The following is a 248131-nucleotide window of genomic DNA, read 5'->3' as shown; positions in this document are numbered from 1 at the left end:
GTTCCCAACGCTACCCTTCCCTCATTTCTGTCTTTGCTGTAGACTCAATACATGACAGCATGTTATATATGCACACAACAGGATACGGTTCTACACAGCCTGTATCGAGTATAGCAAGTTACATGACTTGTTGTTTTGCATAGATTTTGTTCACTACACAAAATGTTGTCTCAAGCTGGGGGTGTTTACTACTGCTAATTTGAACTGGTCGGTTGTTTACTTCTTTTTTGCCAGATGACTTTATAAAAATGGAGAAAGTTCCCAGAAAATATGTAATAATAATTTTATAGTTAAGTAGAATTTTTTAGTTACCTAAAAAAAAAAAGTCAATCTTTTTCCATAGACAGACCAACTAAGAAAAGTGGGATGTATTTTCATTTCTTTGTTCAGCAGAGGCACAGTGATCATACCGTGTCCAGAGGCAAGAGGAACGTGATCTTGCACCAGCAAGACATTGACATAATTCTTGTTCTCACCAAGTGCAGGCAGGTGCTTTCTCACTGCTTGTTTGTGCTTCCACCTGGCTTTGGGTAGGAGTTCTGGCTGCTGGCCAGCTGTCTGTGGTTCCGGGCTGTTTGGGTGAGTTTGCAGGTCTGGGGGCAGGCTACACTGTTGCTGATGAACTCTGAGTAATAATAAAACACACTCACAATCATTGGGGTTGAGAGTAGATAAGACTGCGAGGCACAGAAGCAACTGAGTGGGCTATTTCCTGACTTTATCCAACAGTTACCCAACACGGCCTTACTCAACTGCTGTCCTTGGCAGCCTACCCCACTTTTTTTGCTGGTTTTCCACAACAGGAGTAATTGCTGGAGCCAGGAGCAGAGTTCAGCTCTCACCACTCCTGTCACTGCTTCAGCTGCCAGCTGCACAGTGAGGCTTTTGGGAGCAGTCATTCCTGCTCCGTGGCACAGATCACCTGTGATGCCAAAGACATAGCCCAAAGATACCACTGTCAGCCTCTTGTTATGAAAGCAGGTATTTGTGGACAATCTTTGCACAGAAAAAGTTACCACACTGTATTATTCTAATTGTTTTCTTAGGAAGAGTGACCAATTTACGGTGCCTGAACAGTGCAGTCATTACTCAGGCAAAGTGCTTGTTAAATTTAATGGGGTGCTTTATATAGATATTGCAGAGAATGCAAAAAATCCTCAGCAAAGTTGCGCTTACTAGCAGTAGCCCAGTCTAAAATAAGAGGATTTGGCCTGCCGACACCATCTGTAGGGGGCCAACCCATGCAGCCCTTGTGCCTCTCTGTCAGAGCAGTCCCAATGACTTATCCACCAGTACCTAGTTTAGCAGCCCGTAGCAGGAATTTGTCATGACTTAGCATATATGAAGCAGCATTTGCCTCCAACAAATACAACTACAGTTTTTACAAAGTTTTGTGAGTCTGACAGTTTCTGGCTTTATTCCAAATGTTTATCTGGCTATCTGACTCCAATGGATCCGAGGTGCATTCCCTACTTCATTTTCCTGTTATTTCATGTTAGAACCTTCCTTTTTGGCAGCATGCCATGGGAAACCTTCTCCCGAAGTAAGACCGCGATGTAAGGGGCAGAAGAGACCCTCAACATAATAATAAACAGGTGATGAGGGACCATACTTCTGGTGCATTTTACAATAAATGCTGTAATATGTTATCAAAGAAACCATTTGCTTTCACATAGACAACTTTCTCAACAGTAAACCTAGAACTTCTAAGCGTGAAAAGCTGAGGTGGGGGCTTAAATGAGAGGAACATAATTTGCTGTAAATACTTTATCATAGCTGTATCTGTGAGCCTAAAACCTCACAGAGGCTGTTATAAGAATGCAAACTGTATATTTCCACATCAAAATAGGAGTGATTGTGTGTAGCTTTTGCTTACCTGCTTTCATGGCCCTCTGAGTGCAAAAATCCCCAAAAGAGCATTGACCATATATTGCACTCACCTGGCAAGAAACCTGTGCAGAGGCTGTGCCAGCAGCCAGCTGAGAGGCTGTGAGCAAACACTGTGACGAGCCACGTGAGGCTCAGACAGCCGTGGGGTCAGCAGCCCAGAGCTTCGAACGGCAGTGATGTCCTGGCATGTAGCTGCGCTCAGATGCTCCATGTACAGCTGTAGAACAGACTTCCACGTATGCCATGGCTAGAAGCTGAACCACCGAGAGGAGGAGAGAAAAATAAAGCGCTGAATTTATTAAATTCGCAATACCCACCTGTCCTCTGGAGTCTAGCAACGGCCTTATATGAAGTCTCTTTCCCATAGCCTAGCTACTGTGTGACAGTGGGGCTGCATTGTCCTGTTGTGTGGCTGGATGGGCACCCGAGCAAGAAGGGAAACCCATGTTTTGATCTTGGGGTGGGTGCCCATGTGAGCGTGGAGTTTGGAAAAAGCCCTGGAGAAAAAGAGCCATGGAGGGCAGCTTGCAGGTGGATGAATGATCTTAGCAGGTTTGACAGTCTCTGCCTAAATGTCTGACGAGATCAGTGTCTTATGGATAATAAGCCAAACAAATTGTCTGGTACAAACAATACTTTTACTCATTATATCCTCCAAGAAATGTTTACTGCATTCATAGTATGCACTGACATAATGCAGACTGACAAGTGCAGGTACTTTAATTTCAAAGATGCTCTCACTGCTCAAGCAGTACTGGGGTGGAGGGAGGCTGCCCTCATACTAGGGGTACAATATGAAAAAACAGCTTGCCTGGCAGCTCCAGGGATCTTCACCTCTTGTCACGTCCATGTAGGCAATCCCACGTGCTGCCATTAGTCCTGAGGCATCCTGCTGCACCTCCACAGCCAGCGCTGCCGTTTGTCACAGGCTGCTCGCGTGTCTTCAGCAAGGAAGATCCCGGTTTCTCCTTTTCCTGTGTCTTTAGGCATATGTAGCACGTCATCGAATATATTACTTTTATAGAAGTATGAGTGTTGTGTAGGGCCGGGTTCCCACCACCCATCTCCTCGGGCAGTGATGGGGCTTTCTAGAGCTAGTCAGTGAGGGATCTCCTCAAATGATCATTAAAAACTCATGGCTGTTAATAGTGCTGACTCCTAAATAAATACCATATTGGATAAAACGCAGAGACGGGGACTTATGGTACTTCTCATGATTTATGTTTTAAACATAGAAACATTTTGTAGCAAAACTAGCCTGTGGCTACCTCCAGCAAGAGCATCTGTGTTTATGTTGCCTGCCTAGCAACATGTCAGAAGGAAATTCCTTGGGGCACGAGGCAGCAGCAGCAGCAGGAAGATGCACATGGGGCAGGAGAAAGCAGACTGCAGCCCATTGTTAGCTTCTTGTGTTACAGGAGTTCAAGTATAACTACATAAAGCAGAAGGAGAAAGAAAACGCACCGTGGCAGGGCAATGTCTCCTAAAAATGCTCTGTGAGTGACGTCTGGTTTACAACTTACATAAAGATTCGGAGACTTGTTGCCAGCGATTCACTGCTGGCCGTCCATTTAGATGTTATTTTTAAGAGGCAAAAAATAGCCATTTATAATGATTGCACAGGACAGACCCCTTCTGTGACACCAGGAGTCAGTCAGTGTTGACAGCTGAACAAAGAGAAAACCAAACCTGTGCCCAGTCTGCCTTCACTTACCTGCTGGGCCACACCGGAGTGATGTTCATCAGGCCACTCTTTTTGTGAGGTTGTTGGGAAGTCATGGGAAGATCTGAAATGGGAATGGATCCCTCTGCAATTCTCACTGGACAATGCCTACTTCAGTAAACTAGAATCTTGTACTCCAATGCGTATTGTCATGACTACTGAACTTTCAGTGGCATTTGCCTTTGTATGCAGATAGTAACCAGTAGTTAATTTGACTTCCAATAACCTTTAGGAACTTTTGAGTTCAGCTTTTCTCTGTCTTTGATTGGAGCTGACTTTTCCTATAACTCCTTGGAAGCTCTGAAGCTATGAAGACAGCTGAGCGCCATCTCACATGGCACCGTCTGCAGTCTGGTGAAAGTGCTGCTGCTTCTTCTTGCAGCGTAATGAGGACAACTGCCGGTATTACCCAAGTGGATTGCTGCTAGCTGAAAAAGGCAGTAATTTATTTTTCGCAGCCAGTCAGAATTTAGCTGTCTCTCTCTTTATGCCTTTCAAACCTGTCAGTGACACCAGTAGTCACCAGTCATACTGGTAGTATTTATGTCATTTACAACGTATATAAAATCAGCGGAGCATACTGTCATATGATAAATGCTTTCTCTTAAGAAGATAAACTGCTTACGTGCTGGTATATGAGGTCTGCCACTTCTACAGTAGGTGGCTGCTGCAGCGCGAACAATGCTCCGCAGGCTGTGCTCATCTCCTAGCAAGCACTGCTAAGTGGCAAACCTGTTACCGGCTGTTATCAACTGAATTAATAACATCCCTGCTTTTTGTCTGGTCTAGCATGCGGTGTCCCCTTAGTGACAACTTGCGCTTCTTGCACCACAAAGATGATTTACATCAGATCTAACTGACCTACTGAGGTCACTACAGATAGTCTATTTTCTGTCAGTCATCATCCGTTTTCATCATTACCAGCATCAGGAGTTTCACTTGGGCCACTGATTGCACAAATTCTACTTGCTTTGTAATCTTGGACTGCAAAAGTGTAACCATCATCTTAAAATTCAGCAGCAAGGAGGGCTGGGCCAAACAGACTTTTTCTACAGCAGCGCTAGAGGGGGAAAGGACACTTGATCTCTCTTTAAATCATTGTTTTGCATGCAAATGTAGTTTCCTCTCAACCTAGTCCTCAATGGGACAAGCGGCAGGTGAGTTTGGAAGTCACCAGTCTTCTCAGCAGCTTGTGGTGGGAATAGCCCATCAGGCCACTGGTGGAAGAGCTTCCTTCCTCCTTTCTTTCTTTGCAGCTGCTTCTCAGTAGCGGAGTGTGGGAAAGAGCATGAGATATGCATGGTAACGTCAAAGTTGTTTTAAGAACTGGTTAAAGGTCCCGGAGGGTTGCTGGGGATGTGCTTGCTTTGCTGTAGCCAGGATTTCTTCTTGCTCTGAAAAGCTCTCCTTAAAGTGTATTTGGAAGGAACTTAACTCAGTGTCCAAGCACTCACAAACTCCAGTTGTTCGATGAGAAAGAAGCAGCTCTCTGTTGCCTAAAATAGACCAAAATATGTAAATGCTACCAAAAAAGAGAAGTTCTCTTCTGATTCCTGTCTTCGTTATAGTGGTGCATGGATCCTTTTCCTTGTACACAAATAAATGACAGGCAGGGGTATCCATTCCATTTTATGTTTATTATGAAAGTGATTTTAACAAAAGTCTTATTTCATGCTTCATTTTGAGCTTTTACATAGAAATCAAAGCTATTAATATACAGAGGCAAAAGGAAATGTATTTTCTTATAAAGTACATTTACAACAACTTTTTCTACTACAAATCTGACAGTATCGTTAAAATATTGGTAAAGCTTAGACCACTGTATTTTAATTTCTAAGTATCAAATTTTGTACAGTTATTCACTATCTTTGCTCTAAACTATCATGGTACATTTCATATGGCAATAGCTGTTTGTACATAATTTACATTGGTAATAAAGCTTAGAAGTCCCAGCAGCATCTACAAAGGTTTAGTTCAAAATGTCACTCTTGCCCAGCGATTTACAGGGAACACATTGGTACAGAAACCAGTATTACACTCCAGGTATTTTCCCCTGAAATGTAGTCTACCAGAAATTCCTGCTTAACAGCTGATGGACACGATCATAGTGAACTTTATGCAGGTGAAACGACCACTGACCTCAGAGGCAGTTTTGCCTAAAAAAGGCCCTGTGATCCCATCCAATATGAGGTTTGATCACTTCCACTACTACCCAGGAGGACAGAGATACCATGCCTTTCCTTGTCTTTATACTATATTTGGGCGTAATCTTTTGAATTCCCTTTTAATTCTGAGTTTTGCATTGTTTCCTAACAACGGAAGAAGAACTAGCACTAACTTTAAAATACATATTCTTTATATGTTATGAAAATGGTAAGCACTTCAGAATGACACTTCATAGTCAATTCTATGAAAATCAGCAGGTGAAATTGCCCCAGAAAACTCTTCCTGTGATGCCAGTGAGATTGCAGAAATCACAGGAGCAGTGATCTGGAAGGATGAATCTGACTACTGGCCACATCCACCCCAGTCTCCTAAAGTACCTTTTTAATCATCATGTTCAGTATCTGCTGCTGTCAATGCAAATTAACCACCTTTCTAAGGTATAAAACATAGAAAACAATATTTACACAATAATTTTAATTAAAAAAGTAAACAAAAACAAACTCTAAAAAAGATATTTTCACAAATATTAAAGTTTAATTAAGCAAAGCCACTTCTTTTTCTAGATATTGAGAAATTCAGCTAAAATTGAATTGCAATTGTTTGTATATTTTTAACTTGTTATCTCTGCTTTCTGAATACAGATGGTTTAAATTATTACATCTAAAGGTACTTCTGTACATTTTACTCTTGTATATTACATATTAATTTTATAGATTAAAAGCTTAGTGATGAAACAGAATAAATAAATGAAATAACAAACTGGAATTGTATATATTCAGATACTTAGCTAACAGTTTTTTGACATTAAGACTTTATTTCTCAGTCTGTTTCTATTCAGATGAAAAATGTTATGATAAAACATGCGACTTCTCTCTGAATCCAAGTCTCACACTGAGGAATAAGTCCATATTACCTTACAGAAATTTCCCTTCTTCCATAAATTCTTATGGGAGACAAAAGTCTTCCCTCCCCCCCCAAGTGCTTACAACAGTCTCTCATCCTAGAGCACTATTTCATTAAACTCTCAAAGTATTGAGAGTCTATAGAACTTCTCCAGTTACTGCCATTCCTGTCAATCAGTGGTTTTAAACTATTAAAAAAATGCAGCTACTTGATCTCATGACACCGGTACAAGTAACTGTGTGTCGCTCATTCCCATCATTAGAAAGCGAAAATCCAGACCCCTGAGGTGGCTGAGAAATTCGCCACTGGATTCAGTTGTTGAAGATTTCACTCCAGCTTCTTTTTTAAGAGCACTCAAAGGTATTTAGAGTCCAGACATGGGAACTGACACAGAGCAGTTAGGCTTCGCTGGCAAAGACCTGTCAGCAATTCCTGTCTGAGAATCATACCACTACTTTTGTCCTGACGTTCGTAACTTCTTATCTGTAAGATTAAAAACTAGCTTGTTTATAGACAAGAATGACCTGAGAAATTTGAATGTTGGGCATGCTTAGAGAGGGGCACAGGGTGGGGTCTGGCTTTTCTCTTTGAGTGTTTAATGTGTGTGAGCATGCTTCTTGTTCACGTGGCCTCATCCTTGTGTTCTGCTTATAGGCAGAGGACTGCAGGTGAGCTGCGCTCTTCCAAAACCAGCTGACAACTCAGAATGTGGACGCTCTGAAAGCTCTGCGATCAAGCCTGTATTTATTTAAGCTGGTCTAGAACTAAACCTAGCTTACTAGGTAAAGCTAGTTTTACGTAAGCTTACTTACTTTTAAGTAAGCTTACCCTAGTATGAAGCTGATGGGTAGGAAAGGTCAGTCTAAATCTGAAGTAGCTATAACACCCTGTGATTTAACTTTATTCTATGGGGGAGACACAATGAGGCAGTAGATTTCTTTTGAAAAGTTGGTCTTCAGGTAAAAATCTAATGCATGATGGAGGAAAGAAGGCAGGGCAAGAAAATAGGCTGAAAGAAGACTTCAGCAGCTTTAAATCCAGTTTCGGTGAGCTAGATCTTCAGGCAGAATAAATCTTGTTATTGCAGGCAAGATGCAGGTGGCAATCTAAGCACCACTGAATCCTGATGCTTCCTGTACTCAGGCACCTTGCCCACAGCAAGCACTAAGGAGCGCTTTCGCGGCAAGACCTGGGGCTTGATTAGCAACTTGCGATTGTTGCAGTCTCCTGGACTGCAGCAGGTATGCGGGCAGTGATCTGGTGGCACATGAGAGTGTTTAGGGATGATTCACCCCCACCTCACTAAAAATAAGTGCAGTATTTAAAGCGGGAGGAGAGGCTTAAAATGGTAAGTGCTACAGGTGCAGCTTTTCAGCATACAGGGCATTTGCAAATTGAAAATAAAAAGCTCAGTTTGTGACGTGGAATTGGGCAATCACAAATGGACACTGCTTTAGCCTTCCTGCAATAGCACGTAAACATGTTGTCGCACCTATCCTGCACACAACGTGTAATTCTCTAAGAACAGATACAGCGCTGTGTTTATTTCATGTTTAAAGGCAATATTTCATGTTTAGGGTAAAAGCCACAATTTTATGTACTGTGATGTATTGATTAATTTCATGAAGCTGGTTTTCTTAAAGGGGGCCATAGTTCTCCTTGTACGGTTTTTGACTCTTAAATGTGTCTAGGTCTTCTCTGTAGAAGACGACATTCCTTGTTGTTCTGTTATTGTATAGTAGCTATATGTTCTCTGACTTCTGACAATGAAGACATCCTACACTTACAATTAACAAATCAAGAGCTGAGACCATTCTATCTGATGATCACCAGTTTCTATAACTATCAATCTAGTGTGAAAGTCAAAGCATTTTTGACTTTTAGAGCTGATGTAAAAATTCTGTGCTGTTGTACAAATCAGCTGAAATCGGTTGAGACAGTCCTATATACCGCTTGTCGTTACTTACTTCATTAGATATTTGCACATCCAAGGGCATTTCTATGCAGAGCTGCAAATATTCAAACCTGACTCATTTTCTAAATATATCACATACGAAACCCCGGTATGTTCAGAAGCATTTCACTACATACTTTTGAGGGCCAAATTATTCTCTTTCTTTCACTGCTCTCAGCAATATAAAGTCTGCATTTGCTACAGAAATTTCTGAGTGCCCGGTCCAGGAGGAATTGGACAAAACCAGGGTTTTGCCTAACATGGCTGTAAGTCAGGGTAAGTTGTACCAGAGCTAAACGCAGCTAGACCCTCCCGTATTCACCTCTTGCAGCTCTACCAAGGTCCTACTAACAGTGGCCACAGCTGGGACACATCCCTCTCGTAGTCGCTGTCTGGCACTGGATTCCCCATGTAGCTAAGAACCTGGAGAATGCTGCGGTGCCGCCAGTGGCTTCTGGACTCGTAAGGTAGTTACCTTCAGCCCTGATCCAGAGAGGAAGTTTGTCCTGCTTGGCACCAGTGTCACACAGTGGTATTATGTCAAAACGTGTGGGTTGTTGTGCAAAAATTTTACCAAGGATTTTACCAAACTCACTGCACAGCATCAGGTTCCAAATTTCGCTTAATGAAGTTTGAAAGACTAAAGATTGCTGTAAGTCATTCAGCAAATGAGGAAGTTATTTTCCTCCATATCTTTCATATCTTTTCCTTTATATCTTTCAGCAGAATGGCTGCAGTCCTGACCCAGTCTAATAATTCTGAATAACCTATCGGACTGTTTGGCTGAAGCATTTTTTATAGCTATACACTTACACATAACTGATAATCTAAAAAACATTGCTATTTTTTTAAGATTGAATTTTTTTTCTACAAGTAACTCCTGTTGAGGAAAAAAGTACATGTAACTTTCTTTTTTTTTCTGTTCCAGGCATGCACTGAATCTAGGACTGATGAGATGTTCTCCTTTGAATGTCCACCTTCAGGCACCCACAATGAATATTTAATAAAAGTAGTTTCAAGATCCTCACAAAAAGTTAGGTTTAACAGCCTTCAAAAAAGGACTTCTATGGAGACGTTACATTTTGAAATGAGGGTTAATATATAAATATATATATATACTAAAGAGAAATCTCATCAAAGACCTCAGATCCATAAGTGAAAAAAATGAGGGTTTAGACCCTAATTTAAGACTGTTCTGGCACAGAAAGAAAAAAATTATGCTTTTCAACAGAGAAGCAAAGAAGGCAAGCAAAACTACAAGATGGCCAAGTAGAAAAACTCAACAGAATACTTAAGGTGTCTCTTAGAAATGGAATATTCAGCCACTTGTAGCCAACAGAAAACAACTTTGTAAATTTAAACATTACTTGTTCAAAGACAAAAAAAAAAAGACGTTAACCATAACCACCCTCAATGTATGTCTTTGAGAGCATCCAAGGGTATGCTGAACTACAGGGCAGATGTGCAAAAAAACATGCAGTGAAGCAAAACCGTATGTTGATCTTTTTCTGAAAGGACATTGGCATGATAATTAATTTCTCCATGTAATAAACTTGTAGGATCAAAAGGGAAAATGATATACAAGAAGCAGGTACTTCAGAGTAAAGAGGCTGAAATACTAACAAGGATTGCTACTCTTTCACTGAAATTAGCTCCTGTGCCAGGAAAAAGCAAGAAACACAGGATTTATCACCATCTTACCCCCCAGTGCCTGTCACTCCGTGAGGAAGGCCCGACCACGAGGCTCACGCTCTCTTGCCGACCATACAGTCGCCACGGCTGATGGGCACTGTGGCTGCAAACTCGTGACAAAAGGGAGCGCCAGGTCTCTGGGGGCTGCAGGGCCTGCCCTCCAACTCATCTGCAAAACGGCGTCCGGTTCACCCCCTCACCCCGCTCAGAGTCTGTGCCTGTGACATGGGTATGTTCCCAGTGTTTCAGAGGTGGCAGGTCCAACAAAAATCCCTCCTTGGTGAGCTCCTCTCACGAGTGATGTTCTCAGTGGTAGCTCCATTGGTCTGCATGTGAGGAGTGCCCAAGGAAGAGGCAATAGCAGACCCTTTACTGGACAGCAGCTGCATCTTAACTGATGTTATTTTTCCTGGAATAATGTATGTTGAAAGATATTGTCCCAGGGCAAACCGTCATCCAGTATTATAAAACTCCAGAAAACTTCAGTGTGGTGTTAACAGAAGTGACAAGCACTTGGAGAAGTCATTTAATCATCTAAGCAAAGTTACAAATAGATACAAGTAAATAGGATGTGTGGGAGTAAAGATTTAAGCATGAATAATATTTACAGTAACTAAAGATAACATTACTAATGTACCCACAAATACAAGTATATCTTTATATATTTATATATTGTACTTAATTAGATGCTCTATTAACAGAAAGAAAAACAAGACTACTGCTGCTGTTGTTGTTCCTTTCTCACCTATCCTATTGTAAGGCCAGGCCTTCAGATGGACCAGCTGGTGTACAGAAACCCAGAGCTAACTCTGTTTCAATGAAGCAATTGACAGTGGCAAACCTCTGAAGAAGTTCAGAAGAGGACAGATGAAAATGTTAGGACATTAGGTCATGGGAGTCAATCTCATGTAATGCATAAAACAAAATTATACATCTGGGTTTTTTTTTTTTTCTTTCTTTCTTCTTTTTCCCTTTTGATTTCTACTTGGACAAAGGTTCCACTAAGCCACAAATGTGAAATAACAAAATTTAGATTGTTTTGTTTTCTTCTAAAGATTCAAATATAAACTTCAAGTGCAATTCAAAATCCAAATATTATTTATACTACATACTTCTTTCTACAACAGAACTTATCCGAAGGTAGTTCAGTCAGATTCGAATAGATTCTTTCTTTGCTTTCATGAAAGTTATTTTTGATGAAAAATAAAAAGCCAGAAAGAATACTTTCTACATAATGTAATTTAAAATGGAAAGTGAAGATACACTAGTGCAGACACAAATCTGGATCTTCAACTAGATGCATTCAGGGATGCACACATTTCTTTGTAGTAAAAATCCCACTCAGAACATTAGCTTTTAGCGATTATAAAACATTATAGGTATTCTTCAATATACAATTGAAAATAAAGACTGCAAAAAAGAGCCTTCAAATTAGCAAATGTTTCTACTATGGATGAAAGACAATATTTGACAGGAATGCAAAGTAACCCAAAACTGAGTACCACTAGACTATTTGTATGGTCGTAGAAATCTGGAAACTTTTGATCGCAGTAGCTTTATAAATGATCTTGGAAACATCTCTTTTGACTCCTGTGCTGTGTACTTGAAATAGTTTTGTGGGTGTGCCAGTACATCAAAGAGAGCTTTAATCAGTTTCTTGTCCTATGGGAGACAACATAGATATTAGATAAAAATAGTGTTTGGATTTAGTGCCTGCACAGCTTTCAAAATTAATGAACAACAACCAGTTGTTTTTTTTCACAAAACTTGATTCTGGGTAAAGCAGTGTGAGGAAACTACTCCATACTGCTGTAGAGTTTTATATGGATGAATCTTTCTGCTGTGCCTGATGTATTTTTGCAATTAGCGTTCTTGGCAGGTCCCGAGCTGAGAGGGTAGCAGCTGGGTTAACCACAAACTGTCTGCAAGGGCTAGGCATTAGGATTGCAAACTGCCTCTGGCTGCCCTTCCAGCCTGTTTCACGCTGCTGTCCAGGGCCTTCTCTCCACGAACAAGAGAGAACACTGCTCTTTGGTGACGCTGAGCTCTTCAATGACCTTCTGCTGTACCTTGGTACAGTCTTGATTCAGAGCCTCAGCTGAGCCTGTGCCTGGCCATATACACTGGAGCTAAGACTGGAGCAACCTCAAAGCTCTAGAGAGAGAATACCGGCAGGTCTGGGGAGGAATGGCCAGGGGAGTTCCTGTCCTTCCAAGCCGTACATTTACACGGCTGAATTTTGCCTTTTCTCAGTTTTAGTTAGTTAGTTGTTACAGGTGGCAGCCCAGCAGCCTTCCTCCACAATTCTCTCCATTGTTTTATGTGCCTTTGGAAAACCATTTCATGGACAGCTTGCAACATTACGTTATGGTTATGTCTTGCTGAGGCAGGACCGTGATGTAGGTAAACACATTTTTTTAATGCACAGGAAATTCTAACTTAATGACTCATTTAAACATGTGCCAGACTGAGGCTGAAGAAGGCTCTTCAAACAATAGGTTCTTTGTTCTTGGCAGACTAATTTCTCTAACATAGAATCATGTTAGCATACATTTCCTTTAGTTCCTGATTCAGCAAGGGATGCACACACGTGCTCAGCCCAGCTGAGCTACTGATTTTGTGCTGCTCCGAATACCAACATAAACCTCAGAAGACAGAGAATTTAATTTGGGGCCATACTTGAGGTTTAAATATTATTGACCCTATCAGGGTAAAGAGAACTATCTTGGGAAAATATTTAGGAAAAGGAATTCTTGGTTAGCCTCATATAAAGAAGAATTTTCTTACCTTCAGAATTTCTTGATGATTTTCTGATGCATATAATCGTCCATCTCGAACAATGTCTTCTATTAGTTGTTGGTAATCCTCTGAAAAATAAAGACCGGTTGAGTGGCTATGACATCCTTTGGGAGGATAACAGCCAGACATTAGCTACACCTCCTCTTCAAGACAGAGCTGAGCAATTTAGTATCCAGTTAATTATTCAGTGTCACTCAAGCTGCTGTAGTCTAATTAATCACATTAAAATTCTGTACTGCTTTAGAACAGTAATTTTGAATTATCCTTATAAATACTAACATCCCCAGAAAACTACTCCCTCCAGATAATAATGTTTATTATCTTCATTCTAGAGATTAAGAAATGGGGCCAAGGATATGAAATAACTGTCAAAGGTTATACATGAAGTCAGCAGCACAGTCAGGAACACAGCCTCGCTTTCTGCCCTGAGAACAGCTCTCATTTTGATTCCTGAATGACTGGCTTAATACACATTTTGTCATCATTCACAAACTTGCACTCGTATTTGGAAGAGAGATGGACTGTCAGCTGCCAAAGGTATCACAGAAAAGTCTTAGTTTTGTTAAAATAGAAATAATCCCAAAGTCCAAAATACACAGTTTAATACATAATTTACATGACAAGCCAGACTGTTTTAAAATGTGGATTTATGAAAGTGGTTACTGAAAGGATATTTCTTCTTGCATCATTGTTTTTCTCTGTCAGACTTGTGATTTTATTAATTTGTATTTTTCAAAATTTTGTGGGTTACCAGTATGACTTGGTGAAGGGGCTTCCTAAAATGCACAACAATTAATGGCATTCTCATTATGCATAAGACAAATGACAATTAAAAGGAGTCTCATTGAATTCAGTGGGGTAAGGATTAAGTTTAAGGTGCTGTCCATCCTTCAAGTATTAGAAAAAGTAATAAAACTAAAATCAGGTATTATTTCAAAGTCTTTGCAACTGGTTTTAAAGTAATTCACTGGACTAAAAACAAGATATATCAAGTTTTTCCTCATTCTTCTCTCCCTGTCATCAGCATAAGAGAGGTTCTAAAGGACAATTTTCTGTAATTCAGATATAACACAAAGATGGAAAACAATCCCGTTCTCACCATCGTAAGTCACATAGGGGACCTGAAATCCTTTGCCACTGTTTCCTTCATTTGACTTGAACTGGATCCAGAGCTTCCTCGATCTTGAGGTAAATGCAATAGGTCTCTCGTAGGTCTGACATGTTTCATACGTAGTAATTGAAGTAGGAGAAGCTAGAAAGAAGGTTAAATAAATAAATAAATGTTCTTTATAAAATACCATTTGCTCCCATCCTGATCTAGAGGTCAGAAATGTCAAACTGACAAGACACTTCTCAGCAGACGCATTCCTGAGAGCAGAAGCTTTTTGTGGTAGCAGGGATGTAGTCTTTATCTGTCTATAAGGAGAAGGAAGTTTCTCCACAAAGGCAGCAGGAATCTCTCTGTCCCACAGCAACAAGCTTAAGCAGACAGTGAGGTGCCACAGATAATTTTTGACATTTATAAAACTACTTATTTTGTGTACTACTCTAGCATAGAATTCCAGGGTTCCCATATGCTGGGCCCAGATAGGTAAGAACAAGGCAGCTGCACCCCGGGCAGATGCGGTAACCAGCTCCTACCACAGCCAGTTCGGGGAGTTTGTCAGAGAGCAATAACCCGCTTGTCAGAATCTAATTGCCCGGTGTAGGGATTCGGACCGAAAGACCACTGCCTGCCGAGGAGTTTGTGACGCAGCAAGCAGTTAAGCTGGGTATGGCCAGGCCTGCGCCGTGCATGTTGTGCTGCACAAACCCCACGGCTGCAGGATAACCTCAGCCGGCTCATCCTAATGAGAGCAACTTGCAGGCAGCTCCCACCTGGTGCCGGTGATAATGCTACTGCTTGGCCTTGCCTTTATCTAAAAGTGCAGCAAGAAGTGCTCGTGAGAACACTGTTTCTGTTTGACAGTAGAAATGATAAATAGACTTGCTTCCTTGTGAGAAAATCCTATCATAACTCAAATGAATGCAATAGCAAAATCTCTTCTAGGGACAGGGTCGGCTCAGCATGCTGCATTGTGGATCAGAGGCCCGTTCGATGCTACACTGCCTATCGTTCCCAACATCTAAAGGGATGTAAGATTATCTGTACTATTCTCTTCTTATAATGATAGCTCTTATAAATAGCACTTTAAATGATACCTTACAGAGTTTCAGTGCCTTTCTCACTGGGATCACAATGGACCAGCACATCCCAGTGCAAGGCACCTGGCTGTAAGTTGGAAAAGAAAATGCCATTTATCTATACTGAAACAGACCTAACTGCTGGGAACCAGAAAGACCCCCATTTGCCCCTAACATAACTAACAGATGGAGGGTGCAGGATGTCTTCAAATCATTACGAATGTATCACGAGGCTCCTCTAAGTTGAAATTAATTTCAAACAAAAGGAAAAAATAGCTTCTTGTCTAGTTCAAAAAACCCACTCCATAGCCACAGGATAATTACGGAAAATAGCAAGTGTAACCTAAAAATCTGAACTTGCTAGGGTTGATTCAACTTTCACCAGTGTTAGCAAAAAGAAACCTTTTGAATTGAATGGGATTTTGATTCTTGAAGTGCAAAAAAGTGGATCTAACTGTAACTCTGGAACTGCCATCAGTTTTTCCACAGCACTGTTAGCAGCTGACTGTAGGTGAACTATGATAAATATTTGTGAGATCTACTCTTATGATGCCAAACATACAGTGATCACAAAGCGAAACTCGCAAAAACTGCCCTCCTTTTCCAGTGCTGCTGTTGGTTTGGTACTGTTATTGGTACTGAAGTGGAAGTCAGACTTTTCCCTGATGTGCCTGGCTTTACTCACTGTTGGAACCACAGTTTGGGATTAGAAGGACAACTGATTTGTTTTGCTACAGCAAGTGCTTTGCTTTTAGAAAACTGATCTGGATGGATATAATTTTCTTCCATCTACAGTGAGCAGGTTTCTTCTTCTAATATATAGAGATGTCAAAACAAGCCCTCAGGGATAAAAAATTGTGAAAAGTGTTTTAGCAAATAAAATACACTGTTTTAGCAAGTAAAATACGCTGCTTTAAACAAAGCTGCATGTAAACAATTGCCTTTCAGGCTCAGTGCTTCTTGGAGATTTAGCAACAGATCACCAGAAGCTGGATGCCTATGCAGGACTGAAGGAGGAGTGCACCTCATTGGCGTCTTAACTTCAGAAGCTGCTGAATTAACTTCATTGTCAAAGACACAACACACCCCCCACTCCACAGAAAACTGACAAAACTTTGGATTTCTTGATGGTGTCAGGTGTCACTGCACAGATTTGGCAATAACTGCAGCATACTTTTATTTACAAAGGATAAGTGAGAGCACAATTTGTACAGGTGACAGAGGACAGCTCTCCCAAAATAACTTCGCACAGCTTTGTTCAGTTCTAGAGTGGCAGTGATTTCTCCCACATAATAATTGGGCCAGACAGAAGCCCATTAACTGCTTTGTGATTCAGCCAAGACACCTGAATAATTAATATTGCTCTGTTAATTGTTATTGGTACAGTGTTCTGTTTTAACTTGCTGTGCCAGGTCACTCAACAATCCTTTTAGAAACACCGGGCAGATGAAGACAGTCATCCCTTCAATATGAACTTTCCACTCAGTCAGTTTGAAATAAAAATTTGTATAACCCACCTCTAGCAACTTACCACTTTTTCTCATTACTAAAACGTCACCACATTCATCTTCAATTGGGAGAAATATCTCAGGTACTACGATAAGTATTCTCCTCTTTGGGGGTGGATTTATATTCCAAATGCATTCAACATTAGCTGGGTAGTCTCCAGGATAGTTGGGCGATTCAATGTAGCCCGTATAATCCCCAAGTTCTCCTCCACAGTGCTGGTCTGTGGAGAAACACAAATTAGCAGTTGTATTAGCCGATTAGCTAATTTGAGGCGTTTTTCTAGATCTGTCAAGAGCAAGTCTAAACTCCTCCTTGTGGCTTTAGAAATGCATACATTCTCCAGCTGCCTCTGTATAGCATGGCAAGCCTTTAAAGGAACACTTGATCTGCAGGGCTGCTCCAGCTGATTCGCAAAACCTTAATGCCCGGTGTATAGACCAATTAAACACTGCATTGAGGCTGCTTTAACACTTGATTAAGAAACGAACACAGGTAAGTAAACATGGTCCCGTGGTGGAGGTACTCACACAGTGGTTACCACTGAGACCATGCTGACTTGCAGGAGGTATTTTCGTTTAACTTCACTTGGTTTTAAACCAGATTTAGATGAAAGAGTGTGAAGACCCTAATAGCCAGCCTTTTCTTATCTTAGATTGAACCAGTTAATAAAGAATCTCCATTGATGGATCAGTTTTACTTTCTGAGTTTTCAAAACTCCTACTGAAATTGCCACAGGAGCCTGATTCAGTACGTTACTTAAGCCTGATCTCTCCAGCCCTACTCACCCACACAAAACTAGACATATGTTTAAATATTTTGCTTAATCCAAACCTCAAAGATTATGCAAGGTCAGAAATTGGTTTGCAAACAAGGAGTGTCTAAGACAGAAAAGTGACAGGGATGCTTTTTTTTAATAGGAAAATCATCAAACTTCTTCAAATTCCTTACAAATATCTAATGTACTCAAAGTACATTTGAAATGATGAAGGGCTTCAGAGACACATGGCACATAATCAGAATAAAAACTTAAACAGACTTGCACATGAATAGTTAGTTTAGATGACATTACCTAATTATTTTAGAGATGTTCTCTTAAATTAGCATGGCAGAGATGAAAAGAATTGATTGCCTAAAAGAATCAGTCATTCACAAAAGACCAAATAAAATTGCACTGGAATCCTTGTGGATATTTAAAATGGTAATTGAAGACAGGAGGCCAAGTACTGCAAAAAAAAACCTTTGAGAAGATTTCACTGTCATTACCTGGCAATTGCAGTATGTATGACCATATCTCCAAGTATTTTATAATTATTACAAAATGGCACTTACTCTGATAGAAGATACCGTGCTCTGCAGCAACACAGAGAAATATGCATCACTGCAAGACATCTTACAGGATCTGGGAAACCGAAAGCTTTGTAGTTTTAACTTGTAGCTGGCACTCTGCCATAATTTGGCATTAAAGTGAAAACATTCATATGCATCAAGTTGTACTTTTCCAGGTTTTTTTCTTATCATTTTCCCAATTTTTGCTATTCCCTCTGGCAGTAGATATACGCTAACTAGGAAATACAGAATTGAAGTTCAGATCCAAAGATACGCCTCATCTCACAACTAATATAAATGCAACTTACTTTTGCAGTGCGTAACATTAGTAGAGCCATCAAAATCTGTACTTGTGTTCCCAGGGCAGGTAATGCAGTAGTTTTGACCAAACTCCGGCTGGTATGTTCCCACAGGGCATCGGATACATCTGTGTGTTGTGGAGTTGTAGTAGTGTCCAGGAGAACAATGAACTGTAAGGTATGAGGTGTATTATTTTCAGAAAGCAGCAATCTTCAGTGCAGAGAGCACTTTCCACTACCCTGGGTAGACCTCATGATTCCCATTCTGCAATATACTTATTAGGCCATAAAAGGCAAAAAAGACACCAGCTCCCTGTATTTTCCATAACAAAGGACCTTCTAACTAGAATTATGTTCCAAAGACTAGAGCTAACCCCTTACGAACTTGTAACACATGGTACATATGTCTCTCACTGTATTTAATACAGTGGTTTCCAATGAGTTTGTAATAAATGGAAGCTGATACATATTTGCCTCAACAATAAAACTGCCTTTCACAATAGCAGGAGAGAGGTTTCCATCAGTGTCTGTTTGACAGGGCCAGCACGTCATTCTGGTAACTAAACCAAAATGCATTTGGGCAGATTCCTTCTTCAGCATTTGCACTGGAAGTTGACAACATGGAACAGGCAACATACTGCACGCTTAGTTTCTGCCTAGCCCATTAATAATCAATCCTTACCTTCACAGAATTTCTGTAGTGTTTAGTCTTTCTAATTTGGTCAGTAAAAATATACAGGACATGAAGGCTAAAGCATCGTCTAATGCAAGTTTGTCTTATTTCTTGCCATGCAGGAGGGCTGATTCACTTACCAGTTGCAGCGCTGACTCTGTACCTGCCTGTGATAAATTCCAAAAGAACCCCATAAAGCCTGTTCAGTCTCCACAACCTTGGGAGATCATTACTCGTTCACAGATTTCCTGACCATTTAATTTAACCCCACGCCGTGTTTCTACATGCAGCGAGTATGTTTTTTCCGGTGCCTTTCAAAGCCCCTTGGCACTGCAGATTACAAACAAAAGGGCAAGCAGCAGGAATTGTTAAAAGATTTTAAATTCACCTTTGGTTTCGCAGTCTTGAAAGGAAACAGCACCTTCATACTTGGTCACGAGCCCCCCGCCACATGGAAAGCAGAGGGTCCTTCCTGGTTCTGGCTGGTATGTACCAAGAGGACAGACTCTACAAGGTTTAAAACCATCTGAAGAATAGTGCCCAGGAGAACACTGCCCTAGAAATTGAAAATGAGCATCTCTATTAGCAAGCCGACTTTTCTGGACAAAGTATAAAACTCACTGGTAGTTAGCAATGCTTCCTTGAACTTAAACACGTGACATCAAGACAGCTGCAGATCAAATTCCAATCTTACCTGCTGATTTTGTGTTGTTCCTGTAACTGCTTCCTAAAAACAGCACCAGTAAATGCAACTAAGTTCTTAATAAGATCTTTGCTACTTATGTTTCTGGTTTGGTTTTTTTTTTGGTTTTTTTTTGTGTTTTTTTAGCAAGGGTTGTATTAAGATGTTGTTAGAATACTTTGTACTTCCACCAAGCCTTTCATCTGAGAATTTCAAAGCACTTTGTAGGAAAAAATAAGACTTTACACCATATCTGTGAAGCAAGTAATTTGTTTTTTACATCTCCATTTAATAGATACGGAAATAGTAGATCATGGGATTCACCAGACTGGATGGGACCAGTCCAGCACCCCGTCTATGAGAGTAGCCGATGCCAGCAGCTTTCCAGGTAGCTGTGAAACTAACACTCGTCAGAAGCTTTTCTGCCAGAAAGTGGTGATTTGTATAAACCAAAGCACTTTGTGAATGAGTCTACTGACAGATACGAGGTAGTTTCAAAACTTGCTCTCCAGCCATTTTCTGACAGGTGTTTGTTTGGCTTGGTTCTTGCTAGCTTGAGTATGTTACTCCTTGACAACCTACCTGAGAATCAGGATGTCAAGTTTTTCAAGATTATGGCATTAATGCGTATCTTCACACCATTCCATCCTGGGAGACCAGTGCTTTGAAATGTTAGTTGTTCCCTGAGCTTGCCTAATCCCAATATTTTGTAATTTAGCTTCCCTGAGAAATGAACAGCAGGCAGAAACAACTGGCTTGAAAACCTGAAAGTTTTGGGAGCTCTAGGTGGGGTTGAGGTCTCTTAAGAACCCTGATACTTGCTGCAAAATGTTGGGAGCATCCAGTATCTTCTTGGATACATGGCACTTAGGATGAATTAGAGCTCCTGAGTGAAAGCAAAGTTCAAGGTCTGTCCCCACAAAAGTCAAACTCCGACAGACACCTCCTGTCGGACGAGGATCTCTGGGATTTAGTTGTGCTTCCATCCCAGATGGCTGGAATATGACTGTACAACAAGCTGGCTGTTGTGACACAGACCTCTGAGAAATATTATGATATTACTGATTTGAAGAAAATTCTGCTATTGTTTTTGTAGCAAAACTCCTCCATCTGGTCTGGTCCAGCTGGTCACTGGACTTGAACATGAAGGTAGTTGATGAGGAGTGGATTTGCATCTGGATTGTAGCGTGAAAATTAAGCACTCGTGAAACGTGGCTTACAGACATCCTTTAAAAGCAGTGGTACAGCTGGGTTTTAATACTGCTAAATACCTGATGCTTTCAGCACGAACGTGTCTCAGTCCTCACCTGTATATAGGAATGAGCTAACTTGCTCCCTTCTTGCCTTCTGTATTGAAATTGCCAACAAAATAGATGTGAGGCGATTTCCCTGAGAAATGCCCCAAAAGACTAGGTTTTCTAATTGTGTTTTGGCCTTGTACCTACATGGATCGCACGTACATGAAGTGTCGCGGCATGTTCTTCACTTGCGGCTACAACACAGAGTCCTACACAATAGGCACTTCAAATCTCTTCCATGCTTGCGGTATGGGCCTCACCTGTAGGGTGAGCTTATCTGCTACCACACAGGCTTTACTGCTCCAGAAGATATGATGCAAAAATACTATTGATTACGGGTGGTGAGTACGTTTCTGACAAAATCTGTGTTCATCAAAATACACTGTTTCATCACATACGCTGAGACATTTTATGGAGACATACTGATTTTGATAAAATCTTTGTCAGGACGTTTATGAAGTCCAAAGCATATTCTCTCATGCCACTTTCAGAGAAAAACAAAAGGGAAGAGCTGAGCAGAAAATCAGACTGTTGTGATCTGACAACAAACATTTTGAGACAGATCCACTCTGCAAAAAAAATCAGAAGGGTTTCTTCTAGTTGTTTTGTAGAACAATAATTCAAATGCAAGCCTTGAAACAAAACAAACAGCCTTTTTCCTCTAGCCGTTGTGCTGCTTTGGTCAGCTTCATAAACTCAGATTTTATTTTGATAATCTATTCACATCAGATTTTGGATAAATACAAATCAACATAACAAAGATGCACAGGCATTTCGAGAATTTTCCTCCGATAGTTCCTTCATACAGTAAACATAGGTTTGGACTGGAGAAACTAGAGTTATTTTTTATTCAGTGGATGGGGAAAAAGCGGCAGTTTCTCAAGTGACATTCCTCGTGTGTTCGCTCTAGAGATCCTTGAAGAAAGCATTAATGTAAATTATGTGGATGAGTTTTAAAGTTCGAACTTGTGTAGCACATAGGACAGATTTCTTTCAAAGTCAAATAATGTATCTGCTATAAACTAGATTTTGCTCATCTGTAATGAAATAAGGTAAAGAAAATAACAGTTGTGTCTTAAAACCTTATCTTGATCAAGTTACAGTAGAAGCGCAGCTCTCTTCTGAAACCATGTATTATCATCATTATAATCTAATTTATGTATCGTGAACCTGAGTCAGAGATGCTACATCACTTGCCAAAAGCTACAGTGAATTCAAGCAGCGTTGAAACTTGCAGTCGTTAGCTCTGAGTCCGGGTTACAGATCCCTGCAGCAAAACTATCCCAAAATTATGACTGCAGCTGATTAGACCAGGTAAACTGCGTCTCATGCAAAACATTAAATCAGCGAGTTCATTAGACTCACCAGTACCAGTCCAAAGCAATCCATCCCTTTGGCTCACAATATACCTGATGAGTCCTTACAAGTCGAGGTATGTCCAGATCCCATACCTGACTTGAAGCAAAGTGCTCTGCTCAGCTTGCTCATTTCCATACCATAACTGACATTGCTGTAGCTGGTCCTGTCTTCTTGTCGGCAATATCAGTGGATGGAACAAGCCAAAACATATTGTGTATTGCTTGTAAGTGCACAGAGCTTTCTTCTGTTACCTTTACAAGACAGAAGTGTGGAAGGCTCTCCGCTCTTTTAGCCTCCATGCCTCACAGGCTGTGTGGCAACACTTAATGCTTTTATAATCAAATTAAACTTGCCTCCACATTCTGACACATTCCGGGCGCCTGCTACTCCCTGTCCATCGTTACTGGGGCAAGGCTCACAGGTAAGTTGACCTTCTGTGTCTTGGTATGTTCCTGGTGAGCAAGGAACGCACTGATTATGTTCTCCACTATAAAAGGTGCCCGTGCTGCAGGTAACTGAGAAAAGAAAAGGGGAATCTACATAAGAACTTTCATTTTGATCACATTATTTGCCTTTATATCAAACATTTAGCGAAGATGGATCTCTTTGGCCCCAGTAGGATAGTGGAATATGTTTTGCATATGTTAGTCCAGGATCCTCACCTAATGTAAACAGGCCCATCTCCACTGCGATCTAGGTCCATTTACATCAGGGCAAGGTCCTTCTTCTATTGTTTAAGCTATTAAATGGCATTATATTGCACTGCAGTGTTTATCAGACATATGTTGTTAATAAAGCTGATGCAGTCTTAAAACAGTATATTGCAGTTTAACTAAAATGGTGGTGCATAACATATGGGAAGCGATGTGAATTTTTAGTTTACACCAGGTGCATTTACATGTTGGTGTTATGGCAGATGACTACAAAAAATCGGTCTCCTGAAATCGGTTCTAGAGATTTCTCTGAGGGCAATGTATCCCATGTAATATTTTATCTCTCTTGACATTCAAATACCCCAACTGGAAAGCACTTTAAAGACAGATATGAATACACAAGCTTTTCTTGCTGCAACAGGGCACAGAACTGCATTAAACATTTTTTTCTGCTGGATATAGGTAGTTAAAATGTATGGGTTTCTAGACTCTAACAGCAACAGTCTTTCAATACAGTTTCTAAAACAGCCTCTGAATCAGCTCATTAGAGGCACCTATTAGATCTGCACGTAACTATTTCTTTTGCTTGTAAATCACTTGGTGTCTAAAAGAAGCTGGGAAAATAGGTATGCTGATTTTGAAAAGACGACTCTAAGTGATTAGAAAGCTTGCAGTGCTGAGAACTGCCATTAATAGGTTTGTGCTAGCACCTTGCCCCCAGTAAAGCACTAGAGCCTGACAACCTGGGAAAAGGCTTAAAGAAATTAGGTATTTTACATAAAGTTGAAATAGATTTCCATAGATTCATTATTTCTTGCTCTTCTTGAGTGTTAAATATAAATACATCCATGGGTCACGGATTATTCATGAGTGAGAGAGGTGATATAAAACTAAGTACACAGCATCTAGGCAAACACCATTTTATTGTCTGACAGAATTGTAATTATGTTTTCATAAGATGCTGGGAGCAACGGGGAACTAACTGCCAGCATTGCCTTGTGGCAGGCCTTGATACATACCAGCTGACAGCATGGGAATGTATGCATTTATACGCTCCTTTTGTTTTCCTGCAATCATTTCATGAACTCCCTTCAAAGTCGTATGAAGCGTCAGTGGTCCATGCACATATGCTGAGGAGATCTAAATCATCTGTTATCTCATAGATTTCCTGCCTGTCTCACAAGGGACAAGTTAATTTTATCGCAGAATCATAGAATCATTAAGGTTGGAAAAGACCTCTAAGAACATCAAGTCCAACCGTCAACCCAACACCACCATGCCTGCTAAACCGTGTCCCGAAGTAACACATCCACACGTTTTTTGAACACCTCAGGGATGGTGACGCCATCACCTCCCTGGGCAGCCTGTTCCAATGCCTGACCACTCCTTCAGTAAAGAAATTTTTCCTCATATCCAATCTAAACCTCCCCTGGCACAACTTGAGGCCATTTTGGATGTTGTGTTTTTGGGGATATGGCTGAATAATGTTGTTGGGACTTACCGCATTTTCCATCCTGCAGCACTTGCCCTGTACTGCAAGCTTCATGCCCTTCAGTAGCTTTAGCTGGCTTCTGAGCCACTTCATATTCTGTCCCAGAAAACTGAATGTAAAATTGCTGTTTATTAATAGATTTCCTCAATGATTTGATTGCAGTTTGCAGCTTCTGCTCCATCCTTTTCCGAACACAGTCAATGTTACAGGTGTCTAGATGGGAAATGATAACAAAACTAGAAGCAATTGAGATTCATGTTTAAAAAGAGGTGCTTAACAAAAAGCTTAGCCTGCATCGCACTACGACACCTCTGTTTGCTTCACTGTCTTCTCCACATAAATTGTAGAAGCAGATCACTGTATTTAAAATCAGGCCTTCTAAAGGGACAAGATAGTACGCTGATGTCCATCAAAGAGTTTCATGGCCTGTAAGTGCACACTGAGTGCTGATATCTCTAGCTTTAAGCAATCTGGTTGTACTGAGTGCACACGGAGAGGGCTGCAGAAAGCATCAATCCCACTGCGTTGTACTTCCACATAGGTGTTCAGTCTGACACCACTAATGTTTCTGAATTTCCTCTGCCTGTGCTTTGCTCAGTTGATTAGGAATTCTTCCCACTTCCCTGATCAACATACCTGTGTGACACAAAGGTAGGTGCTTTCTGGCACGATTACTGTTTGAATTACTTGGCTAGTAAGGTACCCCTCAAGGTTAAGAAACCTGCTTTTAAGGACTGACTTATTTATAGAATTCAGCTCACATTTTCTTTGGCTGGATTTTATATCCATCTCATGAATAACTTCAAGCAATACTTCTTCTTCCTGAAGTTTGTTATGAAAACATGAATTTTCCAAATGTGCGATAAAAATGTTTGATTCTCAGACTGAAGTTTCAGCAACTTACATTTTGGAGGATATTGTTATTGTCGTTGTTCCAGAACTTCTACCTAATCCTTATCTTCTCTGTGCATCAATTAGCACTTCTGCTGTTTAAAGAAATCAGACTAAATTAAAGTACATGACTTAACTCGAGGCTTTGAAGGAATTTTGCTGCAGGTTCAATCTTTGTTCCTTTGGATTAATTTCATACCCAATTCCTTTCAACTACATCTCTGAATCTTTGAGTTTGGAAAGGCTTTTGGATGAGGATTGTGCTAAAAGGTTTGCATGGCAGCATAATGAAATAGCATCAAAGAGATTCTAACAACACACCGAAGATGTGAATTCTGATTTCTCTCCACAAACAGATCTTTCACAAACCTGAGACTTCTTCTGACTTCATCTCCACTTCAAACTCTGCGGTGATATGGGACACTTCTTTTGATGGTGACTTGCGGCCTCGGCGCTTTTTCTTGGAGGAATCGCACTTGAGATTCACGAAGGTCACGTGGCAGTTGTCTGTACAAGGGAATTGACCTCCTTTGCATAAGAGAAGCAACATAGAAAAGAAATCAAGTAGCAAAGCAGCAAGTGCCAGGCTAATAAGCAATATCTCAGCTGGGTTATCAGGAATGCAGTGACAGGCTTCGTAACACTTCACATGTGTTGCTAGACACCTCCTTCTCTGCGCAGTTTTGGGTTGGCTCATTTTGCTAGTGAATGCAGGGGGCAAAAATGCAGTGTGGTGATGCTCAGCTGCATAGTGGTATCTCTAATGCCTATAATTTCCTGTCTCTTTTCTGCATAAGGGTTAGAAAGCTCTTTACAGAAATTAGTTAAGATCAGCAATCCTTTATACAGTCATTTGATGGTTAAAAAAGCAAGAGAGTCAATTTTCGTAAATTCATGTGAGCGTGGGCCTCTACAAACCACTAGCTTGTATTCCATCTCTTTCAGCAATGACAGTCACCGGGTATCCAAGGTTTTAAAAGTCTTTGATTGGGTGGTTATGAAAATATATTGGAAGGCTTTATCTGAGGGGAAATCATAGGATTTTTGAGGTTGGAAAAGACCTTTAACTTCATCAAGTCCAGCTGTTAACCTAACACCACCAATTTCACCACTAAACCATGTCCTTAAGCACCACACCTACACATCTTTTAAATATCTCCAGCGATGGTGCCTCACCCACTTCCCTGGGCAGCCTGTTCCAATGCTTGATAACCATTTTGGTGAAGAAATTTTTCCTAATATACACTCTAACCCTCCCCTGGCACAACCTGAGGCTGTTTCCTCTCATCCTGTCACAAGCCAGAGGAACTACATGTCCTCATCAATTATGTATAACCACTGACGAGAAAGGGCACCATCCATTGGGACACAAACACCTAAGTATCCTCTCCCTATATAAAGAAATCTGTATGAAAAATATCCTTTTTGTGATAGGTGATGAACCTTCCAGGTCAGGGAGAAATTTCTAGCACTCCAGCCACCAGAAGCGTTTCATTCCAAGTGTGTGGTTGTATGATATAATCTTACAGTTAGACCCAGAAGTTCAGGTGACGTAACAAGCACAAAGCAAAGTAAGCAAAGGTCAAGGAAAAGCACCCAAGAAATACACTCCCGTGGTGACCGTATGGACCAAAAAAATCAACTTCTATGACTTTAAAAATGAAATTGATAATCACATCTTACTAAAAGAAGACAATACATAAGGACAACGTAAGCATCTTGACAGCTGAGACTTGTTTTAAGCCAATACTTGGAAAATTAGGGAGATAAAAGTCTAGACTGCAGGGTTAAGAGAAAATATGAATTTAAAATTCAAAAATTAAATCTTTAAACCATTAGCATTTTTTCAGGACAGCTATTTTTACACTTCTCTCTTCAGGGCTCATATATGACTCCTCACTCACTAGCAACAGTGGTGGTAAGACAGACTCACAACAGAGAATGTATCACCAGCAGACATTTGCTGTAAGCTGCTAAGTTGCCTTAAGCAACAATATGAGCTCTTGCAATTACACCTATACTGTGTATTAAAATCTGGAAAATATTGAGTTAATATGAAATTTAGATGAACTCCAAATATTTCAAGCTGTGGAAATGCACAACAATAACACCCAAACACTCTTTAATTGTCCCTGTCATGATATCAAGGGGATGGAGGACAAGAAATAAATGTCATGAAGATGTTACACACATACCTCATTTAAAATCTCTTTGTTCAGCTTTAAAACTTATGTCCAAAACTAATAATAATAAAACCCCATACCTAGTCATACTGACTTTTAAAAACATTAAATTACTTTGATTCAGCCTGACACAAAGTGTTTTTTTGTTTCAGATTTTTGGTAATTATGTCTAAACCAGCTAAATATCTTTTCTAACATCATAACTACTCACTCCGACATAACAAAAGATCTAAGGCTGTGTAACATCAGATCTTGATTATAACTTTCCTGCTTAGGGGCTGTCTTTGCTACTGCAATGGCATACTAATCCAGCATAAAGGAAATAAACAATAGCTTTTGTTTTCTTTTATAAATGTCATTTGGGAAAACTAAACCAAACCAAACTGACACTGTTTCATGTAACTTTGCATTGGTCATAGCTTTTTGTCTCAGGGTATTTCTGCCATTAATAATATCAGAAAAAGGATCAGCTTAATGCCAACCTCATACAGTTTTGAACAAAGATTTTTTCAAAGCAACTGGTGACATTTCAGCACTGTCCGATCCAAATCCAAGGAACTGCTAAGCTAGAGTGTGAACCTTGGTCTGAACTGAAATTTATTTTCTGTCTGCAGTGTGAAAACAAAATACACAAACCAGCAAGCAAACAAACAAAACATTAGAGCCACATACCTAAACCAGCTTGCTTCCCAGAATCTTTCATTTTTTCTTTGCTGCGAGGCCGTAAATGGCACTTTGCATCTTTGATTTTAAAACGAGCTTTCTGTTTGATTGGAGGGGCTAATGAATCTGTTGATGTAAAGTAAAAAAGCTATCATTTGGGATGCAGATGAAATGAAGTCTGAAACTTATTTTTAAAAACAGACTTGAAAGTCTTCATGCAACGTAGAAAAGAGACAGCCCAAGAGTTATAGACCGTGTACGAGAGGATCCATTTCCGTAAGTTCATGTTTTCGCGTAAGCACTTACTCTTGAGCCCACAAAGATGAATGAATTTGCTAGTATCACACACACTGCACATGCGCTTCCCCTCCAGCAGGCCTGCACATCTTGGAATTTGGGTGAATTTGTCTCTTACTATGAAAAAGGTCGATTCCTACCTGACTCTTTGTCTGTGACTTCCCATGTTAGTTGGCTGTAGTTCTGCTCTTGCTAACGCCAACCAGGACTATGATTAACTTAGTGGAGCTACACTGTTGGCACTTGAAAACCGTCCAAAGGAAACACCTTTATTTGACTGTGGTCTATGGCTTGTAAGCTTTATTCTTCAGCTTTAAACCCAAGTGAGTTACATCTCGTGACTTTAAAGGCTGTTATACAGCCATGCACTGCTTAGAAAAAATAGCTGCTGGCTGACTTCCTCACAAAGTCCACGGTGGAAAAGGCTGGGCCTGGCCCGTCACCTGCCAGCCACTGCGCTCTGCCCAAGGGACCCGGGGCAGACGGAGGGTGGTCCTGCAGCCGGGGTCCCTCTTTCCTTGGGAGGGCCTCACCAAACCAGTTCCATGGAGGTAGCCTGCCCCTGTGCCACGGGCGGCCACATCTGCTGCCGTGCCACCCCACTCCACAGCACCGTACCTCCTAATGCATCTCAAATATGTAAAAAATACGCGGTTAGAGAACCGGCAGATCGGAGAGAAGTACAGCAGGTAATGGTACGTAAAGTGGGCTGACACTTCCTGCTGCTGGATGCTGTTTCAGCTGCTTCTAATTTTGCCAGACTTCAACCATTTTGAGCTGAACTTTTTTTTATGCTGAGTATCGGCTTTAAGACACATTGTGAAATGTCTCTGCAAAAATAATCCAGCCATTTCTGAGAATAAGGTGAATGAAATGCAATATGTGCTTATAAAAGTCTCATAACCTTTTTATTGGCAATCCCCAACAGGAGGATCTGTGCTCCTAAGGCAGGACTTTGCAGGTGAGGGCTGGGACCCACTGTAGCCTTCTGCTCTTCTGCTGCTGATAGGTCCCTCTGGCTCACTTCCAAGTCTGGGAAGAAATGCCATTTTGATATGCTCGCTATTGCCTTTCTGGACTACGGAAAGTAAATGATTGTAAATATTTGTCCTTATTGAACATACCTCCAGCCTCCACTGCTCCTGTGCTGACCTACCGACACGATGCCACACTGGAGGGCAGCTAAGCACATTCCAGCCCTCAAGGAGAGGCTGCAGAAAAGCGAGTGTGCGCATCATGAGACACAGGCTGCCTTCATTCCGGCCTCGTGCAACTTGAGAGCTGTCTGTCTTGCAACTCCCAAATGGTCCGGGGGACCTCGATCACCCACCTCCTAGACACCAAGGCCCCAGCCAGCAGGAGAGCACCTACCTGCGCAGCTGGGCAGGGTCGCATTGCGTTTCTGCTGAGCCTTGCCTTGCTGGACAGGAACACCACAGCTCAGCGTGTAGCTGTTCTCCGAATCTGCGGGGCAGAACGCAGAGTCAGCACGTGTGGCAACAGCCTCACAAAGCAGCTGCCCCCCTCATCACCCCCAGCAGTACTGCGCGGTGCGTGAACAAACAACGCTGCTAAATAACGAGACATTTTAAGCGCTGAACTTGCATTTTAAATGGCTAAAATAGTTTGCTGAAGGCTACTGCTTCACAGCAGTGACTACAAGTTTTGTTTCTTCCAGCACTGAAATGTTACATCTCATAAACAATTTGGCATGACGTTATCTGTAAATAATTCCATGGTGCAAAAATATTAAATATTTTATGCTTATCTATGGCAGAGTCCTTGCGCTTTGATCATCTCTAGAATTTAAAAAATAAACCATGTACTTTAGTAATAATTTTAGCTTCAGACTCTGGCAGAATTTATTGGCAGAAACAGAAGAAGAACAGAACCATACCAGGGTTTACATACTGCGCAGATAAAACCCTGTGTTGGTGCATGCAAATTAGATAAATGCATGGTTCCAGTAACCTCTGCTAAACTAAAAACAAAGTGTGAAGAGCTCTACTGCATACTATGCCAGGACTAACATGAAAAGTAGACAGCCTTGTGCAAAATAGTCCTGTGTCAGAACCAGAACATACATGACAAGGTAACAGCATCCCCCTGCCCCACCTGCCCTGCAAAACTGTGGAGATGACAACTACCTGTAGCGAATGATCAAAAAAACGGGGGCCGAGGGGGGGATGAGATGCCTGAGTTTCTATAAATAACACTCAGCTGAACGATCACCAACAAAATTTATTAAAAACCAGCAACTGCCAGCAACTAATAACAGAGCGATGTTTTTTCCATACAGCCTCCTGAGGCAGATTCAGCTGCACTTATCTCGTATGACGCAGGCAGACAGGCTTCAAGCTGTTGCTAGGTCATCCTTTGCTCCACGGGCTCCGCCAATGGCAGTTTTATGCTAACCTGGCTGACGTGGGAGCTTGATCATGCTGTGGCAGCCGCAGCATTCAACTGCCCAGCACCTCCCACTCCTCCCCCTCTGCTCCTGCCTCACATTCTGCTCACTAAGCTGAGCTCCTCTCCGGGGAACCCTCCACTTTGGGATTCGTTTCTGCTCCTGCTCAAACACACAAATACATGGTATTTCAGGCCGTGATGCAGAGTCCTGGACGGGCTCAGGGGACTCTACTCAAGCTGAAAAACACGGTACTAAAAATTAGCAGGAATTCACTGAAATCAAACTTCATTTTTTCCCCCCTCACTTTTGACATAGCAATTCAATACATTAAAATTTTTCTTTTGCACCATCCTGGCTAAAGTAGATGTGTCTCTCAGGTTTTAGAATTTCCTTGCCCCCACAAATAACACCTCAAATTAAACAACGAGGAGCCAAACCTCTAATGTAACTGACAATCGGCTCTTCTCGTCATGTTCACGTCATGGGCATGTCTGGGCCAATTTAATTTATAACGTTGTTTTTGCTCATTTACCATTGCCCATAACAAAACTAGACACAAGGATCATGAATACATTAGCAGAGAAAAATCATCAGGTTGCATTCTAGACTTAGGAGGACAAATATTTTGTACAAACCTGGAACAAAAAGAGTATTGGATGGGCAGGACAGGAAGCAGCTCTCTATGCCTCCTGTCTTACTGCACGCTAGCTGAGCCTTTGGAGCTGGTTTGGCATTTGGGAGACATTTCACCATCTCTGAGAAGAAAGAAAAAGAGAAATGAAAAAAATCAGACACCGCCCGACCCAGGACCTTGTGCATCCACCTGCATACAGTGGTGAAGAAAGGCTGAAGTGGCAACAAAGCAAAATCACAGGCTCAGGCATTTCTGAAACGATATATCAGGGAGAGAGGATCTGCATCTGGATCTTGAACTTGGGCTTCAAAATGAAACTCCTTCACATTTTCAGACCTAAACTCTCGATCAGTCTTTCCCTCCTATTCTTCTCTTCGCAACTGTTCAGGTGCAGCTCTGCGCTCTGGAAGGGAGGTGTCCTTTAATTACGAGCACAATCCTCTGTGCGCAACTTGATCACACAAGCAACAGGTCATACTAAAGACCCAAGGTGTCCTCTCCCCGCTTTTGGAGGCACAGCTCTCCGGTTTAAAAGGCCAACTACCACACCATGCACAGGAGTCACCCTCGCAAATATCTGTTTATTTACATGACTGCTAAAATGGTATTTTCCACTTCTCCCTCCACTTCTTGCAGACTTCTTAATTTCAGCTCCACGCTCAATCTGCTGGCAGTAGCAAACTTCCCAGCCAGGCAGAGGTGAGGCAGGACATGCTGGGATGGAGATAGATAGTCCCACTGGTCCTTTCATCTGCTGACGAAATGCCCTGAGCAATGCTTGGAGGTACACCGCGACACACACATAGACATGAGCCATTTCTCATCGGCGCCAGCCGCATGAGGCACGTTGGAGCTCGTGCAATGGAAATATCCAGCTTCTCCTCTTGGCTTGGTGGCAGGATGAAGACAGAGCATCCTGCAGGTCTCACAAGCTGCTCTTCGTGTTTGGGTACAGGACTGTCTGTGTTTTAGCCGAAAATACATAAAGTTGTTATGAATTGTTGGACCAGTCTCTATGCTTCACCCTGAGATGATGGTATGCCGCTGCTAATTATAATCCTGCCTTTGTTTTATTTTGATGTCTTTTGGGACTGAAGTGTTACTTGAGCACATCTTTCTCCACGCGAACGAAGAGGTTCGCCCTTGGCTGCAGCCAGCAGGTGCTGTCCCTACCCGCACTGAGGGAGCCTCACTGCTTCGCTCCCTTCCCCCAGAGACTGAACCTCTGCGCTGACTGCTGGCCGACTGCAGCTGGGCGTCTCCTCAAGCAGATATTTCACACCGCATCAGCTGGTTAAATCTCAGCAGGGAGTCTGCAGAGCAGCTCTTGCTTCAGCCCCATACAAACGCCTGTTCAGGAACATTTGCATTTTGTCCGACTGTTCCTTGCTACGTCTTCCAAACATGCTTGCCTTACGAGATGGACTGGGCTGGCTCTTCTTTTGCTCATGGCTGACTGCGCTACTGCAAACGTCATTTTTCCTACCTGTCAGCTCACCACTGAACCGCACCAATGTAGGGGGGAGATCAGAACTGCAGCAGCCAGGCTGGTTTGGGTCTGCCAGGGTTTGGGAAGAGCCCAGTAAAGCTGGGACGGAACAGGCCAATTCAAATGTGGTAGCTGGAATGAGCCTTGCCTGGCTTGGCTTGAGTGCGGAGGAAGAGTCCCAGCAGCCACCAGCTGGTTCATGTTCCTGGCCTCACTGCTGGTTAAATAGAGATATATGCTAGTCCCTTAAACACACCTGATGTTCACATCTCAAATATAGGAATAATCATCCTCCGCTTGTCTCCCTCCTAAGGTCTTTTATGTTGCTTTGGTGATGGTTTTAAAGAAATAATTTCCTTGGACTGAGGAGACAACGCAAGCACAAAGTGTCATTGCTGAGCAAAAGAGGATTTTGTTACTGCAAATGTCTCCAAATAATGCGGCATTCAGGATCGCTAAACATCATTCTCCTTTTACAACAATATGGAACACAGTTTCCTCTAACCAATATTGGTAATAAAGGCAGGCGATCAGCAGGGAGATGACACTCATCTTAAACCTCATTAAAATAATAAAATAAAACTGTGTATATCAATAGAGAAGGGTGTTCTATTTTCCACCTTCCGACTCAGTATTACAGGTAGGAGATTATTTTCAATACAGCCTCTTACCATGGGAACAGCATTCTTAGTAGGTTGACAGGGAATATAGTACAAAACTTTTGTGGTCTAACTATACACCAGACCTCAAAAAATTTTAGTCCCTGCTGTTAATTTACAAACTCCTTCCCAGAGGACTAACTGATACATTGCAAGGGGAACCTAGTGGATAACTAAAAAAATCCGAGTTAACTATTCCATGCTCCTGCAGTTCTCTATATAGCAGGGAAGGTAATATACGCAAAGGTAAGCAGGAAAAATGAAGCACTTAGTTGTGGTTGGGAAGAAAGTCAGTGGCAAAGGCTGAAACCCAACTTGAGATACTCATTCGCCACCCCACCCCACCTTCGTTATAAAGTGCTTTCCATACTGCTGTATCCATGTAAGTAAAAAAATCCCACAATTGCATGGTCATGCAAGGGGCCAGTGTGGCGCTCTCTACTCCAGACCACCGTGCTTTCCCTCAGTATGTGCAGAGACTCCCTTAAGTGAGGTCCCCTCCTTTCTTTTTCTGTCTTGTTCCCAGTTAGGCATTAGGCATCAGCCCCAAATGTATCTATGAGAAGTTATTCATGGTTAAAAACAAACCAACACAAGCAAAATCCAGCATATTGCCCATTCTCTGACCCATCTGCAGTTACATCCTAGCCCACAGAACTCCATAGGATCAGTTATTATCTGAGTTTAGAAAATGAATTTGGGGATCTATATCGTGAAAATGCAGCATCCCTCAGCGAAAACCATGGGCTTTTCCACCCTCCTGGAGAACAGAAGCATCCCCACAGTCACCTCCGAGTCAGCCTCCCACACTCACCAACACAGTCCTTTTTATTCCAGTGCAGTTTCTTTCCAGGTGGACAGACACACTCATAGCTCCCCATGGTATTCAGACAGTCGTAGTCACAGCTACCATTGCTGATGCTGCACTCATCAATATCTGAAAATGTCATTAAAGTTGAGAAGAGTATTAATCCTATGTGCTCATGTATACTGTGCATTAAGATATTATGTGCGTAAGGATATGTTTCTACTATCTTTGTATTTAGATCTATATAAACATGTATAAATGCAGACAATCCTCACAATTTTAGTGCATATTGCATGTGTTTGTCCTTAGACACATGTATAGCTCCTACTTTTTCAAGGATTTACGCATACGATACAATTTACTTGCCAGCATTAGTTACACCGAAATTCTTGGAAGTACTCACAAGATACAAAACATGCTGGAAAGTCTCTGCAGCATCTGGACAATCATGTATATTGCATTATATGGAAAAATGTCAAAGGCATAAACATCTGTGAGGGAAGATAACTTTTGCCTAGCAGGGAGATAAATTCTCCGTAGTGAGTCACAGAGTTTGCTTCTAGAAATGATTCCGATGAAGGAGCAAACTCTGTATTTGACAGGATCCTAGCAGCTGAAGTGTTGTTTATTTAGTCTTCTCCTCCTCAAATAAAAATGACAGGTAAAAAGCTTGCAAGAAGGCAAAGCAACTACTGGATATGTTATCACTGATATTCCACATAAAATCTTTCAACTTTTGATACATTAGGAAAGCATTTAGTCAACACGAGGCATATCCATTTTAGCCTATGCAATTAGCTAAATTGTGCCGACACGGCCGACCTCTCGTCTCCCCACCACCAGAAAGGATGTTTATCCCCCACGCGCAGAGGAGCTGTGCTGCCATGTACTCACCTCTGGATCACGCTCAGGCACGTTTGCAGCACTTGATGGCACAAGCCAAAATTGTCCTACGGCACCAGCGGACCATCAGCTGCGCGTTGCTGCTCCAGACCCTCTAATTTACTAGTATAGCCATAATCTAAAAGTGCTTGTTGCGAACCACAGCCCCGTTATTTTAGGCACTGCACTAACCTCGACAAGCGGTTTTTTCCCTTTGATCGCAGCTACCTATCTGCTTGCTGAAATGGCAACGCTACTGCAACAGACTTTCACACAGCACGCAGGTTGTGCCATTTGACATACGCTCAGATGAGCCAGAATGACACCAAATCAACAGGAGATATATGGAATTGCTAATACTCTGGCTTCACAATAGGCCTCAAAATGTAACTGTAGGAGGAACATTGTCACTTAATGGGTTTCTAAGGGAGGTCTGGCCAGAAAAGCTCACAGGCTGAGTGTCTAACTGCCTTTCTGAACCACGTCTGAGCCCAGGCTTGAACTCTGACTGCCGCGTGCGTGGCACTGTGTGAATCCACCTGGTCTGCAGGGACACAGTCTGAGTTCAAGCCAGTTCTCCCCAGCCCCCAGTTTCAGAGTCCAGTGACCCCATCTGAAGCCAGAGGGTGAGGTATGGGTAGGAGGAGGGGCTGGTGAGGGAACGGCCTCAGACACACACTCAGGCCCTGCGCTGGTCAGCAAATGCACGCTTACACACAGCAGCCAAGTCTTCCGCTGGCATCCTGGGACACTTGATGGGAACATGGGAGTATTTACTGGGGCAGCTGATGGAATCCAGAAATGGCTTTCTTTTTCTGATGCAAGATTTTAGCCTGTGTGGTTAAGCAAAAATCTAGAAAACATGGAGTACGTGCACAAAAGAGACAGAGAAAGACATCCTAACACGACAGGCATGTTTTGAGGCAATGTTATGATCTTTGGGTCAGAGTCAGGACTTCTGGAGGTCCTGCGTCGGCAGTTCCAAAAACTAACAAGGGAGATAGTCCCAGAAAAAAGTTTTTTTCTGGGAAATTTTGTACACAGTGGTCAGGCTTACGCTGAGTGGGATCTACTTGTGAACTCATACTTTGAAACACACATTTAGTCCACAGTGCTCCTGCCACTGAGCTGTGGCCAAACTGCTCAAACCTGAGCTCTTACTGACAAGCACCTCGGCCCAGAACCAGGCTCCTGAAGAAGCAGCCAAATTCCCAATGGCGTTGAACGGCACTGCAGATTCTCCTGACTTTCCTGAAGTCACTTAACAAGCCAATATAAACTGCGAGCAGGCCTTTGCATAAACAGGTGGTGTAAGCACTAACACTGTCCTAAAAGGTTCCCTTAATGACACATGACTTTTATTACAATAGATGGCATGAAAAGGATCCCAGAGAGAGCAACAAGGAATGCCCCTCAGCATGGAAGGCCCAGAACAAGGACATTTCTACATGGTTTATTAATTACTAGTGGAGGGGAAGCAAGATGGAGAGAAAGCTTACTAAGAGGCAAGCTTGCACCAAATCTTTTTGAAGGTTCTCTTTATTTCTCCCTAGTTTTGACTTCTGCTCAGTGCCACATGGATGGCAGCCAAGGTAAGTTATTTGTTCCATTGTAAACATCGCTCTCCAAGGGCTGACTAAAACTAATGATAGGCCTGAGTGGCAAAGATCGGGGCCTGGACAAATCTGGATTCAGAGCTGTGATTTTAGATCTGCCCATTAAGGAAAAGAGGAGGAGGTTTAGATCTGGTTATGTTTTTTGCCTCAAGTTCAGCACAGCATTTCCAGTTAAAATTTGGGTCCTACTTTAGTCTTGACTGATGCTGAGCTGAGGCTGAAGATTATTTAAAGACTGAGGCTGAATCCAAGACTTCAAGACTTTCCCTAAATTAATACATACATTAAGTCATTAAGGAATTAACAGTGAAATTGAAGATTGGTCTCTCCACACCCCACATAGCACAGCTCCCCAAAACTTTCAGGCTCTGATTTTGGTTTCAGAACTGCCCTCAAGTGGAGTCTTTTTTCAAACCCTTTCCTTAGATGGACTCCTATTTCTCTTCTTGCCTGCCTCTACCATACAGTGAATTCATTTGTTCCTTATCCTGCTCCGTACAAGAGATACCAGCATACATATCCTACACCTTTCTCCAACAGAGAAGCCAGGCAGCAATATCGTTACCAGTGTCTCACGTTCACACTACAAAACCACGAGAACCCAGCACTAGGGCAGAAGTGAGGGGCTAGCACCTGCCTCGCCTACATCAGTTTGCACAGCACAAACCACAATGCCAGCCCCACAAATTCAGAGCTGTTAGGGCCCAACGCTGTTCTCAGCAATTGCTCTCGCGCGCTTTCCCTGGGCTAAGTCTGGCTCAGGTAAGAACCTGGTCTGAATACACGGCTTTTGTGGACTTAAAGTCAGGGCTTTGTTTATAGTACGATGCAAGCTTTATTTAGTTTGCATCTTGAATAATTAAGCAATTAACTGTTAACCATCTTTTAACTAAACAAACCCATTCAGTTTGACATTTAAAAACAGCATGGAGAATTTCTTTTGGGTCAGTATTTTCTAACAAGTAATTTAGGCTCAGGGCTTTCAGGTTTTATTATTATTTTCTCTTTTTACATTTGTTTGTGTAATGCTGACCTAATTGGTTAAAGCATAATTCGGGTTTAATACACTTAACAAATCCCTCAAAAAACCCCTTTGCTCTCCTTTGACCAGTGTTCTAAACACAATCAAAACCTACCCCACTTATTAAACGTTCAGGCAGGAGAGCGCAGCAATACCTGGGTGTGTTAGCCAGGCCGGTGGCAGGCAGTCTTCTACTGTGATACCTCTGGCAAACACTAGACTTAATCTGAGTGCTCTGAAATTCTCCTGCCTTGATCAAGTAGAAGTTGAACCTCTAATTTTGTCATTGTGGTAGTACTGCCCTATGAGGCACTTAAAAAATATCCCTCTCCTGGATAACCAAAGATCACGGCTCCAATTATTTCCAGTTATGCCAAAACGGCTGAAGAGCTGAAGCAGCTCCACTGAAGATGGGAGGAAGGTACCCCACAGTCTTCCATTATGAGTTTCACAGGCAGTTTATATTGCAGACTGGTAAGGACAAATACCAACAGAGCCAAAATTTGTAAACTTTGTAAAACTGACGTCCTTCTCCTATTCTCTTTGCTGGCCATCATTTGAAGCCTTCCTTCTGTGAATACAATTGCGATGAACCTCATGCCTGTGGAAGTGCCAGTTGGCACTCTGCTTGTAAGCTCTGTAAGGAAGCTTACCCTGAGCAGTGCGATGAACCCCAGCCATGAGGCTGCTTTGCGATCGTTGTGGAAGAACGGCTGCACCCACGCCGCAGTGGACGCAAGCGTCACAGCTTCTCATCGATACCCAGGAAGCTATGTGCCACCATCAAAAAATGCCAGGACATTGGTTTCTAGTTATGTTCTTCTAGGAATGCTTCAGCAAATTTGAGATGCTGAAATTCTAGCCACACCCAGCTCATGCTATTTTTGCTTTATTTTAACTTTCCTGGTTTACCATTTTCAGTTCTAAAATCTTCAGGTAAAAGAGCGCATAGCTCAGAAACAGTTCACAAAGCAAGCAAACAAACAGATAAGCAAAACTCAGCTTCCAAACCTCCACAGTGCGTCAGTCCGTACAAGGTGTAGCCTTTATGACAGAGACACTCAAAGCTCCCAGGGTAGTTGATGCAGGTGTGATCACAGGTCCTTTCAAAGGAACACTCATCTATATCTGAAAGCATAGAAAAAGCATTAAGAAATTAGAATTCAGTTAAAGTGCATGGCTGCAATTTCACATTCAGTCGCAACATCTTGTTACTGATAAAGTATCAGGTATCATCCCAGGTAAAATCTGAATAAAATATCATCTCATTCCTCTAGGGCCTTGTAAAGAAACGACTTGCAGGTACATGGAGAAAGGTAAGAAAAGAGAACTTCAGAAAAACCATGCAGACTGTATTCTACACGTTGACCATTAGATGGCAATCCTCAACTTCTGATCAGATTTACTCAGCGGGGCTGTGAGGATATTCAGGTTTTGGAGGGTTAGTGACACAATGGCAAAAAGTTTTGGGCTGAATCAAGCTATTCCTCTCTCATGGACCACCCCTCTGACATCTTGCCCAGGAGGACAGGGAGTTGCACACAGGCTTCGGCTCTGCCTACACAAGGCTGTACAGACCCTTGCACAGCCACAGAGGTGTAACCAACATCCTGCCGGAGGACAAGCCAGGGGCAGGAACCGAGAGGCTGCACCTCAGAATCAGCAAATCTGAGTGCGAAGTCCACATGCCACCTCATTCAAGAAAATTTGACCTCTTCCCCTTAAAAAAGTCAGACACACTTAATTATCAGTGCTCACTAATGTGAAACCCCTTATTTACTTAGTCTCTTCCATCCAGCAGCCTATGAGGGAAGCAATTACCAACACGTCGCTTCGAAGGCAGTACAAAGGTTTTGCCCAGCGGGGTGATACAAAGGTTTATTTGACAGCAGTCATGACGGAATGGACTTGTGGAATTAAAGGTATCTTAAATAGCAATGTGTGCAAAACACCACCACTTCTGAGTTAATTTTATCCTCAAACAACCATTTTTTAAAAAATCCTCTTCAGTGATTCATTTTTCTGTTAAAAGGTCAGAGAAATTAATAAAACGGCATTATTTGAGAGCGGTAATCTCCACTAATCTCATTCCTCTAATATTCCTGAATTATAAATGAATGGAATAGTATTCCTCTAATAGCTTGCATACTTTCTAGAACTACTTATTAAGAACATAATCTGAGCAACACCATTACTATTCATAATTTGGACTTTCATATTGTACATGCTTAGAAAGCTGCGGGTGCTTGAAAAAAATTGAAAACTCACCACTGCTTAAGGGCATGCTACCCAATTCCTATATCCAAGTATTATTTATACAGTTTTGATGTTTAATGAAACATTCTAGGTCTCATCCTGCTATTATAAATGCAAATACTTAACTTCAAGAACTATAAAATCAAGATTTTGTGTCTGTGTACACAAACCCAGAATCTGTGTGAGAGTTTATGCACAAATTTAGAACGTTGTAAACGGCTATATTTTATATGATCTCCAGTTTTAAGTGTTTCAAAACATTCACACAAAAGAGAATTCACAATGTGGAAAGCAACTGCTCAGGTAAATGTGTAACATAAAACGAACTACACATGATGGAGAAAAAGCTACGCTACCTGGTTTTATGTATGCATCACAATCATGTGTTATGATCAAGCAGCAAAAAAAGGACAATTCAGATTTTCTCTTTCTTACATCTATTTAATTTTTAATGCATTTTCCTATGCATTTTAAAACATCATTATCTGAGTCCTGAAAGTAATTTCTTTGTAAGGTTTCCTTTATAGTCTTGGAAATAGGCAGCTGTTGAATACACATAAATGGCAAACTGTTTCAGTTTTCTCCAAATAAATACATAAAGTAAAATAATTTGGGAATGAACACTGCAGTTATAGTTTTAAAGGATTTTTGATGCATAAGAAGCCAAATCATACATCATGGTTTCATTCATGTATAACCTTGTTTGCTATATGCTATTGCAGGAAACTTAAAAAAGCAGTTCATTTTCTGTCCTCTGACTTACTTTGGAAGGCTCTTGTTCAAAAATAATTTCGTATTTCTCGACAGTGATCTTATCCCATACTATTTTAGTCAATGGGGTTTACACATTGCTTTCACACACCCTGCTCTGTGTTGTTACGTATCACGGCTTAGGCCCTTACAGGCTTTGCTTCACATTAAGCAGGATGCACATCCCTCTTTGCCTGTGGAAACAACAGTCCGCTTAATAATACGACCAGCCATCTGCTTGCCAAGCAACAGGCACTCACGATGTTCAAATGCGTTCCTATCACATGACTTATCAGCTACTCACGAACTTCTATGGCTTACATGGGCTGGCAGAGACACTGAAACAAACACTTTTATTGCAATACAAAGTCTGCTACTAAAAGCTTTTTTGCCATTTAAACCCCTCACCCCACCTCCTGCTGCTGCTCTCATAAATTCAACCTCTGCTGAATTCAGCATCTTGCTTCGGCTGGCCAAACAGGGAAAGCCTCCACGCAGATTTTCCCTTGCTGAACACCAAGCCCCTCGGCCCCCTCTCCTCCTTGCCTGGGGAGGGCAGGGCCAGGCACTGCCCGGGGGACTGAGCTTTCCGCAATGCCCTGTCTGCAGAATCACCAGTGCCCTGAGGAATTCAGCACTGCTCATAGAAAAGGGAAAAATATGCACCACATGCTCTTCACTACAAGAAACCGGTGGTGTGATACGGGATGCTGAAATCCTCTAGCGCCTTTTTATTTTTAAGACTCTGAAATCTGTGCTCTGGGCGCTGTTATCCCCTGGCTCCCAGAAACTCTGAAGCTGGCCATCACACCTTTGTGGTCTCCACAATGCTTCTCCATCTTTACCCTGAAAAGATGTGCTTATTTCACACCACCTTCATGACACAGGTAGATCTCATACAAGACTGAGGAGCAAGGAGTTACACCTGGTTTCACCTTCACAGCTCTGGGTTTCAAACCCTGCTTATCACACAGCTGGGAATGACCGTCGGTACCCAAGTCTTGTCTCCTCTACACCAACAACGCTATGCAATCTGGTGGCATTATCTACTGTAGAGGAGCCCACAAATACAAAAGCAGAGATGTGGCAGGTTACAGCTGAGGACTGAGAACAAGTAATTTCTCTTTCAGTTTTGTGGTCAACCCCCATCCCCAAACACATGTACACACTCAAACACACACAGATTTTTGTATTGGGTTGCTCTGAATTTCCTCCTTCCCACACACCAAAATAAATACTGAGAAATTAACTTCCTGGGTCTGAGGTGCTCTTAAAATGATTTAAAGTTATTTAAATAAAGTTTTTGAACAGTTTTAACATGAGCGGTCAAAATGTTTTGTTTTTGAGGTACTGCAGTGGAAAACTCCAACTTGAGGTTGAAGTTTCTATTCTATTTTTAGTTGAATTTGGCATGAATTCACAAATAGTCCAAGCTGCCTCAGAGCATTTCAGATTTGCTAATGCACTTACTTGACATCAAACACATTCTATTTACTTTCAGTTAGTTAAAAGTTCATGTCACATTCGCCGCTGCAATCAGCATATGCGACTGTGTCATTTCAGCATGTTAAGAGACATCTTCACAGGTTTCATGTTTGAAGCTTACAGCAACTATGGGGCTAAATTAATCTCCAGTAGTACACAATCAGTTTCCTGCCAGAGGTAGTTTTTTTTCTTAGGATTACTAACGCTAGCATATACATTCTACAAAGAGAAACTCCCTGCTTCACAGCACATGACCCAGTGGAAGCGCCAAGTTCAGGGGCTGGAGCAGACGCCCTCCAACCTCCACCACTAATTCATGCGCACGCTGGCAGTCCCAGCCCTCTCTTTCTGCTGTCCTGTGCTGCTGAGAGCTCTCCTTCCAGCTGCTGTTTCCATGACATCAAGGCATCATCTCAGGCTGAATAAAGCCCAACATCTCTTCTATCAATCCACATTCTCATCTCCAAAGAGAATGTTTGAACAGTGGAAGCACTCCTTTATTTTTGCCTAGAAGGGGTTCAACTCGAAAAGATTGTCGAATGGTGTAATAAAAGAGCAGGATTTCCCTGTGTTTTTGAGGGAAGTAATTTTTGCAGTGGTGGTCATGCTTGATAATATTTGTTTGGCTCTGTTCCTATTACTTCAAGTCAGCATTTGGGTTTTATTGTTGATTTTTCAACCACACTTGGCATTTATTTTTTTTTTAGTTCATGCTTTCACACATTAAACGATCCCATAATGATCTTAATTTTTCTTGAATATAATGTTTGTTAGTGGATGTCAGATCATCAGTACTGGAAAGTAAAGTCTTGCATCTATCTCCAGAAGGGAGCTACCACAGATCGAATTTCTTCTAAGTTTCCTCACATGGACGTGTCTCAAAGGTGACCTGAGGGAGCAGGCAGAAAGCAGCTCATTTTCCATGCTCGTTCAAGTCCCTGCCCTTTCCACTGATGCTGCCACTGGACTCCCAGTTACAGTAGCACCAATTGTTTTGGTGGTTTGTGTGATGTGGACACTGACTCATTTGTGGACATCAAGTGCAGGGCACCAAGAAGCCATCAAATAGTAATGATTTTTGCTAAGTCTGAAGCTGAGCTGGATTCCTACCAGCAGCTCTGAAGTGAAAGGCGCCTTTCTGTACTCTCTTTCCAGTCCTCAATGCAGTCGCCTGTGTTCTTGATTGTCATTGCTTTCTTCTCTAAAATAAATTTCAGCGTAATTAAAAGAAACTGATGACCAGGAAATTCAAGTGCAATGCAGGACATTTCCAAAACGCATTGACTTTGCAAGCAAGCAGCTCAACACTAAACATACACAAGTGAGGATGGTAAATAGCATTAGATTTAGAGATGTTTTGAGGACTGCAAACTGATGTAGAAACTGCTGTGACTCCGTGACAGAATGTACACATGCAAAATTCACTCGCAAAGAGGTACACATGTGATTTGGGGGACGCAGTTACAGAACTGTAACTTTGTCCATTTAACCCAATCTCACACCAAAAACTTACTGAAAAGCTAAGGATTTCCCCCTCTCTTTCTTCCTTAATATCATTTGTTTGTTAATATTAATAACAAGTGAAAAAATTGGTTGCAGAAAACTAATGGTCATCACAACGGCTTTTCTCGGAGACATACGTTAAGCAGCTAGGCTAACTGGTGAAACTGGGAGCTTCCTTCCAAAACACAGGACACATACGATGCTTGAATAAGAGTTTGGTCTTGCTGCTTGGAGCATTTTTCATGTGGTCTGAAAATAAACATGGCAAGGGGAGATCACTGTTATTTGATGGTGCTATTTGTGCTACAGAGAACAAGACAGGAGGGGTTCAAAGACAATCAATAAAAGCTGTAACAGGGATTTGGGAGAGAGTGCAGGCTGTAATGATTTTGGACACTGTAAGCGAAGAACCCATGTTATATTTGATTTTGTCTGTGTTCAGTGAGGCAAGACATGAAGTATACACTAGAACACTGCATACCTGCAAAATATAAACACTAAGTTTAAACATACTATTTCAAGTAGAAATAAAATGGAAAAGAAATAGGTTTTGCTTAGAAATAGAAAGTAAAATAAAAAGAAAAGGAAAAATCTATCTCTACTATCAGTTGCTGCATCAGTAGAAGCAACTCATGACACCTTGAATGCTGGTAGCTCACTTCCGACAACAATGCTCACAATACTACAGTAATATTTTGAGGTGCTATCACAGTCCGGACTCCACACACTCGGAATCCTCCCAGTTAGCTTAAGTACACCTTCATTGCGGCAGTAAAGATTTATATAAATCTCATGACTGCTGCCCAGGATGCTGTGACGAACATGCACAGCAAGGATTCTGTGGTTCTCAGATTCATGCCTTAGCAGCGTTTGACCCCCCGGCTGGAGGCGATAGCCCCAGCGTCCCACCACATTGTGCACAGCAAAGCCACTGCTCAGTGCAATGGGGTTATCTCCTAACGTGGCCACATTCTCCTCATGCAAAAGTCCACAATACATAGTTTTATTTTGTCTGTCTCACACACCCTTGGTTTATTTTTAATCCCTGAGCCAAACACAGGCTCAGTGTGCAGCAGCCCGCTCAACTGATCGTGCACGCAAGGCTAGGCAGAACGTTTTGTGTGCACATTTCTCAGCTTCCAAGTTATCGGCTCCTCTGAGAAACAGAGCCTTTCTTTTTTCTCATTTATTAAGCAGACATACACAGAAACTCTAAAGAAGTGTTACATGATGTTTTAAAATAAACACTAATGCTTTTTAAATGTATTTTGGCTGAAAGTTATTTTCTGTCTTCGCCCCCTCCCCTCCGATTTCTGCAGGGAACTGATACCACCCATGTAATGTTGTTCACCTTGCAGCCTAGCCAGCACGGGTGCCAACAATATTTGACAGACATTAGGAAAACCACATGTCTTAATCCGAGTGGTTGCCGGACCACAGGGAGTCATGATTCAAGCTATGTCCTCCAACAAACGCTGGTTTAAATTCAGTATTGGGAAAGGTATTATTTTGCTACCGCAGCCATGTGATGGGGTTTCCACCACATCTCACGTTTTCTGACCCACAGTGACTTACCCCTGCTCACAGTCAGTAAAAATGCATCCTCCACCTCAGCACATAACTCTCTAATACACAGCCAGCGCCAACCAGCAGGAATGGCTTATAGCTAACTTCTCCTTATGTTTCGAAGTCTACAATAATAAAACCAATGAATAGGAAGTACAGAAAGATGTGGTAATATACAAAACTTATTACCTTCCCACTGAGTGCTTCTGGAGCCGGCTAATAGAAAGGAAAAATAAAAGCCAAAAAAAAAAAAGCCATAACCCCAAACCTTTAAAAGTAATTGAAAAACCACACCCATTTAGACTTTCCACTGCATCACTGACTAGCAATCAAGTCAATTTGTTGCTGAGGCTTAATTGTTAATAACTTACTAATGACCTGCAGAAGAAACAGATCTGGCATTAATGGCTATACTTTTAATGTGAAGGTAAGTGCCTAAGTAGCACAGTCACATCTTGTATTTCAGAAATTTAAGTGGAAAACTGTCCATTATGACTAAAGTTGACTTGGACCAGACATTTATTTATTTAAGAACTTTATTGCTCACAGTTAACTATGTGATTAGTGAAGACCAAATGTAACACACTAATCAGGGAATGAAAGACTTCTGGAGGAAATTGATTCTGCTCTCAAGGAAATGTGCTTTTTATTAGAGATGATTTGTTCTTAGAATGCAAAGTGGTAGTAAAACAAATAGATGTACATAAACTGCAAAAGAAGCCTGCAAAATATACTTGAGACAGAGGCAATAAATAATTAGAAACCTGTGATTTATTATGTAAGCATCCCACAGAGGAGGTATTTCAAGGATCCAGCGGTACAGAATGACATGACTGTTAGTCAGCTTCAGGGATAGGCACACAGTAGCCGTCAGTGGCACATTCTGCAGAATCTTTAGTTCCTGCCCACTCTAACAGCAAGTAAGCCCACTGTTCCACGCGTTATCTAAACATGCTGCTATGGTTCAGTTCCAGAGCAGAAATTTGCTTATAGCAAATCAGAGCTAATCTAGCTTCCCCAGACCAGAAAAAGCATCTAATTGTACCCTCGATTCACTCGCACCAGACGGTATGTCTCTGCTCTCTAGCAACAGATTTAGGCAGTAATGCCATAAGCAGGTTCCACAGGAACCACGAAAATGAGTGAGGACCTGCAGTGGCACCAGGGTCACGCAGATGTGCCTCCAGTCACATGCCCACCGCAGGAATTTGGGCCCGTTTGCTTCTGCTCTGCAACCCACAGAAGGTACTTGCTGCCCCTGAGGGCAACACATTCTAGCATGGCAGTGGCTTAATGTGGACTTCAGTAACTAGGACACATTTCTTCCTCTGGGTTCAACACACTAAAGTGGCTGCTTTCTTGCAAGCTACTTGGCAACCTGAGCTTCTGCCACAGCAGCAGTCTCCATGCTCCTTGAGGCTGCCAGATCTTCCAGGCTGGCTAAGAAAGAAATCAGTGCTCTGCCCAATAGCCAAATGCCCTGGAAGATGCAACTAGGCCACAGTTTCCACTTGTTTAATCCAGCATGGCATTCAACGCCTGTAGTGGGAATCCCATCCCTTCCAATCCACAGCTGTACTACGGACCACTAGCGTTATCATCTACCTAGTTCTGCCTCCCGGCCTCAGTATCCTTTTATGTCTGTAAGTGTTTATTCAGCGTATTGAGATCCTGGCAACACCTTGTCTTCATCTTCCTTCCAGCCTATCTGTACCCATAGTAAATTCAATAACCTGATATCGCTGTTCTTGAGGCTCCCAAACTGCTAATCACCACTCTAACAAGGGGCCGTGCCTTTCTCTGTCTTAGTACAGCAGTAAATGCAGTATTAACACTTTATAGCTCTGGTGCAAGTGCAGTTTAGCGAGACACAGTTGTCTCTATTGTTTATTATTATGGGCTGATGATTTTAGATAATCTTATTTTGCTCTAAGGAATATATGGACATTGTTGATATCTCCTTTCTCCGCGTGTTCTCACACTTCTGCTACATGTCAGAAGTTGAATGATGTCTTCCAAGTCCTAGCAGTGTGGATAGAAAATGGATGTTTATTTTGATAGAATACATATAATTAACGCCAGCAAGATGACCATATTCGTTTCGTCTGACCTCCTGCACTTCAACAGCCTTTAGCATTTTGCTTGGCAACCTCCAGAAGCATCTCTGTTCCAGAAAGGACTGTCTAGGTGTTTTCCTGGACTGATCTCTTAGTCTTCGCCATCAATTTAATTTTTAGAGTTCAAATTGGTGTGAAGCTTTTTAATTGCTAAATTTGGTAAAGGCTGAATAATTTCTCTTAAGAGTGCAATGCATACCTGATCCTTCCAGGAATCAGCAGGTATATTTTGATATATTTCTCATATCATTTTTTTGGGTCTGAGGTTACAAACAAGAAAGCAAGATTCCAACTAAGTAATTCCCTTAGGCTTGCTGGCTGCCTCTGTTAATTCATATCACCAGAGCAGCTCAGTTCAGCAGACAGCAATCTCTCCTTGTCCCCTTCAGAGGGACTCCCTTCCCTCAGGTCAGAGCAACCGCAGTAGTCAGATCCTTCTGTGATGCTATGCACCAAGGGGACAACTCTTAACCCAGCAAACTCATCACCCTCATTAACGTCAGAGCAACTGTTTTCCCACTGTTGACCTGGAAGTTACACCAAAGGGAACTGCCTTTGGGACGAACAAGCCAGTATATTTGGCAGAGTCCTTAAAGGCAAATGGCAACTGATTTTGTTTATCTCTGCTATCAGACCTTATCAAAAGAGATCAATTGCATTTTCTGGGAACCACAGTGCTATCTCTGGGATTTGAAAATAGAAGGAAAGCAGGTTAAAAAAATGAGCCTTGGCAATAAAGTTGTAGGCCAAAACTGTTTGCTCCCTCTCCAGGGTAAATACAATCCTTTCTTTAGGAACTCTTCCAAGGGAGTTTTATGTGATCTCACGTACCAACAAATTAATTTTCCCTTCTCTTTGCAGTTTCTTTCAAAAATTCCCTATTTAATTTTCTTCCACACAAAGTCTGCAAGCTCACACTCTTCCATAAGTGCGCCTCAGGGCTTCCTCAGAATCTGCAGAAATGGGGCGGCAGAACGATATCTTAACGCAGTAAATACCTATTCCCTATGTGTTCCCCTTCACGCATGTGCCAAGTCCACTGACCACCACGCACTCCTTTTCCTGTCAGCACTGCAGAGCCAATTCTGCTCCCAGACAGTGAGTACAGTTTGGTTCTGCCTCACACCATCAGCCACGGAACTATTTGCTTGCTCTGGGATCACCAAAAGCTTTGCCTGAGGGGCTGGGAAGATTTATGGCTTTGGACGGAAACAGCAGAATTTGGCAATTTCAGCCATGCAAAAATTGGCAGCTAACTTTGGGGTCTTTGGGGGTATTTTTTACTATAGTTGGTGGGATTTGGCCCAAGGTTTTTTATATTTCTGTAATGAAATACACAATCATAATCACCACCATTATTATTACATTATTATTTCTCTGCTGTTTGGCAAAGAAAAAGGTTTTCAACATTTTTTCCCCACAGCATTATGAAGGATCCCACCACCTTCTGTTTTTATAAGCAGTAGCAAACTGAAAAACAGAATAATGGTAGAGGATTACCTGATACATTCCCTTTCTGGTAGACAATAATTTCTTCTAATACTCTAAACACAATTCTACAAAACTACTTGCTAAATCTCAGTACTGCGTGGACAGCTGGAGAACAGCAGTGACAGCTTTTGCCTATGGGGCTGTTGAGGAGGAAAAGGTACCCAGCCTCGGAAATGCCAAGCCAAGCTTCCTTCTTCCTCCGCTTCTTCCGCTGAGCTGAACCGCTCAGCAGTTGTGAATTTGGTCAGCTGTCCTCGCAGAGAGAGGAATGAGAAAACTGATGCTGGGTCCTGAGGCTTTCTGAGTGGCAGGCAGCAGTACATTTCATATCTAATAAGATAAGCGTGTTTCTTCTGTGCAGACACTTTGTCACTCACATCAGGAAACATATCCAGAACTCTCCCTAGCCTAATGGTCCCCAATGCCTCTGACCATATTTCAACCAACCCTGCCATGGCGTCTGCTCCAGTTTGTGAAATCACTTGACAGATAACCTTCGTCAACCTGGTGTGCAATTTAACGGCCAGCTGCACTGGATGTGCGAGCTTCTGGAGCTGGGGAGAGGCCACACATCTGTGCTGTGGCTGAGGACAGATCACCTCCCGCAAACCTGCACTCCTAGGTGCCTATACATCTGGCCCTGTGGCACCCTCCGTACATCCTCTCTCCAGAGACACCTCCTAGACATCTTCAGGCTGATTGTCCATGTACGCCAAGAGAAGAAACTTTTGGGATCCCCATCTGCTCTCAGATTGGGGAAGGAGGCAGAGCGGACAGAATAATCCTCAGCTAGGGGAGTCTCCCCAGAAGGTCTGCAGACAGATGTGCCAATCACCAGAGAGAGCTCTGCAGAGACTTTCAAATAGAGAAGTTAAAAAAGGAAAGGAGTTATTTTTGCAGGTAAGGAAGTTTGCTAGGTCTCTTATGGAACATGAAGAAAATCTACTAATAACTAGACACAATGGTATAAAATCAGTAAGTCTGCTGAAGGTCACAGGCACAAAGGGAGCCAAGGGAGGTGTTCTATAAAGGCTACTGGAAAGGAAGATTTCAAATCATTACTGGTTTTTGCTATTGAGTGTGTCACAGCCTCACCATAAGCTCATGGCAGTTGCTCTCATATTACTTTTTCTCCTTAAGGTTATCCTTGTGAATAACAATTTTGAAAAGGACTTCTAAAGGATTTTTAAAAGATTTAAAAATACACTATAGGGATTTGCACCTGAGTAAAGCACCACTATCTTCTAAATACAACCAATGCTAATAGTAGAAAAAAATCCGTAAGTACAGTATTGTTCCTTTTTAGAACCTATTACTTTTAAAATTAATAGAAAATGAGTTGAGCTAAGCACTTTGTCAGATCACAGTTTTTTCCTAAGAGCTACAAAATCTACCCACTATCGGATCCGGCAGGGCTGGAACTGCTTGGTGAAAGGCCATGTGCCAAAGAAAGTCTAAGCACATTTGCAAACTTTCAGTGATGGCAAATCAGAGAAAGGTCAACATAGCTGTGATAAATGAGCCTGACTTCAAACTGTACCTCCGAATGCTTAGTCTGGAGAATGAAAGTGCGGCAACTGTTGGTGGTATTTGTGATAAGTCAAATCTGTTTCGTATGGTAGCACCAACAAAGCTGTAGCACAGTGGGCATCAGGACACGTAGCTCTCAGTTGACAACTCTTCCCATTGCCCTCTGCGAGCACTTTGGCAATCAGTCTGTGCAACCACATCTTCATTGTCACGTGAAAGGAGCACGCATGTGCTGAGAAATGCATTGCTCTGCAGATGTGGGGGACCACCACCCCTGACACATCTCTGACATGCCCACATTACGTACGGATTGTGCTTGACACAAGATTTTGAAACAGAATTATTTATGGTATGAAAATAAAGATCCTCTTAAGCCAGCTTGCTTGCATGGGTATTTCTACATCTGACAGTTGGACACAATCACTTAGTGGCAACACAAGGGCCTCCAAGCTTTGACGGCTGAATCTGCTGCAATACGAGGTGAAAGAGACACAGAGACAAGAAAGTCAAAAGGCTAAGTTTCTGTGTGATGAAGATCTTGAAATTGGAGACTGAAGTTGTGTCAATGCTTAGACTGTCTGTAGACTTCCCAGACGTTACCCTTGCTCTTGGGTCTATGCTTACGTGTCCTAGCTCTTTCTCACCCTGCCCAGCCCTCTCCATTACATGAGGGCTTCACGGTGCTCAGACTCCTCTGTTAATCTGAGGAACCCAGTAGGAGGCAATTGGCTTTGGCTCCTATTACATTTATCCTCTTACCATTGTTTTGCTAGGATAATCTAAAATGCAATCAAAGTCAATACTTTCCCAACATTTTTTAAGAAAACAAAGTACTTTCATCAAAACATTGCCAAGATTTTATAAGTAAACATGTATCTTATTCCCAAATCAATCATTTTGCAAGGCAAAGGCATGTTGAGTTATCTACTGCTATTACGGCAATAAACTGTGCTACTACTTCAAGTGCTTGGGGTAGGAGAAGCCATATATCAAGAGCAGAAGTGCGTTAAGAGAAACTTCAGGCAGGTTTATTTGCTTCCTACAAACATAAACATGTTTAGTAGTCTGCACTCTGCTGAAGCCACTATTTACACAGCAAGTCTGTAAGAGCAGCTTAACAGCCTGATGAGATAACATAAAAAAGGCTTTACTCTCTCTGTATTAAGCAAGGAATACTCCCTCTATCCTCAAATACGTTTGATTTTTAGACATATTTCTGAAAAGAGGAAACTGTTCTTTTTGCTAAGGGTGTTTGTCTCCATCACCCTTTAGCAGAGGCTGATAGTGAGACTTCTTGAAGGAACAAGGGACCAGTCTGGGTGAAAAAGTGCCTAGTGTTATTTGACGGTGCTAAAAGAGCAAGTACAACAACACAGTTTCAGTTTTCAACTGAAAACTCAAATGCAGCACCTCCCTTCACCTCCTGTGGGCCTGACTGTGCATTCCTAGCTTACTCCAAGCTCTTGCTGAAGTCAGTGACCACTGAATATACACAAGAATTACTGTTCTCTGTCTCTGCTTCAAATGCTTGTTTAAAAACTCTGCCCAGAAAGGTTCGCCTCTGTGGAGTCAAGAAAGCACAGGTATCCCTCTGAAAACACTAACAGAAATGTTTTGCAAATATACATCAAAAACCTCCACCCAGCAAAACCCCAGAAGATACTTCTCCATTCCACTGCCTCTTCATATTTGAGCTTAGATTTTTGTTTTCATCTCACCTGTCTTAACCAAGGCCTCATCTCCACGTTACCAAAACAAGTAGCAGCAGTTCACAACACGGCTACTGGAAGACAATCACACCCCTGTGCTTCAATAGTTTAGGCTTTTATTCTCATTAGAACAAAATAAACGAAACAGGACACTTTTAAAAGGTCCAGAAGGGTAGATGCAAGCACAGGAAAATGAAACTCTTCTGAACATTTGGGACAGGGTTGTCATTTTATTGCAATTCTGCATAGCACTTAGTGTAAAGGATATCTGGACCTTAATCAAGGTGATTAAATGATTGAGTGCAGTCATATGGCATTATCTCAACGCGCGCCACTGCAATAGTGGAGAATAGATATACACATATAGTCTTTCTCCGGTTCTCTTTAAAAACAATTCCTATTGAATTACAGCTTTCAGCACTATTTATCAACAGATTATTGTTTGTGGAAGAATGCTACCTTCCTGCTCAAACTATTCCAAGGCTGACTCACATCCTGGTAATTCATTAATACATAACATGATTCTAGTCCAGTAAAATCATTTCTGCACTATACACATCATAAATCCTACAGCGTAAACTGAAAAATATATCTCAAATTCTCTTTCTAAACACTAATGGAAAGTTTTGCTTGGCTTCCCACACACATCATCGAGGGGAGAGGGCCGCACAGAGCTGTAAAAAGCAATTTCATAGCAGTATACTTTATAGAGTTTAACACAGGAATTTAAGAGCTACAATACTGAATGAGACCTGAGGTCAAACTAATCTAGTATCTTACTTCCAACAGTAGCCCCTGTCAGAAGCTTCATGGGAAAATAGAGGTGGAATAATCTGTCCCATCTGCCCTCCCCACATTAGGTCTCATCCCATTCGAAACTGATTTAAAGCCTAGATTGTGAGGCTTAATATTCCTTTCAAGGAGCAGCAACCAAAGAAAATTCACCTTTAATTTATGATAACGCTGTGCTGCAGAGCAGAGAACTGGAGGTGGGGGGAATGTATTTGTTTTCATGTTTCAGCAGACTTAATTGCTACAACCAACACGGGAGATACTATCGCTTGGCAAACAAACTTGTACTGGCTAGAGCTGTTTTTACTTCATGCCTGGGGCATTTATTGTTTCTGGGTATGATCTTGCAACCCTTTTTTTCTCACAGCGGCAGACTGTACCACTGTTGACAATCTCACTGGCACCAAGAGTTAGCACCATGTGTAACAGAAAGGGTTTGAGAAATATTCCTTTTATTGACAGTGTAACATGTTGCTTCCCAGCGGAGTATTTTTTTAATCTGATGCTAGAAGCAATATGGTGCTTGTCATCAGCAAGATATTTTTGTAAGGCTCAGTGACACAGAATGCTTTAGAGAAAATCTGCATAGGGAATGAACACCATCAGCGACAGGGAAATCTCTAATTTTCTGTCTGTGAGCTAGTCTGATTTCCACAAGCAGCTCCCAATATCTCCTCCGACGTACCACCGATTCTCAATGATTCTTGAGCTACACTGGCATCTGAACCAGCACTGTTGTTTACTTGTGTCCACACAATTAAACATACTGGGCCAGACTCAGCTGGGCTGGCTGAAACCCAGCCTATCTCAAGTCAATGTATTTTATATATTACAGCATGCCTGTCTGATATGGATGACTGTATGAGTGCATCGAGGCAAAAGCACTCTCCTCCACGTGTATCACACACCTGAGTCCATAGGGGAATGCCTTGAGGCCCTTCATCCCCCCCCTCTCTCATTAGTCTGCCCTTCAGCGGCACTGGCTCACCCTGCTCAAGCGGTGTAACATAGCAAGCACCAGCAGGTTCCCTTAGTGTGACAGCACTGCAGCTCCGCCTGCTCCCTGAGATAAGTAAGAGCAAAACGAAGGTCTGCGTATTTTCCCTGACTGCTGAAGACCTCAAACTTACAGTAAATGCACATGCAAACTCAGACAAAAGTCAGTGAGAGGAATTGTAAGCCTGCTTGCTCCTCACTCCAGGCAGCAAATGCTCTCTGGGACCCTCGCTGCTACCTCCCTCGCAAGGACATGGGCAGCAGCACCCCAATAGCTTGCTAACGCTCTCCATGCACCACAGTTGAGCCCTGACCATGAGGGTAACAATATCAGGTTTGCATGTGTTCAGGCAAAAATTTATTTTAAATATTAAGAAAAAACCCCCCACCAAGCAGTAAATTTCTGCTGGTGTCCTCTTTGTACCATCTCACTGGCAGCGAAGCTGCGTGTTACTGCCACTGTAGAACGGAGGAGAAGGCTAAATAACATTACTTTTGTAGAACATATTTCTTCTTGTATGTATTTAGTGGGGAGAAAAGGGTAGAGAGGGGGTGGACCAACAGCAAAACGTTCCAGTATTTTTCACTGGAAAGCTGGCCAAACCGTGATGCTGATGCATTGAATCTGAGGGGTCTGGGCCTCACTAACTAACATGATAACAGTTCTAGCACTGATCCGGTTTAGCTGGTGGGTTTAATCAGTGCCTTTATCGCTCTATGGTGCAGCTGTACCCATTTAACATTTCTCAAAGCCCACTGCCTCTGGCACTGCACTAGGGTACACTCAGCTATAGCACAGAGCAAGCAGAGTCGGGGGGGAGCAGTGAGGTAAAAAGACAGCTTGGCTGGGCTGGGAGAGTCATGATGTAAAACTCCTCTGCCCTGCTGGTCCAAGATATTTCCTCAGGCTTTGAAAACTGGAACACAGGACATGGATTCTCCCTGTCCTCTGTTTTCATGACACAACGACAGACAGAGAGGAACAGATGCTCCAGCCCTGACCTCCACCTATGCATTCAGTTACGCCATCTAAGATGGGTGACTGTGGCCGGTATAAATCAATGCAAGGGGTGTATCCTCATCCTGAGACCCTCATCAGGTTACGTGACTGGGACAAGGCCAGCTGCTTACTGGGTTACATGATCAAATGTAGGCGGTGGGTCACTGTCATGTAAACTCTTTGGCCCCTTTTTTATATTTTAAGTTGGTCCCTCTGTGTCAATGATGTCTGGTGATTCACTGCTGCTGGTGTGGATGCACTGATTTATTTGGGATTAAACTGGTCCTTTACAGCCATATTTATCATCAATGGTTCCATACAGAAGAGAATAGTGAGATCTTTGTAGCTAATCTTTGTGGGAGTCTTTAGGCCAAAAATAATTCCCACAAACACTTTCTATCTGTCCTTCCCTGTATGATTAATCCCTCACTTCATACCTATTTTCAAAATGGAGATACCACACTGGGAGATTCAAATCTTGCCCTTGGAAGGCTAATAGTGCATATTTTGTACAAGTGAGTGAAAAGGTGGATGTTACGAGAGGAGATTACATATCCAGTTAATAAGGCAATGTTTCAAGTCCAGACCTGCAGGATCCTTGGATCATAGACAGTTACTGTATTTTTCAAGGTGCTATTTTTCTTTCATTCTGGAATGAAAGCAGGCTTCGCTTGACAATTACGCATTGGGAGCCCTGCGTAAAGCATCCCTCTGCCAACAGATTGATCCTTGGGTCAGCTAGGTCTAATCACACCAAATTCTCTGGAATGAAGACCTATATGGCAGTAAAGAAAGGTTGGTCTTTGACTTAACAGTATTATTTTAGGACTGCATGGATTATGGTTCTGTGGTGCAGTGGGTTAACACGGAAAGCCTGAGGCTGAGTTCAAACCTTATTTCAGATCAGTAAAAACCGGTTGTGGACGGCAAGAGTTGGGACGTATATCCTGTAACACATCAGAACGCTATTAGAAAACTTGCTACACTCATCAAGTCTGCTCAGAGACAACCTGAGAAGCAAAAAGCCAGAGCTGGGCAAGGTTTGAGGTGTTCTGCCGGTCAGCATTGCAATATGCTGGCAAGAGTTACTAAGAAAACTGCCTCAATGTCTGCTCACAGTATCCTTGGCTCCAGTGATTACTTCCAGTTGCTCGACTCCATGAGCACCAAGTTTTTGAGGAACACTTGTCTGGAAGTGAAGCTGAGGAGAGAGGAAGGGGCGATACAGTGGGGCATATAAGAAACACATTTATTTTCAAAAAGAGAAAGAAAACTCCAAATAAACAAATGTGATAGTGGATATGCTCACATCTTTCTCTTGTAACGAGAGGAAAAAAACCCTCAAATCAGCTATACTTGGACTTCTATTAAATAGCTTTGTAGTGTCAAAAAATCCCAGACCTCTAGCAAAACATGCCCACAGAAAACCACTAGAGGGAAAATTCAATATATCATGAAGCTAGGCAGCAAATTCTGTTTGGGATTTTCTGTTGTATGAACTTGCATCACTGAATTACATGCCCCAGAGGCACTTTCTTCAGGTGGACAATCATCTCATTTTACAGTGGCCGTGTCAATTTGAATGGCTGGTGAAAAGGCTACTTGGGCACACTGTATTATGGCTGAATATCATGTCCGTGAGATCTAGCAATCATCAAGCCCCACTTCAGCCTGCTTGGGAGGTTGTAAGCGGACTAGAACAACGAAAATGCCTTGAACTGCCCTGTGCAAAAGTTTAAATTCCTCAGCGTAGGAGGATTTAGCTCTATTTTAGACAGAGGTGGAGAGGGGCAGAGGGTGAGAGTGTAGATTGAGCAGGCTGAAGTATTACATGCTGATCACTGGATGTTCCCACTAAAAGCACTGTTTTCTTCTGAATGTAACTCCTCTTTCCAACTCTACCACTCCCTGGAGAGAGTTACAACAAATGTATGTGCTGGCTCTCCTTGTCTTGCTTTGCAAAAGGCAATTCCTACAGCAGGAACAGAAAATTATTTATGATAGAATTTCACACATTTTTCTGGGTGCCTAACGAAGCTTGAACTTGAGTGGAGCTGAGAGGGTGCTTATTGTTGAATTTTTTTCGAGATCACTGCACAACAAACAGAAACTGAATAAGCAATTAAGCTAACTGGCTTTAAAACTCATATTGGCTGAGGATTAAGGTAATTATGTCTGCGCTTACACACATTCATTGCAGCTTTAAACAGTCTTGCTTGCTGTTTTGTTGCTGATGTGGTTCTAAAACTAATCTGAGTTGTTGTCCTGCTGTTAATTACCACAAAGGTTACAAACACAAGCTCTCCTTGCTATAAATACAGCTATGTTATTTGCATTGCATGCTCAAAGGAGATGTAGGCCTCTTTTGGTAGGTTTATACAAACAGAACCAACAGTTTCTTCCTGTATCAAAGAGTTTACAATACCTTAGACTTAAGAGATCAGTTAAAATAACACACAATAGGTGGGTTTGGTATTGTCATACAGTGATTATCACCATCAAATGAGGAAAAAAAATCTATTTTTAAGTTTTTGTGAAAAGAGAGACTCTGGGAAAGCAGTATCAGCCTCCCCAATCTCACTGGCAGGGCAATGTGGATTCACCTTCTGGGTTACAAATAAGTTTCCTTCTAAATGGCTGGAATGCAGGGGAGGGGAAAGGAAGGGAAACCCCCTCATTCTCCTTGTGTAACAAGGAGTCACAGCATGAGAACCTCTCCCTGGCAGAAGTAATCTGTAATTGACAATGGTTTTCTTTGCAGCCAGGGCTAAAAATGGTTTAGCTGCAAACAGACAAAAGCGAAACATTTTAATGCTCTTTAAGAGCGCAAGGGCTGCTTACACAGGCACCCTACACGCACGGTGACTAGCTGGTGGCACCAAGCGAGCAGCAAGCTTCAGAGTTCCTGAAAACCAATGAATTTTCATATACGGGCATGAGCACAAACACAGGAGAGAAAAAAATTCTTGTAATGGGCAGATTCACAGAGGGCAGAGTCACAAAAACTGGAGGTTTATTCTCCAGGATGTCCAGGCATTCATATGTGTGATCTTAGGCGAGCTGCTATATTTGGCATCACCATTCCTGCCTGAAAAACTGAGAAATACTTCCCTCTTCACAGAGAGTATGAATGTGTGTAAGACGCTTTGTACGATGGGTGGTAGCTCTGCAAACAACCAGAACAAAGTCTGAGACTTTGATAAAATTTCCCTGCAATCTTAAAGCAGCCTCTGAGGTCTGCAATGAAAGGACATTGAGGAAATGACATGAGGTGGGACAACCTCAGAATTTCACATGGAATATGAAGGAACCTTTTTACTGAAACAGGTAAAACTGCCTCATGCTGAAGTGAATAATCATATGAAGAAAGTTATGCAGCAACAGCTTACTTGTATTTCAACAGCTTGAAAAACATTGCTAACATGAACTGTATCTCCATAGCTTTGTTCTTCTTCACTGATTCTTTCCTGTGAATCAGACACAGCCACAGACTTGCCCAGGGATGCTGCAGGTCGTGAAAGGGAAAGCTTACCAGCTGCTTCCATGGGCATTTTGCTTAAGGTTAGCAGAATCTGTTCCTTGATGTTAGTGGTGAACTCATCTGGAGATGAACTCCCTGTACACTAGAGAGGCCACCTGAACTAAATAGGACTCAGCCCCAAACAATGTAGATGCCTACGGTCCTAAATAAGCATGTGGTAAACATGTTGATACGTAACTGAAAGAAATCTTTATTTTAAAAATGAAAACCAAAGGAGAAAGGCAATGTTGATAGCAAGATCATATGTCATAGAAACTCTACTATGAATCAAAACAACAGATGTAACATGAACAACAGCATCTTTTATAAATAAAATTAGACTTTTCTATTTCACACATTGGAAAGGCTAATATGCCCAAACTAAATTCCCCTGAATCTCTCACTAACATTCTGTGGTCAGTGTTGACCAGCTGTTACAAAAAAAAACCAACCCGTGGATGATTGATATTCCAGCAGAGTCACTAACCCCAAACCACATTTTTCTGTCAGACCTGACATTAATAGCTGTAACCACTTCCACTAACTATATTCTCTTCGCAGACAATGAAGCAAGCACAGGTGATTCATACATCAGTGATATCTTGATCCATATTCACTCTCCTTCTTTCTTTATTAGCAGGTCTACTGACTACATGAGGCACCAATTACCACCTTCAGCACCAGACAGGAACTAAATTATCACAGCGCTCCTTCCACGGAGCAGGCATCATGCCATGTTTGCTGCAATCCATCTCTGGGGCCCAAATACCCCAGACTTCAAACAGGAAGTAACTTTGTCCTCCCCATTTCACACTACAAAAAACCAGTGTTTCTGGAACTGGAGGAACTTCTCCAGCCCAAAAACTCTCTGGGCTTGCACTACTCTGTGACAGCAACAGATAAGCTGCAGTTAACGAATCAGTCAAAGTACCATGTAGAGGCAAACAGAGTGCCTGCCCTTGCTCACTGACAATGGAAAAAGCAGGATGGTCAGATCATGTTCATATTTCCATGTCCAATCACACAAGGGAGAGAAGATCAGCTGCTGCTTCATTCCTTGCATGGTAGGTACTGCTACCAGTGACTCCCTCATTCAGTAGCCCAGGCACAGAAACAAAACTCAGTTGAACAACATCTACAGAGCTGCTTCTAGTTTCTTATTATCATGATAGATATGTGATTATTTATAGGTAGCTTTCAAAGCCTATTATTAAGACTTTACATAATGAACAAATAAATTTTGCACCAGCTCTTGCCTAACAAGCATGCAGGGCTTGACTTTTCTCTTGAGTTTTTCACTAGTGTAATTAGTGACTCCAGTGGTGAAACCTCTAATTCATACCACAGCAAGAGCGTGTCACGACACATGAAATTCATGAACCAGAAAGTATTCCTAACTGTCTCTTAATAGCTCATGAAGAGGAGGTTTCTTTTTAGCATGTTGTCCCTATTTTTAGCAGGTGCATCAAAACCTGACAACTTACCCTAGTCTGACATGATCCTATGATCCTACAGTGTTATTTCTACCTATTCATGTGGCACTAACTGTGCCACTGTCCACTCTTCCCATCCTGTCCCAGCTTGAAGCCAGCCTTGCACTGACTCCTTTGTGTCTAATCACACACAGTCAGGGTGGAGCAGGCTTCTCAGATGACGGAAGTACCGATGAGACACAATGGAAATTTTTCAGAATGACATCTGTATCTTCAGACCTTGGTTTCTCTTTGAACAAAAAAGCTCTAAAATACTAATGCTGTTTTGGACTTCATAACTTTTATGTGTCCAAACCCCATGCAAATAATTTATATTAATAGAAAGGCAATTCCTGCACAAAATTTTAATTGAGTATGTCCTCCTTCCCCTTCTCTCTCTAATGATGCATGCTCATCTTTGTAGCCTTTTCTAGGAGGCTTTTAAAGTTACGGAGATCAAATGCTTAAAGTGTCTTTTCTGCAAAAGTACATGGTAAGTACTTAAGCTGGAAATCAGTATGCACTTAATTAGTCAGAGAATACATAAGATCATATGACTTTGATAACAAATCATGACATGCACAGCAAACAATACAAACGACACTTCATTTGAATTCTCACAAAACACTTCCATTGCCCCTCCATAAAGAGATTCTGTCAGGCAAAGGTGAGCTCACACATTACACTCTTTTTTCAGTTTAAATGTTGCAAATGTTCTATTCCAATAAGTTACTCCAAATGACTCCGGTGTAAATAAGATCAGCCTCTGTCCCATTAAGATTATAGCAAATCAGAGGATTTGAATATTGGGTTCTTTGCCTCAGCCTATTCCACTACACCACATGGATTTTCCCACTTCAGCAGGACACTGGCACTCCTATTACTAAAAACACTGAAACAAAGCATTTCCAAAGATCTTCTAAGCCCATCTGAGAAAATGGAAGTCTGGTAGGGCTTTTCTAACTTTACCTCCTTTGACAGTAAGATTAAAATCTGTAGTACAAATTATTTAATTACAAAAAAAAAAAATCCATGGAAAACTACAAAGAGTAAAACAAATGAGGTGTTACCTTGGCAGGTCCGTTCATCTGTGAGCAGTTTATAGCCTTTCTGGCAGCTGCACTCAAAGCTGCCAACCGTGTTTCGGCAGAAATGGTCACAGCCGCCGTTGTTTACCAAGCACTCGTCAATGTCTGCAAAGAATGAATGGGCAAAAATTGAGCTCATGACAGCAATGCAGTGGTTCAGGGCAGGAGCACAGGAGTTTGCTCAGATCCCCAAGGAGGCTGCTGTCCCTGTTAGGAATCTGGCTGGTCAGATGTATCCCTTCCCAAACCTTTCTGCCAAGGCTTAGGAGAGAGCTATGGGCTCCGAGTTGTTCTGGAGACAGAGGTATTTCTCTCAGAACTGGAACCAACAGGTGACCCAAGCTGAGGCACTCTGATGTTAAAGAACATCCAGGGAAGCTTCTTTGTAACTGTGGTGGTCTGCCTGACAGAAGACTTCAGCCTGTGTAAGACATTAATCCCTTGCCTTACATAGGAACTATTGAAAGCCGAGAACACATGAAAAACTGAAATAACAACAAACATGAAGTAAAATTTATTTGAATTCTGAAAAAATACTTCCATTATCCATACACAAACAAATGTAGGGATACCTTTGTTTGGAATTAGCGTCATATGCTAGTTTCTGCATTATGAAAACAGTGTTGCTGAATACCCATTTTCATGTGTTTAACTTTTCTGATCTGGTGCCACAGAAGAGCAACTGCGAGTGCATGCGAAATGTTGCTTTTTCAGTGTTCTGAAGGCAGAGCATCTACTGCCTTTATTTGAAAGCCATATATATGTATGAAGGATGGGATCAATGGCTCTAACTTAGATAATGAATACAAAGTGCACTGATGAACTTGACAAGACCTCTGTTCTGAATTTCAGACTGGTGATTGTACTTCCTCCACCTTATAACTTCTCCCAAAGGTGTTGAAGAACTGAGATGACCAGTCCCTTTTCCATTCCATAAAAGCTTGTGCATTAAGTACATAATATGTCACAGAACGTCATTTGAAATACAGGGCATCATTCCACCCTCCCCCACTTATAAAACCATGGATCCGCGTTTATCTGAAAACGGAAAAAAGTACTTTTTTTTTTTTTTTCTCTCCCCAGGAGAAGAACAGTGCAAAAAAAATGCTCTTTTTAGGGATGCATACAGTGAAGAAGTAATATGTCATATAGCCTTGGCTGCCCACTTCTGGAAGTGAAAACCGTATCTTTCAGAAAACTGAGCAGAGAGTGACATTTCCTATTGAACAGCCTCTTGCTACAAGAGCTTTGAAACTTTGAGGTAACAGCTGGCCATTTAAAAAGCAAATCTTGCAAAATGTAAATCTGGGTGCCAGCAGAGCTAGTATGTTGAGATGGAAATTTATCAAAGACAGCATGATGCTGGTGAGTGAAGGGTGCATTTAAACACTGTTTGAATTTAGTATGACTTTTAGTGGACGTCAGTCATTTATTTTTGAAAACATATGATTACTGACATGGGAGAGTAGTATGGTTCCTGCCACATTTCTGCGTGTAAAATATAAACAACAGCAAGAGGAGTGAGAAGGTAAATCTAGAAATTCTAATAGCTGAGAGGCAAATTCAGCCCTCTTTTCTAAATGCCACTTTGCTGCACTGACATTGACAGAAACGTGCTCAGGACGACATAGTACTCAAATAAGCAAGAACAATGTATATTGTTATAAAGGTTTGCTTCTGAGTTGCATTTGTGGCAAAGAGGAAACAAATTTGCTCTGAGACCCTCTGAACTAATACTACTGCTTATTACTTTCATGTCTAGGTCTGCAAAGGAGTGACTTTTGCATTCGGTCCTATTAAAAGCATGAGGGTAAACCAGTAGGTAGCAGCTGTGGTGGTATCACGCCCTGAGTGCTTTGCACAAAGCCAGCTGAAATCTTTCTGTCTTAGGTAACAAAATTCTCAAACTGATCTGAAACCAGGAGTCTTGTCTGTTGTCTGTGGTCCTCCAGTTTTGGTGATTAGGCCAGCCAAGAACAGACAACCTTAGGCTCCCAACCTGATAAATCTGGTGAAGAACACTCTGAGGATTGCTCTACATAATACCATGAGGCAGCAACCCATTTGGTTTCAGCTGTGATCACCAGCACAGGTCAAGATGAGCAGTGCAAACACAAGACTTGTAGACCCAGTTCCTGCAGGCTGGCATTTTCAGTTGTAGAAGTGATTCCTCCCAGCTCCATTATGTGCAACGGGGTCTTATGATGGATTACGACAACAGTCCCATCCTTTTTCACAGCACAGGTGTACCTAACTATAGTTTAGCTTGCCCTGACAAAACTGTTGGACAAACAGAATTGTGAATCAAAATTACTGATATATTATGCATCATAAGCACACAGAGTAGCCATCCATCATGAAGAAGGTCTCTTTTAACTGTTATAAGAACAACATGACCTTTGGGCTACTCTGCTGCCTGAGATTGCTTGAAGCAGAAATTACTTGCAGCCTGTCAAACACCATTCTGAAGTAAGGATTGATGTTTTAAACCACGGCCCCTGGATTTCACACGTTACATTCCAAATTCCAGTCTCACTAACTTTCTTTTCAGGGTCTCTGAAGACCATAAGGGACAAAAAATTCAACACTCCTGGCCTCAGAGGGTAGATTTGAAGCTGTTAATCACTGTAATTCCATTGACAACGCAGTGTATCAGTTTTACACCAGCAACTCTTTGGAATAACCCTGAACCAGGATCTGGGTAAAGCCTGGGAGAGTCCACAGGAAAAGAAAGTATGGAAAACATGACGTGGCCTTTTGAAACCAGGACCATCAAAACAGAATAGAGGTCAAAACTGTTAGCTGCAAAAACATTCTAAATAACACGAACAGCGCCAACTTCTCTGCTTTCACTGTATTTCTTTCCATGGCCACAGCAAGACTGACAAGGCATGTAAAAATTATTTCACTCTATGGAGAGAAATGCATTGCTGCATTTCACTTGAAAGAGAGTAGCATCCAACCGTACCATGTCTAACTGAATCACAGAAATTGCACCAAGTCTATATCCCCGCTATTTTTCTTTCCATAGCTATAAATAATTTGTGTTATGAGCTGTGTGAAAATAAATGATTCCACTGTGTGAGAAAGTGAGGCCCCACTTATCTTTAAATTGATGGGCACCCAACTTTGTCAAGTGCCTGTTGTGAACTTCACAGAGAGTATGCATGTCTGCCTACCATGTAGGGAAAGAGAACACAGTGGAAACACATCGTGGTATCTCTACCAGCTTTGAAATTACTTAGACAAATCTCCCCATGCTATTATTGAGACTGTCTGTAGAGGAGTCATAAACGTGGTGTCTTCAAACGTAGTTCTCAAGTGGCTCCTCTTCAACTGATGACGCAAGTCAGAGAAGAACAGCTCAAACTTTCCGCAGTGCTCTGCTCCCCTGCATCCCCAGGAATGCGGAAGTATATAAAGAACTGTATTTCTCCATGGGGGAGTCGTATGTAAAATGCCCTGATGATCAGTGTTCAGACAATGTGCTGGTCATTTAAGACTAGGAGGTCTGATGGGCTTTCAGTACATTAGCAATGAAATCCCAAAGGATTTCTCTTAATGCAGTAAGTCAATATTGTTAAATGATACCTTGCTCATACAAGCTGCTGATCTGCTACAAATACCAAGCGATGTGCCCAGCACAAATGGGACACATGCAGAAATGGAAAATACAGACCAACGAACAACCACAGAAGCATTAAAATTTGCTAGTCAAAAATGTCAAGTGAAGGCATGGCATAACAGGCAACTAAGCACTCCAGCCTCCCATGAGCCCTGAAAATGGTTCATTCCCCTTCCCCATGCACTTCAAACCAAAGCAAACCTATGATTTTCACAAAGGCAGCTAAACCCTTCCTTAAAGTTGTAATATTTTGGGGAAAAAAACAATGGTAGATACTAGTCTGGAGATGAAACTCAGCAACACTATCACAAAAGCTGTGGGTCTGTCTGAACACAGAAAGACACCCTGGGTCATCTTGCTATTCATAAACAGTGGAGAAGTTCCACTCCCGCTTCTGTGACTTGCTGTCTTCTCTATGTGCATGTTAAATATAAGTCCAGGCATGCAGCAAATCCCAGAAGCAAAGGCTTGGCATCAAGACAAGACGCTCTGGTGAAGTCAAGCACGACTACTCTCCAGATCTGCTTCTGTGATCCTAGAGCCTTGTGGCATTTGCTAATAAGTCATGGTTTTGGCACACAGATCCAAGGACTCTTTTAAAATGCCCTTTCTTTGTTGTTATTTCGCAAAGCTCTCCATGTTCTTTTGGACACTCAAAAGCTAATTTCAGAAGAATGGAAGGGGCAATAATTTTAGAAGAATGAAGGAGGAATAAACAGAATATTTCTGAAATAAATGATTATCCTAAGCTTTCTAAGGATCTCAAAATGAGGGAGGCAGTGGCATCAGCTTCAAATAAAACTTTTCAACTTTAAATAAAGGAACTGAAACTCAGATGCTTTGTGATAAGTTGCATAGCCACAGTTTGGTTAGCGGAAACACACGGCCCGTTATCTTTCTTTTCATGTCCTTGTGAAGATCAATGGGAATAACTGCTCCTGTTCCACTTGCACATTTTTAAGCTCTGCTCAGCGTAATTCATATTTGGAAGGACCTGGTTCTGATCAGGGAGTGTGTGTCTGTGCATGGGTGCGCGCATGTATGCATATAAACTCACAAAGGTTTGCCTGGCTGCATACAAGTCAGAAAACAAATTAAAAAGTAGGGATTTTAGGCAACTTAGAACTTCACATGTCACATAAGCTGCTTAAAGGCAACTGAAAGAGCAATCAACGTGCAATCTTCACTTAGCTGTTGAACAATGGTGGAGATGGAGATTTCCAAAGCCCCATCACAGGCGGAAGTGCGGCTTCTCCCTTCAATGGCTAGACAAATATTTGAGCTGATTGTGTCTGTCTAATCCTTTGCAGTTTTAAAATGCTGCCTAGCTCCAGGAAAACAATATATTCCCAGATCAATCTAAAATAATTATGGAAATTTCACACCCTTCTTGTTTTTATTAATGACAGCATGTTAGGATTAATAATGCTATTACCAGCACACAGTGGACATCAATACAGACATATTTTCTGCAAAGTGGGCTAGTCCGCTAGTTCTTCTTTTTCCATGCTTTCATAATTTTCATTTGCTTTTCTTTCCTTCTCTTTTCTCATGCTGCTGCAAATCACCACTGTCCCCTAAAGCTTGTAGCTAGTGTTGCCTTGTTGACACAGGTATTAGTCCCTTGATGCATGCAGACCACAAAGTACTTCATAAAGCAGCCACAAAACTTTTTAACCCCATGTCAGTGGTGGGGAAATATAGGCACAAAAAACCAAACGAACTCATCTACACTTGAATCTGAGCCCAGTGCACAACCCAACAGGCTACCTTACCTTGCTTAGATAGTGTGTCAATCAGCACAGGTTTGCACAAAACACATGTTGTTCCACATTACAAATATTACCAGAGCCACCAATGCTCAGATTGTAACTATTTTAATATTTGCCTGCCACTTTGCAATAAAACTTGAAATATATTGAGTAACTCCAGATTAACATAAGCATAACCTACAGGCTACACTTGCAACACTTTAAATAACATTTTCCACAGTGTCTTAAATAATGTGTGCCAGGGATATCTGATTAAGGTACATCAGGCCAGCTGCTGCCTGATCGTTTACAGGAAGTTAAAAATCCTAATTCTAGTTTTCCAGTAAGTTTATCTAGCAGTTTGGGCAAGTTGTAACACTCCTCTGCTTTACTTCATCTGTATAATGGGGTATTGGTAACTATCATTTGACATTTTCAGGACCAATACTTTAAAATGGATTATTATAATTGAACAAAGCATTACGAGTCAGTCATTTACTGTCAAAATCATTTAGTCAAATTACAGTTCTTTTTAATTTGTGGTCTGGGCTTCTGCATGGTTCGATAGAGCAGCATGTTCCATGCTAGTAGTGTTTTGCCCTGGAAGATTCTGTGAACATGTGCGGAACCATATAGCCGTCTTTACTTCAGCAAGTACATCTGCTGTTCCACCACTCCACTTCTGACGGCACAGTTCATTCCCTCTAACATTATTTGCATGCTTCTGGGAGGAATAATTCTATTTATGCATTGTCTTCTACTTGAGGATTTCAAAGGCTAGCAGCTTATCAGCTTCATTACGTTAAACCTACACAACACGTCTGCAGGAGAGAGAGGTTTAACTAATTCCTCTTTAACAAATGTGAAGCTGAGGCAGGTAGGGTAGCGTGACTTCCTTCCATCAGACAGTTACAAAATGAAACAAGGCATGTATTACACCACCTCTAACTGGAGTTTTGCACTTCAAGCGACATCCTCATTTTCCCTCCCACAGTGCTAATTAATTGTAATGTATGATAATCATCACTGAAATGAAGTTCCACTAAGTAGCAAATGAAGGTTCTCTGCTTAATTAGCTGTATGGCTAGGTTGTGGGGCAAGGCATTTTCCTAATCAACAGAATTAAAACTAGACTGGGCAGACAGGAATGAGTGTAATTAAAATTTAATCTCCCTCATCCTGAAAACAGGCTGCCCACAAAACAGAGAGCTTTGTGTAAATGCTCTGAGAGCATGGAAAGGTTGAGGCAGGTTTCAACACATCTCCCTCACATCACTTTCTCCATTTTCACCTGTTATCTTTGCAATTTCACGAAGAAACCCGTCTTCCAACACAGATGGTAATCTGTCACATATGGATTTAGGTGTCAGCTATTCTCCTCCAGGACATATCCACTCTGACATTATCCACCAACCCATCAATAAAAGAGTCTGCCAGGCTGCCAAGAGATCAATCCCCTTGTAAAACAAACATTATGTCCTATTATTTTCTTATTACAGTTAATTAGATTTATAAAACACAAAAAGCTTCAAAAGTGAAAAACTTCAAAATGCTGTCAGAATAGTTTAGGCCCTGATTTCTCATTTGTGAAAGGGAAGGGATTTACTAAATCTGATGTGAAAAGAAAGGATTTTTCATTTAAAATTTTTGCTGAACACTGAATTCTTTTTTAAACTTAAAAACATGTTAGTGCAATGCCACAAACCCAAACAGTGCAAGCTGTTTTAGGCTGTTACACCAGAACGTGGAGCAGAGACATAAAGAAATAGACTGATAAGAGTATTTTACTGTCTAGGCCGAGCTAAATGCAAAAACCACTCCCTTCCCCACCCTAAGCCATAAGAATCCCAGAAAACCAAGTTAGTTTTCCTCCTACTGTAATATTTTATCAATCAAAATGCTCTTTATAAAACACCAGAGAAGGAGATCTAAGTGTGCAGTTAGGACTCCCATCTGTATTTAGGGACCACAAATCACATCTCTATTTCACAAAGCACGTGGAAAGCACAGTCCATCAGACTCTGGGAAACTCAGATGGTAACTGTGACCGTGTGAGTACATCCAGACCTGGCGGCTGTGGTGAAAGTGCTGGTACAGGACTAACCAATTACATTGGGCTGACAACTTATGGACCTTAATTATTCACACAGCCACTATAACTGTAATAATTCTATGTTTAATGTTTCTGCATTTTATGCAGGAGGAGCTGAGGCAGAAGTTGCTGAAGGTTACAAGTAATGACAACAGTAAAGGAGTCAGTTCAGTGTCTCTTAAGGCATATATCAGTCAAAACTGGGGAGCTGACATCACTGGGTATCTTCTCTGTACTAGGTCTCACTAAAACACAAGGCCTTGGTCTTACATTATTCAGTTTTTCCATTTAATCTCAATGAAGAGCACACAGGCAAATGAGCAAGCTGTGCACTATCAGACCAAGAAACAAGAATCCCTAGACTTAGCATATTAATACCAACTCCATTTACCTTTACTCATAGTTGTTTTCATTTTCCCCCTTGGAATTGTTCTCTGCACAGGAAAGTTGTGTGCTTGTTTCCAAGAATCTCAATTAGCTTCTAAAAAATGTGTTTGCTTTAATTAAATAAAATTTTAAAATAAAGTTGGTATTAAGGGCAGTTTAAGATACCAATGGTCTCTCTAAAATCCCACTGAAATTATGCTAGCTTTCCTATGATAAGGCTACGCCTGCTGAAAAGCACAGCTGAGTGCAATTAGCCCATGGTAATCCAAATGCCCTGTAGCTGACAATGAGTCAAAGAAAATTGGCTGGTGACCAAAAATTAACCCTCCAAAACTTTTTGAAGACATTACTTCAACCAACCAGGGATCAGTTCTGTACCAGGGAAAAAAAATACTTCACTGAGAGCAAGATCCAGCCATATAAAAAACAAGCTGTATTTCATGATGCAAAAAGCAATAATAAAAGAATGAAAAAAATACTGTAAGTTTTGAATGTTGGTAGCTATGATTTTGTGACTAGTCAACTCCTAAATTACAGAAAGCACAGCACACTTCTACATAATAAACTGTGGTTGCTGATCCTCAGGGAGCTTTATACTGTTGAATAAATGCAAGGTCTTTTCAACAACTAAAATGCAAAATATGACCCTCCAAAGCATTAATAAAGGATTTGGCATTTTCACAGGGGAGCTTCACAAAGACAAATAACAACTGCAAGTTTCCAGGGAACAGGGATATTGCCCAGTCATGAAAAAACCCTAACTTAGTACATGTGAATTTATTTTGTGGGGATAGATGGAACCCTTGGGAGGGAATGAAGCTGAATGGGTTACGTGGCAGCTGACCCAAGTCTGCAATTTTTTAATGGAAGATAATCTGTTATATTATATTTGTCTGTCGTGAACAAGTCTACAACAGACAAATGAATTGTATGTCTTTAACCTAAAAAAAAAAGCAATCCCCCCCAAAAATAGGGAAGGGGCAGTGAAAGTTTCACTCACATTTTGGAGTAGATAAATTTGCAGCAACAGTTAGAAGGCAGATGTTATCCGCAGTTTTATTTCTTGGATTCTGCTCTTCACACTCTCTTTTTCTTTGTTTTCCATTCCGTTTTCTTCTTTCTGACAAATTTCACCTGTGTTGGTATCTAAAATTTGCATGTCCTCTCATTTTTTTTTTAAATCTCATGGGTTTATAATGTCGTTTTTCCTCACTGTGGCCTGGAACTTCAATTCTCTCTTAGCAAGTCTGGATCAAATGATGTCTATATATCTAAAATTCACTGTTCTGATGCCCAGTCAACATAGATACTCATCAGTCAGTGTCCAGTTGCTCACTTTTCTGATCCCCTCCCTAGGCTTCTGAGCACTTGCAGCCATCCACCACCAAGAGTTTTCTATCTTTTTTTCCCCAAATCCCACGCGTTTTCTGCCAGTGACCAGCATTTTTCTGTCTCTGCAACATCTCCTCCACCATCTACGGTTTTACCACCAACTCTGCTGACCTTCTCCTCTCTCGGTGCCTCCCTCTACCCCTCGGTCAGACACTCTGTCATCTCTTCACATGCCAGATTTGCCTCTGCGCTGACAACAGTCAACTCCCTATTTTCTTTCAAAAAGCGGGGAAAAAAGTAGAATCCTCATTCTGAGTGACCTCCCAGTCTTCTCAAGCCTTGAAACAGTTGTTTCCAGGCAGCAGCGCTAGGCCAGATGACTATGGCCCTCTCACTGGACATGGCACCGAGCTTTCTACTGAGCTGCTGCAGCTGCCTGCCAGACGCTGTCGCCATTTTCCTCACATTGGGTTGATCTTATTCGCTCTTTGTCTTGAGACTGGATAACGATGATGTAGTCAATAAAACGACTGTGGCCTCAGCAATACGGCGATCACAGACAGGCCTTAATGTTTGCTTCTCTAATCCACATTTAGGCAGCTACTTTGAAAATGTTTTTGTAGCTACGTGGGAGCTTGTGCTCTAGTCTGATTTCCTAGTCTTCTCCATCTCTCCTAAAACAAGCAGCTCTTCTGATAATCCGAACTTGACCATTGCTCTTCCATCAGTTACTCAGTCTTCCCTCTCTCAGTCCTGATCTTTATGAGGTTTCTTCTGGACACAGGTGGCCTTGCATCTCGCTCAAGGCTACCAGAACAAAAACAACCTCAGAACTACCTCTGTTATTTAATATTCCCTTTTCATTTTAGTCTTACACTTGTCACTCCTATCAAATAAATTTAGAAAATTTCCTTTGCATCTTCTTTTTTCACCAACTACAAGCCTACCTGTTATCTCTGCAGCGTAGTCCATGCATATGGCTGATTCATACGTCAAAGAACTCCCTGTAGCAGCATTTACTGGGTTGCACTAGAACCCAGATTTCTCGGTGCTTTCCCAAACAGGTTACAAAGTTTGTGTTCTCAGTGCTCAAGCACTGAACAGAATCACTGTTTTCATAACAAAAGTCCTTATTTTCCTCTCATTTAATGTTGTTTTTGTTACTTTTGTCTTTGGTTAGGCAGCTGCATCTGTTGTTTCATAGTCCTAAATCTGTTGGTCATCTCTTTGGCACAAATGCCTCTATTTCCTTAATCACATGGCCTTTGTCGGAAGAGGAGGAGTATTAGGAAGGGGAAGAGACAGGGAGATCTTTTGCTGCTGCTGCAACATCTACCCAGAAAATCTGTTGGTTTCCAAAAATCACTTGAGCAGTTTGAGATTCACAAAAATCCGCCTTTACCATGAAGCTATCTGCCTGCTTCCTGAAAATGGCCTGTGATCTCATGATGCTTTAACTATGCAGAAGCACTGGAAAATGGTCAGAACTTGTTTGTCAGAAGGCATCTTAAAGAAAATTCAGCTATTTTAATTGAACATTTAATTGCACATTTAATCTGTGCATCGCATATACAGAAAATTACTATTTTTGTTCCTCCTAAAAGCACTAGTCTAGTTACTGGAGGACATACATTTTAATTGCCATCATTCTTCACATCAGTCTCCTGTTCATGAACATATTTAGGTGCTGACTTCTCATGCAAGGCAAAGACATTCCTCTGTCCATTCTCTATTCTGCGTCATACAATTTATGCATGCAAACATGTAAGAGTTTTTCATAGTTTTTTTCCTTGTTTTTAGGCTAGAAGATGGACCTCAGCCACAAGATTTGTATTTGCCGTGTGTTCAGCATGGAGAGGGCAAAGGTATTTTCTCTTTTGATTCATGGCTGTAGTGCCTTGTGATCATACCTCCTATTTTCTGATCGCTCTTTGCTTACATGTACAGAGCAGCAAACTCAAATGGTGTTTGTATTTGAACTTGCACGTATTTCTAGTTACCAACACTCGTAAGTTTTTAGAGCTCAAAAGCAGAGTCATGTAAGAGATCTGATGGAAGTAGAGTTGCTGTGTAATAAATTATGAAAACTAGATCTTGATTTGATTATTGAGAAGTTTACTTTTGGTTTAAGTTGATGAGAAGCAGGGAGAAGGTCGCTAGGGAGAAAGAATGCCTCAAAATAAACCACTTCAGTAAACACTCAAGGGTTAAAAGATGACACATACTTTAATAACTAACTTCTAAAATTCTACCCCCTGACTCCAGGCAGCTTGTGAACTGGCTTTGACAAACAGGGTACTGTCTGCTGTTGATAAAAATCAAGGCAGTCTGATTCCTCTGGAGTAGGATGTTTTTCTGAGGGAGTGACACAGAAGGTAGAAGTTAACAAGAGAGGAACTGGAATTTTTTGCTGCTTTGACTTTCATAGGTGAGTGGAGAACACAGGCCTCTTTGCATTACTGTATTAACATCCTTTTTTTCTCATATTTTGTTTCTATTGTTAAGATCAAGAAGAGTCACTTTATTCCTCACTGGTCAGACTCTGATGGGAAGTGGAATGGCTAACCCAGTTCAGATATATTTTCAAGGCAAGTAAGGTGGCTATGCTATAGGCTGGGATAGACTATTTGCATGTGCTTACGAGCATGTTATTGCGATAGCAGTCTATACAAAGGCCTGAGGGTGACAATCTGTCTTTTAAAAATGAAACAGCAATTTTCAAGGCCTTTTTTTTGAGGTTCTTGACTTGAAATCCCACAAGGATTCAGTTTTCTGAAATGTCTGAGAAATTTTCTACTAAACAGGCTGAAGTGTATCTGGCGATCACCTAAAAACCTTGTATCACTCACCACTCCCAGGAATCATGGTTAAAATGTTCTAACTGCATGGGTCACGTTCTTCACAGAGGGTCTAAGCACTCAGTATATGTCCATCTGTTTCCATTTGCAAAGTTTTGCATTTTTTTCCAGTGGAGATACCAAAATCGTAAATTAAAGCCTACTGGGAGTAATCCTGTCTTTCCCTTAGTTACTTCTGACAGACTCTAAACAACATGCATACTATTGCTTTGGGATATCCCAGAGCAATCCAACCCAGATAGCTTTATTTATGCGCAACAAGCAAAGAGAAGCTACTTCTTACCTTAAGTGAAAAGCTGCTCTCACTTGCACTGCTGCGCACTGTACCTTTCACAGAGAGTAAGGTAAAGGGACCCTTTCCCATGTGCTACTTTCCAAACCAACCCATGAATACAAGGCACTGCATCAGCAGAACTTTAACAAAAATAATGTGCTGTACACCAAATTACTCTAGCATCAAGAAGCAACAGTATGAACCAGTATTAAGAGTGCACCTGCTCTTATTAACTACACAAATTAGCTTAAAGATATGCCACAGAAGTAAATGGCCATTTCAGGTGCTGCCATTATCAAGGGAAATGCAATCAGCAGAGAAGGGAATAAGACAAGCAGGGCTCTGCCCTTTCTGGCTTTGCCAGACATCTTCTTCAAAAAACCCACTGCTGTTTGTAATCTTGCGACTGACATTTACACTGACATTTGCTGGTACTGCGGCACTCCAACTGCAGTGGAGTTGATGACCGCCAGCAACTTACTCCATTTGACTTTATTCCTTCACGCCATTTGCACGTATGGTTTTTCCCTTTTACTTGAGAGAGCACTGGAAAATGCTAATGGCTCGTTATGTCTAATGGCTCATAATGCTTATGTTTCTCAAAAACCCTAAGTCTCTAACGTGGAGGAAGCTAAACTGACCTCTTCACATGTCTTAAAAAAAATCATCATGTTGCTGGAGAAAGGTGAGCTGGAAGAAGCTCTTTTTGTATGACCTGGGACCTACTGGAGAGAGTCCAGCAGAGGGCTGCGAGGATGATGAGGGGACTGGAGCATCTCTCCTACAAGGAAAGGCTGAGGGAGCTGGGCTTGTTCAGCCTGGAGAAGAGAAGGCTGAGAGGGGACCTTAGAAATGCTTCTAAATATCTGCAGGGTGGGTGTCAGGAGGACAGGGCCAGACTCTTTTCAGTGATGCCCAGCGACAGGACAAGGGCCAACGGGCACAAACCAAAGCAGAGGAAGTTCCAGCTGAACCCGAGGAAGAACTTCTTCCCTCTGAGGGTGACGGAGCCCTGGCCCAGGCTGCCCAGGGAGGCTGTGGAGTCTCCTTCTCTGGAGATATTCAAGACCTGCCTGGACGCGGTCCTGTGCAGCCTGCTCTGGGTGACCCTGCTTTGGCAGGTGTGTTGGACTGGGTGACCCACAGAGGTCCCTTCCAACCCCGAGCATTCTGTGATTCTGTGACCTGCTGTGGGTGCCAATACAACGCCTATTGATGCTAATGCCATGTAATGTAGAGCAGGAACCAATATTCCTTTCACTGTGTGCAGTATCACAGATACCACACTAAAGAACGCTGCTAATGGGAGACGCACAGAAAGTAGCCTGCAGATCTCAAGTAGGAGTAGTCAGGCAGCTATGAGCAGATTTGCCTCTCTAAGCAACCTCTAGAAGTTTAAACTCTTGAGGAGATCATTTAAATTCCTTTCAATTTAAAATGCTGATGTATGTGAATGAATTCAACAGGGAACATGATTTCAGCTTTACAACAGGGTATCTTAGTGATTCTAATGCAACACATTCCTCGAAATAATGCAGAAAATAAATATCTAAATTCTGTGGCTGTGCACTTTCAAACTGAAGTGATGCACTTCAGTAGGGAACTTCGTTTGCCTTTCAGCATGCTACTTTACTGATGTCTTCTCTAATGCTTCTTATGCATTAAAGAAAAAGTCATGTATACCTTTGGTAAAATGATGCTCTCACTTAAACAGAAACCTAAGAATTTTCTGTGGCAATTCAGCCACAGAAAAATTTTGTATTTGGGTGATTACTTTCAAGGAGGTCTCTTTATAGGTAAGGAAGAAAACTAGAACAGTGCCCAAACCAAAAAGTAAAAAAGTTTTCATATGAATTCATTTGTGCCTGTCTTGCATTTGCCTCTTACGTGAGACAAATCTTAGTTCAGAAGATCTGCTCCAAACCTGTAGATTTGATTCTAAAGTCATTGAGACACTTCTATGATGTGAAAAATGTGGTTGTATGTGCCACTGAAGTTCTGTCTGCCTTGGTGTAAACTTGTCTGATGCATATATTTTACAGAGATTATCTCACATAGGGATAAATTTTACTGTCAAACTTCTACGGGTATGTAAAAAAAAAAGACAAGCTGAGTCAGGGATATTAACTAAACAAAAATGGAGTTCATCAATCCTACTGCAAAAACTTCCCCATTTAGGCAATCAGTGAAAAAACTACACTACTCTGAAACTTCTCCAATCAATCACAGTCAAACAAAGGTCATCTCATAACTCAAGCAAGCTGACAGTTGATGTACCAGATTAACAACTGCATCTTACTAATAATAAATGATAAAAATAACCTGCATCTCCTTCTGGTGTTCCTTTCTAAAAAAAGAGGAAACATTTTCAGTTTCATACGAATTGATCAGGACTGACAAGCTGCGATTCTAAAAGCTTTAGTAATTTAATCCAATTTAGAGAAAAAGCCTAAACCAAATTTTAAGTAATTTCAACTAATGGAATGATGGAGGAAATCATAACTGTTCACAGATACTCTGTAGCGAGGAAACGAAGCCAAATTGGCCAGCTAAACTGTTCATTGTGAGTTTTCTACTTAGTGTGTTCTGAGTAAAGAGGGAGGAAAGCCTTCAACATCTGAGTCATATTCTGGTACCAAACTGATGTCAAGCATTAATTTTAAACATTTAATGAAACCTTTCAGTTCATATTTAACAAAACATGACATCTTTTGCTTCATTGAAACTCTTTCTGTAACAAACTCTTTCCTCACAGAAACAATTCCATTTTCAAAATTTAATTCACTCTCAGGGTCTCACTTTTTTTGTATCCAAAAATAATTTAAAATGCATTTTCCTGCTGTAATATGCTGCAATTAAGAAAGATTAAAAAGAGCAATTGCTGTGTCAAACTAATAAAGCCAATGCAAAAATACCCTTTTATTTCAATAAACTTTCATTTGGTCCTTTGACTGAAATCGTTCTTTAATTTCTATGCTCCTGCTCTTCTTTTCTAGATTGCTTAATGATAAGGAAGGCTACACAGTTGAGTTACTGGACAAACCATTCAACGCTAAGGCATTTCTGATGCTCCCACTGTGGCACGGTCAAGTATTTAAGCGTAGAAGTGCCACATTTCTTTGCTGCATCTGAATGCCAAAGGATGGGGGCCTGTTTCAAGGAAGTAGGGAGCACAGCACATTGCTGGGTAACCATGACAATGAGACAGCAGGAAGAAGAAATGTTTGCCCAAACAGCATCCAGTCACATAACCCCAGCGTAACACCGCTCTAGTTAAACAATATGCCAGAGGGCTAAGAAGGGCTTGCTTAGTGTTGCACAGTAAATAAAACTCCCCATCTCTAGGTGGAAATGTGCAGGGACCTTTCTGTCTCCAAAATATATGTCCATGAGATCAGCTGGGCTCGGCAAAGATCTATTCGTGCATATGAATTAATACTGCTGTATTTAGCTGCAGCTGGTGGCAGATTATCAATGTAACATCACATTGCTACTAAACCCACTGACGTTCTAGCCCAGCTGAGTATCTACCGCCCCAAAACCCCAGTGTCAAGCTCACCTATGAAAATGATGCAAAACAGAAAGTTAGCTAAACAAAATTATACATCTCTTGCTATTACAAAACATCTCTGGGGCACAGCAAATTTAGGTGCCACTTCATAGATGTTTACAGAAAAGCCATATTTGAGATGTGGCTTTTGCTCCATAACCCTTAGAAATCCAGTTATGCCACTTGTCTCCTGCTTAAAAATGATATTTGCTCTGCCATTTGACTCTAGGAATTCAGCAAGTGCTGCGCAGTTCCTCTACATCTATGTGTACAGCGCCAGGAAGCTGCATTATTCTGGGGCACAAGAGTGCCTCGGGCATAGTTGCTTTGTTAAACCCCTGAGGCAGAGATGGAGCACATCAGACACATGGTCCTACATTTTACACCATGCCAGAAGCCTGTGGGCCTTCCTCTTGCTCTAATTCATTTCTTAGAGAACCCAAAAAGAAAGCTCCTGTCTCTCTCAGACGTCTTTTGCAGTAATTCCTAGTCCTTCTCTGCTGTAAGTCCTGCAAGCAGAAAGCTCCCTTGCTCAGCTTGTCTCCCATCCTTCTGTAGCTGCCCTTAGGCAGACAGCCCCATTATTGTTTGATCCAGTTTGGCAGCGGGATTTCAACAATCTTCAGAAACCTGTGCTAAATCTAATCTAGTCTGACTTCACTCCTCTTGAACCCCACAATTTTTTTTTGCAAATGAGTCTCCTGCTTTATCAGCTACATAAATTGTAATTAATATAATTAAACGCTAAACCGATGAATCATGCTAAACTGATGAACCATTCTGTGATTCTGTGAATCTTCTCACTGAGGGCAGATTACAGTGGGATGCATGAGAAGGGTGCTCAGCAGGAAGGATGCACAGAAACCAACAAGCAAGGGAGCTGGGGACCACAGAACCCCTGACATGCACAATAGAGGGGTTATTAAAAAGTGGGTAGGAGGCAATGAGCAATAACCATCCTGGGCCACTGTGCCTTTTAATCCTCTGGCTCCCTTTCCGCCTGCATTAGCTGACTCCTGTGGGATGACTTGGTGGGCACTTACGGAAGCAAACTACATTGTGTTGTCATGTGCCGCACAATAATCGACAGCGCCAGATGAACTCGGCATCAAGCTGGGATCACCTAGTTACAATGGTGGGAGAAATTAAATTGCATTAATTAGGGGGAGAATATGGAACTCTTTCTGCCTGGGAAGTATCTCTTCTCTTAGCTGACAAAAGCCTTCATGGTCTGGCTTATTAACAGCCAAGCTGATAGGAAAGCTGGAGGTAAGAAAGGAGCAATTTCCTTTGTGTGCCAACCCAGCGGAGGGAAGACTTGAGTTTGAGACTGACTGTAAAGAACAGCAAAGTTGAGGAATTTTTATGCCAGCCGCCATTAATACATCTGAAGGTCCCTCTAACTAGACCACAGACAGCACTTTTGCTCTTATTTCACCACAAGAGCAGATAAGTAATATATATAAGGGAGAAACAATCAGAGATAAAGAAGATTTTTTCAGCTTCCAGGAACCAAAACAATCTCCCGCTGTGGCCTACGCAGCTACCTGTACATATTCCATGGTAAAACTTTCTCCACAACATTTTTCCTTCCTGTTTTATGGACGTTTGATATAAACCAGCCTGCACTCTGCATTAACAAAGTGAGCTTGATTCGTTGAGGTACAATGAACTCTCATTTCCCACTGAGCCTGTGAGAGAGGTTGATGTGCAAAACTGCCGAAGGTAGGTCCCTTGCACTACCTGGAAATTGCTTCCCTGCACCCTCCATTCTCTGATACATTGGAAAAGGGCCAGGAGAAATACCAGAATCTCAGTCCTGACTGAGTTCTCTACTCTGTGATTCAAATCCATCCCAGCTTTTATGACAGAACAATACAATATGAAATATGATATTGCAAACACAGTGTAGAACAATTAGTTACATTTAATAGGGTTTATTTGCCATCTTTTGGCAAATAAAGCATGTTCAGATATACTTTTCCTTAAAAAACTGCCATTCCTTTTGTATGTATACTTGTCTTTTTTCTACACTAAACAGTTCATGAAATTCCAAACTACTGAACAGAAACCTATGATCATTTTGGACAGTAAACTCTTCTTCCCATTATATGTCTATACAATGCCTAAAACAGACTAGTCCAGATTTTTTAACAGAACCATCCAGGAATTTTTGGTATTTAGAAAAATATTTTTTTATTTATTTCGTTAATTTAAAAACAAAAATGTTGTTTAATTTACCTGATTGCCTAGTAAAAAATAAGGAAGAAAAGTAGCCATAGAATTACATAAAATACCAGTATGGTGAAAGCGCACTACTGAGAACATCACCTACAAGTGAGCTAGAATTACAGATTAACAAACTACCGCGTCCACCTTGGAGTACTCAAAAGTTCAGATGTTTCTCTGCGTTGTATTTAAGCCTCTGGAACCTAAGCAACTACATAGTTCGAAATAGCAGCTGCAATACACAAAATGTCTTAGAGAGGAAGATGCCAAAAAGGACCGAAAAAACGTAGACTTTCCAATAAAAACATTCTTTTTGGTCAACATTATTTGCCAAATTCAACCTAAACACACTAATAATTTTGCTCAAACCACAACTGAATTTTTCGATTAATATATTAATTATCCCTCCAATTTCTCTCAACTTTTCTTGCATGCCCTGTCTCTCTACTTCCCTTTAATAGAGATGGCATGTCTTTCTGCCGTATTGAGAAACATAAGCTCTCTTAAAATGATGCTTCTATGAAAAACCTCACTTGAAGATGCTGTGACACTTGATGGACTTGAAAACTCTGCCCAAGAAACAGGCTGTCACAGCTGCATGATCCCTGAAGATGCTTTAAAGGGCATCCAGTAGGTAACCCATTGCTCTTACCACACAGATGGAATTTTACAGTCAAAGGGAACAATGAATTGTCTACATGAGAAATTGTTGGCCAGTCAAATCGAAGAGAGTAAAGAGACAAAAATTCAAAGGAGAAAACTTGAGCTGACTGCTCTTATCTTTTGTTTCCTGCAGAACTCGGAGGAAGGAATATGTGCACACTGCATTTCCCCAACACAGCCTTTTCCAGGTTTTACTTATTAGCAAGAAGAGCTGATAAGGCATCAATGTCACTCCACCAACCTGCTCACTTCTGCACTCAGAAGATCTAAATCTTAGACAGCAGCCTTGACTAAGGACTGCCTGTGAAAGCTACGGAAGAGGCTTCACTGGTCAGTGTAAGTGCAGGATCCTTTATACACATATTTAAACGGGAAGTTACTTTAGTTTCAGGGAAGCAGAACCTAGCCCAGAAATCTCACAGTGCAATATATTAGATAAATATTATTAATTACAGTTAAAATAAATGCAAAACATATAATGTACCATTTTATGATGAAGAGTATTTCCTAAAATGTCAACAAGCATTGAAAAGAAATGGCCTGGTTGGTTTCTTAAAGCATGTGAGTTAATTTCCAGTTGTTGCTTATTTTAAGAAAGTAAGAAAGAATCTGAAGCATCATATAAATTCAGATTCTGCTTCTTCTATTTTCTTCTCATAAATAAGTGGAAAAGAAAAAAATGTGAAAGAGCTTAGAGCTCAGGTATTTGGTTTGAGGGTCAGTTGAGTATTTCATTTTGTCTGTAGCACTAATTAGAGACTTGATGATTATATAAATATTTTTTCACATTAGTTCTACGGCCAAACTTCTAAATTTAGAATTAGTCTTTTTTTGATGATGCAGTTTCAATAATAAACATTATGACCAAGCCTAGGTGTATATTACAGTATTAAAATGACTCCTTTTTAAGCACTTGGTGGAATCACTGTTACTGCTCTGCTACGGCTTAGCTAGTCTGCCTGTAAAAATGAAGATTTATTTTTATGTGGCTTGAACTAAAACGACCAATTTTTGATGTGTGCTCACCCTTAACTATTAACATTGTGTGCAATGGCAGTTTAAATGTTTTATTTTCAAATAAACAGGCAAATGGACTGTTATTTCTATAAATACTAACAGGATCATGCCAAAGCACTGGGATTTTTCAGCCTGGAAGAAGAGGAAACCACACATTTTCTGTTTATTTTTGTGGGTTTTACTATTTTAAGTAACATCAAGCCCTGGACTGAAGATATTCTGACATTTCTGGTTACTTTGCAGGAAAAAAGTCCCAACAGTTTCTTAGCAAATTAGGTCAACGTATTCTATGTCACTGAGTGATAAAAAAGTATTCTCTGTGACAACAATATATGCAACGTCCTCCTGGATGTCCATCACCAAGTCTCTTGCAACGAAGCTCATAAGAAATACATAGGAAGATGGGAAAATAATTGATGGAGGGCCTGGTCCTACTAACATGTCTCCAAATCTACTCATGTGCACAGTGCCATTAAGTGTGATTCTGCAGGGATCTTTGAGAACTGTCCCCGTCTCCTTAACTGAGAACAGATATTGACAGTGATACCAGATGATCTTTTCTGTTCTCTCTTCCCCTGAACTCAACTTTAACACACTCGCGAAGGACAAAACGCCACAGTTCTTGTGCTGCCTTTGGAACAGAAAAATCTGAGCATCAGTTGTACGGTTCAGACCTGCGCACTAGTAAGTGTTGCTTTGGTTTTCCCTCGTAGCTGGCTACTTCTGTTTTGAAGGGGTTTTTTGAGCAATACCCCTACATCCTTTGCTTGGCTTCACTTCATAATAAACAGCTGATTATCTGCAGGTAATGATGTACTGGTTGAGAATTATAACTCTCTTTTTGAATAGGCACATTCAGACACTATTAGATGACTGAAGATGACAAAGGCATCAGCCCATCCTTTGAAACGGGAGGCATTTTGCAGTCCAGAGTTGTTCCTCTCAATCTCTGGTCAGTTTGAAACAGTTTGACCTCTATATCTTATTTCTTTGCAGCAATAAAACCCTCTAATCAATAGAGAGAAAAATGATTGAGATAGGTAAATACAGAAAAACTAGGGAAGGAGAAAGCTAATGATCTCAATTGTAATCGCTGTGCCAGTACTGCCGTAACTTAAAAGTATTGATTAAATAACTGCATATTTACATCTTGTACTGGAACCACTGAAGGCAAATGATGCATTGCAAAGCAAACAGAAGCTGACCTTTGCACGTTTTCCCATCAGGCTGCAGGGTAAATCCGACTGGGCAACTGCATCGTACCCCCGTCGCGGTATCCTTGCAAGTCCGATCACAGCCTCCGTTATTGACAGCACATGTTTCTGCAGAATGAAAGAGAAAGAGAGAGAGAGAGAGGGAGAAAGGGAGTGTAATAAAATGTTCTGGGGGAGGGGAGAGGCACCGACTCTTTGGGGCAATATTACAACATTATGAAAGCAATCTAAGTTTAAGCAAGCCAACTCAAGCAAGCTCTCAAGGTCATCAGGGCCCGTATACTGGTTTTGACTGGTAAATCATTTCCACAAGTCATAATTTCTTTCTCCCCCCAAACTGGTGGTTTTATTTATTATATTAGACAATAGGATGGGTTATTACATATGAAACAAGTTTAAAAAGAAAAAAAAGTGATTGCCTTTAAAAGCAGAACCAAACATTCAGTCTGTTTTGTATCAGTCAATGTCTAGCCGAGGCTCTTTAAGGTTCATTTTTTTAAATGATGTTGTAGGCATAACGAACTTTAAAAAGCAGTGGAAAGCAAAGCAGAGTGCTAGACTTGGAACTGAGAGTTTAAAATCCTTAGTTAAGAAAGAGTTAATGGAAAATGAACTACATATATCACTTTGACAAGAATCTACATGCCCAATCTGTTCCTACTGAACTACAAGCAAAAGGCATCTGGGTTTTGTCCACTTAAAGCTTTTTGCAAATTGAAAGGAGTTTGGAGTGGGTGGGAGGGCATAATTGAGGTCACTGAACCCATTCCAAGCTGTGTCATTGAAATTTCCCAGTGCTTGTAGTATGTAGAAGGGTGGCTGGACAAACACAGGCAAGAGAAAGCTGCAATACCTCCGAGCTCTTACAACAGTGGGCAATGACTATTAGGAACCACTACATTAAAAAAAAAAATCTTCAACTTCATCACAGAAAAAGCAAAAATCCCTCCCTCATTTCCACTGTTTTCTGTTACTTGTGTGTGCACATGCGCACACTGTACACATATCTATGCACACACACCCACACATACATCCATAAAATAGATAAAAGGCAAGTGAAATGATTAACTTTGCTTTGATCCAAAGAATAGAGTAGATGTAAGGATGCCAATTTAGCACGTGAGTTTGAACTGTGCATTTATCTGAAAAGTATTTACTTCAGAGAGCAAGTCCTTTTAATAGTATCTTTTTCAGTTGCTCTGGCTTTGATTAAATTAAAATACCCTCCTGCCCCCCCAAGACTGCCACTATTCTACGCAGCTCACCTCATTCCGGCTTTCCCTAAAGAGGTTTTGTCATTACTTACTCAGATTTACAGACTCCTGTTGCTGAACATTCACAATCTGTGACACAATTGTACCCTGTAGACAAGGTCTGACAAGAAGCTATAGGATATGCTAATCAGGAATTGCCTTAGAACAGTACATTGATCAAAAATTATTTACACAGAACAGAAAAGGCTTTATCTTTCAACTGACTAGTACTAAAATATTTTTATTGTAAAGTAGCCTCTGCTAATGCCCTCCAGGTGAACTTCGACTGGCCCTTTGGAGGGACTTCACCGCTTCAAAATAAGAGAAAAGCAATGTAACCGTTCCTGTTTCTTTTTCACTGGCACAGACCTGTACATCAGCTGCAGAGCAAGTGCCACTGGCACTCACGAACAAACTGAAAGCAAGGGGTTGAGGCACACACGCACTGACAGCATGGGACAGAACTCTGCCATCTATATACATTCACATTTGCTCTACTAGATAAGATTTTAATTTTTTTATGCCATGTGTGCTATGTAACAACATCACGCAGAAAAAGCAATCAGTATACAAATGGATTTTCATGTAACTGTCAGCACGCACAGCTAACAAATGCATTGACATGTTTTCTGGAACAGCTTTTGAAAATGGAGCTGAGGCTGCAACTCCTTCTTTTCAGGAGGAGTTCTTGCCCAACTTAGGTACGACTTGCAGGACCTGAACCTAACTATTTAAGTAATATAGTTCTGATTTTCATTTATTCCCCTGGGAAGGACTATTTTATAGACTTAGAGGCTAACACTGCTGCTTGAAGAATTCTTCTGTCCATGACAATGCTGGCATTTGTATGTGAATGTGTGTGTGTCCTCATAGGCTGACATATCAAATGATTTTATGCTTCAGAGAAGGGAAGAAGTTTCAGGTCATTTAAAACTTTTTACTTGGGTACAGTTTAACGGTAGGGTGATTTGCCAGGAGTAAGAGTTCGGGTTAAAAAACAGGAAAAAGTGCTGAAGATGTACGTTTGGCATGGCACTGCCAAAAGCAGTAAATCTTCCGTTAGCAAATGAACTTTGGCATATGAAGAGTCCTTTATTGCACTTCATCAACACGAGATGAACATAAGCAGTAATATTTCTGCTTTCTGGATGACATCCAGTGAAAATGAATAGACACAACAATTTTTTTTTCCCATAGCATGGATGACTGGATCTATAGGGTAAGGGTCATTCAGTGAACAAGAATTATTTCTATGTATAAATAGAGGGAATCAAGTCAGCTTTTCTTATTTTCACAGAGATCTAGTAAAACAAACCAAAAAGGATAAATACCCTTCAACTTTTCTGGTGGCTTTGACTTCAATACATGACGAACTCTAAGAGAATGAAGATCCAACTGAGCAAGAGGACATCTGACAGCACCTCTAACATTCTGGATAATCGAAGAGATGTATTGACGAAATTCTTTAAACTCAAGGTCGTGAGAAAACATTGGTAAAAGAAAGCAAACGTGAATAGCAGTATGTGGGAAAGACGTATTGTGACCTACATCAAATGGAATAGCTGAGGCCTATACAGAACATAAACTGAAGCACGTCACCACCTGCGTTTCTATTAGAAACGACTTCAACTCATTCTTCACCTCACCGCTATCAAAACTTCGTATATATTTGAAATGCAAATAAAGTTCTAGGTCTCAAAGAGCAGAAGCAAATTACTTCTTTCCAAGTCTCACGTTGGAGAAGCTATACTTCTATGGTAGGGAAAGAACAGATGTTCAAAACTTGGATCAGATCTTCATGGTGATATTGATCCTACAGACCATTTTCCACTGCTTTTTTCTCTGTGAAAGGCAACCTCAGTATATTTATTACCCTTTTTTTTTGTTTGTTTCAGAGGTTTTGGCACATTTCTGATGTTGTTTTTTTTTTTCTGATGAGGGAGCAGAAAAAGAACCAGAAGACACAAATAAAGCAGTGTCATGTAATTGACATTTAGATTCCTTCTGAATTATGATAAAGCTAATCATTTGAAACTATTAGACTTTAAGGTGAATGTCAAGTGATGTTTGTAGCCCCATGGTGAATGTCAAGTGACGTTTGTATCCCCACTTACATGCTTTTTGAACTCCCACCAGAAAACTCAGACAGAAACAGTGATCTGAAGTGAAGGACATCTATTTACCTAAGACAGTCTGGGACAGCTTACATTGTGTTTTTCCACTGCAAGCTCCTAATTCTGGAACAATCTCTCATGTGTCTGTTCCCTGGATCTATAGACAAAAGTAACCAAAATCATTTTCAAGATGCTATACCTATGGTTTACTTACTCAGGATATTTTTTGTTTTAACAATAGTCCTCTGCACTATGGGATATGTACTGCTTCTGGATATTAAAATATCGTATTAAAAAGCACAAGCTTGAGCTGCCAGTCCTTCAGCACTGGATCAGGAATGCTGACTAAGTTACCGGGTGAAGTTACATGGGTATTCAGTCCTTTAATCTGTCACTTCAGTGTCTGCAAGCGTTTAGCGGGGAAAGATCAGTTCTCCAGGTTCTAATCCTGAAGTTTTTGAACTAAAGCAGAATCTCTACTAAGTAACAATAGTAACATCACTTTCTTAAAAAGGCGACTGACACCAGACAGGATTTATTTGGCTTTGAATACTACTGAATGACTGAAATTCTGAACACGTGTCATGGTTTGGGAACATTTCTGAAAACCTAAATTTCAGCTTCTTTTATGAGCCAGGTAAACATAACCATTCAGAATGTAAGCTTCTATTCAAATCCGTTTTTTGGAAGTGGCCAATTATTTTGTAAAGCCATTGAAAAAATGCTTCAAAGACAGATGTCTTCAAAATCTGCCTCCAATTTTTGTGACTTCATTTTACTTCTGTGATCAAAAGAACATGATGTGATTTTAAGGTTATTGCTCAAAATGAGGCAAATCTTGGAATTCTTCACTTTGGCAGCGTGGGTCAATTGGAACTAAGATTCAAAGCAATGTTTTAGGAGCTGAGACATGGTGCAAAGCAGAACAAACTTCTACAGGTCTATGGGACTAGAAGGGATACGTCTGAAGATCGTACAGTAATACATATCTTGGTGAGGTCACTCCCTATGATCTTTAATAAGTCACTAGGACAGGGTAGGGTTGCTGATGTCTGGACAAGGTAAACATCAAGAAAGGCAAGAGGAGGGATCTGGGAAACTACTAGCCAGCCAGCCTCACATCAGACCCCTGTAAGTTCAAGGAGCAAATAATCTTGGAAGCCATTTGCAAGCACAAGAAAGACAAGAAGATGATTGGAAACGGTCAGCATCAACTTACTGAAGGGAAATCATGCCTGATCAACCTGACTGCCTTCTACAATGACATGACTTACACTGTGGGTAAGGGGAGAGCTGTGGATGTTTCTCACCTTAAGTTTATCAAGTGCTTTGACATGGTCTTCCATAGTATCCTTACAGCCACAGTGATGACAGATAGATTGGAGAAGTGGATAAGACAGGAAGTGGAAAATTGGCTGAACAGCTGGACTCAAAGGATTGAATCAGTGGTACAAAGTCGAACTGGCAGTCTGTCACTAGAGCTGTCCCTCAGCCTCAGCTAGTGATATTAGGGCCAATACTGCCTAATGTCTCTACTAACAACGTGGACTACGGGATGGATGGCACTTTCTGCAAATTCGTGGATGATACCAAACTGAGGGAGTGGTCAATACACTGCAGAGCCGGACTGCTGTTCCGATGGGCCTAAACAGGTTGGAAAAAATGGCCTGAGGGGAACATTATAAGCCCCAATGAAGGCAAACCCAAGTCCTGTGTAGGGGTTGAAATAATCTCACACAACGGAACTGGCTTAGCATTGACTGTCTAGAAAGCAGTTTTGGAGAAAAACCCGGGGTCCCTGGTGGACAAGTTGAATGGAAGCCAGCAGTGTTTCCTTAAGACAAAGAAGAACAACAACATCCTAGCTTGTATTAGTAAGAGTACAAGCAGAAGATCAAGAGACTTGACCCTACTCCTCGATTTGGTGCTTGGAGTGACAACATATGGAGTGCTGTGTCCAGTTCTGGGCACTCCAGTGCAAGAACGACATGGACATACTACAGTAAATTCAGTGGAGGTCTACCAAGATCATGCTTAGGGGGCTGGAGCACATGATGAGGCTGAGAAGCTGAGAGCTGTCAACCTTATCCAAAGAATGCTCAGAGGAGATCTTATTTCTGTCTACAGTTAACTAATGGGGACAGTATAAAGAAGACGGAACAAGACTTTCCTTGGAGGTGTACAGCGGAAGGGCAAGAGGCAACACATAGAAGTTAGAATATGGGAAATTCTAGCTTGACACAAAGTAAAAATTTTTCACCATGAGAGTGGTTAAACACAGGAACAGGTTTCCAGGGAAGTTGTGAAATCTGCGTCCTTGGAGATACTCAAAACTCAACTGGACACGGCCCTGAGCAACCTGGTATAGTTGCCCTTTCTTTGAGCAGGAAGTTGACTTAGATGACCTCTAGAGGTCACTTCCAATTTACATGAGTGTGATTCAATGAAACTGATTCACATATCCTACAGAGACTAAAGAAACTGAGTTTCACTTTTACTTTATTTCTGATAGACAGTACTGGAGGGGAAGAGGGAGAAGGTAAGTATCATGAACACAGCCAGCAGCACGTCAAATTCAAGGGCACTGTTCACATCTAGTCAGTATTGTATTCAAGCTCAAGATCTTTTTGGAATCTGATACATTCATATTGCTGATACGTATCACTGATACATCTCTGATACATCTAGTATCACCAACAATACTAAACTAGGAGGAGCTGTGGACTCCCTTGAGAGTAGAGAGGCCTTAAAGAAAGATCTGGACAGACAAAGAGCTGGGAAATCACAAACCACATGAAATTTAACAAAAGTTAAGTGTCAGATTCTGCACCTGGGACAGGGTAATCCTGGTTATACATAAAAATTGGGGAACAAGAGGCTGGAGAGCAGCTCTGCAGAAAGAGATCAGGGCGTTTGGGTTGATGGCAAGTTGAATACAAATCAACACTGTGTCCCGGCAGCCAAAAGGGCGAACCGTGTCCTGGGGTGCATCAAGCACAGAATAGAGAGCTGGTAGAGGGAGATGACTGTCCCACTGTACACTGCACTGCTGCAGCCCCACCTTGAGTACTGTGCACAGTTTTGGTTGCCTTAATAGAAGCTGGACATCAAACTATTAGACTATGTCCAGAGGAGGGCGACCAAGATGGTGAAAGGGCTCGAGGACAAGAATTACAAGAAGTGGCTGAGGTCACTTAGCTTGTTCAGCCTGGAGAAGAAAAGGTTGAGGGGTCACCTCATCGCAGTCTACAACTTCCTCAAGGTGGGCAGTGGAGGGGGGTTGCTGGTCTCTCTCTGGTGACTTTTTCTGGTGAAAAGCATGAGCGGGACAGCCAACAGCACCTTCTTCTACGGAAAAAGTTGTTCTTGGAAGAAATGAGGTGAAAAAAATTCTGTATAGCTAATGATTGCCATCTCCTCTGAATCAGAGAAGAAGGTTAGACTGACCTCCTGTCTTACGGCCTCGTGCAGAGGAAAAGATTTTTTGTAGCAGCAGGTAGGCAACAAAAGATTAGGTTTGGTCGCATCTGTAGGTTTATGACATTGAACTCCAAAGATAGTGAAATCCATACACTGCAAAAAGGGCAGTGTGTGCCTTCGTTTCGCACTGATTAACACAAATTAGTAATTAGTACCTGGTTTGAAGGTAATTGTTGTTGGAAACATGGAGAGGCAGGTTTGTGCTGGTTCTCAAACCAAGCCAAGGCCATTGAGGTGTTTAATTCTGTCCAAAGACACAAATCTGGGCAATGTCTCACTTTAAGGCAAAGGAAGAAGAGGAGATAGCAGTCACCCAAAACAAGGAATGTTTTCTAAGTTTGCCAAATTTCTGTAACCATTTAGGTTGACATGGTAAGAGGCAAGTACAGCTGAAATGAAGACATGAAAGGGGAAAAATGCATGTTTTCCCTACCTAGCTCCTAAGTTTGGCCAAACGATAACACTGACCATAGGGCAAGTTAAAGCCAACTAGCAATTCAACTGCCTTTCATCTGGAATCCATTTGCAGAAGCCTAAAGCTCACTGGGGTCAGCAGAAATAGGGTGGTTGGGCTTTTCTCCCAAAATCTGTACCGCATTAGAGAAGCTTATTTTGACCCAACTTTTATGCCAGCCAAAAAGCAATTCATAATAGAGCAGTCTGGAGCTGTGAATCTAGAGTAGCTACCAGGTCCTATCTAGTAGGTCATAGAGCAAGCAAAGTTATGAGCAATAATACCCACAGTGCAACCGTATCTACTTCTGCACTTGGTCGGAGTTTTGCACAAGATCTGAACACAGTATCTTCTGCTCAGAATAACCGCCTTAAATTCAGGGCTCAGACACACAAGCAAGTCAATCTTGATGTGACTGAATGCTAAATGTAGCAAGCAGAACGGCAGATTTAGAGCACACGCTGTTTTAGCCAGTCCAACTGTGAGGTATATGGATTACCTTAAACCATTTTTTCCCAATGAGTGCATGTGAAGTAATGCTGCCTGGCAACTGGAGTGGCAAAAAGGGTTAATCTACTAGCAATCTCTGTTCCTCAGTAGATGTGCTGTAACTAAAGCTGCTGTAAACTGCTCCTGTGTCTGAACCAAGAGATAACATCTTTATCTATCCTAAACACAGGGGTTGATTTGTCTGTATTTAATTTACAGTGAAGCACAAAGTGACTCTCCAGGATATGTGTGCAAGACAGGAAAACTTCGATATTTCAAGAAGTGAGGAGAGATTAAGGACATCTATGAAAGGTGCACTGACTCCCAACAGATTTTACAGTACATCTCAACAGAAATGAAATTGCAGAACCAGCCCTAGACAGAGCAGATAGGATATTGGCAAGTCCTATCTTGAATTTAAATTTGATTTATTTTTTTTAAGTAAGATTTCAAAGCAAAATGCCAGGAATTGGGTGATTCTTTTACGAAGGAGAAAAGTACATACTCATGATTGTTCTCATTTCGAGAAGGCCTAATCTTAAACCATTAACTGTCCTCATCTGTAATGATTCTTTGTATCACTAGCATTTTGGAGCCCTCACAAGGACCCATACCAGGACTCTGTTCTGCCAGTTACTATTAAGTTACAGTTACAAAACAGTGATGACACTGAAGTATTAGAGCAGTTCTATGGGAGGGCCAAATCCTGCTCAACTGAGTGGTACTGGCTCCCTTACCTTCAAGAATGTTGAACTCATTCAATTTCATACAAGAAAGCATCTGGAATCCAATTAGCCCGCAACTTGTATCTCATTTCCTCCCACCCGAACGCGCTCTCTGCTCCGGCTGGCTCAGAGGCAGCCTGTGCTGCCATCTCGGCTGTTTCCTGCAGGTCGGTGTCACAGCACAGCCTCCACCAGACACCGCTCTGTCTGAATCCCAGCTACACGGGGTGTTTGCATAGCACACTCTTCCTCTTACCGTTTATGTTACACAGGAGACTCTTACAGACATTATTTTACCACTCGTGCCACCAGTGCTGCATGCAGGTGAACTGCATAACCATGCCTAATGACAAAGACTATCTAACTGATTAAAAAACACTCAAAATCCCACTCAAATTCTGACCACAAACAGACAAATTCTGAAAGCCTGAGACTTGGATGAGATTAAAACTTCACTCAGGAAAGGCTTTTTTTTTTTTCTTTCTTTTCTTTAAATATTCCGTTGATTATACAGATGAGCTTGCCTTTAAGTAAGAGGGAATATGCAGTGGGAGTAAGAAAGCAACGAGAAAGAGAACACATGATAAGACTGCTGCTGCCACCCATAAAAAGCGATTTACTGCGAGTGGCAGGACATGTGCTATCTGGCACAAGATCAGGGCGCAAGGAGAGACCCAAAGGACAACAAGCATGAGGAGACACTAAACCACAACTAAAATAGCTGAATTTTCAGTTAAGTGAGAACGCTGTTATTCTCATGTAAATTATGCTCTGTGATGCTGAAAGGATAGAGAAAGAGCATTCAGAAGAGTATAATGAAAGAAACAAATAGCTGTGAACAGATGAAGGAGAAACTGAAAGAGCTTCATATTCAGGGGATGAAAAAGGTGAGCCAGAAAGGGTAACTCGCAGGATGTGCAATTCTTCACCCCGTTCTGCTTGTCTCCTCATTTCCTTGCAGTTTCATGATTGGTAGAATTTTATTTGCATGAAAATAGGACGAGAATTCTGCACTGCCACATATGGAATGTGTGAAGAAATGTCTAGGTGAATCTCACACTGAATCATGAATCCTGCAGCTCTCATTTCAGAAAAGTTCGATTCCTCTTCAGGAAACACTACATATTTAGGGAGCATCACTTGATAGATTGGATCGGGTGTTTTATAAGCACCGGATGAGCCCAGTCCAATCCCTTAAAAATAGCACTATTAGTTGTGACTGTGGTGCTTTTTCTAAATAGAGAAGCTGCATTTAAGAAAAACTGAAATACTCTGAACACTACTAAGGAGCATTATCGCCTGACCTTGGACAAATCCTTTTCTTTAAAATGGAAAAGCATAACAATGGAAGGTATTGGTAGGAATTCTGGATAGGGTCAGAGTCTTTATCATCAGCAAAGAAATGAAGAAAAGGGATTTTTACAGGAAACAGCACACCGTTCACAAACTCAATGAGTAAAAGTGACGATAACTCAAGATGAAAGGATCTGCCCTTGGGAGAGAGAGAATGCATGAATGACTGCAGGGATTCTTTCCCCCCGTTTTCCATGATTTCATATAGCAAAGTAGAACTGACAGACAGAGTTAAAGTGAGGTCTTGGTTTCACAGCTAGTAACAGACTTAGGGATCCTCCTGGCAATACGCTTGTTAATACTATGTTTTAAATGCTTTATTGATTAAAGCACAAAAAGATTGTGATGCATGCAGAGCAGCACACTTGGCTTTCTGGTAGTGAGCATTTATATGTCACATAAAAGCCATTCAGAGAAATAAAGATATATTTTCAGTAATCTGAAAGAGTTCTAGGAGGCAGTGCAACAAAGCTAAGAACTGAAGTACATACTGAAAAGGTGCTCTTGGCTTAAATTGACCCTTGGTAGGCTCTAACTACGATAGCAGTTAATTGCTTCAGAAGAACACTTGAAAACAAACACTAGCTTGTCAACGTCCCTGCTCTTTGAGACTAAAAACCAGGAGTAGGATCACCTGGAAACTCTCATTCCGTTTTGAAAGAGAATCAAAAATGAAGACTGCAGAATCAATTTTTCATTCACATTGGAATAAAACAACCTAAGACTTCTGGAAATTTTCTAATGGAAAACCAGAGCTAGTAACGCTCTTATTCCAATGGTGTGGCAGTTAGGGGATTACATCCCATGTTAGAAACACAGGTTCCATTTTCTATTCTTTTATGTGTATTGAAACTGAAGAATCCCAAGCCCTCATCAGGCTGTTGGCAATCAATACTGGCGCTGAGGGTGAAGCACGTTCATGAGGCAATAATGAGTTAGTCTGACTTTACAGCCCAACGTTTCCCTTGAACATGGGTGGCAAATCACCATGAAAGGGTCTTCAATGTAATTTCCTCACATGTCAAATGAACATTCTAACCAGACCACTGTGTATATGCTTTCTCCCTATTTCTGAAGATCATTCCAGGCAAAAGCCCTGTGAAAATCAGTCTTCCCACAAAACTTACTTTCAAGAAAAAAGAAAGGCTTTTGCCAGAAAACTCTCATCAAACTGAAGGATTTTTTAGGTAAAGAATTCATGGCTTTAGTAACTGCTACAGTTCTACAGCTCCTTCCTGAGCTGCAAAGGAGCTATATATGGCTCCACCACAGAGTCCTGAAATCCAGAAAATGGTAGATTTCCATATGAACTACACTACCACTGTGTGTTTTATACAGTAACTGAAGACAGAGGTTTGCCTTTGGAGAAGTTATTCACAGTGAACCACCAGAGGCAAGAGCTTTGGATAACTAAAAGAATGACCAAGGAAGGTTTCCATATTGACATGATGTCATTTTACACATGGCAGGAGAAAATCACTTTAATCATGAGACTGTGGTAATTCTAGTTAACTTTGAGGGTTCTGTTTTCCTGTAATCAAGAAAGAGCTGTATGTCTCTGCTGAAAAGAAAGCAGTGATTCAAAGAGATCAAGCCCTGAAATTTCTAACAAACAAAACACCAAACTGGAGGCAAGAGCTTGAGTCAGGCAGGCACAATGGACTAGAAAATCCACAAGAACAGTTACTCTGTCATTCCACAAAGCACAAGCCATAACACCCCTTGCTGTTCTACCAAGATTATGGTCTTCAGCAGAAAAGACTGTAACCCTCAAATCTGTAATGTGTCATAGGGAGCGGCAGAAGTAAAAAGAAGACAGTATACTAGAGAAATTGGAAGGTTTTCATCTGTTATTCACATGCATGCTTATACAAGGCATAGATCCTTGCAAGTTAAGACCTAAGTTTTTTTAGTCTTAAGACCACACAGTCCCACACCATCAGTTCTTCTCAGCTTTGGAATCCCAAGAATTTCCAGGTGGACTAAGAGAAAGAAGAGGACAACGGTGGCTGACCATATCAATGTGCATATGGGCAATGCATCTCAACTAAGTGACCTTGCTGTCTCCTACCACAATTATCAAAACGAAGTTTACACACTGGGTGTGTGCCCTCTGTGGTCCCTATTTCACGCAAGCAACCCGAAGGAGGACCTTGATTCATCAGAAACAGGGAATGCAGAGGACTGCTCTGCTAAGAGCTGCATAATGCCCGGAAGCCTCTGTGAGGGGCAACTGCAGAAGCAAAGACGGTGCTTCAGACGGCCTTTCTGCCTTGAACTCGTGGGAAGTGTGTCCAGCTCATATCTGATGGTTCTACCTCTGCTCATTAGCAGTCAGGCCTGAAACAACCTGTTACCTGCAGCAACAATCTGGGGTAGAAATAGCTATAACTCGGTACCTTCCCGAGTCAATCAGGGGAGGTGTTGTCCTAAAGGACCTGCTCCCAGACAAATAAAAGTCAAAGTGTGCTTGATGTCCAGGGTGAATAGGGTAGCCTAAAGCTTACATAATTGTGGTTTAGTAAAAAATACCACATGGCTGATTATTAAGCTCAGGTGACTCAAGATATATAAAGTTGGGTACCACTTTATGTTTAAATGGGTAAATCCTACGTAAGAAGGACCAGCCCTAAAGTTGTAAACGTCTCAGACTATTTGATGTAACAGATGCTAAAATGTTTGCTGCAAATGCAGTAAGTCATGACCATAAGCTCAAATTGTGGTGTTTTTTAATGTCATGTGAGCTCATTAAAATCCATTGTAGGTACTGGGCTAAAAATCTCGTGAAACCAAAACAGCTTTGGTCAGGACAGGATAAACACAGTTACATTGGCTGATGTTCTGGGGACCTTCAGGAGGCACAAAACTGGATGAAAGAGCTGACCAGCACACAGGGAAAGGAATACTGGCATGTGATGAAAGTGGCCAAAGCAGGACCTACACTTGTGATTTACAAGTCTGAACTGGCTCTGGCGATCTGCTGCAACGTTTGAGATCCTTGGAGTTGAACCGATAGAACAAGTACACTTTCCAAAGCAAGCCCACACGAAGGCAAAACAAGAGATGATTCTGTCCCATATAACATGCAGTGATGCTCTCTGTGATGAACTAATCCGTGGGAGAAATGCCCAGATTCCAGTTTCCACAGCTCACATCTCTAGTGATTGCTGTGAAGAGGAAATGGTCTTAGCGGACTGCACACTCGGCTCTCCCAGCAGGTAGCTGGGTGCTCATTATAAATGGCTGGCAGGCTACTGAAAATGGGAGAGAAACCATCTGCAGAAGTCAAACAATTCTTGCCACAACAAGAGAAAAAACAGAACTAGTGAAAATACTACCTTAATTATTGGTTATGTGCCATGAATAGAGACAGACCAAAGCCCTGCCTGTAAGCCAATCTCAGGAAATCAGGGATGGAATGTAATACAGGTACGCGTACAACACATCCCAGCCTTGCAAAGCTGGTCCTTCTTGGTGTGATTTTCCAAATGACTTGAAGTGCTTCTTACACCACAGAAACAATCTAGGCAGAGGTAAACTTCAGCAGTAACAAAGTCCAGGACAGTTCCAATGCACTTCACAGTTTACACAAGCACTTCAACTGACAGTAAAATAATTTGTAGGGATCTTGGGAGCCACCTTCAGTAGAAGGGAAGTCAGTGTCCAACGGCAAAACCTTATACTGTCCTGACATACGAGTTGAATGCATCTTGTGAAGAAGTGAATTTCAGTGTAGAGTCTGGGTTTCTGAAGAGACTTGTAATGACAGTATTACTACCATTTGAACCATTATCTCAGTCTTAAACACGCAGGAGAAATTATTGCGCTTCCTTAACTTCAAGATGGGCTCAATGTCCTGTTGCTCTTTGCTATACTGAAAAGAACTTTGTACAACTCTCTGCTCGAGACAAGAAGAAACCAACCTTGTATCTTCTAGGGCCAGAGGAACATCATATTGCCAAAGTGAGTTCTTACAACAGTGATCTCTGGAAAAGAATGGAAAAGGTGGACTGATGGTGAGGGAGAGAAACGTAGCCTTTGCAGTTGTTCTGAAGTCACTCGGGTTCAAGCCCAAACAAACCTGATCCATTCTACTACTACTAAGGAGTACAGGGAGGGAAATGAAACATGATGAGAAACAAGCCAGGCCCACCTATTCAAAAAGTGCTGATCAGAGGATAAGATCTAAGAAACATCCTGTATAGAAAATCATGGTTGTGTCGCTAAAGCACCTCAACAATTTATGCAGTCTAGTAAGGCCTGCGATGATGACAGTGTAGCAAGTGACTGTGTTTTAAAGACAATATAAAAAATATATAATTAACTTTCTTGGTTTAAGAACTGATGTAAAGAGGAGACGAAGAGCAAAGCATTACCTTTGATTAGGAGATAAGGACTTCTTGAGTCTTCATACTAGAGAGTTCTGCTGTTCTGCTTCCTCAAAGAGGAATTTTTCAGCTGCCTGTCACATCTTTGTAAGCAGTTGACTCATTTGTAATGAGGCAGCCCAATGGCATAACTGATGCTATAAAATCTATTTTTGTGTCCACAGAATCAAGCTCTATGTAAAAGAAAGCTTTAGGATATCAGCAAACAATTGCTCTATAAAAACCCTGTAGCCTTTTCAAGCGAAAGACCGTGCCCAAGAAGACAGCAAAGCTAAGCCAGTGAGACCTGACGTTTTACGATATATGTAATGATAAAGCGCTAGACTACTGCATGACTCAACTTTATAGTTGTAAACTGTGGGGCCACTGGATTTATAAATTCTATCCATGGCTGCAATAAAAACTGGATACATGAATAAAAGCAACTTCCTTTGCTGAAGATGTGACACTGGAGAAAATATTTTGAGGATATGTGTATTCGTAGGCTTGAGTGGAGATTTGGTACTTCTGAAGTTGTGTGCCCACACTAGAATGGCTTTCAGCCAGGTAGGCAGAGCATGATACACTATCCTTCAAACTAATGCTGGATTTAGACTGAACAACATGTGAAATGCATTAGCACACTCCTCTAATCAAGCAGGGCAGTCTCATGCTATGATGCTATGACAGGTAAAACAGTCCTGGCAAATAGGTTCTCGAGGAAAAGAATGTAAAAGGAGGTGGAGATGTCTCTGTGTCTGCTCCTAATACACTGAAAATATTTTCATAAAAATTGCGTTGTACCATACAAAACAGAGATTTGAACATAATTTTAAGAGTTGAAGGCAGTGCTCAATTAACTGCAAGATAAACTCTACCAGATGTTTAAGAAGACCTGAAGACATTGGTTGTGACCTGATTTTTAGTAAGTGCAAGGTGTTCTGCAACAAGGTGGATGTAAATGTACCTTACAGATAACGGTAAGGCTCTGGTTTTAAATGGAGGATGGATGTGCACTTTCCTGCTGCAGGATGAACATGCGCTTTCCTCCCTAATCTACAGAACACACACAGTTCAACGTCAAGGTTACAGCACCCACCACAGAGCTCTGGCAGAAGGCAGAACCTCACCAGAAGCCCACCTGGAGTACAATTCAGGCTGCGCTCCTTTCCAGTCTACAACGGCAATGGCCCAGGGGGAAGTGAAGCAAATGTAAACGAACTGTATGAACAGCAACAAGGTGCAACATTCACTGCTCAGAGAAAAGTCATTCAGTGCCATCTCTTCAATGAGAGTGCTCTTCACTCTGAATCCAAGTGGTTTTATCTGAACATGGGAGATAAAGGACAGCTGGAAGCCTTCGGACCTTTACAAACATTATGAAAAAAGTTGGACGAAAATGTCTAGGAATCATTTGATGGCTCTAAAGGAAGGTTTCTTGCAGATCATCAGAGAAGACTGGTTTCTTGTCTGCCCCACAAGATCTCGATAAAAATGCATCTAACAGGAAGGAAGGAAATGTATTTATCTACTTAATTTAAGATTTAGCCGCAAGTCACAGGACCACATCATGAATAGGACACAGGCCCCTGTAAGAGTCAGCGTGAGCTACAGAAGTGACCAGTCTTGCTGTAGCAAAATGAGTGGCACAGGCAGTCATGTCTGACAGCAGTCCTTTTCTCCTAAAGTAATCTTATGCAAACTTCTTCTTAGCCTTGGCTGATACTAAGGTTTATAAAGATCATAGTGATTTAAATAGCACGCAGCAAATAACAGGGGACTAGAAATTATCATCTCAGGGTTTGCAATTGAAAGCATCTTTCATCAGACTACTGAAATTACATAAAGTTATCTGCTTTTCCTACTCTCCCAAGACTGCCTGCAGGAGGGTCAAAAATCACCGTCCATTTACAAAAGCTAGTAACAAAGTTTCCTAAGGAGCCTTCCAGTACTTTCTAAAACAGCTGTTCAGAAAGCATCTGAAGACACATTGAATTTACTGGAAATGCCACTACACTACTGAAACGCAGTAAGACTCCAATAAAAAAATAAATTGTGGATTTTCTGAGCACCAGAAATCAGTAGAAATAAACAAGTAGAAAAGTGCCTAAGTAATAAGCACCATTAGAAAGCAAGATGAGCTGCCTCATAGCTTTTGTTAGCTTAAATTGTTTGAAACGGTGCATCACTAAACAATAAATTGATATGGGTCACTTGTTTCGTCTGCAAACTAATTGCAAATTAACAATCACAGATATTCTAAAAATAAAGGAACAATGTGCCCAGGTTTTCACACAAGGTAAAACATTTTAGCTCAGTATTATTACCTAATATCATTTCAGAGTTCTAACACTGTGCCATTTCCAACACAGTGGTTGTATGCTGGCCTGCGGTTGAGCAGATGGATTGTCATGGGTGTCAAGATACAAGTGATATAGAAACTTTATAAATACTGTTCCCTGCTGCAACTATTAGCCCAGCAATCAACTAAATATTCCAAGTGAGGCTTCCGGTCTCCTAGAGGTGGTCCTTCCACATAGGTGTGGATGCTTACAGCCAGAGCTGAGCTTGCCACAGGCTAGCAGGACAGAGTCTGCAGTGGGCTCCGTGGTTTTAAGAAATGAAATAGCAACCAGGAGGAAAGAGAGCAGAATCTTGTCCTGCCAGAGTCTCTTCTGTGGGTTGAAGAATTCCTGTCTTGTAAATGGGTCATTGGGCAGATCTCACCAATGCTCACTATGTCTAAAACTGCGTGGAAATAAATATATGTGGTGAGTAGGGCATCAGAAAGGAAAACACAGAGTAATAAACCACCTGAAAATCTCCAAACTGCTGGAATCATTCAGCAATCTGTGCTACCCTGTGCCCTTTGCCACTTGAAAAGAGTCTGGCAGAGGTCCAGCCACTCTACCATTTCTATTCCCAAAAGGTCATTCTCACCAATGGCCAGAAACGTAACATGAAGAAGACAAGCCCAAGGGTGTGAAATGGGTTAACTGAGAGCAGAAGCTAAAGAATTATCTGCATTGTTCAAGGCACGTCCTCATCCCTTCCACTCTCAGGCTCCAACAGCACAAAGAAACAAGCCACGCTTCAGTCTTGAAAGAAGAGCATACGACAGCTCGCTAGTCACTAGGGAAAGATCTTTCAGTGGTTACTAACATAGCTGCGCAAAGGAAATAAATAAATTTCCAGTCATAATATTTACTTCTCAATCAAAAGAATGGCAAATTTTAAGTAGGCAAATACAGTTGTTCATTTCAGACCAAATATGTAATGGAACTTTGTTTTATATCATCATCATCATTCACTTTTAAGTCAATAGGCAGGTCTGCAACATGAGATTTTCCAGGAATCCTACAGCAACACATACACACGAACACACACAAATCACATGTAAGAAGTAGCTTGCATAAGGTAAGTAAGGTTAATGGCAAAAGCTTCTTTCTATGCAGAAGGAATTTATACATTAAAGCTGCAGCATTAGGAAAAAAAGATTAAAAACAAGAAATGAAGTTGTACAACAGAGGAGAACTTAACAAAATTGGTGACCTTTCCACACAGATGAAGTCAGGTTAAAAAAAACAAACCAAACCAAAACCAAAGGGACCAAACGAGACCAAAAGAGAACCTCCCCCCAACACACATACAGACAAAAGTGAGAGCACAACAAAGGAAGTGGAAGAAAAGTGTTACCCATAAGTAGCCGCCGTTTCACCCGCTTGTCCACATCAGCTACTGACGTGGCATTGTACTCAGAACTCTCAATTGCAGCCTCATCCTTCTCTAAAACACAAGTAAGGGACAAACATGGAGCAGTTGGTTAATCACAAGCCCAATTTTCCAGTGCCTAACACAGTTTCTTGGCATGGCATAGCCAAACCCAAGAAGCAAGGCATGAAAGCACTAAATCCCCGTTAGAGAGTTAATTCCCTTCGAGACCCCAGGAAAAAAATTAAAGGCTGTTTAGGGAAAGGAGGAAGAAAAAGGGGGAGGAGGAAGAATAGTCGACTACGAAGTAATTAACCACACACAGGAAGCTGGATTCGTACTGGAGAACAAGACAGCTAACATGAGTGCCCCAGAGAGGTGTTAATGATGAAAATTAAAATTCAGGGATGCTAGTTAAACAAACTACCAAAGACAAACTGTAAAGTGATTCAGGCTAACGGTGGCACCAAGACCTGAAGGTAGCAGGCAGAAGACCGAGACAGACAGAGAGAGCTGGAAGAGTCCGGTGATGGATGGGCACAGATTCACCATAGTCTCGTACATGTTGACACATCGTGAGGAGAAACAAAACAACAGCATGCAAATTCAACAAAAACAACAAAAATAAACAAACAACAAACCAAACAAACACAAAAAAAGATCAATTTGGGCAGTGCTGGTTGCCTGCTTGTCTATGAAACACTACGAACTAAACATTCAATGCTAGGAAAGATGTTGCAAGAAGAAGGGTTAGTAATTTTACAAGCATGCAGTAAGCAAGATGATGTCAGCAAAGGTCATTTTACAAGGTGATCTCTGATATCCTACACATCAGAGTTTCATACAGCATAATGAGGACTTTAGTTTGGTTACACTTCACTAGAAATACATAGAAAGAGTCACAAGTGTGGGAAGAGATGATCAGTAGGTGAAATGAAAATAAAGATTTCTGATACAGGAGAGCAGTGGAGAAGCAGCAGCTGGGTAAATAAAATGATTTACACAGAGAGGGAAATGCTTATTAGGAAAACAAAAAAACCCAAAATGCAAGTGGGGACTTTCACATGCAGCAAACATGAAAAATAAAATAAAAGGATAAGTCAAGCAAACGAAGACAAAATATGTTAGACAAAGGGTCAACAAGTATTTCTCGGTCATTGCAGAAGTTTGCATTCTTGCAGTGATGCTAGGAATATCTACACCACTGAAGACAGCAAACACTGGAATCACTGAAGTGAGGAGGAGGAGGAGGAGGCTGGCAGGTTTTGTTTGTGGCAACACTACATGGTTGAGTGGTAACAAGAAGTTGTTTTGTTTTTAACAAGTTCTAGATGGGATCAGGCTGCAATAGAGGCTTTTGTTTGAGTTTGTTTTTATTTTGCTCTGTAAATAATTAATGAACGTCAGTTATCAGACAAGACAGGCAATCAGGAACCATCACCAGAAAGCAGGAATAAAAATTTAAAAAATAAAAAAAATTTAAAGTATTCTAAGAGAAAGAACTACTTAGAGGGAAGGAAAACAGCACAGGCAGTAATATGTGACTTACATCACAAGACCAAGGAATGTAACATGGAGTTGTATGTATTACATTACAAAAATGGAAAAAAAAGTAAAAACCAGATGCAGTGTACACAGCTTTCAAAATCATTTTTACATGCTGGACAAAATAAAACATCAATCCGAGGATATCAGTGAACGCTAATAAACAGCAGATCAATTATCCATTCAATGAAGCCTGCTCTCAAGGCCCTCGCTCTTGCAAATTCTCTGCATCTAGAACTGCCACGGGCTGCAGGGAGGGTTATTTAAACAGAGGAACTGTACGATGGAGCCCTCTGTGCGAATCCAAAGCACTAGCTGAGAGATCCCGTCAGCTGAGCCATAGCTTGTGCATACCACGAGGCACAGTCCAGCGCTGAACCTTGTTCAGCTCCGCCTCTGGCTGCACAGCCCTCATCCTACCACACAACTGGTGCACTCAGACCCATCAGCAGTGCATGAGGCACTGAGCAGCCACAGAGGTTTATGCCATGGGTCTGACCAAGGGATCACTAACGATCACTGACAGATTTCCACGGGTTTCAAGCGCTCTGCCTTGCAGTACTGATCAAGGAGAGAAAAGGTGATAAATATGTGCCCATTCTTTTTTAGCCTCAGACAATTACTAGGAATTTGTAAGAATTTGAAATTAAACAAACAAAAAAAGTCAACATGACCACAATGCTAATGAAAACCATTATGGATTTTAGGTTCTGAATTGTGAGTATGAATTTCCAAATTTTAACTTGCAGTATGCAAAAATATCCTCTTTTATTTAAAAAAAAAGCAGAGTGGAAAGAAATGGTGTTAAGCAAATAATAGATTTTATAACCATAAATGTTTGCATATCATCTCCCAAGATATTCCATCTCTTGAATGGCCTTTTCCTCCTTAGAATCTGAGTGAAAGCTTATTCACTACAAGTGCTGCAATTCTTAGAATCATAAAACATACAACAGGGCAGAATGAACAACACCATGATTAATTTTCCCCGATAACAGCGTACAAAAGAGGATCATTTTCCTCACCTTGCTTATGCAAGGAAGTCTTGACTCATGAAAGTGAACAGAAGAGCTGAACTTTCGTTCAGAATTATGAATGTTCTACACCTTTTTACTTCAAAAATTATTAGAGTTATGACAAGAAATAAAAGTTGCAAAGGAGTAACAAAGGGACACTTCATTAATAAACATTCGGACAAAACATGCACAAAGGCTTCTCTCTCTGTGTAGCGTGACCTTAGCTACTACACCCAGGAACTGTCGTTACACACTTCTCTCCGCAATGGTGCTAACTGCCTGCGAGACACACAGACACACGTGTGCACGCGCACACACACACACACACACGTGCACACCTATATTCTATGAGGAATACCAAATAAAATGCGCTCCAGAGAAGTACTCACCAATGCAGGTTCGGCCATCTGAATGTAGGGCATACTTCTGATGACAACCACACACAGGACCAGTATCTGTGTCATCACAGGTGTGTTGGCAGCCTCCATTCCCATAGTTACAGGTTACTAGTTAAGCCCCAAATGAATGTGTATATATGTGTATATAAATAAAATGACAATGAAACCAATTAGTCTTGAGGGCCTTTCAGAAGACAGAAAAGCAGTAACAAACCAAGACATAAGGCAACATCACATTTCTATTTGCAGTTATTTGCATTTCTTATTCTTTCTGACCCCTCTTAACTTAGCCACACTCCTGTCTCATGCCCTGCTCTCAATCCATGCAGTGAAGAAAAAAAGAGAAAGAAAAAAAGCATGTGCCACATTTTCCCCAGTCTATTTGTAGTCATAATTTTAGTATGAGTGGTTAGCCAATTCCATCTTTTCGTAAAAGCTACATGCTTCATATCCGTGATTTACATGGCATGAAGAAATGAGCAGTCTACTAACACAGATGTACATTTTCAAGTCTATAGACAGCATTCCTCTTTTCCTTCTCCTTCATTTTCTAAGTGGAGGAAGCAAAGACCAAACAGCAAGAACAGAACCACATAAATTTTGAAATCTATTATTTCAAGTACTGCTCCTCCTAGAGTAGAAGAATGTTTAAAAATAAAACAGGAAACATGTTTTTTAAAAATTTTCTTCTCTGAAACAAAAAATGCATGGTTGTTATAGCCCTGCAGTGTGCTGGCCTCAACTAGGAAGGAAACATTGGAGATGTCACTTTCCCTTCCAAGCATACAGTGCAAAATGGTTTTTAGCAATTCAAATGTCCTCCAGTGAAAAAACACTAAACATACATTAAAGCAAACATTTTTCATGACAGGTAGAGTTCTGAAGTTCATGTGAATTAGTAGACCAGATTCAATTTCCTTTGTCACATGATGGATTTAATTTCTGACTATGAAAACAAACCAGTGTTCAAATATTAAGCTGTCTGGTGCCATTAACAGTGCCTCTCATTTGTCCCTGTTCTGTTTCATCCTTTGCAGTCGTATACCTTCATGCTGAATAACGCAATTCCGGTCTGACTGAATTCTGAATTCAATTTACTGTCTTCTTATACAGGTAATTTGGACTAGGATCTTTATTGGTATATACATACTGGTGGATACGAGAGAAATCAAATATACCATTATTCAGTTGTATCATACTCATAATTTCAGAAGACTTCAGTATTTTGAAATGTTACATTATTTTAAATACTGACTACAGTAATTTAAATACTGACTCCTACTAATCAGCAGGAACTTCCTCACACTGGTCTGTGCAGTTTTCCATTTAGATAACAGAGTTTATGAAAGAGCCAGGGTAGCAAATTGCAACACACAGTAAACCCAAGATACTGGTTAACAGGATTTTTAAAATCATGTATCTAAATCTAAACCGAGGTTCTATCTAATCCAAGACGGTTAAGCTCACGTAATTTCCAACTGACCTCAGCGACTCTGCTTTGATGCCAGCTTCTTAAAATGGAGTAGACTGGAATTTTCAGTCACAGTAACTGGAACTGAAATATTTCACCTCTGGTGTGAGTGTTCCAGTGCTGAATAGTCATGCCATTCTCCGTAACCACTTCAGCATTTCACTTAAAATGTCACAATTCTAAGAAAAGCAGCTGAGGGAGACCCACCACAGCACACCCAACAGAATTCCCATTAAAACCCCCTGCCAGCGTCGGAACCGCAAATTTACATTCACGGTCCCTGAAGTCTGGCAAAGATCCCAACAGGAATTGTCCATCTCCCGAGTGAGTACAGACCAGAGACCACTCCTCGTGCAAGCATCCTTGGCCCTTCACATCGTACACTATGAAAAAAATCCTTCTGCTGCTCAGACATAGCGGGGGAATAGACTCATGGCCTACCAGTAAGAACAATCCCCGAGCAGAGGACTCCCTGCCTGGATTCCCACCTCTCCTCCCAGGAATATCGCTGTTTTATCCAATTGGAAGGAACGTCCATGAGAAAGATGGAGCGCAGCCTGACCCACATCCCTTATTGGAGCTTGACGCTTTCGCCACTAGACTGGAAAATGGGAATTGTGTGTTCTGTCACACTAGACAGAGAAGGGAACTGGACTCACATAGCCCAAGTCGTAAGAATCCTCAGCTTCCACGGAATTACATAAAAAAGTCCCCTAAGCAACAGCCACCCTCAGGCTTTCTCCTTCTCCAGTTTTACAACTTAGCTATTCATTTCTTTTTGTGAAAAAATATACAAAGCAAACCATTCTGCTTTGCATCAAATGGAAGCAACATTCCATTTCCTTCAGTACACAATAACATATTAGTTTTCATTTCTGATGCAAAACAAAATTTTATGTCAATGTTCCATTCTTAAATCTCCCACCTTTCCAATGTAATTGTGCTGAAAATCATTTCCTTACTTGACACTATGCCCGTCCTTCTTCGCTTCCCTTCTGTTTGTCTGTTCTTTGATTTGCAGTTTTTGGGGGTTAATCTTTTTCTTGTGGCTCTCCCTCTCTGCCACATCATGTGTGCAAGAGTAACTTCTTGGTTAACCTGGTTTGCAGCCTAGCCGGGAGCTAGAGGAGCAGACAGGCTGTTTGAATCTGCTGGCTGCAGCCTGCCTGCAAACACCAGCTCTCTTCTGGCCGGGGATGTGCCCGAGCAGGGGCAGTCAGCGGTAGCAGGCAGCTGCTTGCAGTGCTCACAGCCCTGGGCGCACGCTGGCAGAGCTCATCCAGGATAAAGTAATCTCCGTCTGCCTGTCCTCCCCTCCTGCTTACCCCGTATGCCCCTTGGACTACGCGGAGGTTCACTCAACGCTTCTATCCCTGCTGGACTGCAGGGCCATCACAAATTAACTTCAAGGTGTTGTTCATGCCTGATGTTTAAATACATTTCTAGCCAACAGTATTTTTATTGAGGATTTTAAAGTGCAATCAGCAACAAAGCGTGTATTTTAAACAACTGCACTACAGCGGTTATTTTTGGCATTCCTCGCTGAAAGCCTGTGCTGGCAGAGATGAAAATATCTTAACACGTAATCTGAGGGACTTTTCCTTACTATATTTGTCTATGAAAAATCGTACTAGACCTATGGAGTTCATAGTAAATCCTGCAGAATCACACACTTCTTTCATAGTTACCCTGTATACGAAAGTTACTGGTTCCTGTCCTACCCAGATAATGAACACAGATGTGGGTCAGTTCCTTTTCCTGTCTCTTACAAATATTAGCAAATCACTTTTTTGAAGGATTTGCATTTCTGTCTAGACTACAATTTATTTATTTATCTATTTATTTATTTATATATTTATTTAAAGCCATTTGAGCCAAAATTCTGGAGCTTGACAGCTCTGCAGGTGAAATTGGTACAAAATACACTTGTAAAATATGTCTTTTCAGCTTCCTCCCAGCCTTAATTCTCTGGCAGTGACACACTGAGATGTTTCTCTTGCTTAGAGTAAGAAAACTAAAATTATTTAAAAGCAAAGAGACATCCAAATCTACTCCATTTTTGTCAGAAAGCATTAAAGGAAACTTGAGGAGAAATCTCCAGGTGTTCTTTCAAAAATTGTTTCTGATAAATTCAGACTCTACAGCTATGCAAAAGACTGTGTGCTTATTCAGAGTCTGTGACATTAAAAAGGCAAACAAAAAGCGGCCAAATGGTAACTTTTGATAGACACAGATCAGCTTCAAATATTATAAGTCATGTTACAATAAAAGGGATGGAAAATATTAAGTAATTTTTCTTTTTTTTTTACCAAAGGAGAATATCCTCGTCTGTTAGAACTCCGATATACTTATCCCCACATAGCAAATTTAAAATCAGAATAACACCATTGGTTTTGACACTGCTTCAGCATTCATGTATCTCTTCAGCGCAATCAAAATGATGGGCTTTTTCCCTTAGTGGGAGAAATACCCTGTACAACTGGCTAAAACTGTCACCCCACAGAGAAGACTTTGCTCATGTTGGCCACAAACATGAGCAGAAATGGCACACGAGCCTTACAAAGGTGCACACCACCTATGTCAGGTGTCTAATGCCGCTGGCCAAGTTACCAGCCTGTTCTCCCAATGCTGTTTCTAATGCGAATGAAGAGCTATGGGGCATCCTCAGCTGAAGTCCTAACGCTGGTGCTTCAAATAGCCTTCAAACAAGATTAATTTTTTTTTTTACTATACTGCTCAGGCTTTTGAACTGGCCAGCCACCTTTCCGGGCCTGCAGGCGTGGCATCATATAAATATACGGACTAGTCTTGAAATGACATTTTGATGATGAAAGACAAGGAACAACTGTCTGGAAGAGGAATGACATCTTGAAGAACAAAAGGGATTTTAATGTACTTCTTCCACTAAATAATCATATTGATGTTCCATGCTAAAACCTGAGAAGACAGAATAAGACGAGAATTCAGCCTCACTCTACAGGGTAAATCCTGCTTTCAGGGCTTCTCTGAACTTTCACATAATCCTTTTTCTGGTCTCTTCCATCTGACATGCCCATGACCACGAGTATTTGAAAACATATGGCCAAATATTAAATCTAACTTTTAGTACCCACTAACTCAAAAAATCCCCTAAGACAACGATGTCCTGATCTTGTCTGCCTGTGAATTTAAATATATACTCTGGCTCAGATGCCACAGAATTTGCAGCCATCCAGATCTTCTGTTTTTGCAGCACAGCTTTCTGTGACAGTTTGAACCAGTACATTGAAATTTCAGATAAATTAAAAATTGCACTGTTTTTTAACAAAATTGGCCATTAAACATATAATTGAGCTAACTATATGCGCCTCTCTTTCTAGGTGCTAAAGCTGCGCATGCAGCATTGCTTGCATTATTTATTCTAGCATGGCCTTACATTTTGAACATTCTGGAGGTCTTTGTAGTGACAGCAAATAGCTGCGTGAGAACATCAGCAACAGGAGCTGGAAAGCTGCCAAGTGGCATAGGTAGGACGGTACTTCTTTAAACATACAAAGCAGGATTTTTAGAATTACTTAGCACTAACCCTCCCGCTCACTTAAATCATTATTATTGGAGAGGGCAGATAGAAATAGCTGTAGTTAGGATTATACAACATTTTTCATTAAAAGATTCGGCTTCCCCTTGTTTACAGCTCTGCCAGAACTATGTGTTTTAGGTTGCACCTTGCAAGTATGTGTATCTGCTTTAGGTTTCATCTTACATTTTCAGGCTCCAGCTAAACTGATCCAGCTAATTATGAGGCTAACAAAAAACGTCTTGGTTTGTTTGTGTTTGGGGAAAAAACCTTCAGTTCATCAAAAATTTCTAATGCAATCGTCCTCAGGAGCAGGATCTTAAAATCTATCACGGATACAGATATAGAAAGAGGAGGTCATTTCCCATGTTTTTCCACTGTCATCTGGAACTGAATTAATGATTCATAAGTCTCTTCTTCTTGCTGCCAGCAAGTATCTATGAAAATCGCTGACAAAGCTTATTCTTCTTCTAATAGCTTGTGTACACAAAAGATGGTAGTTTACTGCTTCTTTGGACTGAAAGGATGCAGCTCTTCTGCGGAATTATATATGGATCTGTGTGATTCTGCTTGGTGTATTTCTAGATGACCTCTTGAGGTCCCTTCCAGCCTCATACGTCGGCGTTTTCTTAGCGTGGTGGGCAAGACTTTTTTTTTTGTAACTGAGAAATCTCATGCTTAAAATTTTCACTAAGAAACAACTAAGGTTGCCATGTCTGTGGAAACAGCTGGAAAATCTTGTCTCATTTGCTGCAATGACTAGTAAATCAGAAAGGGACTGTTAAGAAAGGATGGTCTTGTTCAGACAGTGAACAGAGCCCTAAAAAACTCTCATCTGCCTCTACCAAGCAATTGCTGCTTAGGGCTTGGCAAGTGACTTGAATCACATCTATTACACGTTACTCATATCATATTCCTTTCTCCATGGCACTTGCAACTACAGCTGGAGCCACTGGGAGCTTGGCTTTGATCATACCAAAGTGCTATAAATGCTGAGTTGGTTTCTGGGTGTTTCTTGTTAATCACCTATCACCACTAAATGACTTTGATGTTAACATCTTTATATTCATTTCCCATTTGTAAGCTAGACAAACCAGTACTTTTTAACTTGACAAGAATGTTCTGAAAATACATTACTAATGCCTACAAAGCACCTTGACATTACAGGAATGAATATCATGGGAAAATCCATGAGGAAATTCAAAATTTTATGTTCACAATGAGGTTTAAATACTGTGCAGCAGGAACAGCATAATACTGAATTACGGAGACAAAGCTACTGAACAAAAGCCTGTTTAATGAGCCCTGACCACCATGTTCACTGAATGGAACAAGACACCAGTAGTGACTGCCTTACTAGCATGCGCTGATACAATCAGGTGATATGTAATCATGTAATTAGCATGCAATGTCAATCTTGTAATGCATGCATAAAAAGCAGGGAGCCTTCCTCCAGTATTTTATGCTTTCTAACTTTTTTTAACATCTTTTTTTCCTTTGAGGAACACCATGTCTCATTACTCGTGGACTTGGGCCAATACATCTGAAGACCTCTCCCAGTATTCCAATTCAATTGCAAACTAGGTGGTAAAAATTCACTTTGTGAGGTACTGGTTCTCTGCCACTTGTTCACATAAAAACCAGAGAAGCAAGCTCTGACAAACCCTGAAGGCACAATCTCCTGGAGGGACCAGAACAATTGAGAGGCATACGGCCATATACTAGGGGTATGTCAGACCCTACCAGTGCCTGTTGTACAGGGCTTCAGACCCAGTCCAGGCTGACAAGGGGCAAGTGTTTCTTTTCCAGCTCCTCAGCTGTACTCAGTACTTGCAAAGCTGCAGCTCAAGATTTAAGCCAATTCCACTGAAATGGTTAACTGTGAAAAAGTTATTTAAAGTCAAGATTTGGTTTCAGAACTATACCTTTATAAATAGCTGTAGTATCACAATTATTGTCCCAGGCTATCTGGCTACACCTTTACACTTCTTTGTGTTTGGAATGGCTAGAAGTACATTTATTTTAAATAAGACTCTGGAACATATTTGCCAAATGTGCTATGCGTTTCGGGGACGATATACTCTGCAGCAAGCTCTGTGGCCTTGAAAAACTCAGTGTCCCTACTTAGAGGTCTGTCAGCAAAAGTTCATTATACTGCCAAATACAACCTGAACATCACAGAGCACAGAATAAATTCAAGCTTTCACTCTATTAAACCTTGAGGCATTTAGAAACATTGTTCTAGAAAAGGCTCTAATCCTCCTGTCACCATCTCACTATGAAAACGGAAAATGTAATTCCCAAGGAATGTACAAATATGTGGAAACAAATAATGAACAACATAAATAAACATCCTCTCCCACTTTACCACTGTAGCTGATGTTGCACTGCAATTAACAGCATGCAGTGCTCACTTCTCATAAACATCGAGAATGAAAATTAACGTTAAGGCAATTTTTCTCTGTGCTTTTGCCTCTGGCCCTGTGTAGCCTCTTTATACTGAGGAGCAATCAGGCTGTACAATATCCGCTGGCATTTCTTGATGATATTCAAAGGTGATTTTTTTGACTTTCTACTTGGGAACTAATATCACAAAAATACTGGCCCTATGCAAAGCACAAAACATGTTTCATATTGGTTTATTGCACTTCTTTTTTTTTGTCTCTCACAAAGCTACCGAGCAGCAAAGCAAGCTGTTGGAATCAGACCTAACATTCACTGAAGACATCAGACAGAAAGGCTCCTGTGCAATTCAGTAGCTTTCAGATGATGGTGCTGAGTTACAGAGGGTCAATTATTTTAACCCGTACAGAACAATTTCCAACTTTATGGGCTAATGAATATCTATATCTTCAGCATCCCAGCTTCAAGAACACCCCTCTCAGGGATTTTCTTTGAAGAACAGTATACACGATACAGCTGCACATTTTCCAAGTAATAACAAAAAAAGTAGACTGTGTGCAGTGGAAGCAGGACTAGAGCAAGCAATTCTATCCTTTAAAAAAGAGTAATTAACACTCTCAATTTGATAGCTCTAGTGGGTTTGTCATTAAATCCATTAGTAGATTTATCAATGCATCTATCATTGTGGACCTTCAAAATATTGCAAACCAGAATCCTCTACGCTTTATTTGTTTTACTTTACAATGGAAGCCTGGATTAAACTGATCTCTCACTTCTCTGCATTCATAGGAAGGTAGGAAAGTTGTTATCATTTTGCTAAGAGTCACTGCCAACATGCTGTTATTCAATCCCTCTTATCCATCCCCAAGTACACCTTCGACAGCAAAAAACACATTGCTAAAATCACAAATCACCTTTGGCCAAAACTAAGTTGATTTCTTGGCTTCTGGAAAGTAACAACAAGGAAGAAAATAAGACATTTTGGGGCACTTGAAATTTAATCTTCATCTACCTACATTTGCAGTCCTTCTGGTTTTTGGCAAGTTCAAAGCCAGGCCTACATTCACAGGCAACCCCACCTTTGGGTGTCTCCCGGCAGATGTGCGCACACCCATGATCTTTGTTCATACAGTTCATACCCTCTGCAATAAAAAGAAAGAAAAACAGAAAATATTAGTACCGGAATAAAATTGCAAAATAATTATGTGCATCCAGTCCTCCAGTGATTTTAACTGAATTTTTGATTTTTCATCTGGACTGTGTCCCACGAGGCAAAAGAACACAGCTGAAAAGAGGCATACAATCAACAAAACGGTGTAATAAAGGACAAACCTCCTCTGGGGCACACGCAACAGAAACTGCTGTGGAATACAGGGTGTCTCTGCTGCATGTAGAAACCCAGGACTTGTGGTTTCCCTATTCCATATCCATATTCTAAACTTTCATGAAAATATCATGGATTTAAAGGATACTCTGTTGTCTGTCCCACGGGTGATTATCAGAGTTGAATAACTGAGCTCACCTCTTTTTTCCTTGTAGAAATTTAATGGTTGTTACTGTCTGGTGCATTTTTATTTGTCTGTTAATGTGCTGTATATTTTCTAACACACAAAATCTACCAAAGATTATATCTGAGCATTTTTGCTTGGAGCTGTTTCTTTGCTGTTTGGTGTACATCTCCATCATCTGTGTCACCCACCATAAGCGCAGTCCATCTCCAACAAATCTACTACTGCTTTTCAACTTTGTTCACAAACAAAACATACCAGCTGCTCAACAAACCTCTAAGTGCCACGGGTAGATTCCTCTTAATGTTTATGCCAAGAAGCAGTATTCACCAGCTTTCTCTTCATCACCACAGGGCCAGTTTTAGCTTTCTAAACCATGGAAGTGATTTAGATACCGAATGCGCCTTATGCTCTTGGAGGCTTTCATTACCAAGTTAACTCAAATCCCACATATTCACAGAAATCTTGAACTCAGTCCTTCTGGGTCAGCATCGAGCATTCCTTGTGTGAACGAGGGCTAGCTAGATTTGCATTACAAAGCCTCCCCAGACTTCCCCTTCGATATCTGACTTGGAAAGGAGAGACAAATTCTCTCAGAGTACACTGACAGAGAATTCGCGGCGTAACTCATCTCACTACCATGAAAACAGCATGTATTCCCCAAAACACTGGTGAATCCAACACCAGTGTGGACCCAGCAGCTCGTCTGTCACTCTGTAACATGGCTACTCCTACCTATTCCAGGCTAATTGCTCAAAACAACCCCAGTGTTTTTCGATTTAAACCTACCGTGACAATGTACTGCGAACAAATGTTTTTTCAGGGCTGTTGCAAAGTTTTTGCTTCCAAAGGTGAAAACAATCACTGCCCTCCTTTTTTATTCTTACAGAAACTACATGAACACACCTGCCGCCTCCAGCATCTACGCAGAGACTGCCCTTCGGCTGACCTGGTCTCACACCACCAAACACTTCAAACCAAGTGGCAAGGCTCTGTGATCAATTTAAGTAAAAGTTTCTCTGCATACGAGATAGTTTTTCACAACACCAATTAGTGTATAACACAGCTACTAAGCAACTTTTTTGACAAAATTCTGAGGAGGAAATGCCACCGAAAGCCAGGCAGAGATTTCCTCGGGTTGACAGAAGCTAGCAGCTTCAGAAATTGTTTGCACTGCTCAGATTTACCTCCGAAAGGTTTCTACTGGCAGAGCAAAACACACATCACCAGTCCAAGTGGGTATTTCTGTTCATCTCTCCTACAAAAAATATCAGTATCTTATATCTCACCGACTACGAAAACCAACGTTACAGACAACAGATACATTTTCCTCTTCTAAATTCCCCTCTGTGTTGGCCTTGATGGGTATAAAAACTCGCCAAAGCGCAAAATAAGTAACTCTCTGTAAACTGCAGCCTGGACAACAGACGCTATCACAAGTTCTAATATGTACTATACACTGTACTCAGTAACATCCTACGCATCGAAGTGAGGTAGGAATGCTTTGTTTGGCTGAACAGATACAAGGAACCTGGGAACGGCCCTATTGCAGGTTCTGAGGCATTTTCTAATCTCTTTCTCTCCACTTCTCCCAACAAAGGATTTCAGACACAATGTGGTCGACAAACGGCATTCCTGCGCACGGGCGCTGTGTTCAGCGAGGGATCTGGGAAAGAGAACACATGCCTGATTGAGTCACGCTGCTGAGGCAATGAGCAGGGAGGAATTAGATAGTTGAAAGCAGGCATTTAATGGCCCGGAAGTGTAATGAAGCAAGTCCTTTTCAGTGTTTACTTACAGATACCCAGTACCTGCCATTTTTAAAATCACTTGGGAAGACAGAAATTGTGTACTGCTAAAAATATTGGGAGAAATTGAAGGTCAGAATTCTTCAATTTTGAAACAAACATGAAAGACAATGCAGAATTTTATGCTGGTACTGTAAGACCACAATATTTCAGTTACTGTATTCACAGGCAGCTGGAACTGTAGAAAAACTATTTCAGTTCCATGTGTAGCTGGAGGAGAACACCCCAGAAATCTCCTAAGCCTGAAAACCATTGTTCCAGAAAATGTAAGTTTTTCTGGTGAAATGAAAGAGCATTATTTCTCAGTCAAGAGCATCTACAACGAAACTTCTCATTTATATTTTAGCATTGTCCAAAATGCTTAAGAATTAAATTACAAAAAAATCCTAAACAAAATTTTGTTTAGGCCTGAAAAATTATTTAAATAAAAATACAGCAAAAAATATTTTGGCTTGTTTGAAAATGTAATCTAAATTTGTGTTAATTTGTAAGTAGTTTTGATCATTCTAAATTTTAATTTTTCAGCAAACGCAGTATTTGGCCAGATGTTGTCTACATCAGTCTACGTACACAAATGATTTATGAATTATTGTTAATATACAAGATTTACTTTTTTAGCGAGCTGACTCTTCAGCCAATACTGAGCCTTTAAGAGAGACAGCATATAAATCACACTAAAAAATACAAAAATATGCCAAATACCTTCCTACTACTAGTTTAGTCGCTATACAAATGCATATAAATGGGAGAGAAAAATACTCCTAAAATGACTTTGTTCAGTATTCTCTTTAGAAGGATGTGGTCCAAGCTCTAAAATTAACTAGAAATACATACAACACCTCACATATATTTTCCTATACTGCAGCTGGATGGAGTGCACTGCTGTTGGTAAAATAACCGGCCTGCTAACCGTACACCACTCTGCTGTCGCGGAAGTAGAAAAATGTCTGAGTTATCATCTCCTCTCACTATCACCTCCTGAGAAACTAAGTTTTGCCTTATTTTAGTTAATGCTTAGCAGCCACCTAACGTGCACATGCTTTTTACATAAGGAGCCAAGAGCATGAATAACAGCATGGAAAAAATTCCCCTGCTGTTAAAGGGGGATGTTTCCTAAGGGTCCCAGCGCCTGCCTTGGTGTTCAGCCTCCCGCAGCTCCAGCCAAAACGCCGCGTCCCCTCTGGGGGTAAAATGGCACAATCAAGGCCAAACAGCTTGATTTGTAGAGATGGGTGGAAAACTAGTTATTCCGGTAAAAAACACTACAATGGAAAAACTGGGTGGGATTCCGCTGCTCATTTAAATGTATTTGAAGTTCTTTAAATGACCATAAGCCCCAACTCAGCACCAAGAGTAATGCCCGTGCTTCACGTCTTGCTCCTTCCTAGAGCCGACCAATGCAATGCAGAACCAGGGAAGAGAGGGGAAACAGCTATGGAATTATTCTAGGCCCTTCCCAAGATGGTACAGAATCACGCCCACAGCAGTTTTACTTCAGTGTGTTGCACGGCCTAGGCAAAACATCAGGCCATGGATCATCTACCCGAGCCTCAACCAGAAAGCATTTGCAGAACTACGGTTTTTACCACACAGCCTTGTGGCTCCCCTCTCTCTCCCATCGCGTGTGCAACTGCATGGCTTTGGTTTTGAAAACAAAGAGTTGTTCCCAGCTGCTTCTCTTGATTTTTGCAGTCATCCGTGTGTCCCAGCCTCTAGAACTGATGTGACTATGGGTCAAGTGAAAAACCATAGTTCCCAAATCAAGGGAAAGACTAAATGTTGATAAAAGAGAAGCCTGTACACCAAAAAATCCTTACTTTATCATCATGACACTAAAATGTCCAACGTTGAAAGGTTCTAGGTTATTCATATAAACTGTTAATAAAAGCTGTATCTTAACTTCTTATGCTGCTACTCAAGGTAGTCTGTAAAGCCTAGCACAAAAATGGGTGCGTGTTCTCTTTGGCAGTGCTGGCAGACAGTAAAATAAACTTTTCACACACAGACACATTCTCAGCAAATTTACATTAAAAAAAAGACACCAAAACAGAATCCAAAGGAAAACACATTACAAACAGGAAAAGAAAGGCCACTTAAGAAAGGAAAACACTCATCTAATTAAACTAAATCCTCTCTCAGCGTTTTAAATATGACTTGAGAAGCTCTCTCCTATTGCATTCCTGGATTTTTTCTGACTTTCAGTTACAAAAGATTGTTCATGGGCGAGTGGCAGACATTGTTATATGACCAACAATCCAATGCATTTTTGTTCCTGCCCTCACAGAGATTTGGGTGTGAATCTACTACCTTAATCCAGTCTGCCACCTAGTTATCACAAATCCCCTAATAGTGCTGTTCTGCAAAATGTTCAGTCTGATACAACGACCTCTCCATTGTATTATGCTCTAAAAATGTTTTCAGCTCAATGGCTCTGAAAGTGCTTAAATCAGGCTGACTGTGACAACTAATGTACTGATCAGCCTTCAGTTTTCATTAACGCTGCCTGTTCTTGTCTTAATTAAGACTTCTAGCAATTATTTTACTCTGTGGTTCATCGGACATGCTTACATTATCCTCTATGTTGTCGTAACTTCACTTACTATGTATTTATATTACTGCTATTTTTTATAACTTCCTAATAAACATGCTGATTACCAACACAGTCTGAAAAAAACTACTTTAAATTGCACCAAAGATACAACATAGTAATAACTCTTAGAATATTGTCAGAGTATATGTGATTGAATGTGGCAAGAAAATACAAGAAATCTTGAACTTCACCCATGTACACACACTGACATGCACAGTAGCATGTGCATCACTTGTACTCAATCCACAAAGCTACATAATTGGATTCTCTTTTTTGTTATTACAGTTGCATCCTTATTTAATTAAAAATTTAGTCTTATTAAAAATCATTTAAAAGTTGTAGATATGGTTTATGAAATTCATACATCACACATAATTTGTATGATTCTGTTCTAATAACTTCTAAAAGAGTGTCAAGTCATTAAGTATAAGTTACATGCAAGTCATTGAGCTGCTGGTCTCAGACAAGCCAGTGTTTAATTATTTATGAACTGTTTTACACACTTTTTACGAACATACCCTGTATGTAAAGTAAAGCATAAATCTTTACAACACAAACAAGCAATTGTTGTGGTTAGTTTCTCTCCATCAATCTTAGTTATAGGGGATAATTATTTCTGCCTGGGTAGGGAATCCACGTGGTGCTACGAAGCTGCTACCAGTGGTACTCAGGACTTTCAGGACTTTTCTCTTTTAGAGAACTTCTAATTTAAGGAATGGTAGAGCTCAACTATATCAGGATCAGTTGACACAGTTCAATGGTATCAGTATGTATTATATATCATAACAAAATATAATAATATCAAATATATTGTACTTACAATAACTATAAAGTAAGAAACTGAATGTAGCATGAAATAAAATGTCTTTAGACCACCTGACTGTCACTTGTGGTCATTCTCTCAATGCCTGGTGCTAGAAAGAAGGGAATATGTCTTCAGCAGCAGAGGCAGGAAAGAATACAAGAAGAAACAAGCATTCTCATTTTAGTTGTTTACTAAACTATTAACATAGTGGGATTTTTTTTTGTTGTTCGTTTTCTTTTTAAAAATTCCTGTGAGAAACTACAGCGCTACCATAAAACACATTGATCAATGACCAAACAATTTAGAAGCCTGACAGAGACAACTCCTCTCCCCTCTATTGTTTTACTCTGTTAGGAATGGAGGCCAAACAAAACACACGAAGTTTCTGATGGAGACAGGAACATGATGTTAGCGAAATGGCTGAATGACAGAGCTCAGAGGGTTGTCATCAGCAGCGCTGAGTCTAGTTGGAGGCCTGTAACCAGTGGTGTCCCCCAGGGGTCAGTACTGGGCCCAGCCTTGTTCAACTTCTTCATCAACGACCTGGATGAAGAGTTTAAGAGGAGTGTGGCCAGCAGGTCGAGGGAGGTTCTCCTTCCCCTCTACACTGCCCTAGTGAGGCCCCATCTGGAGTACTCTGTCCAGTTCTGGGCTCCCCAGTTCAAGAAAGGTGAGGAGCTACTGGAGAGAGTCCAGCAGAGGGCTACGAGGATGGTGAGGGGACTGGAGCATCTCTCCTACGAGGAGAGGCTGAGGCAGCTGGGCTTGTTCAGCCTGAAGAAGAGACTGAAGACTGAGAGGGGATCTTATAAATGCTTATAAATATCTGAAGGGTGGGTGTTAAGAGGATGGGGCCAGACTCTTCAGTGGTGCCCACTGACAGGACAAAGGGCAACGGGCACAAACTGAAGCACAGAAAGTTCCAGGTGAACATGATGAACTTCTTCCCTCTGAGGGTGACAGAGCACTGGAACAGGCTGCCCAGGGAGGTTGTGGAGTCTCCGTCTCTGCTGATATTCAAAACCTACCTGGACAAGGTCCTGTGCAACCTGCTCTAGGAGAACCTGCTTTGGCAGGGTGGTTGGGCTAAACGATCCCCAGAGGTCCCTTCCAACTCCTACCATTCCTTGATTCTGTGAAAGCACAAGATGGCTATTTCAAGTCAAATGTTACATTATGCATGTAAATTTTGGTCATATAAAAGCAGTTAGATAGTTGACTATCCAAAAAAAAAAGAATACTGTTAACTTTTTGGCTGGCTTGTGGAAAGCAGCACCCCCATCTACATCTGTGAGCATCCCTGCTTTGGCCTTCTAACTCCAGCATCTTGTGTGCTTCACAAGAGTGAGGAAAATCAATACTTGGCTAAAAAACCGAATTACAGTCAACTAATACATATGGTCAGATCTTAGCTCCATTGAAGATGAAGGATTGTTTTCCAACAGCCTGGGTGTGACCTTCAGGTTTATGTTGCACAGTTGCACCAGATCCTCTGGACATTTCTGGCTCACTAATAAGGGCTGGATTCTTGGATGTGAAGACTGTCTGGGTGAGCTTGCCTCCCCAGTGAGAGCCTAAGATGCTCTCATCTCAAAATAGAGTATGTCCTTACATGAGGATAAAAACACCACCAAGATTTGCTCTCTTCAGCAAGAAAATGGAGGATAAAACTAATTGGTTGAGGCAGCTACCCTTCCTCAGCTGATCACAATGTCATGGGTACAAAGCATCCATCTAAGAATCGACCACTAAAGGTAAGTGAGAAACCTCACATTGGGTATGTCGGAAATGTAATAAACTATGCCATGGTCTAATGTTTTTCATATTGTTATCTGAATGAACAGAAGACTTTTTCTGTCATCATCCCTGAAATAAGTTGCTTGGTTGTGCCTAAAGCTTTAGGAAAATACAGTTGTTTCAGTGACTACAACTGACATCAAGAGAGGTTGAAAAGACAAGACATAAAGCAGGCAAACTGACCCAAGAAAACAGAATTCTACACTATTAAGTAGGTTGGCTGGAGAAATCCTGGACATCGTACAAGAAAACAGCTGCTGGTATACTACAAAATAAACAAATTCAAGTTTGTTTAGTATTGACATGTGTTTTCAGTTTGGATATAGAATGTGCTTAGGGACAGCATCTTCAGCAAGCAGGCTTGCAGTCTAATCTCTAACAAGATGTTCCTGCTCTGAGTGGCAGCCAGAAAACTGCATGTGTAATCCAGCCCTGAAGAGGGGTTTTGTCTTAAGATTTAGAAATAGGCATGTGTCAGAAATATAATTTCATTCTGTCAGTGGTAAAAGCAAAGATTTGCAATTCTGCAAAGGTACTGTAATTTCAGAAAAGAGGATAGAAAGATTAAATGAATGATGGGAGTGAATGGACCAAGTTTAATTTAGCAGAAAAACTATGCAGGTAGGGAAAGAAAACAGATTCAAAAATTTCCAGAAAGCGTCAGCAATTCCTGTGGGACCAAGAACAGAGAATAAGAAAGACTGGCTGACATCCAGCCCAGGTTGGTTGTGACTGACTTGTGGTTGTGTAATGGCTTTCTGGTGGCTCACGCGAAAGGCGTTTGGCAGTTCTAGTCTGTTTCCCACATTGCAGAGCTACCAACCGATTCTGCTGCTCACTGAAACCCCTTCTGATCATCTCTGTTACCTTCTCACACATAGACCTGGGTTATCCTAAAGAAAATTCAGCATGATAGGCCATGGAATGTGTGTTGCTGCTGCTCTGGCAGAATCAAGGCTGTCAGTCTCTGCCAGTATCTACTTGGTAGGTGACATTACCACTGATTTCACGCAAAGGGAAATAAATGGCAGGGGAAAAGAAAGAGAAGGACAAGAAAGGAAAGCAAAACAAAACACAGAACACTACTACAATCTGCTTTTAATTTTGCTTCACCTTTAAATCGCAATTCCTTAAACAGTAAAGCAAAGCAAAAGAAAAGATTGGTTTTTGGGGAGTCACTGCCACACAAAGTCCATTGGCAGATGGAGGCGACCCTGAGGGCAGACAAGGTGGTACAGAAGGCATAGCTGAGAAATGAGCTTTCTCCGTTTGAGTCTTCAGCACCACTGTCATATTTCTTGATGCCTTGGTGGGAGCTAATAAACCTTGAGTAGTTCTGATATCCCAGAGATGTGGTGCTACAGCAGAGCTAGCAAATGACAACATCATCAAGGCATGCTCAAGTACACTCAGATGGGCAGGAGTTTCAGTAACTACAAAAAAGTCCCAAGTTGTTGCAAAAATGAGAAACTCCCAGGTTATTTCTGAAAATACTAGGCCTCTGGGGCTCATATCATACTAGAGACATGAAAACCCGGCTCACTCCTTTCTAAAAGGTTCTCTCTAGGGATAAAAAGTACCTATTTATAACATCAAAAAATTGTAGAGCATTAGACTAGACCATGGCAAGAAAATGTTTTTTCATTCCCTGGTCACAGGAAAACTCCGTCTTTAAACAAAACTTCTCCACCTCCTACCAAGCGAAACTTCTCAAAAAGATGTTGCAAGGTTTGTAGTCCTCCAACAAAAAGACTTAAAATAATCTCAGAAAGAGTCACTTTCCACAAATACAAATAAATCTTTTAATTGAAAACATGGCTTTTCATTAGTGTTTCGTAAGAAGGTTTTGATTGGGTCTAACCAAAGTTTAAATCATAATAGTATCATTTGTGAAAAGGTAAGGCAAAAGATGGGATGCTGGGATTATCAAAAGAATCCTAAAATCTTGTATTTTTACCTTCTTCTGAAATCTGCACAGCTGACATGAGACAGCCTTGGTTTCCAGAAAGAAATATTACTAATGAAATATTTTAAAAGTAAGTATTTCTAGGACATTTTTTTAAAAAACATAGCATATATTTAAATAGGCAGAATAACAGTGAAAATTTCAACAACACTTTGCTTTGCAGGAACTCCTTCCCATCCCAAACTCTTCCCAGGAAAATTTCGTAATTTCTTGCAACATTATATAATCAAACATAAAGTGAATATGTGCCTGATCAGCACCTTTGGAAGCAAGTAGAGATATTTAGCAGGTTTACTCTCCAACTGTTATTTAAGAAAGCTATTTAGTAAATAAACCTTGCAAAGCAGCAGGAAGAAACAGACTTCTTTTGGGTTCTTATTAAGCTTTAACTAAGGCGCTTCATTCCCCATGGAACCAGCTGACGATGAAAGGCCCTGTATGTGTGTCAGGGTTTACTTTCAAACTCCAAATGGAAGAATGACCTCAGCAATGCCTATTCTGCATTGGGAATATTCCCACAACTCTCAAATTCTTTCTCAGGGAAGTTACAGTCTCCTGCGGCCTCAACTTATAGGCACTACCTTCTAAGGCATAATAAACCCCAAATCAGACAATGTTGCCTGAAGAAATCTGATACTAATTTTGCTGTTTCACTAAGATTATTTTATTACCATGAACACAAGACGTACAGGCATTTCTAAGTGTTGACGGCTGGAAAAAGTTTCATACAGGCAATAGATTTTGTCCAATTTTCTTTTTACATAAACAGAAAATACACCATAGGACTAATAAGCAAAATAATACATGATATTATATTTAACTGTATATACGATATACTGTTATAGAGATATGTATCATCATGTATGCACTAATTTACAGATATTATGACTATTCATAATTATATTTAATGCTATACATATTAATGCATATATAACCTATTTAAACCTCAAAAACACACTGCAATAAATGATGACTATCCACTGCTCTACAGGTAAACATGGAGAACAGACCAAACGATCATCTTACATCAGGACTATCATTTTCATAGGGCTAAACATCATCAAGATTCAAAGCTCACTGTTACTTTCTTCTTTACAAAACAAAGCACTGACCATCATGTTAAGGAATTCACAGACTTGCCCCCATGCACAAAGGACCATGTAGTACAAAGGTGGTCAAGAGATAAAGCAATAGAGTTTCTAGCCTCTGGTTCAGGTTTTTTGGGGTCGCTTCAGCTCTAGAAAGCTGGATGTGAAGCAACATCCGCACGTAACTGTGCTATAGTCCCCAGAGCTTCATGTTTCCATCAACATTTTGACAGTACAAAAATCCAATGGTCTAAGTTATTGCCCAACAACCAAACAACTGATTTCTATCAGCTGTAGCGACTTTCAGAAAAATCATATACAACCTGGAACCAAAATTTTAACGCAGTTTTGAAGCCATTGAGTCAACTACAGTTTCTCTCAAAAATTAGATGAGTATACTTAAATAGTATGTTTATACACAGCACAAGTTCTTTTTAGGTGTAAAGCTGTCTTGTCTTCAAACATCAAGGTTTGTACAGCCCACTTCCATGCACCACTGGCGTGCAGGAAATTGTTTGTCCCTTGGTGAGGTCAAACTAGAAGATGCACTCTAGGGTGCCAGAAACAGCACCACAGAGTGCAGAATGGACTTCATACGTGTCCCCAATTTCAATACATTCCCCTCTTTTTTTATCTAAAAACACATACATATTTCACTGATGAGTATCAGAGAAATCAAGCAATCCAAATCAGAACTGCAGTGGAGTCAAGAAACAATAAAATGATACTATGCCTTAGAAAATGCTCTCTCTTCTAAAGTTATTCTAGAAAGACTGTCAATACCTGAGGACAATGGAAGACTGAATATGACAGGCAAAATATATGTTTGCAAATTGCCTTATGAACGGGCAATTTGAGTTCCTATCTCAATGTTTTAAGATGTGTGTAGTAGCTGGGGTAAAAGCTAAGTTATCTGAAGTATTGTCATAACTAAATAACTGCTTTAATAAGCTCAAAATGTTTGGCTCCTCCATTCTCCTCTGTCTCTTGATTGACTATTTAGTGAGTCTGGTGCTAAAGCTCATAAATTTCAAAACTCTTTCAAGTTTTTTTTGTCTTTCTGATCAAAGAAATATTTATGTATCCTTCCCATATTGTGTCTCTTTAAACCATTGGCTTTTTCAAAGTGTTGGTTTTTTTTTTTTTAATGCTATAATGTGATGCACACAGAGAGGTAAATGATGTCAGAATCCTTTCTGCCCCAAACCAGTCTATAAATCTTCAGAAAAGCAAAGTTCATGGGTGCGTTGAAAAGGGGCTCAATCTGTTTGTGCTTAAAAGAAAGTCCCCCTTTTTTTGTGTGTGTAGAATAACAATGCCAAAATGTGTTATTCCAAAGAACTGTTGCCATGGTGATGCCATCAATAACATCATTTTCTGCATCCTTGTCCTTTAAACACATAAGGAACGCAACAAGCATTGGTAAATGTGAAAAAAGAACAATTACCTTTTTTCTCTCAACAGCAGAGGAAGCCTTTTTTTCACCTCATCAATAGAAAATTTTGTAGAAAGGAATAATAAAGACTGTTACAAGAAGCACCAAGAAGCCTATTAGTAACAAAGGCGCTCTTTTTTTTCCATGAATAATTACAGCTCTTCGAGAAGAAATCAGCCCAGGCTAAGGACCCTTTGCAAGCTTTAGATGGTAAAACAAACATTTGACCATACAAGGATTTCCCTTTCATGTACCTTTCCAAGGAAAAACAACTAAAATCCAGAGTGAAATGGGAGAAAGAAAACCCAAAGAAACATCTGCTGCAATTAAATTTAAAGAGCCCTGCACATTCACCTAAAAGACTCATATCAAAAGCAACTAGATTAGTGACAGAATCAATATAAATTTCAAGCCAGCAGGTTAAAGATGTCTGTGGTGGGAAAGTTGGGCTTTTTAAGCAGTATAATAACAGGAAGCTATTCTGGTTCTGTACGAATGGGGGCAAACAAGATTTCAACACTAGATGTGTTACCAAACAGCTATAAAACACCGTTAAGCTTAAAACCTCAAAGATCAAAGGAAAATGGTAGGTAGATATGCTTACTACACTAAGTCAGTTCATAAACAATGGAACCTTTACCAAAGCAAGATTTGACTGCAGGGGCCTAGAAAAGTCATGTATCATACAGCCAGGGAGCCCTTCCAAAACTGCACTTGTGTCCTGACTCTGATGGGCAACAGGCAGACAGGAGCTCTGAATGTGCTGCCTGGTGAAGGTCAACGTGTCGTGTAATGGCTTGTTTATATCTTTTGGGCCTTTCCCTACATACCTCTATTAAGGTCAGAGGGTGAAGATGATGATGGGAAAATTTTCTGCTTCCTTCTCCTTGTGTCTAGATAGTAAAAGGAACTAAGTAAAAGTGTGGATGAAAGGAAGAAAGGAGTGACAAATTTCAAAGGTAGTTGGAGCACGTGAGTTGGAGATGCGGATAGGAGTTGGTAAGCTCAGACACGTATGTCCTACAGAGTTAGACCAAAGGGCTGTTAGGGTTAATTGCAGCAAAGATATGTAGCAGAAGACTTTAACCAGGTTTAAAGCAGTAAAATGAATTTATTCAGATGATGCAAGTCCAAAGTCTCTAGCTGAACGAGAATGGTCTATGAGTAAAAGACAACAACCATACCGCCGCATTTACAATGGAAGGTCTCAGCTAGCTAGGAAAGGGAATTCAGGATGTTTGAATTCTTTTCCTGAACACGTTACTGTCTTGCATTGTCCTTCGATTTTTCACTGCTTCTGTGTCTCCACCTCTAAAGTGAGAGATAACGCTTGCTCATTTTGGATAACTCCTTCAGCTCTCCACTTGTTACTGTGGAAATCCTAAAGGAATTGTGAGCCAGTAAAGATGAACCACACATGGAGATGGCAGGAACCAATTCTTTTCCTTTCTGTCTTAGAGCCTCTGCAATGCTTCAAAGTACTGCACTATTCAATTCAGTTTAAATGCTAACACTGACTGGATTCTGGTTCATGGAAAAACAGCTTCCACATTCCGCCTAGATTTCAACACATCTAAGAATTGTTTAGCAAGCTGTGTTGAAAGGCTTTAACAGGGCAGCTAATGGGCTAACAGCTTATTTGAGGGGCTAGTCACCAAATTCCCCAGAAAACAAAAATCAGTGAAATCTGTTTCTCACTATCCAAACATTACCCTTTATCTCTGAAGCTGAAGCAATAAAAGACAAATTCTTGGAAGGAAATGTTCTGATTCCCTTCCCTTCTGGTTTGCCTGAGACTTAGAAAGAAAAATGTCTACTTCTGTAGCTTCCCAGCTGGCCTCCAGAGGCTGGAAGCTGAACAGCAATTCCCAGTTTCTAGATCCCACAGATCAACACGCCTGCATGGTTGTCAACAAACCAAACCAATGGCTTTGATGAATTGGTGAGAGTCTCTTGAGCTCCTCCGAGATACTTTAAAGGCCACTGGAAGTTTATACACTTAATTTATGGAGTAAGTATTAAAAGTGTACATGTGTTTTGTTAAGCAACAGTTTCTTAACTCTGTTGGACTCTGTGCCTGGAAGGACACTTAGTAATTTTAATTGCTTATAGGTTACCTCAGAATGCATACAATACATAAAGGTCACTTCAATGTGAACATGTTCTTGCACAGATCTTTGAGAAAATGATTTTAGTTTTTATTCTGAAGAGAGAAAAAAGCTTCTGAGATATTTTAAAAAGATGTGCCACTGCTTACAGTATTATTCTTTTTCATCAGTAACAAAAAACCAAAAATAAATTCCTTACAATAATCAGGCATCCGCTAAATCATTCTCTTTCTCTGTTCCCCGAATCCTCAGATGGAATTTCCTCCGCTTCATCATGTAAAAGTGTACCACATTTCAATGGAAAAGCAGAAGGAATGATGTCAAAATTTTAACTCCCCTATGCTAACATATTCTGAATACTAATTGTGCTTCTCAAAAGAGAATGATCTTTCCATTTTAGGGATGCTTGCAGGATGGAAATCTGAAGATGAACCCATAACCGTGCCTTTGCGGCTATTTACAATTAATAAGACTTCCACTGTGGCAAAGGGCAGACCATCAGAAAAAAGCAAACTACATCCTGCCATATCACAATTAAAATTTTAGTTGTTTTCATGGCCTCTGCAAGAATGCATCCACCTTTACATCACCACCATTTCTATTTGAATGGCTCCATTGCCCTTACGTTTAAGTCACAAAAGGATTTTTTAAATGTTCTCAAAGGTAGCACTGGAAAGCTTTAGTGCCATATTTCTGGCCACAACCTGCACAACAAAAGCTAGCAAGTATGTCTTACAGCTGTGCTTTTATCACCAATGAGGTAACAGGGTAAACTTTTTGTGATACATCTTTGTTAAGGACTTGCCAGGCCGTTGACTGAGAGAAAAATGAAAGCTGGTGAGTGCGAGGACATCGCTCAGATGGGGAAAGCAGATGAGAGATGGGTCCAGGGGAAGAGGCAAAATAAGGAGACGAAGGAAGCTAGACGGGAATGAAGGGCCAGTCAGTCACTGCCACTCAGAGGATTTGGACAGAGGCCTGGAGAGGACATGAGTAGTAATGCTGGCACACAGCACATAAGCAGTCAGGAGAGAAGGTCTCGGGTCTCAGTCTCATGCTGGAAAGAGAAGTCCCACAAAGGGAAGGAAAGCAAAGCCGGTTTTGATGAAGTCCTGGAAGTGATGTAGTGTGGATATGAAATAGAGAAGGCAGTGTGCTAAATACACTGGTAAGTTAAATTCTTTGGACCTAGAATAACAGGAAAAAGATAACATGGAAAAAGTGGGATAATGGAGAAATGAATGGAAAGGATGGCAGACAGAGGGAGTCAACGAACACAGCCTTCAGGCTTACCAGAAAAAGGTGTGCCACTCACTTTTATCCCAATGTTCTCCAGTGACATTATATGACAAATGCTTGCATGCCACTTGAAGTTCTTGGCTTGAGAATATGTGTGGTTTTCAGCATCTCCAATAGAGTTTTGTGGGAAGGTTTGATTTCATCTACTACAATCTTTCTCACCACAGCTCTGTATGACCAGGCTTCTTGTGGGGTGATATCAGACCAAAGAAACATTATGAGCATTCCTCTCTGCCATTGGCATAAAGACTATCATTATCAATATCCAACAAAGCGTAACCATGGAAACTCCGTATGTTCAGAAGCAAAATACTGGGCAATCTCTTAATCTGTGATGCAAACAGGAGTTTCAGTCTCCAGGTGCTACACTGGATGAGCTTAGCATTCTTGACTGCTTATGAAGTTAAGTTCTTCGTGTGTTCAACAATACATTTCTTATTTCACACACACACAAAAAGCTATAATTAGTTGGGTTATTAACATAATTTAGAATAATTTGTGGACCTGGAAAGTTGCCATAGGGTGTGGGTTGCATGCCATTTTAATAGATGGTCTATGGTATTTTTGGGTATCACTGATGCACTTTTTTTTGCGCTCACTGAAACAATAAAGGAGACAAAGAACATGCACTTAGGCATGACTTCAAATTTCAAAATCTAGTTTGATGGTAATCCACATCCTTAAAAATTACAGGCTACTATAATCTGAATTAAACCCAACACATGCACAACAAACTTCAGCTACCTCACTCAGCCAGCCAAGGAAGAGAACACAATGCTACTTTAGGAGGTGTGTGTTTAGCAGATTGGAAGCACTGCCCTCCCTTTTTGTGTAGAACTTGTTCTGCCAAAAGGAATGCAAAAGATAGGCCAAGTGGTGGGTGCCAGAAAGCAAAACTGGGACAGCACCCCCTAAGCCCCTCAGAGACACCACAGGAAGCCTTTCTCCTTTCCCTATGCCTCCAGTCCTTCTGTGAAGCTGCTTTTATGACCTTGCCTTCACAACTCAGACACCTAAATTTATAGATCTGGCACATCTGCTAAATAGGATTTGTACTACCCCTGACTAACAACAGTGAGCTTCCCAGCACTAGGAAGCCATTTTACATTATTTATAACATTGTTGCTCCACATTGATGCCACCAAGTTTCCATCTTCAATTTCATGGCATGAGCAAAAGGACAGAGATTTTCCTTCCATCTACTGTTGTGAAACACTATTGGCAGCCACTCTACTTTTTTTCTCCATGACGGCAATTGCCAGATTTCATAAGCAATGAGAGGGTTGCTATGTTACTTTTGACCCTGACTCTTGTCTTCCAGATCTTCTCTCTTGCATGCAAGTTTTATTAACGTCAACAGCCCAAGAAATAATAAGAAATCAGACTAATATTAGGTAAAATCACATAATCTTATAAATAAACATTACTTTGTAAAAGGCTTTGAACAGATGTGTTTTTCTAAGATGACATTTGTAGTCACAGTCCTACAAAATAGTGTTTTTTTAATGAAACATTGAGTAATTGAAGATTGATAATTTAGAAGAGTCATTGCCCTTTACATGGAATTTATGATGTTGCAAGAGCTTTCAGATCCAAAAGCTATAGTACAACGCAATAATCACTGACAATCTTTTTACTCAGCACAGAATTTCCTTATTAAAAGAGTAGCTAGGAAAGGGTCTCCATTTGAACAGAGAAGAAAACTGTCATTGACTTGGTTGCACTAGGGGTCCCAAGCTGCTAATGTCAGAACAAAAATGAAACTGTTTGGAAAGTTATTTTGTGGTCATCGATCACAAGCCATCCTACAAGAAGTCCCTGAGGAAAGTGTATGAAAGGACTTCTAAATGAAACTGCCTGTTTGGACAGAAAATTATACAGGTTCCTTCTCCTAAGATGACGCAAACTAAACCTGCTATCTACTTGCTGAACATTTACTGCAGCTATTGCTTCTATGTGAATGATACAGGGAATTAATTTACCATCATGCTGTATAAATTACCATTACTGCTGTCACAAAATTGCGTGACAGGGATTGTGATAACCTGACATGCACAAATTGTGAAAGCTTATTTTTTAATGATGACCTCTGCATAGGTACCTTTTTAAGAGAAACAAGTTGTGGGCAGATCTCGTCAATGAACAGTATTATTTTTAGTTTAATACTCACAACTTCTTTGGTTCTATAACAACTTTTTGGAGTCTAAAACAGAAGATGTTAAGTAATTTCTCCCCCTCTCAGACAAGGTCAAAGGTCTCAAGAGCTAAACTTCATTTTCTGGGAGTAAGAATAAATTAATGTGGATTCCTATGCCACACAGTGACATTAAGAATCAGCGTTACAGGAACAGTGTCAAAGAGAAAACCTGAAATAGGAAACATACTCAACTGAGACAGAGTTCTCTGGCATTACTGAGATTGCTTCTTGATAATTATGCCTGTTTTCAATATCTTCAAAAGTTTTCCAAAGATAATAAAGAAGTCTGAGGAAAATTAAATAGCATTGTTCTCATAGCAAGGCCACTTCAGTCAGCGATTTTAAATGCTACTTCTCACAGCAAAAATACTGCTTCTCAGAAATCTCTAAACCAACTGCAACTTACATGAACAAACAGTAAACCCACATTGGAGGCTGATTAGATTCTACTAGTAACTCTGCAGAAACTAAGGGATGTGAAAGTGGGAAGTCTGTATTTTTTACAATCCATCTCAAATAGTTTCTGTTTAAAGTAGGAATCCAGTCTTTGTATTCTCCCTGTATGGTTAAGGGAGAGAAATACCCTCCCCTAGAGAACAGAATCTCTCTCGGATGTGTGACATTAAAAGCACAGAGACAATGTTATTATCCCTCAATTACCTCAACCTCTTAAGATGTTTGTTGGTGAACTACAATTTTTCCAACATCATGTCAGAGGAATGTTTTTTGAAAGATGATTAAATACATTCACTGTGCTGCATAACAGCCAGCTATCATGTCAGTTTTATGTCTCACACACAAAAACTGCTTCAGCATCACAGACCTCTTTAGTTCTGACTCCACGGAGAGACGAGAGACAAAATAGAAACACTATAGCCATTTTGGATAAAATAAAGCAAGCCACTTCTATAGGCTGTCATGAGCAAGAAGGCAGGCAGTTTGTCTCCTGGTTAGACTCATCCAGTCTGTGGCAAATAGTGCAAGTGACCCAATCAATTCTTAATAGAATCACAGAATGGTTTGGGTTGCAATGGACCTTTAAAGGCCATCTAGGCCCAACCCCCCTGCAGTGAGCAGGGACATCTCCAACCAGATGAGCTTGCTCAGAGCCCCGTCCAACCTGGCCTTGAATGTTTCCGGGGATGGGGCATCGACCACCTCTCGGGGCAACCTGTGCCAGTGTTTCACCATCCTCATGGTAAAAAATCTCTTCCTAATATCCAGTCTAAATATACCCTCTTTCAATTTAAAATCATTACCTCTTGTCATATCGCTACAGGCCCTATTAAAAATTCTGTCCCCGTCTTTCTTATAAGCCCCCTTTAGGTACTGAAAGGCCGCAATCAGGTCTCCCCACAGCCTTCTCTTCTCCAGGCTGAACAGCCCCAGCTCTCTCAGCCTTTCCTCACAGGAGCGTTGCTCCAGCCCTCGGATCATTTTTGTGGCCTCCTCTGGACCTGCTCCAACAGGTCCATGTCTTCTAATACTCTTCTAATATTGAAAATAGAAAAAAAGATAGACTTCATGAACAAATTGTGAAAAAAAAATGTGAAAAAATATTACTGAACAGTCATATGACTCAGAGACTAGGAAAAGAGACTAGAAAAGTTAAACTATGACATTCCTGTCCTGTGCAAAGTATAACACGGACGAAACCTGCTGGTTCTGAGAAGTTATGAAATGCAGTAAAGGGAACAACGATGTCAAGACTACTTCTGATGAAAATGAAAAATTTCTAAGTGTAATATAGTGGCACCGTGGAACAAAAAGCAGATTAGCAAAAGACTTGGCACTTAGACCTGCAAATTACAAAACACAGCAGAAAAGCTGACAAATCTACCTCATTCAGAAAGTGCAACAACTACACCTAAAGACTATATCAATGTTTCCTCCCAATCTGTAAAGGACTTTCAACCTACTGTTCTCTGCCTTCCCTGTCACCAGTATCACTGGTGACCACTTAACCCTTGGGGGTGCCTCGCATTTATATGTTCATGTCAGTCGATGCAAGTACCAAGAAATATAGGTATCAACTATCTCTTAAAGTTGTTGCCTTTTATTTTGGAGGTATGTAGAACCTTTCCTCGGCTTTTAGCCACCACACTTCATTATAACAAGTAGACGCTATTTCTGAGCTGCCATGTCAAAACTTCATAATGAAAGCTGGAAGCATAGCACTGAGGGTGTCAGGCTTGCTGGCTGTGTTGTCCACAGGGACTGCAGTCCAGAAGCACACGAAACTAGAGAAAACAAAGTGATTAAAACTACCTGCATGTTGAAGGAAGTGGAGAACAGAGAAGATGGATGGCATAGAAGGTTTTTGACCCTTCCCTCAGGACTCTCCTGCGTGAGAAGTAGGCTGAGCCCTTCCTTTGGGCAGCTGCAATAGGGATGCAATGGGAAACATGAGCTGAAAACTGAACAAATAGAAGAATTCCAGAAGAAATACCATGTCAAAAACTAATGGTAATACTTTACACTGAGAGAATGAGTACAGAGTCCTGAAGTATATTTGACTTATGTGGTAACTACACCAGTAAATATCATAGGTAGGGCTTCATAATAATTACATGCCCTTGCAGCTCACCTGATAATTACTCTCAATTCTATCTCTGAGTATTCACCATATCTCTGCTCAGTGGGCTGGAAGATCAGATGGGTATATAATTCAATGGTATTTTTCAGGGCTAAACCCTACTATTACATGGTGCAATACTTACCATGAATCATCACCAGTATGGTCTATACAGATGTTGGTTAAGAGTAATAAAATTCCATATGATTGGAGACCTGAGTTCAAATGCAACAGATACATCTGAATTTTAAAAGTAATGCCCATGAATGTTGCATTCCCTTTTTAGGCATGCTTTCAACGAATTTCACACAGATAATTAGCTGACAAAAGTGTTTGCTGAAACAGCAAATTTGAAGCTGGAATTACACATTATTTATGAAAAAAAAATATTTTGAGTGTATGTGAACAAGAATTCAGATGTAAGCTCTGATTTTCAGAAATGCATTTGCCCACTCATGGAAAAGTCATTTCTTGCACGATCTGTGCTTTTAATCAGAAATCCATTTTACATATAAAGAAATTGTGAGCAGCTGCCCACAAAAAAAGCTGTAGATGAAGATGTATTCAGATAAAGTTGTGCCCTCAAAGGCTGCTCTACTGGACTGTGCACAGGAATACTTCTCAGGAAGCCTGATCTCTTCCAGTCCCTGGAGGAAATTCACTGCAGCTCCTGTGCCTCTGTTTCCCTCTTTGGTCTCTTCCGCCTACTTAGATAGAAAGCTCTTTGCTTCAGCTCTGTGCTTGCTCACTGCCCGAACGAACGGGCCTAGCAATACAGATCCAGGAACAGACCCACCGCTGCTAGTCATCATTGTAACATAAATGATGAAGATATGACTTCTAATGGAGCATCTACATGTGGACAGAAAAATTGGATGCAATCAAATAGCCTGTTCTTTATGAACAAAGGCTCTGAGCTGTAACTAGTGGAGAGACTAAGCCTCCTCTTCTGTGCTGCTAATCATTACTACTACCAGATTGCAGCTGGGCCACTGAATCCAAATCAACTTCCTTTAACTGCCCATGATCTATAACCAGGGAAAGAATCCCTGCCAAGGAGTTTAGTAACGATGATCAAAAACATCCGGCTAAACCTTTTCCAAAGAATAACACCGTATTTTGTTCTAAAAATAATATAAGTTTTTCTTTTAAGCATTTAAAAAGATCTGCCTCCCAGAAATGAAAAACAATGGTTTTCAGCAACAAATTGAAAGTGTAGAGAAAAAAGGCCATGGAAACAGTTGTACTTTGCAAGCTTAACTTGAAATACTGGAACGTTGCACAGTTTTTGACAAAATGTTCATAAGCACAAAGCACGTTGTAATTTTGTAACCAGCCAGTTCTAGGTCTGAAAGTCCAAATGGGTTTTCTGCTAATTATTTGATACAATTTCTGGGGGTGGGAGACATGTCCTTCCAAATGACACCCCCTCCAAGCCCAAGTGAATTTGCTGTCAGGACATGAGAGGGATTATTTTAGCCTGGAGATAGCATTTTGAAGAGAGATATCAGAGATATTCACAACCTGACTGGACACAGCCGTGAACAACCTACCCTAGCTGATCTTGCTTAGAACAGAGGGGTTGGACTAGGTGATCTCCAGAGCTGCCTTCCAGCCTCAATTATTCTGTGATTCTGTGAAAATTAAGAGATTCTATTGCCATGTGGAGCTCATGGAACTTGTGCTATGCTTTACTGACATGTGCAAGTCCTACTGAAACAGATATTAAAATAATAAAATAAGAAGTGTTGACTGCAAATCTTTAAAAAAATAAGATTTCTGAAGGTGGACTTGAACACATTTCACATAATCTTGATGAAGAGAAAAAAACACTGTGCATAAAGCTGCGCTATAGACTGAATATATCTATATATCTATGTGCCTTCTTATGCAAGATGTATAATGTATTTTCTCTTTCTTCTAATAAGCCCTTGTCACAGTATGACATGCTGGTAACATCCCAGTCTTTCAGCTAAGACTGGAAAGGCTGGAAAAAGATTAAAAACTTGCTGCCTCTGGATTTAAGGGAGATAAGGATGGCTCTCCGGGATGCAATATCTAAGGCACAGGCAGTGCAGCCTTCAAAAAGAAAAGCCAAACGTGGAGAGTTTCAAAATAATTTGTATGCTATTTTAGAATTTGCTTTGTAAATAAAATAAAATTATTGAAAGGGAATAGAAAAGAACTTCACATAGTACCCTAGTCTGGGAATGTGAAGAAGTAGTGCAATACATACTCCGAAATCTTACCTCCTCTCCTTCTATCCCCCTCTGAACTACGAACTGATCACTGTATGGGGTGACTCCACTGTAAGAGTTCGTAAAGAAATTTACCCTAATTACTGAACAAGATTTTTTAACTTCAAGGTCATTGGGGAACAGTTTCAGTGTTGTGGAGCCAGACACGATTTTTTCCCATGTTCATTCAGGGGCAATTTTAGAAGCACCTACACAAGCTAGGTGTCTCCCAAAATCTTTTTTCTCCCTCCAGGTCAGTGTTGGACTTCTCAAAAAAGACAAATCTGGACAAAGCAGCACAGCACATTATTCTGACTTGGTTATGTACATTTATTTTGAGGTACTCCTAAGGTTACAACTGTAACATAGATCCAGAGAACACTATTTTAGCTCCACCATTTCACACACATCCCCACCTGCCTACCTACATATCTATCATCACATCATCAGAACACTAATCATAGTAAGTCTTGCTGTCCTAAAATTATCGAATAATTTAGGTTGTAATATGCCGTTAAAGATCATTTGTTCGAAGCTTCAAAGTTAGATGGGGTCTTGCATTGTTGGGTTTTGCTTTGCTGAAGGTACCTATTTCTTTGCACAGCAAGAACCATGTTATGCTTGGTGAAATGGCTTTTTTATACATTTGAAAACTAATTCTGAGGATTTTTACAATAAAATCGTCAGCCATTTGTTGTGTAATTACTGCTGAGTTAATGTTGGTGATACTCGTCACTTTTATTTTTGCCACCTTAGCAACACATTTTTATTTAAAAAATCTAATTAAAAACCAAGTTTTCTGCATGGAGGAGATACTGAAACGATATCACCTGAAGAACGATCACCAAACTCTCTCTCTCTCTTTTCTGCCACTGGAGATCACCACCTTATCACACTTTCTTCCCCTGCTCACCACAGCCAATGTTTCCCTCAGTGCATCTAGCCAAACGTGGAACAGTTGTGCTCAGGTCATATTTACTTTTGAACATTCTTGTTTCTGTTCCAGACCTGAAGATTTTACATGCTCAAAGCTTGCCAGGTTTTCCATGTCTGTCACGTAAATCTGAAAAAATACTCTCTCTGCTGAAAACACCTACCTTTCTTCTGCTGTTAGAGGATCCCAGCTAGGACTGCCTTACTGTTCTAACAAGACATCTTCAAGACACTGTGAAGTCCTCCAGAGTTTGGGTAGATCCTCAGCTTTAAGATAATTTCACAATTTGTTTAAATTTCAATATAACGTAAGTTCTCCTTGTTAACACTATTTTAAATCCTCCCTGTACTTTGCTTAGAAAAAGGATGGAGAGAGTTTCGACACCTGACTCCAGTCAGCTCCCGTTTCTGCAAGCTAGGGCATGGCCCTCAGACGCCTGGAAATCTGCCAAAGCAGCTGTCATCGGGGGGGAGCTCAAGTGCCCCTTGCCTATGGTTAAGCTCTGCTTGTGCGGTGATGAAAGTCAGAGATAGAAGAGATCCCCAGGTGTGAAAAGAACAGATATTTGCAATTGATCATCATACTTTAGTAGCAGATCCACACTTCCCTACCCTTGGTGCTACACTGGATTAATGACCAGGAAATATGAAGAGCTATTATTCAAAAATGAAATGCCGTACTGGGGGAGAGAGGGTTCTTTTCTATGTCCTATCTATTTGTGGGATATTCACTTCCAATTTTTTCTTTAATCTATTCCAAATACTGGGTCAAATCTATGTGCATGTGATAAGAAACTTCCACCAAGTGAACATAGGCTGTGGGAAGAGCTTTAGTCTCCATATCTAGTCATATCTATTGTTTATGTAGTGGAAGAATCAAAAAAACAAACAAAAAAACAAAAAAAAAGACACTATTTCTCTGTGCATATGTGCCTAGGTATTTAGCCATGTACAGAACTGGCTCAGTGGGAAACTTTTCCTTTATGACTACATAAATCTTTTTCATTAAAATCAGAGTTATTTATGCCTAGGACTACCTGTGCTTGCACCAGACCTGGTGGGCTAGAAGAAAACCCTGCCAAGACCACAGACTAACCCAGCTCTCGAGGGATTCCTAGTTTGCCATAAGGAGTGGCTTAAGAAAGCAGTTTTTTGAAGTCAGGTTATGAGTCCCCGTGGGTCTCCTGTTTATTTTATAACGGAAAAATTCATGCTACCTCTTTACCATATAACCCAACACCCACAGACAAGAGGAAAGGCTTTGAGAAATTTACAGAAACTTATCTCTGAAAAATGCAGAATCTGGTACACCTCGCTCATGCTGTTGCATGTCGGTTAAAGAAAGACAACACCCTAAGATTTTGTCCTGAAGAGTATCGTTCTAGGAATGAAATACAACGGTAGACACTGAAAATACAACATTCATAAAATCCTGAGCAAATATTTGTGCTAATGAAGGTTAAGGAGTTGTCAGCCCTGAAAACTGTAGTCCTCTATTTATCGACAGACTAATTTCAATGCAGGCAGCTGGAGTGGAAGCTTCCCTACACTGGCCTGCCAATGCTTTCAACCTTGACCTAAAGAGACCCTCTCTAGAAGCAAGAAATAATTCATTCTTTGTGCTTGTTTGGCCCTGGATTTATTTCAAGCAAAGGCTGCCAATTCCACTGAATCTGTACACAGTGGTTTTATAATATGGTCTACAGTCAATTGGGATCTGAACTGGGACCACCTAAGTCATTCCATTAAAACAACATGCTGTCGTAGAAGCAGAGTGCTGGGAGCAAAAGGCCAGAGCTGTTATCCACTTCAGCTTATTTTTGTAATTGGAAGGTGGTTGCAAAGGAGGGAAAGCAAGCTGAGTCACACCTAATCGCCTTGAAAATTGCATAATAAAAATTAGGAGAAAAGGTCACAGAGCACTAGAAAATAGTTTGTACCTTTATATACTTGCATCACCTATTCTTTTAAACACAAATATTCCCTATTCCTTTTATGAAATGACTTGCATTCTTCTCGATGTCAGAATTCACTTGCTGTAAGCTTCCCGAGTCCGACGCAGCATCCATTAATAACAAGTAAAATTATCTCCATTGTCTGAGACAGCGATTTATTAGCTCCTTTTTTATTTAGGCCAGCTTTCAGAAATGGATGTGTCACTATTTCAGGATCTAACTTTTGGTTCCTGCTCAAGGAATACAGTCTTCAGCAATTACTAAGCACTCTCCTGAAAAGCAGTTCACTTTACACAAGGCTGTAGCCAACCAGACTCACAGGCACACCTGTCACTTCTGAACAGCAGCAATTCAGATGGCCCCAATCTGAAGCCCTGTACTGCTTTTTCTTGAAGTTGTTGGCAAAACTGTTCAATCAGAGATGGTGTCAAAAGACATTAGACAAACAGTATTTGTGTCAGTCTCCAATATAGCCTTAAATTTATGCGTCCTCAGGTGAGCACAGAAAGACAAATTTTCCACTGTTCAGAAGGGTGAAGAGTTTACTTGCATTATACCCATGCTGTCTGCTTTAGGAATGCACCCGCTACTCCAAAAATGCCAGCTGAGAACATAGTTCTGGTTTATGAGACTCATTCCTCCTGCAGTTAGAAGTTAATTTCACTGCTGACACTTGTAAAGCACAGGCTCATTTCATGCTATGACTAGAAGGAGAAAGAATCAGGTGGTACAAAAAAAACTGAGTTATTTGCAAAAAAATGCTTTATCTGCATGATTTGTGACAACATCTTTTGCTTTTGGAAGTATGCTCATCATAACCTGCTAGAGCTAACTAAATCATATGACAGGAATTTGTAAAGCAAGCAAGGTAACACCACCCTCCAGCGGAATAGCATGAAGAGAAAAACTCTTGGAAACTAAACAAAAAACTCAGTGGTTGTGTGTTTAATCCTGATAAATTCAACACAAAGATGCACTTTGTGTGCATCAGTGGTGCTGGATTAATCCCATAATTTGCTCAGAAATACACAGTTCAGATGGGATTCTTACCAAAAAGAGAAGGAAAATTTTTCTTTTTTTATTTTTCAGATCACTTCTATAGTTCCTTTCTTCAGAACTGATTAGGTGCATGACAGAGGCCTTAATACTATCTAGAACACAAGCTACTACTACAGTCAGAACACAGCTCCATTAATTTTCCTTTGATTTTATTTCACGGAAAGACAACTGTGCTAACTTTCAGCAAAGAATCATATTTATATTGTACTGAATTATTTTAATGGAGTAAAAGTAAGTACGCTTCTAGAAGTTTGCAAGACTGGACCTAAACCAATGACCTAGTAAAAGGATAACTGAAATTTATTTCTGTAATTCAAACGAGTGAACAACACCCTAACATGGCATTTTTAACAACATATTTCCATTCCTTTTCCCTGTTATTCAGGCATCCTGACACAGTTAACAAGTTCTGCTACTCGTATTTTCCACCTCATATCAGTACAGAGCTGGAGCTTTGATGCTTAGTCTAATTCCTTCCTCTTGCCTCACCCCACACCTGTATCCACTTAATGTCCCAGGAAAGCCATACAACTGTAGAGTACATTGCAGAAAACAGTGTACTTATACTGAAAGTAAGACCACAATAGCAGATATGGAACTGTTAGGCAGCATAGCATGAAGCAGCTGGAAGGAAGAATTACCAGCCGCAAGGAGAGTAGAAAGGACCAAAGTGATATGACCGCCTGGTTAGCCGTAACCGGGCAGAAACGATCACTATATCTTTGAAGAAAGGGAGAAAAAGTAACCTTTTTGTACTACTGAGTGCAACAAAAATAATCCTACTTAACAGTAAGCCACCCATACAAAACAGAACTTTATGTCAATTAGTCTATTCGGAGAGAGGGAAATAGAGTCACAAATTTTTTTCAGCTACACTCAATACTTCCTTTGAAACCTATTTGATGTTTTACTAAACAAGTTTTGGCTTTTCATTATTCAGAAATCTCTCTAGTGCTTCATACTTTGTGTATGTTTCCCTTACTACTTTTTCAAACACAGAACACCATGTAATCTTCAAGCAAGCAAACTCCCACTATTTCCTATGGCTCTCTGACAGACATCAGCATGAATCTACATTGTTTTGGATTCACTGCTAACAAAGGCTGAATCAAGATTAGGAAGAAACATCCACTTTTACTCATTATAACAAATCTGGGCTGGCTTGCACATGGTGGGAAGTTTAAACTATAGATTTCACATCCTGAGGAAAAAAAATAAATTCAAGTACTGAAAGAAAACCCCAGTCAAAAAGTACCCAATGCTCCTCACCTTCCCTTGTGTACATGGACCCCCTGCTACAAACTCACAGCTAGTAGCAAAACCTTACTGCATTCTGATAACCAGTCAATCAATGGTTGGATATGGGTGGCAAATGGTGTCACACGCAAGTAAAATAACTAGCTTGGTTTCACTGTTGGCTGTATTTCCAGGTTGAGGATTAACTAAGCTGCTGATCAGTTCAGGGGAGACTGGGTTAACTGCAGCATCACATAGTATTGCATGCTCACAAGGTCGTCTTCCACCAGAAGCAATCTGCCCATTTTTGCATGCTGGGTTGTTAATAAGATTGACCGTACCTGAACTAACTTCTGCAAAGGTACTCACAAATCTTTGTACTGAACTTGTGATTGCTCTGGAAGGGTTTATGGGCTTGTGCCCAACACGGTGTGAATGCACAGGGCGGGCCAAGCAGTTCACCTGAGCCTGGAGGACCTGGTGAAGTAACTTCCTCGGCCTCCAGTGCAACAGCGACATTAGAGTGAGGGGGTACCATACAGGTCTACAATACCATGAAGGAATGTGTCAGAGTGCACACAAACCAACAGTTCTCTTTCTCTTACTCCCTGGGATCAAGAGGCCACCAAATGGAGGGAGCAGGAGCCAGGATGAGACAAATGGGAGGTGGCAGTTCTTCAGACAAGAGGCAGCAGGCGTATGAGGATTGAAGGGTATGTTTGGGGAGACCCACTCATGGCTAAAAAGCAGGGAAACCACGCAGGCTTAGGAAATCCCCCTCAGCTGGAAACAGTGCCAGGAAAGTAGCACGCGTGCCTGCCCTGCTTTTTCTCTTCCCTAGATAGATACTTCTGGCTATTACTGGAGACAGGACACCACGCAAGATGGACCTGTACTCTGAAGGAGTACTGCTGTTCTTACTGTCTAAGAAGAGTCCCTCTAGTGCGTTCCCAATGGCCAACATACTCTGTTTTTTTCCATTATTAACAGATTATTGCATTCCACACTTCTCCTGGATAAGGAAGAAATTATTTTACTTCTAAGGCAGATGAGACATCTTAAGCACTCTCCTTTTTAGCTTCTCTGCTCCTCATTCCACAGAAATAAACTGGCAAGTAAGCACAGCTCACACACTTGCATATCTGACTCCCCTTTACTTTTATCCAACAGCTTTCTGACTTAAAACCAGACCACTTTTTTAGATCACTAAGGGTAGGCTAGACTCATAATACAGAACGCAAAGTTAGGTATGTGTATCGGAAAATACAGGCATTTATTTTTTAAAAGGCTAAGTTGCAAGAGTTTAGAGTAACTTTAAACAAGTTTTTACCATATAAAATAAAATTTAGGGTGCAATGTAGTTTTAGTTCAGAATTCAAAATTTCTTTTGAAGTTACTTAGTGTGAGTTTAATTGCCACTGAGACAAATATTACATGCATGCCATACATTTTACACATCTGTGCTTAGATCCATAATATTGGTGGAATAAACCCTTGTCCTTGCTGCATGTAATACCAGTGTTCCTGGTGGCCTTCTGGACGTGCTTTCTGCTCTCCGCTGAGAGCCTCAGCTCCTGAACTCAGGTGCTCCGAATCATTTCTTGGTTAGAGTTCACAGTCACTCCTATTCCCAGGCAGAGCCTAAACGCTGAAGCTTTGGAGAATCTCTTTCCCTCATATCTGTAAGGGGGGTGGCTTTGTGCATCAAGTCTAAAACACTCCTGGTTCTTGTTTCATTTAAGTTCAGCAGGTATTTTTTGCAGTTTTCTTGGTAAAATGGAGCATCAACGGTTTCATTTAAAGACAATCAAAATAATTTTTAAATCTGTAACTATTTAAGGTATTTTACCCATTTTCCCCTAAAATCTAAATTAAATGTATGTGTATTTAATTTTGAAACACTGTTTCTCTGTCTGAATAAGTTTTCTTATTTCTCTGTGAATTTGCTCATCATTCCAGATTAGGTAAACATGATTTTTCAACTGATGAACCGTTTGTCTGTGAAATCTTACCTGACGCCAGTAGTGAAGGCTAAAAATCTAGTGGGCTGGGAATCCGGAGGCAGCATCCTCTGCCTAGGGAGGCCAGCCGAATACAACGCTTCCCTGCCTGTAAAGTCGGGATACATATCTTTTGTCTGTATGAATGGCAAGGGAGAGCCTCAGCCTCTCAGTCTCTCTCTCTCCGTATAGCGTAGTTAACTCAATGGACGCTGACCTCAAAGCTACCGTAATACGAACTAAGACTAGTTTTCCACAAGCACTTCAGTAATGCCGCCTAAATGCATGTTTTGGCCACAGTACCATCGACAAAACACATGCATAGTATTTGAGATTTGCACCACTTGTATCGCAGTTACCACAGTGAAGTAAGTCTTTTAAGAAGCTTAGTGGTATGAAAAGAAAATAGCATCATCTTGTTCAATGCCAGCTCCTCTGCTGAAATATTCATCACCTAAGTGATAGTTCTGTGCTTTTTCACAGTGTAAAACGCACAAGCTTTGCCACTGGCAGACTATGTTCTTAGTATGCTTAAACCTGTGTAGAGCAGCCATAATTATTACGTGTGGATGGCCAGAAATTGTAACAAATTTTAAGAGAGCATATATTTTTGTTCAAGTTATGTATAGAATTTTTAAAAAAGAAAATTAAGAAAATCTCAGAAGTAAAAAATGCAAGCCTAGACACCTGAACTTTTCAAGTAGCCATTATTTTAAAATAAAATGCATCTATAGTTATCAAATAAATGAACTGATGTTTATTTTTATTACTTGCTACTATTGCTACAATTTGTTATTATTATTTAATGGATATTTGTTATTATCTTGTTTACAAGGAGATGATGCTTGTGCAATTGTGCTCTCTGTCCACCTGTCAGTCCTTTCACTTAATCACTTTTGAATCCACTGGGCAATCCCAGCTCACTTAGCTAGAGGGTAGAGGTATCAAAGATAACTACATTCCTATAAGCTTTGCAAAAATCGGCAACTAAGTAAAGAGGAGAGAACCAGACTGCTACTGCCAGCAGGGAAAGGCTGCAACCTCAGCGCAAGAGCTACCCGCTTCACCTGGCATGCCACCCGCTCTGTTAGCAAGCAGGAAAAAAACAGGACTTACTGACAAAAGCACTGCTGAGAACCCATCACAGCACACATGGCTTCCATCTTCATAGGAGATCAGGAACCCAGGAGGGGCATAGTTGGGGTCAAGGTCATAAAGGAGAGAGCAGTAGCAGAGCTTATTATGGTAGCGTGTGGGCATGGGTAGGGAGAAAGTGTTCCACTGTCCATGAGACAACAAGTCCCAAACCACAGTTATTTTCTGACTCCTGAATCATTCTTGATAACACAACCATAAGGAAGTTTCTTTATAGACACAACCTGAGCAGTTCTACATAAGAAATCTGCAGAAGTAACACTAGCAGAGTGCTTCACTAGATAAGCTCCTGGATGAAGTGAAAAGTTAAGGCAACTTCTCAAAAAAAAGGAATCGATGAGCAGAACTTGGGAGAGTGTGTGTGATATTAGATAAAAGGATTAATTTCAAATAAAGCATTCTGTTACATCCTCCTTGGTCATTCTGTATCCATAAAGGAGGTAAAATTTATCTTACCAGAATGACCAGTCTTTTGGTATCTGTCTTTCCTTTAAAGCCTGTTAATCGCTCTGCTGCTTCCCATGATGCAGCAGTTAAGGGTTCAAGTGTCATCACAGATGCCCACACAAACCTAGATAACATGAAGAAGATTAAATTCACAAGCAGTTTTCCCTTGAAAGGGCACTGACCCAATATGCTGCCATTTGTGCTGCTGCCAAAAAATCCTGCTCATTTCAGGCCAATGCTCTAGAGATCCGCAGGGTCAAAATCTCGTGGCTTCAAGATACAGTTTCAAGTGTTGCATGAGATCTAAAGAGATCCAGAAGACTGCACCTCTCTGCAGAACTGCCTTAGCTGCGCTCTGCCCTGAATCTCACTATCTGCCCTGACTTGGCTCTAGGGATTCTCCAAGGCATGCTATAAACTCCTGGCTTTGCTTGGATATGTAGGAATTGAGACTGAGCTTGTGATTTGGTAAGAGGATGAAGAACAGTGCTTAGACTGGGCAGGTTTCACCGCTGTTACAATAGCTATCCTAAGCACCTGACCGCGTTTGTTTATTGGTGCACTCTTCGTACTCTGACCATGAGATTTAGGGACAAGGGGAAGTCTTACTGTAGGTCAGTTCAACAGCGATCATTCTGGATCTGCAGTCTTTCACAGCTGGGGACAGAACACTAGGGTTATCTGGGAATTTTATTTAAGATCTCCACGACTTCAAGGATCGAGGCAACTGGTAATGGCCTGGATTTTTTTCTTTTTCTTACTGTGGTAAGTTACAGTTATGCTTTTGGGGTTCTACCACAAGTTTTGAGCTTGTTTTGCTGACAAGCATTTTGCGGCTGGTGGTATTTAGTTGCACCTGAACAGATGTTCTCGAAACCCTTTTGAACTATGTATCTCTTGCAACTGATTTCGGTTGATGGCCCTGGTGGTCTTTTCTGGCCTTATATTGCTATATTCCCACTATTTGTTGACTGAGGTTGCTCAGACAATTCAATGAGGTGTCATGCTACAGAAGTCCCTAGAATCTTAAAAAAAAAAAAAAATCTAAAAGCTTTGTAAGAATAAAAGGATCAATGTGTACATGAAAAAACTGTAGGTGGCAACTGCAACGGTAGTTAAACACAAGTAACTCCATTAGTTACTATGCAAGTATATTTCTTTTTGCAAGTATATTTTTCCTTACAAATTTTCTAATCAATCAATGTAGAAATTACTTAATAATGCAGTTGTGCTACAAAAAAACCCCAACCCAACAACCAAAGCAGAGCCTTGATGTGAACAAAATTTTAGATCTATGAGATTTTTATTTTATTTTGAAATATCTTGCTCTGAGATTGATTAAAACATTCATTGTTTCAAGGCACGATGTTTGATGTTTGTAAAGCATGTTAGACAGATACTTACATGCTTTATATTAAAAAGGCAATGACTGGCTTCACAAAGAACCATACAAATACCTTTTTAATTGAAATCTTTCCATCTCCCTTACTTCCAAGTCCCCAAAGGTACCAAGCTATGAATTTCAATGAGGGCTTTGCAAAACAGAATATAATTAGTGCTTCTCTGTCAGTCTTTCTCCCATCAGTCACCTAACCATTCTTGTTTCTACAGTGACACGTAACAGCAATTTAATATCATACAAAAGAGCAACATTCTTTAACAGATAACGAGATTCTGAAACTTATCAGTGCAACCTGATTTTGGTATGGCTGTTTTTCAAACCCATATGGAATAGCATCTGTTTTTATTATTGAGGTAGCAGACCTTTATTCATCCAAAAAAAAAAAAAGTCATTCTGTACCTGAAGGAACCAAAGCCTTCAACACATAGCTACAAAGCATAATCTGAAAATTAATCCCTTGTTTTAGAAATGCATTGCTGAGTAGTTCCTTGTAATGAAAGCAGTCTGTTCTATCGCTATTGCATTTCAGCTTTCAATCTAAAAGTATCACCATGAAAAATTGTGACTAAAGCTGAACCACAGCAGATGATGCAGTTGGACAGAGGACAGTTTTTTGACCAGCTTGCAGACAGTCTGCAGTCTCTTTTGGCTGAATGTTAATTGGTAAGTTCTCTCCCTAGCTGAAGAAGCCTCTTGCATCCCATGCCAAGTAAACCTTAACACAGCAAAGTTCACAATTAGCACCTTCTACAACATCTGGCTAAAAAGGAGATGGGCCACTAAACCTGGCTTCAGCAGTTGATCATGTTATCCTCTTTCAGTAGGACCACAGCAAGGTGATATACCCAGGCTCAAAACCTTTAGTGCTTAGGAAATGCTAATGCTACCCTACAAAAAACTTCAGTGCATTACCTAGATTAGGCACATCAGACATCCCCTCCATTTTCTACACTGGCTTGCCACTGAAGTGTCATCAAATTCTGGTTTCTTACCTTAAATGACTTCTACACCAAGTTTCTCATCACCTTCAAATGAATTAAAAAAAAAACACTACTGTGAATGCCCCGGCTAAAAACTCACTTCTTCATCAAAGTGTGAATCTCCCTGAGAAAGGTGAAGTTGGTTTATGACAGAGACACATCATTCCTGGAGGTGAATGGAAGAAGGGGAAATGAATTATGAGATCTTGTACATGCTTCTAGTGGAAAAGATGAGAACACAAACAAGCAATATATGATAGAAATAACTGATACTGATGATGCAGATTAATATTTCAGTATTTTTATATTAAGATTATTATGATACAGCAGCACATATGGAATGGAATAGCATCACAGCAGACTAATGCTGCTTGATCTACACCCTGGAAATGTAAGTTCAACTCTTGAAGTAACCTGTAGAAAGAGATCATTCAGATGAATGTTCCCATATGAAGTCTTTAAACTAATTTCAACATGACTGACAATTTCTTGCTCAGACAAGGGGTCAGAAATGGAGTAAAAGGGATGCTACCAGCAAATAAGAATGAGGAATTTTTAGAGGTGTGATGAAGGGTATTTATTCACGCTACATCTACCTTTTCATAATATTTCTCCTCCTTTCAAATACCTTCTTAACTACACTAAAAAATTCAGAAACCAGAAGATGAAAGCAGTAAATTGTTTTTCAACATCTCATGGCAGGCAGAATTGGGAAAAGATGTGGTAGCATTCAGAAATAAGACCCATGAAGAAATCTGACAGTATCACATGACTTGCTCATTCCGATACACCTTTCTGTCCTCACTCTTGGCTACAACTCGTGAGTCAGTATCAAGACACCAATTTTGGTAAAGAGGGAGCAGAGAAGAAAATGAAACTAGCAGTAAAAGCCACAAGGCACCACAGGAGGGTGCTACACACAGTCACTGCATTCATCTAGAAGGAACTGTTGAAGGCAGCGTGACTTTATGCTTTCCACAGAATTTGAAAGCAGGAATAAGTCCTTTTCCCTCATAGCATCTCAGAGTGAATCCATTTACTTGTAATCAGAGACTCAAAACAAAAGGGCAACACTGGCGGTAGCCTGAGATCTGTGTTGGTTGTAATGATACTGTCAACTAAGGCACGTTGCTAACACTGTAAGAAGTGAGAATTAGCTTAGCAAGTGACTGATCCAATGCAGAGAGTTTAATGATTGTATAAATATTTTATTGTGCTTACACTGTGTTTGAGAAGAACTCCTCTCTACCTCAAAACATCAGCAGTTATTCTTTACACGCTCACTGTCAACACATCTTCAGAAGACTCCAGGATTCTTAGAATGAAATTACTGTGTGTAGGGATATACGCTTTCATGAATTAGCACATAACAACACAATGACTGCCTACAAGTACAGATATGTTTTAGTGTGCCCAGATATGTTTTCTTTCACACTTCCCACTTCTCAGTGGAAAAACAAACCGACGGCACTGTACTGTATACAAAACAATATAGCTACAACTAACTACTTTTTATTGTGGCTGCTTACAGCAATTTAAAAGCCTAACTTCGAGCTACTCATCCCCTTCCCCTCTCAACAAGTGACAGCCAGGTTAGATTGCTATATAGAAGCTGATGAACATAACAGAGGCAGAAAGGATCCCAAGAGATTTCTCCTAACTTTGCGGGGTATAAATAGCTCCCTTCTATATCTCAGTGAAGGTAAGAGAGTGCACCACAGTAATCCGATGCATCTTGCAGGTCCCTGGCAATACAAAAACTGCACGCACTTTCTTTAAAGCATCTTCTAGCACAACAGAGAGTCCGTTGTCCAAGTGCCCAGATAAGCATGGCATATCCTCCCGAGAACCTCTCGCTCCATTGTCTCATCTCAGTGGGGCTTCTGTTGAGGCTCCCTGGGTATGGAAAAAAGGGTACGCTAACCCACAAAGGTGGCTAAACTACTTGCCTCCTCTTATGTAGGGAAAGGGAAGATAATGCAAGGAAGACTTCCAAGCAAGGATCTGGAATTCTCCCTCTTCCTCGCTATCCTTTAACATCATTCATCCTATTCCGTCATTCTCTGACCCCAATCTAGTTACGTCTTCCTGAGGTGTCCTCCCTGTTTGTGTTGGTTTTCTTGCTAGCCCCCTTAATCATAGAATCTCTCAAGTTGGAAGGGACCCATAAGCATCATCGAGTCCAAGTTCCAACTTAATGTAATGTTGGCCAACAGCTACTGCATTGTCAGATTTCTTCTGCCATAATATCCCTTGCAAGTTACCACTCCAGTTTTCCTCTCTTTACCTACAGAGTAGCTTACATTTACAACTTTGCTTTCTCCATAAACCCTTCTTTGCTTGTTTCTCTCTATGATGGAGTTTGCACTCTTCAAGGAATGAGTCCACCTGCTCTTCACTCTTTGACCCTGGTTGCTTGTTATCATATCCATTTACATAACATCAAGCTTTTACCTCCACCTCCCTCTATCCCCTGTTACTTCATGAGTTCCAGTCGTTCTTTAGGGAGATGGTGACGGGAGAACAATCCCCAGCTCCTCCTTCCGGTCACTTCATTCTAGTGTTCGTCACTACTGGGAGCATTACAGTTTACTTCCAATAAAACCCAGAGCATGCTGTACATACACCCCATATTGCTCATGTCTTCAAGCACCACTGGCACCAAGCACTATAATGGCATTTCCTAGGATCACACCTATAAAGCAACCTGGAATACTTCAGGATGAAAGGTGCTTTATTAAAAAACAGCGAACTAGCTCAGAAGAAGCACTGTGAGAAAACAATACCTACCAGTGCCTTAAAAGTACTGCTGACCCACTAGTCCACACAGGATTTCCAACTTAATGCAGCAAAACATTGGAGACAGCATCATGATGCAGGACAGAAAAAGGCCTAGCAGGCCAGGAAAGAATGTCAGCATGCAAGATAAGATGGAAACACAGCATTGCTTCCTGCAAGGTGGAACTCTGCTGCTATTGGCTCTACTGGGGCATGAACTTGCCTTAAGAAAGCCACCAAATATTAATCAAAAGTGGAAACCAGAACCTAACACAGCCGTGACATGCATGGGCGGGTGACTGAGAGCACATGCCACACAAAGCAGTGCCAGTAGAAGAGTGGAGACACTCAGCTCGCCTGGTCAGTTTGCTACTAAAGGAGAAGCTTCAATACAGAAGATCACAAATAATTTAGCAAAATGAGAACTCATCTGCTATCTAGTGAGTTGTGTACAAATACGTGTTTTCCCAATTCAAACACCGTTGTTGAAATGTTGTTCCAAAGGAGAATTTGCCAGAGGTGCACAATTACTCTCCCGTACTCCAAGCTGGAAGCACAGAATTAGGCAAATGCTTTCAGAGAAGCTTCTGTCAGCCTGCATTGAATACCTGTTGCCACCATCAGTCTAATTATTTGGCAGCTAAACTCTCTTTCTATCACTGTCTGGGACATACCACGAGGAAAATATATTCATACATCGCCACTTTCACAGAAGAGAATAAAGTATGGCAACAATGGCCACGATATACATTTTATCTTTAGGGAATGGAGTTTGGATGGGAAGGGGAAGATAATCCATCTGTCAGAAAGCAACGCAGAAATACTAACTACTGAGAAGACATTTTTACAGACAATTTCATAAATAAAGAAAAAAGGCTGCTGGTCACCCTATACCCTGTAAAAATACTGGAAATGAAAACTGTCTGGAAAGAAGAAATAGAATGCTATACCCTGGTATGTGCACTAACTCATTAACTGCTCTGTGGCTCCAATCCAGCAAAACACTTAAGCACATGAATAGTCCCAACAACAAAGGCCTGAAAGCCTGACCATACATTAAAGTAAAATGCAATGTAGGCACAAGCTTCTCCCTTGCTTTCAGAGAAACCTACAAAACGCAGAGAACAAAATCAGTGCTGCCTCCCTTGGGTACAGCAGGCAAGGAGTGGGGCCACAGCAGCCCCATTCAAGGACAGCTTAGGAAAATGTATTTACAAAATGCGTATGTATTTGTATATACAACTGTTAAATACACATACATTGGTGGCATTACATATTGTTTTCTAAGCATTGTAAGAGTCCAGCATACATGCAATACGAAAGGGCCATTTAGCCACGAAAAAACTTCCAAAGTTTTTACTGGATTTGCTTTTACGGGAAGACACATCGCCATTCTGTGGAAACGGAATATGTTGCTTTGTTTTCCCTGAGTTTTCCTCAGAGAAGGAATCCGAATAAAACATCAGCCTAAGACATGCAGCAATCCTAGCTCACACAAATCAAATGTCAGCGTTCAAGTGAGTGCGATGATAACATTTGGTGGAGGCATGAGGGAGACAGATGAGTGATTCACAGTCTGGAAGGTGGCATTGCAGGGTCTAGGTCAGGGGAAAAGTGAGAGGTGCTGGGGAAAGATGGGTGTGGAATGGAGATGATGAATGTATTGCCATCTGATAAAAGTTACCTGCTATCAAGATTTGCTCAGACGGTGCCATTGAGGCATTCAAAAAACATTCTTCAGTAACCTCAGACAAGAAAGTAATTTATTATCTGAGCAAGAATATTACCAAGAGGACACTTTTAAAGCGCAGTTTTAATTTCTCCTCTTACTATCATTAGTATTTACATTCTCCAAAATAATCCTCTTGCTTCTCTGTTCAAATGCTACAACCAGCACCAAACACAGACACACAGCAGGCATGTAGGAAAACGCATTTTCCACACAGCAGCAAATTCGATCCCATTCCTGTCACAAACGGTTCATTTTTTTTCTGGGACACACAGCATCAGATTTCATGTGGAGGCACCTGAAATAGCAGTCCCATGCTATTAGCCATTTAAGACCAAGTGCTATCACCAACACAACGAGTCGAAGCCTCATCTGCAAGTTATGTACAAGATATATACTATATACTCCAGAATTGAATGAAATGTTTATGGGGTGGTAGTGGTGTGAAAGTGGAAGAACCTGCTTCTCTCAGAAGTCCCTATGCTCTGCTGGCACAGTCAGGGTGAGAAACATCCAGTGTGTACACAAACCACTCTGTTCATCTCCTGTCATTGCTCCTTTTCTGTGCATTGAGGCTTATTTGGTATTGCTGAATAGTTTCTTCATCTCAAAACTAGAAGACTCTCTCCTGTGCCAAAGTGACTAGCTCAGCACCTGTTTATTGCTCTGCTCCAGTGCGTACCAACTTCTTACTACAATAACAATCATTCGTAGCATTTGGGATTAGTAGACTGTAATTGCCCTGCAAGCATATACTTCAGTACTGAACTGCCTTTAATCTACTTATCACCTACCAGTTTCTTTCTGGCACTTTTTACTCTCTTTCTCAAAAGTTCTGTGTAGGTCCTAGAGACACTTCTGTCGTACAGATTTGTGAAATGGTTTGCTAAGGTCTTCCACAGAAAGTGAAAAGTTTACTATGGCAGTAGTCATTCACAACTGTCTTTACCTGCAACGGTGTAACCCAAAGAAATAATACTACTAATTTGTATCACCTGATTCAATCTGTTGTTGGCAGATGTTCACAGTCTCGTGATGCTGGTTCAAATCCTACTGAAGCTGCCAGGAGTTTGCGGACTTCTGAACCAGTCTGATCAGACCTGCATCTCATCTCCACTTCAGAGAGAACACTACAGCTGTGACTGGACCAGTCTTTAGCTTCTACAGATTTCATGGTCTAACAAAGCTATATTATTTCTTCCTTGTCTCCATGTATACACCTAACTGGCATTCCATTTCTTAAGAAGAGCAGGGAGGTGAAAGGATAGGATGGATGAAGTTGAAGATACATTGGCAGAGCTGCACATGGAAATAAGCATGACATCTGCTAGCAGCATATCCGGTTTGCAGCCATCACTAGCTTTAATGACCTAAGAAAAGAAAGGTGAAGAAAATCCTTTGGAAGCTACGAGCTGTTTGCAAGAGGTTAACAAGACTTTGAGACAGTAAACAGAGTGCAGTCAATATTGCTGTGCAAGGGTGAACATGGAAAAAACAGAATTATTCTTGATATGCAGCTCTGTTTGATTTCTGTACTTGGACGAAAAGCATCAGATAAACACTGACTACAGATTTTAATTTGGGCAGCATTTATTGGTGGTCAAGGTAAGCAGGAAAAAAATGGCAATGTTTTTCCTGATACCAGGTCATATTGGAAAGCAAGGAAATCCTGTTTCTGCCTGTAAATAGACTGTGAAAGTCCAAGGAGAAAATAAATATGGAACAGGAAAAATGGGATGTCATTCAACACAGCCGCACTTCTGACCACAATGTTGCTTTTCAGATAGCTCAACTTCGTACAGCTCAGCACAGAAATATCTCCATGAAATGAATCATCATAAACACTAAGAGAAAATGAGGCCTTTACAGGTGTTTTTAGAGGAAATGAACAAACAAAAACAACTCCATAAAATATTTAACCAAACAACACACAAATAAATCTTGAGTGCTTGGAGATATATTTACAGTCTGGGTTTGGGCACTTAGTAGCTAACAGCAAACAGTGAATTTGATGAATGCTCAGAAGTGGCACCGTTCACACTAGGTCTAGAAAGCCTCAGAGCCAGGTTAAAAAAACATATCCAGAGTCTGGACAACAGGAAAATTCCTTTAGCCACCTAATGTTCCTCTTGCATGAAACTAATGAAAACAACATAAAAAACACAAAGGGGCTTTCCTGCTCCCACCAAGGCTCTACTTCTAAAAGATACAACTGCTGAGAATTACCACCGGTGTTCTTTGATTTTATTCTAGCATGGAGCTGTTTCATGGAGCATTTCAGTGAGCTGCTGACAGGTAATCCTCCAGATTAATTCAGAGTTCATTTGGCGGATAAGTGGGAAGCTGCTCTGAGAGACAGCATGGGAATGACAGCTCACTACCTCTTTCTGTGAATTCTCCGAAGATTGAACAGCAGAAGGTATTTTCAGCTAATGCCAGCTGAAGACAAATGGTAGAAGCCAAGTGCTAAAAAGTCATGTTGAGATCTACACAGAAAGCCTTTTCAAAATAAATCTCCAGGTAAACATACTATTCAGGATTCAAGAGAGAGACACAGATTGGGCTAGGAAAGTATTGCTCACCAAATCCTGGTTTAAAACAGCTTATTACAGGCTTTTTTTTAATGATATGTTTTTCAGGCTCCAATTAGAGCAGAGTAATTAAATGTTAATTAAGGAAGCACTTAGGCCAAATGATAGCTTTTCCTGGGAAGCTTAGAGGGAGTTCTGCAAGCATTTTGTCTGGAGTGGCGAGGAGCAGAAACACAGCACTGGAGAAGAGCATGCAGACATACAGCTGTCCGTAGGGGCAGGGTAGACCAGTCTCACCTCAAGCACAGCCTGAACGCTGCCCTTCGGCAGAGCTGGCAGGACCCTTTTGTTTTGTTTGGCATTTTCCTGGAAAGCTTCCCCAACACTGAAATATTTCACCTGTGAAAGGAAACGGGCAATTCAGAAACACTACCTGGAATATGCTCCTTCACTCGGCACATCAGACTTGATGTTCGAGCTGTTTCTTGTCTGAAGTGCCCAGTCTCTGCTCTCGAGAAGGGGGCTTCATGGATGTTCCTGCTACAGCGCAACACAACAGCCGCCCGTGGAGGCAGACAAGGCTGCCTAACCACCGGTACCACACAGTGCCAAGGACAATACCTCTAGGTCTAAATGTTTCAGAATATTGATGTTTGTTTTTTTCTATGATTCTTTTTAAAGATATAATTATTATTATTCCAGGAAAAGCAGCTATTTCAGAGAATAAAATTCAGCTTAGTGGAAAAATACACTTCTTTCAAAAATAACGTTGACAACAATTGGTTGAGCTGTTCAGGTAGTTGCATTCCACCTCACTTTTCAGAACCTACACATTCCCAGTGCCAATCTGGCTGCCTTCCCAGGACAAGGGCACAGTGGAGAGTCATCAGGCATCCTGAATTTCAATAAGAAGTCAAGCTGCCTGGCACAATCAGAAATCGTTCAGCTTGTAACAGTGAGCCAACAGAGAACAAACAGAACAAAAAGTGTAGGGAGGAAAGGCGGGAGAGGACTGGATTTGCAAAATGCACTGTTATCCATCCGGCTCCCTGTGCTCCACTTTGATCTCTAAACACGTACATGTAATTCATCAATCACTGATGCTGAAGTGCACCAGGGATGAAAGAAGGGAATTTAATAACAGACCAAAAGAATGGGGCTCAGGGTATCTGCATTCTGTTCCTAGTAGGAGCACGCCTAAAAACAGATACTCAGTTTCACAAAAAAGATTTGGTGAACTCAACATAGTATCAATTAAACTGCACGCTCTGTCAAATGATTCTTTCACAGCTTTTGTGGAAAGCTCTTGGGATTTCTACAGCCTTCCTACATAACTCTAGGCAAACCATTTAACTTTTCTGCCTCCCATATCTATAACTTACAGCACATGGCAAAACAGCTTCTATTTTAGAGAGGATTGACTCATGATGTAGTTTTTGTAAACCCCTGAGACATCCTCTAGTGAATCAGTGATTAGAAAAGCAAATAACTAGGAGTTTGCTTCCGAAGCAGGCAGAAAGAGAAATGCATGGCGTAAGAATAATTCACATCGCTGCTTCCCCATCTTGGCATTTGTAGCATTCCAAACAAATGTCAGTTTACATAACCAACTCTCATCACACTAAATTCTGAAATGCCAACACCATTCATGAGAATTTCTGTCAAAAATTAATGTTTGAGTAAGGAGGTTTTTAGTTTTGGCCTGTCTAGTACTCTGCAGTTTGATATGGATTGAAGATAGCAGCTCTTATATTATCCTCAGCCCACGTTAACTGCAGGGAGAAAACCTACCAACTCTGGTAAATCACCAGTGTAACACAGCGCTTGCAGCACACCGTACTGGATACAATTGGCTTACACATAGTCAGCTATAAACACAGAGAAGAACATTTAAAAGAGGTGCTCCACATCAAATAGGGACAAGTGCTCTTGCTTTTCCTCAAAGGCGAATGCTTTATGTTGGAACAAGAGAAGAGAGATTATTTGCAGCTTCTCAGCACTGGTAAGCCAGGCAGACCCTTTTGAAAGCACTCGATCATACTGTGCATCATGCACAAAGAGCGGGTAAACTGATTCACCGCACAGGCTCAATGCTCTTATCCATGGTTAGCGCAGTTCAGAGAGCGACTCCAACAGCACACGACGCTTTCTCCCTGCTATACTTCACACCTCTGTTTCTGCAGTTCTGGACTCCTGGGAGAAGCAAAGGAGTCGAACCCTTGCAAGGGGATCATGCTAATCACTTTGGCACTATTGCAGGTTGGCTTTGCAATCTCAGCACGTGACTCGTTCCACTGAGAAAAACATTCGTTTTCAAAGGTGCTGCTGCAGCCTGACTGTACTATGATTATACTGAGGTGTACACAGGAGAGGAGTTAGCTAAATGGAAAGCAAACTATGAGTGAGAGGATACTGAAAAGAAATGGCATTAGTGCACCAGTGTATTAAGGAAACAGAGAAGTAGTATAGATTTTGCCTTGTGCTAACTGTTTCACACCCTTCTTTTCTTCTCCAACCTATTTCTCCTCCACCTCACTCCCGCTTGGTTGGCTGGCAGTCTCCCTCCCTCTCTTACTTTCTGTTTACCTGACATAACCTTGACTCACTCCCTTCTTCCTTTGTGCCCCCTCTTAAAAATATCTCATGGTGCTACTACAGTGTTTCTGCCATGAAAACGTTCCCAGTGACTACGTGTTTTGTGCTGTCCTTTGCCCTGTGTTTGCCTTGTTTACTTAGGCTGTAAATCTTCTCAGTTTGTATGAGGTCTCGTACAATCTGGCCCCATTCTTGACTAGTGCTCAAGTATAAAATAATCAAAATACCATCAAGAACAGTAACAAACACAACAATTTTATGACCGGGATACTTCTAAGATATAAAGCTTAACAGAGCATGCAAGTATTCTTAGGCTTGAAAATATACACAGCTATTAAATAGAAGCATCTTCCTTCTTATTTCCATTAAGTCCTAAACTACTTCAGAATAGTTCAGAGCAATCTCAAACATAATTACATGGAACTGAATAATTAATAGAACTCATTAAATGCATGCCATATACAGGAGGGTAACAGTACATATGAACAGGTATTTGGCATTCATATCTTGAGTTCCTGATTGTTTATAGCCAGAACCACTTTGCGGTATCGGCCTCTGGAGATTTCCTGCTGGATCGCATCTCTTGAGATTTGTCATGAACAGTAGAAGAGAGGAACAGTGACTGCAACATGCTCTGGTCTGCAGCCGATTTCTCTGCATAGTGAAAAATACAAGACATGCACGGAGTGGCCCATAGTGACTACAGCAGGTATGAAAGATGCTGAGCATCTTTACACAGTATTCAGAGTGGGCCCTGAATTCATCACTGTATCCCTGATGGCATGAGAGACACATCATGACAAATACAACGCATGGTATACTTAAAACAGAGCGCATTTGTTGTGTGCATGTGTGAATGCAAGACTTTCTCCAGTACACTCTGGCTTAATATTCTCCCAGATCTTTCTCACTTGATGTTTCAGTTAACTGGATGCTAGAGGCCTTCAAAAACCATGTCAGTTCTTTTATTGAATATAATCCTGCTATATCCAGAGCAGATAGTATGAACAGAACATTGGTTCACTTCCAGTGCTATTGAATGATTGAGTGTGAAAGCCTCCTTTGCATATTTTCTCTCTTTCATTTTTTTAATGCACTACTTTCCAGTGTGTTTTCCCATTCGTGCGTGTAGCTTTCCCACCTTGTCAGCATTGCCAGTCAGTCAGTTGCTGAGCTACAGGCTGTTCGCTGCACTTTCTGTCACTCGGGTGCGGAGAGATTTTTGGTCTGACTTACAAACTCCCCGCTGCCCCCGGCAAGCTGGCTGGCTGCCACACTGCAGCGGCGTGTTTCAAATGGCTGCTCTTTCCAGGACACACTTCTTTGCATCTCCAGCTTCATCACTTCTTACACACTTCTTTTCCCCCTTTAGTTTCATCTTTCCCATACCAAAAGGCCTTGGCAATGGAGCCATGCAGAAACAACCACCACACCACGAAACTATTTCAGATTCTGACTCCTTGACAAATTATCTGCATGTCCTAGTTTATCACTTAGTCAACCCATGTTCAACTGTGCATCTACTTCCACCACTGTTCAAGCACTATATGCAAGTTACACATGTGACTTCTAGATTACTTACCAGTTCATGTTTTCTAGTACATCTAGGCTTTATTTTTTTCATTATTATGTTCTTCATTTTTTGTTTTTAAAATATTTATGTCTGTTCTGATCAGTACACTTAAACCTGGGACCTGTTACAGGACAACTTCTGCACAACGCTCTTAGAATGCAGTCCCAGATGTTGGCAAAATCTGGCACACTGCTATTGCTCCTGAGCGCTGGGAGACCTCTCCTTTGCATTTCAATGAACTCACCACTATTGCATCCTGCTAACCAGCTGGTTTACTAGTGCATTCAATCTCAGCTGAAGCAAAGCATCAGAGGGTATTGATTACTCCACAAACTTTGGTTTTCTTTCTGAATTAAACCTAATTCAAAGTTCCAGAAACTTTTGAATATTTTTCCTTCAGAAGGCAAGTGAGCTATAAAACTAGGTAGAATATGAACAGACTTCATCATATTTTGTTGCATACAAGTACAATACGGGTCTGAATTGATCCCTAGGAACTTAATGAGGGCCTCCAACCAACTCTACTTGGCTGTATTTAACTCTGCAACTCGAGATATACTGAAGCTCTATACTGATTTCATATCCTACATAATTTCCTCACACCCTGATTTCTATCTGGACTGCTCTGAGGAACAGGACTACAGCTGCTCTAACAGTGAATCTATCCTGCAGCTCAGACACAGTCACAAGAGCTTTAGACAACACTGTAATGTTTACACCTCAGTTTTCTTACATATGAAAGGACGACTGCAGTCTCAGGTTTCAGATACACAATCTTTTTGCAAGCCAAAAGTGACATGCCTTTGCCTCCAATTCTATGATGTCCTAAGCAGTCACCATTTAAGCTGACATTTATTGAAGGCCTCAATGTGAAAAGATGAGGGGAAAAAAAACCCAACAAAAAACTACCAACAATTTTGATAGTTGAACACCTGCTTTTGTGGTTTTATCTGGATAGTACTTAAAGGGCAAAGGATGGAGGCTATCTTTTCACAAGGAGCCACATGGAGAAGACAAAGGGCAATGGGTACAAAGCTTCACCCGGAGAGGTTTAATCTTGACATAAGAAAGAAATATTTTACAATGAGAACAATCGTTCACTGGAGCAACCTCCCCATGGTAGAGTCCCCACTGCTGGTGGTTTTCAAGATGCGACTAGACAGGGCACTTCATAATCTTATCTAGGCTCCCTTTCCCACAAAAGTTTGGACCAGATGATCTGTCAAGGTGCATTCCAGCCTGGGCTGTTCTATGATTCTATGAGACTATTTACTCTTATATCTAGTCCTAAACTTCCACATAATGTTGTTTTTATAATTATATAATTACTGCTTCCCCTTACAGCTGACCTTAAGTCAGATTTCACTTAAACTAGTTTTATACCAGTGCAACTTTACTAGTCCTAATAATGATAAATCACTGATATATGAGAGGAGGGAGATCAGACCTAACAGAGATTATTTTTTACTTATACTAGGTGTTTTCACCTGTTGCATTCTCCCTCCAGACAAATGACAAACTTCTTCCATTCCAGAAGAATGGAGAAAGCAAATGTGAGGTGCCTTTCACACAGGCCGCTGGAGCAAATAATAATCCCTGAAATTGAAGTACAGCAATTTTCATGGGTTATACACAGTTTTAAAAGGTTATATACTTCTAACAGGGCACAATGAGATTTAAAATGGTTTATTAAGCCTTTTTTCGTGAATACGTTCTGTATCATATATTTGGTGAAAGGTAATCAGTTGAACTATTTATTCAAAATGTATCATGGGAATGCATCAGTACAGGCTTGGGGTGGACCTGCTAGAGAGCAGCTCTGTGGAGAGGGACCTGGGTGTCCTGGTGGACAACAGGTTAACCATGAGCCAGCAGTGTGCCCTGGCTGCCAAGAAAGCCAATGGGATCCTGGGGTGCATCAAGAAGAGTGTGGCCAGCAGGACGAGGGAGGTTCTCCTTCCCCTCTACACTGCCCTGGTGAGGCCTCATCTGGAGTACTCTGTCCAGTTCTGGGCTCCCCAGTTCAAGAAAGATGAAGAGCTACTGGAGAGAGTCCAGCGGAGGGCTACGAGGATGAGGACGGGACTGGAACATCTCCCCTACGAGGAGAGGCTGAGGGAACTGGCCTTGTTCAGCCTGAAGAAGAGAAGGCTGAGAGGGGACCTAATAAATGCTTATAAATATCTGAAGGGTGGGTGTCAGGAGGATGGGGCCAAGCTCTTTTCAGTGGTGCCCAGTGACAGGACAAAGGGGCAATGGGCACAAACTGAGGAACAGGAAGCTCCATCTGAACATGAGGAAGAACTTCTTCCCTCTGAGGGTGACGGAGCACTGGAACAGGCTGCTCAGGGAGGCTGTGGAGTCTCCTTCTCTGGAGATCTTCAAGACCCGCCTGGACGCGGTCCTGTGCAGCCTGCTGTAGGTGATCCTGCTTCGGCAGGAGGGTTGGACTAGGTGACCCACAGAGGTCCCTTCCAACCCCTACTATTCTGTGATTCTGTGATTCTGTATAAACAGACAAGCCTCTATTACACTTAGGTTGTACTGTAATGCAGTTGTAGGAAAAAGCTTCCAAGATCACAGTGTTTGTCCAGATCAAACTTGCACCGACTTGAAAGGTTTTCTTACTATGTTATCTAAAAGCACATGAATTGGTTTCCTTAAAATTTATTTTACATATATTTCTCTACTGTACAATCATATTAGGATTCCAATTTAAAAATGCAGATAGGACTGTTCTGCTCCAGTGAATGGAATGGCTGTACTTGGAGTAGCTATGGCAAAGTATATTCAAGTAATGGAGTAATTTAACCAGTTACATCATCATGAAAGAGTTTTCATAGTTAAGATGAGAAACCCTGTATTTCATTAAGTCTGCAACAGTGCTGGAAACACTTCATTATTTAAAGTCAGCCTTCCACATTAATCTGAAGATGAACAGATTATCGTGCTTTCTGTAGAACAAGCACCTCTGTCCTCTAGAGTGCTTTGCAGAAATTCTGGGTCACTATAACCTTCTTGCCCAGAGACCCACAAGGCATCAGCACCAGAGATGGGAATAAAGTCCAGAATCCCAATCTGTAACCTTTCCTGCACTGACTGGGGATCATGCTTCCCCCTAGCAAGTCCTAACACATTATTCTGCTGCTGTAAAATCCCACTGAACTTAGAAAACAGGTAAGGAATAAAAATAAATCATGGAAAGTAAGAACAAAAAAATTGAACAAAGGTGGTTTTATAATCCTCAGAAGAAGAAACTTGGTAGTTTGATGTCAGCTGACCGAAGGACCCCCATGCTGTGACTGCAAAATTAACAAGGGTTTAAACATATAATCAAGTTTAACAAGTTACTATGTATCCGCACAAGCACGGTAAACCATTTGGTAAGCTCATTTTGCCCATGACAAATGCAGGACAACTTGGCTTAGCTTGTTTCTCTTTCCTCTGGGACTAAACTGTTACACTTTCAGTGCAGAAACAGACAAGCTGGTTTTGGGTCTCCACAGCACAGCAACTTGCCAAGTTGTGGTAGCTTGACTTCATGTCAACCCTCCTAACTCTGCTAAGAATATAAGCCTAATGGGATAAAGGGAAGTGAAAAAGCATTTCCTTGCCAAATGTTTTTTTTAACAGGCTTGAAAATGATGGTGACAACTGTATGAAAAGCTTTTCCACCGTTTGAACAGACCATCATGATTTCCAGCCCTCTACAGCCTGGTACTTCTCTGCCTCTTCTTGTCACCACTTCTAATTACCACGCCTAATTGTACCTGCCTTTTTAGCGTACTTGGCACTAGCTGTATAAAAACTTTGGCAGCGAACAATCAGCAGATACAAGACCATTAACATGACTATGCTTTAGGCAGACATTCAGGGGATCGAATCTGAAGGGACAGAAGTCTTCCTAGACCGAGAACTCCTGAAGTATCCAGCTTGTAAGAAAACACCCTTTGTGCTTTAGGAGACTTGTTCTCTGGAGGTGGGACAGCAATGGCTTTCTACAACACTTCAGCTGACAGTTCTGGTTGGTGGGGCAGCTTGTAGCCAGGGCTCCTGACTACAATACCTTTTATAGTTGTAATGCAAATGGGGCACAACATACCCTTCATTCTGAGCACTCTGAACTTCAGCGGAGATACAGGCATATATGTCTATTTTGATGCTTTTTTTGCCCAGTTCAGATTTTTAACCAACTTTGATATCACCAGGACTTTAAGGATGTGCCCAGAGGCTCTACATAATTGGCACTTTTGGCTTATCACCAAATTAAGGGAAAGCATGCTGTAACCCACTCACCTGACTCAGTCATAGCTGTAGTGTACAATACTAATCTCCACATTTATTAAACATACAGTCCCTCTGGAGCTGGGGATGATACAGTAACAGCTGTTCTATTCTGGTTTCTTTTTAAGTCATGAGGAAACAAACACTAATGTGTCTCCGGTACCATTCACAGTGTTCACATCTACTATTGCAATTAAGATATATTAAGATAAACAACTCTCAAGTTCTTGCATCTTTTACAATCCATCCTCCATCCAATTCTCTCCCCCCATTGTTGCCATCATTATTGTGAATAAACGAGTACTGAAATCTGACTCAGCAAACAGAAGTTAAGTTTTATGCAAAAATAAATGAGGTAAGTCATACTGGGCATAGCATCCTCCCAAAAGATACTGAGACTAAACCAAACAAATCAGTAGGCCTAGAACGAAGACAGTGAAATAAAGCAAATACTGGGAAACCAGGGTTTGCCCTGACTTTCATGTCGGTCTGGCCTCCTGCTGGTATAAAATTCATATTTCTCTGTGGCCTTTTTGGCCACAGGAATTAAGAAGAACACTTCCGGATGGTAAGCAAACATGTTGTTTTGGACACAAAGATGATATCAAAAGTCCGTACCATGAATTCCAGTATGGCTTTTAGCCACAGCTTGTGGGTAGGAGCACGGTGGTACAGTACACACCCAAAACACAAGGACAGGCACAGCACACCTCTGGAAGCTGAGGAAATTCACACAGCAGCCAAAAATTTTAAGGAGGGTGCGTCATACAAGACGACACTTTTCCCTTAGCTGGTTAGTGCAAAAAGGGACATATTCCTTCCTCTGCTCAACCCCCAAGAGAATATTCATGGCCCTCTTTCAACTCTGAAACTACCACATCACTTGACTGTGCTGATGAGCTGAAAGCACGTGGTCAGCACCAGCCTTGCTAATGGCCGAGGTAGGTGAGCTGGGCCGGCAGAGAAGGATTGCTTAAGCTTGGTACTGGTCCCTCCATTCTGAACTCATCCCAACTCCAAGTACATCCTAAGCACCTTGCAACACTTCTCCCTTTTCCCCAAGGCATTTGGAAACAGGAGGGAAAAAAGGTGGTAGTGAACTGCATGAAGAACCTTATGGCTGACTGTTTTAGACTAGTTGAATCCTTGAAGAGACTTTAGGTAATGTGAAGGACACAGAGATTATGTGACTGCACATGCATTTTTCAGAGGCAGAAAAGTAATCCCACTGCAGTTAATGGATGCTGTTACACTCAAAGTCAATAACCTTGCGAAAGGGCTTTGGCAAGTCAGTGCCTTTGTATTTGGACTGCAACGCTAGCTGTGTGGCGTGCCTTTGTCCACTTCAGCCTTGCTTACCAGCAGAGGTATAGGCACAGTCGAGCCCTAGGTGCAATTCTGGCTACATACATTGATGCATGTTTTTGTGTTCCAACAGTTTCTGTAGCAGCGCTTACACGCGAGACAGGTGAAAGTGAGTAAACACAGAGATATTAAAAAAGCCACTTACTTTCTCACCACGCAGGTTTACTATTTGCAGTTCAGGCTGCTCTGACAACTGAATGAGATCATTTCACTGCATTGCCTTCCTCCAGCATATCCACCTGATGTATATGTGTGGGGGATCATGGCACTACGGTATCACGTCTGCTGTTACTGTAAATTGGCACTTTGTTTTTGAAAAGCTACAAACTGCTTGTTCATAAACCACTTTGTAATCGCCATTGGTCTGTTTGGTGGGTTGCTTGTTTTTTTCAGATCTAAAATAATTTGAAGATGTTGCTTCAGATTAAGCATCTGTGCCTTGTATGACATTTAATTTGCAAACAAGTTAACACAAATATATTATTCCCGTGTATATTTATTATGTGCATACAGCAGTCAACCCTCAAATGCACTCCCCCAGTCCTTCCAGCAAACTAGGAATCCTCTTTGCCACAAAAACTTACCCTTTTCCTCCAGTAAATATATCCCTTAGAAGAAACTTTTGCCTTTAGAGTCTCATTTTTCATTTATTTCATTAGTTTCCATCTCAGATAACTAAATTCTCTTTTATTACAGCTGGGAATTTTTATAACGTGCAAATTGAAATAATGATTGTATGGCAATACTCTGCAAGTGGTTTTCATTAAGCCTCCAGCTACTATTCCTTCCTCTGTTGGATATTTCTGTGTCAAGGTTACTTTACACTGGACAGAAATTTGAGCAATTTATGTTGAAAAGAATGACTAAAAACCTATTAGGTAACAACCTTGAAAATGCACTGGTGGATCGGGCTTAATTGTATGATCTTGTCATAGTCAAAATACCTCAATCGCTTAAAACTTAATAATCATGCTAAAAAGTGGACGTGTGAATATACTCCAGAGGTTCACATTTCTGAAAATCAAAATTACTACTTGTCTTTACAATTCTGTGTAAGCAGATACACAGTGTCAGAAATACATTTACATTTCTGGGATGCTACACTACAACATTGTGGTTTTTTTGTCAACGGAGTGACTAAATTCATACTCTCTGTTCAAGTAGGATTTTCTGGTTAATTTTAGTGACTTAAAGTAGTTCAGAACCATTTGTGTGGCTTGTTGAAATTTACAGTGTGCTCACATTGTTGATCACCAGACTTACCTTGCTACTTTGTCATTCTGTATTGCCTATTGGTAAATGAGTTTGCTAGCATATATTCCCATTGCTGCCAGGGTCACCAGAAGTCTGAATGAACACACAAAGAGTCCACTTACTTGCAAAGATTTATAGCTACACTGTTTTCTTTTCTCCCTTTCCACTCCAACTTGTCTTCCATGTCTGACATGTATAGAAAAGGGAGAGCTGCTCGTTCTAGTCAAAACCAGCAGCAGACAAGGATCACAGTTTTGCAGGGATTCCTTATTTCTACCACTAATGCATAGGCAAGAGAGAAGCAGTTTACTAATCCACCCTAGACGGTGTACTGAACCAAAGAAAAACGCTGCGTCAATATAATACCAGCCATCAACAGTCTGCAGTGAAGCAATGAGTTACATGACTAGCAAAAAACATAACCTGTATAACTCCCAGAAGCAACAAGATGTTCATTTTGTATTACATTTGTATGCCTTGCTGTCTAAGGTGGAAGACGGGTGAATTATTACACAATAAACAGATTAGAAATTTTTAAGTCTTGGAAACTCAGCAGCAGAAAGGTGCCGTTTGAAACTCTGTCTCTGCCTGCCCAAAGAGCCTGCTGTTTGAACCAAGCATAATTTCTATGTCAATTAAAGCCTTTTCCCCTGTCTTATTTATGACTGCTACAATTTTGGGTAGCAGAGGAATCAATCAGTTCCAACCAACCAGTGAAATTATTTTGTGAGCTCTGGGGATAAAAAAAAAAACCAACAAAACAGTTTCTGCATTTCTGTTTGAACACAGTTATCTAACGAGCACAATTTACGCACTGAAAACTTACCAATGGAGCGATGAATGCAGGTATGCTGGTTATCACTCAGAAAAAAGCCCTCTTTGCACTGACATTCGTAGCTGCCCATAGTATTTACACAGATCTGCTGGCACCCTCCATTGTTATCCTGACACTCATCAACATCTAGAAGAGAGAAGAAACAAGAAATGCAAGATAATGTACAGGTTCAGAATGCACATCTAGAAGAGCAACGAATCCATGAAAAGGCACGCTGTAAATTAAGCTAATGAAAACTACTCGAACCCCACCAGAGTTAATCCCAATTAATCCATCTAATTCTTTTTCCTGCATCCTAGGTTTAAAGTTAACATAAAAAGCAGTGGGGAGAGGAGTCCAGCTAAGTCTCCATGCATTCTGAGCTGCAAATTGATTTCCAATGCACAATGAATGTTAACGTCCTAAAAAGGCTGTGACCCCGTCTGCCAAGTGTGGTGTTGCACTCTGTCATTCCCACTCCACTTGGAAAGACATACTTCAGGCCTACAGTAATTTCTAGCAGGGGTAGCAGGCAAACACAAAGGGCATTACTGGGTGAAAAGAGTCTTTATAGAGTTCTGGTCTTGAACAGAACAGCATGTTTCAATTACTGGAGTCATAACCCCCTACTTTGTCAGTTTGTTTAATGTTGTTTAATGAAAAGAAGGCTTCTTAAATCTAAATGTTCCATGTCTGTATTGTCATTTTAATAGGCAAATATATAAAACCACAAAGGCAGCATTAGCTACTGGCTGTTTTGAGGGTCCCTGCCTATCCCCCATCACCTCTCTCTGGCATAAAAGTTTTCATGCTGTTGTGTTTAACAGAGCCATATGTTTCAGCATTGGGAAACCACCGTCACTAAAAGTTATCTGACCCACATTCAACCTTGCAACTCCCCTGTTTTGCTCATAAAAAGTGTATCATATCCATTTGCTGTTTTTTCCTTGGATAAAAGCAACTTGCCACCTGAAAAATCCATGTTTTCCTTTTTTATGGAGACTCTGTAACCAGTTAGTTATTTCACAGTATGTGCCAACATGTCAGCAAATCAGTTGGTGTGTGTTTTGCTTTCATTTTATTTTTGGAGGGGGGGAAAAACACAGCAAAACTAAATCATCCACAACATTCAAAATCTCAGGAGAGCTGGCACAGGTCCGGCAGAAATTAATTCCTCCAGGACTGGCCACAATACACTAAGGCAAACCAAGCTTCTTTCGCCAGCCCCCTTGCAGGCAAGGCCAAGGAAGCTCTGAAACGCTGCAGAAACTCAGCCGGTAACTAACAGAGGAATATCGGCTAGTTCCAGCAGCTTGCTCAGCTAAGCCTGCTATTGCTGTTTGTGCTGGTGTGCTGCCTGCACTTCATGTGACAGAAACTGTAGCTCTTTCTCACAGAAAAAAAAAAGCTCTAGGGTAATTACAGCAGTCCCCAGGGAAACCAGGCCGTCTCCTCCTGTCTTGAACTACAATGCAAGTGTGTAGACAGTCCTTCTCCCTTTTTTATTTAGCAGGAAATGTTAAGCACTATTACCCCAAATTTTCTGTATCAAAATCCTTCCCGCCCTCAGTTCTTGCTCTCTTCCAGATTTGAACCTTTTCATAACCCCATCAGAGCAGTTTGGAAGGGCGTTAAGAAAAGGAGACACGAAGCCTTTCCTTGCCTGCTGCAGCAGCAAGCAGGAAAGATAAACAAGACGGCTTTGTGAGACCCCCACTCTGAGTCAGCAGGCCTTGCCGCCCTCTTGGTGCCAGCTCAGACTTGTTCCTTCACAACAGCACGCTGGAATCTAGATCCCCCTCTCTGGAAGATTAGCTCAACACTTACTGAAAGAAAAAGTCTCAGTTGGTACATGTACAAGTCCCAAAATTTTGCTACAAAGTACGTGTCCTGTTTATAGTATCACAAAGCGACTTCAACAATTGCCTTCCAGCTCTGATGAATAATCTGAAACAAATGCAATGATTTATAAACATCTTTTTCTGCTCTTGATAGCAAATGCTGGCGATTTACAACTTCTGCAAAGAGACAGCTCAATTTACCACCAAGCCCCAAATCCATACACTGGAATAAAAGTTATTACAATTTAAACTCTTTAAGAAGTCTTACCAAGAGGAATTTCTTCTAATTGTTTTCAATTACTTGCCTCAAAATTATTTAATGTGCATTTGTGAAGAGGCGGAGTTGAAGCAAGGAGCAGCTGGGACCTAGGACTGCTGTACCTCTGTCTCCATGCCACAGGCTCTCCAGCGACCCTGGGCCTGGCGGCGTAGGGTTCACAGCTTCTCTTCGCAGGCCTCAGTCCTGCCAGCGCAGTCTTTTTGAAGCACTTTGTCTTACTGCACTCCTAAAGGGTAGTATTGCTTACTATCCACCATACCAAGCAATCTGTTGGACTGAATTATTTCCTTGGTAAACTTTCTTTCCAATAAAGTCACGTTATAATCAGCCTATTACTAACCCAGTTTAGAGAATGGGGTAAAAAAGTTTTCTGAAGTTAAGAGAGAGAACTCTATTGACTCCAGTGAGCTCAAGCTTTGGTAGACCTAGCAGAATAATTCCTTCATGTATGTGAATTTTCTCAAAGCTCCCAAATGAAATAGCTGCCAAGGAGGCTTTTTCCTTCATTGTTTGTGCAAAGCTCATTCAATGCAGCTCAAGTTACACAGCTGAACGTGTAAACATCAGTAATGCAGCACATGTGAGACTGCATTTTGGATCAGATTTTCTAGAGATTAAGTTCCACATAAAAACCAAAATAAGTAGCCAGGTTTTCAATACAGCTCTTCTGGCTCCAGTTTTGGAGGCTCTACATGTCAAACCAGGCTGTTGACTGTTTTGAAAAACTGAGGGTGGATCCTCAGAAGCTTTAATTGTTGCCACTCTGTCTGATAGTTTACACCTGCTGGAGACCTGCACCCCAGGGCCTAACTCTAGATATATGAAAAAAGTAATTTATGATGTGAAATCTCTTCACTCAAACACCTACTCTAAGCCCCAACTACACTCTTTCAAAGAACTTTTAATTTATTGAGCACAAAGCTCACTTTCTTTATTACTCTACCCTTTATAAAAATGGGGTTTTTTTAGAGCAGACAGGCATGTCTTCTTCAGCACCCTGTTACACAAAATCAGCTACCCCTGGTCATCTTTTCCAGGACCAGGGTTGTCTCCCTGAGGACAGCAGCCCCAAGGCAGCAGGTGCAGGTCTCCCTTCCTTTACACTGGTGTATGGAAACTCAAATCCATTTCCTAGACTCTTTCTCTTGCAAAAATTCTTTCATCCAGCCTGGCCTCACCATCTGACAGTGTGCTGATTCCTAGAGTACGTTATCCACTGCTTACATGAGACCTGAGCCTCTGAATCCTACTGATAATCCCAGTGTGGAAGCTGGAGCAAGGTTTCAGCAAACCTACATAATCCAAACTCACAAAAAGATGGAAACAGGTTCTCACCTGAGATGAGCTCAGATGGTTATCTCACACAGGTGCTCCAACCCCCATCCTCAAAAAGGGGAGAAAAAACTAGGAGAAAGTGAATATATGTCCTTAAGCCATTCTCTGTAACACTCATCATGAACAACTGTCCTGTGATTACTTCCACCAAAGCCAATCCTTGATAGCAGCATCTAGAAATAACGCAGTTTCCACAGCCCTTAACTACACCTTACCAGCACAAATAAATAGCAAAGGTGACAACCAGCACAAGAGCTAGAATTGCTTATACAGAGTTTAGACCAGAGCGACAAACTTATGTTTCAAGGGACATGAGGGCCTGGACTTCAAATTGTCCAGTCACATCAAGGGCAACAACGAATAAGGGAAGAGCCAGTTCAGGGAGCTGGGAAAGGAGAAGTCGCTTTCAGAAGAAGAGATAATGGATGCATATATATATGCATACATATATCTAGGTATCAGAAGCATTATGCAAATTAAAGCATATCTGAATTTGCATAAGACCTCTAGCTTTTTGGCCCACTGCCTTCACATAATCAAACTTGTGTTCTGTATCCTGGTAAGATGAAATCCTCTACAGAGTGGTAGTGTGGAACAGCATCAAAGGGTTCCGGAAACATTACAGTTTATAAAGATGCATGTTTTATCTATTAAATAAACAAATGCTTTCAGTTTCTTATTTAATTTATCTGATGAACTTTTCAGACTAGCTCCACTGGTATTTCACCCTGATCTGCCTCAGAGCTTCCCACAGTCTTTGGCCTAAAGAAGCTATTCTGATCAAGTGTCCTATTTGGATACCATCGAGGGAGAAAGGTCTGCTAAGGGTACCTGAAACCAAATCCACAAGCAGGAAGATATAAAAGTGGAAACGCTACACAGAGTCAATGTCAAGAACAGTATGTCCACTGTCCACTTCCTCCCCCCATGATCTTCTCTTCCTTCCTTCCTTCCTTCTGACATTTTTCTTTCATGTCAGCATTTTCACAAGCACTTAAACCTGTCAGAAATCTGACTCTCATCTTCAAATTCTCCAAAGCATTTGGGAGCCACAGTACAACTCACTTACTATAGCACTAAGATTCATTGGAGACTTCTAAAAACAGGACTTTGACTCATGATCCAGGGAGCTGATCCTACCAGTTTTTCTCTAAGCTCTTTGAAACTTTTGGAAGATCTAAGATGCCTATTTTCCAGTGCAGAACATTGTGATAGACAGATGAACTACTGATAGCGATACTGCAGACTTTCCTCAAATGTTAGCAACAAAACACCACTGAGGATATCTTGTATTTGTTACAGAAATGATTAGCAACTACAAACTCAGAAAATGCGAGTCCCTGATTCTGGATTTTTAAAATCACTATATTCTGAATACTTCTAGTAAGAAAGCTGGCTGAAAGTCTCATTAAAAAAAACAAAACAAAACAAAAAAAACAACCACATTCCTGGATTTACTATAGTCATAGTTATTCTTATACCAAAAGAACACCTAGCCCAGCATCCTCTCTGCTGTGTAAGTGATACTCAAGAGAAGACTGTAGAGATGGGACAGAACCATTGCTGGCATGGTCTTCCAGCTTTCAGCAATCAGATACCTCTTAACCTTCCTAAATCACTTGCCAGACCATTGTCACTGCTTCTTCTTTCCTGTACGAATTTGTATAATCTCTTCTAAACCCAACATAATGGTGCAATTACTTCTGCAGTTTAATTATGAGTTAGATAAAAAAGACATTCTTTTGTTTATTTCAAATGTGTTCCTTCATAGTCTAAATGAACGGCCCCTAATCCCATTATTGTGAGAAACAGTAAATATTCATTCCCTACTTGCCTTTTCTGCATCTTTCTTGATCTTAACAGATCCCCCAGTCTCATACTGTCTACCTCATCTGTTCTGAGCCCTGAAGCACAGCAATACACAAATATGATAATTACAGAGACAATTCAAATGACTTCAGTATATTATTTTTAAAACAAAAAGTGCCGATTTCTAGAAGTTAGCCTTAATGACTGCAACATTTGGCAAATATTCTTCTGACTTCCCTGTTCCATTCCCTTCAAGTACCAAGATGCTCTATTCGAGCGGGTGTCTTGGAAGATCTTATTTCAAGATAGCTATGGAAACCCAAAGAGTGGATCTGGCACGTAGGAGTAATGCAAGTGCTATCAGATTAGAGGCTGTAGGCAGGTGTTCCTGCTGGAACAGTCATACAAGTAGTGACAAGGTAGTGCTGTCAAGGTAGGGAGGGTGATACACTGCATTAGCTGAGTGGGCCATTGAAACAGGAATCCTTGCTAATAAAAAAAACAATATGCCATCTTTCTTAGACCAACTTTATATGAGCATACAAGGGGAAATAGTAGAATAAAGAGAAGCCACTACCTACATATACAGCATTCTCATCTCCAGGAGATCTGAAATCAGTCTTCACCAAGAATTTAAAAGCAGGGCCCAAACTTTCTACTATTTGCACGTCAGGCTAGAATTCTGCTCTTTGTCCCCTGAAAAATGTGGTGAAGAAAAGGAAAAAGAACATCACACCCTGAATACAGTACTTCATTCACTACCACAGTTGCAGAAATCTTCACTAGAGCCCTTGCTGAGAAAAGATCCACTTGCAAAAAAACGGATCCTACAGCAGTGAATGTTTACTGGAGTAGACATTAAAAAAAAAAAAAAGTGAAAAATTACCTTTCCCTGAAAAATAAAGCACATCATACAGAAGAGAAACATGAAGTACTAATCACAAGGATGTTCTTGGGTGATGAAGACTAAAATAATTCTAAAATGATCAATGAATTGATCCCTAGAACCAGTCTTTTCTTACATAAAAGGGTACAACACCTAAAATGATGCCTGTGATCTGTCCTGGATAATCCCCTCCCTTGATGGACTACAATGACCTATCACCTCAACACCCACTGACAAGGCTTCTTGTTTGCTTGCACAGTTATAGATGGGAGCAACTTGAAAATGAATGCTTAAAATCTTTTTTCTGTAGCTGTTTTGTGACACACAGAGGAATTCTGTAAATTTCATGCTACACAAACACAGTGTAAATGCGGCTGCAACAGACTCCTTTGCTACCTATAGCACACAAAATACTCACTTAACACAAGAGCTTAACTCTGCCGCATGTGACGCCTGCCCATCTGCTGCGCTGAAGTAAACAGCTCCACGGACATTGCGCGAATGTTGCATCAAGTTCAAGTCTCTTGACGTCACTTGTTTATTCCTTTCTTAAACAACTGGGCACCACTATCTGTCCTTTTAGGACACCGAAACCCTTTTTGCAGCTTTTAGCATTTCCAAAATAAACATCCAAGCCCCTTAATGTGACATCTTAGTTGTAGCTTCTATCCTCTCATTCGGTAATCATGTCTATTTTTTTAGACAGACACACACACCCGGTGGCCTCCTGAAAACAGTCCCTAAACTCAACCAAGTTCCCAGTCAACTACTTTTTAGTAAGCTATCCATTCTTCTGATACAGGGCCTTAAAACAATTTCGTATGAATTTGATCCTGCTTCTTTTCATCTGCAGTGCCACTGTCTAGGGAATGCCAGCAGCCTCCCGCTTCGCACGAGGCTCTTACTGTGAGGCTCGGACAGCCCTGGCCCCGTTAGCAGCAAGCTTGCAGTTCCACTGACGGCTATAGCTGCGTGTGGGGCACTCCAAGCGGCAACGCTAGATGAACAATCCTCCATAAACTAGAACAGGGGAAGTTAACCAGAGATGTAAACAAGCAGCAGTCCTGATCAACTGAAGGAAAAATTTGGGACAAGTGGAGTAAATTATCCAGTCTGTTATCATAATGTCTCTTGCTTTGCTTTACCCATGGGCTTTCTCTGGAGCATCACTGACTGCTGCGGGCTCAGCTGGAGCAGTATTCTATACCCTTCTTCCAAGATAACTACTGCTTCTGTCTGCTTCCTTTTACATCTACTTCTAGACCCTTCCAGCATCAGAAAAATCTGGTTTGTGTTAACTCAAAATTGGTAGGGTTTTAGTGTTTGTTTTGATTATTTTCTTATAAAAACGAAAAATATTTTGCTGTGGGTCAAACAAAGTGTATAAATTAACATGAAAAATTAAAGAATAGTTTCATTTCAAGGTGGTAACATTTCCCAGATCTATACTGGTAATCAAAGCCAAGGAAATGGCTAGACTCATGGTTTTCTTTGTTGTCTGTCAGTAACACAGTCAGGGGGCTCTCTAGGTTCAGATGAAGGATTTTAAACTAAGCATTGCAGCATCCACTAGGCTATGACGTCATTCTCACTCTCTGTATTGGTAATACTTGCAGTCCACGAAACGTGGAAGAAATGGGAGAGTCCGCAGCACAACCTTCAACACACTGAAGAGAGAACTGCAGCCGGAGTTGAAACGCGTCGGCTTAGTCAGGCACATATCTACACAATAAACTTTTGGGGAACAGTAATACGCTGAAAATGTTTTGGAAGTGCTGAAATTGCTCCTGTAGGTCAGATCAAAACAATTAAACTTTCCTGAAAGAATCTCCATTGGTGAAAAGTGTTTTGTAAATGCAATCCCATTTTCCAAATAGCTTCAGTAGGTATATTTTCAGTGAATGAATGCTTCATTTGGCACAAGAAGCTTGGGCAAATGAGCATCTATGCCACCAAGGAAACTAATTCAGCATTTCCACTCTCCAACACATGAGTAACACAAAAAGCAGTATTGAGAACAAATATTTTCTCTTGACAGAAATACCTGAAAGATATTCAAGATCTTACAGTAAACATTAATTTTTTTTTATATGGAACAGCAACACTAGCTTACCACTCAACCTAGTTGTGCTGTGTTACACAGTACAAGCTGGATTGGTTGGCTGGTTTGGTTTGACTACCTGGTTTTAAGAAAACAGCCTTAGAAAACAGTTGGGTACCTGTGCACCAGCTAAGCAGCAGCCACCCATTAATACATACAAGTTGCAGTAAATGGGGATAGTGCTACGCAGCTCAACAGATGAACACCATCAACCACCTCATCAGCGTTGCCTTGATTGGTAAGCTGGGAATTATCAATGAAAAGCAACGGCGGCCAGAAAAATGGACTTCGGGAACATCATAACTACGTAAGGAAGGGATAAATTTCGTAAGTTTGGAGCTGGCATGGTAGTGTAAAGCCAAAACAAACAAAGAACCAAAAATAAATCAACACAAACAACGGCCTCATCCCCACCTTCCCCATGACATTCACCAGAGCTGTATATTCATTTCACCACCACCTGGAAACATATAAAACAATTTCTGTAACAGCTATATAAGAGTGTTCATTTTTTCTGAAGTCAAAGTACTTACGAATCATGGTCTTCTGTTATCAGTGTCAAATATATTAAGTTAATGCATCTACTCACTTTACAGTTGTATCAGCTAGGTTAAATACATATGCAAGAGAGAAAGCCTTGTGTTTCATGCACTGGTTAATCTGTAAATGAGAGGAATGATGCAGAGCTCTCTATGGGCAACTTCTTCCACTCAAAGCCTTCCTACCTTTTACTCTCAGATACCTGATGTTGGTTGTACAGAATCTTTAGTCAGAGGGAAAAGTATTAGCATGTTAAGGCAAATGGACTGATCATCCTCTGACAAATTCCGCACCTTGATGTCCCTGAAGTCCCTCACAGACATGTAACCTGTATGAAATCACAAAGTGGACACTTGTTGGAACCTTTTTACTTGGAGCTCAGTTTCCCAGAGTTATTAAAATTCTGATTTCAAATTGAAACACTTGAAGCAAAACTCTGTCTGTACCCAGGATATTCCTGTCATTGCAGAGCACAAGAATGAGTTTTCACATTCTTTCAATGTGCAGTCATCAGCAGGCTGAGCCTGTGGTCCCTTCAGAGCCTAATTGATACTGAATCTATAGTTAGGAGGAGTTCTTCCAGTTATTTTCAAAATGAGTAAAATCAAGTCTCTTAGAGTTCCCCAAGATGCTCCAGAGGTTTTTGTGAGTACTGAACAACACTCAGTGGCATACTGAGAGTCTCAGGCCTATGAAAGCAAATGCTGCAGTTGTACAGGCAGTGGGTATCACAGCTCCTCTCTGGTGTGCGCATAAAAGTTTTGATGCACTGGGACTGGGGCACTGAGTGTCTTGCATAACTAAGCCCTAAACGATTCATAAGTCACACGACAAAAGTCTGGCTCCCTGTCCTGCAAGTGCAGCTCCAAGCCTGTCACTATAAATCACTAGTGGGATCTAGAACCCATTCCTTGCTGCCATATTAGTAATTTTTCTTGTGTCTCTGACTAATTTCAGAAGGAGTTTTTTAGTTATGCCTTCAAAATAAACCTCAGAACTAATGAAATAAATGAAGTTTCTCAGCTTTTTCCAAAGGAAATCATTCAAGCTCCCCAGTTAAGCCTAAATAAAACAATGTATATCCTCATTATATTGAATTGCAAAAACTATTTTTCAGAAAGTAATATTGAAACATTGCTACTCTTTATTTGCTACTATGTATCTGAAAAATATGACTGTGGTACTCTTAACATCACAGTATAAGTGGTAAACTTCTCAGCCTGTATTGGTCACAATAGAAATACGCTAGGAACACTTGCAAAAAAATAATTTTAGGGATTTTTTTGTTGATTCAGATACACAAAAATAGATCGCCTGACTTTCAAGTTGCTTGTACATTTATAAACGCGTTACATTGGAGAAACTGTGTAGGAGAAAAAAATATTGTAGAAAAACGTACTTCTCTCCCATTCCAGCTCACTTAATTGAAAAGAATTATAAAAAAATTTCACCTATGAGCTTTCTCTGTTTAGTATGTTGTCTGATAAAATAGCTAATACAAGAAAAAAAAATTGCATGAAAACCAGTATGGTGTACACTACAATAAAAAAACCCCACTTTTTTCCCATGAAGAATTACCCAATTTTATAGTCAAAATTTTCAAAGTAAAGCCAACCTTCAAGGTCTTGCAACAGAAATATTGTCCTCTCTGCATAGCTCTTCTCATGAGAGGAATAAAACCCATGAAAGAATGCTAGAGCACACAAAGCTGGAGGCTCCCAGAACTCTGGATGTCCGGCTTGTGTTGAGGAGTGTCTGTAACACTGCTGTCTACATAAACTCAGCAAATACCTCTTTCCATTCTTTTGAACTCTTCAATTCTGCTTCCATTCTTGTTTAACTAAGGTATGACCACTCTGCTGAAGAGGCTGTACTATAGCCTAATACTCATTACTGTAGCAACTTTCTTCACTTAGAATTTTCTTTTGTTAAGATGGAGAGGAAAAGCTTTGCCCAACCACTACCATTCTGTGATTCTGTGACTTTCCTTTCTGCTCCTGTCCTACAGCACAATAGCATATGTCCACTTCAGTCTTACCAACTTCACAAAGTATATTTCAATTGTTTCAAAACCTTTCTTTCCATATGCCATAAGGCCTCTTAACCACAACTTTTGCTTTCATCCTAAACCTTCCAAATTCTCTAAACAATCATTTTTGTAAAGTATGCCAAATGGCTTTTTAATTAATACTTTAATTAATGAGTAATTATTATTATTATTTAGATGCCATACTAAAATATGCAACCATCAACTAGTCCATGTTCCTTCCTGCCCCTCTTTTATGCAAAACTACATTATGCACTGTGATACAATTCCAGTACACAGGGAATATTTTGAGATACTTGAGAAGGATCTGGATTGAAGTCTGTAGAAGGTAACAGAACCAGTAAAAATAATCCTCTATATTGGTGCTGTAGCCTGATTCAAACTTTTAAGTTTGCACCTTGTACACTGAAGTCAAAAGGGTAACGTCAAGATGCACAAATTCACGGAAAGCATTCGACAGCAAAAGCAGGGTGCTACAGAAAGCCAAGACCCTGGAATCTACTGAACAAGGAAATTCACTACCAACCTTTCTTCTGGTACTCATCCATACTCGAAAAGAGTTTTGTTTCATTTTCTAATACAGTAAGCAATTATGCAGCAGCTGTTCTTTTCGATGGCTATTTCTTGACTGTAGAAAACACACTGTTTATCATAAACCAACACCGCCAAAGACTGGTTGCCTTCTAAGCATAGTATAACAACAGTGACTATAATTGAAATCGGAGACCAGATGACTTCACTGCTCTCTGCTTTGTCTGATGTCTTTTCAGTGTTTTAACTAGATCTATGTAAATTCTAGGATTGACAAAGACACCTTCCCATGAGGGAAGACTTGAATGTCATGCACATCCAACCCATAAACACACCCACTATAGGTTGAAATCCTGCACTCTCAGGTGAATACATGCTCTCTCTCGCTTTAAGTAAGAGCTAAACACAATGTGGCTCCCAAAACTTTGGTTACTCGTAATACATTTTATAGTTTTTCTCTTACGTTATACATCAGTACAGGCCACACCACCTTAGAAATCTGCTATTATGAGAAAGTTAAGATGAATTAGCAAAAGATATGAAACTAATACAAACAAGATAAAGCAGTAAGAATGCAGAATAAATAATGCAGAATAAAACTCTGACTTTGCTGAACTATGACACAGCCACCTACAGCCATATCAGAGCACCCATACAGGATTTAACTGATATACTTCTTAACTTCACTCTCCAAGCTGGTTATTCTTTACTCTCCTGAGTGTTCCATACAGAGAAATCTTTACTGTGATTGATTACCTCCTCCAGGGAGTAAGTATTTAAAAAGAAAAGAAAAGAAAAAAAAAAAAGACTCAGACAACAAGAAGACTTGCAGAAACAAGAGACTGAGATTGATGCTGCTGTCACATAGCTCCCAGTTTCTTAATTTATTATGACAGTCTGAGAATCTAACTTCATAGTTGACAGCGACTAAGATTTATTCCACACTGCTGATTACTTCCCCATACCTAACAAAAAACCTTGGGCCGATGCTGATTTATACTCTTACTTGTTTTGGTACTTCTCAGATCACATTGGCTTAAGAAAGCAAACATATGGCAAACTAACATGTAAAGAAAGTTTTATCTCATTTGAACTCAAAAGATTAACATGGGGTGACTAAACATTAGAGTACTTTTGAAGGGGGAAACTTTCAGCTACAGAAATAGAAAAAGCAGAATAAGAAAAGCAGCCTGTTCAGATTCTAGCTTCAGAGAGGGCTGGATATCAGAGGCCTTTCCATCAACCACAATGAGAATTCCATATTTTTATTTGCCTTCCAGACTGAACATGGATGTAATTTCAAAATTAGTCTCCAATTTTGGGCTCCAAACTTCCGACAGCAACAATCTTATTTTCAAAGACGTTGATTAACTGAAGTCCATGGAACTGCACCCATGAAAAATCAGGCAGCGGTTCATCTGAGCGACAGTAAACATACACTTTAGGATGAGGGCAGTCACACACACAAAATACCTGTTTCTCTCTAGTGACTCCAAGGTGAGTACAGATAGATGTCTTGTATGCAGACATTGACACTCCACCAGCTGAAGCACAGTCTCGGACATTTAAAGTAAGTGATTCTTAATTTGCCTGCTTCATAAGCTTTATAGAAACGCAGGACTTGGCTTCTTGGTTGTTAAATGTTTCTAAAATTTGTATGCAAACACCATGATAACAATTCTCATCCATGTATTATGGAACTTGCCTTGAAGAGCGGAGGTTGCAATGGCTCAGAGTCTGGAAATTTCTGCAGTTACCAGGTGCCATAAAACTAAATCTGAGATTTAAAAGAGGAAGATCATCAGAACTAACATATTATAGTCCCATCTCGAAAGAGAGGTTTAACTTTTTACAATTGGCCGTTACCACTTGCACTGTGAAGACTCTCACAAGATGCAGTCAACCAACTAACAAAAGTAAACACATATATACAGAAGTTGGACGTAAACATGTAATACAGAATTGTCTACAGAACATTTACTTATCCTCCTAGTTATTCATATTTGCTCAGCACCCAGACATCAGTTAGTGGAAGGCACTGCCTAATAGTAGTACATGTTATAAAATCTGATGCATGCCTCTGTACCACAAAGATTGGATACTTTAAAGATCTGAAAACAGTCATACAGTAAAAATCAGTTTGCTGAAGAAACATATCAGAAAGTAACTTCCTTTGCCATTTAAGCTTGCTTCTGAAAAACAAAGAACTTTAAACAATGCACTCTGGTTTTTCATCCTGAAAGAATGCATTCATCACTAAAATCCAGTTAGTTATGCAATTTGCAGCGTGGATTTTTGCGTATGCAGCCACTGCAGCTTGTCTGGGGGAGGTTCAGCAACTTCTCCCCATTTGCAGAGGTCCTCTAATGCCAAGGTTCATACTATGCTCCAAGGACACAGTCAATGCCAGTCATTGCAGAAATACAGAACACACAAAGGTTTAAAACATACAGCTACATCTATGGTTAAAACTTGCATTTCAACACTTTTCATCCTGTCTGTCAGTGTATGTTCTGTAGGGCCCTATTCCCATCTTGTGCCTGGGCCCCTCACATTTAGAACACATCCCCGCTACCTAACCACTGAGCCCTGATTTGGGAGTCTGGCCTCCTTCTCTTAAGACATTAAACAACTGCCAAGTCCTGAAGTTCTGCTCAAGCAACACTCTCACTGGAATCACTGGAAACAAGTAAGAGCTTCAAGATTTAGATTAATAACTTTCTCTAAAAATATATCATAATTTTACATGTGTTTTAATAAAAATGAAGAGTTATGAAAAGAAGGCTATTGCATTTATTCAATCCTCCTTCGTCTGCCAAGGAGCTTAAGATTATCAACCACGAAAATCTAGAAGAGAGTTTATGACTGATAATATTATTAGAGTCCCTGCTGATGTGCTAGAGTAGGACAATACTAAACTGTCAGCTCACCTAATAGTCTCCCAGAACTAGGAACGAAGGCCAAGGAAAACTGGAAGACAGCCAAGAAAATGGACCATTTTTCAGCTTCTCCTTAAAATACTTGTTTTTATGAAACTAAAAACAACTTTACAAAAACTGTTTAGTTTTATATTTAAAATGTTCACATAAAAAAAAAATCTGTATTTGAACTGTTGGGAAACATAAAGAAAAATAAACATCAGTAACAGAAGCATTCACTTGGAGTTCAAGCAAGCAACACATTGTGCACAGCTGTCTGGAGAGGAAGAAAAATACAGCTAAATTAAAAGGAAGACACTGGTCTCTTTAATCATACCAGTGATTATGCAATCCTAAATGAGTTATGTACCACTTCTCGACATTGTACATCTGGGAGCTTTAGAAATGATTCCTCACACGCTTGCAACTCTCCTCCCATTTCATGTTGAAAGGCAGATTAGGCCATAATCCCCCATCCCAGTGTTGTATACATTCAGACAAACAGAAGGGGAGGAATAGGTAGATTTTGGGTTCTAACTCTTTTGGGTTTGTTTCGGAAGAAAAACGTAGAGCACTGGAACATTCACTGAAAGAGGATGAACGATATGATGTGATACACATACATGTGCATACATACTAACGTTCTTTTTGTCAAGTCAGATTGAGGATTACTACTACCCAGTCAGGCATTGCGCCTACACGCCAGCGTCAAAACCTCTCCTCTCTTGAAATAAGCCAACAGATTTTAAGGAGCACTACAAGACAGGAACCTGGGCTTAGATCCTAACCTCAGACCTTAGAAGAAAAGAAATTGTGTGATTTGAAACATGAACCCAATTTTTACACCCATTTGGGATCCCAAAGCCCATTTTATAACAGGCAGATGTTACTTCGAGGCCTGTGACCATCTGCTCCTGGTTTGTCTCAGAAGTTTCTCCTTTCACTGCAGGCTCCCAAACGCCTCACTGCGACTGTCTCTCTGCTTGACCTGCCAAAGCTGGCAGACTAGAACTACTCCTGGAGCAGATGCAGTTGCTCTGGGGAAAGTGCCACCTCTCCCTTCCCACAGAGGCTTCTCCATATGACTCAGTCACTTTGTCAAGAAATGCAAAATAGCATCTGAGAACAGACAAATAAATCAGTAATGTCCATTTTACAGGCTGGAAAATCAGGCTTTCTCCCCAAAGCACACCTTCAAGATTGTGGACATAACCAGGCTATTCAATTCTTTACTACTGTATTCACAGCTGACATTGTGCTTGCGTTTTTGTCCACCACACTGAACATTCAGCTCTTGCAGAGAGCTGCACGGAATCTATAATGCACACTAGTAAATGCATTTCTGGCTTGATTTATAATCAGAAGTTCACTCTGCTTCCCAGGACTCTTCTCAGTCACACACGGGATTAACTCCTGAAGAACCATGAACTGTACTGGATCACCAAAACCTACTTCTGTAGTTGTTTTCAGGAGGTCTGACATACAAAAGAATTAATTGAGATATCATATTATAGATATCTAAAATTAGTAAATGTTACTTTTCTGTAAAAGAAATGAAAGTTAGACAGAATATTTGAAACAAGAGTGAGTAAGCAGGGATTCAGTAGGGTAACGATTCTATTCTTGGCTGTGCTGCAGACATCCAGACATCCTGCATGAAGACTGAGAAGTAATTTAATCTGTTTGCCCTAGTTCCTTACCTATAAAACAACAAAAATTCTATTTCTTTTCCTTACAGGATTTTCTGAGGACAAATCTATTAGTGTTTACAAGGTGTCCACGTACGTTCCTGCATAACAGCAATTAATATCACAGGAAAACCTATAAATAAAATAAATACCTCTCCAAATACATCATGATTTTTTTTGTCCATGCACCTTTGTATCTTTTTTGATAGTTTCTAATAAGAGTTTACAGCCTTCTTGAGCACACTTACTGATCAGAGAAATTATAAAGAGCAGAGGACTTCTAAAGATCAACACAGGTTTCATGAAGAAAGAAGAGTTAAGATGAGTGCAACCTGGAAGCAAGAAGTGTTTTTGTAAAAAAGCAAGGCTTACTCCCTTTTAAAAAGCAACTATCACAAACCACAGCTAAGGAGAAAATAAAAAACTCCAAACAAAACAGAGAGAGAGAGATACGTAGCACTTCATAGCTATTAATATTTAAATCTGAATAGATAAGCAAAAGAAAATGATCACTCCATGCAATTCCATTCTTCAACCGGAAATATTGGTCACACCCATATTTGGTTTGACAAACAGAAAACAATGAGTTGTGTGGGTTGTGTTGATTTTTTAGGAAGAAGTACCTAACTATGTGTACACAAGACTCTGCCTCCAGGAATAAAGGACAGAAGAGCAGAATGTGGCGGATGTATTACAAGGTTTTCTCAAACTAAGAACCAATGAAAGTCAGTTTTTGTTTCTATATATTTTTCTTGTACACTCTTTTTTCCCCCCATTTTTTCATGTTCTGATCAAATGTACGTGAATTCCAGAAGGCTTGGAACAGTTGGAGTATCAGCTGATACTTGAGCCCTTTGGCAAGGAAATTTTGCAAAGCAAAGCTCCCCGCTTTCTCATCCGATTAGTTATAGCACTCTCTTCCACCTTCTATTTCCAGATTCTGAATAAGTTTGTTAGACTTGGTCAGGAGTACCAACAAGAACTGCTTTCAGCAAGGTTTCTAGTAAGCTTTTCCTGGATAAGTCACAAGGTTTAGCAATCCATGATAAGCTTCAGAACAATTCCCGTCCCAATAGTTTGACAATTCCCATCCCAATAGCTTGAAAGTAAACTGAAAAACCCATGAAATTCTCTTCTACCCTCCTGCGTACATTCTAGAGCCACCATAGTGACAGCTATGCCAAGCTCCCCTGAAAATCTCACCGAAAAGGAAGACAAATTCTCAAGCCTTCTCTATGACATCCCCATCCATTGTGTATCTCACTTTGTACAACATCCAGGCTCAATCTACCTCCTCTGCCATCTGCTCTCTGTCTCACTGAAAGCCTCCAAGAGAATGTGAAGACAGAGTACAAGTATGCCCAACCGCCAGTGAGGCCTCCAATCAATAACACACTTACACATATGCAAAAGTCAGTCTTCTTACTTAATATTAAGCCAAGTAAAAATACCTAGGCAAATTAGGAAGACCTTGAAGTGTCATACTGAATCAGAGCAGGGAGGATATTTTGAATAACCAGTCTTAAAGACATTAAGTCTTATCCATTGACACTCTGTAGCAAAGATCTACAGATTTTACCACATATCTGAGAACAGACTCTGATTTATTACAAATGAGATGGGTAAAGTGTTTGGCACTAATAGGAAAGATGATCAGTTATGCCATCACCTCTCCTAAAGGCAAGAGAGAACAAAAATTGATAGCGTGCTTCAACATGTGAAAGACACAAAGAAGGAAAAATCAACTTATCAGTAACATCACAGAGAAAAAATGATCAAACAGGGAAAAACATCTGGACAGTCAGCTAATTTCTTATAAAAAAACAGACTGGTATTTCACTTATGAGAGGGGAAAACATATTTCATGACTGGTTTCAAATGAAGGATAAAGAAAACCTATTGCATGAGACCAAATATTAGTCTTACATCCACTGAGCAGAATTTGGAGCAATTTTGGGAACGAGCTACTGCTATTTCAAGTGATTACAGGGCTAAAATAAATTATTTTTAGCCAGACAAGGATCTCATCATAGTTTGAATTCCCTGTGGTGTCATTTCATGTTATATTTGAGAAAGTCCTCAATAAAAATGTCAAATAGAAAGCCAGTCAAGTTCCCCTGAGGACAGTTTTGGACATTTTCCAGTACAAATTTTAGTCTTGAATTCTTAACCAAACACCTCTTCCCAACAAATAAATAAATAAATAAGAAATTTCACTTGATTACAAAGAGAGAAATGATTAGAAAGAGATAAATGTTGAAATATAAAGTCAGGAAAAAAAGACTTCAGCTGTCAACTGCATCTTATCTAATTAGTTGTGCATACTCCAAGTTTGTTATTTATAAAGACTGTAATCATCTTGCTATACCGGCGTTGCTAAAAAGACATCCAGTGAAGGTTTAAAAAGGAATGTAAATCCTGTCAAGAAGAGATGGCATAAGATTTTGCATCGACTTCAGCCAAGCAAGAGATGTAGAAGTCCTGATACAATGGTCTTGTCCATTGCAATCTGTTTCCTAGAGGCTCCCAGATGGCCTACAGGACTATCAGTGAGCTATCACGGGGTTCCACTCCCAGGCCTTCTATCTAAAATCACTAGACAAAGATTTCTGGTGATGTATGTGTTATAAAATGCAGCCCAAGTCACTGAGAGAGCAACTCAGCTTCTAAACATCTGAGTCAGATGTCGTTTTAGATTCCTTACGTTATCCCATCCAGTCTCCATCTCACACTCCAGATCTGCTCCTGTAGATCTCACACCACACCTGCCAGCTCCATGGTGTACTCCTGGCATGAAGCTCCTATGTCTAGGCAGTCAAATGACCCCCTAAGAGTTCTTGCTGCCTGGCTACCCACACACTGACAAAATGGACCCCAACTGTAATGCCTGGAAGGCCAAAGAATGAGGGAGAAGTAGGAACAGTGTAGTCTGATGTGGGGTCACTCCTAGCAAATCTTCTGTCCAAGCACATACATATCCACGGCACCGTATGAGAAGATGGTTCAGGCAGGGTTTTCAAAATCAACCTACCACGAGTTTTGTAGGCTCCTCTACAAATTCTGCAGAAATGACGTAATTCTACACAAGATCCACTGCAGCCCTACTTAATGTGTATACAGACTTAATTTCAGCAAGCTGATCAAACATTACATGCCTCTTCTAAGAGGAACATAAACTTGATACATAGAATAAATTATACAGTACCTTACAGCAATCTTCATTTTGACAGTTCTGTAAAGTCCTATGGAGCTTGGGGGGAGGGAATCAGTAAAAGAATGCATTGAACTGTGAAAAACATTGTCACTAATCTTACAAAGAGTTCTTGGTCTTCTCATAATCCATGAAAAATAAGTGGTTTCTCAAAAAGCAAAAACAGGTGGAAGCCAGTGGACTAATCAAAACTTTATTTCCTTTCAATGACTAATTTCCTCCCGGAGAAAAAAAAAAATACCTTTGGAATAAATTCACCAAGTTTTACATGCTGGGAAAAGTTTATAAAAGGTTACAGAAATACTGATTTAATCATGTGCAAATATAAGGTTTGTTTTTTATTTGAGACCTCGCTGCGTCCTCTTAAAAACAGCCAACAGCATTTACACATTTCTGGTAGCACAAGTGAAGGGAAATACAACTATTCCAGAGGGAAAAGACTAGACTGTCCCTCTTTTCAAAACGGGTACTGTGCTCATGGGCACAAACAGGCTGTCCCAGCAGCCAGCATAACCGATAATGCCAGCAGCCAGCTAGTGACCAAATGATGACAGAAAACTGAAGTTCTCTAGCAATGAAGTCCCAGATCCGAGTTAGCACACAACAGTTAGTCATAGCAAGAGTTGCATGGCCACCATCAGGATTAAAAACTTCACTCTGAGACCTTACAACCAGACACTTCTGTCCCCAGTAAACTCGCTCAAATTTTAAAGGCAGAAAGAGGAATGTGTCTTGATGACCTTTTCAGTGCCTCTAAGTAAAATCAGTTATTTTACTGAGACATAACAAAGACCATTCATCAGTTACAAATATTCAATCTGCATGTGAGGAACAGAAACTTCCCCAGTCCACGGTCTCAAAATCAGAAAAGCAATTGTGACCTCTTAGTCTCCTGAAGTTGCACACTGTGAAAAGGGAGCCCTTTGCTATTATTCCCACTCATCTGTTCACCGAACCTCTTCTAGAAGCAACATCATTCCTAACATTTGTGGGGTAACACAAAAAGTCAGCTCAGAGTAGAATATGGGCAGACATCGATTCTAAAAAACTAAAAAGATCTCTTGGCAAGCTTTGGATCAATACTTTCAAACATAGCTGCCTGTTATGCGTAATGGCTGATATTATATTGTAGGCTTTTTTTTCCCCAAAAAAAATCCCCAAGTGGCTGAATAGAAACTAGCGAAGAGAAAATTAGAAATTTGGCTACCTCTGTAGATCCAGTCTGTATGTTTCATGATCAGAGAGCAACAACACAGATAACAGGGGTTCGATGAGATCCCAGAGATCTCCTGAAGCATTCATCCTTTATCAGGTCACTCCTTCTGCTGTTGACACTTGCTAACCTACTTTCCCCTACTACTATGGGAATAATTTGGAAACAAAGTTGAAAATAGTAAGCTGTTTGAAATAACGTACGTGCAGTTATCTGAATTCCAAATAGTCAAACCATTTGATTACATAGAATCATAGAACAGTTTGGGTTAGAAGGAACCTTAAAGCTTATCTCGTTCCAACCCCCCTGCCATGGGCCGGGACACCTTCCACCAGACCAGCTTGCTCAGAGCTCCATCCAACCTGGGCTTGAACACTGCTGGGGAGGGGGCAGCCACAGCTTCTTTGGGCAACCTGTCCCAGTGTCTCACCACCCTCATGGTGAAGAATTTCTTCCTACTATCTAATCTAAATCTAACAGCTTTCAGCGTAAAGCCATTACCCTTGTCCTATCGCCACATGCCCTTGTAAAAAGTCCCTCTCCAGCTTTCTTGTAGGCCCCCTTCAAGGTACTGGAAGGCTGCTCTAAGGTCTCCCCGCAGCCTTCTCTTCTCCAGGCTGAACAGCCCCAGCTCTCTCTGCCTGTCCTCACAGGAGAGGTGCTCCAGCCCTCTGAGCATTTTTGTGGCCTCCTCTGGACTCATTCCAACAGGTCTACATCCTTCCTGTGCTGAGGGCTCCAGAGCTGGACGCAGGACTCCAGGTGAGGTCTCAGCAGAGCAGAGGAGAGGGGCAGAATCGCCGCCCTCAACCTGCTGGCCATGCTGCTTTTGATGCAGCCCAGGATATGGTTGGCCTGCTGGGCTGCGAGCACACACTGCCAGGTCATGTTGAGCTTCTAGTCAACCAACACCCCTAAGTCCTTCTCCTCAGGGCTGCTCTCAATCCCTTCTCTGCCCAGCCTGGATTTGTGCTTGGGATTGCCCGGACCCATGTGCAGGACCTTGCACTTGGCCTTGTTGAACCTCCTGAGGTTCACACAGGCCCACCACTCAAGCCTGTCAAGGTCACATCCCTTCCCTCCAGCGTGTCGACTGCACCACACAGCTTGGTGTCATTGGCAGACTTGCTGCGGGTGCACTCGGTCCCACTATCCATGTCACCGATGTTAAACAGCATTACTATGTTTGTGGCTTGTTTTCTTAAGAGATATTAACGAACATTAGTATAAATAGAGTTTTTCTTTCTTTTTTAAATGAATGTCTGGCTGCTCTTTGTATAAGAAATACCTCTTCCACAATTAATCTTATGACTACCACAGGTTGAGGGAAATAAATCTATTTAGTCTGTTCTACAACATGAGAAATTTGGAAGTTTGAGTCAAAAACCTGTCAATGGTCAGGACATATAATCCATCTAAACAAATATTACTTAGTTTGAAAATGAACACAGTAGGAAATACATCTACTGAAAGGCTAACCAAATAATGGCTCAGAAATTCTAGTTGTTCCACAGCTTCAGTGAGTGTGGACTGGTGCTACCAGACTTTATTGTTTCTGGTTCACTACCTGATTTCTTGACTTTTATTGCAAAGAATCTGTTTTTACCATAGTAAAGGTGCTGCATGACACAGAAAAAATACCCCTTTTCTGCACTGTTTTATAAGCATAGCCCTGAAATGAATTTGGGACTGTACCAAACACTGGTCTTTGCATCTACACTAGGAATATTGAGAAAGATAGTCCCTAGGTGCTAGGATTTAGGTAAAATGACTACCAAGTAAGCAGGTACGGGAAACCGGATGCAGCAGTCAAGGTTCATTTCCAGGTAACGGGTGTGAAGGAATTTCAAAACAAAACCTATACATTTTAAGCTTATAGGATAAACCCAGCCTATTTAAACCAGAGCAATAGACATGAAATAAAAAAAACCAGATCCCATAATCCTCAGACTGCTGAAGCAATTAAAATCCTTCTCTGTACATGGCAGTGTCCCTCCCCTTTGTAAACAGCTATTCCTGATAACTGTTTCTTTGCCCTTTTTTATTGTCCAAGTATTCCTTCAGCAGACCTGCACTTTTAACATTCTGTAATGTATGTTCATACAGCATGTCCTAGAACTATGTTACCCTAAAAGATAAAAAAGGGCAGGGGGAGCTTTAAAGATATGACTGGAATTATGGAAATTGGAAGAAACAGACAAAATGTATTTAAGTGGATGGGACAGATTACTGTTTTAAGAAAAGAAGCCAAAACATCCAGCACAGGCTTTGGAGGTCAGCGAGGGGGTTTAGCAATGTCAAAGACGGGCAAACTGATCTGAGTATGTTAGGACTAAGAACACCAGCCTTAAAGGTCTGGTCTAAACAACACCGTAGTCAATGGACAGGTTTGAACTTCTTCAGTGTGATTCAGATCAGATCTTTACTGAAACCATACCAGATGACAGACTGCAGCAAGCAGATCAGGCCTTCCTACCACAGCCATGAAATGAAACTTCCTTGCCAGCATTCACCACTTACCAAGACAGTTGTGGCCATCATGGGCTAACATGAACCCATCGTAGCATGTACACCTGTAGTTGCCTGGAATGTTGATACACTCATGGACACAACCCCCATTGTAGAAGTCATTTTCGCACTCGTCAATATCTGAAACACAAGAGGAAAAAGAAGCTTTTGTAAAAAGAGAATACTAAGAATACAGAAAAATTTCTCCAATCCAGCACAATCTTCAAATACATTCATGTTCCTAATCTTCCTGTATATTCATATTGCCTATTTCATCCAACAGATGGCTCAGGGAATTACTGACTGAATATGTCAGGGTCATATACGACTGAACAGCAGCAAGCCAATGTACAGAACACTCCTTCCCAAAATAACTGTAGTATCAACACAGTAAATAATGATATGTCGTCAAAAATTAAAAAGAAACACCTGATTTAGGTACATTTTTTATACTTAAAATGTAGGTTTTGGGTTTTGTCTTTAACATAATCAAGCTGGTGACACTGTGGCTGGTGTCACTGTCACAAATTTGGGGGTTTTTTGACAATGGGATAGCCTACATGGCACCAACCTTGCTGGCATCAAATGGGAGTCACCTTTCTCAAAGGGGAAAGAGGGTCTTTGCTCAGGAGCTTATGGGGCTCATCGGCAGGGCTTTAAACTAGATGTGAAAGGGGAGGGGGAACATATCAGGCTTGCCTGTGACAAGCTGTGGGATGATACGCAACAGTTAGAGGGACGGGGTGCTACCATGGGCCCTCAACTTGTTGCCCAGAGGCATGCTGGGGACACTGCAGCACAGCTGAAGTCTTGCGGAGATGAGCGGGGGTTCCTGAGGTAGTAGGAGCCAACAAGGAAACTTCTGTGAAATACCCCAAGGGAAATAAGGGGTGTTCCTCTAAGAAGGTGACACAGCCAACTGTCCAGATGAAGTGCCTCTACACGAATGCACACAACATGGGCAACAAACAGGAGGAGCTGGAAGCTACCATGCTGCTAGAAAGCTATGACCTAGTGTGGCTGTCAATGGCTACAGGTGGTTCAGAAGGGACAGGTGGGGAAGGAGAGGTGGAGGCGTTGCCCTCTGCATCAAGAAATGGATAGGAGGCGAACAGTTGCCCGACAACAGCCACAAGCAGGTCAAAAACTTATAGGCAAGAATCAGAGACAGAGGCAACGAAGGAAACCTTGTAGCTGGTGTCTACTACAGGCCACCCGATCAAGGGGAGTCTACTGACAAAGCCTTCCTACTCCAGCTCCAGGAGGCTTCATGCTCACAGTCTCTCACCCTGCTGGGGGACTTGAACCACCCCGACATCTGCTGGAAAAGTAACACGGCGAGCTGTAGGCAATCCAGCAGATTCCTAGAATGCGTTGAGGAGAACTTCTTAAGCCAGGTAATAGACAGCCCTGCCAGAGGGGACGCAATACTGGATCTGATGGTCACCAATGCAAGTGAGCTCATCAGTGACGTCAAGCTTGGAGGCAACCTCAGCTGCAGTGATCGTGCATTGGTGGAGTTCACAGTCCTGAGGAATATGGGAAAGGTGAGGAGTATAGTCAGGACGCTAAATTTTAGGAAAGCAAACTTCCAGCTCTTCAACGAGTTAGTCAGTAGCACCCCCTGAGAAATGGTCCTCAGGGACAGGGGTGCAGAACAGAGCTGGCTTTGAGGGTGCTTTCCATAGAGCGCAAAAGCTCTCTTTCCCCAGGTATAAGAAATCAGGCAAGGAAGGGAAGAGGCTAGCATGGCCGAGTCCAGCCCTGTTGGTCAAACTAAAGAGCAAGAGGGAACTGCACAGGCAGTAGAAGCAAGGACAGGCATCTTGGGAAGAGTATAGGGACACTGACCGGTTGTGTAGGGATGAGGTCAGGAGGGCCAAGGCACAGCTAGAGCTGAATTTGGCAAGGGATGCTAAGAATAACAAGAAGGGCTTCTACAGGCATGTCAACCAGAAAAGGATGGTTAAAGAAAGCGTACCTCCCCAGGTGAACAAGAATAGTAACCTTGTATCAACAGATAAGGAGAAGGCTGAGGTACTCAACTTTTTTGCCTCAAGTCTTCACTGGCAACTCCTCTCCTCACCCCTCCTGGTTTGACGGACCATAAGATGGGTACCAGAAGGGTAAAGCCCCTCGCACTGTAAGGAAAGAACAAGTTTGTGACCACCTGAGGAACCTGAACATACGGTAAGTCTATGGGACCTGATGAGATGCATTCCCAAGTCCTGAGGGAACTGGCTGATGTAGTTGCCAAGACACTCTCCATGATATTTGAAAGGTCATGGCAGTCAGGTGAAGAACCTGGTGACTGGAAGAAGGGAAACATTTGTGCCCATTTTTAAAAAGGGTCAAAAGGAGGACCCCTGGAACTACCGACCTGTCAGCCTCACTTCTGTGCCTGGGAAGATCTTGGAACAGATCCTCCTAGAAGCCATGTTAAGGCATGTGGAGGACAGGGAGATGATTCAAGACAGCCAGCATGGCTTCACCAAGGGCAAGTCCTGCCTGACCAACCTAGTGGCCTTCTATGATGGAGTCACTGCATCAGTGGACAAGGGAAGAGTGATGAATGTCATCTGTCTGGACTTCTGTAAAGCCTTTGACACGGTCCCCCACAACATCCTTCTCTCTAAATTTGGGAGATATGGATTTGATAGGTGGACTGCTTGGCGGATGAGGAATTGGTTGGATGGTTGTATCCAGAGGGTAGTGATCAACAGTTCGATGTCCAAACGGACACCAGTGACAAGTCGTGTCCCTCAGGGGTCTGTACTGGCACCAGTGCTGTTTAGTATTTTCATCAATGACAGAGACAGCAGGATTGAGTGCACCCTCAGCAAGTTTGCTGACAACACCAAGCTGAATGGTGCAGTTGACACACTGGAAGAAGCGATGCCATCCAGGGGACCTTGACATGTGGGTCTGTGTGAATCTCATGAGGTTCAACAAGGCCAAGTGCAGGGTCCTGAACCTGGGTCAGGGCAACACCCACTATCAATACAGGCTGGAGGATGAAGGGATTGAGAGCAACCCTGCCAAGCAGGACTTGGGGGTGTTGGTGGGTGAAAAGCTGGACATGAGCTGACAACGTGTGCTTGCAGCCCACAACCATATCCTGGGCTGCATCAAAATGAGTGGCCGGCAGGTCAAGGGAGGCGATTCTGCCCCTCTACTCTGCTCTGGTGAGACCCCACCTGGAGTACTGCATCCAGCTCTGGAGCCCTCAGCACAAGGAGGACGTGAACCCGTTGGAGGAGGTCCAGAGGAGGGCCACCAAAATGCTCAGAGGGCTGGAGCACCTCTGCTGTGAGGACAGGCAGAGAGAGTTGGGACTGTTCAGCCTGGAGAAGAGAAGGCTGCAGGGAGCCTTCAGTACTTAAAGGGGGCTTATAAGAAAGACGGGGACAAACATTTTAGCAGGGCCTGTAGTGATAGGACAAGAGGTAATGGTTTTAAACTAAAAGAGGGTAGATTTAGACTGGATATAAGGAAGAAATTTTTTACAGTGAGGGTGGTGAAACACTGGTACAGGTTTGCCAGAGAGGTGGTAGATGCCCCATCCCTGGAAACATTCAAGGTCAGGTTGGACAGGGCTCTGAGCAGCCTGATCTGGTTGGAGATGTCCCTGCTCATTGCAAGGGGGTTGGACCTAGATGACCTTTAAAGGTCTGTTCCAACCCAAAGCATTCTGTGATTCTATGCAGACAACGAGTTAAACCTTTGACTTTGTAGTAACAAACAACTATTTGAAATATGCTATTAACATGGCACAAGACAAGAGAAAAGTATACCTTGTTTAAGAAAAAATTGTCTTCTCAGAACAAGGAAGATTTGGTATATTCCTGACAGTACATCAGGCTGTAGTTCTTTACAATAAACCTTGAAAAATACGATTTCTGAAATAGCTGTCACAGTTGACTGAGCTTTATGACATTACTATTGAGAATTTGGTAAAGTTTTGTCTGTCTCTTGCCCTCCCCCCACAAAATAAGCCCTATTATAATTTTCTGTATGAATTCATGGACAGCAACAACAACAACAACAACAAGTCCAATGTTTAATTCTTAGAAAGTATTCTAGAATTATTTTTAATTAGTTTGTTTTTCACTGGATTGTACCTGAAAGAGCAGCATAAATTATGAGAGATGCATTCTGCTTCAATTACAAACAATCCTGTTATGATCTTCCCTCCCTCATATAAAAAATCACTTTTTCACTCATTCTAGAAAGTGCAAACTTTCTTCTTTTTACAGATTGTATCTTGGCTTATAGGTGGAACATAAACCTCACAGTCACTGCTATGAATCATTCAGTGGTGCACACCAACCAACTAAAAATACACAAATAATTACAGACAGCCTCATAACTTGATAACTATCAGCTCTACATCTGTGGTGCACTAGACCAAAACCCCAGCTACTGTCCCTAAGTTAGACAGTGCATGATAAACAGACAAAGTCATCTTTTTAGAAAATCACCCGTTAGTACATCAGAGCTGCCCTGGCTGTACGTTTCAAACATGCCTTCCATTGCAGAAGTGGTTGAAATATTTCTATATTAGGTTCGCGTTCACACAGCCTTTTCTTTTTTTTTTTTTAACTTTTAAAAGTGCTCCAGGAAAAGCTTTGCTACATGGTATCATACCCAGCCGCAACCCCAAAACAGCAAGGTAGCTTGGTAAACCCAGATTCTTCTGAAAAGCCATCTCAGACTCAGTCACTCCATGCTTTGAGCATTTCTGGCCCTCAGGTTGAGTGTGGCTAGCTTCGTCCCTCGCTGCACAATCCTCTGAAGTTCCATCTGCTAGAGCAGGGACAGGCTCTTCTCTCTCAGGTCTGCCCCTCCCAGAAACCTTCAGCTCAGAACAGCCCAGGTCTCCACCCGCTTCCCTCCAACAGCTCTGATGCCCTCCTACAATCTCCTCCGCAGCTTGAAATGGGAATTACAAATCTGACACCATCTGCAAAAACAGCTAGCTTTTCTGATAACCCAGCATTCAGCACCACAGAAATGCTGGAATACAAGAGCTGGAGAAAGGGTCTTCCTAACAAAAATGCAACCTGCTGCTTAAACTTCCTTGTCTTTCAACCACTGCTCTGGTTCAGAAAGTTCCCGTCCTTCACTAACGATTTCCACCCATTAGCTGTACAAGTGCTGAGTCAGCACAGCCTACGGACGTGCTCTACCTTCTGGAGTGCAATATGACAACACAAAGATACGTCTGTAATTCTTCCCGAAAACAGTAACCAGCCAGTCCATTACTGCCCGTCGGGCTCACTCCGAGCACCCCTGCAGCACGGCAGTGCCATGTCCCCAAGGATCCGCTCTCCTCTGTTTGCAGCCCCGCGCGCCTGGGTGCACGCTGCCAAAGTGCTGCAGTCAGGTTTCTGCTTAGCAGATATTTGCAGCTTCCATTACCACTCATTAATATTTCCAGAAATTTCTCAAGCTACAGGGACAAAACCAGCTCAGCGGTAATGCCATGTTTTAACAGGCCAAGTCAGTAATAAAAAAGCACGTAACAGGATTTTGATGTCAGGCATGTTGGGCATTCCTTCAGGACACTCGGGAAAAATCGTACCTTCATTTTAAGATTTGTGCTTAATTTTTATCCAGCACCAAGTTTCTTCAGAAGAGGCAATTCAGAAGAAAGTGTTATCAGTTGTTATGTTATGCAGCATCAGACTGCCAAGGGCTGATCAATTCGTTCCCTTTCATCCAACAATGAATCAAATACGACTCTTTGTTTAAACATGCAATGGGAAAGCTTTTGAGAGCGACAAAAATCAAAGACACGTGAAGCATTTTGAATGCTTAGCCTTTATACAATACTTCATTCTAAAAAGCTGTACTACGATTAGCAGCACAAGGTGCTGATGTAATACAAACACTTAAGTTCCAGAAAGGGTAATCTAACAGATACATAAACTAGAAAAATAACAAAAGGAACAGATTCTTTTTATCTCTCTCTCTCTTAAGCAGTTGCAGTTATGTTAAATTTTGCAAAAAGATTAGAAGCTCACTTCTCCCTCTTGTACTCCAAGAGCTGCACAAAACTAGGAATGGAGCCAAACATTCTACCTATTTTTAAGAGCGATGTTGTGGGTTTTTTGGTGTTTCTTTCCCCTCCAAAAACACATTGCTGTTTAAGAGACTTCATCTGGCAAGGCTGACTGGAACTTCTATCTCCAGTATTGCTAGTAAAGCACCAAGGGGATAAGACTGGTGAATTTAATACTTTATTTTTTAAATCAAAACAAACAAATAAACAAACCCCACCAAAAGCATGCACAAAGCCTGCAAAGTCCAAATGCTGAACTTTTCTCAAGCTCCAGCTGCATTAAGAAAAAAGCAGACGACATGCCTGCAAACGATGTGAACATCAGCCCACCTTCTCTGCTCATATACCTGGAGGAGGGCATTCTTTCAAGAACGCCTCAGTGAAAGTGCTGAACAACTGTAATTTATGGGCAGAATATTACATCAGACATCGCAGGACATGGCTTCCTTAGTAAGCTTAATATAGTGATAAAAGCAATAGGAGCACATTCAAACACATCAAACCTGCAGGCTTGCTCTTAGTTTTATCTACTGTAAAACTCCAAACCTGCAGGGGCCAGCTATGCTCATTTCCTTTCAGTTAGGTCATATCCTATTCTTCTCTTTTTCCTGAAATTGATAGAATCAGGGGTTAATCAAACTCTTGGCTCCAAACAGCTCTAGCTCAGAAAGTTTACTCTTCCCACTGATTTTGTAGCTTCAACTATCCTTAACGTTTTTAGTGCCTGATCACTTCATATTGTCTTTCACCATGAAGGAATTACCATAACACAAAAACAAAACAAGAGAAGCAGAGAAATGTTTGCATCTGACCATGGAATTGCGGTGCTGGATACAAGTGCACATGCAGTTGAATTAGCAAGGTTTACTGCAATCTAGCTCTCAATGGGAAACGTAAACTTTCATCTACGCTGGCAAAGTATTTACCAAGTTTTCACTCCAGTAAATTCTGCCTGTGCAGATAGACAACTCTTGGGGTTTCTAGTGAAGAAAACACCTTAAAAAAGTACTGCAATTCCCTCTCTAGGAGGAATTCATGTCACATAGTATTACAATGGCAGCAATTACAGGAGCCCTGGAAAAAATTAAATGCACAAAAATGATTAAGAAGTGGTAGGGCCATTTATAATAATGATATAGTCTGCCAAGAACCTATTTGGGCTTACATCCTCAGCTGTTGGTGACCTGGTTGTGACCTTCTCTTTCTGGAGCTGCTTTGGGAAATCTCAAAAATACACGCTTGTTTCAAAAGTTGTAAAGGACAAAATCATCAGGAAAAAAATAGACAAAAAGAAGCTTGCTTACTTGGGTGCACTAGTAACTGTACTGGTTCAGCTATTTGCCAAGGCGAAAGAAGCTTGGAAACTACATTATAATTCCTTCTAGCAAGAAGAGGTGAAACTTTTTGTTCCAGCCTGGAAATAACTGCCTTTCAGGAGCCCTAGGGAACACAGCACCGTTACGCTCTGCTGTTGTCCTCTTCAGTGAGCAGGGGCGTTATTTACAGAGTACATACTGTAGGAGACTGCGATTGTTATCCAAGCATCCAAGAACTTTCTTCAAACACCCGGACAAGTACCTGAGAAAATCTGAGCATGTGTTACCACGAACAGTGCTGTGATTTACAATTACTGTATTTCAGTTATATGAAAATAATTTGAAGTTGTCTTTTTTAAGCGACCTAATTCTTCTTAGTCTGAGGGGACCTGTATGGACCTTCTACAGATTGGGGTTGATTCTTCTTTCATTATTACAGGTGAAACTGACCTTATCCCAGAGATTTTTTTCATTTGTGTGTTCTGCAACAAAGCGATGGCACTCTCAGAAGTCTCACAAGGCCACCCTGCAGAGCAGCAGCTCTTCCAGGAGCACATACAACTTTACTAAGAAATGTTCAAAATAAAACAAGAATCACTCTCTTCTGCTTCCCGTATCACGGTGTTTCAGCTTTCTGTTTCAGCAGAGAACAGAAGACACATCAGCATGCAATAATTAATGTCCAAAAGACAAACCAAACTGTAAAACAGAGTGAGGAAAATGTTAGTTCCCATTTTGTCTAAACATATTCAGCAGTGTCATGAAATTTGCTGTGTGCTAACCATCTTCTCCAAGCATTAACATTCTTTGCTAGAAGGCGGCACAGACTTTATGCCAGAAAAATAAAAAATCTACCTCCAGCAAAATCCATTCCCACTCTTAATCATACCAATTGCCATTCATTAAGTTCCTGAAGTGTCCCAAAATCATTACAATACATATCTAAAAAAATTTATTTGTCAGCAGAGCTGCAGATCATCATGGGCAAAGAAACCAGAGAAAATGTCTGCATGGCATTGATGAATATTGGATCAGTGTCCTAGCTAAACTGTCACAGAAGCCTTCCGACTATTAACGTGCAAAAAGAACAATGGCTGAGGCCTGAAAGTCAATGAGCCAAACTGAACTTTTAGTGTTGAATTACACAGATTTCTACAGAAAACGGGAAAGTGTGCATTGGCACAACCTTTATCTTGGCTTCTGTCAAGGCCACAGATCCTAACACTCACAGTGCAACAGAAGACATGCAAAATAGGAGTAGGATTGGGTAGAATCTGTATTCATTTGAAAGCATTTCTTGACTACTAATGTACGGGAAAGATCCGGAGTTAATTTAGTAAACACAAATTTCAATTGACTTTGAAAGGAATAATTTGTGTGCTTGGGCATTTTAAAATGATTAGCCAAAGGAAGCTGTCTGCCCACATCAATTTCTTCTAATTTAGAGAACCACAAACAAAACTTAGCACACCGATATATTATGCAGATGTGGAATATTTCCTCAAGGAGCTGGATCCATAAAATAGCTAGAAAAATAAATACTAAATTCTTTGTAAGTGTATCTTGATGAATAAATTCACATATTTATTCAGTATCTGAAGAGAAAAATATTTTGGTGTTCATCTTTATCTATTTATCTAGATGCTTTAAACAAACTACTGCCAAAGAGACATTATGGAGGCAGTAAGTAACACTGTACCTACAATCTTGCCAGCAAAGAAACTGTGTTTTCACCTTCCTGCTGCACGAGCTGTTGCTGCTAGTCCCCTACAGCAGACCCAGCATACCACTTGCAGTAGTCTCTACTATCAGTCAGTCGTCTTCTGCTCAAAAATGTCATACTACAGTTCTGCAACTGCAGCACGTTGCCTGCTTAGCCAGAACCGGTATGCAGCAAAGAACACTGCAAAATGCTGGAACACATATTTCCATGTGGTACTATTTTGCACTTTCATGGCTTCTCTCTTAAAAGCTTTCAAAAATTGTTACTGATTCTTCACTGAGATTTGCTCACTGTTCCTCCTAGGACTAATGCACTATCTGCATTGCCACAGAAAAATACAGAAGAGCTCCTTCCTAGGCTCCAAATACCATACAGTTAAGAACAAAGCTACAGGATGAACAGAGCTGTCTTCATCACTGCATAGTTTTATGCAACCTTGATCTCCTATGACTGCAAAAGAAGCGACCTTGTAATATCCAAAAGTGAAATGCCCTGAAGTGAAATCCCAATCCTACAAAAGTCAAGAAGCATTCTTGCCACTGGCCTCACGGCGCCAGAAAGACACGTTTCCTGGGACTCCCAGCAAAGAGATAAGTGAGACGGGATCAGCACTTAAATTTCTTGTTCCTACTTCCAGTTCAGAAATAGCAACAGTGTAGAATCAACATCGTTGCTTTACAGGAACAGGCAGAAATTAAGTAACCTGCACGCTAACAAGAATACAAACAAGTTCAAACCCTGGATTATAACGAGATCAGCATCTTACTCTTTTTAATGACTGGACTTGGGGACTATAAAAGCCATTAAAATAAGTAAGAACAACATGGGAATATTTACATACAATCAGTTTCTTTGGCAGATTCTACATTTAAGATACTTTCAGCAGTTACACACACACACTGGATGACCTGAACCTACAGCATTTGTATTTCTCATATCAAGTTGCACCTTCCTTGAGAAGGGAACCAGCTCCAGATCTCCAGGCCAGGAAAAAAGCTCACACACAGGTTAAAGATCATTGTGGCTAAGTGCATGCCAGATCTGGCAAAAGTTCAGCGCTCTAGAAAGCATTCAGCCTGAGCAAGAACACTAAAATGATTAGATTCTCAAGAGGAGTTTAGCATCAGCACATTTCCACATGTTCAAAATTATCTGAAGTCTGCTGAGCTCTGCTCTGAAAATTTGCAAGAGCTGACCCAGCCAGAGGTATGAACAATCAGCTGGGACAATGTTCTCAGTTCGCTCAACCTGAGCTGCTGACATATTGCTTCCCTCTGTGAGTTTTGTGATAGCAGAATTCAGCATCTACTCCAAGACCAAATTTTATGAAGAAAATACTTGCATATGAAGATTCATTCCATTTTTTTTCTACCTCAAACGAAATCTTGACCTTCATCTCAGAGTGAAGTCCGTTTCTGAAAACCCCTCCCCATGAAAAGCTTTGGAAGTCACTTTTTCTAGAAGAGAAAACAAATTAAAATCTATCATTTGTTACATATGTTTTTTCCTGAGATGCTTTACTTTTTGACTCATAAATGTTAACATCTTTATTCTTTAGATGCTGTGACCTTGGAAATGTTACGAGCTAATGAATCAGAGAGGAAAACACAGTGCAGGTTTTACAGCTTTCAGGTTGCCATGATGTTTTCAAGACGCTTGTGCCCAACAAAACCGTAAAATTTGATAACTATTAGGACTACTCTGAGAGCCAAGGTCAAGAGTGAGCAGGCTGGGAATAGGGTAAAATCAGAAAAAGCAGCCTGATGTTTCTCAGTGGAGAAAGGAAAAAGAACAGGTACAACAGGTTGTTTAGCATACGTTTTCTTCAGTGTAAATCCCTCAAGAGCCTTTCCACTATGGGTACTGCCCCGCCAATGTTTTTCCCATTAGTGTATCCACAAAGAAGAAAAAAAAAAAAATCAATTTTACAACTTCCTTCAAAATGTCACAGGTCCCTATTTTCCAGTATAAAAACAGCAATAAAATGAAAGTTAATGGAGATGATTTGGATGAAATTTGAGGTACTGCTGGGGTGTTTTTCTGGAAGCCATTTCATACAGTTCCCAGAAAACATCAAGCACTCTGTCGCAATTTTATTTGTTTCCTTTTCTTCTGTGATGGCTGAACACAAAGTTCATAATTCTTTATATCTTGGTAAAGTACTTGCCCGAAAAAAGGAGGGAAAAAAATGGAATGCAAACCAAACTATGCAGAGGTCTGTCCAGCTGATTAAACAGCACATGTATTTTTAAAGTGTGAACGGCTTCATATTTAGAACTACCTTGCCTAAAGACATTTAGGATGCATTCGGAAGGTAGATGCGGCATTGTCCCCTTTATCACTGGCTGTAAGATGGGTCTTTTTTACTTTTCAATTGTTTAATTTTTTTTAATATTTTGTTTCAATATGTAATATGTTTTAATATATTTTTTCTCTGACCACAATTATTATCTCCCAATTTTAGAGAAAGCACAGAGGCACCTATCACAGATCTTTATTTTGTCCTGTGTCTGAATCTGTTTCCTATTATTACACTGATCACAGCAAGAGCAGATCAAATTGCCAAGTTGCACAGAGTAAGGATGGCCTTATAAGAGTCATCTTCACTGCTTGGGGAAAGAACAGACAAGCTTTCAGACACAGAAGATCTCCAAGGAGGCAACGGAACATGTGAACTTCTGAGTACATCAGCTGTAGAAAAAGTAGGTGTGTTTAGCTCTTGTTATTTTGCCAGTTTTAGTTAATGATTTTCGAATATTGTTTAACACACAAAGGGAGAATTAAAGATGCACATTTAAAGACTCTAGTGGCTAAAAAGTGTAAAGCACCCAACACTCTAAGCAGAATTCAGCTGACTCAGCTCAAATATTGTCAGATCACACAATCACAGAATCACAGAATAGTCGGGGTTGAAGGGACCTCTGTGGGTCATCTATTCCAACCCCCTGCCGAAGCAGGGTCACCCAGAGCAGGCTGCACAGGACTGCGTCCAGGCGGGTCTTGAAGATCTCCAGAAAAGGAGACTCCACAACCTCCCTGGGCAGCCTGGGCCAGGGCTCCGTCACACTCAGAGGGAAGAAGTTCTTCCTCATGTTCAGATGGAGCTTCCTCTGCTTCGGTTTGTGCCCATTGCCCCTTGTCCTGTCGCTGGGCACCACTAAAAAGAGTCTGGCCCCCTCCTCCTGACCCCCACCCTGCAGATATTTATAAGCATTTATTAGGTCCCCTCGCAGCCTTCTCTTCTCCAGGCTGAACAAGCCCAGCTCCCTCAGCCTCTCCTCGTAGGAGAGATGCTCCAGTCCCCTCATCATCCTCGTACCCCTCTGCTGGACTCTCTCCAGTAGCTCCTCATCATTCTTGAAGTGGGGAGCCCAGAACTGGACACAGTACTCCAGATGGGGCCTCACTAGGGCAGTGTAGAGGGGGAGGAGAACCTCCTTCAACCTGCTGGCCACACTGATGAAACAACGCAATAGGTTGTGAAAATCCAAAGTTTTTGCAGTAGCTGAATGATTGTATTTTACATTTTTGGTGAATGACCATCACATTCTTCACTCATTCACAAGAAATGTGATCTCTGGAGACTCCTTTCTTTATATTTTTCTTAAATTCACCTTCCCTTCCTCAGTTTCCTGTTTCTGACCTCTTTACTGTACGTTTCCCTCCTTGCTTAAACTTCCAGTTCAAAGAGTTAGAACATTTTTAATGCCTGGACATTGATATGCCAATCAAAGCGACAACAGACAAATGAATCTACCCCTCTGATTCATTCTTTTAGGAGGCCTGCAGTTCAAGGCAGGTATTACTGCTTCAGTGTACATGTACATTGCCAATGGAAAGTTATCACTGAAGTACAGAGGAATAAAAATTACTTTAAAAAATAAAAAAAAAAACCCACAGAAACTGAAAGCTGAGATTCTGCATGCACTTGGTGCAATTTGCCAGCCACCCAAATAGTTTTTATGGTGGCATATATAACACTCCAGAAGCAGGAATGGAGAGGAGATCAAATAAATGGCATGGAACACTCTTCATTTAGGACCTCACAGAGTTTTTGACTGCTTATTTCACTAGTCTTACTATTGCATGAACATCAGGTTTATATAGTGCTTTTTACCTAGAGTACCTTTTGGGGACCTAAAACCTTTGAACAGCTACAGTCATTTACGGAAAAAAGTCATTAAGCAGAGTTCTTTCCCTGGGGAAAATCTGTTTTCTATTCATATACCTGAGTATTATCCCTATGTGATAATTGCCATCTCAGCCAGCACAATGGAAACTTATCTGGAATTGTTCCAGTTCCATTCATGGTTAATACAGTATTTTTCTAGATAAAACCAAAATTATTGTTATTCTGCATTATGAATCATGAATCCTTGATTAGAGTTTGTTGTGGTTTGACATTTTTCTTAATTGATATTTAAACAGATTGGCTACAACTTCTTTGAACTGCAAGCGAGATACCCAAATAAAGACGGATACCTGCAGAGCACATAACAGTTTTAGAGTCTGTCTTTATTTAGTAGCTGCCATGCCCAATGAGCTCAAGCAGAGAGATTTCCTGTTCACAAGCTGTTATGAATGTGAAACATGACATTCGACAGCATTTTTCCCACCGCTTTTAAATCACAGCCATTTCCACCACAATTCTCTCTTTTAATATCATGGGAAATGTCTGATTCCACATCTAATCTTGCAAGTCCTTGGAGATCTAATGGAAGAGCATTTTTGTATGCCTTACTGCCACAGCTGGTGTGCATGCATCCTAACGATTATCGTTTCAGTAAGTCATGGCAGGAAGTTATTCCTAGATCTTTAAATTGAAACACGCATCTAAAACTTTGAGGGAGAGCTTTAAAACAGTGAAACCAGCTGATTAACACAGACGTCATTCACCTACTTCACACAGCCTCTGTCGGCATCCTCAGATTGCGTACCCCCAACCTTCCTTTGCATTTCATTTTCAAATTCCTGTCCATTCACAAAAGGAAACAATCTCAAGCCTTAATACTGAAATAAATTTCCTTATTACCTGTCAGTGGATGAACATTAACTTGTTTTCTGGGTCTCTTCATGCAGGAGAACAGAAAGTCACTATTCCTTCTTGCTCATTTCAGAACGAGTCAGCAGCAGATCACGCACGGCAAAATGGAAGATCTCTTTATATCATCTAGCGCATGCTTCATTAGTCCCTGGCATATTAACACTACCTTGGTTTTAAGCTGAGACAGCTAAGGCCACAAGCAGTACGACAGGCTATACAGCAGTGGTTTTCAGCCTTCTCAGAGATGAGGAACTGTTCTGTTTTCCAGGAGAGGTGCAAATCCTTGAATAGCAAATTTCTGTCTTCTGACAGCAGGCTTACCTTTTCAAACTATTTCTTCCATATGTGCTTTCACAGTAGTCCTTGGGCTACCGCAGACTCCTGGCTAAGAACTGTTCCGCTATGCTGGTTAACCACTTGGGAAATATATAATGTAATCACGTAGGATTTGTAAAATGTAGGGCTTCCTGTCATCCTGTATTAGTTGGCAAAATCCCTACTTTGTATGGGGCATGTGTACACAACACATTAATTTTACCAGCCTACAAAAACTCCCATGACAGTACCACACAACTAACCTATGAGCAAAGCAGCTCTGCATAACGTACACTGTTGTACGCTGCCAAGAGAGAATCATCGCACACACTCAAATGACCTGTCAGGACTGCCTTTCATTTCAACTTTTACTGAAGTTGTGTAGCTACTTCTAAACATGATACACTGGGAATCCACGGATTTGGGTCCCCTAACAATGCTGGACCTAATAGCTATGAAGCCCAAGAACCCAACTCTGCCTATTATTTTGTCATCTGTTCCCCATATATGGACAAATTCAGACAGTTCTCCAACAGCAACCCTAATGAAGGGAAGGCCTCCCAGCATTTCGGTTTGCAGTGAACATCAGAGCGCAGCCTGCAAGGACTGCCACTCGAAGTCCTACACAAGTGTGAAGACTCTAACTCCTCACCTATTAAACAGCAGCTGACTGGCAGACAGCTTCAATGATCAAATCACAGATGCATCTTTGTTTCAGAATCATTATGTTTACTTTTGCTGTAAATAATTTTTCCAACTACAGAAGTGTTTGTCTGGACTAGGAAGGTCCACATGACAGTAAAACAGCTATAACACACATAGAATGTAGTGAAAAATGAGAGTACGGGTCATTCATTCAAACTCCATGAAATACAAGTCACACACCTCATGGTAATTAAGACTTCAGAGTAACTTTGGCAAGAGTAATGTATTAACACCAGCATGTTGCCCAACTTCCAATATCCATTATCTTACATTACACTTTTCTTATCCAGGAGATAGTACGGAGGATTTCATATTTTTCTTCTCTCTTCCGTGGTGCTGTGCACTGAGAGGAAGTCTGCTTAAGAACTATTTCAGTGCTCCAGCCTAGATACAGATACACTATCTGTATATAATTTATGTTTTCAGGAGAGTGGCAAGTATTCATTATTCTCATGAGTCTCTTGCAGGGCTGTGAGTACTCAGCATCTTCAGGAAACAAACTGAGCAGAATTTGTTGTGATGACCTTACATTTAAGAGAAATGTCTCCTGTATGAGGTTAATACATTTGCTTCAAAAAGATCTGAGAAGACTAAACTGAACAGAAATTAGTTTGAAGAATTACAAGAAATTTTTTAAAATCTGAGACAGGCTTAGAAAATTCTCAAATTTGTTTTTGTCCATCACCCTTCAGCTTTGTGCATTGTATAGAAGGCAAAAAAAATCACTAGGCTACAGAAACTAGTATTATGAGAGAGTCGAAGATGATCAAGTCACATTTTGTTTCTGTAATGACATATTCAACTTGTCACAGAACTGTGTTTCAGAACCTTAACTTTCAGTATGTGAAACCTTCTTAAAACTGTGATAATAAAGATAATACCCTAAATGTGAGTGCACGTAAAGCTCTGTCTGAAACAGTTCACAGCTCTAAGAGCTTTCTCAATCAAAAGTCAGTGGATTTGGGAACTGCACAATTATGAAATGCGGAATTCTTATCAAGACAGCAAAACATTCAGCAACTTTTCCACACAACTCAGAATTCTGGCACAGCCTCTCAGCTTCTGAACAACTACTCCATCTCCACCATGTGCAAAGTACCTGCCATGTAATTTCATTTGGGTGCTGAGACCGAACATTTTCCATTATTTGAAAGCATGGCCCTGGCCAGCATCAGCAAGAAGCCCTATGTGCTGTTGTAGTACATCAAGGCAAAAGGGGTTTATTTTCAAACAAATATTACACTAATGCAATTTTTGGATTCAAGCTTTTTATTCCTGAAACAGAGAACCCTGCCCTACTGATACATGCTTACAATTCTAAAATTTTATTCACAAAGAGAGTTCATCAGTTATGATGTAGGCTCTCCTTAGTCTTCTGAAAAGCCACGCAGAAATTGGTCTTGTGAGCCAGAGCTCTATTTACCAGCAGAGACAAATAATAATAGAGAAAAACTGAAAATCAGTGGCAAGCAGCCTTTGGGTTTTGACCTGCGGATGTGTAACAACTGTCCTGCAGAGACACAGATGTACAGACAGTGAACAGCAGCACGGAACCCATCAGCTTTTCCATCATTACCCTTTACGGACTCTTCAGAGCATTGCCTGGAGTCTTGGCCAGTAGAGAAGTAAGCAAGAGCAGGGGCTCTCTGAACAGGAACTAATGAAGTTACACGCTCTCCTTTGCCCGGCATGCTGGGGTGAGGGTTAGATGAAGCCAGGGCAGGCTGTACAAACACCCATTTCATAGTGAGAGAAATCCAGGAAAAGCAGTAAGGATGAAATATAAAATTCAACTGTGAAAAACACCATTGTTGACCTGTGAATCATCAAATATTTTTGATTATGAGCTGTGCTCACATCTGACGTTTGGAAAAGAAAGAAAGATAGAACAAACAGATGCAATCAACTAGCTTTGCCAAGAAATTAGACATTTCTGCTCCAGCGCTCAAATATCCTGTACTAGAGAGCATACACAGCTTCCAGCACCTTTAATGCTATTCAGTGAAAAAAGAATGAAACTGCAGATATGGAAATAGTAACATAGGCATTTGCTGAAAATCAAAGAGAGCTCATATTCATAGCCTGGAAATTTTCCTTTTGTAATTTTATGTAATTATATTTATTTGTTATGTTGGGGAGTGTGTTAGGCAGAAAGAATCAAATGAGGCCTCCAACTTCTGTGCAGTATTCAAACAATAACATGCATTTGACGCAAGGAACCATAGAAAGCCAGGCAGTCCAATAGTACTTCCCTCCTCCCTAACAGCAGAGGGATAAAAGTGGTTAAGTTTACATAAATATTTGTTTAGTCCTGTAGAATTATTCCAAATACTCTCATTTAGATGATTTATCATGAGATGCCTTTTACTGCAATACTATTTTATTATGCGCAGATAAGCAAAATGAAGCAATCTCTTGACTAAAGACTTGATTAATAACCAAATAAAAAGTTTGAGGTTTTTTTAGAATTGGCTAGTACATTCAATATAAAACTGGAGATTAGCGGTCACTTTCTGAAATGTTCTTTATGCCTTCCCCATGATCCTCCCTCCTTCCCATCTTTCTAGACAATGCCCCTTTTAAGGCTGTATCTGGTATATACTCCTAGTATTTTTAAGATATTAATAGAACACTTTACGACATCCTTGCTTACCCACTGAAAACAGGGCACCAACACCTGACTCGCCCATTATTCATACAGTACTTCAGCCTCAGTAAAATGCTCAAAAGAAAATAATAAGGTTATGGGTGTTTATCCATGGTTTAGCAATGTAACCACCTAAAGTTAGGTTAAACATCCAGATCAAGCTTTTCAAAGTGTCTGTTCATCTTTCACAACTGACTTGAGATTCTCCTTAACGAAGTCTCATTTTCAGAAAGCAGGAAGGCCAGTCATTCTGAAGCTGTTGTTAGTTGCAAAGCCAAAAATTAATATCTGGTTTTGTAGGGTTCAGCCATGCAGAGAAACATGATGTGACATCCATGGTAAACAACAGTAGACAGGAGGCTGAAGAGACACACGCGTATGACTACCCGTTCCTACACAATTCTCTTCCAGTATACCGAGCATGGCTAATCACCCACCTACCAGCTGTGAGTTTAGCAGAACACCTGTAGAAGCAAACATACTCATTTTCCATTTCTTTTCCGAAGATGCCATTAAACACAGCGATTTGAATGAAACTTCCGTCTTGAGAAGTCTCTAAATCTCTAGCTGCGTTCTTCCACGTCCTGTTTTCTTATAATCTACCCTCAGCATCCACTACTGGCCACTGTCAGAGACTGCACATCAAGCTACACAGATCTTCAGTCAAACTCAGTATGGCCAGCTTACACACTTTTGATATTAAAAGATAAATACACACAGGTATGTGGTGTGGGTAGAGATCAGAGTTCTTTGAACCCGCTGTAAAGAGCCCTGATTCTACCTTCTTGCAACGGGTATAACTTAGCAATCTTTGTATACTCCATCAGCACAGAACATACAACAAACTGGACAATAAGAACTTGTAAAAAATGCCTAAGTGGTATTCCAAAGATCAGGTAACTAAGCAAACAAGACTGACATTCAAGAAGGTCTGCCCATCTCCACAACTGGCACAAGTGACTTTTTTTAGAAGTTACTTCTAAGTGCACACAGAGGTCTAGCAGGCTTTGTGTAAAGGACTCTTAATTTGTGTTCATCTTATGCAAGCAGACAATTTAGCTACTGGAATTAAAAGCAATGCAATTTAAACAAAGATATGATCACACAGTCTAGCAGTGTTTCCCGAGTAGGATGCACCAAGAAAAAAAATCTTAAGGCTGAGCTCTAAGAGAACACAATTTAAAAAATGAGCTTTTTCCTACAATAAAGTTGTGGGGGATTTAGTTCTTTTAACTACATGCCTGTGCTGGAGGGGTGGGGGTCTATTTTAAATTACAGAATAAAAACATGTAAAACTGAGACTGGGAGGATGAATTTCATAATGATCAAATAATATAATTGCCGCTTTAAAATCCCCTGTCCTGGTTAAATTCAAAGCACAATTAGGTACAGAACATTTTCCCTTAATTTCAAAGGACTTTGAATCTCACAGCTGCAGGCTCTTTGGCCCAGATACACCTCATCCAACTTCACATGCCTACATTGTAGAAGTCCACATTTGAGTTAGAAAGAGACTGTTATTTTCAGGACATGATTTATCTGACCTATTTTTGTCTCCATTACTACAAAGTGAACTACATTAAGGAAATTCCTGTTCCTCTCCATTAGCTACAGCGGGAAAGCAAGGCGAGCCACTTAAGTGTAATGACACGTACTACTGAAATCCGTACTTGGACAGATGAAATCCATCCTTTGTCCTCTTCGGATACCCCTGGAATGAACAGAAACTCTACCAGCACACCAAATGCTCAATAGATAGAGCCAGGGCTTCCCTCCCAATATAACAGACTTCATTTTTACGGGAAGTTAGGGCTTAGGATGGAGTGCAACCTGAAGGCCATAATCAACTGTGTGAGCACAATTTAAATGTTAAACTAAATGAATTATAGGATGCATTATTAATGGTTATAATTATATGCCTAGTACACCAATTAGTTGAAGCAACTGACAAGTCTTCACTTGAGGACAGAGAAATGCAGGAAGCTAATATTTGTATTAATTCACATGTTAATTTTGTAACTTCTGACCCCAGAAAACTTTTAAAACAAAGGGTAGCAACATGTTTTCATATTACCACAGGAAAAGTAAAGTAATCCCACCCCCTACCAGTCAAACAATTTTACAGCCAACAGAAGGCAAAAAACCACATGGAGGAGATATTTTTAATTAAGTGCAATATAAGGAGAATAATGGTTACCCGTATTCAAACTAAACAATTATTATCAAAAGGTCCTTAGCATTTTCAAATAAGCCATTTAAGAAAGGCTTACTATTTCAAACATAGGCTGTTTCCGATTATAAAGTAGAGATTTTAATTAGGATTAGTAAAGCCTAATGCAAGCTATAATTTGGTTCCTTTAGTTAGCAAATGTCTATTAAAACCGAGCAATTAAGGTTAAATGGGTTGAAGCATTTAAAGCACTCCCCCCTGTTTCAAATACTACAACAGAAAATACCACATCAGTGACTAATTCAGACCAGAAGACATGTATTTCCCTTGAGTTTTATACTTCCTTATTGATCATAAAGTTTACTAAAGAACAATCCATTCACAAACCAGATTTTCAGTGGAAGATAACATTGTCATATGTTTGTATGTTACAACTTACCCTACTTTATTTAAAAAACAAAATACCAATTCTGTAATTATACAACTATAGTATAAAGTTTGCTCTTATTATGGCTTTTCTCCCTTATTTTTATTACTGAACTATATAAAATTAAGTTGTAAACTTCCAAGTAGCATATTTCCCCCTTTTGATAGTCGAGTTCATAGTTCGCATAATGGTCTTAAGTGCATATGTTGTGTGTGTACTTCTGACAGGTACAGGTAGAAGTATACTGCAATTTGTATTACTTAACATTAGCTGCCTTTCAAAGCATTCCCACCTTACCTTCCACTTCCCATTTTCACAGCTCCTCCAAAGACTAAAACTCTTCATGCTTGGTCTCCTCTTTGAGATCAAGTTACCTTAGCAAGTCCAAGTAAAATCAGCTGAGCAAACCTGACACCTGTATTTCTGAGGGCATGACACCCACCCACACATACCCCCACCCAGCTGTGGCAGAGCCCTCCCCAGCACCCAAACAGCCAACCTCTCCCGTTTTCTGGGTTCTTCAGAACTCCCCATGAGCACACAGAGCTTGCCTATATAAAGCGGGTAATGTGATCGAGACACCAGGCTGTCCTTTTCATCAAACACGAGACCTACAGAATACGCTGTGTGCAAACAGGATGGCTCAGGTGGCTGCACAATTACGAACACCTTCACTCTCCTCAGTGAATGGCAACACTAACAAAAACCTGCTAGTCCTTCCAGAAAGCGCCCCTGTCAGGCCTCCACCCATTGAGCCCAGCCTCTTGCTGACTCGGGCAGTTATATCACGGAATCCTACTCAGGATTAGGATTGATGTTGTCTTCCCACTGCAGAGTAGGCTACAGTAACCGCCTGTTACCTTCCATGCAGATCACCAAAATATTGTTTTAAAACCACCTAAAAGTTACCACCAGTTCCTAATCATAGCATCAATATCAATGGCAATGGCTAAAAGCCTTTCAGGATAAGCAGTACAGGAAGATATTCTAGTAACTCTGTTCTACTCGGATAGAGGCTAACACAGATTTACAAGCTGGAATTCCTCAGGATCCTTCAATATATTACAATGATACGCTATAATACAGGTTTTCTGAAGGAATGTGGGCACACACCGGTATTCATATATGCATATGCACTCACGTTGTGCAACAGATGCCAGTGAAAGCAGTCACATATGTGCGTTGGAAACATTTGCATTAACTCAGAAGTAAATTATGTCAATAAACTATTTGAGAAACTGGATTACTGCTGCTATCCTGAATAGATTTGTGTGTATTCTCTATTCAGAATAAATGCTAAAGCTTTTGAGTTTTGCTTCATAAGACCACATGCGATACAGTCAACTTTTTTTTTTAATATAATGCAGTTCTCACACTTCCCTCAAGAAAAAGAATTCAAGATTTCAAAACAGAAACAGTGAAAGGATGTAAAGTTCCATGTGCATAAAGAAGATTTTACATAGGTTTAGAAGTGACTGTTAACATAAAACTTGAGTGATAACACCTTGGATTTTGTCCATATGACAAAAAAAAAAGTTGTTTCCTAGTCAACTGGAATAGTTAATCATACTATAAACAACAATTTGAGAGTGGTGTTGTTATTGTTAAAACTTTTGAGAGAACTGTAATAGACAAGTTCTTCCATTCTGAAGCCATAATCTCCTTAGACCTAAAACTGTTTGTATACAGAATAAGCCACTTCCATTTTCACATAACAAAACAGCCTATACCTAATGAAACAAACGATACCCACCCAAACAATTTCACTCTTTAGGTTTTTATTTCAGGAAAGCAGGCTGAGGTTGTCTGCTCCTGCCTTACACTCATTCCGTGGCTCACTCATACAAGTTAAAAGAGTCAGAGGTCAGAGCAATTCTGGCAGCCCTCCCTCCCTCCCTCATTTATTCCTTGCGCTCTGAATACGTCTACATGCTCCAGTCTGAAGAGAGGTAAATTCGCTTTCCTAGGAATTCAAGCCAAGCAAAAGCCACAGGGCTCCACCTGTGCCTGCCCTCTAGTAGCCAGAGAGTTCACAGTTCGTCTCCCTAGTCAGTCTGCAACACAGCTGAGCGAAGCTGGCTTTCCCCAGCCACCATGAGAGCCCTTGGGAAACCCCCGCGGCAGCCAGAAGCAGGCCCAGTCAGTCTGGAGCAGCTGCCTTGCTGGCGTGTGGCATGCCCAGCCTGTTATCAGGGATCAGAGGGACAGCACCACTGCGCAAGCGATAGTTGGGCGGATTTAAGGGAAAAGTGGCATGCGTGGGGAAGAACACGGAAAGAGGAACTTCGATCCTATGTATGTTTAGACAGGTTGGAATGCATCAGAAAAATGGCAATTTCTAAATGAAGTCAGAATTCTGTGCTTTGTAATCAGATAAAAATATAGGCATGTCTCCAAATCACAGTTTTTATGGAATTCTCTTCAAGAACATTTAGCAAACAGAAAAGAGCAAAAAGAATAAAGGCACAACTCTACTCATTAAAGACACTACCACCTCTAGAGGTATGAAGTCAGGTATCAAATTCCTCCTACATACGTGCTGCCAAAAAAATTTTGATATGCATTACCTACACTCCCCATTCAGCAAACAGATACCGACTTCCTTCAGCCACTTTTTACTGTCACAGGGAGACAGCGTGCCTGCAAGTTTTGAACATAGCCTCCGCTTCTAGATAGTGAAATCAGAACAAACGCACTTCAGTGCGATTTGCCTCTGTCAACAGCAAGAGCTGGGAAGCACAGCAGTTATGTCCTGCAGTGTTTGTTGGACACACTGTTGCGAAAATAACTACTCCTGCAAAGGTTCCCATTCTCTGGTCTCTGAGGCAGATTCTGCAGCAACACCCTTCCCCCGCCCCCCCAACATTAACAGTCACCAAATCAGTATTATACATCACTTCCCCCCTGTCAACATTTTGATGTCCCCTGAGCACGACGCCTTGTTAAACCTAAGGACTGGCAGTGGTTCATGCAGACCAGGGCATGGAAACAATGGTATGCAGGGTTTAGCAATCTCAAGCTGAGAGAGCAAACGAAAATTGGCTTTTAGCTTCTCTGAGATAACAGCTCATCTGCTTAACAAATTGATTATAGGAATCAGGATAATCTGAAGGTCATTTCATCTATTTAATATTTCTGATTCTGTCCTTGGTTGCTATACTCTAAGACATCAACAGTTGTGAAAGCATGGTCTTGAATTTGATACGTTATCCATGGGGCCTACAGCACCAAACTGCTCACGTGTTAAGAACAAAGTTCAGGTCTAAAGCATGCGGCAAAATGAAGGTCTTGCAGCAGCTTCTTAAATGATTCAGATTTTTTTTTTTTCGCCCTGTTCCTTGGTCACTGAAGGAAAAACCATAATCTCCTACAGCTCCAGAGAAGGAGCAGTGTAAAGTAAAATAAGACAGTATCTCCAATTTAATAAAGTACTTAAACAGAATGACTTAAAGGGTAACAGCTTCTTAAGTTTAAGCACGTTCTCAAGTACTCTGATGAATCAAGGCATTTGAACAAAACAACTCTTCGAACTGTAATGTAAGTGTATTCCTCCAGCAGGGCATCTTAAGTGAGCATCTTAAAGTATCTTCAGTTTCTTTCTAACTCAGCCAAACATTTATGTGTGGGCTAGAATTTTTCCTCCAGGGTATCTGCTTTAAAGCAGGTCTTTGTTTCATCTGAAATTTAAAACAAACATATACATACTAAAACAAAGAAAGAAAAAAACCCAGAAAGTTGGCTTTTTTCTAAAGTGATTATATGGAAATTTCACTGCTTTTCTATATTAAAAAAAAAAATCTCCCCCAATTACTTGAACAGACTTAACGCTCTCAGGTTTTGTTTCCTGTAAAGAGGCGGGGAGTTACCTTTCAGTAGATTTCTTGGGACAGAAAAAGCTGGCCAAATTACAGCTGACAATTCACCAAATAAAAAATAGCCATTTAAAAAATCATTAAAAAGAAAAAAAAAATCACAGTCAAATAAAGTCACAATTTCAGCAGGCATCTACTGAACTTTAGGTAACTAAAGTTTCCAAAATGTCCTTCTTGGTTGGTGTTTTTTCAGCCCTAGGCTGCAGCTTCACAACACAAGGGCTCCAGAAACTAATCCAGATTAGGAAATCTATTAACCTGGTCCACCACCACCTTCTCCCTGCTGTTTGTTTCAGCCCCAGTTTATTGCTTTTTCAGTGTAAAACAGCTTACAGAGCCATGATGTAATCCTCTGTTTTTTCTTCCACTTTTTGGAGGATTATGCCTGTGATACTCTTCACGATATAGCCCCACATCAATTGCCCCTGTGCGAAAAAACCCCGCCATGATCAAGCAAACAGGAACTTCCTGAATCAGTGCAGTGAAGTAGAGCATTACTCCTTCTTCCAACCAGGCTGTACACACATTCTTCCTACAACTTCCTGCCATACATCCTCCATCCCAGAGCTACCTGAGGCTTGGTCAAACTCGCCCTATAGTTCAGGCTCTCAGCTACCCTGGTCTAGAATGGGGTTTGACTAGTACCATGGGTACAGAGACTGACTGTATCCACCATCCACGATTCGCACTACCTCCATACGGTCCTAAAAGCATCAGAGTGGACGCTACCTGGTGCAAATGCAGAGAAGACAAAAGCCACACTAGTGGAGTTTATTTGGCAAGGTTTATGGAAGTAGCAGAGGGTCACATTCCCCAGCTCCTCTGCCATCATCCAGCCAGAGGCTCCCTGACGATGTCATGCATCAGCTTATGTTCAGCCTCAGAACAAAGAACATGTATTTCGGTAGTGCAGCGGACACACATGAAGACAGTCCCCATAATCAAACAGGAGGTGACAAATGGTGGTGAACAGCCATGCAAAAATGTCTTTCCAGCCAGTCACCTGAAGAAAGAGCCATGGGTCTGCAGGGGTGGGAACAGCAAGGAATATGCTGAGGGACAGGTGAACTCTGAGCAGGGGGGGGAGGGCAAAAAAAAGGTGGAGAAATAGGAGGAAAAAAAAAACTCTGAGAGCTGGCAGGTGCTGTTTCAACTTGAAGACAGAACTCAAGGGAGAGGACTGGTAAGAGGTCCTCAGAGCTTGCAGCTACCAGCTATCCAGTCCCAGGGGTCTTGCTGTGGGACACTGGCTCTCGGAATATACTGCCGTAACTGCAATAAGCCACTGAGAGAGGACAAGGGAAGGGAAACTGAACAAGGTAAAAAAGCAGGTGACAATACACAAGGAGAGAGCAAAAGAAAGAGAAGTAGGATTTACAGCAGGGAAATGGCAAGGTTAAGAGACAGCTGAGTAACAGAATATACAAAGCAACAAAACGAAGACTGCAGGGAAAGGGGACTGCACTAAAAGTAAAGGTGACAGGCGGGAAAACAGGGAAAACCGAGTAGTGTCTGGCAGACGTATAAAGAATGAAGACAAAAGAAGGACAGATGCTTACATCTTGAGCTTAGTGCGTTCTATTTATGTTCCTTCATTTTACCATAGTTTTCCTTGCAGATAATTTACACTGCGTATTTGGGGGAAAGGAGAAGTTCCTTCTAAATACCGAGTTTACATCACCACAGGAGGCCACCCTGGGTTCTACAGCTTAACAACCGTTGACACTGATGAAATTTTATATGTGTTTGTAAGTTCGCAGAGTACCCACAGACCATCCAGCAAACAGGGAACTTATCAACTATTTAGAGAAGTGTCCTTGGAAAAATACATATTTTTTCCAAATTGAGAATCACATGTAACACTGCTGCAGAATGAGGCCATATTTTTAGCGGTATGGTATTTGTTTATGCAAAATATAGTGATATTTGTATCCAAGAAGCATTTCTAGAAAAAAAAAAGTTGGAGCAAATGTTCTTTTCTTAAGTAAAAATGGAAGATTTCCAAACTGGACCACCGGGGGAGCTGTTCACTGAGGCAGCGTTATGGGCTGCCAGCAAGCAGCTCTGAGATGTGGGACAGGGCAGGGAGGACACGGGAGAGGAGAAAACAATAGGGTGTGTGACACGTGGGGACTGATGGCACTGTGAGCAGTTGAACGGGTCATGTCATCCCAGCCAAGGAATACTCTGGTTTTATTGGACAAAATACTGAACAAAGTCAGAAAAAAAAAAGCAATCTGAAATAAATAAATAAATAAAATCGGGACTCAACCCTGGCCAAAACAAAAGCACTATTCAAGGAACAGACAAAACATGAAGGAGAAAAGAAAAAGTTATCATAAACTGTTAATTCACTTAGGCTGTAATAAAACTCTGGTTTATTACAGAATATTCTCAGGAGTATTTTCTTGCTTGCTACTTCTTCTCCATCCCCTAAGAAACTCCGTTACCTGAAGTAATTCAGAAAACTTGCAAGCTGAGAATCAAGTATTAAATGGTGCCAGACAATGAAAAAAAAAAAAGCCAAAAAAACCACAGAAAAAAAGAACCAAAAGCACAGATGTAGAAGACTTCTTCAGAACTGGATTCTGGGAAACACATTTACCAGCCTAAACCAAAAAAGATGCATCAAGTTACCCAACCAAACAAGCAAGATTACAGAGAAGGAAAAAAAAAAAAGTAAGTAGTTACTAGCTCAAATCAAAGAAGCGAGTTTATATTCTCCCTCCCCCATTTTTTGACAACATCTAGTGCTTCAATCTGGAAGCTGCTTTCAGTGAAATCAGCACAGTAAAGCTATAATCTGTGTGAACAAAACCGGGAAGGAAGATTTGACCCTGAAATAAAAATCACCACAGAACTGGGAGATGGCAGAGTATCTCTTCCAGTATGTTCAGATGGGCTGCTGCAAGCCAACAGGACAAAATGAGCATCACAGACTTGCGGCAACAAATCTCATCCGGAAGACAGACGTTATGGGAGGGTGACGTGAAGTTCAACACACGACATTAATGTCATCTGTTAAGGTGACATCTGTTAACTGTAAAACTAGAAAGCACAGCAGGTTCAGTAGCTAATATTCACTGCAGACCTCAAGATTACTGGACAACCAGTTCCAAAGTAATTAAATCAGCGTCAAAGCCTCCAGCACTACGCTGAGTTCAAGTCACAAAATGGTTATACAGAAAATAACCAAATTAGAATAAGCACATGAACAAAGGATGAAACAATATTTAGGGAAAATGTTCACATTCCATCTTTCTGCAGCTTTTCAGAACAGGCAGACAAAGGATGTAGATATCTGTGGTGTATTCAGGGGAAAAAGACCTCAACACACCAACACAGAGCTATTCAGAAAATCCTTTGTTCCCCTAACAGATATGTAGTGGGATATTATTTCTAGACATTATTAGTGGATTTGACCAAACCAACCTCCCAGAGCACCTTCTTGCAAGCAGTAACAGCAAGACTATGGATGTACTGGTAATATTCAGCCTGAAATGAGTCAGTATTTGCAATAGCCCAGAGGATGACCCTTGCTTGAGAGAACGAATTCACCTTCTATTGCACTTAGCAGAATCATCAGTCAGGAAGAAGTCACTTCAGCTGCCTTGTTCAGTGGCATCACCATTACTCGTCAGTGAGACAGACAGACAGCACAGGCCTGAGCCCACTAGAGTTGTGCAAGCATCAAGATGCCCAAGTTTCAGAAACCAAAGGACACTCGACAGTGTTCATTTACTCTCACACAATGTCAGCGATAAAGATACTCCACTTAAGAAAGAACTGCTGAGAGTGGATTGACAGGACACCGTGGAGCTCTGAAAAGAAATGTGATCATTGTTCCGTTTAACAGACCTCCAGAAGCCCCGTACGTCCTTCTCCCTGCAGACAAAAGGAGGCTTCTGTGGGAGATACTGGACCAGGAGCTGGGAAGCGAGAACTCTGAAATGTCCTGTGCTGTTTCCAGGCTGATTGATTCAGAGAAGCCCTGTCACAATACTCGATTTGAGAAGAACACAGCAGATATTTGACAAGAAGATAAATTGCTAAGATTTGTTTAAAATCCCTCAATAACAGATCTAACAGGTATAAGAAGAAACTTGGCCTGACACCCACAAAATTACTGAATATGATAATTCGTGGTTTATCTGCACCATTTCTTTCATGTATTGCTGCAAACACCGTGAGTAGTTTAAATTTTGGCTTATGGACATTATTGCACCTGCAGCATGAAGACAGATTTGCATGTGCTATCACAAGAGTCTCAAACATTTGCCAAAGTAAGATATTCACTGTCCTGTTGTTTCCACAAAATTCGAATTCCTAGTTCAGAAAAGGGCTTTGAGCTACCAGTTTAGAGACGATCTGTATGACGCTCTGTGCTTTTCTGTCTGCAGTAACAGGTCATGTCAGAAACAAAGCCAGATGTCACAGAACATCAGTGGGAATAACAAAATCTAAGTATACCAATGCAACTGTTTTTCCAGATACCGTGCTATTTCCATCCGCTGTACAGAGACAAATGGTAGGACCTATGGCAGAAGTTGCAATGAGCAGCATATCAGCCACAGATTAGGAGATGCCCTCCTAGACTGACTGTTTGGCTGTACCTGTTCCAGAAGCTTCCTTCAGCTAAGCAGCTCTTAGATGGGGTTCAGAAAGGACAACAGCACTGGGGTTCAGAAAGGACAATTAGTTTGTGTTTCCAATTGGGCATATGCAGACTGTAACCTGCTGTGGGGCTGAATATATCTGTGACCGAGGCAGGAATGATTTATTGTATTTTGAGCTCATATCATGCTTAAACCCAGTGAGGTGCTATCACCGGGGTAATCAAGAATAACAGCTCCCTTTGCAGATTACCATGATCACCTGCCTGTTTACCTGGAACGATTACTCACATTAGGAAAAGGACTGCAAGTATATCAACGTATGACAATGTTATATCAGCAGAACTGCACAGGCCTACTCCACTAGCAGTCAAGCAGAACCGCTGCCAATAGCACAAATGTCCAACACAATCAGAAATCTGAAAAATCACCCTCTCAAGGCAGACTCTGAGGAGATACTTTGCCATGGTACGTATCTGTCACCCTCAGCAAGAAGTCCATCAATATCACTATGAATCTTCGCAGCCAGGGGGAGAGGGGTGGGAAGTACAGCTGAAAGCTGTGAACGTTCTCTTCTGCATAAAGAGTGCAAGAAACGTGATGACAACTGTATGAGACCAATTATTAAAAGAACTGAAGAATAGTTATGCAAATCCTATGAAAGACAGTAGAAAAAATGCACCAAGAGGGAAATCTTACTCAATATGGGAAAGCTCAGAGAAGTTTTGCGACCCAGAAGCAAGAGGTCCCAGTGGACATGTCTTCAGGAAAAATCCCATCTACCCAATCACACCCTCTACACACTGTAGAGAAAGAGTACTACGTGTAAGGTATCATCCAGAAGGAAAAGAAGCTACAGTTATAGCAACTCACTGAAACCACAGCCACACTGGGGATAAACAGGAGGCTGAGGGAAGTAATATTTCAAACAGAGAATCAAGTTAACACACTAACTGGAAATAAAATGGGCACAGATAAACATCTACCAGAATTTATACAGAGTGTTTTAACCATTAATGCCATGAGGGTTTGGAATAGCCTGAGAAGTAGCATGGGAAAAAAAAAAATTAACCAGATTTTAGAGCTAAACCCCTTCATAAACTGTTCGATGACAGAGCACCCCACAACAGCAAAAACGCAACATTGTCACTGGGGACAAAGGAGGCCCTGGCAAGGCCTAGCCAACCGCAGGACTTGGAATCCTTTCGCACCCTCTGGGATTTCCATTGCTTTGACACAATTTTCCAGCTAACAATTTCATTGAGACACCAACCTGCAGGGAGATCAAAAGTCGATGTAGATAGGGTAAGGACAAAGATCTAGGGAGCATGAAAGAGCGTGCTTGCAGCTGAATGCAGGCCACCGCATTTGAGGCATCAACCAAAATCACAACACGGAAGATTTCCTGGGCAATACTGGGTCTGCCGGGGCAACTGAATCAGTTATCAGTTAACAGATTTTGTGTGTTGAACAGAAACAGGCAATTGAGAGCAAATATTTTTTTAAAGATTACGTGGGTTGGATGCATTATTCTGTCCTGTAAAAACGGCAGCTACAGAATTTGTGGTCAAAGGATACTGCTGTATTATGCGACATGGGGAAATGTCATCCTGGCAATGCTGACCACGCCGCTTGACAAAGCATAGCAGATAATTGGTTGAAAAAAAGATAAACTGAAGTCTACAGAGCGAAGCAGGAGACAGGACACAGGAGGAACAAGCAAGTCTTCTGTCTGGAGAAAAAACTGTGCTCTGTGGAAAGGCGTAAGCCCGTTGGTTCAGGCAAGAAGGCTACTTGGAAGAAAGGAAAGAAAAAAGGTAGGGTAGATCTGCGAACTGAGAATTCATCTCCAGTCCTCAGAACATCTGGAGAAACCCAGTCCAAAAGACATTTTGGGAGAAAAGCAAAGTTCAGAAACAAATTCCCTGCTGAAGGAATTTAACAGACTGTCAAGAAAATGTTTAATTTCAGTATAATTGCTGCTAGAGCTCTCCACACGTCCTTAAAGGAAGGTCTTACGTATTTCTCCCCACCCTTTAGGTCAGAGCAGCAAAATATGCACAAAATCCTGCACAAGTTGTGCTGGGCTCCACATTTCCCATGGATCCCATTTTTTTAAACTATTTCTTTTCTTTGAATAAAAAAATTATAAATTAATACACTGGACATTGCTTTTATAAAACTGAAGAATCATCCAAATTGTGTCAGTTCCCATATTCTATCTCTTTGTCTAAAAATGGATTTTAAGTGAACGAAAGCAATATTTAAGACCGATGTTTAAAGTAAAATGACATGCAAATCCCTTTCTAAATCAATTGTAATGCCTCAGTATGGCCTAAACCAGCAGCTCACTAAAATTTATTAGAATAAAGTTGATCATACAGTGTCGTTTCTTTAAGTTCACTGCACTATATAAATCACAATTCTGCTTCTTCAGTAAAATCTGGCTGCATACGAGAGCCGGCACTAGAAGGGAGTTAGTTAAGCTATAATGAATGTTCTTCAGACACGAAGCAACAGAGATGTATTGCTACAAACTTAGTTAAAGAGGCATATTATCTGTACAAAAGACATCCTTTTCTTACAGGTGTTTCAGTGACCAAAAATCTTATTTAGAAAAGCTCAGTTATAAAGACCCAGAACTGTTTAATGACCCAGTTTTGGTTTCAGCAGAACAAAAACTGCTCAGTGTATTTCATCTTTGTTATTACAAGCACAGTCACTTTTATCTTAAAAGATAATTTTTAATGACTGATGACTAGTGTTGTCTTGCAACGGAATTTTAAATACCAATCAGTACTGCTGGTCTGTTTATTTCTGTAAGTTTTGAATGCTTGACCTCAAGATGCAAAATAAACCCTGTCTATGTGAACAGCAGACCTTAAGCAGGTCTTAGGTCTGCCACTGACTTGTATGAGCCTTCCTTCACCTCTATAGCTTCGAGTTTACTCACTTATGAAAAGGACATAATGATATCTTCCTGCCACTGAAGGTGAACAACTCTGGTAACAAAGTTTCAAAGTGCTTTGGGATCAAAGTAAGAGGTACTACATAAGTAATCTAAAATAAGCTCCAGAAAGAAAGCACCCAAAATGATCGCAAGCTTCCTGCTTACCCCAAAGTTTCATACTAATTACAACCTTCAGATATAGAGTTGATGCAAAATCTTTAGAACTGTTACTGCAACATTGTAAAAAAAGTTATATATCACACATAGTAATAATACCTGGTTTAGACACCTTACATTCATTTCCCTGACTAACGCTGAACAATGAACATCCATGCAGAATGTGCTGCAGTCTGCCCGAGCTTACTTATCAAGCTTGTGAGACACTAGATTCCATCAGACGTAAGAGTCTGACATCAGCCACAGAAATTCCATGATTCTGTACACCATGCCACAGAGAAATCTGATTTTTCACAACTTACCGAGGTCTTTTTTTTACTGAGACAAGGTAAGTCAGGCAAAGAGAAGTATGTGTATTAAATAAGCATGAGTATCAGCCAGGTCTACCATTAAACAGAGCTCAACAGCTAAAATACGAGTAGTTAAATCTTAAGGAAACTTTTGATGTGGAAAACCAATAAAACAAGAAGTATCAATTCCGAGAATGCTGTAACCTCCACAAGCTGTGGCCCTGAGTACATTTTCTTCGCACAGACCTCTTTCCCTACAAGGGAGGAATAGAGGACAAGCGGTGCTGAACAATCATTCTGTTTGCAAGAAAGAAAATCTGGCTTTCAAATGAACAGCAGCTCAGAGACGGTAGAGCACCAAGAGGTGGACGTTAGGAATTTGTCTCTGTCAATCTAAGCCCAAGACAGAAAAAGATGACAACCACAAAAATGCTTTATGAGAGCACTTAAACAAACACTTTGGAAGCCCATGGAGAATAATACAAGGTTTCAAATTTTTGTAGACTTCAGCAAAGTCACTTCTAGGTCTTTAATCTTTTTAATGGACTGGCCATAGACATTTTGAAAAAGTTTCAGTCTGCTGTAGAGAGAGACTTGGAAAGAGAACTTTTATAGCTGCTAAGCATCTACGAGTAGGAAAAAATAATAATCTTGCACCTTCTATTTGCAAGGCATTCTGATGCGATTACAATATTCGTTCTTGTCACCAGAGAACAATCTCTCTGCTGATGTTCAACGGACAAGATGGAGTTCATAAAATCTGAAATATGAGTGTACATAGCAGCTAGCAAAACATGCCAGGTCTTTTTCAGTTGCAAGGACTGATGTAAGGACACACAAAAGTAAAACAACTTTTTAAAGTCTGTGTAAGTACAATAAACATGACACATGTATCGTCTCAAAGAGAAGCAAGCTCCAGCGTCCTGTTTGAGCCGACGCAGAAACAATACCTCCTGCCACCGGCCTGGGGGAAGGCAGCTCTCGCCGGGTGACGGTCACCCACATGTCAGCCAGGCGGGGGGTGCAAGACTCCCTGCGCCTCGCCAGGACCCGAGGAGAGCGACCACGACAGCCCGCAACACTGCAGCGGGCCCGGCTCCCCACAGCAAAGCCCCGAGGCGGGTGCACGTGCTGGGCACGGTGCTTGGCAGCGGGCCGAGCTGGTGCTAACGCGGGTGTCGCCCCGGCGGGGAACGGCACCACCACCCCTCGCACCACGCCACCCCCTTTTTTCCCCCCTCTTTTTTTTTCAAAAGTAGGCCAGCAGAGACGGTGTTTGTGACACCGGACAATTAGCAAAAGCAGCAGGGGGATGCTCGCTGACAAACACCGAGATTCGGGGTTAAGCAGCTGTAAATCCGCATTAATCGTTTCAGGAATTCAGCTATTTACAAAAGCTTCCAAAGAGCAAACAAATCAGAGCCAGAAGGGGAGCAGAGACAGGAGAGGAGCCGAGCTGTCCTTACCTTCGCATTGTTTCCCTTCGCCTTTGTAGCCTGGCTTGCAGATGCATTTGTAGGATTTCGGCGTGTTTTGGCAGATGGCGTCGATGTGACAGTCATCAGTAGCTTCTGCGCACTCGTCAACATCTGGAAGCAGAGAATGAACCCCGAGGGGTCAGGTCAGCAAGGGAGACCCGGGACCCAGAGCACCATCCCGGCCAGCCACGACCCTTGCAGCAGCGGCCTGCCTGCCGAGCACCACCCCGCCAGTGGGAACCTCTGAGGTCAGCAACCGCGTGACCCGACGCGTTCTCCTCCTCAAGTCATTGCCAAGCGCTGCTCCACACCGAGCCAGGTGGGCTTGGCCCCGTGTGTCTGCATTAGGAAATCATTAGACACCCTAGAAATTAGCGTCTGCTGCACAGGTCTGGTACCGGAGACCCACACCTCAGTAAACCAAGAGGGCGTTTGAATGACCTGTAAGAGGAGAACGTAAAAGCCTATTTGCATGTTCTAGCAAAGAGATCTTCTTAATTTAGAAGGACAGACCCTAACTTAAACAGACTATGCTGGCGAGGGGAATGAGAAAAAGAAATGTTTGAACAGCAAAACCACGTTAACCCTTTTTAGTAAGAGGCAAAAAAATAAATAAAGGGAAGACCATATGACACTGGGTAAGTCAGCGCAGAGAGAAGCAACCTGCAGTAACGCGATCTGCACGGACCGAGACCGACGGGACAAGGTCCCAGCAGCCTTCCCGGCCCCTGCTCGGGCCGGTGCCTTACCGCCGGGCCGGGCTCCGAAACGGGAGGACTCGGGCCCGGGCCGCTTTTCTCGTTTTCAGGGTAGGAAGCCCCCACAAACATTTCAGCGACGGGCACCCATTTTCTCCCCCGGACTTCGAGAGGCTGGGGGAGAGCGGGAAAGCGCCGGGATTTGGCAGCCGTGGGGACGTTAACGAAGGGAACGCAGAAGAAGCAAGTTCCGAGCTATCGCGGGCCGGCGAGTGCCGTCCGGCGGGAGCGCTCCAAGCCCTGCCCGACCGGTCCTGCTCCCGCAGACGGACCCGGCCGCCGCGGGGAGGCGATGCCCGGGGCGGGGCGGGCCGCGGCAGCCCCGCACGTCCCTCGTCTGCCCTGACAGCTCCGCGCCGCGGCCGGCGGGAGGGAGGGAGCGGGGCAGTCCGGCCCCCGGCTCCGGGGAACGCCGAGGGGAGTGGGGGGACCCGCACAGCCGCCAGCGCGGCGCGCCCAGCGGAACCCCGACGGGAGTCGCCGCCGGAGCGCTCGCCCGGGGATCCCGCCCGGATCCTTCGGGCTGCTCCGAGCAGGGAGAGCAGCGTCAGACACTGCGGCACGGCCGCGGCGCGGCAGGCAGCAGAGAACGGCTCCCAGGGGCGCAGACCGCCACGGCCCCGGGAGCTCCTCAGGGCTCCGAGCAAGAGAGACAAGTGCCCGCACTCCGCCCTGTCCTTATCTTCTTTTTCCTTTTTTTAAAAAAGAAAGAGGGGAACGGTTTGGTCTTGCCCAGCGCGGAGCGCTGTATTTTCTGGAGAAACGCAGGGCTGCTGTAATCCGTTTCCTTCTTTCTTGTCCATTCGTTTATTTTAACCGCCGAGCCGGTTCGGATCTAGCTGTGATTTACGTGAGCGAGCTCAGGGGGGTCCGAGGGTGTTGCCCAGATCAGACACAGATCCAGTCAAGCACAAAAAGAAAAGAAGGTGTGGGGTTTTTGTGGGTTTTTTTTTGTTTTGTTTGTTTTGATTGTTTTTGGGTTTTGTTTTTTTTTTTAAAAAAAGCTTTGGTTCATACTTTTGACTCATTAAGCCAGCACCCCCCTCCCATCAAGATCAGCAAAAGTGACAGCTTGACTCTTTATAATGCCGTCAAAAATCCAAACCGCATGGAGCCAAGGGGGACATTTCACAGCAACCAGAGGATGCCTGGGAGTCAGGCGTGAATGCCAATGAGTCAAATGAAAGGGCAAAACCAAATACGAGCCCCTGCTCTGCTCCGCATCTCACACTGCATTTCCTGGACTTTCGGAACTTCGACGGTGACCTCGTTCGTGTCGTTGCCTTTAAACTCTCGCACCTGAGGAAAAGCGGTTATTCCGCCCCCACCCTCCCACTTCACCTCAGAGGGTTTCTGCTAGCGCGGCTGCAGAGACTGCACACGCGTCTTTTCAGGAATCACTCTGGGCGTGCAGCATTCCTAGACAGATGGGGGTTTGCTTTTTAAACACCGGAGCAAAGAGCTGGTGCCGTTACTGCTACCAATCCCGGCAAGCAGCGGCAGCTCTGCGGGCTGACGCGCGGACGGGGAAAACCTGCGAGGCTGCACCCGCCCGAGGGTGCTCCCCTGAGGGGTCTCCGGGGCTCGGCGCGCACCTACCCCGCGGGCGCTCACAGAAAGTAACTTTCTCGTCCCGGTCTCTCCCTCCGGACGCCCCCGGGCTCCGGCAGCGTCAAACACGCGAGAAAACACCGCCCCGCCACAACTTCCACCGCGCCCGGCGCCGCCCGCAGCCGGCAGCCGCCCCCCCTCGGCACCTTGCGGCGGGCAGAGGAGCGCGGGCCGCCCGAGCCCCCCCCCTTACCTGCGCCCCCGCCGCCTCCCGCCAGCCCGCCGGCCCAGGCCAGGGCGAGCAGCACGCAGCAGCGCCGCCAGCAGCCAACGGCGCCCATGGCCAGGATGCGGCCCCGCCGCCCGTCTGCCGGCACGGACGCGCTCGGGGCCGGCCGCGCGGAGCCGCCGGCGCTGACGCCCCGACAGCGCCCCGCTGATTCGCCGGGGCTCCCGCGGCGGGGGCGGGGCCAGGCCGCCCTCACCGCCCCCGGGACTGCCCCCGAGCCCCGCCGCCGGGGGTGGGGGCGGTCGGCGGGGCGGCCGGGCTCCTCCCCGCCCCGAGAGGCGGCTGCGGGGCGGGCGTGCGGTGCCGGCCGGCGCGGTGCGCTGCCAGCCGCCGCTCGCCTCTCCCGGCAGGTAGGGAGCCCGCGGCGGGCTCCGAGCTTTGTTCCCCCTCAGGGGCCGGGGCGCGCGGGAGGACCGCTAGGGCCAGCCACCCCCCCGGAGGGCGCCCCCTGCAGGGCGCAGCCACTGCCCCTCGCAGGGAGCCGCCAGCAAACGGCCTCCCTCCCCCCCCCATCCCCCCCCATCCGCGGGCTTTGAAGGCGGGCAGTCCGGCGAACCCGGCCGCCCATCTCCTTGGCAACCGCTGAGAGGGATTCTTCCCCCTTCCCGGGCTCCGACTAAAAGAAAACTTTCCTTTCTGTGCCCCCCCCGCCTTCCTCTCAGCCTCGCCGAGGTTCCCGCTTGCCTCGGGCCGTCTCCAGCGCCCAGGCGCTCCCCCTGCGCAGCCGGCCGCCCCGGCCCATCTCCTCACAGCCCCGCGGCGCAGCGTGCGGCCCCGGCCCGGGCCAGACGCTGTCCCCCGGAGCCCGGGCGGCTGTACCCGGCCCTGCTGCAGACGCGCGTTCGCTGCCACCGCGCTGAAGGAGAAACTCCTCCCGTTTTAAACCCAAACGTGACCCCGGAGTCGTCCTGTTCACTGTCTTTAAGCCTGAAGAGAAGGGAAGGAAAGGCGGGAAAAGTCGCTCAGCCCAGCTGCTTGGTCAGGGCAAGCACACACCGCGCTCTGCGGCGTGAACCCAAGCGACGGGTGCAGGGCGCGCAGAGCGCCCGCCTCCTGCCGCCGACAGCCCCGCTCCGGGCACCCCGGCCTTCCCCTGCCGGGCGCGGCAGCGGCACCAGGGTTTTACTCGGGGAAGTACGAGGGTTGTCCTAGGTGAAAAACAAGGCTAAACCTTCTTACTATTTTTTTTTTTAATTTCATAATTGGCCTTGTCATTCCATTTCCATGAACCCGTGCTACAATTTATCATCGGATAAATCGTCCAAAAAGTTTATTTTCCATGAAGGAATTCACCAGAAATGTCTAAAAGTGAACCACCTCAACTTTTTAACAGTCACCGTGTGATAAAACGGTTTGCCAAAGCAACAAGATACTCCCATTGCCCTGGTGACTCGCTCTCTAGCACGTATTGTGCCATAGGAACTGCATCTGTGAAGTTACTTGCTACACTTGTGCCTTTTCATCTTCCCTGACTCGATGTATTTATAATCTGTACAGTACTAACACTACCTGTATGCACTCACCTTGATCCACGTACCACACTATCCGTATACATCCTTGTACACTCCAAGGGTGACATGCAATTGAAAGCTAAAGATCTTTCATACCAGGTGTCCCTCTGCTAGCAAGCTTGCCTTTGTTTTTTTTAACCAAGTTCCTGACTGACAGAACATATGAGGAAATACAATGGTACCATGTTTATCAAAAGAGAGCCTGAACCTTAAATTAGGATCAGCACATACAATCCAGAAGGGTCTTTTCACCAGTCCTGCTTGCTAAGGGCCACATCTTAGAAAAGGGATCCTTGTGGACTTTCACCTTTTCCACTTGTAATTACGCTTCTGTGCTTGTTTATCATCATCTAACATCATCCCTGTGTCAACTGCAGATGCCTCCATGAAAAATTTTATATTAGAAGTAATGGCAAAGCAGCTTCTTCCAATGTGGAAACTGAGAGCCAGATTCATGACCATAAATCTGCTCTGGGGTAAGCAAGAGCTACCTGAATTAAAGGTGGAGGGGGCCTAGCCTGGAACCACCGCCATTGTTTAGGCTCTCTGCCAATGTACTTGAGCCCTGTCTGAAAACCTTTGGGCAGTCTGCAGCAACAGCTTGCATGTTGATAGTTTACATGGGCTTCTAATGTTCTTCCAAACCAATGTCTTTAAAGATTTCGGGGAATATTCCAATAAATTAATGTTTTATTAGGACCCATCGGTTTGCAGAGTAGAAGGTCCACGAACAACTGCATATTGGGAAGGCCAAGATATATAATATAGAAATATAATAAATAGATGTATTTTTGTATAAATGGAAGCGTGGCTGCAGAACAGTTGGCTCGCCTCCTTTCTACCACAGACATGCACCATTCCAAAAATACTTTGTGAAGACAGAACGGTATCTGCAGAATTATTTGATTTCTCGGTTTGCTATTTATGGACACCTGTATATTGGGGCTAATGCTGCCGCAGGAGGCTACATAAGCTATAGACAGGGCTAGGAATCACAGCAGTCACTGGACAGGCCATGCAAACTTGAGTAAGTTGCTGCACCTCTATGTTTCTGTTTCTCTTTTGTCCTTCTGTCCATCTTTCCCATTTACAGGGCAAGCGCACTGTAGCAAGGCCTGTCTATCACTGTATTAATACAGCACCTTACAAAATAATATACTAAACTTATTTTTCTGTCTCTCCAATTAGGGCTTTCATGAGGCCAGTGAGACCCAGAAACCCCGACTGATGAATCCTTTTATTTAACTTAAGTTCTTCTCTTTCCCTGAGCTGTAGTGTGAAGGACCGAGTGAAGCCTGGCCCCCTTGCACAGGGGACAAGGAGGCCGTATGTCAGAGTTTGTGCAGGGAGCATACATACTTTGAACCTTGGATCATGTATCTCCAGACTTTATTTAAATCTTTTCTATTAGGAAGAAAGGAACAATATAAATCCAGCTCTTCAAAGAAATATAGACTATTTTGGATTTCTGCTTTGGGGAAGCTTTTGAAAGTCGAGGAAATGGACATGCTTAGCATCACATGCTCAATGCTATGTTATTCTTTCCAGGAAAACGGTATCTAAATGTCCTGTAAGTTAAGTAGCAGCATGCAGCTGAAGTATTTCAATGATTTTTCCTTGTACTTTGGAGGGGGGGGGGGGGGGGGGGGGGGGAAGTCCACCACAATCCATAATGAAAGTTTTGTACAAGAAAATTTGGTGTTTGAGAGGAGAAGGATGTTTTTTCTTTTTCCTTGGCAGGAGTGGGGAATTACATAGCAGCTGCTGTAACAGTTAAAAGGGGATATTTATTCCATAGCTTTGGTAAGATCACAATCAATTTCATCTCATTCCCTTATAAGTGAGACAATGGCTGAAACCTCATGGAAGTAGTGGTAAATTTGGATATTCTGGCCAAAAAAATGTGTAACTCAGTGCCAGACTTTGAAGAGATACATCAGCTCATGCTTGAGGACAGCTACTCTCCCATTTCTACTGTGATGTTACCTTCTTCAAAACACATCACCTGCTTCATCCAACCGACTCTCCCCTTTCATTGCCACAGTTCCAAAAGAGATTAAAACTCACACAAAAACATTTCTTTAAAGTTGTAAATCTTTTAACACGGTGGATCATGACACGCCTTATTGAGCGTTGCAGATCTACAAGTTCATAAATTGCTTTCCCCTTAGTTGTCTTCTGAACAGTTTTCCATTCATAAAAATGCCTTAGCAGCTAAAGAGGGGAAAAAACTACCAGAAAGAGTAATGGAGATTTTTTTTCTTCCTGCCTGCACTGTAACCACTGAGAGGGAAGATGAGAATATTAACGAAGAGCTGGAACATGCCACCATCACCAGAAAGAACAGAATAGATCCTCCATTACTGGTACTCACGCCTTCCTGGTTAAAGGCATGTTTTACCAAGATGAAGGTTACATCTCAAACAGGAGAATGAGGACTTGATGCATAAAGAGCTGGGTAAAACTTCATGACCTGCTTTATGCAGGAGACTGGATACAGCAGTCTCCCCTAAAATGAATAAGGGACATCTACAAAAGCTGCAAGAGGAATTGCACAGACCAAGGCTGTATGTACTGCCTGTTACGAGGTTACACCACAGCAGGTGGAAGAGGAGGACAAGGACCTGTGGAAACTCGCAGCTGAAAAGATTACCTTTCTCAAAGTCCCGTCCGTCAACTCTGTTGCCAAAATACTTTTAGAGGTGGTGATGTGTCTTTGCGTTTACAAGGAGATGGGCAGCAGCATTCTGAAATGGTTTGGTTTTAGGAAGTGAAGGCAGAAGGGGACCCAGAAGGCAGCTATTAAGGGGGCGGAAAGACAACTAGGGAAACAGTAGCTGAGCATTCAGATTTCTGTGCCAGTAGATGGTGAGAACACCCTACAATTCAGCAAAAACCATGCTAGCTGAAGGAAGCTAAGCCATAGCGTATTCACCTGGACTTCACAGAAAGATGCAGAAGGTGCTAAAATGCCAGCATCGAATCCTGTCCTGACTACAAAGGGGATGAAGTGAGTAGGATCCCATTACTCTTTGTCCATCCACTAACTACAGGCCAGAGCAGGATCAGAATTTTAACTCAATGACTCCTCCACAGAAGCCCTCAAAACAGTAACTTTATGCTAGCACAAGCTCTGGCTCCTGATCCGATACAGACTGTACTCTTACCATTGGCAGCTCAGTTACTCTCAAAATGAATTTCATTGATTATTGTGATTGCAAAGAAATACGTTGCATTGCTGCTGTTTTAACATGCTGTCCTGTGGAAGACCCAGGTTTGAGCAGTCTAAAAAGATCAAGCAACTCAGAGGAAAGTACTGTCTTGAGTATTTTAGGCCTATGCCAGTCATTTATAATCTTAAATCCTGGATAGTCATTAACTGCTCTGACTGCACAGGCCAGCAACAAAGAATTATCGTAACCCAACAGATGAGAAAGCTTTTGGGTTGTTTTAGGAGACATTCTATGACCCATCTTTTTAAAGTGAATTTCGTTCAGAAATTGCTACAGCTGGCTCTGATTTCTTCTTCAACGCCCTGACTGGGGCACTGGAGCAGGGGTGCTTTCTGTTGTCCCCCTTACAATAATGCACAATCTGCAGTCAAGTTATATGAGTGCTTTCCCAGTCTCATCAAGGCCCTGAACATGCAAGGAACACTGCAGCATGTACATATTCATCAGCAGGACTACTCTTGCATACAGACTTCTGCAAAGACTGTCTCAGCAGGCTCAGAATCGTATATTGCAAGATAAAGAGGAGGGGCCATGGCCCCTGCTCACAGTCCTTTTATCCAGCTTAGCTCAAAACCAGATGTGGGGAGTAACATGGCTCTAATCCACGTGGGCAGTCCTCTCTGCTCTGTAGAACGTACCATGACAGCAGTTCAGAGGAAAAAGCTGATTCCACTTCACAGAGGACTGAAAATTGGGAAATTTTATTTTGTTCCAATTCAGACCCCTGCCTACCTTCACTCCACCCCGCCCCACCCCCCCAAATAAAACCTACTCCCAGAAGCCCCAAGATCTCCAGAAGCTGCAAATTTCTACTGCAGCCTGACAGAGCAGCTGCAGAGGTGAGCGCGTTGGCAGGACGTCTTGCCAAGTCATGGTAGGATCCTGTAACACCCCTGCATCAGTTCTTCTGGACCTTTCCTGAACCCAAAATGTTTCAGTTTAAACATTAACAGCAGCAATAAGACTCTAGGAAAATTCCAGCAGAAGTTCTTTCTGAAAAATTTCTCCTGACTCCACAATCCACAAACAATTTCAGGTTGTTTCTCAGGACACCTTTATGCAGAAGGGAAAGAAAAATACCCCTGATGCAGCCTGCTCCTGCAGTTTTGCTCCCTCCCCACCCACCCATCCTGCCACTGAGGGCTAGAGTGAGATTTGTGTACCAACTCAAAGTTCTGCGCTCTTCAGGGAGGCCCACAGTACCAAAGCTACTCTCAAGACTTTCACTTGAATTTGCCATAATATCAAAAGGGTCCAACACTGCTGAAAATTAGATAATTTTCTATTGCAGCATCTGTTCAATTTATTGCAGGGAGAAAAATTCTTCCACCAAAAATACCTGGAGGACCAAGGACCAGGTCTGGGCATCAATGCCCTTACCAACCCAAGTCCTAGCGAGCTATGTAGTGAGGATTTATATACAGATTTCCTCAGACCGATATGCTCATTTTAGGGCAAGTGTGTATACGTACTAATCCCCTTGTTTAGCTGCAATGTTTACTGCACATAATCTACAGTGTAAGAGCTCATTGCCATATAAACTCAATTTTAAGAAAGAAGTATGTTGCTAAAGAGCTGCTTCAGATCAAGCCCTGACTTCATCCAGTAAGTTTGGTCTATTACCAATAACAACTTCTATGCTAGACAAATTCTGTGTTGATCAAGTAGAGTTTTATTCCTAAGTAGGTGCCTATGTCAAACTATAAACACACGTAATTCTTTGTACTGTAACTACTTACATTTGAATTCAGTTATTCTGTTCATCCAACACAGCTGAACAGAGACTGTCTTTGGTCAGGGAGCCTGCATCTCCCCTGCTTTGACTGTAGCCTAGGCCTCTTCAGCTGTGATGAATGAATATAAAATACTCCAGCTGCCACCTGGAAAGACAGCCGAGTATGAGGTAGATGGCAGCAGAAAGTTAGGCCTATAGTGTTGCAGCATGAGGACTGTGGTGTTCACCTGATAAGAAATGACTAGAACAGCAGCACCAGAAGACATTCAAAGGTTCAAAACGAGAACAAGCAAGGTCTTGTCTCCTGTAGTCCTGTAGTAAGCAGCTCTGTTCCCATCTCTAGCTATGCTCTGATTAGCTAAGGATTCTGACAGATAAGAAGTTTCAATCATTTCCCAGTAAATAGAATAGTGCTTCTGAATGGAGAGGCGTTCAAAGCAGGGAGAAGATGATTTTCCTCAGTGTCTTTTAAGAAAGAAGGAAAACAAGACTGTCTTATCACACAATAGGATCTTTATAAGAATACTTGTATGAAGCTTCTTTAACTACCAGAATATTGTTTAACTTTTAAGAAGACTAAGCAGAATCTTCTTTTATGGAAGGATAAGCTGTGTTCCTCACATTTTTAGATATTCAAACAATTAAAATGTTGATGCTGAGGACTATTGTGAGAATTACCAGGGAAGATGAGCATGTCTTAGTCTGAAAGTAAATGAAAAAGAAAAGTTAGGCCTAAGACCACAGTTGCGTGCTTAGGGTTTTAATGGGCACAATACAACTAAAATTCAGTTCCCATAGAACTATGCAGCAAAAGAGCATGTTTTGAGTAGACTCATGCTGTGCTTCTCAACACACCAGACAAATCTGATGGACCGAAATGAGCATTATGATGGTGGTTTAAGAGAAACTTCCAACAGAGAAGATATCACAGAAAACACCAAGCTCACATCTTTGCTTCTGACTTTTCTACAACATCAACCAACACCTTCCCCTTCTTTAAAAAGAAAATAAGTCTATACACCCATGGGTGTTGATATTTGCAGTTCTTGTAACCTGAGTTTGCAAAGAGTTTATCAAAACAAAAGGTCAGCAAATCTTCATTCCTTCTACCACATTTTCCCCAAGTCCCAGGATCATGTTTCAGAGTCTATTCTGACTGCAGGTGCAATTCTAGTCGCTGTCAGGGAGCCCATGGCTCACGGGCCACGCTCATACAGACGCCAGCCCCTTTTCCCCATAGTGCTGTGAAGGACTCAGCAGTGACCCCTCTCCAGCATAGAAAGGAAACATCCTTTCCCAGACTCCTCATACTGAAAGTTTGCTGCTTCTCTGTGGTAGAACACTTATCTTGCACTCACATGATTTCCCAGTAATCATCTTTACAGGAACCAGGAACTGGGGTAGCCTGCTTCAACCTTAAAAGCACAGCCTGCTCAGTTACACACTTGCAAAGGCTTTTAAAATACATCATCCCATCCAAACGTACAGTGACAATTCCAGAAACCCAATTATCATTTTCTGCTAAATGAGTTCTTCTCCCTAAGGGCTCTCCAGAGGAGCCAATGCTTTAGTGCGCTAAGCTACCTATGAGATAGCTGAAGCTCAGCCTAACTCAATTCCTGACAGGCAGCTGCAGTTTCAGGTGGTGTGAAATGGCAAATAAGAGAGAAGATTACCAAATAGAATTAAATGCAGCATCCTCAGGAGACCTGAATATAGAAAGGGTAAAATTCCACTCACCTTAATCCTGTGTATTGTCCTGTTCTACTGAATGGGCATAGCTGTATGAGTAAAGACAACAGGATTTGGTCTCATATGCTTACTGCTTCTCTTTTCAAATTATATGAAATGCACAGTGTAAACCTATTAATAGTGTTGCAGTTTGTTAGTATTATTATGTCATTAGAGATGGATTGGATTAACACAGGTATACTAGATTACAGTGAAAGTAGCTTACAGAAGAGAACAGGATGGTAAGATTGGTTCACAAAGATACGCTCAGAAAGCTTATGAAATCAGGAAGAACACGTACTATCACTAAGTGAAACTACAGGAAGCAGAAGCTACTGACTGCTTGAGAGGTCCCAGATAAATTCTCAGCATACTGCAACTGATCATGCTTTAATTACACATCTAAAATAATTTGGAATTAATTTCAAATACCTACAGTAGAATTATAGACAAGCAAAAGCAAAATCAATACTTGTCCTACCAATTTCAAAGTGAATGTAAGGTATCCTTCGTCACCAAAAAGGCCAAATTAGGTGTACGTAGATATCTACATGGGTCAAGACCAAGACTGCAGATAGCACATGTAAGATCTTGTTGATGTTCAGAACCTGCTTTAAACACAGCATCTCAGGTTTCTCTCTTTATACCTAGAAACAGACAACTTCATCCACATGTAAGCGTTTATTGAACTGACACTGAGCATGGTGATACCTACCTTCTACAGCTTTCCCTGTAGGTTTTGTCTTCAGCTAGCATGTGATTAAATGTTCAAACATGATCTCAATTCTCATCTGCTTTCTACCTCTGCACCTCCAACCCAACAACTGAGAATAATGTAGATCTTTCTACCAGCTTTATTCAGCATTCAGTTATGCATTCAAGTTTGTGCCAAGGGTGTGCTAAGCCTGCCAGATCTAAACGGCAAGATGAACAACTCCGCAGAGCGCAAAACAGTAGCGTCAGCCCTGTGGGAAGCTTGCACTGCATGTCCTGGCTCAAACGGAACACAGTGGAGGTGTAGCTGAGCCCACAACTGTATCTGTAGTGGAAGGATCCCACGAGCAGCTGGGCGACAACTGCAAGCACTGCCAGCTGTGCCAGCCAGAGTCATCTGTCCGTCACCTTGTGCTCCCATTGCTCGGCAGCCATGGCTTGGAAACCTGGGACTGTGCACACAGTTTTGGGAAGAAAGCGCAACAGGAACTTTCTCTCTAGGTACCAAAGTTAGATGAACATTATTCCACACAAGGAGCCGACAGGATACAGCTCAAGAATGACTCCTAATAACAAGGTACAGAAACTCCAGCAGATTTCCTATTTGCAATTTCAAAAATTTTTTATGACGCAGCCAGCATTATACAACTCTCTTCTGCACAAAGACATCAATAAGTATTCATTAATTAGGTCTCATAACACAGAACAGGGGAGTGTTATTCTCCCCTTATTGTAAGATAAGGGAAAGAAGATGCAGATAGGTTAAATGACTTTCTCAGGTTCACACAGGAAGTTTGGAAACCCAGAAACATAGTCAGAGTTGAGAGCTGCAAAGGGTTTTCAGGTGTCTCCATTATACAACTAAGAGTGGCTTAATGCAGTGACTGTGAGCTTCATGTATGTTTGAAATCGGGCCACTCAAGAGGGTCTGCCAATGACCTTGGTCCCTGTTCTTGACTCCTGCTCCAGTCTTTGGAGCAAGCACAAGCACTGTGCAAAGCACAGTGTGCTGCCCTACCAAGATACAGTGGGAGCTAATTAAAGACAGTATCTTAGCCACCCAAAAACTAAAGCTCCGTGTTCATTAAGCGCTGTTCTGTTTTCTAATCTGTTCAAGGGAGCTTAAATATGTTATTTTTAGACTAGAAACTTGCGATAAGTCCTGGGTTTTGTAGAATAGTTATGCTCCAAGAAATCCTTTCATTCAAAAATAGATGATTACAACAGTTTCTATAAATTGTTTTACAAAGACAGACATTACAGTTTGTTCTAGCTTTCGCTGAAATTAAGCCAGCAAATCTCTCACGCCAGTACTATAACAATAATCATGCTGATAGTGTTATTTCAGTTTACCGAAGCCAAAATCCAATACGCTACAAATTAGATTAAGCACCAAATAAAATTAAGCAAAAGATAAGCAATGCTAAAGAAAATGAATACTAATAAAAATTGAAATGTTTAAATTTCTTTGCTGAGTTCAGATACCAGCTCAACATATCTAAGCAATCTTAGGTTGAACTATACCTTTATTTCCCTTGTCATCTGTCCCACCTCCCCCACCTTGGTTTTTGGGGTTTGGGAGAGAGCGTGTGCATTATGTTTTTGTTTTTCATTTACAAGCAGATTTTGCAGACAAAGACATTATGAAAGAGCACATTTTGGTTGTGAGGCTACTGGTTTTAGGAGAAGGGAAGGAAAACAGGGCTCAGACCAATTAAAAGCTTTAGAGGAGAAAGGCAAATCAATTAAAAATGCCAGAGGGCAGACATTGCTTAGGAAAAGAAGAGACTGACAAATCTGAAATAGCTGTGTTTGACAAGGTCCATAACGGCAAACAAAATAAGTTGCATTCATACCCACACAGATCTATGCTTTTGCGGGCTGAATAAACAAGCCACACGACTGAGTGTTTGGTGAGTACTTTGAAGAGGAAAAGCAATGTATAAGATGTGAGGTGTTACTCTTAAGACACCTAAGGCAGCCAGCCTTCAGACTCAGCTGCTGAATTATTAGTCATATTGATCTGGCATTGCATTATTTTTTACACCACAAAACCTGGTAGTTACTCAACAGAACACAGGCACTGAAAAATCAATAGTCATAAAAATATTTGTAATTTGAGACTTCAAAAAATTATATTCCAATTTTGGCAACTTACTAGGAATAAGAACCAAAACTGCCATTGCTGAATGTATCCTTTGACTGTAACTATAATTTAAAAGCATTGTCCAATGTAATTTCTTCTTTTTTCACACAGTGATTCCAGGCCAATTATCCCCATCCAACACCACCACCCCCCCCAAGAATAGTGTTTTGAAGTCAGCCAATGAAACATGTTTTATTTAAGGACTATATTCCTAGTGCAATGGATTCTTTGGAGACCTAAAGGTTGCAGAGCACTTCATTAGTTCCACATAATGAAAGAATGGTGCAATTGAAGGAGGTCTCTAAGGGAGAATGGTGTGAAAATTAGAGACCCGTCTGCTCACTTGCAAAAAAAAAAAAAGAAAAAAAGAAAAAAGGAAACCCCAAAAAAATGAGAAAAAGGAAAAAAAGGAAAAAAAAGAAAAAGGGGGGGAGGAAAAAAAAAAAAAGGAGAAAAATGAGAAAAGGAAAAAAAAATTGTGGATTTTCTAAATAAAGCACACCGTCTCCATTCAGTCCATGGAGAAAGGGTGCCTACTCAATCCTCTTACCATTGACAATATAATAAAACCAGAGGAACTTTTTTGAAGTAGATCTGCACATTCCACATTTGGATTGAGGGGCAATGGACTGTTTAAATTGCTATTTACATTTCCAGCTGTTTTACCAGTGATTTGCCCAACTTAATAGCTCTTTAAGCTTTTAAACAAGAAAATAGCTATTCTCACGATTCAAAGAAGAAACCATGGTTATTTCAGACTGCCTCCATTGTAAAAGGCTTAGACCCCTCTGTCTTTATAGACGCCCTTCTCTTTATAGTACTTCCCTTTTCCATCTCCTCCTACTTTCTAAATCTTCCTCCATTTTTTAGTTCACTTTTTACATTATATACTTTTAGCAACATAATGCATCTTTGCTGATGCTGGTGATTCAAAGAAAATGTTTGCAGGCAGCCACCAAGGTTCCCAAGAGAGGGTTAAGTTAGCAAGAAAATTAGATTTGCGTGTATAATCTTCTGCTAGTTACTGGGGTGTTAGCCAACGTTAAACAAATGCTCTACAAATGTTGAAAAGTGTATATTTATTTATCCATGTTCCTCTGGCGATGTATTAAAAAAAACAACTAGAAATGTGTACAGGTATAACGTAAATTGTATTTTCTGCTTATTTGTTAGGTGAAGTGGAAGAGGAGGGCAAAGGGGCAGTCCACAGATAAGAATGAGGCTAAGATGAAAGGTTAAAACAGGGAGGGGGGTTATTTCATAGTGGCTCTATAAACCGCTGCAATTATTTTGTTATAATTTGAACCCATTAGCTTGTTTAACCTAGTGCTAATAAACTGCAAAATCATGAAGAAGAAATTCATAAACAAACACCAACCCCTCTTGTTTTTCCCCTGATCAAAGCTTCAACATTTTCCTTTTATTAACTCTAAATGTCCCCTGTGTTTACAGATGATTGTAACACTAGTCAGATAGTGGGGCAAACAATCAAATCCAAACCTTGCAGAAAAGTGGTAGCAGCAACTCTGATTAAAATTTTTGAAATTAATACAGTTCTCTAAAGAAAATTATGGTAATGCTTGGAAAAATGTAAATTCTTTTCTCTTTGGATTGTACCCTAGCTTAAATATTTTGAGAGAAAGGAATTGCAGCTGGTATAACGCTAAACACCTGTGATTTTGTTTTAAAGGTAACACTTCATATTTAGCAGTCAATATATCCTAAATTAAAATTCCCATTTTTTGTAAGGCTTGCAAAAAGTAGTTTATGATCCCCAAACTGGCATTGGCTGCTGATGAGCAAATGTTTGACCTGGTGCAGCAGCAGTAGCACGTCAGTGACAACATAACAGTATCACTAGGCAAGACAGGACCAAGAATCAACGTGTATTTGAATTACTGTGGGTATGAGAAAATTGGCTTGTAACTGCAATATCTGTTCCCATCAAAAAGGAAGGGAAAAAATCTGCACATCCATGTCACTGAAAGTTCTAGAGAAAGCAAGTTTAAGGGTAAGTCAAGTGCCATCTTTCCCTGCAAAGCAAAGAAAGATTATCAAACAGCTCAAAACCCAGGGTCCAGTAGGGGCGAGAAAAATCTGGAAAAACATCCAAAAATTCTAAGTACAATTAGACTTTATAAACTTTGTTAGTGAAAAGAAATTCCATTGACTTCTAATACTCTGCAGGAGGCTTGAAAACAAGCAGTATTTGGCAGATTTTTTTTGTGAAAAACTGTTTACTTAGATTTTGAAAATTCTGAGGCAGCTCTGCTATTAATGCCAAAAAGAAAGCAAATATATACTGGGGTGGGAAGAAGACTTTGTAAACTTCTAACGTGACAAATCAGCCCTGCTTAGGAGTACTGGTGAATAAACAGCACTCTGCCTAAATATCTAGCATAAGAACACATGAAAATACTGAAAGAATGGCTTGAAAGGAAGTTCCTTGGAGCAGACATTCATCTTGGGGCACTCAGTTCTAAGAAACTTGATGCTTTCTCACCCTACACAAGACAGATTTTTGGTTATACATCAAATAGCTCCTGTTTCTACCATGTTTCTGTTACCATTGTGTAGCATAAGAAAGGAAGACTGCAAATCAGATCTTGCTCTGTGCCAAGCAGCTGCTCTGTGAATTTAGGTACACTAGGTATATTGCCCTCACCTTGGTTTCAACAACTAAAAACAGCATTAAGATCCATCTTTGTGGAAGTTCCTAACAAGAGGAGAAAAGCTACTGCGTACAAAGTGAAAAGTAGCAGCTTATAGTCCAAAGTCTATTAATAGCCAACAAAGCTGTACAGCAGAGAAGCCACAGAAGTCACACTTCGAGTAAAAATATGTTTGAAAGTAAAACTTCCCAGCACTGAGCAAGATTAACAGCAGGTGCACTTCTGTGAGCAGCTCCACTAAAAACAGTTGTTTACAAAAATGAAAATCGGTACAATCACAGCTGCAGGATCAGGACCCATTCTTGAGCTGCAGGAGCCCTGTATTAGAAAATGCATTTGTATTAAATCACTGTGACTACTTTGTCACAAAGATGGAAGTTTTACTGCCACGGGAACCATAGTAAAAGGTCAATGACTCAACCCAAGTGCTCTACAGCATATGAACAGTTACAAATTTTATGCAGCATTCAGCTGCCACAGCCACCAGATCTCAGTAATGCCTCCTGGCAAATCTCATTAGGCTTCCTCCTGTTCCATTAAAATCACTGGAGGTTAGGGAAGAAGGATCAAATCTGTTTTGTGTTGCCTGAGGATCTGTTGCTGCAGATCCTCAGGTATAGGTCTTCATGCTTACCTATTCACTCACATAGGTAAGATCCACCCCAGAGATTATTATTTCTCTAAGAATCTGCATAATACAGATAGTTCTTAGAGCCCACAAGGTAGGAATTGTGTGACAGGAAAAGTGTGACACAAGCACGTTGTAAATGGGGATTAACACACAGCTGAGATGCCTGAAAGGCACAGCAACTCTGAAAGCACACACAAGACTGGCAGGTTACCTTCACCTCCGATATCCTCTTCCGATTCCGCAGTCTGCCTTCACCGCTCCAAAACAACCCCACATGCTCCCAAGGACACCAGGGCAAGGGAGGCTCCACATCCTTCTCGCTGCAAGGCTGCTTCGCCACCTCTTGCGGAGAGCCTGCACAAGCGCTTCCAGCCGCGTGTTAACTCGCAGGGTGTGGCCGGGGCCACTCACCTGCCCAGGCTCCTGCACACCCTCCCCGGTGTGCCCCGGCTCACACACCTGCAGCCCCTCCATCAGAGGGCCTGAGGGAGCCTGCGGCTGGAGGCACACATATAGCCTACGCAGGCAGCAGCACAGGTGAAGGCTGTAAGAAACTACTGCTTAGTTCTGCCTTGGAACTTCTTGGTATTGTCTTCCCTAATGAACATTGTGAACATAGAAAGGGATTCATAACTCCAGAAATGGTGTTGTCAGCAGAAAAGTCTAGAAACAAAGGAGTTACTCTAATCTTTATTGCAGGTTGTTACATTTCCAAAGCTTCTCAGGTACTGGGAGATTGTCTGGAGATAAGGGATTGTTTGGGGAGATACACGCAGCCAGCCATGCTCGCAAGCTGCAGGAGACGTCTGAGCAAACCGCTTCCCATGGTACTGGAGAGAGCGGTCTCAGTATAACCCTGGGCCACTGCGAGGTTCACCAGGGAGGAGCCGGTCTCTAGGCATGGCCAATTGCCAGTGCTTCAGAGGAACTAAGCAAACACTAACCCAGAGTACATCTGGCTAATTGTATAGTGGGAGAAAAAAATCTTTCTTGACCCCAGTGGTTACCCAGCTAAACCCCTGAAGCACAGGCTTTTATTACAACCATTATCTTTATGCAAATGATGATCATGCTGAGGACTTATTCTGCCTGTTACATATGAAGGAAGGAGCTGAATGAATGATACATTCTGGACAGATTCCTTGGCCAGAAGGGACCATTCATGCCAAAGCCAGTTTGAAAGAATATCTTTTAGAAAGATATCCGAACTGCCTCTTAAAGACTCCAAGTGATGTCAATCATGCTGCCCCCTTCATCTATTGTTGTAACATTCAGTTACCCTCACTAGTAGGCCTCTATCTGAAATCAATGTAAAATTTATCTAGCAGGAGCTCTTCCCCATCAGACCAGTTTCTGCAAGCCTGAAAAGCAGTCATAAACTGCTTGGTTGCATTGCTCTGTTCACATGCCCACCGACGGCAGTTTTAGAAAGAGCTCTGCTAGCCCTGAACTGCTCTGTTTCAAGCTTCAGTGCGATTCATAACGTGTCAGAGAAATTCTCTCTCAGCAGCCAGAAGTTCTGCAAGGAAACTAGGCAAAAACGTGGTTTGTTTTTTTTTTCTTGAATGGAAAAAACAGACAGACATACCAGAAGCAAAGAAGCAAAATGAAAATGACTCCAGTTTACAAGCTATGGCACAGAGCGTGGCTGCAAGGCAAACTCTTTTATCCTTACTTAGGCCTCTGTCCATTCCAGTAACCTATACTGGCCATACACAAAAAGGCTGCTTGATCTCAACCTTCCAAAACGGACCCCAGGAGAAAGCACAAGCAGGGAGAGAAAAAAAATTAGCGCAACAGTAAGTGGGATCTGAGACAGCAAGATGTTTCATGCAGCTATTGCCACAAACTCAGTGTGATGGCTCAGAGCTCTCAGCGCTAGAAAGGCACAAACCGTTAATCTAATTGTAATGGATAAAACACGGATTCTTGCCAGCTGGAAATACTGCAGCCAAGCACAGCAGAGGCCATCTTAGTCTATGTCTTCTTGTTCCAGAAATGTCCAAGACAACAGAGAAGAGCGGACAGACACATCATCTGGCATTATGGAAAAACATCTTCTCAGCAGCTCTGGGATGTGCTCGATCAATAATTGGAAAATACTATTTGGTTGAACATTGAGTAGTAGCAGGTGCACCTACTACACAGCTATTAAAATGCCTGTTTCTGCAATCGATTCCTTACATGGATACTCCTTAGCCTACAGACAAACCAGTTTTCAAAAGCCCTGTCACTTAAGGCTTCACTTGTCTCTTAGCTCTGTTGCCACCACCACAGCAGTCACACGAGTACATGTGTACCTGTGTTAGGTGAACCACTGTGCTTCCTGCAGAGCATGCTTCCGTTTTGCTGGGTGACACATGCATGAGTACGGCTTCCTGAGTGGGTCTGGTGCCCTTCTGAACTCATTTGCCTCTGTCCTTTACTCACTTCAGATCGAACAGGTGTAATTCACACAGTTACCCCACACTTGCTGCCCTGCTAGGTGCACTTCCTTTCAACTGTAAATAACAGCCCCGTAGCTAACAGGGAATTGACTGAAAACCTTTTCTATGCCTGCTTCCTGGCTGGTGTCTGACTCGTGTTGGAGCCAGTCCAAGTACAGTACATACAAGGTGTCCCTAAGGTCAGAAGCGCAGCAAAATTTATGTGTGTTCCTTGACATTAGTTCACCCAACATTACTGCTGAAAGTCCTATGCTGAGAGTCCAGAACACGAGCATACGTAGACATTGCCTCCCCTAGTTCTTTTTAGGAGGCTCAGAGGTATGAAGCATTAGCTCCGTAAAGACGCCAGGCAAAGCGAAGACTTCAGACTCTTACTGTGGATCACACCGAACAGTATCATTCTGTGTGGTTTTGCTGAGTTTCTTTTTTAGGTCATGAACTTGAGTCACTGAAGATACACAGTGTGTGTCTGCATGAACAGCCTAACTTGCCTTCAAATGCTCTATACCTTAATATGCCTCAGGCTTGCATGTGAAAGTCTTTCACAATTTGATTCCCAGACTGTAAGTTCTGACCATTTGTATGTATGTAAAAATGCTCAAAAAAATATGTAAACATGCAAAAATACTCAAGATTAGATCCCTGGCACGCTGTGTTATGTGAATGCAAATATAGCCAGGACTCTGGTCCTCTGCAAGGACAAACCCTAAATTTGCTGCATTCAAAGAACCTCAGCCTCAGAAGCCAAATCTACATAAACAAACCATTCCACTAGCTGTGCACGACAAGCTGTGAGGTGTAGGTGCAGACCCACGAGGCTGAGAACCAGAAGGGATGTCAGAACTTGCACAGCAGATCTGTGGAGGTGTTGCCTGCATCCTGATACACGTGTGCTGTGGTTCTTCAGAGCACTTGGCAGGAAAGTTTGCTCTGTGCCAGAATCTCTCTTACTACAGCACATTTCCAAGGCAGAACAGCTTCTCTGGGGCCTGGTATTAACATTTTGGCAGACAGTCCTTTATGCTGTCTGCGAGCACTTCTGTTCCAAGGCTGGTATATATATATGTGGTATATATGGCACCGAGACTAAATTTCTCACCGCTACTTTGCCTTCTAGTGGGAAGTTAACATATGCTATTGCTCAGCAAAGGACAACATTACATTGTAGTTCCCTTATTCAAAACAATAACAACTGTCTCCTGCACAGAAAACTAATAGGCCCTGTCCCCAGATGGCGTAAATTAGCATGGCACCACTAATGTCTGATTTATAACAACTGAAGATCCAGCCTTCCCAATATCCACATGATTAAGCATGCACTTTAGTAGCCTGGAAATGTCTTGAGGGCCATGTAATTGTGTGGTAATGAACTAAACTTTTAATTAAGTTCTCATTTTGAATTAGAATCAATAAGTCAATAAATAGTCTTCACTTGATTTAGATGATAAATATGCACAGCTGAGGCTGCACTCCATGTCCTCCCTAGTTTTCAGGCTCTCCTTTCTCCTCCATATGTCAGAATCTAATGAAAGAGCTCTGAAGTATGGTCCTAATATATTATTGTCACACACGGTGATAATACTGGCAGGGTTAGGAAACTGCCAGGTTTCTATTACAAACCCTGTTCCCTGGGTTTTATAGCATGTGTGTTTCAAACTGCAGTCAGCAAAGTTGTTTTTACAAGGAGCTGTCAGCCCCAGTGTGAATTTTTGTCAAAATAAAATTAAAAATGGATTTGATTGATTCAACCTGTCAATTTTTCAGGATTTCTGAAGCTATTTTTTCTAACCTCTAGCATACTATGCCTTAGATTTGAAAAATGCAGTTTCATAGCAAGCTTTCAAACAAGACTAATTGCTGATTTTTGTTGGAAGGATAGAAAGGGCAAATAGGTTTGTATGGTGGTAATGACTCTTATATTTTAAAACTAGACAAGACCTTTCTGACCATCTAGTCTGACCCTTTGAATAGCTAGGTCACAGAATTTCACCCAGTAATTAACACATCTGTCCCAGTAACTTCCAGGTTGAATTACAGCAGATCCTTAGAAAGCCATTACCTCTCACTGGAGGGAATGTCACAGGCAAACTATATAATCCAGCACTTGCAAAGGCAGAGTAGAAGTTATCACTTCAGACTTCTACTCTTCACTCTGATTCTGACTCACTGTGTGGTCTTAGGAAAGTAACTTTTCTGATTTCTCCATTTTTCCATCTTCTGCAATGAGGAAAATAATATTTAAAAGCCTCAGAGAGGAGGTGGTGAGATGTAATAAATTATTTGAGGAATGCTTTGAACTATTCAGATAAAAGATGCTATTCTGTAAAAGTAAAGAAAGCCACTACCATGTATTCAATTTTGAAAACTGATTACTTTTCAGAATGTGTTCTTTCTCTGCATTTATGTCATGTTAACAGCTACTGCTGAACAAATCTGGTTAGGCGAAGAACTGAATCTCACAGTCCATTGTTTCGAATATTTTAGAAAGAAATAGTGTAAAAGTTGGTTTGGATATTTTCACTCAACTTGTAATATTGTTCTCTAGTAGAAAGGGTGGTTTTCATCACGACCAGGTTTTGCCTTGGTTTCCACTGGATGAAGCACCTTTCAGTGGGACTCTCTCAGGGTCACAAAAACTGTCACTTCCTTGGCTGTCCAAATATCTGGTAGAAAATTGGGTTCTGGGAAGCAATTGCTACCTGTCTGAAATTAATGGGGCAGTTTGTACTCTGGACCTTCACTGTGGCTGGACACTCAAAAAATAGAGGGTTTAATCTTCAAGACCATGATAATAATGCTTGGCACTGGCATGAAGAATAATTCAGATCATTATGCCTTAAAAAATATCCAGCATCATTCAACTGGAATATCCAGGACCTTTTTCACAGGGACTTTTACAATAACGTTCCCATAATAATCCTTATCACTTACTGGCTATATCTACCCTGCTTCAAACAGTGATCTCTGGCACTTAGGCTGGTCCAAACTGGCACCTCTGTGTCCCTAAGAGATTATTGTTTTATCGCAGCTTTCTAATTCAAAGTGTCCAGAAAGCAAGGGAGAAGTAGGACAGTGAGGAGGGTAAGGTCCACAGCCTATGGTACTGCAAGGTGCTCAGCCGAGTAGAATTAGTTAGCCAACCCACGGAAGGACCATCACAATGAAAACCACAGAGATATGTGCTGGGGACATCGGCTCTGAACACCTGAGCTCCTGGCCCTTCATTATTCACCAGGATGTTTTCTGTGCAAGAGACCACAGCTGGAGCAGGACTCCAGGTGCAGTATCTCAGTGGAGAATACAGAAAAGAGATGAAGAAGACACCAGAGCAATCATTGCTGCAGCATGGTCAACCACTGCTACATACAATGACTTTCTTGTAAGACAGAAAGTGTGGGTGGAATTCTCCCAAAATAATGATAAACCTTCAGACTTACAGATAAATTTGGATTAACGGAGCTATGTAGCTGGTCTTAACCTGGTTTCCAAGGTCTGTACAGCCAGGTGCTTTAGAAGCAAAATTTCTACAGTAAGAACCTGTGTTCTTTGCCTCTGTGTTTTTCCAGCTCAGTTGAATTAGAAGGTCAACACCAGTTTAGAGTTCTCAGAGCCTTTGCAGGACTCAAGAGAAGTGATGATTTGGGAGGTCCCAGGCTCTGAATCCTGGTCACAGAGAACTCTAGACTGAAATCTAAGTCTAGTAACATGCCCCAAGCTCCCAAAGTCAAAAGTAGTGATCAGTCTCTGCCCTATCTGGATGGGCTGAGCTGACACTACAGAGAAATAGTGGACCAGACTGTAGAAGTAGCACTGATAGCCTGATACAGCTCTATGAAAGTCAGCCTTCACCAGCAGAAACTCTGATCCTTCACCTACAGACAACAGAAGAGAAAGAAAAGCTGCCCATATTTTTACTTCAAGTGGAAAGCAAGCACAAGAAACAATTAGCTTTCTAAATTGCATTCACTAGTGCTTCAACACCCACAGCATTTCTGCCTGACTCCACACAACAGCTTTAGGCGGGTGGAAGGGCACGGTCAAAGCCATTAGTAACAATTCTGGTAAAGAACCCCAAGTAGCATTAAAGGGCTACCATGATCATATCCAAAGAGTCTCTCTGTGAAGGAGATACTGACGCATCCTGGTTCTGTCCGGAATATGCTACGGAAAGCTTCCGGGCAGCAGGTGCTCAATGAAAAATGTAATCTCTTCATACAGCTGAAGTTCAGGTTTTTGGCAAAATGAAAATTCTTGTGGGAATGGTCTGTTTGCTGTGATCATTTCCTATTTTTAACTGAAAACCTGAAAGCTGAAATCTTTTAAGACAATGCCTAAAAAAGTGGGGTTTCAATGGTATTCTGACATTTGCTTGGTACTGATATTTTCCATAGAAGAAAAAAAAAATAAATCAGACACTCCACATCCAGGCTGAGAGACACCCCCCCCCCCCATCTCTCTTCCTCTCTGTCCAGCTGCCGTCAAGGGAAGAGTCACAACTTCAGCCATAGTTTATAAGGCACTTTTGTAAAAACCTTTGTCTGCAAAAATATCTGGAGGACAATGGATGCTTTTATTCGGAAGAAGAAAAGATCTGCCATTAAAAAAATGCAGAAAACTGTATAATCAAAGAGAACGGAATCAAACATTGGGGTAGCATGAGACCTGCTATGTAGGCGTTTGCCACAAACCCCCTGATCTCCTGTATTTTGTTACACTTGCATATTGCATAATCTTTACTTCACTGTAATGCTCGCTTTGCATATTGAAATTATATCTGCCTGGTGAGAACAAACAGATGCAAAATTCTCTGCGCAGGTTCTGACCTGGCTGGAGAGGAGCACCCTTGGTTCAGAAGCTGGGTTGGCAAGGCTTTGCATTCTGAGAGTTTACATTGCCTCATGGCAAAATCTTCAGGGTGGGGATTATTTCACACATTTGTATGAAACACAGCAGGACTGGTTTTGGTTGTCCTTGCTAGCTTCAACCTCACAAAAATAACAGATATTTTTTTGTTCACACACAAGTTTGGATTTGTTTCACCAGGATTTGTTTCACCAGGATTTGTTTCAATGTCTTTCAGCAGTTTAAATGTGGTTGTTATTACCAGGGACAAAAAAAAAAGAGTCAGGAAAGGGCTTCTTAAGAGTGCACACTAGCAATTAAAACTTCTTGAGCTGGGGAAAGTTTAGATTCAGGACCATCTTAAACATAGGATTAAACACCCTACATACCATGATTTCAGCAAACACTTCGATACGATATACTAAATTCATTCCTGATTTATAGTATTGCAGTAGAGTTGTACCAAGAGGTGAATTTAACACACTGACAGTGTGCGGTGAGAAATGCATAGATGTACAGGTAAACATCCTGAAAAGCACTTAGAATTTCATTTCTCAGAATGTTCTCCTGTCCCTTTGGGCACCAGTGGTGACTGGAAGTACATTGGAACAGAGCTGGTCAGCAAAGGCTACAAGAATATAAACACAGGAAGAAGAACGAAAAAACATTCCCTGAAGTGAACACCACTGTCTCGTCATGACTATGTTCGAATATCTACAGTCCAGATCAGTTCTGCATGTAAAAAATTACCAGAATCACCTTTCTCTGTGAGGTGCTCACCTTTGTCACAGATAATTTAAGTACATAAATTGCCACATATTTATTCATTGCTGGCTCACTATTGAGCCAACATCATTCCCCCTCAGTCTCTAGAGTTGAACTGTTCGTAAACAGGGTGATAGATACAGACTGTGGTGTTGGGATAGGACAAGGTAAAAAAGAATGAGAACAACCAGAGGGTTGGACAGTTCTCCTGATCTACCTCCTGACTCCACAGCTGGCAGCTGCCAGATGTACGCCAAGAACAAGCCCTTACAAGAGTTCTGATACAGAGGGTGACAGTGCCTTTGCTGGAGCCCCCTCTTTCACTGTGTGGTGGACACAGGGTTCCTGTAAACACCAGCTTAAGCAGCTTTTGCTCCCACCACCAGGAACTGAGGGTAGTCAACAGCTCCTGTGCAGGCAGAACCACGACATTAACCACATGACATTCGCCTAAGCAGGGAAGCATGCTACTTACAGGCCACACTTCGGCCAGCACTGATGCAGAACAGAAAAATGAATTTTACCCACTTCTGGGTTACAAATCTGGGGTCTATTGTTGCTGTCCTCACTCCACTAGCCTTCATACCAAAACTTGTGTGGAAAGAGAACACCATTCCATTTATTGTACACAAATGTGAATGCTACTGTGCAAGGAGATTCACATCACAGCAAGATTCACATCTTTAACGTGTCACATTGACCAACATGCAGAAACCATATCCAAACTGCTGACTACCAGCTATTACTGATGAGATTTTTATTTTAATGTATTCAGGCTTGTGGGTAGGTGTCCCGCACACCTGTGCACTAATGCTTGTTCACTTACAATGTGGAACAGCTCCTTTTTCTTTTTTACCAATGTGCAGCAGCAGATGGCCAGAAGTAAGTGGGAATCTTCAGGGCAGCCATATGAGACTAGGTACAAAGAAATACAGGAAGGTAACTGGACAGCTAACCAAACATGGTAGCACAGACAAAATTCACTCGATGCTCAGCAGTATTTATTCCACTGCAACAGTGCTACTAATCTCAGCAAAATTAGAAGTTCCAGAGCATTTTGTCAATGATGTATGGCACAGATCTCTTTCTACTGATACAGTCAGCTTTCCACCAGTGTAAACCACCCACATAGCCAAGCTCACTGTGAACACGCAGGGTGTTTACAGCGGTTGGCATGTCATGCAGATTAAGTCTGAGCTGGAACAGCCAATCGTTTTGATCTCCTGGCAGCGTGCAGGGCAGATGGAATATTAATCTTCTGAAATAGCATACGATGCAATTTATAATAATCAGGGGACTGATGAGAAAAATCCAGAGTGATATTATGGAAAATGGGCCATTTAATAATCTGGTTGCAGCAGACTTAGAGAAATGGGTAACAGATTCCAGACATATTTGAAGACTTCGAAGGCACCAAGGAAATAATCCATGTAATTCAATAAAAGTCCAGTCTGGAATTGCCTCATTTGCAGCTTGCTTGACATTTGCTGAAATTTTTGGTGCCAGTACAACAAAATTGCTCTCTTAGTATAATTAAAGCACTCAGAACATATTACTGAATGAGACATTCAGTGTTTCACCAAACTTTTTGCCTCAAAACCTGAGACATAAAACATTTTAACATAAATGGGACATGAGAAATGAGTAGCAACACTGAATGCAGAGACTGGTCAGGACTCCTCTATCTCTTAAGAAGCTCTACCATTCCTGGTTCTGACTGCATTATAGGACATGACTCCTGCTGTGCTCTGCACTATTTCAAGATCCCGTGTAAAAAACTTCAAATCACAGTGTATTTTTTTTTTCAGATGGACCACTATTGACACACTGTGACAACTCTGTCCAGAATGGAAGCTCGTTAGCTACATTATAAATCACATCACAGCAGAAGCAGATGGTCTGTGAGTGCATGTCTCTTTGCACATGCTGCAGCTCCCTGTGCAGTGGCTGGCTGCAGGGCCAAATCATAACACAATACTAAACCATCAGACCAGTATTTATGATCTTATTTTGTCTTCCTAGACCAATGGGTATAACCCAACCTCATGTTTGCACTGACGGAATGCATCCTCTGACTGGACATCGAAAGGCCGTGACACAGGTCTTGTTCAGCAGCTGCTGCCTGTAAGAATCTCACTAACAGCAGG

General features: G+C 41.4%; 1 protein-coding gene across 5 annotated transcripts; it reads right to left on the bottom strand.

Moving 5' to 3' along the window:
* Positions 1-5288: 5288 nt before the first annotated feature.
* Positions 5289-223622, bottom strand: SCUBE1 (signal peptide, CUB domain and EGF like domain containing 1). 5 transcript variants are annotated; one of them, XM_075443399.1, is made up of 23 exons: positions 223522-223622; positions 220948-221070; positions 187181-187309; positions 164273-164407; positions 111774-111899; positions 103319-103435; positions 100354-100443; positions 82414-82530; positions 61413-61535; positions 39167-39283; positions 34643-34765; positions 31682-31801; positions 30008-30100; positions 28349-28465; positions 25863-26021; positions 24612-24815; positions 22811-22972; positions 19507-19674; positions 18455-18616; positions 16843-17040; positions 14227-14379; positions 13116-13195; positions 5289-11990 (listed from the first exon to the last, which is right to left on the bottom strand). In XM_075443399.1, the coding sequence occupies exons 1-23, from the start codon at positions 223607-223609 to the stop codon at positions 11838-11840; spliced, it is 3057 nt and encodes a 1018-aa protein (XP_075299514.1). In that variant the 5' UTR covers positions 223610-223622; the 3' UTR covers positions 5289-11837. The 5 variants fall into 5 exon arrangements, with proteins under 5 accessions (XP_075299514.1, XP_075299525.1, XP_075299547.1 ...); XM_075443410.1 differs by having other exon boundaries at positions 25863-26000; XM_075443432.1 differs by lacking the exon at positions 22811-22972.
* Positions 223623-248131: the final 24509 nt, after the last annotated feature.

The sequence above is a fragment of the Opisthocomus hoazin genome, chromosome 1, assembly GCF_030867145.1.
Source record: "Opisthocomus hoazin isolate bOpiHoa1 chromosome 1, bOpiHoa1.hap1, whole genome shotgun sequence".
NCBI classification, from domain to species: domain Eukaryota; kingdom Metazoa; phylum Chordata; class Aves; order Opisthocomiformes; family Opisthocomidae; genus Opisthocomus; species Opisthocomus hoazin.
The sequence above is the reverse complement of the archived record's forward strand: the minus strand, read 5'-3'. Positions and strand labels throughout refer to the sequence as shown.

Bases quoted from the DNA above. Each gene is read 5' to 3' on its own strand.
- SCUBE1 (XM_075443399.1), bottom strand. From the start codon at position 223,609: ATGGGCGCCGTTGGCTGCTGGCGGCGCTGCTGCGTGCTGCTCGCCCTG. The intron at 26,022-28,348 runs GTATGTGGCTCT...TCTTATGCAAAG, and splicing joins TGGGAAGCAAGCTGGTTTAG to GAGGTCAATTCCCTTGTACA. The intron at 11,991-13,115 runs GTAAGAAAATTC...TGTCTCCCATAG, and splicing joins ATCATCAAGAAATTCTGAAG to GACAAGAAACTGATTAAAGC.